At 40.8% G+C, this 222,788-nt stretch overlaps 1 protein-coding gene across 4 annotated transcripts; it reads right to left on the bottom strand.

Annotated features, from left to right (window-relative positions):
* Positions 1 to 3,275: 3,275 nt before the first annotated feature.
* On the bottom strand, positions 3,276 to 179,057 carry CHST8 (carbohydrate sulfotransferase 8). Of its 4 annotated transcripts, none has more exons than XM_032195446.1 (5): positions 178,983 to 179,057; positions 134,990 to 135,213; positions 132,327 to 132,559; positions 6,859 to 6,896; positions 3,276 to 4,702 (listed from the first exon to the last, which is right to left on the bottom strand). In XM_032195446.1, the coding sequence occupies exons 2-5, from the start codon at positions 135,085 to 135,087 to the stop codon at positions 3,554 to 3,556; spliced, it is 1,518 nt and encodes a 505-aa protein (XP_032051337.1). In that variant the 5' UTR covers positions 135,088 to 135,213; positions 178,983 to 179,057; the 3' UTR covers positions 3,276 to 3,553. The 4 variants fall into 4 exon arrangements, with proteins under 4 accessions (XP_032051337.1, XP_032051338.1, XP_032051336.1 ...); XM_032195447.1 differs by lacking the exon at positions 178,983 to 179,057 and adding an exon at positions 178,818 to 178,857; XM_032195445.1 differs by lacking the exon at positions 178,983 to 179,057 and adding an exon at positions 178,506 to 178,555.
* Between the last annotated feature and the right edge of the window lie 43,731 nt (positions 179,058 to 222,788).

Here is a 222,788-nt window from a genome sequence, read left to right as displayed (position 1 = left end):
TGTTTAAGTGTGTGCAGGTGCCTGCTGAGGCTTTGAAGTCACCACAAATAACGCCAACCTGAAAATAATCCCTTGAAGCAATATCAGCTCAGGCAGGCTGTGCTGTGACTTGTCTCTCATGTTGTGCTTTGAGGAAGAAAAACCTACTGCTTCATGCAGATGCTGCTGTTCTGGTATCACTGGAATTAAAGTGAATAGATTAGGCTGCGATTTGCATGGTTATGTTGCTTTTCCAAGTGTTTGGTTGGACTGTGCCCAGCTACCTGTGTGATTTCTTGCTGGGAGGAAGAAAATGTCTGTCAATGCAGTGATTTCCAGTAACCAGTGCCTATAATAGCAATAATTAAACTTTTTATCCAGAATTCCAGATAATGTTGCACTACTTGAGCTGGCCTGACTTGTAATTATTGCACAAAGAAACAAAGATCAACTGTTTAATAGACAATGAATGTTTTATATTCCCTGTATTCATTTTATAGTTTATATATGGAGGAGATATTTCTACTAATATGTGTATTCTTACACCAAAGTTTTTGTTTTGTTAGATACCTTTAGTATAATTTATTTGCACAGATTTTCCATGTACTTTGTATGCGTGTATGTAAGTAGATAATTATACAAGGATCTATGTGATGTGTGCTCATGGTTCTGTTGTCGGTAATAGCGTTGCCCAAATGGGAGATACAGTGCAAAGAAACGAAGCATTAATGTACTGTGCGGTACGAGCAGCATGTGCGTTTGGACTTTTCTTATGCTGTGTGTCTGTCAAAAATGAGAGCATTTGAACTATGAAAATGGACTTTCTCTGTAAGTTATTCACCTCTCCCTACACACAGCCTGCTGTAACCACACACATCGTTTAAGTCTATTTTTATTTGGGCTAACAAATGATTGTTTAAAATAAAATTTTGCCGAAACCTACATCTTCATTTGTCATTAAAAACTTTACTCCCCCCAGTGCCATTAGCTTCTGTTGCACTAGTACAGGTTTTTAAGTAAAATAGACTTTGGGGAGTGAAAAAGCACTTGGGGGTAGAAAAAGCATCAGATCTTGATATAAGAAAGGCAATTTTGTGGGTATTTTTTTCTCCACTCATACAGTGAGCACTTAGTGTGAATTTACCACCAAAGTGTTTCAGGTGTAAACATGACCTTGTGGCTCTACCCATTCGTTTGCATATGTAGACTCAGGTGAAAACATGGGGTGAGGGAGGAGGAAGTAGGAGGAGAAAGTCAGGTCTCTATGAATCTAGCTGTAGTTTTAAATTCTTTAATATTTCCCTTAGAGGTCTCTAAAACTAGCAGAGGGCTGAATATAAATGTTTTCTAGCTTTGCTTTGGCCACATCGTGGAGCTAAACTATGAGCCTACGTGTTCTCTTCTGCTGCAGCAGTACTGGAGTAAGCGCCACTGTGGCTCTTCCCTCAGTGGGAGTTCACTTGCTGGCTTGAGTGAGTTCATTGCTACCATGCAGGAGCAGTGCTACCGTGCTGTGCCCTGGTAGACCATCCTGCTTTGGTACCTGATAAAATCAGACTCTGAAAAATAAACTGAGGGCTGACATATGTATTATACCCGTTCCTTGTTTAGGTGCCTTTGTGGCTTCCTTACCTACAGGTAAATAAATTACACCACTTAGTACTACCACTTCTTAGAACACCTAATATCATTAAATAAGGATGGCATAACTCAAATTCCCAGTGGTGTTCTTGACTATGCACAAAAAACCCTTCCACCACTATCAAAATAGATGCTCTCCTCTGCACTAGAAGAGATCAAGGTGCCTAATTTTTCCCCCAATATCCCTCAGTGTGATCTGTTAAGGGAGGTTATCAACAGTACTTGTCTGACAGAACAGCCCAGTTGAGTAGCCTCCAGCCTACTTTGTGTTAACAAAAAATTACTTTGAAAAGGCTGTTCCCTGGTCATGTGAACACATTGAGCATCTGAGTGGGTGGAAAGGAGGACAGGAGGCTAGGCTAGCTGCAACAGCAAGGCAGTGATGAGGAGCAGGAGGTAGACAGGGAATGGAACGGTAACTGGCTTCATGGAACAGTGCAAGTTGTTACCTTCCTAACATGCACAGCTCTTCTCTGAGCAGAACAGGTTTGTAGGAATGAAATCCTAATGTCAGTTATGTGAAGCATTTGTCAGTAAATTCTCAATACAGTTTTTTCCCCCTACTAAAGTTTTACAAAGCAAAAATGACATGGGGTGTAAATACTTGTGATGTATGAAACAAACTGTATAAATAAATTTTTATTGATTTGGTCCTGTAATTACAGAACTATCTGGAAACAGCTGTTTCTTAGGTGTTTGTACGCTTGCACAGTGTAGGTTTTAGTGGATTTCTGATCTTGGTCGCAAAATGCAAACTATAGAAATAACTGAGGCATTCAAGTTTAGCATTCCTGTAGAGTTTAAGACTTGTTCTAATATGGCCTTCCAACTTTTATGATGAAATCATTTATTCCAAGTGATTAAAGAACATATAGACAAGGATACCATATACAGAGTTGGTGTGAAGACTTACAAGAGCAGTAGAAGGTCTGGTATTTGATTCTCAGGAGAATTCTTCTAGATAAAAATGTCTCCTATGAAGTATAGAAAACAAATAGCTGAACTACACCACCTGGAATATTTTCGTCTCGTGACATCAAATGTAATTGTTTGCAGCAAAGAAAAGAACTATCCTGTTGGACAGGAAGTTGCATTTACTCCTGCTTGTTACTATAAAGGAAAGATGTGATACTCTTGGTGACTATAAAGATTAAACCAGAGATTTATGTTAATGCAAAGGATTAAAAGAATCTTAATAACATGCATAAAGATGCAAATGTTTGCCTGCATTTTATCTGCTTGCAGATGAATTTGCCGTAAGGGAAATACTGAAGGGGGAGAACACATCCTCTCTCCCTGAATTGCAACATCTGGTTTAATACTGCACTCGCATGGTGACTGAGTGTTAGTTGTCTTCACCAATGTTTTTGAATAGTTTGATACTCATATTCATTCCCTCACATTCATAATTTAGGAGAAAATAACTATATGACCAACCTCAAATATTCCTGTTCATTGTATGGCTTCGTACTTCGCAGAATTTGATGAAACATACATATTTCTTAGTGTATTTTTTTCCTTGCTACCTTGTAACTTTCAAAGACTTGTTTTTATGAACAGCAAAGAACTTAAAATATTGGCCTCACGGTAGAGTTGTCATCTGCATTGAATTCAATTTCAAACTGTCCTCCCAGTGCAAACACAAGCCACACCAGCATGGAAAATTATGTGCTTTATTTGGGAGCCCTGACGTATAGTATTACACATGTATATACATACACTTCACATGGAGAAATTATAGAAAAATGGTTTGAAAAAGGAGGCATTTAAGGTGAAGGTGTAAACATCACTAACCATTTATGTTCTGTTTCGAGTTTGTTTTCCTGCTCTTCAATCAATTCTTTACTAACAGAGGAGTGTATATAAACAGAAGCCACCTGGATTTGTTATGCAATTCAGCTGATGTGATCGTGGAAGCGTCCCAGCTCTCAAATCAATACAAATCTTCAAAAGGTTTTGAGTAGTTGAACATCAAATAATCCATATAGTAAAAGTCATAGCTCCGTTGTCTTTGAGAAGGAGAAAGCTGTGCAAAGTATTGTTGTGTAATTTTAGTGGTAGTTCTTTCTTCATTGGAGTGCCTATCTTTGAATTTAGGGAAAGTCAGATTTTGTGGAGCACCAATTAAGTGCAAGAAGAAGTTTGCATCTTCTTCCATACTTTCAAATTTCCCAACAAAGTCATAGTCTATTAAGCATGGGCTGCAAAGCCTATTGACATGATCCCAGTGGATATCCATACCCACTGGCCTGTGTACGTCCAGGAGATATTGAATGAACTCCTTAAATTTGACACCAGAGCCTGTCCTTAGTGCTTCTTTGGTGGCGTTGACACGATACCTGGAAATGATCGCTTTGCCAAAAACCGGGTGATAGTAATTGTTTGGATGTTCAAACTTGTCCCGAAATGCTGACACCAGCTTTTCAAAAGGTTCACGAATGAAAAGCATCTTGGTGTAAGTGTTGAGCCTGTGATAGATTCCTTTGCGATCAAACCCATCCAGCCTTTTTAAGTAGTTTCCGTAGTGCACTGTGTTGTGCTGGATGTCCTTTGTGGAAGCAGCCAGCCCGTTGAGAACCATGAGCACCCGTTTCCAGTTAGAGCAGCCGGCTTTTGGTACTTCGCAGTACAGAACTCTGTATTTATCTTCTACAAATATTCTAGAAACATGGTAAGGAGTGATTATTCTCCTATTATTACTCTTGTACTTTGAACAAGTTTCCCTCATTATTTGCTTTCTTTCGCTTTGGATCTGATAGAGAGTTTTCCACTTGCTGTTACTTCTGTCCTCGGATTTCAGTGTGGGCAAGTTGAGAGTGGAACTGTTCATGGAAATCAGGATCGGGCTCTTTTTAATTACGAATCTCCTTCTCCGTTTATGGAGCCTGATAGAATTAATTTCCTCACCTTGCTGTTCGTAGTCTTTCCCCAGCGTTATGCTGCTTTGCCGTCTGTCTGTGCTCTGAAGCTTAGTGGGCACGTTTTCAGCTGGGTGTAATGAACTGCTCAGCTTTACCGTCGCTATTCCATCTGCAGTATTTTTTCTTAATCTTCTATCCCGGTTATTGCTGGAAACGCAGTCCTGATGGAAAAATAGATGAAAGATGTTACTAAATGAGAAACTGTTTGTCACTATTAACAGCTTGTGCAACTTAATGTAGATCTATTCGTACAGCTCCGAGTGCGTTGCCGAGAGTCCTCGGTGCTGTGCTCACACACTGGTAGCGACTTCTCTTATCTTGCCCTGTGCTTATGTTCAATCCAAAGGCTGAGATGAGCCTGAGGTGGTAAAGTGCTGTCCAGATTTGGGTTTTACTATATTTTGTGTGGTGCCTGCACCTAGGTTTTGATATTTGTCTTAGATATGCTGTCTTAAATACTTCTTGTGGAAATTTTGGTATATTTTGAGGACTTATTTAATTATTCCAGACTGCTTGTTGTTTGTTTTAAAACAGACAGTAAATAAATAAACAGCCAATAAAGCACACATCTGTTTTATTTGCTTTGTTCCCCCTCATCCCTCGCTCTTTCTGTAGGCTCTCTTTGCACTGAGGGCAATTGTGCGCAGAGTAAAGCCTTCCGGGGCTGATGGGAGGGAGGGAAGGTAATGGTGCTTCTGGAGTGAGGACGGGCAGGGAGCAAGAGTGGGAAGAAAGAAGCAAAAAGGGCTGCAGTGAGAAGATGGAGGCGTTGTAGAGAGGCAGAGGACTTGATGAAAGCAGCATGGATAGGGAACCCAAAGGGAGATAAATGAGATGAGTCTGGGACCAGAGCAATTAAGAGTTGATGAGCAGCAAGGAGGAGTCAGAATGAAGCTGTGAGTGGGAGTAGGGGAGTGAAAGCAGTAAGCCATGTGAGTCTATGGTACGGGCTTTCAGGAACCTGGTCTCTTTCATCAGGTGGATCTCACTGGCTGATACTATGTTCTGCACACAGCCCGCGTATGTTCCATTGCTTCCTGCTTCTCAACGCAGCTGAACTAAATCCCTGTCTACAAGTCTGTGCCTCTGCAACTGAAGTTGGGTCCTGGACATTGTAACTCCTTGTCATTCCTGTTTTGAGGAGTCACCTGGGAGCTGAATGGCACATGAAACCCCAGGGAATATTTCAACAGAGGATGCAGATATAGCTGTGCAATGTATATTGCTTATCTAAAACACTTAATGTTTATTTATATGTCTTATAAATTGTAAACTTCAGATTTTTGCAGTTCTACTTGCTCCGTAATAGTGTTTAAGTGGCTTCAAAAATAAGATATTGGAAGAATAGTGAAGTCTACACATCAGTATTAAACAAAACTCGTGAGTACTGTGCAAGTTTTTTGTAGCAGAACTTTGGTTTCTAAACTGTTTTGCTGGCTGTTCAGGTAGAGGTGGTGTGTGATGTGCTGGCTGGGAAACCAACTGACAATTTGTTACACGAGGCCCTATTCAGCTGTCAAGAATGATTGTTCTACTCTGCTCTTATCTTCAGAGGTTGCTTTCAGTATTCAAAGGTGTATTAAAGTTTTTGTCTAGGTAAAACAGAAGATGTGACATGGTAGTTCTATCTGTTACCCTTTTCATAGTGGCAGAAACTTGATCATTTACTCATTTACTCATGGTGTGGCATGTATTTCAAGGTTATCAAATTCAGACGTCCGAGATATTCACAGCACTGGTGATGATAACCTACACTTTCTGTGAAACTCAAATGCCATGATTTGAATGTCTTCTGTCAATACAGCTCTTCATCCAGAAGGTCAGGCAGGAACTGTAGAGATGGAGCGATGTCAGCCACTGACACTGATTTCACTGGCTGCCAGCTGTGTAGTTGTTCCTTAGCACACTTTGCACTTGAGCTTGAAATCTTGAGTAGCTGCGGTGGGCTCTCACTGCTGCTGTCAGTGTGCTAGCAGCCACTAGATGGAGGAATTTCACCAGGAGTTTTCTTTAGCCTATTTTGAAGTGTCTCTCAAGACACTCATTTGCTCAGTGTGATTTCACACAATATTAATATGCAAAGTTTACAGTATCTGTTAGCAATATCCAGTCTAGGGGAAAAAAACTAATAAAACTAAGGTTGTGTAGCTTATAAAATTCATGTTTTAAAAGGCAAATTTGTACTTCATGGCAAAGCTTTGAAGCATCATTCCATTTCAGTGCTTCATCTCTAGTCTAGTGTTATCTGAGCCATCTCTATCCTTACTCTGTACTCGAATATGGATTCAATTTTCCTTATATACTTGTGGAAACTTACTTTTTTTGGTTGCTGGAATCCCATGTTATATTTTATCCCTAAACAAAGAAAGAAATTACAGTCATTACTTAAAAATACAAACAATTTAATTTTTCTTGACTAATATCAGTGTGTATCATCTCAGTTACTAAAAGGAAAACAGAAATAGAAGTTATTGTTAGTACAATGATACAGACCAATGATGAATTTAAATTGATGTGCAGCTCATAGCAACAACACTCCTTTGAAGGACTCTTTATAGATGTCAAAGCAATTGTGGAAGGGATTAAATGTCATTATTTTTTATTTTTCCCTTTTACAGATGGGGAAACTGAGATGGAAGAAAACACATTGCTTAACCTCAGCTAACAGGAGAACAAGAAACTCTGGATCACAGGTTAGAGCTCTGAATAAATGCTGTTCTTTGTGTACATTTTAAATTTTCCCAAACTTTGGATAGTATTACTTAATCATAATAGTAGCTCGCATTGAGTACTATCCTTTGCTGTAAAACCAAATGCACCATGGAGTTATGTGTAAGTAAGTAAATGCTTGTAGAGTTTAGAGGAAAAACACATTATATTTTGCCACATTTTCTGGCTTCTACAGTGGAGCCTACTTGGAAAATATAATGATAAAGATGCAAAAATGCTAGAAGGCAGCTCTAGGAGATGTGTATGATCTTTGCTGTTCCTAATCTCTATTAAGTATAATAATAGGAAACACTTCTTAATTATTTTAGGGCTTTTCAACTTAGAACACTGCTAGCCTTGTTGTCAGTTGCTTCAGTTTAATAAATCTGCATTACAAATCCACAGCATTTTGACAAGGACAATTACAGTGCTTTGTAACACCTTCCACTGTAAGTGGAAACATCACTGGAATAGTTCAGTCCAGATTAATGTTCATGGTACTATGAAAGTTTTTGTGAAGAACTAGGCATGCACAGTGGTTCAATTTTAGTTTATTGCAGTGAAAGTAGTTAGTCCAACTTACATGATTAATCATGTTTTTTTATCAGAACTACAAACCGTTGTTAATAGTAGAGTCTGTCAGATTGCTAAGGGTATTTCTATGCTCTTAGAGCTCATCTATCAGTGCTCATCACTCTTTTGGCTCATGCTTGAGCTTTAATTCCACTACAGCAATTTGTTAGCAATAAAATCAAGGTGGATGGGGAATGTTGCAATTACGTGACTATTAAAAGCAAGGGGCGTATTATTATTTTTACTTCACCAGAAGTAGGTTCTGGACATTTTACAGGAGTCTTAAGCCGCCTTCTAGCTCCTTTGCACAAGCATTTAGCTGGAAAATAAAGTAAGGAGGTATATTCTAAGGAGAAACAGAGCTAGTCTATCGTGTCCTTGTCAGGGTTATAGAAGTTTAAAACTGGTTGCCTTGCACTAGGCATTACAGATGTTAACGAGCAGGTACGAGAGCTGTTTTTTCCTATCATTGAGTGTTTTTGTAGGACTGTTTCATAAAGGTAGCTTGCTTTAGAGACAAATAGTTTGCACTCATACTGTATGCTTTGAAAAATTAAAAATAAATGCTGTTGGGATATGAGTAACTGTTTAGAAATGATTCTTTGCTTATTGGTGTTAACACATAATCAGAACAATTCATGTTCAATGTAAATGTTTGGTGAAGCACTTGCCAATCTCTTCAATGTTTTCTGAATTTGACTTCTAAGAGTTGGCTTCTTTTAGCTGTCTTTCTCATGATACAGTCTGTCACTTCAGATTTAAAGCTACACGGGGAAAAAACCCTCAAGTATGGAGAATTCAGGGAAATTACATTGCACAGATCTACTCTGCTAATCAAATCTAAACTTAACGTTACACTGCATCATTGCATTTTGGCAATAATATCTGAGAGCTGGTAAGAAACATGGATAGTAATTTCTCCTTGCCTTAAATAACCTACGGGTGTCTGTGTCCAGGTAAAGTTAGTGATCATTAAGTGTTTGGTGCTGGACATGACAGTGACCAACATCTCACTATGCTCAGACAGAATAGCCAAGAGATGCCATCATTCTATCAATTGTATGTAATTTATGTCAGTTTTCATGGTGTTTTTTTTCTCTTCCCCTTGTGCAACCATGAATTTCCAGACCTGAGTTTGGCCTATGTTATATGACTGCTTTTGTTGTCTTCATGAAATATGAGCCTTATGCTTCATCCAGTCCTACCATATAGTCAGTCCCATTGTGAGTTTTTCTTTTTTTTGAATGCTACTAGCAACACAGTAAAAGGGCCTTCATCTTCCCTGTGTAATATTATATAGCTTTGCCTCTCTGCCTTCTCCTCTGTCTTTGTTTCAAGACCTAATTTTGGTTTGCCTCTGGTGTTTTCCGCTGTTCTGAGACTGCACTACAGCTGAAATATTTTTTAATAAAAATGATAACTTCAAGTCTGCATCTGACTCTTTCCCTTTAGTGGACTTCTGTGAGCAGTGTATACTTGTTTGCTTCATCCTAGCTGATTTGTGAAATACATATACTCTGGAAGGGCTGTTAATATCATTGCATGAACATCTGTGTCAAGTGTCCTATTCTCATGCACTTCAGTTTTATGTGCTTATTCAGAGAAGACAATACATACTTAACCACAGAATCAGTAGTGGATTAGTACTGAGAATTCTGATTAGCATGAAAAATCTTTAGTTTCAAAAGGATTTTCTCAAAAATATTGGTCAGACCACTTTAAATTTCCAAAAAGGAAAAAAAGGTGAACTGTTAGCTTGTGCTGGTATACATGAACTTAACGTTTCTTATCCTAACTTATTCCAATGTCTAATTGTTTACATATTTTAATTAAATTACTCATTAAAGTGGAAAAATACAGTTGCTGCTTCTGTGAACTGTTTGTTTTCACATATGTTAAAACTACAGTGTGCATGCTTAGAATGCTTTTTTAACTAGAACTGTTAGAAAATGCTTTTATATTGAAATGGAGGCCTAATCAATAGGAAAAATTATATATGGTGTGTATCTGTTTTGTTTACTATGCATGTTTCCTTTTTATATGTAAAAAACATTTTTTGAAGAAAAAAACAAAGCACCTTTAAAGTCCCAATCTAAGCTACATACTCAGTACCTCATTTTAATAGGGGGAAATTGATGAGGCAAGGTACCGAAGGCTTAGCAAAATGGTAGGACATCTTTGATTGTGTATCAAGAAAGAAGTGAATCCATAAAGTAAGTCTATATAATCTAACATCTCTAAGTCCTCAGTGAAGCTGAAAGTATCCAGTGTCATTTTCCACAGGTAAGTAAACTTTTACAGTGATGTTTTGGTTAACTGATGCAGTACTGAGCCATTGTCATAGCTAGATGCTCAGTGACAGGACAAGCGCTTCTGTTTTACAGAGAATTGTGGAGTCATGTGTTTCCGAGACACTGTAGTGTCTAACTTCAGCTCATGTCTAATGTTACACTGATTGTTGCAATGTTCAAGATGATGCAAACAAACCTTACTGTATTCTCTGTCAATGGCAAGGTGCATGCAGGGAGACAGAGCCTCCTGATAGTTGACCAAAGAATGTATTTGTCACTCTTCAGGTGAAGGCAATCAAACCAGGTCTCCATAGCATCTTTACTCCTGTAGCACCTTTTTGTATCTGGTGGCGGAATGATTATATGTGACAAGAACGATTCTATTTCCATATGAATTGTAAGAGTGAATTACTGAGGAGCTTGCTTGGAACGCACCTTTTTCTTTGGGGGTGTGGGAGGCTTAAGCGTTAACTGTCACGTAATTTTATTCTGACAGCCACTGCTAAGGTATGTACCATTTAGTAATTTTTATTTCTACTACATTTTGTGATGTAGAGTTGTTACCATTCCAGCTTTTCACACAGAAGATGCAATTAGTGACTCCTCTCCAGTGCTCAATGACATCTTTTTGTTAATGTTTACAGCACTTCCTTTTGTACTTTTCCTGCTCTGACTGTTCATGCTTCTGTTCCTCCCAATAACTTTTGTCCCTGTACCTTTCTTTCCCTATATAAAGAGTTGTCAGTGTCTGCTCTGCCTGTGATCCAGCCTTTTGGAGGGCATAACAAAAGGTGAAGCTTGTAATCATTACAAAACAAAGAATGTCTGCGTTTGACTAACTCCATTTTAATTGATACTGCTTACTCATGTTCTATTGCTTTACTATTGTCCTTGGCAGCAAAGTCGAGGATGAAAAATCTTTTCTTATAGGGAAAAATAAGGTGGGGTATTCCACGCTCTACAGACGTACACAAATGAACAGCAACATCTGACAAGATTGGATTTTGTCTAATAAAAGATAAATTGCATAAAGGTGTTACGGAAAATAAATCTGTTTCTTTTCTTAATGCATTAAATAAAAACTGTTCATTTGCCATGCATCCTGTTAAACCCTTTTCTGTTCTTATGCCTCTAATTCTGGTATGCAAAGTCAACCTCTGATTATTCTTAGTGGCATTGAACCTGATTCTTAAGTCCATCTTACTGACTTAAAGAAGCTGCAAACTTCTTAAAAGGTTTGGTGGTGATTTCCTTTGCTCAGGAAGGGATGGATAGAATGTTTCTCTGGCCATTTCCCAGTCTCCAAAGGAGCCAAACCTTGAGAGCCCTAAGCAGTTAAGCATAACTGGTGGAATAAAGGGCTGCTTTCTCATTTGGGAAGGGATAAGAAGTTTGCCAAGCTACTAAGTTATTATTATTATTATTATTATTATTTTACCTTTTTGTTTAATAAGCCTTCCTTCATATGCAGGCTCCTTTGTAAATCAGAAAACTTGTTTTTCCCAAGTTCTTTGCTTTTTGATTCAAAACAAATCCCATCATTGTCACACATGCTATTTTAAATAGCTGAAATGCAATGTATTTTAGAAACGTTGAACTCTGACAAGTGACTTATTCTTAAGTGGTTGTGGCGTAGTGGGATACTTCAAAAAGAAAAAAAAAGCCATCTTCTCCCTCGTTTTCTACTTTTCTAAGTGCACAAACTGAATTGTTTCATATTGATCTTGTGCTTCTTATTGATCAGAGTCAGATTCAGAGAGGTAGGCATTGAATCTAAGTAAAACAGATACTTCATATTTCGAAACCAGGTAAACTTGCAGTTTTTCTGTCCCATAGGCAGCATGCAACACGGTACCATGCTGCACTTGCATCATGGGTTACGTATGGCAGTAGAAACCTGTGTGCACTTCAGTTGATTAAAACACAATTACTCTGGCTTTTTGTGGCTGAAATGCCTTTCCATCTTAATGATGTTAGGGAGTCTCAGGACAGAAGTACTGTATGTGGGGAAAGCAATGCAATTCTGAAGAGCATACCCTGCAAATAATTGTTAGGTTCATCCATCAGTTTGAACAAGAAAAAATTGCAAATGGGCAAACCAAAGAAGAGATCAGTACACACATTAAATGACTTCTAATGTTTGTCACTTGAGGACTTTAATACTGTCAAGAAACTATGTATTCCAAGTTCGTTTGTGGTAGCAGTAACCAGTCCTGTACATCAGAATCGAGCGAAACAGTGCAGTCATCGTTCTGAAGTGCAGTGCTCACTGACTTGTGGCTTCTACCTCCCTGTCGTTGCTTCCCTCTTGATTTCCTGATTAGCTTGCTTCTGGCCAGTACTCCTGCCTCTTGACTTTTTCTGACATGGGCCATCCTTTGTACACAGCATTCTATGCTTTTTTTTTTTTTTTTTTTTTTCTAGTAAAGCGTTCTTGGAATCAATGATCATTGCATGGGGCTGATACCCATTGCTTCTAAATGTGGCCACCATCTTTGTAATATTTTTATCTATACAGTGCTTTCCAGAGACCTGGATGAGATACCCAGCCTATCTGCCTGCTACTGTGCTTTCCTTTCATAAAGCTTTTTTATCGCTGGCCTAAGTTGCCCTTTGTCTGTTTTGCAGAAAGTATTTTAGAATTAAGTACGCTAGTAAGAAGTCCTATGTCAATAAGTTTTTTTCTTTGCTATCTGAGTGGTTTTTGCTTGGTGTCTTTTTTTCCTTTTTTTTTTTTTTTTTTTTTTTTTTTTTAAGCTATGCTGTTAGTCTTGTCCATAAGGTTATTCATTTGCATTCAGACTTTTAATGAGACTTTCACCCACCTACTACTCCATTGCTGAGTTCATAAGTTGTTTGAGGAGAAGACTGTTATGTTGCTCAAAGAGTTATCAGGATTTTCCAGTTCCATCTTCCAGCAGAACAGTAGAACATATATGTAGGCCCTTACACAGACACGTACTGTTTTTTCATAATATTCTTATATTCTAAAATACCCTGTTTCCATCTCCTTGGCTACCAGCTATGTAACTTGCACTTGGTCTGTTTCTTGGATAGCTAATAAAGCAAAGGAAAGTGCATAGTAACTTTACCATGCAAGCTTAATTTGAATGAATACAAGAAGCAGTTCCTTATAAACTTATTATGAGGAAGGTAACACTACTTGTTTATTTTTTTGCTATTTACATACAATTATTAGCAAGTGAAATTTTCTGACTTAATTTGCATTTGATAAGAATTTTCAAAGAAAGAAGGAAAGCCAATCCTGTGCTATTGCATTCCTTACTCTTTTTATGGATCCATTCCTGGGAATATTGTTAATTACAATCAGTAGCTTTCAGGCACTGTCAGCAGTTATATCTACTTAATATCTTTCAGTTATTTTCCAGTCTCATTTTTAATACTTGTGTAGCAATAGCCTTCATAGTATGACTTTGACAAGGACATTACGCTTTTTTCAGGTTTATTAAAAAGTAAAAAACTAAGTTTAAAATGCAGCAGTGTATGTATGTGTTGCATCCTGTACAGACTGTTCAGGTAACTGCAGGAGCTTCAGTGAACCCCAGGCAAGCACTGTGTGTAACTTGTGACTGTAGTGGAGAAAGGAGTGAGTTGATCAGAACAGCTCACATAGAACCCCACAAATGTTCCAAGAAATTGTGCAAAAGTTTCAGTGGCCTTCCTAGTGGAGGGAAGAAAGGAAGATGAGTACAATTTTGGACTGCTTTCATGTCACTATGGAGAGATGTCTCTTTGGGGGAGGGAGAGTGCAAATGGGGAAAAAAGGGTTGCAGGCAAAACTTGAAAGGCAGATCTATGCAGACATGCCTCTGAGTGACTAAGCTCATTGATCTGATAGATTGACCATGGATCAAATACCACAGATGTGCATCCAAATGCTGTACAGTGTTGTGTTGCGATCAATTAGCTGGAACTGATACTGTTTCTTTCTGCTTTTCTAATGCTTAATTACTGACAAGTCTTCCTGGTATGTGACCAATATGTACTATCAAAAAAGAAAGTTAACATCTGTGACTTAATTACCAAGTATGATGCAAGATGGGTGTTATTTGGGCAGACTTTGATTTGTGATGTGAGGAACAAGCAGGTAATGTTCCTTGGGAGCTGAGTATGAGGGGTTGAGGTCTTTGCCAGGACTTCTATTCTTGACGAATGTGCATCTGGAAAGTAGTAGCGTTAGGCACTTCTCATTGGCATTGAGTGGAGGAGTCCTACCACTTCTCATTGTGGAGGATTTCCTTTCCCTTGTGAAGGAGCTCACTTGCACTTAATCTCCATACAGCCTTTAATAACTCATTGGTAGAAGAATGTTTGCATAAGAATTTGCTTGGATTAATTTTTGTATCAGTAAGAAAGAGAAAGAAAAGGTGTTGTTCAAAAACAAAGCTCTGACTACTTCCAGTATTCATTTAACACATGGGAGTTCATCTGTATTCATGACATACTTCATGTGTCCAGTGTGCAGTTCATCTTCCGAAATGGTACGCTTTCTGCCTGCACAAGGAGTTGTAATCACCCTCCACCTCCCCTGACTGTTCTCCTACTCTGGGCACTGTGCTGAGGGGTTTGTCTTTAGCAGCATGTTTCACCAGAAGTGTGTTATGTGGCAGTAGCTCACCTTTTACATGCTTGAAAATAATAATGGTGCTTTTCCAAGAAATCGGAGATGCGTTCTCTAAGGTAGCTGTAAGAAGCGTACTTAAAACAGAGGAGTGAGAACAGATTAGAGGCATCTGGGTGGAATAGTTTTAATACGGTGAAGCCTCCAGATGCTGTAATGTTGTTTCAAGGAATTTAAGAAATTAAAGATGACCGAGTTGAAGCACAAATTAAGTGAACTGTTCTCAAGTCCAATTAATAAAGAAACAAGCAACAATGCTGATGTGTCAAAGACCTTGGAGGATTTCAAGGTTATAGTGCCAGATAGCATAAAACTCCATCAAAACTCAGATGCAAAGAGTGGTGCCTATGCCTGACAAAACAATCCCAGCAGGTCTAAGAGGCAGTCAGATATTGTTATTGTCTCTGGGGGCCACTAGGCATATCAGCAGGCACTTCTCCATCAGTAAAGTGGCAGTTTGGTTTTCATGTTTTCCACTTGGCTATGTAAATGTCAATGAAAACTGGTAGTTAGACACCTGGGAAGCAGAACCTCATGTCTGGACAATTTGTCAAATGTCTCCTTACCTTAGTGTAAGGGACAGCGCTTGAAGACAGAAGGGATTTTTAAAGGACAGGAGTTCTCTAGTTGTGGTGAATGGGATGGGATTCTGAGTACTAATTCTGCTGCCTGAGAAATCTCCAACTTATTAACCCTAGGCAACCCTAGAAGAAGCAATTTATAGTTACTTGAGGAAAGGGTACCAAATGGGGAGAGAGACTGAAAAGCTCCAGATTTTTCCCAGTAAGACTTGAAACAAACTTACTCAGGGTAGAAATGGGAAAAACACCCCACAAATGCTTGCTATCAGATAAGGAATGGTGCCTCTCAGTAGGTCTAAACTCTTTTTTGCTAGGCTATGGTAAATACGGGCATGTGCTGCTAAGGTTTTCTTAATGTTTCATGTGGCCTGCTTGAGTTGGACAGGTTCATGTGCCTACAGAACACATGGCGTGAGCTTAATGGAGCATTGTATCCTGTGGCTCATATAAGTCAATTCAGCAAGAGTAGGGCTTAGAGGACAATTGCTCTGCTAACTGCTGCTTACAGCTCTTACCAATAGGAGCTGGTTATCTCACGGTCCATCCATAGCTTGGCCTCCCTCCTGTGCGGATAGCTTCAGTGCCTCTTTCCCCACACACTTCCCAGCAAACCTCCACATCTCCATTTTGCCATCTCCCGTGTGACTACAAATGCTTTGGATGGGATGCACAAGGAGCTGCTGCTAAAGGAGAAAAACTTTCCCTATCCACATGTTTTTTCCTGTTAGCTTCACTAGTCATTGCCTCTGCCAGGTCACTGCGCTTGCCTTCCTTTCTCCAGCTGACAGAAGTAAAAGGGAAGATGCAGCAGTGGTGTGGCAGTATACCCTCAGGTACATGGGTGAGAGAGAGCCTTCTGCGAGGACTGGCAATTGTTCTTTTTATCTCCACACCTGAATGAGCAACATTTGTCTTTAAAAGGGGTCACAGATACTATAACAGGGAGGAAAAAAAGGAAGGCATTCTCCGTTTGGTCAATCTTCCCCATTTCCTGTAGGTGCCATTTCTGCCTGTTCAGCCCGCTGCCTGGACTGCAGGAACCAGCAGGGTTTTAATATATTTGCCTTTCTTTGGCAGTCTCTTAACTACCTGTAGTGCCTAATTTTTCTAGCATCTAGAATGGTACACTAGTCCAGGAAGGGGCCATATGAACTGAGAGGTGGATGGGGGCGATAAAGTATTTTTACTTCAGTGGCTGAGTTTCTGCAGCTTTATTAATTAGTGTTCAGAAATGGAATATTAAAAACGAAAAACAAAACTCAGAACTCCACTATCACAAGATATGCTGCTCTCATCAGAATTGGAAGTGTAAGTTTAAAAACTAGTTGTTAGTGTTAGAGTAGTAATTGTTATTAATTTTGTGGGAGATGGTAAACTGGTCTCCTAATCTGTTCACTCATTTTGTGTCCTCTCACAGTACTTTCCCTTCCAAAACTGTTGGGAAATTTGTGCTGCTACACTGAATCCAAATCTTTTGGAAAACTGCAGTTTTCAAAAATCAAGTTTTTTTCATGTTAAGTTAGTAAATATTTGTTTGCTTTAACAAAATGGTCACTTTCTTTTTAGTTTTAATGGGAATCTTACTTTAGGAATACAAATATGCCTTAAAAATATTCCGAATCATGTGTTGGTCATCTTTTTTATTTTTTTATATCTCTGCCTTAAGAATAACTAAACCAGCAAGATGATTTACAGAAAAGAGCATTGCTGTTTCACACATTCACTGTTTTCCAACCTTTTCTCCTCCCTTACAAAGGGACAGCATTTTTATAACTGTTGTGATGCCCTGTAGGGGAAGCTTTAATTATCTAAAAAGTGAAGATGTCAAAAACTATATAACATAGACTAAATCAGAATGAGATAATATTTTGAATTGCCATTTAGAATGAATTTAAACGTCTCTTTCTTGATGAAAATCTAGCTTTGCCTTAAACTAAGCCATTTTAGCAGTAATTGTCTTTATGCTTTTCATGCAGCCTTAGATTTGCTCCTATCTTTACCATTGTTCTAAACCTTCTCAGCTGAAATGAGCTCAAAGTGGTACATCTCTTTTGATTTCAGGTAACTTGAAATTCTTCTCTGCAGGACAAAGATTCCATTAACTTGGAGAAAATGGATTGCTTTGAATCCCTTCCCATAACTGCTTGCACATTTGGTTTGTTTGCACAAAATTTTTCAGAGTATATTCTTGAGACCTCTCATGCTGATTTCAGAAGAACTTTTGAAAAAAATCATACCTTCACTGCAGTATTGATCTTCTAGACAAATATATGAAGAAATCATTAAAATCATCTCCCTTTACCTCTGGAATTTGAACCCATAGCTTGGTTTTGCTCATAAACAAATGGGGCTTCAGCCTGTCTACAGCACTTGCCTTTTCCCCCATTCGGGAAGGTGGTAATTGCCCAACTGACAGCAAGTGCTGGAGGAAGCAATAGGAGTGATTTCCTTGGTGACTGTCAGACTCTTCAGACAGGGCTTTCAAACTACATTTGTAATAACAGAAATACACGGTGGGAAAGATAAGCAATGTGGTCTTTAGCAAGCTTGTTTCTTGCCAATATACTGAAATATTTTTCCACCTACCAGCCATTCCAGCTTCATGCTGGTGTGTTAGCTTGGGGAACTCACAAACTTTTTTTTAAGTGTTACTAGCCAGCATTTTGGCTTCCCAGCCTCTCTGGCCTAAAGTCACTGTGTACTAACCAATGTAGAAAATGAAAACAAAAACTCCTTACAAAAGTTATTTTGTGTATATGTGAGCCACTTGCATGATTTTTAGGGTGGGTGTTTGTAACTTTATTTGGTTCTGTAGAATGCTTCAGACTAATGCAGATGGAGATATGTTCTGAGGTTATTAAATCATGAGGCTTTAACAGTTTTAAAAACACTAGGTTCTGGTTGTATTCTGAAAATCTGCATAGCCAAGGTTGTTTAAGCCTGCTTTGGTTACCTTTAGTAATATTTTCACCTTTGTAAGAGAACACTGGAGAACTTTGTCTTATATTAAGGCTACAGTGATCTAAAACTAGCTGCTTTAGCTTCCTTCCTTAAAACATACTTCAAGTCTTCGAAAAAGAAATAGTTGGATTTATTGCCGTGCATCAGTTTTCCCTGCTATCTACTGCTTATTCTCAGGTTCTGCTCTATCTACACCCTAAAGGCATCACAATAACTAAAATGAATATATGCAAATGTCTCAAAGAAGTTCCTATTAGGATTTGTAATGTTTTGAATGTTTCCCACTTTCCCTTATTTGCATGTAGCTTTGTATAGAGAATAAATGTTAACCCAACTAGAAATCCAGGTAGGGATTTCTCTCGTCTTAAGACTATACAGGGGTTGAGAAACCCTAATTCTTTTGTTACTGAATTAGATTATTATTTAATACTAAACTAAAGTAATGCAGAAACCCTGAGGCAAGCAAAAATTCTTTTTTTTTTTTTTTTTCTTTCCAGCTAGTTTTAATAATACTTACCTGTATTTAATGTTTCCTTTAATCCAAACAAACATTTAGGTATTTGACATGTAAAAAGCTGCTACTAGTTCAAAACTACTGAATAAAAATTGCCTTTTTCTAAGGATAAATATTTTGTTGAAATAGAGGTAATAACAAACCTACTGTAGCCATTATTTTTATAAGAATAATGCTGATTTAATTCCAATTGAATTTTTTAAATTAAATAAAAATCTGTGCAGTGTCTAAGACTGTAAGTTACAGCACTAAGAACCTAAATCTTGCTAAACATGATCTAATAAGAGCAGAAAATGTTCTAGCTGACTTTCATTGTCCAAATTGAGGGATGGGAAAAGTACGCTTCCTGCAAAGAACATAATGTGGAAATCTGCAATTTTTCTTCTCTTTTTATAGCTGACGCCACTATTTTTAGTGTACATGAAAGCATTTGTTTTTCTGGTGTAATATTAAAAAGAATGTATTCTTGCACAACTACGTGTGACTCCTAACTGGGTTACGTGGTGAGGCTCAAAACTTGCCTGGTTCACGTGGCTCGCTTCCTGCACAGCAGCCTGCCCAGTCCCGCCGTGCCCCTGTCTCCCATCTGATCGCGGCGAAGCTGCGTAGCAGCAGGGACGTGGGGATGGCAGGCTTGTAATGCCTCTGCTCACGGGCCGTTATTTTTTCATTGATCTTTACAAGCCTATAACTCTTTTTAAAAGCATGTCATTAGATAGATATTGAAAGGAAAATGCTGATGATGGCTCTACAAAACCAATAAAGCTAGCTTTATTAGCTTTTATAAAAGCCTTTATTGCTCCTAGGGTCTTGGTCTCGGTAGTCAGTGAACCACATTCAGACACTTAAAGCCTGTCTTTCGCAGGCATCTCCAAAGCCTTTGCCCATGCACGTAATGTTCCACCCAGGTGAATGTACTGGGGTAGGTGTAACTTTCTTTTCTAATTTTCTGCCCGGTAAAGTCAAAATGCAAAACCTTCAACATATCTACCTGTTCTTAAGTATTGGTAACCAGTGGAAGAGGTAACTGGTGGCTCCTGGCAGAGGAATGAATTCCTTTGTTTCCAGTGTAACGATAGCTTAGACAGTAAACATTAATTTTCATCAAGCACTTTGCTATAAATCTCAGTTTAGTATCTGTTTCAGATGTTCTAGATAAATCCTTAACCTTTAAGTTGTTCCCTCTTGTAATCCCATATCGCTGATGAATCTTGGCAGTGACAAATGGCGCTGCTAGACCCTGCAGCTACTTGTGTTCGTGTGCTTCCCTATGTGTTTTCTTTAGAGGGAGGAGGAGGCTTGGAGAAAGCCAGTTTGAATACTAATGCCTATAAATGGCTTCCTTCTTTTCATTCTTTTCCTCTCCATCCCTAAACTCCAGGTATGTCTGTGAAGTTACCCTCGTAAACAAGAACAAAAAGCCCAATGCCTTGTCTCCTCAAGAAGGAACTTCCTGATGTTGTTGAAATCCCTTGCAATGAATTTGCTGCTTTTTTGAAGTCTAGTAGCATAGCCCACTATGCTACTAGAGGTAGTGGTGACGCCTTTGTGTAAGAAAACAGTATAGAAGTACTGATTACTGACAACAATTTTTAGAAATGAAAACAGAATGTCAGCTCCTATGCAACAGCACAATTCTGTAGCTAATGCTGCTATTAAACTGTCATGAAACAGCAGAGAACTGTTGAAACAAAAATAATGTTCAGAATGAATATTAGAACTCCTAAAATTTTCCAGATTTTGTCTGATATAAAAAACTTTGTTTGGGGTAAGTTAAGATAAATTCAAAATCTGAATTTCGTATGGAAAGCATCCTTTTTGACCAGGCCTGCCGTAGTGAGGATCTGCATGGATGAGAACTTCTGGCTTGAACAAGCAGAACCCAGCTGTTGCTTTGTGCTCTTGTTATGCAGTGCTGCTCAGGTAGAGCTAAAGATGCTGTATGAAGCTGCCCAGCGTCAGACTGCAGGGGCTTCCAGCTGTAACGCCTTCGCTGACCCATAGCAGATCAGCACAGTGACCTTTTTGGTTACAGTGTAGCACCAGTAAGCTTTGAAACGAATGGGGGAGTCATTCAGGAAAAAGGCTGCAGTATTGCAGAACAGAAGATGGAGCCTGCTCTTTGATCTGACGTGATACATGTCTACAGCTCCAGGCACATTTAAAAGAGCTGAGTGCATTCAGTTCCTTCCAACACCTGGCATAGACCCTAAATTTTTGCGATACTACCAGCTCGATCTCGTTTCCGGTTATTGGTTCAGAGGGAATAATCTTTCTTAACAGCCTCTCAAGGGTACCACAAAACTTTATTAATATTAAGCAAGGAACTTGGAGATCCTCCACAATGATGTGGATAGGATAATTCTTTAATAGCATGGCTTTGTCACAGAAAAATAATTAATTCTGTCCTATTTCTTTGAATGACTGCAAAGATTTTGTACTATTTGTTAATATATTTAGATTAGATGCTGAAGTGAAAGCCTAAACACCCTGTCATCTTCAGACACACTCAGGCAATTAGAGTGCAGCTTGTATTATTGTTTTATAATTCAAGCCTAGTGAAGTCATAAATTAAGAAGCTCATTAAATTTTCAATTGCATTAATAGGAAAATTCAACTTATTAAATTCATTGGTAGGGCATAGTAACAAAATATTGGAAATGCATCTTTTTCCTCTATTCTCATTAATCCTTGCTGGCCAGATAGCCTTGTCTACCCTTAACATAGGAAAAATGAAGTAATGGGAATATAAATTGAAGAAAACAGTATCTGTTACACAGAGTTTAACGTTAATCTTCCTTGTCACATTTTAAAGAGTTGTTTAACAAATTCTCATGACTGACAGCCTGCCCCACAAATAGCTGCAGGCATCCCAGCAGCAAGGTGCCAGCATCTTTGCATTCTGTGACTGGCACTGCTTTGTTTACAGCAGGCTATCAGATAGACTGGTAACACTATTCTTATTTGGCAATACATGACACAATTTGATGTAAGAGGTTGAGCAATTTAAAAGAGAAAATATTAAAAATCTTTTTCCAGCAATTGGATTTTGTAAGTGTATGTATTTAATGGAGCGTGCAACTATGAACCTGCTGTGAGCCAAGTCCGTACTGGTAGAAATGGCTTCGTATCCATTAGAATCGTAATGACTAGATTCACAGTTGTGGTGGGTTTCATTACATCAGTGAAACTTTTTTTTTTTTTATACTAGATAATGGTTCAAGTACAAATTATTTGAAAATTAATGTAGCTCCAGCCATTTATGCCGCAGCTGCCTTTGTCGTGCTGTGTTAGTATGCTCACGTTATAACAGTACAAGTACTACAGAAATTCTTCATTCATTTTGATAAGTGGTAGTGGTGTTCGTGGTGTTTAATTTATTCACTGCTTATCTAGGTTATTAACAAATTCTAGTGGGACAGAGGGAGAAATGAGCATGAGGGAGCTTGAAATCCTTTGCATGTAGTGCTAAGTCACTCTAGACAAGTATGCACACAGAAAAATATTTGGCTAGATAATTTGAAGGCTTCATTCTAAATGTAGACTAATAACCTTCCTCTTGCCTGCTACCATTAGAAAGGTAATTTTTGACTGAGAAAGCTGTTTTCTATCTCTAGTTTATACTTCTGAAAAACATATCAATTAGCTGTTTCCTCGATTTTTTTTTTTTTCTCAGTCTGGCCAAATGCCAGAATGCAAAAGACGTGTCTTCATTTCTTCAGGCAATTCTGTGGCACCTGTCTCCAAACTCTGTTCCCCCAGGTGCAGAGGTGTGTAATCCAGTGCTCAGTGAAGTCCCGTAAGCTCCTGTGGGTTTCTGGAATTGTAATTGGTGACCCATTTAAATTCCCCCATTGTTTCTCACAGCAGGACATTTGGTAAATGGATCTTTTGCCACACAAGTATGGGATATTTGCAATATTATCTCTCCCTTTTCCTCTTGGAAGACTCTGGGAAGAGGAGTATTTTTATTCATGCTTTTATGAGGTGATTTTTCTCTCTTTTAGCTGCTGTCAATGTGTGTGCCGAAGTTGGTTGCCAGGAGAACAGGACCTAAAGACATGGCGAAGTAACTACTTTGCAATTAACTACTTGCTATTTTAAGGTTTAAACTTATTAAGCTAAAATGATGGTACTTTTGAGGCTGATTCATGCTTTTTCATTGTTCAAGATAGGTAACATGAGATGCATTACCCTTTTCTTTTTCACTGTCTTCCCCTCTAGACGTTGATTCCAGCAGGCTGGAGTCTGTGCCAGTGCAAGTCATGCTGCCTTTACTCAGGGCTCCTGGTAAAACCGAAGTAGTGGTTCTAGGGAGGCTTCCATGTCTTCATCTCTTCCAAATTGTCGATACAAAGCTTAAAAACAATGCCAAACAAAAAGGCAACCAATGGCCCCCACAGCCTGCCGTGTGGTGGAGCATCTGGTTAGTTTTCCTTCCCTCGTGTGCCTGCCCAGGCACAGCAATATGACTCCGGAACAACACACGCCTTTCTTTGTGGACCAGTGCAAGTCTTTATTTGCGCTAACCATGTTGGTTACTTTTGACTTCTCGACTGAATTCAGCCTGAAAACTGCTTACAGCTGTTCCCTTTTTCCTATTACCAAATGTTAATTGGTGGGGTTTCTTCTCCCCTTGAAAGAGAGCCCCCTCAAGCCTTCAGAGTTAAGAACTTCAGAGTTTTCCTGGCCAGGCTTTGACAATAAGGCATTTATTTCCAGAGCTAAAGCTTGCCCTGGTTTCAAGACTCAAAAAGAAGCATAGCCAAATAATTAATATAATCATGGTAATGAAGATATTCATGGTAAGGAAATATTTGTCCATGAATCCTCAGTCGGTATTTCCCCTCTTTCTGAAATGTGGGTGATTACAAACAAGTTTCTACATGCTGTCTGCTCAGTGAAGCACTACCTTATCAGCCATGAAATAACTTGGTTTTGTTTTCTTTTGAAAAAGTATAGCTCAGTCTCAGGCCAGTTGTTCTTCCCGTTGGCAGTGTGCAGTTCCAGGTTTGCAAGTATCACTAATGCACGTTGTGCTTGGAGGTGGAGTGAAGAACTGAAGTGTACCAAAGGCTGCATGGCTTGTGCATGCAGGAGTAGGATTTCTTATAGAAATGTGGAAATTCTTTTAGAAATTTGCTCTACTTTTAAGATGTTTTTAATTTTCATAAATCAGGAATGTATTGAAAATGGTTTTGTTTGGTTTAAGCATTTATCTTTAAAGTAGTTAGTTAAAATTGAACAATTTCATTACAACATTTGTGGTTCTGTGCAGTGGTTTTGTAAAAATGTTTTTCTTAGAGTAAGAGCCTCTGGCTTTTCAGTTTTTACCACTGTTAATCAAAATAAGTTTTAATCTACTTTTCCATGTGTTTTTAACAGCACTACTACAATAAAACATGAAATAATTTCATTAACCTTGGCCTAGACTTGCACTAAGGATCTCCCTAATTGGGCAAGCATAGCACAGATGTGAGGTCTCTGATTACCGCAGCTATGCCAATCTCCTGGCAATGTGTCATTTTTAATGTGACAGCTGTATTCCAGCAATCAAGGGTTACAGCTTCTGGCAGCGTGAAGTTCTTATTATGCCGTTTCTGCTCTGCAGTAAAATAATTATTTCAAAGCAAGCTGCTTCCTTCTTATCCCTAACCTGAGATCAGAACTCTTCCTATTTATTGTTTTGTGCCTGTTCATCTAATCATTATCTGCAGCAGCTGGGTTCATGTTCAAAAGTTAGTGTTCTAAGACTGACCTAAGATATATCACTTGTTCTATTACATTTATATAAAAACATTTGTTACTTTTTAATATATAAAGCAAAATTGCTTTCAAAGTACATTTGTCCTTCAAGTAAATGAACTGGAAATAGCTAATATATATGAAAAAAAAAGATACAAAAAGGCAATGGGATAAAAATATAAATTATATAAAAATATAAAAAGGATATAAAATATAGGAAAATTGCTTAATTATGTCATATACATTTGATTTCTATAAACTTGTCGTTCTGCTAATCTGCAAACTGTTAAAATGTTCTATTAAAAAAAAAAATCGCTTAAGGAATTTCAAAATAAAAAGCCACACAGGATCTGTTTTGAGAAATTGCTACAGCAGAAGCCTGAATCTATTTGACTTATTTCACTTGAGATACTTTAAAGCATAATGTTTTTGTTGTTTTTTTTTATCCCGAAACTGTGAATTTTCTTTTAAAGTATCGGGCAAACAATGCATTAGTGAGCTGCTAAGAAATACTGTTTTATACAACAAAATATGTTCACATTTGCAGAGGTCAAAGTCTTTGGTCAAGCTACCTCTCTGCACTTCTTTCCCCTTCTCAATTCTGAAGTTGTCCTGGGCATCAGAGCAACTAAGGGAGCAAAGGTTTTTTTCCTAATGTCATGGACCAAAAAATGAGCTCAATTAAATGAGAAAGTAACAATAAAAAGCCTGAAGCAATCCTGAATTATAACTATGTGACCAAAAATAGATTCCCAAAAACTTGATTCTAATGACTGCAATGGTGATAGCAATTCCAATGGAAATTAGCAAAGCATCTTGTAAAGAGAATCACTTTTCATCAGTACCTTATTTTTAATAAAATCAGTGCTGAATTTTAATTTGTAATTCAGTTCCTTTAATGCATTCACCTCTTGTAACTGGGAAATCAATATCATTGGATGTATTGTGTTTTGCCTCTTTACTTTAAAGGTCATGTTCTAATTTGACCAACTACACAATTACTATTTTTCAGTAATGTTAGAATAGATAAGACTTCTCTGTAGCCTTAAGAAAAGTATACTAACGTGCTTTTGGGAACAAAATAGTTTTATACATTAGCAATATGTGACAAAGCCAACACAGAATCTTTATTAATAATCCTATTAATGTTTCATCTAATGTGAAGGAAATGGTAAATAAATTGTGGCTTTAACCCACTGCTGAGCTTCCAATTACTATTTTTTTCTCCCTTTCTGCTTGCAATACATCATCTTTTTTTAATATGACTGAAATGTTCTAACAATCAAGGGTTAGGATCCTAACAGCATGAAGTCCTCATTACGTGATTTCAGCACTACAGCAAAATAATGATTGTGAAGCAAGCTGTTCTCCGTGTAACACTTACAGAATAACTCATAAGACTACCCATTTACCAGCTTCTGGTTATGGATTCAATTACTTCATGCCTCAGGTTTGTGGATGTTGGAATCATGTCATGCATCTGTCTCGAGCTGTACCATAAAAAGCATTCAAAGTGAATAAATTACAGGTGATGTTCCCCAGAAGCACTCTGAGGTTTTTTGCTTTCTCCCAAGCCACTCAAGGTCTTGTCTTCTAAAAGTTTAATGAAGGTTTCATAAACCATGAAAAAGCCCACTAGAATGTCATGACCTTCTTTCATTTTCTGATAACACACAAAAATCTACATTTTTTTATAATTAATAGGGAGAAGAATGTTACACTTGAAAGATAGCATTTAAATATCTCCCAGTCCCAAGTACATGCTAAGCAGGACTGAAGAGGTAAATAAATGGTGTTTCTAAAGGCTGTGCAGATGCCATGGAGATTGTATTTTTTCAAAACAATGGGACTTTCTATCAGATTAATAGTTTGCCTCCTTCAGTATGCAGTATAAAACTGGCAAGGAGATGAAACTATAAATACTTAATTGTTTGAAAGGGACTCTAGGTACAGCCAGGCTACTATTTCTTATATTAGGTATCTAGCAGGGGAAAATCCAAGGCACCTGCCTGTACTTTATCTGACCTACAGCCTCTTTTTCCTTCATGTTACTATAGGATAAAATTAAGGCATGCATTACTGTAAAGCTGACAACGTTTTTTGAGAAAAGCCTGATCTTTTGAGAGGAAGGCATCATGCCGTGCTGTCCATGTAAGAAATCCTGCAAATAGTGAACGGTTGTTGATTGGTGATCTAAAGTAATTACCAAGCTTGAAACTGAAACCCATAACTGTACCACAGTTATACTTCAATTATTGATTGTGTTTTTATGAGAAACTTAGCATCAGCTACTGTTTGCTGTCTGGAGCCCTGGAGAATGCAGGAAGGTGCTTGCCTGAAAATGGAAATAATGAATCCACTTGCAGCAGGGTCTTGTTCTTTTCCTCCTTTCCCCCCTCCTTCTTTCTGAGCTTTACTCTGTAGAATTTCATGGAGGAGAAGGTAGTAAGGCTACCGATACAATCGTAACTCTCCTTAACACCCGGTAAATTCCTACAAGTTGTAGGCATACTTGGTGCTCCCAGCTGACGCTTGCCTTGGAGTTCTGCAGAACCGATCAGCTGTGCTGAGGCAACTACAGAGGCAAATATTGCTGTGATAGCTTGAGTGCTGTGAAGTAACCTGAGGAAAAATTAAGATTTTTCTGATGTGATGAGAGAGATTACGCACAGTAAATTCTTAACTATTTCTGGAATTTGGCAGACTGCAGCAGACTGCCAAATGTTCCCTCTTGTGTCAGGCAGGGAAGGCCTGATTCAGGACCACGCCTGTTGCATTGAGTCAGTGGAGTGCCAGGATTGGATCACATACATGGACTGCACTATAAAGCCTTTTGCTCTGTATAATTAGGCTTCTGTACCTCAGAAAATGATGGCTGTTTTCCCAGAGTGTAAAATGTATGGAGGATTTTTGATATAAGTACATTGTTTTGATGCTTTTGCTGCACATGGAATGTGTGGCCAGTGAGTATAAAGTGGGAAATACTAAACCAGCTGGGAGACTTGCAATCAATGTGCACGGCTCTCTTGCTTTTGGGGTATTTTACCTATTGACAAGAAAAGAACTTGAAGTTATGGCTTGCTTAGGTCCAGACAGCAAACTATAGATCAAAGGAGACTGGTGCTCAGGTGTTACATTTCTGGTTAGATGCTTACGTGTGCGGTTTTAATCAAGTCACAATAGTGACATTTTTAGTGATGTTTTGGATTTTCTGACTGCTATGTTTTTGTTGCTTTCCAAACCTCACTTTCCTGACCTTTGCTTGGTACCCCCTGATTTGCAGGGGGACTCGGAGAGCAAAAAGATGCTGTTTCACGCATCATTAGTTTCTTATAACCTCGGTATTTCTCATCTCTTGATATCATTCCTTTGGTGCTTAGTTTGCATAAAAGGATCATAACTCTCCCTTCTACTCCTCCAGAACTTAGGGATTGTTACAAACACTTCTGTATCCACATAGCTAACATCCATGCATGAGCTGCGTGCCTTGTGGCAGCATTAGTGAGGAATATAGTGATCATGTTATTTGACTGTGCTAACATAATTAATGGCAGAACATGTGTGTGAGCTAATGGACAATCTACTCTTGGGTCAATGCCTGCAAAATCATTACCTTGCAGCGTAACGGATGTGTGCCAGCTCTCTTCCACAGAGGGAGTTTTTGGTATAAGATGAATACCCAGTGTGTTTAATACTAAGTACTTAATTCTGTAAGCACCACTGGTGTCCAGAAAAGATATTTAGTGGAGAATGCACATAGAGAAACAAGAATAAAAGGGTTCTTAGTGTAAATGCTACAGAGTGGAAAGAATGACATAGAAATAGAGAAGATCCCCCTTGTGTATGAGGTAACTGGATTTATTCTTGCAATTAAGGAAATCAGGAGGTACCAGAGCTTGGCAGGACAAGAGTCGGAGGAAGTTTTTATCATCATCTTTAACATTTCCCACAAGAAAAAGGTTTTAACATTTTTTTTATTTTTTTTTTAGAGGTTTGCAGTGTACCACTGTTTTAGGCAAATGCAAGATAGGTGTTAAAGACTGGATGTCAGCACTCTTTCTTCCTGCCAAGTCTTTCAGTTGAATTCCAAGTGATTGCAGCCTTGGTGCAGGTTTGGGAAGCCCTGCAATGGCAGGAGGTAAGGCAACCCTTGAACCAGTTGTTTCCCTAGCAAGAAGCTCAGCTAGTTTCCCTGATGGATGATGAAGCTGCAATGAGTGTCAGCTGCCTGTGGATGCCTGGCGGACCTTGCAATAGGAGAGGCTAAGATGTGCCTAAAGCAGTTACTCCCTTTCAACCATATTTTGCCTTACTAAAGATTTCCTTTGTCCCCTAGGTTATTTAAATTCCATTTTGAAAGAATTTTGTCGCTTTCTTATCATCCCTGCCTACATCCTGTCTGTTTCTGGGAGCTGCACACTCCAGGCTCAGCTGGAGCACCAAAGATTTGGATCCTACCCTGAGGTGGCACTGGCAACAGTGGGAGTTGAGTTATTGCTCTTCAGCTTCTTCCCAACGTGGCTGTTGTGCTGCACAGTGTGGCAGGTTTCTGTAGGAGACGGGTTAGCAGAGGGAGTCTGCATCCTTGAGACTGGCTGGTGAGTTACCAGCTAACCCTGTTATCGAGCTGAGTTGCTTTTCAGCTTGACTGTTAGGCCTCATGGGAAGTATGATGTGATGGACTGCCATGGCTTTTTTCAGTTCTGAGTGCTAAGGCCATTCTTTCCCTTGCTTTCTTTGCGGTAGTCCCTCACATCTGGAAAGTAAAAGGACAACCAATGGATCTACTGGATAGTTGTATAAATCAGCACAGATTTTTAAATTAAAGAAAAGGCTCCACTTCAGTCATGGTCTTTAGTCTCTCTTCTGTATCCAAGTCAGCAATTTCCTGTATATTTTTAGTCATCCTTCAAAACAGTAGAGAACAAGAATCGCTGTTATAGAGACCTACAAGAGGATTTGGGAAAGGATAACATTCCCTTAAAACACAGGAAAGGAATTTAACTTAATTGCTCTTATACTTCATTGAGATCCTTTTCATTTCTTCCTCACTTACATGAATATAATCACATAATATATGGTACAATGCTTGTTTTGCTGAATTCTCTTCACTTGCTGCATTGGGACTGGATTTTTATCTGCAGTGCTTAAAACTGGCTCACACAGCTACACTTCTACAGATTTACCTAAATGTGAAGAATACTGAATATAAGAGAGATGCTTGGCCTTTGAGCTGAGAATTATAGGTCGAACTACATTGTGCACCTAACTAACATGTCAAAAAGAAACCAAATGTTCAAATAAATGGACCATTTATTGAAACATGATCAAAAGGCAGAATTGTGAAGCCTAACTTTTACAAAAGCCCAGCTTGCTGTAATAGTTTTGTATTTTCTAGAAAGAAACCTCAGGACTTCCATTCATAGACTTCACTAGAGGTTAGCTCTTTTATAATCTATCTTATTCTTAAATAAGAATGGAATTTATTTGCTTTTGTGGATGCACCTAAATGGATGCATCCTGGAGTGACTTTGCTACAGATTCAGGTATCTGCCATATCCCTGAATTATATTCTCACCGTCTGTGTTAACATATTACCATTGTTGTAGTGGGAAGCATGTTAAATTTCACAGTGAATATTGCATTTTTATTGTCGTATATTGCCAGCTTTTAAACAGTCTCTTTGCATCTTGTAAATATTTTCAGCAATTCTTCTTTAAAAAGATCTTGCATTTGGATACTCATAAGGCTTGAAATCGCATAATGCTCTGAGTACTTTTCAGAGCTGTTCTAAATATGTAGAAACTGCTGTGCATCAATAAGGAACTCCAGTGAGTGTGTGGATACACATCTTCTAACTGCAGTCTGTACACATACCTGCAGAGCAGAAAGACTGATCGAGGCTCTTGAACTTTTGCCCTTGCATGTTTTGTTCTACAGCTGAACATGCTATTAAACTGGCCCAGGCATACCAGCAAACAAGATGTGATGAGGCCTATTGAACACCGAATTGTCACAATGGAACAGCGCAAATTTGTTTAACAAACACATCTTTTTAATAGTTAAACTCTGAATAACTCCATGGCCTCTGTGGTAACACTTGCACCTATATAATGTGATTGATAAAATCAGGAATATTAGCTGGAATAAAATGCAACAGGAATGGCTCTACATGAATTCAGTCTTGACATTGGCTTTCCCAAATGCCCTGATAACAGAACGTGGTTAGCTGCATTTTAATGCCGTATGTGGATTCAGAGGAAGGCTGCTCTATTGCATATAAGCCACAGTAGAGTCGCTTTTCTGGGCTTAGTGTTAGCCACAGAAAGTGGTATAATTAAATAGAAAGGGTGCCTACATTTTTACAAAATAGCTATAGCCAAGTAATTCTTCCTGTGATGATTTGTTCAAAATGGTAAACAAAAAATGCATATTTTTGATTCTTCTTGTTATAATATAATGTTTTTAATTTTCTGTGTGATGTTCTGAATGGGAGCAGAAGGGCAGCCACTGTTGTGCTGCTTCAGTGAAGCATTACAGGATTTTTCATTGTCACCATTCCGTTTCTGGCAATGTAGAAAAAAGTCCAAATGACTTTTTTGTCACCGACTATGCAGTTTCGCTAATTTTAGCAGTACTTTCTCTGCTATGTGTACCTGTAGGAAGCTGAAGCCATTTAAATGATTTGTCTTACTCAACTGAGCCTCCATTTGATGGTAATAACTTCTTGGTTACTACAGCCCTGTGCTGGAATCCAAGCAGTGACCTCAAGCTGAAAGGCTCCGTATCCCGTTGCCAGTCCCCAAAGTTAGCTGCTCTTGGCCCATTTTTCTTTTCCTCTGCAAGCAGCCGCTTCTGCCTCTGGAATTACCGACTGAAACAGCTGCCCAGAAATCATTCTGTGGCTCATATTTCCACTTGGGTTCAGCGATCAGGATCACAACAGAAGCGTGTGTCAAACTGAAAGGCTCTTTCTCCTTTTCTTAAATGTTCCCTATGATATAAATGTTACAAAAGCGCTATGTATTCCAATTAAACTTAAACAGCAGCTCTAGCAGGGAGCAACTGCTGCGCACTCACAGGATAAATCAGCTTTCCTACTGAGCTCTGCAGCATGCTTGGAGAGCGGGGGGAATATCTATTCCAGTAGCCTCCATAAAAGCGTATGTATCTTCTTTCTGACTAGCTTGCTTAGTCCTCCTTATATAGTCCTTATTCCCCAAGGATAATGAATTCCTTTCCATCCGCATGGGGTCACATGGAGTGTGACATAGCCTTGTAATTTTTAAGAGCCTGAGACAGCAGTATCTCTTCTCCATCATCTTTTGCAGGCAGGCAGTGGAACAAGCTCAACTTATCAGTGTTGAGCTCTACTTTTGTAGATCCTCTGTGTGATGTTGGGCAAGTCATTCCTTCCTGTAAGTGGGAATACTGAGGATTTTGGCTGTTTGCTTCAGACGGACAAAGAAAAAAATCTTTGGGACAGAGTTGTGGTGGGGTTTTTTGACCTGTTTAACCCATACCAATTACACCGAGTCTTGAACTGAATTCCCCCTGGGGAGGATTGTCAATGAGCAGAACCAAATCTGTCCTGTCACAATTGTTGTTGTTGCTGTCTGATCCGTAAGTGAATGCGAACCATGGAATTGGTCCCATTAATGAGCAGAGAAGGATCCATTTTGAGTAGCTGATTTGGGTACATGGTATACATACTCCCTCACTACAAGATATAGATGCCCCATCTACAAGAAGGATAGAGTTGTTCAAATGTGTGAAGAGCAATGAAACTGGTGAAGGGACTTAAAAGGAGCAGCTGAGGGAACTGGGGTTGTTTAATCTGGAGCAGAGGAGGCTGAAGGGAGACCTTACTGCTCTCTACAACTGCCTGAAAGACGTTTGTGTTGCGAGGAGTGAGGTGGGTGTCGTTTTCTCAGGTGACAAGCGATAAAACATGAGGAAATGGTTTCAGGCTATGCCAGGAGAGGTTTAAGTTGGCTGTTATGAAGAATTCCCTTACAGAGAGGGTGATCAAACACCGGAACGGGCTGCCCAGGGAAATGGTGGAATGCCCATCTCTGGAGGTATTTAACAGATGTGTGGACATGGTACTAGGGGCCAGAGTTTAGGTATGGGACTTGGTGCTCCTGAAGGTCTTTTCTGATCTCGATGACTCTATGATTCTATCTATACTCGGTATGTATTGTATAATATAACCTGTGTGTAGTAAATCTTGTCTACAAAGATAAGCTGACTCTCCATATAAAGAGGACACTCCATGTAAAAGGTCACGATTGGTGGTAGCTCTGTGAACCACATTTTAAGAGAGAAGATGTTATTTATGCTTAGCAGAAAAATCCAGTGCTGCTGTTTCTCCTGTGGTGCATCAACAAAATGCACTTTTCACTTGGCCAGCTAGAAATACATATCTTACCCTTGGTTATGTTTCTTTTTGCCTCTTGCTACTGTGCTGTGGGTAGAAATGACCTTAGCAAGGCATATTAAAAACTGATATTTGCTTGTGCAATGCTCTGACCGATAATATGGTCATAGCCAAAAGGCTCAGACAGCCAACTGTGCCCTTCTGTGGTCTCCAACCTGAACAAAAAGAGAACAGATTTAATTAAGGCTATTATGGAAGTAGCACTGCATAATGATTTACCCTGAGTGAGCGCCAAAGTACCATTTGTTGGAGATTAATATAACTTCGCATGTTTGAAAGGCCAGAGCTCTGTCTGTTAAATGTAATAACTGAAATTTTGTATCTGCAAGCCTAGTTGTTCCAGGCATAAAATGAAAACCAACTCTGTATTTACTCAGACTATTTCTGTTGTTTGAATCACTTTATGGATACATGAAAGAAAGTCTGATGAAATGAACTGTAGATATAAAAAAGAGCAAGAGTAACATGCATTTCAGATTTCTATATTGTATAAAGGGAGTCTTGGGAGTTGAGCATAACAAAAAATCTTTTTTCTTTTCTCCATTTTTTGCCTGCTTTTTTGCTATTATATATGAAATTGAGATGAGGACAAAGAATGATATTAAAAACTAATTTTTCTGACTCAGAATAGGAAGGATTGTGAGGCAGCAGGGTGCACTGTGCATTGTAGAAATCTGGGTAGCAATCAGTAATAGTGAAATTTTAAAGGTACATCATTCTATTAAATACATCAGTGGGACAGTAATCTGGAGGACATGTATACAGCGTTCCAACAGGAGGGAAAGTTCTGAAGTATCCATTAGCTACCATTAATTGCCAGATTATTTCTTCGGAAGCAGGTGAATATCATTAGAAAGCCAGTATTGTAACGAACTACAGGAGGAATCTTCTAAAGTGCTACCAACTAATAGAGGAGCAATAATTCACTTTGGAAAATGGACATCTTCCAGTATATATTTTTTTCAGAAACATTTATTAGCTTTAAAGATGATCACAATGACTGTACCTGAAATAGTAATGACTCAAAAGAAAATTTACCTTCCCAAGAAACACAGGAAAATAAATGGTCATAAAGGCTTTCTAAAGTCTATTTAGAGGAAGAGTCGATATTATGCAATTAAAAAGATTTTCATTTGCTGTCATGTGATGCAGTAAGAAGCAGCATTATCTTTGAATTGTTAAGATGGTGTTTTGTTCATCCCAAGGTGATTTCTGCTAACTACATTTTTCTACAGGTTTCACATTCTATTGATAAAATGGGACTTTTTTTTTTTTTTTTTTTTTAAAAGATAGATTACATCTGCTTTAAGCCAGGAGGAAAAGGTACCTGAAGATTTTGTAATTATCCAGTTATCCTTAATGTAGAATTAATTTATTGCTATGTAGCTGTGAGTCTCTGTTGTATCTTTTGGAGGTAACAGGGAAAAGGGAACAAAGCCAACGTGAAATGAAAATCTGAAAGCAAACAAGTACTATATTATGATTAATGTTTAAAGGAGAACTGTTGGATAATGGTGTTCAGCTGATTATAAGCATGTCTAAGGAAGTCATTTTTCTCTTTAGAGTATGCATCACCTTGGATTTATAATACAGTTTTTTATTTTTCACTGATGTCTTATTAAACAGTGTTCTTTTCAAAGGAAGAAATGCTTGAAAAAAAAATCCTTAAGAGCTGTTTTATTGAAATACATCTGAATCCCTCTGAAAGATTTCTTTTTGAAACATCCAAAATCCCAAGCTGCATTTTAGATTGGTATTTCCAAAGTAAACTCTTCCTGGTTTGACTGAGAAACACATAGTCCCTGAAACCAGCTGGTTCTGCCTTTGAGACATGCTGATGTTCTACCTTGAGCTGATGTAAGGGTTTCCTGGCAGTCTTTCTGGGATTTGACACAGAGTCCTTCTGTTCCCAAAGTTGTCTGTAGTTATTCTTCAGGTTGGTCATTTTAGGAGTCTCTGGGATGGAGTTGCAGATGCTCGTCACTAGTTTTGAAAGGTGTGGAGGCAGTTCTTTTGCTCTTCAGTGCACAGGCTGAGTATCTGGGGTTGTAGATTCCCTTATGTGGTCTTTTGTAGTAAGAGTTGCTGAGGAAGAAACTTCCTCATGACTTAGGAAGCCAAGTGGAGGGGAAGAGCAAAGCCTCTGCATTGCAGGCTCCTGACCAGCTGCTGATCTCAGCGCCACATGTGTTGAGCACCATGATCTTAGTCTGGTTTTGCTTCGGGTGTCTAGTCATAAATAACTAGAAGAGGTGCAAAAGGAAAAGCAAATATAAAAGGAATAGAAAAGACAGGTTGGAGGCCTGAAGTTGGCCCTGCTTTGAGCAGGCAGTGGAGCTGGAGGCCTCTAGAGGGTACTTCTGACCTAAATTCAGAGTGATTTTAAGAATAATTCAGGCGGCTGTGTTGAGAAGGAAGAAGAAGGAAGGCTTTTAATCTGGAGGTGAGGAGGTGTCAGATGAAATAAATACAAGCTGTATTGGGTAGGATGAAGGGAAGGCAGGAGGAGCAAGGGGGAAATGAGGGAAGGGAAAGAGCATGTTGTCAAAGGGGAGGCAGGAAGCCAGTGATGCCATGTGCCTAAATGAGAGAAAGAAAGGCAGGCCTGTTACAGCAAGGAGTTTGTCTCATCTTCTCTGAGCATAAAAAGCAGGGTGGGGATTTCAGACGTGCACTATTAGTACATGGTGAAAAGGCACCACAGCAAACCCCCTGCAGATGCCACTGGCGGTCTGGGTAGAAGCCCTCATGCTGAGTAAATCACCTCCAAGCATCATCCAAACAGACCGCTTGGTTACCTTTGTCATGTGACAGTGCTCTTGCTAATAAGGGACAATTCCTGGTAAAGTTAAATACTGTAAATGTCATTATGTGATTTTCTTGCTGGTTTTCATGGACCATTATCATGGCTTTCATTGGAACATTATTCCAGTCGGCCTGCCTATGTTTTCTTAGCCACCATTTGAATGTCCTGATTGTTTTCCTTCAGACATAAGCGTTTCTGCCTTTTGGAGAGGTAAGTTTTTGCAGAGAGCTTTGTCTTACTTGTTTTAAAGCAAGTGACCTCTTTAAACACTGTTAGCTATTGATGTTATAACAGGACTACTAGGATTTTCAGACCCAAGTAAAAGATGGGGGACAGACCACAAAGACCTCAATGTCTATGAGGAAAGTTGGAGGCAATGGAAACAATGAAGGACTGGAAACATTCATTATACTGCTTTTTCTTCCCAAACTGAAAGAGAAATTTATCATAAAACTTGAGTGTTTCTAAAGCTTGAGTATTCTGTTGAAGGTTTATATTTTTTGTTGTCTTCTACCATAAAATCTCCAGAAATATCCTGTGAAATAGGAACAGTCAGCTTGCAAATACGGTGTCAGTCCAGTTTCATGGATAGCTATCTGTATAGCGGGAGGTCACAATGGAGTGCAATCAAAAAAGACATCCCAAGCTGTTATCCTGTTTCCTTTGAAGTATAACACATACTGCAGCTGTCAAAATTGCACAATGCATTCTCAGAGAGCAGATAAGATGGAATTAAAATGCTTCTGTTTTTGAGAATTAGAATAACTAACTGTAGATGTTTGATCACAGACTGTGTTTCTGGCTATCCACACTCTTACTGGATCCATTTATTAATAGGAGAAAGTAAACATTTTACAGGTCTAAGTATTATAAATTCTTCTCATTTGATATGATCTTTGAATCTGTTGCCATTAGAAAGTGAACTGTGCTGGGTGTAAGAATGGGATAACATGTCTTTTGTAGAAGTAATGACAGTCATTTTAATTCATCTAATTGGCACTTGATTTTCTCAGGTATTAGCATTCTTTTTAATAATTTGAGTAATAAGTTGGTTTTACTAAATAAGAGGTGATAACTATTATAGTTCACCCTTCATTTAAACAAAAACTATATTACCCCATGTTAGTAACAATTATATGGACAAGGCTTGCAGTGCTGCAAAATTCAGTTGCCAAACCTGGATGCTTTTCTTGTTTGAATAACAAAAGCTGAAGAGAGGGTTTCTTTCTTAGAGAATTTGGCATTTTTACAAAATTATTTACAGAATTATTTTTGTTGGGGAAAAAAATCATACCTTGTTTAAGACTAAGGAGGATATCTTGTCTACTAACTTTTCTCTGAACTGTTTCTGGTAAAACAGGCACAATTTTGCAAATCATTTCATTTTCAGTTGGCATTATTTTTCCAGTGCTTTAGTGAATAATCTGTACTGAAGTGTAGGTGGGATGATTTGTGCTAGAAGTTTGTATGGGCAGACTGTGTAGCTGTGGTGGTAATTGTGATGGAATAATTGATATTAAAAAAAAATAATAAAAAAATAATTGCTTCCTATAGCTCTGCTGGCTGCAAATAGTGTGTTAAAGGCACCACATTCACACCTTGTTAAACCAAGAGGCCAGGTGATTTTGTTCTTCATCTTTTTCAGAATTAAAATACAATGTGTACTTCAGTGTTTAACATTGCAATAAATTACAGTGTCAACAACACAGCCTTATGATCTCAACTCAGTTATGGGTCTACAAGCCATCGGTATTTAGCATTCAGTCCATTACTGGCTTGCAGTGTTCAAATCTTTGCATTTTGTTGAATGGCTGAAGTCAGAATGCCATCAAGTTATGGTAATGTTTGTGATTACTATATGCTAACCTGAATTACTTTCCCTAGCTATAACACTGTATGTTTTACCTATAAATTTAGTCTACTCTTGAGATTTCAGAGCAAATAAAAGGTTTTCTTAACCTTGCAGCAGATTGTGTGCTTCTAATTACTATTCACAGTGCGAAATAGCTTTGTAAAAGATTCCTTTCCTAATGCCTTTCCTTGCTGATAGCCTTTGCCAGGACAACATAACTGCACAGCGTCACATTTACAGGCTGGCTGCAGCTTACCTGCTCTGATTCTTGTTAGATTTATAGGTGCACCAACTTAGATATGAAGTTCAATTTGATGTCTTTCATTGAAATCAGTAAGAATATTAGTTCACAAATTGTATTTAAGCCCCTACTGGATAGGACTGCACACAGGCAAATTTACTGTATAAAAACAAAGCACAGAATCAGCAAGCCATTTAAGTTGTTAACTTCTATTGACCCTAGTTTTTTATTTTCTTGTCATTTGAAAGCTGTGCAATTATGTATGGCTTTGGCTATACTATCTACAAACAAGCACATTTATGGTCAAAAGTCAAAAATGCTTAGGACTGTGTAATCTCAGACAAAGAGGCAACTGCAGAAATACAAGTAGTGAGTAGCAGGGTGTGTGAAAACTCCTTCTGTTTTCTTCTTTTTTTAAAAGCTCTTCAGGTTTAACTATAGAACAGTATTTCTTCCCTCTCTTACTAAGTTACTGCTCCCAAGGAATTTTTCATAGCACTTTGCTTAAGACTTGTCTAATTACCCTATTTACCAGGGCTCTGGAATCTTTAATGTCTATTAACACATAGTCACTGCAAGACAACCTTAGCATATTAGATGTCAAAAAAAAATGCCTGCTATTAAATACCTATTACAAGGGTAAATGTCCTTTAATTAAAGCAAAAAGGAAAAAGATGGTTGGCTGGTATTTAGAAGAATATTCATAACAGGTTGGCACACTCCGGTTTTGGAGTCAAATAGAAAATGAAAAGAATCCTGTTTAACTTCAGGTCACAGCAGAGAGCCGTGTTTCTGAAGTGCAGCATCAAACTACTTATGCTTCCTATATGTGCAAAATTTGAAAGGTGGAATGGCCTACTGTATTTGTAGTTCCTCATTAACATATGTTATCAGTGAAAACTATTTTAGCTTAGTTCACAGCTTTACTAATGAAAAAGAGAATAACTGGGTGAGCCTTAGAAGGCTCCAAATAAGACTTCTGAAATAAGTGTCAAAATCTTACCAGTTTAAACTTTTGAATATCTTTTAAGGTTTTTGCCAGTTTTTCCTTTTCTGACACTCAGGCCCTTGTCCCTGTAGTTAGTCTTGCAGAAATGTAGGGAATTTTAACGTGCTATGAGCTATATAAGCTTCAGAGACCATTAAAAATGTTAGAATAGCAACTAGCGGTTGGATTTGAGATTTTCTATTTTATATTTATAACTCTTCATATGACTTTGTGACTGAATCTTCAGACTTCTTGGATCCTAAAATAACATAGGAAAGAACATTAGCAGTGGGTTGGCCTTTCAGAGGCTGTGTCTGGAGATGGTTAAGCCTGGGAGAGGACAATGCATCATCTTGGAGAGATTGAAGGGAGAGGGTGAAGAAAATAAAATTATGTATTTTTGAAATTAAACCTGCTGGACAAGAGCATAATTGTCACCTAGTCAGCTATTGCCCAGTAGTTCTGACTGTCGCAATGCTATTGGATTTGGTAGTCACTTACACTGGGTATCACCGGGAGTACTAACTGCTAATCAGGGTACTAATCACAGGCTGCAGACCCTATAGGAGCCAGCAGCACCAATTGGCAGCAATCCTCCCCTGAGACTTTGGTGTTATCAATGCTTCTTGGGGCTGCAGGAGTGAGCCTTGCTGGGGCTGGGGCTTTTTTGCAGTAGCTGGAGCATCTTCTGTTTACATAAATGGAGGATGACAAATTCAGGAGCTGATAAGGTGGCTCATGTAGATTTCTTTACCAAGTGCATGTGTATTGTGTTTACTGCGTATGTTTATTCTTTATCCTTCACGCTATTACTTTGTCATCTTGAGTTATATGTTGGGTATGGATTTTGTGCTTTTGCTTTGTCCCAAGTTGAATTCTGATCAAAACTGCTTTATAAATAACTCCTCCTACTTATCTGCGTAGGAGTGAATACAGCAGCATCCTAACATCACTAGATTAACACCATTTAGATTTTAGGTGGAAAATAGAAATTTGAATGTTAGTGATGGAAATATTATAGTCTGGTTATCTAAGAATGGATGATACTGTGCAAATCTGCTCAGAGGTCTGAAATGATGTAATTTCAGCAGGATAAATTAGTTTTCAAAACTTTGAAAGTACATGAAAATGTAATTCATCATATGATTTTGCAGCTGTGTATGTTGCCAGTGGATTTTTTTTTATGTTTATGTAGGAATAATTTACAAGTGTCTAAATGTGTAGGAGGTAAAGAGAATTAAGATTTTGTTACGATACTTCTGTTGGCATTGTGATATGACCTACTTGTGCAGTTTCAGTGCATGTTAGTCTTGTTATGGCTTTAAAAAACAAAAAAACAACCCACAAATAACAACAGTGATGCTAACAGAAAAACCCACATTGTTTTTCTTTACCCTAGTTTGTCTGAGCCTTCCTCTTAAAATATATCCCTCACAACCGTCCCTATTTCTCAAGCTTTGAAAAGGTGGTTATGGTTTCCCAACCACACTCTGTGCAGTTTGAAAATAAAAAGATACTGCTGTCAAATGTTGAAAGAAATCCTCCTTTTTGAAAAGTAAAAGAAATTGTCTAGCTGGGATTAAACAAGGGCAGGAAGTGAAGCATTTGTGTTTTTTTATGAAGTCTGGTGAGTTTTGATAATGAGTCCTCTAAAACATACGATTTTGAAGCTTTTCGAATTCCAGACAGATAAGAAATAATAGTTACATATTTCAGCTTCAAAGACAAAAGTAACCTTTTATCACCTAATTTAACAATCTTCTTAGTAAAATGTGTTAGAAGAATGTGGAATGTTATTTAAATAATAAAATAGCACCATCTTTGAATAGCAGAGGTTTTTTTAATTGCCATAATCAAAGTCCAAACACATTTCTCTTCTTGCTTTAAATAGATGCTCTTAATGACAGTTTCTTCCTTAATGAGGAGGAGAACAAAGGGAACCTGTACATGTTGGTGTGACTTCAGTGTGACAAAAGTTCTGATTTTTGACAGCCCTCTGCAAGGAAAATATGAAAATTGGAAGTGGTGTAATTAATGTGTAGATATGAATTGCTAGTTTGTATTTTAAAATATAAACATTTTTACATTAGCATTTGAATATATATATTTTAAATAAGGAAAAAACACAACTCTTGAGCTGTAGGTCACATTAATTCACACTTTTTGATAAATAATACAAAATATCTTTTAAAATTGGGCATTCTTGCTGAGTGTACTAATGCTTTGTGAGTGATAAATAGTTTAGATTAATTACACAACTCATAGAGAATTTTTGGAGATTCATTCCTGTTCCAGTATTAAAATCCATGCTTTGAGGATGGGGAGACATCTAAAAACTTGGTTCATAAAGAGCAGTTAGTGTTATTTAGATTCATGTGTTTGAGTTAACTGTTGTGTGCTTGTACTCAATAGGAAAGGAGAAGATAACCCCATATTAAATGGTGATTGAATTTTCTGCAGTGCCTAAATCTCAAAAATGTGTTCATGGTCCTTTGTAGAGAGCACTGTAGGATTTAATAAAAGCAATGACTGATATTAATAACAAAGAAACAATTCAGATAAAATCTAAATTTTTTAGGAAGGGTGGAAATTGGTGTTCAGTATTGGATCTTGGAGCAGCTTCATTGAGTCCCACTTGCCTGCTTGGAATCGTTTATGTTTTCAGATCTGATCATCTCCACGGCCCTCCTGGACTTGCTCCAACAGGTCCATCTCCTCCTTGTTCTGGGGGCCCCAGAGCTGGGTGCAGGGCTCCAGGTGGGGACTCGTGAGAGCAGAGCAGTGGGGGAAGTGGGGGACAATCCCCTCCCTCGCCCTGCTGGCTGCGCTGCTTTTGCTGCAGCCCAGGCCTTGGTTGGCTTTCTGGGCTGCAAGCTCATCTTGCCAGCTTGTGCTGAGATTCTCATCAGCCAACATCCCCAAGCCCTTCTCCTCAGGGTTGCTCTCAATCCATTCTCTGCCCAGCCTAGGTTTACATTTGGGATTGCCCCGACTCATCAGGACCTTGAACTTGGAGGTTTGCAGAGGCCCAACTCTCAAGCAAGGGAAGGTCCCTCTGGAAGCCCTCCCTCCAGCGTGCCAGTCTGGGACTTGAGCAGATGTGAGGAAAAGGCGAGCTCTCCCCCAGATTCCCTGTAGCCTAAAAGTACAGGTGCTGGGTGAGACAAGGAAGGGCAGCGAGGCTGAGCTGGGAGTGAGGGGGCAGCCTCGGTTGCTCTGGAGCAATGAATTCAGAAATGTCATGCCCAGGAGGAGCAGGCATGGGGCCCTGGTGCTTTGGGATAAGAAGGAATGCTTGCACTCTTACGAGCTTCTTATTATTCTGTCGAGTTATACTTATTTTTACATCCACAGACTGCTCCAAGTATAATTATAGCTTTTAAGCAATAATTATTGTGATCTTCTATTAAGGCTGATTGATACCAGTTTACTTGGAGAGAACATGGCCATTGATTATTGAACGTCAGCAATGTATAGGTTTTATTTACTTTTACTATACATAAAGCTCTGAAATGCAAAAACATATGGATAGAATCATGGCTGTTATTTGAAATGTAAATGAGGCAAGGGGCTAGGGAATGTCTCCCTCCAGCCCTCCCCTCCAGTGGCATATGCTGGAAAGGTTACTGTGCAGGAGCAGTTTTGTAAGAATTTCCACCCTTCTGCTCTCTTTTCTCTCAGCAGCATCTGGTGCAAGAAAACGAATTGCAATATGAAACTGGATTCATTATTAAAATGAGATTATAATTTCCACGTCATTCTCTCTCTTCTCCATGCCACCCCCCTTCCTGCTATTTGATAATAATCTAGTCTTGTAATGAAATTCATGAGGCCGCAACAACAAAGGAGCTCATGGAAGAGAGCAGGAGCTTGTCAGATGGTATAGATTTGCATACTAATGAAGATTATGATGTTATTAATATTACAAAAACTTGGTAGTATCCAAGTGCCACTGAAATGAGGAATGATCATGATTAAAATCCAAAACCAAATTAAAGAATATAGTATACAATATAGCTACATCTTGCAACTCCTGAAAATAGCAGTAAACCTAGTTCTTGCAAACTGAAGTGTTTTGATTTGTATGTCATTTCAAGAAGGTTAATAAATGTAGACTCGCAATATGTTTTATTGTCTGTACTGTATTGGGGAAAAAAAGTACTTGAAACTTCAATTTTCTTGTGAGCTGCAGTGGCAGATCACCAAAACGACAATGGGTAGCAATCCCTAGGACTGTGGTTCAGAAGAAGGCCATGCCTTTGACTTCCAGCTGTGAGGTTAAGACAAGATGCTCATCCTTTGCTGGGGTTTTATTCTGGTCTTTGCCATTGCCTTAACTTTGGACAGGCTTGTTACTTTTACTTGTTTGTTCTGTAAAATACGTTCATATACTACTGTACTGAGCTCAGGAAAAGAGAAACAGAGCAGAGTTAAAGCTTGAGCAGCTCAGGTTGTAGGCTTTCTGCCTTCCACTCCTTCTGAACAGGTCAAGGTCTTGGTTTGTTCCAAAAGAGCACTTGGCATTTGCCAAGTCTCATGTCAAATGGCAATTTGAGCAGCAATTTTCTGGGCTTGATTCCTTTGTCTTTCTGCTTTGCATGACAATGATGCCTGTGCAGACACAGACACGCTCTCAGCAGCATAATACGCGCTCAGAGGAAGGGGGCTGTGCTCTTATATCTATTCTGCATAAACAAAATGGCTCGTAGAGTGCCAGGCAGTAGAGAATCTCACTATGTATGACTTTCAGTTAAAACGTGGAGCAGGAAGGGAATGTACCTTCTTGGCTGCCCTCGTTACCTGCAGCACTATGATTTTTCAAGACATTATTCACTGAAGTTTAGCACGTGGAAAGTGTGCGTTTGTAGGAAACATGAGGAAGGTGAGGTTTGCACAGCATTTGGCTGCTATGAGAGACATACTCTGTAGCTCCAACAACACAAGGAATTAACTCAGTGTAAGAGAAGCCTCTGTCAATCAACAGGAACGATGTGAACAAGCTGGAGTGTCTCCTTCCGTGGGTGAGACCAAAGGCAGCGATGTGTTTGGGAAGATCTCAGTGACTTAAGGACGATGACAGACTTGAGCAAAATTTAGTGTTTGTCAGGATATGTGAGCCTAAGAAAGCAATTTGTGCTTTTCTGTTGCTCTGTGTAATTTATCAGGGTCATTTTGTCCAAGTTAAAGTAGTCCAGGCCTTAAATCTAAGCGGGGAGTGATGCTTTGACACTGAACCTTGGTTAAGGACAGCCTGCACCCTGCCGTTTTGCTGCAGCAACGTGGACCCAGGAGTTGTGCAAAGCATGGGTGCTAAAAAGCTCAGTGCCACACCTTTGCTGTGCTAAAGGTTTGTGTGTATTTGTGAAGTTTTAAGGAAAAGGTGGGATATGGGCAGCCGTTTTGTGCTTCTCTTTGCCGCTCAGCCTTTTGCAGAGCAGGAACCTGCAGGAAGCAGAGGGGAGGTGGCAGGTGCTGACCATCGGGGAGCTTCCTTGGGCTCTGTGCGGGGAGCTCGGAGGGGGCCGTTGTGCAAATACTTCAGGAAAGACAGACATAAATTCATGTTCAAATATTTTTAAGAGCCTGTATTTATAAAACTTGCCATAGGCAGATACTTATGTCACAATGAATTTTAAATAATGAAAAAGTTTCATGTGGTTCATGTTGGAAACAGCTTCCTTCTTTTAAGGATTGCGAAATAAGTGTTTTAATAATATTGTCCTGTGTTTAGCAGCCTTGGTAAGAACTGAAAGGTTTCCAGTATCTCTTTCCTTTCTCCCATTATAACAAAAGGTTTTCATTTCACTGTTAATGTGGATTAATAAATCTACATTAAATAAAACATGTAGAAAAGTGACAGTTCTGACAGCCTAAATTGTACTCATTTGTGCTGCCTTCTCTCAGAGGGATTAATGAGTGAGCAACCGTTCCATGTAGCTCTGCTTTATCTGATCAAAACCAGTTTAAATTTGAAAGAACTGATAGAGCATGGTAGCCCGGGAGGAAAAGACGGCTTGTTTAGCCTCCCCCTCCAGCACAGGAGTCTTCCCCAGTGGCTGTTGACGGGTGTCTGGTCCATCACAGCCCACGAGACGGGTGATGGTACCTGTAGGATGCTACTCAGCAGACGCTGGGATATGTCCTTCCTGATCAACACATGCAATTAGGAGTTACACAGCTCTCCTAGCGGGGCTGCTGACAGACCAGCTCTGCTCTCCTTGGCTGCGAGGGACACATCACTAAACCTTCTTTGTTGTTACTTCTCCCTCAGGCCCCGTTTTCATGCATCTTCCACCATAGCTTTCCGTACGGGTCATTTGGTGATGAGAACCCCCCGTGAGGTTGTCACAACCTGCATGTTCAGCTCCTGTGTCTCTGAGCACTGCTGCCAGCTCTTTCCCTAACCCCGAATTTACTGGGAAGCCAGATCGACTTGGTCCCAGCTGGTAGAGGTGGGGATTTATCTCTTATAACCTAAGGCAGTCAGGCTACTCGGTTGTGCAGCCCTTGGGCTGGAGGTGCAGAAAGGCCAAGTTCACTTCTTGGGTTAAGGGGCAAAGACAGCTTAGAGCACCGAGACTAGAAAGGTGGACTCTGGTGGTGAAAGGACCAATCTGTGTAAAAATGTCACTGCAAGTTTGAGACTGGTTCATAATTTGAATCTCTGTGTTAAACAGTGCTAATCACCTGATGTGAAGCAGAGGCAGAGAAATGTTCAGACTTTCTTAGCAGCCCTTGTTCTTCAAATAAGATGATGCTTTTGGTTGCTAGATCTTCTGACTACCAGGTAGAAGCCACTGTACTTCCATTTCTGTATTGTATTGCTGAGCAAAACAAAGGTAAATAGATGTTTAATCTAAGAGTGTAGTTCCTCTGTTGTCTTCCTCAGCATTAATGCTGATCCAATGCCAACTTGCGAGTGTGTGCGTATGTGGCCTTTAAACAAAGCCCAGCAGCAGCCTGGTATTTAACAGCACAGGAAGTGCGTGACAGCATCATGTAGTGGAAGTCTTGATAAAGCTGGATGCAGAAGAGCTCTCATCTTTTGTCGTGTTCAATAAGGGCAATTTTTAACATTTTTTCCTCAAGGAACCAGTGACTGCTTTGCAAAAGTTATAACTTCATATTTTTCTTGTTTTCAGTGCAGTGCAGGGACTCCATTTAGTATGGGGGCTTGGAGTGCATACCAAAGCAACACCAGTGTGTGCTATTTCTGTGTTTCCGAGAGTCTGGTGCTGAGCTGTAACTTCTGGGCTGCAATGTTCATTGTGTGTCTGTACAGTGCACTGATGCCTTCAGATACTGAGGTTAATCTTAGATGTGGTGCAAGGAGCCCATTAATTTCACTAGGACTCTGATGGCGCAGGGGGTGAAGCTTCCTTTTCTTCCTCTCTTCCTTACCCCCTAGATCGCGTTAGCTATGAGAACATTGCTTTACGCAACAGAAATGAATTCATTAGCTGTGCGAGGACCAGTTTCTACAAGGTGTAACTATTGGGGTCAGTAGCACTTCACTTTCTTTTTCCAAATAGAAATGTCAGTACAGTGCAATCTGGAGTTCTCTTGAATTCGTGCATAGCTTGAAATGAGTTCATAGCAGGAAGCACTGGGATAGCCTCCTTTCACTGTTGTGCCAACCCACGCTGCCTTCGTTTCAGGGGGCAGAAGTCAGGGAGCACATTGGGACTGTTGCTCCATCCCTGTCAAGCACCGTCTCCTCTGAATGCATTTACACCACTAACAATGAGGTCAGGCTTCCCTTTGTGTCGCATTTTACGCAATTCAGAGACCATCAGTTCTTATTTGACAGAGACAATGGGAAGAAAATTGGTTCCTGGAAATACCTGCTCATCCTTAATCTTAGTGGTAGTCTCCGATGGAGATACAAGAGGCCGGGGCAACCTGACTGGACTTTGAAGCCTGCCCTGCTTTGAGCAGGAGGTTGGACAGGAGACCTGCAGAGGCTGCTCCCAGCCTCAATTGCTCTGCGCCTCGGTGATACCCTTGCTGTTTAGCAGGTCATCACGTTCATATTTTCTGCTGCTTAATGCCACATGTCACAGCTCCACAGTAAAACACTTTACCTTCTTTAGGAAACATTAAAGTCTCTGAGGCACTTTCAATGGCTCCCAAAAGAATTAAAACCAAATTTTATGAATTACATTTAATGGTATTTTTGAGCAGAGCTACAATACGTGGCTGTGCTTAGTGATTTTGGGGGTGTTGGTGGGAACAGATGGCTACAGGATAGTATTCCAAAGAAAAATGCGAGTTGAATCCTAGTACTTAGGAGGTGATTGCTATGAGTCTTTGCTTCCTTATTCATGATTTAAATTACCTGTCTGCTGTTCCCTTTCTGCAAGAAGTTTGCCTATAAGTGATGCCTAAAGCCATGTTCTGCAGAGCCTAAATTTTGCTATTTGAGGTTCAATTGATTTCCCCTTCAGTTTAAAAGGAAAGCTCCAGGACACCAAACATCAATACTGTGACATTGCAGCTGCTGGGCAGCTGCTGTTAAATGCATTGCACGTTTGGATCTTTCCCTGTGGCTTTCCCTTTGCTCAGATGCCTTTACAATTTCTGATTATTTTTTTTTCCCATCACAACCATTTCCCACACTTTTTTTTTTTTTTTTTTTTTTTTTTTACTGTTTTAATGCCTTCTTTAAATATATGTACACACACATATATATATTTATTTTCCAAAGTGTTTTAAACGCTTGGTATCATTACTGTGTGAAGTCTCTCTTCCTGAAACAATTACATTATTTCAGATCTACTTGTATATTAACAGCTTATCAGCTTTTTACCCGATGGCCTTCATGCCATCTTCTTCACATAGTTCCTGACCCCTTTATCAGCACTCCTCCCCTGTTTTGTTCACAATTTAATCTTAGTATCTTTGTGGCCTTTCATCTCTCTATGCTATGCATATTTCAGTCCAGATTCTTTTCTATCCAATTAACTTTGTTCTATTTCCTCTGTCACTTGGCGAAAGCTTCACTGATGAAATAGTTCCCATAACATAATTCCCTTTTCTAGTGTTCAACCTATCGCAGTCTACAGGCCAGATCACCCACAGAAGTCAGGGGTGTAACTTTTAACGGGCAGCAGCGCTACAGCCTTTAGCCCCAGCTGGGGTACAGCACTCCTCTTTTGTACCAGGCTCTAAACAAGCTCCTCGGGGTAGCAGTGAGCCATGTCAGGTATTTTCAGTGTGGTTAGAGATAAGAAATGAAGGGCATACCTGCTAACATTTCCTTAAACCCACTAGACAGCCTCATGAGGAAGATCATCAAAGATGTAACAGCATTAAGAAATGGGACCATGCAATTAACAATATTTTGGTAAGTTTTCCCCCAAAAAAGCCTTTGCTTTACTTATGGTAGACTTAACCTGTGAGGGGTTTGGATCCAGGAAAGAAAAAAAGAAGTGACTTCATGTTTACGTGCAAGTCAGCAGCATTTTAACACAGGAAAGGAGCCTTGTTAGCTTTCTCTGCATTGCTGATGAGCAGTTGAACAGCATAGTGAAATGTGCAGACAAGAACAATGTCTCTAGGCACAGTCCATGCCTGAATGCTGTAACCAGCTGTGTCTAGACTGGAATCCCCAGGTGAGCATCTGCTCTCTGTAATGGGTCACCTGGAATTTCCTCTAGTCTTTTGCTTTTTCACAGCTTTTGGGAGGTTCAGAACATGGGCCCAAGCTTTGCCAGATGAGCCTCTCTCTAATGCAGTGAAACATCTTTCATAACGGATTCTTCAGTCTCTTCAATTCAGAGAATGACTTTAGGGGTAGAATAAGAAACTGCAGAATCCAATATTTAAAAATACTTACTCAGGAGCTATTGCATGAGGATTTCTGTGAGAGAATCGTGTACATTTCCTCTAAGTTCAAGGGAAAAGAGAAGTCAAGTTGTAACTATAGTCTTATCCCTAACCAGAGTCCCATTCCCACAGAAAATCCTGCAAGTTCACTGCTAGTGCTCTTATCATAAATTCCCTGCAACTGAATGTACTACAACTTGGTTAATTGCTGTTGTGGCCAGTAATCCATCATTATTTGGATTGGGGTTAGTGCCTACTAGTTCGTGCTTTAGTGCTGACAGTCTTCCAGCACCTTCTGTAATTTTTCATGTTAGCCTGGAGAGGACAGACAAGTTCTCCCATAATTTAACTACAAAGACATCATAAAAGAGATCCTGAAGAAAGATCTCCTGTGGTCTTCTAACATCCTATACAGCTAAATCCTCCTTTTCAATCTTAAGTAAAATTGTCCCTTAATTAAAATAAAGCAAGTTAAAACTGAGATTAGTGTTGTGTTCTAACTTGGTTAAAAAAAAAAAAAAAAGGCAAGTGTGAAAGCCCCGTTTCTGACTGTGGTTTGTAAAAAGATGCATTAAAAATCAAGATAAGTCACAAAGTCACAGGACCTGATTTTTCTCTTGGGCCTGATCCTGATCTTTAGCCCTTCTCCACCTGAGAAATGACTTTTATCCATCTCCTGGTTAAGGCTGTGCAGCCTGGTGTGAGTGTAGGCAGAATAATTAGCAAAGTGGTATGTTTCCCTCTTTTAATATGGTAGACCTCTAAATGGACTCAGAGGAAATTAGGGAGTTACAGAAAAGAAATGACCATGTAGCATACTGTGGTCTGTACAGATCTATGTATTTTTAATTAACATTGAACCCATTAATTAAGGTTGTGTTTTCTCTAAAAGGAAAAAAAAATAGCCCATGATTTTGATCCTGTATAGTAAGACGTATTTGTGCCATCTGGATTATCAGATTTTATATCTGTATATTAGCAGTCAAAATGATGAATTAAATTTTAAGTGCTGAAACAATGCTGTGAAACATATGCCTTCATCTCCAAAAATCTGACAAGTGTTTCCAGCCTTATTTCTTCAGTCTGCAAAGTTGAAGGCACTCAGTGGATACCTCCCAGCTGTGTTGGGAGAAGAAAGTACGCTGATAGTGATGTGGCAAACTAAACACAATGACAAAATCCCCCTTGGTTTCCAAGGGAGCAGGATTTTGTTTGCACATCTAGATCATTAGGGGTAGACCTGGGTTGTGTTCTTGTATTTCTTACACCTTCGTGTGGATTGCTTCTCAGCAAATACAAGCCAAGCTGAAAAATTAGTTCCATGGTACCTGTATATAGCTGACAAGGTGATGTGCCATCTGAACTATGAGCTAACCTCGCGGGGATTTAAAGCTGGGGCCCCAGACGGGCCTATGGAGCAGGTACGGCCTTGGGTGGCATAAACTGTGACAATGGAAAGGTGGAGGTGGCTCAGACTTCTTAATATTGGGAATTAGTAGTGGGTCCGTGCATTACTTGGCAGTTCAGATTAGACCTAAATCCTGCACAGTCCAAGTCGAGTTTTTGGTACATTTATGGTAGCACAGAGAAGACCAGTTAACGCCCACACCAACATGAATTTGGACCAGCATGGTAAGTAATTGCGGAATTGGAGAAACCTAATTCAGAGTACCTTAATCTGAATAAATTCTGCTGGAATAAAGTTCTCTCTTCAAATTTTGGTGAGCAAAGTCGAACTGTCAGACTGACTTTTGTGCCAGTTTTGCAGTTTCCATGCGTCATTTCTGTCTGTTACCTTTGACAAGTTCCCTTGAAATGAAACCCACCACTTGGTGGAACTACAGCTCGTTTCCTCCCTGGCAGCCCCTGCTGGGGTTACGGTCTTCCTGTGTCTCTGCATCTTCTCGATTTTCTGCCTGGGACTTCTGAGAAATCTTGTCCCCAGTGTTCAAACAGAGTTTTTCATCCTGCTGATTGTTTTTAGAAGATGTAGTATTGTGTTCCTCTCTATGTGTGCCCTGTCGTGAAATTATTTTATTTTTATTGATATGAGGAAACAGGGAAGGCTGTATAGCAGGTGACTCTGGAAGACATTTGTTTATTGCAGGCCTAATAAAATCACACCATTGTGTGCCCTTTATTTCCTTATAACTTTTCCTTTTGTGACACCCCTAGGATTGAGTGCAGATGATTTGTGGCTGTGGCTCTAAGTGTGCATCAAGCTATAGGTGCTCTTAAGCCAATAACAGACCAAGACTGAAAACCTGTGCTTTAGTGACCGCTTGGGGATGGCAATTGTTCAGCTGATGTCCTGTTCTCATTAAAACTTCCAGTTCTAAATACTGCAAGAACTTTTCCTAAAAGAAGTATTAAAGCCCAGCATTGTCAGTAGCAGAATTTCAGATCTTTTAAGCGTGAGTCTGAAACACAATCTTAAGATAAATTTCATCCTTATTTACTTCTTGTTTCCACGTCGGTTCTTGATCGCATACAAATGTGTTTAGATGTTGCCTTCTGGCAGTTCTTGGAATAACTTTTTTCATAGCAATTAGGAATGCACCATTTTCATTTATTTTTTTTCCTAAGAATAACTAGAAAGCAATTCAATCAAGGAGTCTTTTGTGTGCATGTAAATGGCTTGCATGCATTCTGATTCTTGAAGTTCTGAGAAAATAAATGTTTGTGCATCAGACTAGGCAAAGCAGGATTTTATTGTGATCACAATTTAATATAGTATTCAGCAACAGGACCATGACTGAAGATTTAGTTCAATATTTGGACTGGTGTACAACTGGAAACATAGCAAGAAATTTTATAGGATATGCAGGAGCACAGGTGAAAAGACTCATTAAAATTTTCCTTATTTATTGGTAGAAGAGCAGACCAGTTAATGTAGGGTGTCTAGACGGTGTGTTTTCCACCTGCTTGTGGCAGTAGGAGGCTTCCTTTGAATGAAACAACATAAAATGTTTGGGAATATTTAAAAACAAAACAAAACCAACATGATCTGTACGAGCATGATACAGGCTTTCTTAGTTTACAGAACAATATACTTTTACACAGCACTGGGCAGACTTTCTTTGTACTGAGAATGTTTTTCATAGTGCCTGTGACCCTATAGATATCCAAACTGTGGTTAGGTGCCTTTGCCTTTACATTTCCTGAAAGCAGGTCTCTTCTGAAGCTAGCAGTGCACACTGAGCCAGAAACTTATTTGAAATCCTGACTTGACCAGTTCAGGTATGTGCTAAGGAATAATGAAATGATTTTTGTAAAGATGGATTGGTCTTCCTGAGCACTTGGGAATGATCTCTTCAGTTCCTGGTAGGCTCCTGGCATTCAGTTTTTAAAAGGCACATATAAAATTGTTCTTTGAAGTCTGTATCTAAATGAATCATTGTCCAAGTAATTTGTTCAGCTTGCATCTTTCTTGAAAGCAAAAGGAGAAAGGATGGTTTCTTTTCAGCTTGGACTAAACACAGTTTGTAATATTGCTGTGTTTTTAAAGCTAGTACGGAAAGGGTCTAATATTAAATGAGAAGGGTGTGATGGGCTATTTTGGAGCCAAAGGTGAAAGAGTGTCAGTCAATTGTAGCACAATAAAAGGGACCAGAGGAAAAAATTGAAACCTAAATACAAAAAGAGCCCCTCCATCCCCCCACGCTATGCACGCACAAAACAATTAGATCAAAGCCCACTATAAGCACGAGCTTGATGAAATTTAAAGCTGGCATTACTGCCTATTTGGGTAATGAGGTGTCACTAGAGTGAAGATCACAAAATGTAACTACAAAAGAAAGAAGCCTGCCAGGCATTGTTAAACCTTTGCTTTGACTGCAGTCTGAAGATTCTCCTGAATCCTTTATGCAATGAAAATTTTAAACAATGTGATTAACCTTAACTATGTCGTTAACATAATACTGGATTTGAAACGTGCTGTGCAATCTCAGCTGCACCCTCTCTGTTAATCTGATATTTGTAATTGATTAGCGTGTGTAATAGCAGGCAGAAAGATGCCCTTTAATCAACTGCATGCCACCTGCACACACGTACGGGCACGAGAGACTCCTGCTAGAGGAGCATTCACAACACACAAAGAAATAGATGTGAATACAGATTCCAGTTGCTGCCTGTCACTAAAATGTAAGATCATGAAAATTTAGAAGTTTTGAATCGTTCACAATTCAAACATAATATATAATTTAAACATCAATACTAGTACAATGTTAGACATAATCAAGATTGTAATTACCCATAGTGCTTAATCAAAAGGGCTATATATTAATCATACTGAAGTTAATATGAACTTTTCTAGTGATTTGGTTTGAATCCGTACTGGATGCAAATAGTGCTTTGATTTTACACCAACTTATTTAAATAATCAAAACACTCTTATTCCTACTTCCATTGAAGAAATGCCAGAGCCATTCTGGGTCAGCAAGAACCTCTCCTGCTTTATTCTATTCTGGATCCTTGCCTAAAGTTATGATGCATGGAATGCCTCAAAGCATTTCCTCGATTGCAGTTTTCCACAGCTGTTATCTGTTGCTTCAAATTAAATCTACTTATTTGCATTTCTTCTTCCACATGTTTACTCTGGCACTAGCAATATAATAAGCTCTGGGAAGATGCTAAAATACTCATATAGTACACACCACCACTTGAGGAATCTCAAAGAAGGGGAAATTTTCCCATCTGCATGGTTGGAAAATGCACATAAAGATGTGCGTTTTACCTGAAATCGCTAATTCACAGTTATGCTCAGTCAGGGGTGAGCCTGCCAGTCCTGTCCCCTCCTTCTGCAATATAACTCCTAGGCAATCATATTCGCATCTTATTTTACCCTTTTATTGCCCTAGATCCATTCAGTATCCGACATTCCTCAGATTTTTGAGAAACTCAGGTCTTACGTCATATATACATGTACTCTATGCAGTATGGCAGTTCCTACTGCATTCAATTATTTCACTAGTAATGTGTGTCAGGATTTGGTTGAAGGTTAAACTTTTTATTTTGCATGGTTTCTGCAGGAGGGTGTTGTGACTTCACATAGCAGCATGATATTGCTAACGCAAGTGTTAGAAGAAGAGGTGAGGCTGTGAAAGGTGAGCAAAACTCGCATTTCGGAGCTTTCCCCTCTGCAAAACAGATGGTTGTTCTGAGGCTAGCTGATGGAAAAGTTCACCCCATGTTTGCTACCATTCTATCTGCCAGTAAATACTATTCAAGCAAAATATTTATTATCTTTCTTTTTATTTTATAAGTCAAATTTTGGCATCTAGGAATTGAACTACTTTTGAAAATACCCTTAATCAAACGCTCAGTGAAAGATGATGAAGTGATGACTGGTTTATCCGAAGTGTTGCCCTTCACATTAAGCTTTGTATGTCAGCATGATGAGTGCAACTTTAGTTAGCTAATGTTATTTTTCAGTTCGTCTTCAGCATATTTTCCTCTGAGATTGCAATGCATTTGCTTTTTTATTTTCTTCTTGTTGTTCATAAAAAAAAAAAGTGCATAATTCCCAACAGTGCCGCAGATTCATATAAAATTTGTAATCCTATGTACAAGGCAGAAATTAATCTGATCCTCTGGTATCATAAGATTTGTTCTGTCAAGTAGATACTTATCCTTTCCCAAATAATAAGAGTTTTATAATCTTAAACGACCCTCTGAAAGGTTTACTTAAGGTATTGAACTTTCCATGAACTGCAGATGATTAGTCCTTAATGATATGGCTTCTTTTGTCTTACAGAACATTTATGAATAGCCTAATCACTTGTTCTTTGTCATCTCTTTTCATTTTTACTTTTGTTTATTTCTATATTTTGGGGGAATTAAGTAATGGGAATGAGGATATTTTATTTGTCTCCTGCCAGGTTTCTAACTTGCCACATGACCTCTACATGTGAGTGCCTGTTTGAAAATAAATAAATAAGGTGGTGACAAGTCAGGCAGGGAAAGTAGTGGCAAAACCCAATTTACAGACACATTTGTTTTTAATTTAAAGAATCACTTTGCTTCAGTGGCCACATTGATCCACTACCTTAATGTACGACAAAATAGAAGCAAACTTAATTATCTTATTGCAGAATGTTTTAATATCTAGAAAATACAGTACTTCAAAACAAACCTGCAAGGAGAAAATAAGAAACCCCCTGATCTTAATGGTCTTTAAAGTATAGCTGGAAATAACTTAATTAACCACTTCAGTATGCTAATTGTGTTCATATATTTATTCTCAATAATGTCTTGACTGTTCTGAGCTATTTATAAACATTGCATTTATGTTTACATTTCCGTGAAGAATGTTCTTGTTGCCGCAGTTTATTTAATATTGATTGTACAAGATCCTTATTTTCTTGCATAGTCTTCATCTGCTAGTTTACCAGCTGAATTCACAGGTTTAAATGTTTTTCTGTTTCCACCCTTAGGTGTCCTTATGATTATTCAAAGCCACCTTGCACTTATCCCCATATTCCTATTACACACAACCTACTAGAAAACCCGTCAGTACCAAGTATTAAAACCCTGTCTGTTTTATCATGATGTACTTTCAAAGACATGTGAAATTCAGTGTTAGTCCAACTGCTGAAGAGTTTTATTCAATTAACGGGAAAGAAAGAAAAGGGGATATCTTAAAAGAACAGATGCGTTCTTAGAGAAATTAAATCCTGTCTGGAATGCTTGGTGTTCCTTGGTGGTTTTGGCGTGTGGTGCACTTGGGGAAGAAACATTTATGTAAAATTTTATGAAATAAATAGTGCATCTTAGCCTGTAGATGCTAGAAAAGAATGGTAGCAAATAAATATTAATGAACAAAGTCAGTCTGAACTGTCACTTCATGCTAATAACCTGGGAAGTGCAGAAGTTGTGCTGACAATTCAGTTGCAACAGCCAGGCCCTAGGTCTTGGTGTACAAAATGCTGGATTTCAGTCTCTGCTTGAGAGGCCACATTACCAGCACTGCTTTCAAAGTCTCTCTTTTATGATCATCTATTGAGAGGCTGACAATCAGAACTACAGAGAAGTAGTAAAATAGGGAAAAAATAAAAGTAAAAGGAGAAAAGGAAGCAAACTGCAAAAAGGAAATAGATACAGAGGCTTTGACTTTTTTTTCTTTTTTTTCAAGACTGCATTAAAAAATAATCTTTAGCTCCCCTAGATTTGCTGAAAAATCTTAAAATGAAAATGCACTTAAAAGCTAAAATTTGGGCTGCTAATTTTGACTGTGTGGCCTGATCTCTGGAAAGGTGTTAGGAGATGCTGTTTAGAAAGTGACTTCAGTGATCCCAATTTTCCCACAATTCTCGATGCTTGAAACCTTTTGTTTTCTCTGAAGACACTGCAGATTCTTGTTGGAGCTAGCCTGATTGTCCAATTAAAAGGCAATTTCTTGCTGTTAAATGTCTGTTGGTATCATTTTTTTCATTATAATTAGTCATTCACAGTAGCAATCAGTTGATTTGAATTTATAGCAGTGGCGGCATCATGACTGTCTCCAAGACAAAGTTCCTACTAATTTCTCTTCTGGAATGATAACTCGTTACCTTTGAATTCTTCCCAAAGTAGCGGGATGTATTGCAGCGGCTTTACTGCAGTATGCATAATACAATGAATGAGGAGCTGCAGTTAATGAAAATTTTTGTGAGGTACATAACTATATGAAAATAAATGGTAGGGGTATTTTTAGGTATATAAACTAATTATTGTAATTTCACTTTCCCTATGCTATCTCTTCTTCCTAGCCAGGGTAATGATCTGTCTTATCACTAAAGTGCCTCTACTAAATCTTTTGAAATGTCAAAAGAGAACTAATATTTACATCAGAATAATAACTACAATTACTAACCCACTTTCCAATTCATTTGGAGTCAATTATTCTTTAGGACTAAGAGAAATGGAGCCTTACTGTAATACTGGAATGAGTTTAATTAATCCTTTTTCACATACAGCAGGCTGATAAATGAAATTCAGCCTGTAATTTAAGACCTTGGGGAAATAGTATGATATTACGGATGCTTTGAGTGATTGACAGTTTAATTTATTACAAAGAGCAGTGCTCTGTCTTACCTTGGAGTTCATTCCAGCTTTGCAATTAATGATTTCAGCTGGGGAGAAGATCAGTGTTGTAGGAAGACTTTCCAAACAGAATTTTTATGGATTTCTTTGTTCCGCTTATCAATTGCTGCACACTTGTAACCCTTTATTTTGTAAAAATGACTGCTAAAGAATGCAGTCTGTAATATCAGAAGTGGTGTTGAAAATTTCATGGGAGCTCAAGAATATGATATATTTGTCTAGTAGAATTCCCCACAAGTTGGTATCATATTTTCATCAGGTAGGAGAAAGGGTAATTGGATTTAAATGTCAAGATGTTCTTTATGTAGGTTTGAAGTCACACATCTATTTTCTCAGCCACAGTTTTTACTTGTGATTATGAAAACAGCACTCACTTCTCACTGCAGATGACAGTATAGAATTCTCCAGGAGTGAGTTAAGTGCTGACCTATGACCTGCACGTTTAATGCAAGAAGCAACACACCACTGACACAGATGAAGAATAAATTATTCTATTGGGTTTTGTAGATAGTAGGTGAAATAGTGATTTTTACTGATAAACCACTCTGATAAAGGTAAGGTAGATTAGCAACAGATTTCTAATTTGGGAAAATGCAGATTGAAATGTCCAGGAGGTGAAGACAGGACAGAGGAAAAAACTGGCAGATTTGTTTCCCGTCTCCCCCCCACACTTTTCTAGATATTGAGAGGCAAATGAAATGAAATATTCTTAGGACTTACTCAGTTATTTCCCTAGTTTGGCACTTGTAGGTATGTTTGAAATAGTAACAAAAAGGGGTGTGTTTGTGTGTTAATAAATGACACAGAAATGTGCAGATGATTCACAATACGATTCCCTCGGCAGCAATTCTGTTCTGAGTTGGAGCCTTTCTGTTCCTTGGTAGTTACCGACTTCTGAGTCCTGCCTCAAAAATAGCTTAAGCAGCACAGCTAACACTAATTCTCATTTAATAAAATCTGGCACATAAGAACTACCGTCTTCTTTCAGTCTTTATATTGGACATGGGTGTCTGGCTAAGTTTTTGGTTTTGTTCTTTCCTAAAATCCCTTTAAATTAGGGGAGAATTTTCTTCTTCATTTTGCAGAAGTACAAGAACCCTGGTGAAGGCTGCGTTCTGGGGGCATTGTGTTAACGCTCCTCTGTGTCCTGTTCAGCTGTAACTGATCCCACGTGTAAAACACTTCTTGTATTTTAAGTAAAGATGGTGTGATTTTGCTCATGCACCTGTGTGGTATTTATGTTAGTAGCGCTAAATATACTTAGAATGGGCTTGGCTTACAAGAATTTTGTTCACAAGAACTGTTCTCTGTATGTTTGGTCTTCCCTTTCAGAGCTCAGATTTTATGAGGATGTTTATAATGCTTTAGCATATACACTCCTCATGGACACTGTTTGATACTGAGGTCACTTTTGTCCACCTCTGTCAGTCCACGCACTCTATTTTGGATATGCAGTATCTTTGCTTTCTCAGTTTTCTGCCTTTTTTTTTCACCCCTACTTTGGACTGCTATCTCAAAGACCAGCAGCACTGAAGGCTGCTCTACTAAGAGTACTTCAGCATGTCAGGCTGTTCCTTGGTCTGATGAGGGAAGTGCTGAGCAGTGGGGGAAGAATTAGAGGTCGGTGATTACCTGTTGGGTGTCACCAGGAGAATCTGTAATGCAGAGGCAGGAGGCTGGAAGCAAGTGCCCTGGCGAAGGGCACACTGACTGTCTGATGGGAGGCAGAAGCCTGATCAAGTGAGGGAAGAAGAAGCCTCGACCACCAGAACTCATTATAGCCACAGTTTGGTTTTCTAAGTGATTTCTAGTTGCTTTCTACTTCCACTTTATCTTCTAAGTGGTGAACATTGAGAAACCTGGTGGTGGTGGAGTTTGGAAACCTTGTTCCGAAGTGGCTGGTGTGCAACCTGTTGTATTTGTGACAGCTCCCTGGTGGTCAGTTAAACCACCAGAAGTCTTGTATGGACCCTACTTGTCTGCTGGCAGAGGACCCAGGCCTAAAGCCCACGTGTGGACTAGAGACTTCTGCCTTTGTTCAGATGCCAATGGCCAAACTCCATGGCACAGTGAGAACAGACAGAAAACAGAGGTTACTGATGCAAAGCAAGTCTGTTCTGTAGGGCTTGCTCACATTTATGGAAACATAATTCCTTATTGCTGTAGCTAAATAGTTCCTTCAGCTAAGTACAGGCAAAACATTTTGCTCTTTCCCAGGTTAGAAATGGCTCTTTCCTTAGCAGTTGCAGCGCTGGGTGATTTGTGCCAAATTTCCTTGCTGCCTCCACACTTGACAGTAAAGAAGGCAGGAAAACGTGAAGACTGTCTGGGGTCTGAGCTGATCTGCCAGGCTCCTCATGGAGAGAAGTAGCGTGCGAGTTTTGACGTTTGACTGATCTTCAGTGCGGTGGGTGAGTGACAGTCTTCTGGAGAGCACTTCTCCCCAGCTTCCTTGTGCTCACTCTCCAGGTGCTGTAATGTTGATGCTCCAGAGCTGCTCTGTCAAAGTCAAGTTTGACAGTCACAAATTTCGAAATGAATTCCAATTTTTGAGTTACTTAATGAAAGCAATTCAGAAGAGATACTGGGTTGGGAGCAAGCGATAGCGAATAGCCTCCTGTTGTTGAGCTGTTTATGATAGTGCTGGTTTATGCCTTTACAGTACCTGCGAGCATCCTTGATAATGATATGCGTTTGGCATCACTAAAATTCAGCGGGTGGAAGGCAGTAATCAAATGATTACTACGTGGCAGGGTAAGTGCGTGGCAATAATTTTTAGTAAAGACACAAGTGCAAATCCCAATTCCTGCAAACAGCTCTAAATGAGCTTTCTTTGCATCATAAGCGTGGCCTCCTTCAGACAATGCGTAATCAGTGAAGTAGATTTTAGTCATTTTTATCTGAGGATGAAAGACTACAATTTATTTTTATGTGGTTTCACCAGTATATGTGGATTATAGCAACTGACTTAAGGATGTGAATACATTGACTTCATTTTTTATTTTCCCATCACTGCATATCATCACTTTACAGTCCCATGTATATCATTACTCACGGGGCTGTTATTTAAAGGGTTTTTATACCTTCCCTTGCTGAATATCAAGATAAATTGTTGCCTGTGCATCTGATTTTGAATTCCTAGTTGAATGGGAGCTTCAGGATGCGTGCTTGTTATTTGTTTTCTTGTTGTAGGCTTTCTTCTTTTTAATCTATGAATGCCAAGAAAATTAAACCTCTCCTTTTCTACCAGTTTGCACTGACTGACATACCTGGCAAGGCTCCTCTACATCACTGGATCTCTCTACCATATATCACATGTACTTAATCCAGTCCCTGAAGCTAGTTTTAAAATTCTACCGGTTATGTGCAGCAGTGCAGGTTCCTGTCATGCTGTGACACATCACTGGCCCTCTGTAGTTTGATGTTGGGCCACACAGTAAACGCAATAGTTACAAAACCATCCTTTCTGTGGTAATCGGTTAAGAAGGAATATTAGGAGTATCCTCGAGTTTGAAGAACAACCAGCCATTGAAAATTGACTACAAACCATTAAATACTCATCCACTCATTAAAGGCATAAGGAAATCCTGTGGATTTTTTTCAGGGCATTTCTTCCAGACAGAGCCAGGTACCTTATCTTAATGCTGCTGAGCATGACAGGAAGCGAGAGATTGTGCGAGTGCTGGCTGGCAGTGAAGGGAATGCTCCCACCTGCTGCAGGGGGGAATTCAGTGGAACAGGTCAGGAAAGTGGAGGTACGTTTTAAAGTAGTTAGTGGCACATTAGTTGTGTGATTAAACTACCTTGCCAAGACCTCAGGAAAACAGAGTTTCCTATCTTACGTGTTACTTTTCCTGTGCTGGAAATGCAGAGTCAGACTCGAGGGTCAATCTGCAGCCATCGCTCCAGAGAGCTGGGCACCACTGCAGGAGGCCTGCAGATGCAGGCACACCAGCACAGAGTGTGCATGGAGGAGAAGGAAGCTGAATGGATTGGTAGAATTAATCAGTAACTATTTTACAGCTGGGGGATTTTTAAGTTTTTTTTCTTCTTCTTTTTTTTTTTTTTTTTCCCTTTTCCTTTTTTTTCACAATACCTGAAAATTGCAAAAAGGGGCTTACAAGGCCCAGGGAGGTGGTCTGGCAGGTCACCCCTCTTTGATACTGCCTTCATTTCAAAATGTTTTATAAAAGGTCACATGGCAAGGCTGAGTCAAGCTGAAATCTAGTACATATAAAAAACCTTCTGTACATTTACAAAGTTGAGGAACTGCAGCTCTGTAAGAGGATGAGGTATACCTCTACAGTGCCTGACAGATGTCTGCCTAACCTGTGCCTATAAAGGATGACAGGGTTTCCATAACCTCACTTAGCCGTCTGTTCCATTATAATTACCTTTTCATGTATAAAGTTTTTTTCCCAATCTAAATCCTTTTCACCTAAAATTAAGCCAATTATTTCTTGTCCTCTCTCCAGCAGACACAGAGAATAATTGATCAAACTCCCTCTTTGTAAGAGCATTTTACATTAAGATGATTCATCTCATGTCCTTTTCCAATCCTTTCTTTTCTAGATGGGGAGGGGGAGCCAAATCTTTTTCCTCCTTTTATTTATTTTTTTTTTCCCAAAGCAGTTAGCATTCTTACTAACTTCCTTGAAACTTTCTGTTCTGATCTGCTTGCTCTGCTGGAATGTGCCTAGAAGCCAAGAAAGTAAAGATCTGGAGCCTGAAGAGAAGTTTAGGATGCCTGGTCACAGGAATCGGTGACTAAAATAAGAATCCCTTAAGCATCTTGTAGCCACTGTTAAACATTTCTGTAGCTAAACATAAAAATTCCCGAATTAGGATGCTCTTCACTTTTATTAGTGCTTTTCACAAAGATATCTTAGTGCGAGATTCTGGAGCTGATCCCTGTGGTTGAGAAGATATAAAAGATACATATGTATCTATAAAAAATAACATCACTTTTGGGCCTGATATATCTTGTGTTTGGTGTATGCTTACAAAACAATGTTTTGCAAAAAAATGTTGTTGGTAAGAATTTGAATTTGCACCTAGATAAAAAAAAAAAGAGCAGAATGAGCACTGAGATGGGAGCAGGAGCTAAGTCAATAGAGCTCAGTATACCAATAGCAAAATGCTGTATTTGTATTTCAGGTACCTGGTTTTACTTTTGAGTTTCAGGGTCATTGTCTGAATAATTTTATTGAATGTTGTGACTCCATGTCTTGACCATTGCACCCCTAACACTTTTGCTTTATTTAGAACAGCATCAGACGATTTTCTCTAATTCACGTTATTATACAGGCACTGTCCTTAACTAGACACAGGCAAGGCAGCACATTTCTGTTACTGTTTTTTTCCATGGATTACAAGATTGATTACTTCCCCTTTAATGTTAATGTATCAGGATATGATGGACAATATCCCTGGCAATACCTGAACCAGAGGAGAAATCTAGCTTGCAGTGTCTAGCATACCAGAGCCTATTTATTCATTGAGTTCATTTAAACTCTGGATCTGTGATCATAAAGTGCAATGCAGTTTTTTCTTTACCTCTAAATTAATGTAATTGAGGGGGTGGATTTATGGAGAGGTGTAGTTTTATCAGACAGAATTTTTGTTTGTTTTGGTGGATGATTCTGAAAGCTGTGACATTCAGAATAAAGAAATTAAAACAGTTTCTTGCTACATGTGAGGATCATTAGGATGCCTAATCTCTTATTTGGAAGCAGGATTCACAGGGTTGGATGAAATTGCTCATTTCAGAGATTTAAGATGATAAAGGTTGAGACTGAATTTGTTTCTGAACTCTTTATGAAAATACTGTGGTTGACATCCTGCTGCCTTTAGCAACAGCAGAGTTACCATTGTGAACTACAGGAACACTGAGATAACATAATACTAAGATTTTCTTATCAGGGATCTGTATATACCAGTTACGTAATATATGTTCAGTCAAGTCTGTCATCACCAACTGAATGTAAAGTTGAAGATGCGTTTGAAAAAGGGAAGATATTTTCCTTTATAAAATCCTGTCTATTATCAGGAGGTTTTGAAATATTTTCCTTCTTGCTTCCGAGCAAATCCCCTTCAGGGAGTGGACTTGCAGTTGCACGTGGCCAGGTTAGGGTGTTTTCCCATGTTCCCATTTTCATGTGAGCTGCTTTTGGACACATTCTGTGTCCTGGCAATTGTGAATTGAATTTTACTTGCTGAAAGGTTCCTTATTGAGGTTTACAGTGCAACTGGAGCAGGCTAAAAGCCTGCACAGTCAGCTGTAGTGACTGAGATGAAGAGCAGTAACTTATATAGCTTTTGTAATTCAATTGGACTTTAGTTGTGTATTTGTACACTTCTCTTTACAGGCAATATATTTAAGAGCCTCTGGAATTTACGATGTATTCCAGTGGTGTATCACAAACTTTTGAAAAAGACTTATGTTAAAGCTATAACTTTTTGCAAAGTTGGTGTTATTTCTTTCCTACAAGCGAATCTGTGCCATTTTGATTGCTGCTATATCATCTAGGCCAGGGATGACTTGTACCCTAAGGCTCGTAAGAACTTGTGGTTGCTCTTGGAATGCACTGTAGTTCAGGATTCCTTTCATATTTATATCCTAATGTTTTAATCAGATGAATTCTCCCTCACTCACTTTACCTAATGAACAATAACCTTGTGTATCTGCTCCACATCTAGTGATATATTTAGAAGTTAGGTATAAATCTTCTTGGCAAATCAATTGCTTCTGTATGTGTGCCACATGATGTATCTCTCTTTTGGTATAACAAAATGTTTTGTTTAAACGGGAAAACAAATTCCCTAGCATCTTTTTTTCTATTTTAATGCATAGAGTTAGGCACTTCAGCATGCTTATAACAATAATATATAGCTAGAATGCTGTATTATGAAGACTCTAAGTATGTAATGTAGTAGATCTATTGCATGAAAGTATACATAACAAAACTTCATTTGATGCTTGAAATCAAGGAAGTCAGTTCCCATTCTGTTCAAGCACGTATTCTTCTTGCATCCTTTTCCTTCTCTATATTGTCAGTAAAAGGTGTGGTTCTGGGCACTGAACACAGGTTTTTCTACTCCAGAACTTTCTGCAATCAACAGAAGTCATTCATATAGGTGTAGAAGCACATGCATTGCAAATGGACTAAAATTAAGTTCCCTGTTTTTCATTCTGATCATTTTATATTTTTTTTCTGTTAAATATTTCAGCTGAACAAAATGGCATACTAAAAACATTGATTCTAACTCTTCAGGAAGAAAATTATTGCATCACATTATAAGTATCAGTACGTAGTACCAAGAGTAAATGCGTAGTTCTTAATAAAGAGGCTTTTTGTAACAAGGATAGACTTTATCATGCTATCCATGTGTTTGTTAAAGAACAGGATATTCCCACAATTTTGCTTTAAGGTGTTTGTTAAATATGTCACAGGCTGAAGGAGAATATTCAGTGCATGTTCAACAGGTTCCTGCTGGGCTGAATGCCGTGTCAGAAGGAAATCTTCATCACACCGTTAGATGGGAATAGAGTCTGTAGTTGATTATTAAGTCATTGGATAAGAGCGCATGTTAGAGATGGACGTAACATCATTTGCAGTAAACCCTTCAAATGTCATCTGCATGCATGAATATTTTATATTTCAGATGTCTGATGGTGAGGGTATTTATGTTAAGATTAAAAGACTTGACCCTACAGCTGCCCCCGGCAGAACCCCTACAGATGCCAGAAGTGGTTCTGACATGAAATTCTGCAGTGAAATGCTTTGAAAATTATGCCAAAGATGGAAAGAGAAGCAGGACAAAGAAACAACATAAAGGATTTTAAGAATAAAGCGAAGCAGCTGTGAGCAAAACAAAGACTGACACAAACCTGTAAAATGACCTTTACCCAGAGTAGTGTGGATGTGATCAGTAAATTCAAGAAAAGCTGAGGTGCTGTCTGGTAGTTTAATGAGCTTCATGGAAAGGGCAAGCATGAAATTAGAGATAAATTCATTTGTTGTAATTTAGATATTTGTCATCTTGTTCAGGAAGGATGTTTTCAATTATTTCCAGAATAAGAGTTGAGATTAATCTGCAGGTTTAAAAATCAAATGCATGGAGCAGCTTGGAGCAGATGTAATATCTTTCGTATTCAGCTGCAACTGTGATACTGGGGAGAGGGATGTAATGAATGAATGAACAGCCTCAGTGGAAGCTCAGGGTGTGTGAAGAAAGGAAAAAAAGTGAGATATATAGAGAAGATATTTTTAGAATTGGCAAAATGATGTCAAATGCTGTTATATAGTGGTGTTTCTGCTTGAATGGATGAAGTTAAAACTAATTAATTCATATGGCATATTATAGACCTTTTATTTATTTTAGTTTTTGCTCATCAAAAAGAGTCTGTAAAGAGATTCTGTTCAGGTGAAAATGACTAAAGAACAAGAAAACAATGGTTTAACATTTTTGATTTTCCTATTAATGTCTTAACTCCCAAGAAATCCCAACTTTGTAACATTGGTGCAAAAAAGCTGCTGGTTCAACAAACGCTAACTCGTTATTGTACGCCTGCGGGCGGTGCACAAGGTAGTTCCCAACTTGAAGACAGTTTCTTTTGATTGAGTGGAAGGTGTGTGTGACTGGGTTGGCACTAATGGAGAGAAGCTGCGTAAACATCTTTCTTGCCAAGCCAATGTGATTAGCGCCCCGAGTAACAGGAATTTCAAATACGGGATTAGAGATTCCAGAGAAACTTTAAATTAGAAATGAAGGTAGCCACGTTGGTGAGAGCACTGTTAGCAGCAGCCACCTTGGAAATTACGGGCATCAGAAGATTTTGCAGATTTTATATATGAATAAGAATTGTTTTAATGTGCCTCCTGTAATTTTATGGGCAGTTACCAAGCCTGCCAGGTAGTTTATAAATAAAGCTAGAGTAAGAGATAAGCAGCTATTTGCTGATAGCGGGATGCCTACACAGAGAGTTTCTCCTTTTAGAAGACAACAACCAATCAATGCAAGGATTGTAATGTGTGTGTGGAACTAACTAAAGAAAAGATAGCAGCAGATCCTGTTGAAAGGGATGATATCAGATGGCAGTTACTAATGATGTTCTTCAGAGATCAGTCCTGGCTTAAGCCTGCTCACGCTATCGATTAATGATGTGAACTGCAAGGGGTGGACGGCTTGAGTGAAGTGCTGCAAGCACAGGGGACTGCAAAACCACTATGCAAAATTAATAGCACAAATTTGCTCTTTTGGGCACCTTTAGTAGCCTAACAGAAGTTTATGATATGAGCGTGAAGCTTTTGGGAGTGATGGAGGAGGAAAAGGCCTGGTGGGCTGGAGAAGGGTTCCAGCGTGTGCAGCGCTGGGTGCCCCATAACAGCAACAAAGAGATGGCCTGGCTGCCAATGGGGCTATTGTGGGGTGGGGGGAAAAACTGTTTCAAGACAGAGCTTATGGAAAATACTATTTTACACAGCAGAAGATTTCTCTCAGATCAGAAACCAGAGGCATGGATTGTGTGGTCAGATATATGAAAGGGGCTCGAGAAGAGACCAGATCGCACTTAGTAGTAGTGTAAGTTATATTAATACAGGACTTCAGAACTCCTGCTGATCGTATACAGAGATGGAAGACACTGTTTTTCCTTTGACTAGTAATTATTTTTTTCCCCTGCTAAGTTGATTAAGTATAGGAACATTTTAAGCCTCTCAGCTCACTGCGTTCTCTCAACCAGGGCATCCATAAACTCTTCCCCTGAGACTGGAAACGTCACCAGGTGGCTGTCCCAGGGCTGCATTCCTTCTGCTTTATGGCTCTGCATTGCTGAGCTACCAGTACATTTCCTATTTGTTCAAATGGTGCTCCACATTTCTAAACTCTGTGTCAATCCTGTCCTTTTTATCTTCCAAAGCTCACCCACTGCCAAAGTATTTGTTTCTTTCATGCTTGTGTGTGCTGTGGCTAAGCTGTGATACTACTTGGGGTGTATGTAAGGATTTTTTGTTTCTCAACAGGGTATCAGAGCTGGAAAACCTCACATATTACAGCAAGATATTTCTTTTGTCTGTGTGATGGAAGGGCTATAATACTCATTTTCAAAGTCTGTTATGAGTCTACTTTATGCTAATTTGCCATTGAATTACTGTGCCTTGAGCTAGGAGCTTTAGGAAGCACAGACTTCAGTATTAGATAAAAACCTATTCAGTCTACTTTGACATCAGCTCCCCATGCTGCACAATGTTCATTTATTTTTAAGCTACAATTTCCTCTGTATTTGTATTGGAGAACAATACTGCGAATGCACAAAGGAATGTCACAAGTGGGTAGTGATCAAAGTGGCCAACTACCACACCTTAAGGAAAAAATAAAAGCTTAATTTGAAAGGTGCTGAAGTTAAAATGACGGAATTGGGCACTGTAGTCTGAAATGCACCTGCATCTGTCATTCATTCTTTTCCTTTTCATGGGAACCTCAAGTAGCTGACAATTCTAATCAAAGATGAAAAGTTAATTTTATATTGTTACCTTAGATGCCTGCGGTACCCAGCAAGTCTCCTTAAATTGTGGCATTCTTGTTTGCTTTGCATAGGATTGAAAAAAAATCATCTCAGAAAGTAGGTAGTACAACGTCACATGGTTATTTATTACCATGTTATAAGAGTTTTCTGAAGTTAATATCTCATTATAGGAATATTTTTCTCTCCTCACCTTGTTTTTCACTGATGAGCTATTAAAAACCCTAATGGAATGGCAATTAGTACAGCATGTCTGGATTTTCCTTGGCTAAAATTGCACTGATGCAGTGAAAAATATTCATCAGGTTCCCGCGGTGGCAGCTTGTGCTGTCCTCTGCCATTTTACTGCAGGGGTGTCTCGTGAGTGAGCGCTGCTGACAGGGCTCTCTCTGCTCGTGGGATCTGAGTAGTGTGAAGGACCTTGGCTGTTTCTGTGCCCTTTGCCAGTGACGATATGTGGTCCTGTCTCTGCTGCAAGGGAAGAGCTGGAAAGAATCATCGCTTTGCTCTTTGAAAGCTTGCCTTTCAAAAAATGCTGCCAAGAATAGTCCGGTGTTTTGATGATCGTAGCTTAGGTAACCTCACGGGTCTGTTCTTTCTTTAATTTCAAGACATCTTTGATATTGAGAAATTTCATTAATTGGTGTGATAGACCATGCCTTTTTCTTTTTGGTCACCAGCTTCTGGCTGGCAAAACAAAGGCCATGCTTAAAACTGGCAGTCCAGGCTTTGCCTGCTCACATGCAGTCTGCTAACAAGCCTGAAAGTCTCCAGGCTTGTTCTATGGCCATCAAACCTCTCAAAAACCCAACATATAACAGGAAGGTCTCTGGATTGTGAATATGAAACTTCAGAGGAAAAAAAAAAAGTCGAGTGAAAACAAATCGTTCTTTTTGCTTCACATGCACCGTGACACCTCCAATATTTCAGTAGCTGTAGATGCACATAAATTTCTACAAGCAGAGGTCAGAGTATTAAAACACTGCAGTGCAACCTGCGTCTTTGGTACCAGCTGAACTACTTCCAGAGCGTGTAGACCCCTGCAGCTGTTGAAAGGTTGATGAATACACAAGGTGAAAGGTGTGTGAAATAGTCAAAGTGAAATGAAATACAACTGTGAATTTTATTTTCCTGAATGCTGATGATTTTGGCAGTGGGTCCATTGCACATATTTTATTAATGTGTTCAAATATATAGAGTGAAAAATTGATCTGATGAAATGAGATACGTTTTAGATTCCTTTCTCAAATAAGGCGTTTATACCCACATAAGGTATACGCTTTCCAACACAACTAATCAGCCATTTGATGAAATTGTCAAAAAAAAAAAAAAAAAAAAAAAAAAAAAAAAAAAAAAAAACAACGCTTTGGATTCTGATGTTTCAAATCTTTGGAAGAAAATAAACAAATGTGGTTCTGGATTCAGTCTGGCTTCTTTACAAATAATGAGGATCCACTGCCCTCGTTTCAGAATAATATCGTACTTGCTGAATAGTCCAACTGCATTTAATGAGATGCCCACATCAGGTGCACTATGGACATTGTCATCTATTTCAAGGCTAGAGAGATGCACAGGAAGAAAAGAGAAATGAGGAATTCTGTTGTTTAATAATAACTATCTCCTGGGAAACTTATGTTTGCACCTAGAATTGCTCGCTTGTCTCATCAGAAAATGAAATCCTTGAAGGCTAGTGAAGAGGGAAGCCTCACAGTGTAGAGAGATGTTTCTCAAGATGTTTTTTCTGGTAAAGTCCCAAGAGAAATGGACTATTTCTAAAAACATGTAAAAAGAGGTGTTTCATTACATTTCAGATTTTGGGATTTCAGGTTGCTATCCAAACTACAAACTGCATTTCTTGGGATTGCACAGCAACCACTACTGTCAACTTTAGGGCAATTTTTTTCTCAGCTGTTTTGGATTTGTGAGTGTTTTAACAAGATATCATGGCCACCATAAGCCACTAGCAAACATCCAATTATCATTAGCACCCTATTAGCCACTGGAGACTCCAGATCTTACATTAGCTTTGCTGCTTGTGGAACTACTTTTAAATCAAAACCAAAAAAATTAAAAGGGCAGAATATAATTTGTACATGCTGAATGCATTCTGTCTAAAAACATAGGATAAGAATTCACAGAAATATAAAGGGCTAAAAAACCTTTACAACCTTAGCTGGTTATCATATTTTCTGACTCTGTATTATGTAGCCTGATGCTTAAAAATCATGGATGCAATACTGTTACCTCCAGAAATGCCGCTTTCTCTTGAGGAATCCAGGTGATTGCACCTCTCTGCAGTAGACTTGGAATGTGGTATTTTCTTATGTCTTAAGGTTAAATGTGATTGATAAGATACTTTCATGTTTGTGCAGGGAAAGGGAGCTTGTCAGATATACAAAGGTTCTGCAAGGGCTCCTGTCACACGAAGCTATGGTTAGAACTAGTTTGTATGCAGTTGTAGAAGTTGTCAGTGCTCAGTTCCTGACTGGCTTATCCCTGTTCATCTGCCTGTCTGCAAGCAGTTAGTGGCCAACACAGGATGCTTCTCATTTAGCAGCCGCATGCTTGTTGTGGTTATTTTTATTTGTAGCCATAGGTGTGAACATATTTACTGGCTGCTGTCAGGAGGATTATACACAGTATCTGTCCGTGTATAACTTCACTGAAAACATTTTCCTAACATGATACTAATAAGTTAGTGTTAGAGGGTTTATCATGAACATAACTTTTGTGTCAGTGTTCAATCAGAGCATGAAGCTTTCCGTGTAGGGCAGCCAGCGTAGGAGGGGATGCTATCATGTGAGCCGTGATATTTTGATGACATCTGCAGGCACGTATATATGACGTTCTGTCCCTCTAGTGAAACAGTACACAATTACACTGATTTATTTCAGATATAAATTGTAATACGTCTTTGAAAGCAATTGTCTCATAGCAAAGAGGAAAAAAGTTCTGTATCAGTGACAGGTGCCAAAAATTGTGATGTCAGCTTGGCTTCAGGATCTCGCCTGACTTATCTCTTTGGCTGGAAGTGAGCATGGTACAGTAACAGACACTGCAAATTGGGGTTGTATGTGAAAGCTGTCATGCCAGGATCCAGGTCTTCAACAAGAACACCTCATGTCCTTTTTGGTATTTGGAGAACTGCCACCAGTGTGACTCAGTTTTTTCCATGTTATTTGATAGAGTGGGAGCTGAATGCAGATAGCATTCAGTGAGTTTCCTACCTTGTCCAGATTTTCCAAGTGCTTTGAATTCCATAAACTCCTTCAACGCACAAATGCAAGAAACTCGTAGTAACGGTGCTAATAGCTGTTCTAACACTAGGGGCTTGATTTTAACGTTCACATCATAACAGAAGAAAACAAAAGTTTATGCCTCCCTAAAGCTCATATGCAGCAGATAGATCTTGTTCAGATGATGTTTCAAATACCAGTGCGATGATAAGGTCTGTCAGACTTCATTAGGAAAATGCACACAGTTTTTGATTAGACTCGGGAAATATGTGTGGAGTTATTAGAAGGGAGTTACTTTCTGTGTCAGCTCTTGAGTGTAAAGCCAAGTGACAGTCTAAAAGCATTCAAAGCAGCTTGTCCTTAATTCCATCTGCCACTAACAGCTTCTTCATTACAAGGAAAAGGAGGGAAAGAAATACAAAGAAAGCCTCAGATAATATACCTATATATTTGCAAGCTTGTTTTCTGCCATATATAATTGCAGTTATCAGTTTCAATTTATAATCCAGTAATTCACTTGGTAAATGTTATTCCTGTTTTGTTTGATAGGAGCAGTAGGAATTCTGATTGACGACTTAGTCCAGTGTGTTTGGGCCTAATTTTAAAAGGACATTTTGAAGCTGAGTTCTTGTAAGGTATTTTTCTTACATTTTCAGGTAGCTGCATGCAATTTAACCAGGCCTATTTCGGTAAGAATTGTGTGAGAGAGGGATGGCACATGAAAAAACTCTAAAGACCGGATTACCCAGCTGTTTGATCACATCACCACTTTGGAAATGCACAAAACTAAGCATTTTAGCCCACACTAAGAAAAATGTATATGTAAATGCAGGTGTATTGGATGAAACAAGTGTAATAGAAAATCAAAACACCCAGTTATTCGTCTACAGGGCAATGTTCAACCAGAGGCTTTGGAATAATGCCTCTGTGCCAGCTGCACACGCACTGCTTTTATGTAAGAACTCTTCTGAAGTAAAAAGGGTGATACCAGGTAAAGCTGCAAGAACATCGCTTGGAGCATGTCTTGTATTGCTAAAACCTTGCTGGGTGCGGCAGGAGTACAGCACGCTGGTGGCTGGGCTGCTGTGCCACCTGCAAGGGACAGGCAGGGAGCATTGCCGTGCCCCCACGGCGTTTCTGTGCAGCTCTTGTCGTACATCTCCTCTGCTCTGGCAGCTCGGGTGCTGTAGTCACGTACAAACAGAGCGGTTTGTCTGTGTGGCTCGACTGCTGCTGGGCTTTGGCCCGAGCAGCTCATTGGAATAGCTGAAAGGCCAGCTCTGATTTTACAAATTGCACAGGAATATTTGGTAAAGTTTAAAACAAACCACAGCCCCTTAGCTGAATTGAAGTTCCTTCATTTAAATTCCTCTCTGCATTCAAGTATGGAGATTTCATCACATCCTGAGCGTGCAGCTCAAAGCACAACACTCTGCTTATGCTGCTCAAATGATGTTGTAGCCATCAGTACCCAAACCTACACAACTGATTGCTTCAGTACTGCTCATATTTAATATACACCAGAAAGAGAGACCACAAAACAATGTCCCGTCTTGGTCATAGGCTTACTATAATTCCCAGATGCCTCCCATCAAACAACAAGATCTTTTCTGAACTGTTTGTTTGCTCTAGAAAACAGGTGTCCTGTGCAACAGCAGCAAGGCTTAGTAGTGCAATTCCCATCTGTAGCAAGGAAGGGAATGTTGTTCTCTCCAGCTAGTGATGGTTTTCCTACTTAGTAAGGGAAGGATGATTTCAAATGAAACCTATCGATTTAATTGTTTCTCTATTTCATAATTTTTATTTTTTTTCTAATAATGTTTGTAGCAGTCATATGTCGTACTTGAAACATAAGCTTCAGAAGTTTCAAGTAAAACTTTTTTTGTTGAGACAGTTTTCTTTTTCTGTAAGTGACCCGTGAGTATTTAAGAATCAAGAAACTAGTTGCAGAGCATACTGATGCTGGGACTTAGAAGAAAACTTTAAAGTGCTGCCTCTTGGGCAAACTGGACAGAACAAATCTGATTTACAGACTTGTGTTGGATTTACAAAAGCACTTAAGCAGTTTAGGAGCATAAGTACTATTGACTTGAAAGTCAATGAGATGTTTTTGAGAATCCAGTCCACAGCCAGTTAGTTTGTAACGTGTAAATTCTTTTGCAGCAAAGGCCAGCAAAAAATGAGGTCACTGACTAAACACACCAAGTTATGTCCAAACCTTCAATTGGATCTTCTTGCCGTGAATCACTGGAAATCATGCCTTTAGCAATCCCATGGGGGACCAAGGTCTGTTTCAGCAGGATTAAAGTCTTAGGAAAAAAATAAATTAATCTAGACCACAGAAGTTTCAGTGCAGGATTGGAGAGTTAGGGAAGATTCTGTATTTTGTATTTATAGACAAGAGTCACATCACTGCTCTGCCTTTGAATATTTATGTGCTTGCTGTACTACTCCCGAAGACGTAAATTACTCATAAATCTTTGAGGGTTTTTTTGGTGACTGCTCATTTTGTCTATCTTCAGGTATTTTGATTAGGAAAGTAGGCTTTCTGCCTCTTTGGGGAAGAGAGGGGGGAAGATTGGAAAGTGTAAATACCTTCCTTTGGATTCAGAAAAAGAAAGCGCAATGAAAAGATGAAAAGCAGTGGAGTAGTGGGCTGTCTTTTACTAGCAGAATTAGGGAGCTGTTTTTTTTTTTTTTTTTTTCCAAGTAGATGTTTAGAGTCAGGACTAACAGAAACATAGGCCTGGGCAACAAGAGTGTTAAAAGCAGGCCTCCCTGTGAATCTATTCCACCAGAGACAAGGTTTATAGCTAGATGATGGCATTAGTTTTTACTCATTTTAATGTTATACCAATGTGGAGAAAAAAAGAGATTTACTGTTCCTGAATGCTTAGATTTTTCTTGTCTTTAACTTTTATTGGAAACATAGTTGTAATTATCAGTGTGTTTTCTCTTCCTGTGCTGCTTTTCCTTCCCTGCTATCATGCTCAAAAAATGAAGAAAGGTGTCACAGCAAGAGAACTGCATCTGTGTTGGCATGCTTTGACAGCTTCTCTATTTCTGCCCACTAATTCTTATACATACACTGTAAACATAGATGTTTCAGTTTGTATTTTTCTTTCATAATATTATTTATTTATAACATAAAATAAAAATTAATGTGTCAAGTCTGTCTTAGCATGCTTCCAGACTACCTGGTGGCATTTCATCTGAAGCAGGAGTAAACTGTGAGGAAGGCATTTTCCTTCTAGCCTGTTACAGCATGTCCAGAAGGGGCTAAAATTAAGGTTGGAATTGTACATCTTAGTTCTCTCTGACCTAAGAGGAAATGGAATTTTGTTCCCAGTCTAACAAAACCATCCGATCTTTGTAATCCTACCAACTCCCATTGTTCTTTTTCTAGTCCTGGAGTATTTTCTGTTCTTTGCTGCAATGATTGTCTGGAGGAGGTAATGAGTGCTGTGGTATAGGAGGCTGTTCCCACATACAGTAATGATGACTCTTGTGGCAGTTGCAGAGGCACATGGAGAGCTGGATGTGCAGAGAGGTGGGGAAGTGCTGCCCTCATCTCTAGGGCTCTCTAGCATCATGTAGCTGAGCAAATGCATCTGCTGGCTCTGTAAAGGTTAGCAGACCTGTGAACGTGGGTGCTCTGTTCTGTGGGTCAGTAACTCCAGATGTGACAAATGGATTGTGTGTGTGTGTACAATTATACACACTTTATGTGTGCATATTCGTGCTCTAGTAATAATATTCAGTGGTGCTGGAAGAACAAAGCGGAACTCAAACCTAAGCAGTCAGTGACATTCTATATTGGCCCCTGTAAATCTGTCGGCTCGGGTAAGGGTTTGGGGATGAAGACATACGTGGCTGGTTTTGAATCAGTGCCCGTTTGTACCTTAATGCATTGGAGAGTTTGTTCAGGAACAGTTAGTTCATCCTTGTGAAAACATTAGCCTTCTGTTGCTGCCAAGGTCATTGTCTGTATAGGTTATTTGGTGCTCTGGGACACGTTTCCAAACCAGTGAAGTCCTTGGAAGGTTTGCTTCAGTGTCTGTCCTTTTCTCCGATATCGACATACAATAAATACCCGTTACTATTCTTACCACAAAGCAGATGCATTCTTTTGGGCAGCCCTTGAGCAGAGTACAAAAGTGTTAAGGCTATTAGACTGAAATGACAGCAAACAGATTGCTTCAATTTTCTCTTTCCTAAATATGTTGCATCTGTTTGTGGTCTCGTACCACAAAATGGTTAGCTGCTAGAATCAAGGTCACCGAGAAGGTGTGAACTTTGGTTTCCCTCAAGTGCTTGGCCTAAAGAAATTATTACACCTCCCTTATACCCCATCTCAAAGACTGAGAGTCCTGCTGTTACTACAGGTAGCCAGCGTTCACCTGTCGGAAAGGACTGGTTGTCGCAGTGCTGCTGGAGTTGGGTTCAGTCTTCATGGTGCATGAAGACTACGTGAGTAAGTTTGGCAGGCGGCTTAGGACTGTCTCAGGAGAGTGTGCTGTACATCTGTACTACATCTGCCCTAACTGCTGCTGGCAAGTACGCATTGGGGAGATGTTCAGGCTGCTTATGACCTGGAAGCTGAATGTCTTCAGCCTTTGCAGTTCAAATACTTTTCCATTCAACCCGAGCCCAGGCCAGTCTCCTAGAGCCGTAATTGAGCCTTAATTAGAAAGCATAAAATTAGTACGTGAGAATTCTCTTAATTGGGACACCACAGTGGACCTATTATCTCCCTTAGAGGAGTAATTTATTCTGCAGAGCTTTGAACATGGCACATTCGCATGTGGTAGATAGAATACATGGGCAGTTGGTAAGTCTAAAAAGGTAAAATACAATATCAATTAAAACAAAATCATAAAATATTAATTGCGTTTCATTTTTAGGAGGGTTATTTTTTAGTCTTTTTAGGATAGCTGATTTGCTAGAAGACAAGAACTAGACATTTCATGCCTAATCAACACCTGGTAAAATGCCACTTTACTTCTCAAAACTGACCAAATGTCACCATTAGGCAGAATATTTGATAATGCTGTCACACTCAAGCAGCAGCTATTGTCAGTAAGTATCATGAAACGGAATTGCTTTCCTTGAGGAAAACCCAATTAAGAGAATTCTGAGTAACAGCAAGCAGCCTGCTACGTTCCTAATGCTATTGATTATGCAACAGTGCGACCGAATCCTGTTATGAAGATAGCTTCATTTTTCATGTATAAATTTTCATGCATAAATGAAAAACAAAATCATGACTATTTATTTTGAATTCACTGAAACATCATAACTGGTTATTCAGACTGTGGATTTTTATTCTACAAATGAAATCCTATATAATGCAAGCTGAAATCTGAGGAATTTAACATTCTAGTATCTATCAGTAATGAAAGGAATGAAATAGATGTGTACAGATGAGTGCCATGATTTGGTAACTGAACATGGAAATGAGATTTATGTTTACATGTGAATTTTGACACGTTGGTATGTCTAAAGGTTTGAAATGATGATCTGTGCTGTAACTCTGAGTAACAGAAAGAATCAGTTGCACACCACCTTTTAACAACTTATTTCTTGACCTTCACTGAGGAAAACCCCAAGTTTTTCTCCAGTGGCTTGATACGGAAAAAAAAGTTTATTGTGGATGGAAAATTGACCTTTTGTTCTGAATTTAAAACACATTTCCATCTCCTGCAAAATTCTCAGTCTTTTTACTAAAATCAACGTTATCTGTCAACAATGCAAAGGGTGAATGTGATTAACCACCCACTCACTTGGAACAAGCGGTATCTTGATTCATTTAATTTAGAACATCTAAAGCTGTCAATGACTTGCCATCTGCTAAGGGTACCTGCTGTAGTCTGAAATGCCCTTTTAACGATATGCTGGTTCAGTTATATAAGAGATACCAGTTTTTTTCATCTGTATTTTGAGAACATTTGTGTAGTTTTTACTTAGATAAAAACTGAGCAACAGAAATTGCTTCAGAAGGTGTAAATTAATTGCTCCCCAAATCAAATCTGTAAGGCCTCTCCTGTAATTTGTGTCAATACTGTAGTAAAAAGAGATCACACAGCTTCAATAATTAACTGTATATGTCCAAATGAAGATGTTTCATTATGCAAATATTTATGAAACACTTGTATCCCAGCTGCTTTGTCGTTATTTCATAAAATATGTCAGAATGGGCCCAGTGGCACATGGTGGCCCATGGAACCCAGGCAGAGCTGCAGGTTTGTGGGATTGCCTCCCAAAGTAGCATTGTCTTCTCTACTTTCCATCCCTAATGAATCTGATTAAAAGATGGAATTCTGAATTAAATATATTGATTTCTACTTCAACTTCTGTTCGATACTGTTTTGCTAACAAAGCATCGTCATTCCAACTGTGACACAGTTTTGATAGAGCAGAAGAGAGATGAGCTGGTCACCTCCCTCACCTCTGGAGTGGCTGGTTTGAATAAACGGGTGAGGCATGTTTGATGGCATAGGAAGAGGTAGTATTTTTCAGCTGCATCTTTTATGCAGATAAATGCAGAGTATCAGTTCCCAGTTTTATCAGCCTGGCGCCTCTCATGACCATTGTAATGAAAGCCTTTGTGCTTGCCTTAGTCTACTATCTGCCCTAATTTGCTTTCTGCTTGAAAATAAAAGCAAGCCTTTTATAAAAGCAGTCAGAATTGGTGAAATCGGTGCCAGTAATGCAACAAAATAAAAACAAAACTGATCCCAGAGTTGAATGCTCTTTGTAATGAACTGTGGAAGAAAGGGAAAAATACAATTCTCTTAAATGGGAAATATAATGCCATTAACAATAAAATGAGGTAGCAGTGGCTAATGATTTCTATCATGTCTATAGCTTGGCACCACATGCTGCAGATCTACAAAGGCTGGCATCAAAACTCCCCCAAAATCTATCAGAAGTCTTTCCTGTAGCTTCAGTATGCTTTGTAGGTGGTGTTTTTTGCTTTTTTTTTTTTTTTTTTTTTTTTGTTGTAGGTATACAGCCACTCTTTTTTTCTTTTAATACCCAGGAATCTCTCATCTTGTGGTGTTACACATCTTGGCAGGTTTAAAACTCTGCTTTGTAAACATAGCTAGTGCAGATTTAAGCATTTTTAAGAGTCATTTTCAAAACCTGGCCTGTGCGTGACCATGTAGTATCTTGGGAAAGAAGCAAAAAGGTTTTGGAAATACAACAGAAAATACACATGGAGCACTTTCAAAATCAGCTCAGCCTTTTAGGAGGGCAGTGGAAAAGACTCACATCTATGGGCCTTTGACACACACACGGGCACAAACCCTTTCAGAGAAGCATGTTGTGTGCCTTTAGAGTAAATACCAATAAATTGTCATTGTCAGTATGGAAAATGCAGTTTTGGTTGTTTCATATCTACCTTTAATTCTGTGTCAAGGTTCGGGAGCTGTGCTTGTCCTCTGCTTCCTGTGCTGTTTGAGTTATGTAACTTTAAGGAAAACAGACATTGGTGTTTGCACGTGGCTAAATAGAGACAGGCGTTTGGGCTTGGTTCAGAGAGACGGCATGCTTAGAAGAGTGGTTGGTTTTGTACTGGTCTTGTAGCTTCTGGTATTTTTCTCAAAGATTTCTCTCTTTCCAGCTTTCTCGTGGCTCCTCAGAGTTTTCTTGTATATGAAGCACATGTGGCCAGCTCTGAGCACACTTCTTGGCTGCAGAACAAGAATTCATTTAATTTTCCCGTGGCCCAGTTCCCCAGTATAAAATGAGAGCAAATTTGGCTCCTTGGTTCCACCTGGGAGAGCAGGGGTATTACAGGAACTTCTCCCGGGGAGCACTATGGGGTGCACCCAGCTGAATTCTTTCTTTCTCTCCTTTTTTTTTTTTTTTTTTTTTTTTTTTTTACTCCTCTGTTTGTAGGAGAAAAACAAACAAACAAACAAAACCGAAAATTCATCATTTTGATATCAGGTTCTAAAATTATTCCATAAATAGAAACATTTATCCTTATCCTATCAGTAAAAATGCCTGCCTAGGAGGTTTGGAATCAGTCAAATGATTTGTATTACAGGTGCATTTTATCACTTCCAGTGTAGGGAAGAAAAGTAATTTCCATTTCTTTTTAGAGCATAGTGAGCCAATTTGCTGGGAGGTTGATCTGTAGGCTAAATTGTGGGGAGTCACACTGCAGACTTTGTTTTGATGGGAAGTGCACAGGGGGGAGTTAATGCTGAGCTGAGAGCTCAGGTTCCTTCTTCTCTCGTGCTGTCAGTGCTGCATCTGGCACCTTTTTATTTAATTGGTTCATAGTGTCTCCCTGCACCATTTTCCTTGCTTATCAACTCATTAGGAATGACTTAATTGCTGTCTCCTCTCCAAGGCCCTCACAAGACCAGTACCTTGGCCACATGATGTGCCTGGTGGTGTGGTTGGGTACTGGGCAGCTGAGTTTGGACACTTGGCAGTAGGGCATAAGATCTTTAACATCACATCAAGCTTTTCAATGTTAAAAGCTAGCTTTGCTTTTTAAAATAATTTTCTTTGAAAAACACTGTTTTCATTTCTCAAAGGAGCCTGCATACCGGGTCTCTGCTGTAGTGCCTGCATTTTTCACCCCGGGAGCAGTGGGGTACGAGGCGTTGCCAAATGAGCACACTGTAGATCCCCCCCTTTCCACAGGTACCTTCACAACACTTTCTTCTGGCTCCCGCTGTCTGAAATTGCTCTCTTTCTGTAACTAGTGCCTTTCAGAGACTGTTTTTATTTTGGTTGGGTATGTTTGCTGACCATGTCAATTTTTGTTTAAAATGGGCCATATGTACTGTGTGCAAGGCAACCGGTTTGCTTATAGGTCTTAAGTGAAAGCAACAATGTCAAGGTTAGTAAGGCTTATTATCTGGCCCTCTTGAAAAAATAACAATAAAAAAATGAAAACCTCAGAGAATTCCATTCAGTTAACTTTTTTTTTTTTTTCTCCTCCCTTCAAATAAATTAAGCTACACACTTATTTGCGGGAGAGAGAAAAAGGAGAGGCTAGAGGGAAAAAGAAAATACTCGTCAAGGGCATGGAATTCATTAACAAAAAAAAAAAAAGTCACCAAAATATATGTGAGGTGGGAGCAGGGTAACATGATAATACACAACGGAGGAAAAATAACTTTGTTTTCAAGCATCCAAGAAATCCCTAAACTACATGGAGAAAAATAACGCTGTTTTAATAAGATAGTAGCAGGGGTACCCAAGATGACCAAGTGATAGAAGAAATAACCCTTTTTTCTGAATGTTATGAACATAGACTTGTAAGTGTTCCACAATCAGCAGAGGTTAATCTGTATTTCCTTCTTACGAACATACAAAGTAGGCTGCTGCAATTCTTGTCTTTCTGCTCCCATTCAATTTATTATGTGGGAATCAATATACTTTCACATATAACTTGGAAATATAAATATGAATAACACAAGGTACATATTTTGCATAGTAAATAATAACAGGAGCCAGAAATGTTCTCTGTGCATCTGTTCCAAAATGTTATAATTCAGTACATGAACCTTTTAATTCAGTTTCAATAAATTGCTTACGAGCCCCTTGAAAGCTGGGCCAATTTAATAATATTGGATGACAAGAACTTTCATAAAAATTAACTCCATTATCTTTCCTCATTAGCAAAAGCACATCAGACGTGAAGAATCCTACAGTTGCTCTGTACCAATACTATGTATTTGGTTTTTAATTAAGACATTTAAAAATGAGTTCCTTTTGAAAGTTCACTGGTGATGGTTATTGACAAGCTATTTAGGCCAGTTTTGTCATATTCCCCCACTTTTGGGGAATACATGTATACTTACTAACCTTATGAGGGCCCTTAACTTTGTTCAGGGATTTGAGATTTAACTAATCACTGGTTTATTTGGGACATTTCAGACTCATAGCAAGCTCTTTGACAATCTGCATTTTCTAAATGATAGTTTTACCATAGACACAGAGTCTATCTTCTAAGTCGTTTTTTTTTTTCCCTTCCTTCCACCAAGGTGCACCAGTGTTACCAGTGTAGGAAAAAAACAATGTAATCTTATTTTAAAATGTATTGAATAATTAATTTACCAGAACAGCTACACTTAGAGAATTCTCTCTGTCAGGAAATAAGGGGTGTATTTTCACAGGAGAGTGAAACAATGAGGTGCCTAAACTTGTAAATTCACATTCCTTTGGAATTTTGACCCTTAGTCTTGGGAGATGAATTTTCCTTGGAGGTTATTTGTCTGAACTCCCTTTTAGCAGCTCTTCGCCATCCTTTTCTTTAGACCCACTTTTATTAATTTTCATGTCGTATCACTAGGATATCATATAACTGAGCATTATTTTGTCCAATATCACTTTTTTATTTTTTTCTCGTGTAATATATGTCAAATTTCTCTTTTTTCTAAACTTTTTTTTTTTTATTATTATTTCCCTTTCCCTTCTCCTCTTGCTGCTGTTGGGGTCCTGCTTTGCCAGAGGCTCCATGTAAAGGTGCCAAAAGGAAAGAATGAAACCCGTCAGGAGTTTCCTGTGGGGAGCAATCAGTCTGAGAGAATGGAGACTATCACATCCACATCCACCTCATAATAATACTGCTTTTGGTACCATCAAGCTTCACTCTCCAGGGAGGTGAAATCCTTTGTTATTTTAGTTAAAAACTCAGTTCTATTTATGAAATCTGTTTCCCCAACCCCAAAGAAAATAGCACTATTCCCATCAGGCAAAACTGCAGCCCAGCAGATCTTTGTCTCTGCTGTATGTGGTCTCCCAACCTATTCACTACTATTGACTTATTTATAAATACATCTCTTCAAATACAAATTTGTATAAATATATATATATATATATAATTTTCATCTATAAGATTATAAATAGATCTTGCACTTTCAGGACTCTCCCCATTTCATCTCCTTTTATTTCTAACCACTATTAGTCCAGCCTTTACCGATTGTTTATAGCATCCTTTTACATTTGTATTGAGTACTTTTGCAGTTGACCCAACAGAGATAAATAGCACCCTATAGGGATCTGAGCAGCTATGAATTTTCATGACCCTTTCATATGTATACGATTGAGAAGGAGTTGCCTTTCCAAAGAGAAACTGTGATTCAATTCCTGAAACCAAGTCAGAAGAACCCACTTTTTAAACTGATTTTAAGACAAAGAATGTGTCAATAAAAAAAAGGAATAAAATTAGTGGACCTTGCTCTGCTGTACTGGAATTAACTCTTTCCTTTCTGATAGAGTAAAAGGTGGGAAATAAGGATGTAGAAGCATAATGCTGATTACATTTCACTGACAGACAAGGTGCTTGTAAGGATTTAATGGAATATCTTAAGGCATCATGTTCTGTCAGATTGAGTTACATATCATACTCTTGAATGGATTTTTAAATCTGAGACCTTAAAAGGGAATTCAAGTTGCTGATAAATAGAAATGACATGCTGTGCTTAAAACTTTAAAATAATAATAAAAAAGTGATGTATAGAAAGCTGAATACACACATCTAAGTGAATTTCGGGACTTTTTTTTTTTTTTTCCTTCCTCCAGGAAAAAGAGACTGCAATTTTTACCATAGTCTTAAAAGATAGGTGCAGACAGGACTCAACCTTTGTCTTTTTGCAGGAATAGGCTATCATTAATACCATCCATGACAAGATTCATCACCATCAGCTGTCCAGCCAGGTAGAAGCAGCAGCAGTCATTCTTTCTGAGAACAGCTCCTACAGTTAGGGGGACACATAAGACATCCTCTGTTTCCTTTTGTACTGGTTGCAAATAATTTATTTATTTGGAATTAAGACAGACCTTGAGCTGGCTTTATTACTTATTTATAGCTACTGTTATGAGGAAAATGAAAGGCCTATTACTTGTGCTTGATGTGGTCTTCACACTTTCATTGTGTTTCAAGGTGAGCTTGACCATGCTCTTGAACTGTTACAAATTCTGTTGTAAAGGTTGTGTTTCAAAGTCATCTGGACAACATTTGGTATACTCAAACATTGTGACGTATCATCTTGTAAGATGTTGGGAGAATGTAGGGAATAGAAATCCTAGGAATACACTCAGGTCTCATTGCCTAATAGGCATTACTAAAGGAAGTATTTCCAATGGGATAAATCAAACACCTCTTCTACCTAAAAATAAAGCTTTCTTCTTTTTCTTGAACTGGGTTCTGAAAAGTGAGAATCAGATAATCTGTGTAGCTCGGCAGACTTGCCTATCTGGTTTCTGTAGATGTTGCTCAGCTACAATGACGATGGCAATCGAAGAGTATAGGGATATGAGAAAATAGAGAACGATACCGAACACTCCTTGTATTTGTATATTTTTGTACCACTTTAAGAGCCAATTACCACTGAAGCGCACTTGAAACAAATGGAGTCAAAATAGGATTAACTCAGTTCTAATTAATGTGTTACTTTAACATATATCTGCTTAAGATACTGTGTGTTTCTTGTTTATTGGGAAAAAGGCAAGTAGTGCAGAAAGGGGTTTCAGGAGGAAGAGTTTCAGTGGGACATGCATGCACAATTCATTTGCTGCTCTGGCATTTGCTTCATGCTCAGCTGTCCCACAGAGTTCAGTCGAATTTGAGGAACTTTACTGTGAATCTGAAATCAGGAAATGAAAAGATTGATCAAAGTATATGTTGAAGCCTAGGAGGTGTGAATCACTGTAGGAAAATTCGGGCTAGTTACTTGAGTTCAAATATAATGGATTACACTGTGATTTCACATACAGAAACTAATACTCAAAAGCAGAATCTGAAACCAGGGCCCTTCAACAGAAGAGCTTGCCCAAAACACTGAACCTTTAGCAAGCTCTGTGGACTTAACTGGAACATTCAGTAGTGAACAGCTTCGGAAATCAGTTCAATTTGAAAACATGAATAGGATTAAGGTACATAACTTTCCTGTCTCTAAGATGGGAGGTTATGACACTCATAAGAGTGTTATGACACTAAGCAGTATTCCTGTTTATGTATATGAATCCTGTTTTATGATAAATGTATTTCCCTTACGGCAAGTTTCCTGTGTGATTTCTGGAAACAGTCCTATTTTTAGGTATGTTACTTAAAATGTTATACTGATGGCACATCAGAGCATTGCTAAAAACCCCTCAAAATGCTTTAATAAGAATGTTTTTGAAGCATCTTTTCCAGCTTAGTGGCAGCTAGAAATATCTAAAAAAAAAAAGCTATTAAGATGCTAGTCACACTTCTTAAAAATTGATACTAAGCTGTTCATAACACGTTCTGAACAAAATAGCATTTTTTATTTGTTCATTATAGAATGTGCCTTAAGGAGAATGGATTTTATTGCAGTAAACTGCAATAGTTATGCATAGAATAAATACATGACAAAACAAGGAAACGGAAGAACCTTAAAGACCTGTATACTATAGAGTGTGAACCACTGTTCGTATAATGTGACTAGTTGTCCACATGAAAATCTGAGTAGGAATCTGTACTTACAAATGTTTTGACTGTGTAGTACTCTTAAGAAAGAAGTGGAAGTACTGGAGTACAAGGAAATGAGTATTTTGACATGCATTTCATAGTTATCTTTTACAGTTGTCTTCCAATTCCTTCCTCACTGATGCTTGTTATCAGTAGTAACGCAGACCTGACTGCTCAGTCCTGACATGTTACTGAACACAAGGTGCATGTCTATGAAGGGTGGATATACAAAGCAAGATGAAGCAGCTTTTTCTGCACGTATCAGTGTCATTGTGGTGATGATATGACACCGTTGTGTGCTGCAAGTACTGTGAAGTTTTTCAAACTGAAATTCAGTATATCAAGGTGCTTTACTGAATTGAAACAGCAGATGCTGCTGCCCCAATAGTTTTTCCAGCGGACGATAACCTGTGTATGTTCATGTGCTCTTCTGTCTCTCTGGGCTGGCTGGCCTCTTCCACTGCCTCTTTCTCCAGCCTCAAGCCCAGAATTTCTCCCAGTCATGCCGTTGTGAAAGCAGATGATTGCTCAGCCTACCCGTACTTATCACATACATCTCCTCATCTCCTGACCTTGTGGACATTTAGTAATAGTGACTTACTGTTTGCTTATGCATGGGCATAGGATTATAACACACAGGCTTTACAAATGCCCCCCCTAAATTTTATATCTTAGCCAGCACAGGAGCATTAAGATTAAGTTGGCCACATTAATTCTGTGAACTGTAGAAACCTACGAACAGTAGGGAAGGACTTAGTGCAGCAGTGCTCCCTGTGGCACATTTAACAAGACAACGTTAGTGAATGTGATCCCAAAGGTGTTCTCAGAAAGTGGACAGTGCTGTGCAGACTGCACAGAACAAAGAACAAAGTTATTAGCTCATCCTTACAAGATATGGAACAGCACATGAGGCACTGCTTGCTCTGTATGCGAATCCTAATTATTACCCTATTTGTTACCCTATTCCTTGCCATGCAGTGGAGTGACCAAATGTAAAGCCCCAGGCAGTGTTGCTTTGCTCATTGCCCCAGGCTCTGAAGGTCTAGAGACCCTAGAAGGTCTAGGCCCCTAACCGCTGAAGGTTTAGATCTCATTACAGGCAGGCGCCAAAGTCTAGTAAGTCTTTCAAAAGACTATAATGTGGAAAGTTGTCTTTTAATTGAGGCCATCAGCAAGTGGTAGGACTTCCCTTCATTTGTCTTCCCAGGCTTGGAGGTTATGTTTTGCTTTGACAAAGCATTTACTGCGATATTTGGTTCCTTTCAATTGCAGCATCAGTTTAAACCCCGAGCAGGTAGTGACAGCCACTCGCACCGTGCTGCATCTTGCGGGACACGGTGCAGCAACCATCCTGCTGTTTCTCTGCTCTAATAAATGAGGAACCTGTGGGTAAATTACAGCTTGTGGTGCATGATCACGGACATTGGAAGTGGCTGCACCACAGTTGTCTTAGCAACAGCCACATCCCACAAGCTCTACAGAACAGCTTCTTAACTCACAAGCGTATAGAGACATTGATGCTTTGTACCCACGTGGAGAAATACATGCACATGGTATTAAGTGTTGTCCTCCACATTAGAAATAATTTATAGGAAAAGCCTGTGATAAATATGCATTTTCTGTTTTACATGACTGGTTTGCATTCTTTTGTGTACTATGGGACACTGTCATTGAGAGGACATGCGCACAGTAAATGGGCAAAAAGCAAAACGCCTTCATATTGTTCTGTCTGAACAAGGATATTCTCTGTACATATGAAAAAAAACCTTGTCAGAAACCTGATGAAGTGCAATGGGGGTTTCAGAAGATTTTCAGTTATGATTGGCTTCATCTGTAGACAGTTTTTATGAAGGAAAGACTCCCCTAACTGATGCTGGCTTGAATCAGAGCTGCGTGTTTAAAATAAGCTTCTGTTTTCTGTGATTGAGACCCATTGAAATTAAATAATTGATTTAAGCACCAAAACTTGTATTATTCAACTCTTTTTCTAATGAATGTTTTTAAATACATGATTGTATGAGGCAGGCAGTATGAATTGGGCTTGGGGGCTGTGTAACTCTCTCTGATACAGCATTATGATAGAGCAATGTCTGTTTGCTGTGCTTTTATTCTGTGCTGAAAGGAAAGTGATTACCATGATTGGATAATTTTCAAAGATTTTACTGGGGATTATTAGTTTTAGTGCTCTAATAAACATATAATTAAACAATGCCTCTATTATTGGATCCTAGTCTGCTTTGTACACAGTGGATTTACAGCATGTCAGTAAATATTGAAACTGTGATGTGACAATTAAGATTTACATAAACCTTCTTGGGGAAGTGGACAAGATTTTACAGTGTGAATCAGCTGAAGAGTTGCAGTGGTGGGAAAATATCTCGATGTGAGAAGGGAACATGGGCTAGTTCAGGCCTTTGTCCAGACTATCTAGCTGAGGGTAAGATTTCAGCCTTAAATATAGCACAGTCTGCGCTTCGAGGTAGTGGAAGTCCTTCCTGAAGTCTAGGACAGTGTTCATGGACATAAGCCAAGGCAAATGAAAATCTAATCTGCAATCTAGGAGATAACCTTGAAGCAGGAGAACCTACCTGGGAGCTCTCTTCCTGTACTGCAGTTACAGCTCTGTGCAGTTCAACATGCCCTGAATTCCCAAATGCATCCCACCAAAAGGCTTGAGGTGAGATGTCCAAACCTGACATTTGATTAAAAGCACAGTATTCTTCATTAGAACCAGTGAGCCATTTTCAAGAAAAAAAAAAAAAAAAAAAAAAAAGACACTAAAAGGTATTAAATGGTCAAGCTGTAATTTAGATACCATATTTTATGGATGTTTTGTGAAACTTGGTCACAAAAAATGCAGCTCTTGACAGACTTAATATGCCCAGGTCAGTTCACGTAAATACTGCTCAATCTTGTGCAGTGAATTTTCTTAGCTGGGGATCATAGCCAAGCAGTACACTGAACACACGTGCAGTGCCGTGCCAGTTGGAATAGGCATGGCGTAAGTTGCTTCTGAAAACATTGGAAAAGTGGTCTCAGCAATACAAAATCCTAGACAAAGAGAATCTTTATCACCTTATCATTTATGGTAGGTTGTAGTGGTGAGTACATGTTGAGCCTACACCAGGAATTGATGAACTCTAACATGCTCTGAGGTGAGTAGGATTCAAAGGTGCCACATTTGTTCCCACAGTGGAGAACCTTAACAAGGTTGAAGGACACTGACTAAAGATGGAATTAGGATAGAAAGAAGCTTTTAGTTATATGTTTCCAGCCATAACACTGACTGCAAGCAGCAGCACTATGCATGTGCTCAGCAAACCAGATATAGCAATCACTGCAATCTTTCTCTGCTCACATCACTATGCACATTCCATACTTTTTTTTTAAACTTCATTTTTGTGGAGAAAAGACTTATAAAAGTGCACTCTGTGTCTGTTTGTATTTTCCCATCTCTAGTAACTTTTGAACCCAGTGGCCAGTTCCAAGTCAATGGAACAAAAGAAGTCTCGGCTATAATTACACTGTTACCAGCTTCATGGAAATGAGCGACTGAGTAAAAAAAAACCCTATAAATGCCCACTTTAAGGGAATGTGGTAGGGTGATCTCCCAGGCTGGAGACTGTGCAAGAATTTGCAAGACAAAGACAGAATAAATGCTCCAGCTGTTGGCAGAGCTTCAGCCTGGGCTCACTTCTTCAGTCAACTGTGACACACAAATCTGGAGGAAACCAGGGTTTCATTAATCCTGGTGCTTGCACTTGTACAACCTTATGCAACCTGCTCCTTATACAACCACAGTTATCTCAGGCCAGACTAGATGGCCCCCTACTAAGAGCATGTGATAGAATCACCTGTTCTGTATTCTAGGGAGAGTTACTGCTTTAATTATCATATATATATATATTTAATTTTGTTTATTTTTATAAGAGAGAATCACTAAGGTTCTTTGAATTCACTTATAACCAAACAATATCCAGAAGGATATCATTCCCAGTATACAAGTTATTGGCTATGTTGACTCATTGGTTTCTTGGTGGTGTTCAGGTGAGTGAGCTGATAAGTATGTCAGGTTTTCCAGAAACAAAGATCTAAAATTAGATTTTGAATGGATGCCTGCTAATTACTGCGTACATTTTAGTAATTTTCCTTTGGTTAGTAGATAGGTAAGCTCTTGTTTCTGAAGTCTGCCTCTTGCTGATGGCCTGTTCATTATCGAACATGTGAAAGAGAAATGAGACTGGTGGGAGGAAAATGAGAGTTAGAGTAAATATTAAGGAAAATTAGACACCACTTACATTCATGTAATTGTCATTTCTGAATTGTGCCACAGTAACGTCTACCCAACTAACTAGGCTTTTTCCTAAGGTAATTTGCATTCCCCCTCAGACATTAATATCAGCATTATAAGATAATTTAACTCTTATTTTTGTCAAATTAAGATGCTTTAAAAAATATTTTATAGGTTGTTCTTTGCAAAGCCCGTAGAACAGATTATGTAATTATTATGTTGTGCTAAAATTGTGAGTTTTATACTAATTATATGACAGATTCAGTCCCTGGAATTTTGCCATAGCTCATTTTATAATACTGCTCTCCTGGGAACTGAATGATTTGGCACCTGATTGCACTAATTACTGTTGAACTTTAGAACCTTTAATGTAGAGAAAATTCAAATATTTAACATGCACTGGTATTTGCAGGGTGAGAAGATGGAATTTACACAAAAATATGATATCCAATTTCTTTCTGCAATAGTGCCAATAACTTGGAGTTAACTCTTAGTAACATTTAGTAGAGTAGCAAATGTAAAAGGCTGTCTGTATAATGTCATGATTATCAACAATAATACCTTGGCCCTAGGTGAGATTTTCTGCTCACGTTCATCTTTTGTGCAGCTTTATACGGGAGGGAAAGAAGAAGCAATCAACTAATGAACAAGTTTATAAATATCCAATACATGTGCTGACCTATTTAAAGGATTGCAAAAAGCAATATAATTGTAACATCTAAATATAGGCAAAAGATTCTGTCCTTATCAATAGTACATTTATTTTCTACTCTGTAGTTTCTAACAAGAATGAAGGAAAAGCCTCTGCCATTTAACAGCATGCAAAACTATGTACATCTTTGAACTTACTAATCAGTGTGGTATTTTCAAGCATACAGCATTTATGTAGAAAACATTTTAGATGTCTTTGTACTAAGTCATTTTGTATTCAGTTGCCATCTGCTATTACATATTTACCTTTTGATGTGTGGCTGGGAAGTGTTATTTTGCTTTATGAGCTTCATCTGTGAGAGTATCCTGTTAAGTGACTGAAGCGGACACTTGCTATCAGAAAAAGAACCAAAGAGGAATTCAAGTTCTTCGATCAGAAGCATAGAGAATGATGTCTCCATGCATCTGATTTGTAACTGGTGTTTAAGTGAAGTTTCTCAGCCCCATTTTAGTTATTCTTCCCAATGCGTCACTGAAATTGCTTTTTTACTCTCCCTTCCGAGTGTTACTTAGTGGTCCAGATCCCTTAATTCTCACTGAAAACAGTCTAAATACTTTTGTCTATTGTGAGTACATCTTTGAATATTAATTGTCTCCCTAGCACACATAAATGCCACTTTCCATGTATTTTGAGTTCTTTGTGAAGGCTTCAAGTATGTTACCAGGGATGATTTGTATCTTAATGGATTCTGGTTTAATCATCTGGATTAGCTATCTGCAGGAGGCGTAAATACTGTGCTTATTTCCAAACTTTACTTCTGTTTGTACTTGGCATTGCCCTTGTCTCATTAAATCACTGGAATGGTCCTAGATCATATCTGTGCATTGCATGAATAATTTCAGTATGTCATCATTTTCTGACAAAGCAGACTGTGTAATTTGTGAAGACGTGCCTGCCACATAAACCCCAAACTTGTCTTTTCCCAGAATTGCTAGCATCAGCTCTACCTCTAGGTAAAACCATGAAAACTTGATTTTTTTTTCCTCATAAAAACTCATTTGGTATTTATACTAGCATCATTGCTTCAAAAATATCTACCAGCATGAAACAAAGTCAGGCATTCAGCTAATTTAGCATGTGTAAAAGCTGATCCCTTCTAGTGATCCAGGTCTTTCAGATGACCGCTTCACTGAAAAGTTTGCTGATTGCTAGATATGCCGAGAGGGGGCTCCTAAATCTGCTCACTGCTACTATTCTGCAGTGTCTTTGCAATGGTTACATGACTGTTGCTTGACCAGCCCGATGTTGTCTGCTGGCGCTGTGGGGTTGCTGGGGGTGGCTAACCTTGCAGAACCTCAGTTCCCTGCTACCAAGTGGGGGTGATGGCTCATGGAGGTGGAGGTTGTGAGGAACTCTATCCATGTGCTGCAGTAATGAGGACCAGATGAGAACTTCTTTCAGCCAAGATTCCAGAAAATTATTGTCTATATGTGAAGATGTGTATCCCAGTTACCGATGCCTTCTGCCTCCCTGAACAAGCAACGGTGGCAAGCACAATTAAAACTGGGTGCTGGGTGTCATCAGCTTAGCACTCATACCTGAGAGAAAACCTCCCACAGGCCTTGTGCAGGTGACACACAGGGCTGGACAGCATTTAGGTTCTGAGTACAGCAAAATAAGATCTAATATTGAATAAAAGTCTTTTACCCAGACATGTGCTGAATAAGTCTTTATTGCAACATTCCAAAGGCATTTAAGTAATTGCTAATGCAGCGTAGATGCTGCTGACATAAAGTGTAGATTCTGGAATAAATATCCAAAAGTCAACAAAAGTTGAAGAGATTTAATGAATGAGCTGTGCCAGGCACATACTGTAACACTGTTTGCCTACTGTGCACATATAGATCTATCCTAATCACTTCTTCACCAAAAATATTCATAACTATGCTCTTCCCACATTACAAATAAGAGTATGCATTCATATAAAAACTAAGGAAATCAGGCATGAAAAGTCCTTCAGCTGCTAAGGACAAATTTATTTTTAAAGAAACTCTGTAAGAATATTTGTGCTGCTTCAAAACAGACAAAGAATTAGCTGAGCAGCTAATCAAACAGTGCCCTGTGTGCTGGGGCACCCAGTGCAAATGCAGCCAGTCCCGCGCTGGTGAATGTTTTGGGTGAGCCAGGTGCTGGGGTCCGACGGGAGCCATGAGACACTCACGCTCTCACCTCTGTTACTGCCACTGCTCTTTTTACCGTCGCTTAATCTTGAATTTCTGCAGGACTTCTTTTCCTAGCACTAATGATCTAGAGAAAAAGTACATCTTAGGTAATTTTTTATCAATCTAGGGTTCAAATTTGGCATTTAAGCATGTTAACTTCATATTATGGCCTTCCTGCTGTCTCCTTCCTGACAAACCCGAGGGTCTGCCCATGGTTGCACATGCACTTGATTTTCTGTCACATTGCTCTTCTTTGACTTCCCCAAGCTAGGCTAATTGGATGGCTCTGAAGAACGTGGGGAGTATTTTGGCTTTTGAAAATGTTCTCCTTTTCAGGCTGTTTTCCAACCTTTTCTCCCCTGCTTAATGACCCATTCAAAAAACTTCCAATGAAATTCTTAGTCTAGATTTACATAAGATCATTAGAGTATTTCAACTCCTTTACTTTAAAATATTCATGGCAGTCTCACATTGCTGGCTTCACAGAACCAATTTCAGGCAAAACTCCCGTCAGCTTCACTGAATAAGGACGGCAGGGTAGAGCTCTAATTGTCAAAAGCTCAAAGCTTCAGCTTTGGTAGCTGTATTCCGTGTCAAGTACCAATTCAGCTCTTCATTGCGCGTCCTGCGCTCTGTGGAGTTGGGGAGAGGCAGGTGAGATGCTTTTTATTGTCCCCAATCTTTGAAAGCAAATTGCAAGAACTTGCTGACTAAAATCTCAATCCATGAAGGCTTTTCTACATATCATGTGTGCATAAAACTTCACTGGATTTGCAGCTTTAAAAGTAAAGCAGCCTGTGCATCATTATATTAAAAATTCTGTGCAGATTTATAGCTTACTGGTCTATTATAATATTTGATGTGGACAGTTTTAAAATAGCAAGAGATGCTGTCTTATGAAAGGGTGGCTTTATTTGTCTATATAAATTGTAGGAAATTTCTATATATGAGGTGCTCTTAGCTTAAGCAGGGGAGTTCTTTGCAGCCTCCCTAAACAGTTTCTAGGAGAAGCAGCAGTGGGGACATCATCTCAGTCCACAGACAGGCAGGGAAGGGGCCAAGCTCAAGGCCCAGGGTTGGAAAGCTCACTGGAGGGTCACAGCATCAGAGCAGGAGAAGAAGAATGTGAATTCTTGCTTTTGCCAAAAAAAACTTTGTGATGACCTACTATGCTGTACGTTAACAATGACTGCAGCAGCAGCTTGTAGAGGTAAGAATGCTGTGGGCATCCCTGTGGTATAGTGCTGACAACGCTGGCCCTCATTCTTGAGGCATATGCCAGCTGAGCAGAGTACAGTGCTTCCAATTCCCTCCTTACACTTTAACCACTTCCAGTGTTTGTGCCCAGTGAGTCCAGATCCAGAAATATTTTGCTCAGTATTGTAGAATAATCCCTACTCCACTATCCATGGCTTAATGAACAGCCCAAGATGCAAAGCAAAGTCTCTAGAGGACACTATGATGCAAAATGTTCTCCCATCTTAAAAATTTATTACCAAAGCAACTGTGCTTGGATATTTTTTTAAATGGAAATAAATAATTTAAGAATGTTTAAAATATATGAATGTAACTTTAAATTAATTGTTTTTGTGTGTGTACGTGTGCACATTGCTTGGCAAATAAAAAACGCCTCTGGGGTTTTGCTTTGTTTGTTTTGCTGTCGTTCCCCTTTCCCTTGCCTTTTTTTTTTTTTTTTTCTCTTCACAGAAGCAAATTTTAAAAAGACTTTCAATAACGTTTCCATAAAACTGAAGCATGCCCTTTGTCCTCCCCCCAAACCCATGTGTTTATGCATTTCAAAGCAGACATTCATTGTTAGCTCTGCCAAGGGTGGACCAAGGGCAGATAGGAGAGAGATCTCAGTGACCACCTGAGACAGAGGGAAGAATGTTAAATGAGGGCAAACACATCCACCCCTTGCTGTCTCCTGGGGTGACAGTGGAGCCCCTGTACAGGCCGTGCTCGTGCAGGTGGCAGCTGGAAGTAGGAGAAGACAGGTAGCTGCTGCATTGGGCAGGGACGGGCTGTGGCCAAAATTATTTCCGAGAGCTGCATTTATGAATGAGCAACTGACTGCAGAATAGGCAGATTTAGAATTAGGTACAATTTTATTTCTTTACAGTGTTTGTAAATTTTTCTAGGGAAATGAACTGCGTATGTTGCACTATTTGATGACAGATGTTTTAATGTCAGTGTTAAAGGGTGATACATTAAGAGGAGATCAGTCAGTCAGAAACTCGGCTGCTTAAGTCTCTTCCTGTCTATTTTTCTAATAATGTGTATATTCAGACCTAACTCGCATACTAAGACCCATTAAAAGTGACTGCATGTTGCATTTCTGGTTACTAATGACAGTCTAAGTTGGAGTATCATTTAGTGACTCCTTCCCAAGCTCACTCATAAAGAACCACCTGAAAAAGCAAGTGATACTGTCTACTGCTGGAGAAATTACCTGCTGAATTGTTAGTCCTGTAAGAAGTAAATGGTTTTCCTCATTGCAGTGTGTCATATCCAATGCTGGTCAGTTCCATAAGCTTTGTTGCCCATTTTTTTTGTTTGTTTGTTTGTTTGTTTTGGTCAGAATATTTAGTCTCTGAGGGAACATCTGGTGGCTATGTAGTGGGTTGAGGAAAGACCTTACGTCTGATAGGATCTGCGGCTTAGATGTGGCTCTTCAAGCTTCCATGCCTAAGTCGTCACTTCATTGACTTCTAAATATGCTTCTTTCTAATTCATCCACTACAGATGTTTCCTATTTGGGGAAATAACTAAGTATCTGTTGAGTCACAAAGCACATGGCTGAATGGGACAGGCAAAATTGAGACTGAAACTCTTGTTGCGTTTAACTTGGTACAAGAACAGGATCTTAGGTCTTCTGTAACCAAAGTGAATGTCACACCTGGCAAGCCACAGAGTCTTCTGGTCCCTCTCTCCTCTTAAAATTGTCATGTGGGGTGGAACAAAAGGCTTTTTCTCAGTGTTTCTCTGTCAGAAGTGAAAATAACAGGTTACCTGCTCCCGTTCTAGCTCCTGCATTCAGAGAAATTCAAAAAACTTGGCTTTAAACTTTTATCTTCTGTGAAAGTGCAAGGAAGGCTAGCTTTACATCTTAATTTGCTTCACAGATCATTAAGGATTTAGGTGTTTTAATGTTCGGTGTACTTCTATTTCTGTGCTTGGTGACGGTGAGCCCCGGCAGGAGCGGGCTGGCGCTGAGGCCTGTCAGGGCGGGGTCTGGGCCTGGTGGGCCAGAGGCCACAGAGGGGCCAACTGGCAGCATGGGGCAGCATGGATGTGGAGCACACAGCTCGATTTTGGTGTGGTCCTTGGAAATCTTGAGTATAATGCTATCTGTGGTTCCTCTAAACAACTTGTTTTTCTGTGTGAATGAAGAGCAGCAGGATAGAGCTATGGATTTTTACTTCTGATAAATTGCTCTAACTGTTCTTCCTCTTTTTGGATTAAACGGTGAGATTGCAACGAATTGAGCTGCCCTGCAAGAGAGCCCCGTACTGAGAGGTATCTGTTCCGTTTTATCCCTGCTATGTACAGACATGGGTATTTTAATATGACCTTAAACTTATTTTTCTATCTGCCTGGTATTTGGACTCATTCCTCATAATGGTTTTGAGGACATCATTCAGGAACCTCCGTATTTTACAACTCACAACAATTTTTGGAAACAAAGTAGAAAATGTAGGTTATGAAACTGCTCAAATTGTGGTCACCACCAAGGATTTGATTGATTTACCTATATTTGACAGTGATCATGGCTTTGCTCCTACAGTTAATTAAAGGTAACGATTAGGGCCTTAGAAATTAGTTCTAGTCAGTTATGAAGTGCTCTTATTTAACTGCATATTCTTGATACTATCTGATGAAAAAGGTTATTGGATCAGTTGAACGCAAGGGTCACAAGAAATAAAAATGTAGAAGAGGTATTTCTGATGCTATCTGAATATATTCTGGAATTTCTATGAAAGACAAAATGAGTTTATCTATAGATCACTAGGTAGGAAATGACAAACTGTCAATCACATGACTTGATTAATGCTGGGACAATGTTCTTCTGTTGCTTTTCATGCAAAGTCTGACATGTTATTGATTTATTTAGCATCTTGATATTAGCAAATACTTAAGTTGTCTAAAATGCAAACACGGAATACAAAGGTTTGTGTAGAGGACTGGCAAACATTCTTGGCCAGCACAGCATGCCTCAATGACATTTCACATCTGAAATGAAACCATATGGTAGAACTTTTGTGTATGTGTTTTTGTTGTTGTTGTTGTTGTTTTTTAATAAATAAATCTTTCAGAACAAATATTTTCTAGTACCCAATCAGAAGGAAGATTAGCTTGTAAAGCTAGTGACCTTGTACAATGTTCTCTTCACTCTTCACAACCAATTCTTTTATCAAACTGCTTACAAAGATTGTGATACAAAGATTGATGTATTGATGACACGTATTTGGCATTATTTGGTAACTTATGCATTTTAACTTTAGAAGTTACAACTATTTACAGTACTTAAACAGTGAGCTATTAGAAGAGAAACATCCATCTGGGAGCATAGTAGGGAAAAAAAAAAAAAAGACGTATTTAAAATATTATCTAATATGAATTAATTCTAAGCCAAGTGTGACAAACGACAATTGCCAACATTTCATCCTCTCGTAGCACTGACTTGTAGACTATAACCACATTTGTTGTATTAGTATTTGTAATAACTATGCTTGTGATAAATGATCACATCAAATTTTAATAGTTTTCCTAATGTTCACAAAAAATGATTGCATAATGAGGTTACCTTCTCTTAAATTTACTATGCAAAAAATGTTGCATGTAGTATACTGACAGACGTCAGCTTTCTATCAGAAGAACAACTTCCACAACAACTACTTTGCAACGGAGTAGTGAAATAGCAAGCAGGGGAAACAAAGCTTCCCAGAAAAATCTCCTTTCTGAAAGAGATAGGGACTCTAAGCATGACATATTCTAGTGCGAGTCAGAGGTGGTAGCCCATTTATAAGTTTTTACTACAAGTCATTTTACATAGTATATGTCAAAAGCAAAGTAAAAACTGTAACACAACCAAATCTGTAGAGTAAGAATAAAAATCAAGATTCCTGATGTGTATACTCAAATTACTGCCCCTTACCCTGTCAGAAGCATTTTTGTATTACATGCAGTGTTTCTACAATTAACATTTCCAGTTTCATTTAATGAAATCATACCTAAAATATACTACAAGGCCATAGTATCTGCAAGAATTTATTTGAACCTATTAAGTCATTTCACATATCTTTAACATTAGCAAAAGTAGCAAGAGATTCTTTCCGTACAAAGACAGGCTTTACCTGCACTGAGTGCAGAGGTAGGGATTACATAAAATACATCAAAGCATACTGGTGGCTTAAGAGATGTCACTGTCACCAAATGCTGTCCAGTCTCACTTTCATGTTCATTTTACTTCTGAATAATATAGGATTCATCTTTTTCTGTATGTAGCTTGATATTTCTGTAATGTACAAAATTTACAGCCATATTCTCCAAGTCTTTCAAATTTATTTTTTAGGGGGCATTTTAAGCCCTTGTCAGAGAGGCTCTGATAATCTGAAAAAAGGCCCATTTTGAGTCTTATAACCAGGCTGACGGCTAGGGTGAGTACTTACTTATCTAGCACATTTCCCTATCTGCCAGGGCATGCCACTTCAGGGAATTTTGTATTACCCTCAGTGCAGAGAAAATGAACAGGGATAACCGTGTGTACTCTTTGGACCAGATTCTGATCTCTGTTAAAACAGTTGGTATCTGCTTACGTACAAAAACCAAAAGCTCAGGTAGAAAGAAAAAGAGATCATTCCGCATTTCCTGGGCCTCTGGAGCATGCTGTAAAATGCTGGGAAAGAGTCAATGTTACATCTTTCTGTTGTAGCTCAAATACAGAAATACCTCATAAAAGATCGGATTGTACTTATGACATTGAGTCTACAAACACATATCTAGTTCAAGATGTTAAAATGGTATGAAACCTGTATTAAAGAAAGACTAATTTAGCGGCTACATTAATGCAAGGAGGCATCCTGCAATGAACAAAGGACCACACAGCAGGATATTTGTGGTAGCAAATACCAGTTTGTGCCTATTAGCTGCTGTGTAGAGGCTCGTGGATAGTAACAGGCATGCCATTTCCATGGGCTGTGGGTTTGCCATTCATCCTTTGTTCAGAGACACTGAAATGCATTGCATTAAATCTGTGCCCTGGCAATTGAGCAAATTAAGCAGGCGTGTCATTTATCAAGCTGCTGATTAAATCCATTCTGCTCTAATACATTAAGGGACAAAAGACCCCTCAGTCTTACTTCAAATTTTGATTTGCGAGTGTGTGCATGCACATACAAATTGCAGAGCATGGCTTTCACATATGTGTATATAGCGTTGTAGAAAATTGCATAGCCCAGTGGTAAGTTTGTTTATTTCTCTGAGGCCCCACTCAACTCTTAAGGACCTATTTTGGCTTTCCAAACCACTGAACTGTTTTAACTAACCAACCATATTTAAACTGACATGGCAGATGTGAAATTTTCCTCCTTTTTACAGCCCCAAACCCAGCTCAGATCTGAATAAGCAACTTCTTGTTGTGTTTTAGAAACTATGAAAAACCACCAATGCTTAGCATACAGCAGGTTAGCAAGTGGAATGTTTTCTGGTGATCCCTTTGGCTTGCCCACATAGAGCCTGGTAGAAGACAGGCTCCGGCCAGTCTTGCTCTTTCAGCTCAGCTCCAAACTGGTACATGGAGGGCTAAGACAGCAGGCCTCTCAGCAGCCCAGCACACCAGCAAGCAGCCTGCTTGCAGTCTTCAGTGGCTTACTGGTGTGTGCATCCCTGTGGCAGGGCTTGCTGTGGAGCATTATCCTGTTGCTTCCATCTGAAGAAGCACAGTGCCGCCAGAAGTCCTAGAATCAAACATTACCTGTCAGCCAGCTTCATATTTAAAATTTCATGTCTTGCCTGTCAAGCAACTTGCTGAAGTCCCAGGGAGAGTGACCATTCATGTGGTGAGCCCCCACCCCGAGCTCCCACTGCAGGAAGGAGCAGGGAGCTGCCTTGTGCTGCCAGGTTCCCTGCAGCGTCTGGGCTGGGAGATCTACAGGTGAGCTAATTATTTTGGTGACAGTTGGGAGTGCTGGCACTCTGCCAGGTGGCACCGGCTCTGTTTTCTTTGGAAAGAGATGTGAAATGATTGATCAGCACTGAAAGCATTTGCATATGCTGCAGAATTGCTCGTTACTTAGTTCCATATCTCGCATTTTAGGGAGTGCAGTCCTCTTAATTGATCTACCTCATGCTTGTTTATACATGAAGCCAGAGTACGCAAACAAAATACTTAATACTTCTGCTATGGCATCCTCCACAGATGGCTGAGGGAGGTTTGTGGTACGCAAGCATTAGGACTAAAATCAAGAAAACATGCGATCAGCAGCACAGTCAGTCATTCAGGAAGGATTTTATATAATTGACTATCTTGTTAGTTTTCTGATCTTCCAAGTTTTTCTCAGTGCCCTAAGCTTGAGCTGACCTCAGGTCTTCAATTTGGAAATGCAAGGAAATTGGCCGTGGTGGGAGCAAAGGGTCATATGTGCTTATGTGAGTAACTTCCAACTAAGACAGCAAAAGGCAAATCTCTCTAACATCAGCTCTATCCCTTTACCAGCAACAGTGCCATTTGTTCAACAAAATATAGAACGATTACTGGTTAAAAAATCAAAAACAAACAAAACAAACACACAAACAAAAAAAACAAACACTTTCCAAAATTGCCCTTTCCCCTTCCTTAGCTCATTTTTGAAAACTGTTGGATCATTTATTTTGAAATATTAATCAATAAATAAATAATCAATCCAAACAGATATTCCTGGCATGGAAAAATTTAAAGAATGGGCTCCAAGTTTAGCAACTGAATTATAGGATCTTACAGGTCACTGCTGGTAACTGCACACGCTCACATTGCATGGTTCACATCTTCAGTTATGTGTCAGTTTCAGGCAAGACCAGGTGCCAAAAACTCTCTTCATGCAAAGTCATCTGGTTATCAGAAATAATCTGGTTCAAGATGGAGAATATGTGGACCTGGTTGCATTATCTACCCATGTGATTCAAGAAATTTTGTCTGTTTGTAATCAGAAAGTAATTTAAAAAGAAAAGAGAACAGGAAGAAAATATAGCTTTGTGCTAGTAGTGTAATACTTGGATTACAGGGTTCTTCATACTGTTTTTGCTTTTCCCACAGATTTTCTGTATAAAATGACCAAATGACTGAGTATTGCTTCCTTCATTGGTAACATGGGGACACTCACAATGTTTGGATGCTCTGCTCGTATTTGCAAAGCACTTTGAGACTCTCAGATTGAAAGTGCTGTTAGCACATAGTACTGGTATTAATAATTAAATCATAATTGGGCTCTGTGGATGTCTCACAGCTGGCACCTGCAAACCCAGAGATTTTGGATGAACAGTCTCTCAAATGAAGCTTGTTGGACCCAACAGGAAGTTTGAAAGTTGATTATTTGGCAAGGGTGAGCTTTGGAGATACATTCATGGAATGAGAACAGATTTTGGCTCAGTGGATTTAGAGCGAAACTTTCAAACATTTCTGGAGGTATGGGAGATCACTATGTAACTGGGGTAAATGCACGTGAATTCCCTCGGTGTACCCCTAAACCATAGTGATGGGACAGTTTTCTTTGTGTTAGTATAGTTCTGCTCCGAGCTAAGCTGTTCTAACAGGTATGTTTGTAACCATCCATGAGGATGAATCTTTACAATCTGTGTTCCTTTGAAACTAAATGATCTTAGATTCATAAAGCATTTTTGAAAAGCTGCCTTTAAAAAAAATAAATAAAAAAATCTGGTGGATAAGTATTAATGTTTTTCCACTCTCAAGAATGGGAACATGCTTATCAATTTGTGGGGAAATCTGTGTTTGAACATTGGGTTGTGCTTCTTGTATTAGGTAATGGTGTCTAGGAAGTTGGATAAGGAATGAAATTATGCCACATAAATATATTTTAATAGGCAGGTTTAATTTTGCATGTATAAGAATATATTTCAGTGTTTCATATGGCTTATGAGTTCTAATGCAATTGTTCAAAAAAACACCCACTGTCTTTTACAACTTTAATTTTTGTTTCTAGCTACATATTGCAGTAAACAAGAGTAATTGATGAGTTCCACTAGGTACCCCGTGCCTTAGGTTCTTCCTGTGCAAGCTGGAGAGAAATATTTACTTCACACATATTGCAGAAGCTTAATTCATTTATATTTGGAGGGTGCTTTCAGCTTTTCAGATAGAAAGGCAAATATTCATATTTCAAACTCATACTGAGGAACGTGCACTTTTAAAAATCTTTTTTCTCTGTAATGTGTGATCTGTTGAAAACGCTTTTTTCCTAAGCAGGCTGACAGAAGCTAATGCATCTGCGCTATGGCAGCTCATCAGTGGGAGCTAAAGCTGATCTGTAACTCCTACGGTGAGAACCAACATTTTGCATCTGTAGCACAGTGAGGATATTGAATAAATACTTTGTAGAGAGATATGAAATGGTAACTGTTGCCTCTTAAAGTCAGCAGTAGTTTGTATTGCTAGCAATATTTTGCAGTTCAGCTTGTTGAAGGTACTAATGGACAGAAAGTTGAACATAATTGTGAAAGGAACTGTCATGCAGATTTCTCCCCTCTTTTTTTTTTTTATTCTTTTTGAAACTGCCCCCTGAGCAACTTTCCGACACCAGAGCTTTCTAACATCTTTAAATGTTGCTGACTGAGAAAACAAACAACACTGTCACATTTGGAAAGTCAAAGCAGAAAAGTGTCTCATTTGTAGAGCGATTCATTTCGATTTTCATCTTGCTGCTGTCACTGAGGATACATGAACAACAGCAGTTGGTATTATCAGGAGACCTAAGCAGACCTGTTTCGTTGGCTGACTTGACAGCTGTTCCGTGAAAGAGATTCATGCTCGCAAAATCAAAAAAGTATGAAGACCAGATTTTCTTTTTAACCCTTTTTTAGCTCACTGTGCCTTTTAAACAAAAAATAAAAAAATATTTAAAAGAGAAGGGTCAGGTTGCTGTGGAAAACAGTGGAAGAATTTACACACATGCACATGCCATGTATCCTGTGTAGCTCTCCCCTTTTTGTAGTCTCTGGTCTGGTGTAGATCAGCACAGCAGTCACTTGGGAAAGTGGAAGCAGGGGTCTCTTTTCCCTGTTACCACAAACAGCACATGGTGAGGAAAAGGTTTACGGTGTTCTCCTCACTGCATCAGTCTACATGATGACCCCTTGATGCCAATGTTATTTATGCAGAAGAGTTCACCTCACTGTTCTTTAGGCAATGGGAACTTTAATATCTGCCTGTCTGATAGGAGCTGTAGCGAACACACTGCACTACAATGCATTGGTGGCACCATTTCATTTAGCTCCTGCTGCAAACCTCTGCAAGTTTATCATACATTACTGTGAGGCGTTGTTGCTGTGAATTGTTATACTCAATGGGAAATAAAAGCCTGTGGAAATGAATCTCCATAAGAAAGTCAAAACTGATACGAAACTGTGCTCCATCACACACACATACGCCTCACCAATTACCCCAGAAGGATGACAGATTTCAGTGAGTATTTAGTTAAGGCTCTGGAGTTTGGTTCAGACTACATTGAAGATAAAATGTAAAAAACTGCAGTTTGTGAATGAAACTAGGGCAAGCCCTTCCAATTAGCCTAGCCAGTGTTCCTCTGTATCTCTCAAAGGGCTTTGAAAGATGCTCTCCCTGTACTTGGAGGCCATGGGGCCCTCAGTGCTGCCTGGCACCAATGGGTAAGCTGCCTGCTTTTGGTCTACAGTCTCTTCGTGGCGGTTCAGATGAGTCCGTTTTATGTGAACCACCAGTTATCTGGGACTGGTGTCTTCAATTGTCTCTATGTAAATCCAGTTTAAACAATTTTAAATTAAAGATACTGTGTTAAGGCTGTGATGTTTAAGTTTAGGAAAACTTTGGGGATCACACGCAGAGGCTTTGTTGGCTCTCTGATTTTCATGCACTGTGATACGTGTTAACTGTGGCATTTGACTTCGCAGTCAGAGATGAAAACTAATGTGAGTGTGCTTTTTCTACCACCATGAATGGGAGCACAGGCCGTGCAGTACAGGGATGAGCTCCATCTGTCTAGCACAGGAAAGCACAGAATAACTTTGTGTTCAGTACTCCCACTAATAGCCATGGACAGGGCCACCTTTCCTAGCAAATGCTGCTTCCATTAGTACATGTTTACAGAACAAGTACATTAAATATGTATTAAACACTTTTCCGGACAATACATGGCATATGCATATGCTTGTAGGGAGGCACAGATGATGCTTGTTTGAAATGATGCTCATCAGTCATGAATTTGTTGCTCCTGAGCCATCGAGGCTATGTTAAATACAGCCTCTTTTGCACAGGACATTTTCTGTGTATTGTATAGCTATCCCCAGACTGCATTCAAACAGAAGAGCTGGAGCTGGTTATGTATGTCCAATGCAGGACATGGCTATGTCATATGTCCACTGCAATGGGAAGAAAAGAGAGGAAAGAAATGACCAAGGGCTCTTCTTTCAAATGGGGCTCTGATGTTTTCTCGCCAGTTCAGATATTGCATCTGAAGAGGATTTTATTTGCAACAGTGAAACCTATTTTTGCAACCAGCTGAAGGCCCCAACCAGGAGTATTTTTTCTGTAGATGAGTACAAGCACAAGCCCTTGTCTTTTAGTCTTGATTACCAACATAGCAAGCACGCCATGCAAGTAGCTGCCTCTCATTACAAGCCTTGTCCTGAAAAGTGTTGCTGAGCACCTGAAACCTTTTGTTTATTAGGTTGTTTAGGACATGCAGTGGCTTTAAGCAGTGAATGGATGTGTTTGGATGTAGAGTGTCGTCTTATTATCTGCAATCTGAGACCTAGCAATGAAACGTGACATGCAGAAAGGGAGAGAGGCCGACTTGCTGCTTGCTTTCAGAAACCAGCCTTCTTAGAGGAAGCCTCAGTTTAGCTTGCCAGAGCTGCTGCTACCTACAGAAGTCATTCTCCTAACTTTTTTGAGCGTGTAAGCAGTCCGGTTGCTTTCAATGAAAACAATTGCCCACTTTAAGCTTAGCATGCGAGGAAGTACTTCATTAGATTCAGGCCGGCAGTCAGCCATTATCAACCTCAGTTTCCAAGCACTGTTCTTTTTATACAAGTTTAAGCACTCATCCCAGAATATTCGGCCCAAAGGCTCTTAGGACAGCCTACTTGTTGATACCTTAACTGACCAATTCCCCTAACAAGTTTTTCACAACCTGGGTATTTCAGCAGAGGGAAAGGGACGTCTGGCTTTACTTGCACCACAGAACATCTTAGTTTGTGAGAAGTGTGATCTTTTTTATATTTTAAACATGATTGTTTTGCCTTTAAACATAAATTTGTTGGCAGGACCATTAGTTATAAGCTCTCTGTAAAGAAGATGTGCATCCCTACACCCCACCCAGATCCAAGCCCAAGAAGTGGTGCAGCCCTTGGCTTACATGTTTGGTACAGTGAGTTGACTGCCTTACTGAGATTTTAATGTTTGGTAGCACTGGAGTCTCAACATTTCAAATAAGGCTGTCTCTTCTAATTCCTTTTTCATGAATGAATTATGATTTAATTAATTATGTGAATTTTATCCCATTTCCTCTTAAAAGGCATCCTGCTGAGATTTTAACATGTGGTTACTGTGAAGTCTAGGTGTTTTAAATAAAGCCATCCTTTCCAACTCCTTACTTTTTTCATGAATAAATTATGAACCAATTATGTTTTTAATATCCTTCCTGAAAACTAGTGTGCTGTCAATTGTATAAATACCTTGTCATTTGCTTATTCTATTCTGAATAGATAGTTTGGTGCTGAGCCTCTGAATTTGTGTAACCAATTATAAAATTATAGAATGGTTATAGAATTATTATTCAGAAATCATACGGGTGGGGGTCTCTCTTTCCTTGAGAATATGACCTGAACAGTTAGGGCAGTCATAGTATTTGATTTGCATCATAGGAATTAAGATTGTAAATATTTTCTTTACCTCTTTTTTTTTTAGTATTTGTTATATCACATATTGGCTACAAACATAAGACATTTATCTTTTTTTTCCCATAAAATGAATACATGCCTAAAATTTTAGACATCATATACCGTGTGAGTTGGCGAACATGAATATGTATCTATAAGCATGGAGTGAAGAAAAAAAAAGGCTGCAAAATAAACTGCAGGAATGGAATAAACATTACTTCATTAGCATTTCTGTAAAATGCTCACCTTTAACCTCTAGCTAACTTCTCCTGTGTATAACAACCTCTGTAACACACAACAGCTGTAGGATCCACCACTTTCCTACAGCAAAAGAAAGCTGTTCTGTGAAACGTTTCATTTTTAGAATTAGAAAATGTTTTTTCATCCCTTGGCCTTTGGTGCTGTTTAAACTCAATCAATGTAAATATGTGCAATAGTCTCTGATTTAGTGGTGATGCAGATCTGCTCTGTATGAAGCAGAGAGTAACTGGTGTAAATATTTCTTGTTTTGCTCCTCTAGCACTTGGTTGTCATCAGGGACAGCAATCAACTGGCAGTGACCTGCTGCCTAAGGAATGACATTCCTACCGTATTTCTTTTGATTGGTTTTTCAGAATGAAATGTTTTGACAGCAGAGTCCGTAGGAGCAGGGATGCAACAGTAGGAGTGAAGGTAAAGTGTGGATGTAGTAGCAATAGCAGTGTCCCCACAGCCTTCATGTGGTGTTGGGCAGGGATGCTCTGCCTGGATGTTTTGGAGGAGAGGATGAGCAAGGAAAGGGAGTTGTGCACAAGTGCTGTTGTTAAGTGGGAAGTGTTTGCTCTTGGTATTTGCAATTTCTGGAAAGTACTGTCTTCTCAGGGATGGCAACTGCCGAACAGTAGTACTGGGCAGAAATTATATGTAGGCAAAATAATAACACAGTTATCCAACAACAATCTTTTATTTTAGTCTTTGAAGGTGAACATGAGAATTTGCGTTCTGTGTTCTCAGAAAGTTGGAATCATCTTTTTTTTTTGCAGAGCATGGCATGAGTATAATGCAGTTAGATGGGGAGGGCAAGCCAGCTAAACAAATCAAGCCGTGATTTCAGAAGGGTTGGTTCCTGAAGGTGAAGCCTGGGAGGCTGAGAGCCTGCAATGCACCTCCAGTGACATTGTTATTTCCCTTGTTTTCTGAGAGACTGCCTAGTAAATTCAAAAGCTGTAACTTTAATTCTTGCTGATGGTTTCAACTACTTATATTCTCGCTTTTTGTATTGAGTAGAAGGGGGGAGATAATAAAATGAATTTATCCATTAATACCTACATGCAGAAGTTCTGCTCTCAAGTGGTAGAAAAATTAGGTAGTTAACCTGATGGCAGGGGAGTGTACGCAGCTAACACATTATAGGGCTTGTTAAGCCCATTACTATGTCAAGGAAAAGGAGTAAAGTCTTCAGTTGGGGACCACTGATCTTTTGAGCATATAGAATTTGACATAAACCCATTTGGAGACTGATATTCTAATACTTCGGGTCCTATAGAAAGCCTGTGTATTTTCAAAAAGTAGAAACAAAGCAATGAACTCTGCTAGCCACTTGTTTACTAAATGTGAGTCTTCCCTGCATGTCCAGAAGATTGATATTTAATTCTTAATTGCTATCAATGTGTCCTTCAACTAATGCTAATAATTGAAGCACATAGTGAAGAGATGAGAATATCCTCTATTAGCTCAAACTGAAATTAAATAAATGAAGTCACAACATACTCTGTGCTTTGGTATAACGAGTCTCCGTTCTAGGTGTTTATCTGCTGAAATGCAAGTTACCGTTAAAACTTGTAGGATAACAGGGCAATAAAGCGAGAGCAGGTGGGAAAAGACATCCTGCGTCTGATGATTACATGTGTTACAGTAGCAGTTCAGAGATTACTTTAATAATAGACAAGGCTGCAGCCTGCTGAGCAGATGTATGACGATAAGTCCTTGACCATGCACAGAACATGCCTAAGCATCTCGCTGCGGTGCTGAGCTTCACACAAGGACAGTTGGCTGCTAAAAATAACCTAAGGGATAACTAAAATATTAATATGTTATGGGATGCGATGATGCCATGCACACTGAACAGCACCTCCATGCAAATGATGAATTTCCAGAAGGAGAAGAGAGTATTAATTCTCATATTGCCACCTTGAAATGGCTTAAATATGCACAGAAGCTATTTTCGGTGACCAGACAATTGCATCCTGTATGGCTTTCTGAATGCGAACTGACAGGCTGCTAGAGGAAAGTGCAATGCAATCATTTTTGGGCTTGAGCCAGGCATATCAATCGAATTGTGGCTCCTCCATAGCAGCTCAGTGAAAGAAATGCAGAATGGACATGTCATTTTATATTGAACAGAAGGCTAAGAGTTTAATGACTGTTCTGGGACCTCAGGCAAGACTTCCATCAACATAGTTAGCCACTGTTGTTTTCAAAGGAGCCATGAAGTAAACACTAAACCAGTGAGAATTGACCGTGTCCCTTGGCCAGCAGGATGTCCACACATGCTGGTTGTTAAATACAGCAAATTTATTTCTTTTATGTCACTTGTGACATTTGTGAAAATTAGAGTTCCTAGTTAAATTAATTACAGGTGTTTAGAAGGTCTCCTGCTGTTGCCAGTAGATCTACATTATTGGTACTTGCATCTTCTGTCCAAGCTTTGAAGTCAGAGGGACATTGCTGTGATGCGATATGAAATGTGAGGGCGTTCTTCCTTCAGCCTTGAGTACATGTACCAGAGAGCGTTTAAGCTTGGCTAGTACTTTGGATTGCTTTTGTGCAATAAATTGGTCAATATTATAATCGGTGTTGCATTTGGAACTGCTCATTGACCAAGAGCTCTGGCTAACAAGGACTGCACTTTTGAGATGAAGCTACCATCTGAAGATGGCTCCTGAGCTGTGCCAGGCACATTCCTTTTAGGTGTTAACTTTGAACAAGAACAAATAAAACCTACAAATAGGATTATTTTCATTGTTTTATATCTGTATGTATATATAGGGCAGTACAGACGTATATTTAGTTGACAAATTAGCTATCCTTAAGCTAATTTCCTGTATGATGGCAATGATTCCTCTTCTAAGTAGATTTTACACTTTCTTTAACCAAATAACAAGCAGTACAAATGCTGAACATGAACAGCTGTACTGTTTTATTACTCTTTCACCATGAATGCGATGCTGTCTGCAAAAGAATACCTTGTGTAGAAGACTTAATTAACCAAAGAAATCAAGCAGGTAACTAGCTCCTTTGCTTCTGGCAAGGACTGCTTTGATGGATTTTCAGTAACTGAAGATCTGATCCTATTTTCTATAATATGTCAGCTACATTGGAAGATTTAGTTAAAAATTATGTTCAAATGGGAATTCCACTAAACAGTTGCCCAAAATTTGTTTGATTGAAGGAGAGAGTGGGGATGGACATGTATGAGGGCGGAGGTTGTTGCAGTGCTGTGTGCCTCACCAGGTGGGCAGGAATCTCACATTTCTTAATGGAAATTGAATCTATTTGTTGCTTTCCATGACGTTCCCTCCCAGTTAAAGGCAATTAATTGCTGTTAGGGATGAGCTTCAGCGGTTCCAGACCTGAGTGTCTGTGCTGCTGGGGCTTTTCAGACTCTCCTTTTGTGTATGTTGCTGATTTCTGAGGATTAACCAGATGTATACCATATGCAGCCTGTACTTAAAGCTCTGAGCTCTAAGTGGATGCAATCTTCCATCGGATCTACCCAGCTGGTTAGCTGGATGTGGTGGCGTTCAGCTGCAGCATATGCATTTGAATTAGTCTGCTCCAGATAAAGGTGTGGGTTTTTTTCCCTTTTTTTTTTTTTTTTTTTTTTTTTTGCTATTTAATAGCAGAACAAATATGATTATTTGCTGTCTTTTTCACTGATAGCTTTTTTGCAAAACTGGAAGATAGGAAAATCCTGAAACGTATTTCCCTTGGATCATTTAACAACTCAGGGCTTGATCCTCTAAGCTGCAGGTAGTGAAAAAGCACAGCTAAGCCACTGGTAGGATTAAGGAGCACACTGTGTTTATCTCAAAGACCGGTAGGAGGAAGGTGACTTAAAAGTCTGGCTTGTTGCTGAAGTCTGGAGGGGACTGCTGCTGCCTCAGAGCCTATGAGCTGCAAGGCTGGCACTGGAGGGATGCGGTTTCACCACATTCCTGCTGGTGTCCGTGTAGGTGGCTCTTGTAACAGGCTCAGCTCTCCCCTTCCCCTGAAGCCTGGTCCTTCCTTGCTCCTTGACAAACCAAGTTTGTGGGCAGCAGCAGAGGGATCTCCAGTCTCGAAGAGCCAGTCCCATCTGTGCATCCTTCCTGTGGCTTTGCTGGGCCACTGGCAAGGAGCTCTTGCTCAGGTCCTGAGCAAACTGCTCCATATACAGCTTGAGTTAGCCTTGGAGGGAAGAGGTTGTAATTAATACATATATATGTGTGTTACTAGTTGCCATATTTAAACATTATTTTTAAAAATTGTTTAAAAAATTTGGGGGGGGTTATTTTTTCCCCAAAATCCCTTGCTCATGCAGTCAGATGATTTTGTCTTTTTTTTTTTTGTTGTTGTTCTTTTGTTCTTATGGAAAAAGTGTTCAGCCCTCACATTAGCAGAAAAATATTAGAGATGACTACGGGAAAAAACTCTATTATGTTAAGATTAACCAAATAAATACAAAAGAATTAAAAATCATGTAAATTGATCCTGTGAGTTCCAATAGCCTTCAACATGTTGATGCTGTAGGTTCTTTATATCTTCAGCTGGCATTTTTAAATGAAAACACTGAATTAAAAAGATCTTTAGACGAGGGGAGGCTGAAATATATGCCAATACCACAAGAGAAAGTAATTTTGTAATGAGGGAGGAAGGGAAAGTGCAGGCATTGTTTCTTTGCTTCAGTTTCTTTTTCTCGCAGTCCTTAGTGTTTACACAGAGACGCTTTTCTGTCCTTGTTGTATTGCTCCATAGTATATTAAGTATGAAGCAAATATTCACATTGTGTTATTGATGTCCATGGGAGCAGGCACATGATTAAGGCTTAGCATGTATGAATGCGTTTGCAAATCAATGCTTCAGGCAAAGTCTTTCCAAAAAGATCCCTGCAATCTGGTACTCGACAGTCGTAGATGTGCTCTGGATGAAACACTTTAGAAGGTATGAAAATGGATTTGAAACCATATGAAATACTCTTCATGGATTCCCCAAAGTAAAATCTTTGTTAGATGAGAAAATGCACGAGGCTGACAGGCAAATAATTTCGCAGGCAGCTCCTTGTGGGCTGATGCTTTAGGGGAGATGCTGAAGTCTTTCTTTCATCTAGAGCATGCACAGGGGATCTGCCCCTGGCAGGTACTGGCAGCTCCCAGCCCTGGCTGCTTTGGGCAAAGGGTTAAGAAAAATGTCGTGACAGCAACAGAGCATGTGTCAGAAACTTCCCTGCTCTTTCATGAATAAAATTGAGTGCTGCTCAAAATAGATGGTACTCTTGGGTATCAGTGCACCGTAGTTTTCATGCACATTTAGTCTGGCCATCTTTCATTAAAACCTAGCGCTTAACTGAGTTTGCTGACTGCATCTGGTCAGGCTATGGTCTGCTTGGAAATGGGTAAACTCTTGACAGGATGGGAAATCACGTGCGGAGGGGCCAGGTTAGATCATCTGAGAGAGGCAGTAGACTAAATGAAGTGCTAATGTGCAGCATTGTGGTTCCACTACACTGTAAGTCACAGTTAGACTTCATGTATTTGCTGTGATTTCCTTTTTATTTCTTTTCAACTTCAACCATACAGATACTGCAAACTTAAAGGGATTTGGGACAAGAAGGACATCGAGGTGCTTGAGCGGGTGCAGAGAAGGGCGACGAAGCTGGTGAGGGGCCTGGAGAACAAGTCCTACGAGGAGCGGCTGAGGGAGCTGGGCTTGTTCAGCCTGGAGAAGAGGAGGCTCAGGGGCGACCTTATCGCTCTTTTTAGGTACCTCAAGGGAGGCTGTAGCGAGGTGGGGGTTGGCCTGTTCTCCCACGTGCCTGGTGACAGGACGAGGGGGAATGGGTTTAAGTTGAGCCAGGGGAGTTTTAGGCTGGATGTTAGGAAGAACTTCTTCACTGAAAGGGTTGTGAGGCATTGGAACAGGCTGCCCAGGGAAGTGGTGGAGTCACCATCCTTGGAAGTCTTCAAAAGACGTTTAGATGTAGAGCTTAGGGATATGGTTTAGTGGAGGGCTGTTAGAGTTAGGTCAGAGGTTGGACTCGATGACCTTGAGGTCTCTTCCAACCTAGAAAATTCTGTGATTCTGTGTGATTCTGTAAAGGCTGAATGATATTGTAGAATAGCTGTTTTCAACCCAGAAATGCCTTCATGGAATTTTAGAGGAGTGAGAATCCCAGGTGGGAAGAACCCAAGCTTCATAAAGGCAATGGCTTTTGGGCCCTTTCCAGCCAGGCATACCTTCCATTGACTTTGTTAAATGCTGGGAAGCAGCAAAAATGTCTGTTCCTTAAATAAAACCTGTAAAGTAACGTCTGAAAATTCAAGGCCATTTTGTGAAAATAAAAAAATTCATTATGTGAGCCTTATTTTTGATGACATTAACACCCCTCTATGCTTTCTAGCAATTTGCAAGGAATTTGCCAGGGTATAAATTATAGTGGGAAAGCGTGAACAAGAATCAGGCTCCATGATATCATGCAAACTAAACTTGATAGCTGTGTTAACTGATATGGTTTTGTTCCACTTGAACACCTCCTTGCTCTCCCTCATTTTAGTCTGAAGACCAAACTCAAGAGGGCACAGGTAGAGAGCAAATTATGCATCCTGAGTGAGATTTTCTTGCTTGCCTCTCCTCCAAAGGCATTTCTCGTTCTTGAGGAAATAAATATTATTTCCCATACATTTTAATTTCATGGATATTCAGAAGAAGCACTTACATTACCAACTGTAACATAAGGAATGAATGAGACATGATGTGCTGCCCTATCACTTATGCAGTTTCATAAAATCAAGGGAAGTGGCAATAATAATAAAAAATCAATTTTGATTAAAACAAAATAGCTCTTCCCTGGCTGATCTAATCGCAAGCTTTGGAAACTGGAGAGTTGATAAAGCCCAAGATTTCTAAGATTAGTCTGTTTCTTAAAACTGATATCAGGTGTTTGCAATGAATAAAGTAATGTATTTGCAAGCAAATATTCTGTTATAATAATGTACCAAAAATATAAATATATAGGGTAACTAGCATTAAAATAACTGGAAGCATATTTTCAGTGCCATATTAATGCTTTTAAAAGCATGCATACAGTGTGATATGTGCTGTCTTGGCTGCCATTTTCATTTTTTGATGCTTCTTGTATCAGAATGATACCACGGTGTGATTTGGGAGGCACAGAAGAACATACAGCTTCATTTCCGAACAGAGTAATCCTTGTACTCACTGCAGTGTTTTATCTTGAAAGCCTCTGGGAAGTAAGCATGTTGCCAGATAATACATAGTAGAAACTGTGGCATTTTAAGATGTTGCCGTCCTCTACCCATTTGTTTTTGTTTGATTGCATCAGGCAAAATCAGTAATCTGAGCTCGAAGCACCTTTAGTGGTGGCTTAAATGAAGGTGAGTTTGAACTAGCCCCCGGGCATGGCTGGGCTGAATCCAGCCTGGCATTGTCTGAGCTTGGTCGTGTGATTGTTTTACAGCCAGCAACTGGGCAGGTTCCAGCAGTTAGCCCTGGTGAGCAAGGATAGATGGATAAGTACAGGAGGGTGAGGTACCTGCAAAACTGATTTGGTCTTGTTATAACCCAGAGGAATAAATAAATAAATAAATATGTATTTATTCATAATGGTTCTGTAAACTACTGAAAATGAAAATTCATGTGATTTTTTTTTTTTTTTTTTTTGATTGGCCACATTGTGGAACAGTGATCTTTGGTAGAGAGATAAAAAACATTTAGGTCATTGGGATTAGCTTCATAAACTGAACTTCAGCCTTGGCCTCTGATATGTTCTTGCACAATACATTATTTTCCCAAAAGCGCATTCAGAATACTTGGGCACTAACAAGAGATTGCAGTGTTTGAAGGTAGAAACAAAGATTTATTTATTTGTTTATTTAACTGTAGTAGGCTACGTGTATGCTTCTGCTCCAATTTCCCAAGCACATGGGGATGTAAACTTGCCTCTGTGGTCATTTCTTTGGTCAGAGGTCTTTAGAGTTTTTAAACAAAGCAGGTTGTGAATGTCCGTGTCTATGAGCAACCTTCCTTTATCAGCATACAGTTTTACTGGAGTCCTTAGTAGCATAGTGCATATGATTTCACAGTACTGTATGCCATTTTCAGAAATTGAGTTTGCTAAATAAGAATTAGTATAATTAAAATGGAATTTTCCTAGAATTATTGCTGTGTACCATTTACTGGTATTCAGAGAAATCTGAGGCTAACCGTACCACGCATGCTGCTACCCCGTCTGGTGCCTCACGGAACAATCCCACAGGGTTCCGTCCAAGATACTCCTGGTAAAGTCATCCAGAAACATGAATCTGTAATCATGAGAAGCAGTTTAATCCAAGTTCATAAATGTCAGATCTTCCAAATTAATGTGCATACTGTGGCTTGCACACATTCCCATATGCTTAACTCATGTGTGCCAGTACCAGAAGGGAATACATCCTGCGTACTCCTGTACCTAATGGGTGCCCTTTCATGCAGACTTGCAAATACTGACATGTGGCACAGAGGTACAGGATGACATTTTGCGTGTTTAAATTAGCTTCATGCATTTTCAAAAATGTGCTCAGAGAAGGGATAGTATTTTAAAAAATGAAATAAAGAGAGAGTTCCTGTCCATGAATTGTGATTTTGAATTTAAAAAAAAGGGACATATTGTAAAATCTTTTCTGTATGCAAAGTCTTACTGATGCTTGGCTGTGTCATGCGGCCAGACTCCAGCATACCTCCTCATGTTAATCAGAGGGGAGTTCTGCTTACAAACTGGCACGGGGAAGCTCATAATTATAAATACATGACTAGAGGCTATGAATTTACAACCAGCCTTACTAAAGTTGGACTCCTAAATCCATAATCATTCATCTAAATAAGTGTTCTGGTTTTAAAAAGTGCAGTTGAGTTCAATGGGGATTGTTCAGGAGTGGAAGTGTTCCAAAAAGAAATGTATTTATATGTGAAACTCTTGTGTTTGCATGCAGAAAAATACTTCTTTTTTTTCTTCTTTTTTTTTTTTTTTTTCTTTTTGGGGTTTTGTTGGAGGTTTCAATGAAAAAGAAAAAAAAAAGAAAACGCAAGGGACAAAATCTGCTGTTCCTTTGTGGAAATGCAGTTACTGTAGGAATAAAATGTTTTTGTTTGTCTAAAAATATCTTTAACCCATTTTGTTCAACAGTTTAGACATTAGAATTATTTAAGGATTTAAAAATAAGTTTAGGGAACAAAATTGATACTTCAGTGTGCCTGAGAATCCCATATAGTTTAGCAGACAGTAAACATTGCTTACTGAATATTTACCCTCTGGTCTTCTGCTAATAACAGCCAAAGTGATTCAAACGAGTGTATTTATACAAAATAATTAAATTGCAGATCTTCACAGAGAACTTTTGCATAGTTTTAGTATTAATTTGACAAATGTAATCCCTAAGAATGAGACTTATCACTGCAGTAGCAATAGAATTTTTGGGGTGTTGCTAAGCTGCATTGTAATTACAGGTTTTGGATATAAATTGCTCTCGTGTGTGAGAGGAGGGAGGTAATGGCTCATGAAAATGCATTAACCTTTCACACCAGGGCGCTATGCGATGCATAGTTGGATCAGTCCAAAGATTCACCTCAATTTCCATAGAGGAGGAGAAAATTGTGAAATCAATAAAATCATTATAGGTTTAGCTAATCTTTTTTAAAGACATGCTTGCAAGCCATGTGCATTATTAACACAATGAGATGGGTCCGTGCTTATGGGCTTCGCTGCCAGTCAGATTCCCGGACACGAATATAACCGCACAAACCCTGTGGTCTGCAAAGCGTCTGACAAGTGTTTACATGTTAACATTCATTAGAAGGCTCAGTCAAGCAATTCATGCTTGATTAATTGATTATCCCAGGGTGACAGTTCATTTTTTGAAATAGCTGCCAACCTGAGCAGGAGCAGGACAGTCAGTCAGACCAACGACAAAAGACATTGATGGACAAACACTGGACTTATCGAATAGCTGCTAGAGTGACAGACTGGCATCTACACAGTTTAATCAATGCCTCAAAGACATGGCAACGCTATAAAGACTGTTTATTTCTTTTCTGTGTATTTATGAATTGTTAATGCAGTCGATACATATTAGCTTTATTTGTTGTTTGGTTAAAATGCAATCTGAATTTTCCGAGTTAAGAGTTGCCTTGATATGAGTTTTTGTACAGTGAAATTTATGAGTCCTTACAAATTTATAAGGTTTTATTGATGGGTAGAAAGCCAAGCATAATTCCTAACTTTGTTTATTCCAGCATTACAGAATTATTAAGAGTTGACATTGCAGTGCTTATTGAATAAATTCATTTCCTTGGCAGTGGGTGCATTTTGAATTTTCGTGAGTTAAGCCTGAAAAAGTGGATGCATCAGCACAAGCTAGTAAATAGCAACTGCAAGAGGATTTCAAGCTAGACCAATGCAAGGAAGAAGCTCTAGCAGAGCAAATTATCCACAGACAGTAAATGTGTTGGAACAGATCATCCCTTACCTAATGGTACTGAAGTCCATTGAATTACCCAAGAGACGAGTTTGGCCCAATATTAATTTGCAGCAGATGTTTGACTAACTAATTATTTGAAAGAGCTTGAGTGTATTGCGATATAATTGCCTGATATTGCAGCTTACTGCTTTCAGAGCTTGTTTTTGTCTTATTCTTGCAACAGAAACAACAATGCAAAAGTCATGGTGTAAGTTTTCTGAATGATTGGTTTTATTCCTGAGTATAAAGAAACAAGGATCGCAAATCATTAAATGATGGCATCTTACAAGTGACCGATCTGCAAACTACACCGTGAGCAGATGCTGTTTTAAGCCCTGATCAGACAAGTGTTCAGATAGCCTCTCTTCTCACATCACCCACCTCCATCCTTCTCCCTCCTCAGTACCCCCTTTCCTTGCACGTTTTATGAATAGGGTGATGGGGCGGGACCATGCTGGCCCAGCAGAAGTGCTTCTTTGCTCTTTCTGGATCCCTTGCTATGGTATGCCCAGGGAAGCTGCTGTAGCTCACTTCCTTCCTGACAGCCCTGCCTAAAGATTTGAGATTGTTCTCCTAAAGTCGGTAGGAGTTACCACTAAATTCAGTTGCAGTTTCCCCTGCCATTGCTGTTGTTATGTGAATTCCAAGGTTTCTTGCACTGCTTGCAGAGTTTAGAAGCCAACAGGCTTTAGGAAAGTCTCCCCTACGCATCCCACTTTTTGCACCACCATGTTGCGTGTTTCCATTCTGTCTGAATCCACCAATTTCTGGTCCTTGTTCTCCCTGAAATTCAAACCATGCAGCAACCATCTAGGCATGACCATGATGCTGCAAATATTCAAATGAATAGAGAAAGGCATCACGGCTATGCCCTGAGCAGCTCAGGCACAGTGTGCCTGCTGAGTTACAAGATTGTTCAGGAGTCACAGAAGAAGAATTTCATGAAGAGAAATGAAAAAGATTGGGCTGCTTTGCCAAAATGAAACGAACTTTTAAAGAAATGTGAATGCTCCTGTGTTAGGGCATAGGCTGTCTTTTACTAATGAGAATGTTGGAGAAACCTTACTTTGATAGTACTTTATTCTGTAGCAGACTACCTTGCAGTTTCCTCTGAATCTTATCATACCTCCCATTGCTAAAGACAGGATACTTCACCGGAAAGACGGGCTGCTGATCTAAGCCACCATGGCAATTCCTGGACTCCTATTAACAGAGGCTGTTGTCATTTCAGTGACAATTAGCAGGCAAATCCTATTACAGGATCACCTAATCCTCAACTCCTGTACATGCTATTCACTGTGATAGATGTTTAATTATAAGGCTTCTGCGAGCTACGGTACTCTGTGCAAAAATTTCAGAAAATACAGAAATGTGTTGGGAGACTTCACTTAAAAATGATAAGTTAGACATATGCTACTTCAAAATTATTACTCCAACCCTTTTAATTGGAATACCTACTTTTCTGTGCTGTTCAGAGAGGCTTTTTACAACTTGTGGTATTGTAGGAAAGCCAGCGAGGTCTGAGGTGTCACTAGCAATTTTCCTCTCTGCTGCATTTTTAACTTATTTACAAAGGTACAAAGCAAGAAAAAGATACTTTGAGAGAGTCCACCAGGTACATTATCCACTCAGTGGTTTGATCCTTTTAAACTTGTTCATTAGGTGTACCAAAGAGAGAGAAACAGGGAACGAGTGAATGCCAGAGAGCCTGGCTTGCAGGCTGTAATGCACTCAGCCATTAAGCAGCCCGTCAGCGTGCTAAAACAACCCTTCTCTGGGTATTGCAGCTTGGCGCATGCTAAAGAGTGTGGCAATTACTCAGCAATGAGGAAATCCATTTTTTATATAACAGAACTGTCGATACTGTCTTGGGGTTTCTTGTTTGGTTGGTTTTTTTCTTTTTTTCTTTTTTTCTTTTTTTCCCTGATAGAAAAAGGGCTAACTCCAAGAAATACGAAATCTAACCAAAGTCAGGTGAGTTAAGGGCAACCTGCACTCTATTTTAGTTAGAGCATAGGACATGAAGGATGGTGCTGTGTATTAGGAGAATCTCTCTCATTATGTCATAAGCTATCTTTGGGCACATGCAGTTTTCTTAATAAATCTTGGACTTTGTTCCCTGTACAGCTTAAGTAGCTCTTCTTTATGTGACTTGCTTTCTACTCTTCAGTATCAGAAATTTCACTAGGTATTTAGCACCTCACAGTCCACATACAAACCTTGACTATGTAAACAGAATTTGGTGTGAGACACACTGCACCATAGTGTTAGCTAGTGTAATGCTGCTTCAGACACTCACTATCAGTGCATTTCAAAATAATTTCTCTTTGTCTTTTACAGAGCTAGGATGACCGCTCTGAATCTCTGTTACTAAGATATACATGCTGTTTCCAATTTTTTATTGTACTTCATTGTTCTCTGGGTTCATTTGTGAGTTGGGGGCTGAGAACCTTGAAGGTGTGCTGTCCTGGGCTGATGCTCCTTCCAGTTATCACAGTTAAATCTAAATTACAGCAATTAAAACAAACAACAATCCTTCAATTTTTTTTTTTTCCTGTATGTTTTTTTTTTTTTTTTAGCAGCTCACATTACTCTCGTTTTCCCCCATTCTTCTCCAAAACAGTGGATACATTTTCTCTGTAGCTCTTTCAATTACAGGTATCAATAGTATGATTCTTTGTCATTCTTTGTATTTTGTTATCCCAAGACTCAAAATCAGTTCCTTTTTTCTTCTGTGTTATCTCTAACATCTTCATAACAAAAGTGCTGCAAAAGCTATTGGAGAAAGATCAGTCTGTGTGACAACATCATTCTTTGCAGCTTCGTAGGTTTTGAATAGAGGCTACCAGCTCTGTTATGTGAAGTAGCGTTCTCTTTAACAAAGGAGGATAAGCATCAGAAGCATCTAGGGAAAACCTCCGATTCGAAGTGCTGCATTGTGAATATGAATTTAAACCAGTAATAAGAAAAAAACAGAGTATCTTCTTTAGTAAGCCGTTCGACTCTATTGAAAAAGAGGGGCTGAAGGAACTGATAAATACCTGGGACAGAGTGCAAAGCAAATCAATGAAAATGTTCCTGGTGACTTCAATGGTCTTTGAATCAGGTTTTCTAAGGCTATTTTTCTAAGCACTTACATATGTGAATCCTCACATGCATTAAGAGCTAGCATAATTGTTGGGGAAATTAGCCATTCATACACATAAATACCTAAAGCGGTCCTAGAAAGATCTGGGCGCCCAATGCACCAAAAGGCCGGAGATGGTGAGAATGATGGACTGCTGCTGCTTTTGGGTGTTGAAGTGGGAAGGCTGTCACCTGCCTGCAGGAGTGCTAGGTACTGTCCCTGTTCAGTCACAGTCACTCCCAAAAGGGCTTGTGCTTTCACCTGGGCAGAAGGATAGCGGCTGGACCTGACTGCAGCTTAAAGCGTGAGTTTGCCCTCAAGGATAGCAGAGGCTGCGGATGTTATTCCTGGGTCTTTTTTTTTCAGGGAAGTTGAGCTTAAACCAAACCAGGCATTCTGAAACCTGAGATATTTCCCCAGGCATATCCTTACCTTGTTGTTGTTCCAGAAATCTGAATAAATGATAATAAAAGAGATCCAGAAGATTTAAAATTGCAAGAAGGGTTAAATGTGATTGCCATGAACAGCTGGACTGTATCTAACAGAGTATATCTCTGTATCTGGCTCTGCTTGCTCCCAGTCTGATGGACAAGCAGTAAGGACAACTATAGGGAGGGGAAGAGATGAGCTATATGAAAAGTTGTCCTCAAAAGTTCCACAGATATAAATAAAACAAATATGGTGTGGCTTCTGAAGAAATTGAGTGGTTTTGGGTTTGTTTTTCTTTTTTCTTGAAGCTGTGTGAGGCTGCAAAAAGGTCCATTAAGTGCACATTCATTTACCACTGATGTGGGTCCTGCACTGGCCCAGTGAGATAATACAAGTTTTTAGCTGTGTCTGGTTTGGGCACCCCTAATAGTACACACCCAGGAAAAACTGTTTTTTACTTCACTCGTCTTTTGGAGAGATCATCTCTGTTTTGTAAGTCAAACAGAATACATAGCTTTAGGTGCATTTCTGGCAATCATACCCTTAAAGCAGTGGTTTCTATCTTCATTCAGTCTGTGAGCCTCTAAAACTGTTCTGTGGAGATACAGGCCTCTTTATACTGAGGTCTGTTAAGAGTAAGCTTATTTTTCTTACCAATTTTTGGACCTTTTCATTACCTTAAAAGCAATCCATGGACTTCAGGGTCCACAGGTCATACTGACTTATTGACAGCTGCTGCACTGAAGTGCGTTGTGGAGGGGCACAAACATCGGGATTGCAGAGCTGTACTCACAGGCTGGCTCCATGGTGCCTCTGAGCATCCAGCATCTGGGCTGGTTTGGTGGAAGTAAAGTTGACAAATATACCTGTGAGTGAGCTGTACCAGACTGTTTATGGATTGCCTCTAGAATAACATTTCGTTGGGGAAAAATCCCTAGATTGCATCATCAAACTAGGTATACAATATTATTAGCTACAATCATTGAATTTTAAATGGGAAGTTAAATTCCCTGAGATCTGTACCAACTGCATGGTAAGGTTTTGTTGTGGGTAACAGTATCTGTCATGCCTCTGAATAACATATATGGTGCATCATTTTGTTTGCCATGTCCAGCAAAAAAACATCTGTTGTAATTTTCAATTTTACTGCCATCAAATAACCTTTCCAAGTGCTAATTTCCTTGTAATGCATTCTCCTTTAATTTTGAATAGGCCAATGCAAACAGCATGTAATTTGTAGTTTTGCTTTCTTTTTTGAAGCACCTGAGGTAGGCTTTCTTCATAATTACCGTGTTTTAAAATTGATATCTAATTTACTACCCATATTATTCTAATCACAGAAACAACTCTCAGTTTGCATACTGTATAATCACACTTTCACATTATTCAAAACCAGTTTTTATCTGGTGAACTTCTGATAATTTTTTCTTCAGTTTCAGACAGTTACTTAATTGTCTTGTTAATATGGATCATTTGAATTTATATCAGATTAAACTGCGGCCTCAATGGTTCATTTTTGCAATATGCTCTGCTGACAGAAAGGTACAGAGAATTTGAATGGATATATATCTTATTAAATGCAGATTTCATTAGCATATTATGTCAATATTCTTTACAGTTCAATAAATTTGTGTGGTACTTAAAAAACTATTAACTTCTCTATAAAGCTTTGGATAAACACTGTGAAGTTGCATTTTGGAATTCATTACTTCTTGTATATGTGTTTTTGTATGTATTAGTTTTTATTTATAAATTTGCATATGCTTGTATATGAGTGTTTATTGCTTCTGGCTTTTGAAACTAGCCTCCTGTGGGCAGGTGCTTGCTCAGGCATGGTGCAGTGGGTGGTCGGTGCTCCTACATAACAGCTGATGGTCGCTGGACTTGGAGGCGGTCTTTTTGCTGTACATGTTTTATGAAAAGCAGGCTTTCTTTCTTTGGCAGTAATTATTTTCTTTAGAACTAGAATGCTTGAGGAAGGGACTATATCTTTACCTTCATACTATTCTCTAACTAAAAATAAACCCTATTTTTTATATCCCTCACTTTGTATCAGGTAGGTCTTCAAAATACCCAGTTGTTTCACTTGGTTCATGGGAAGCAGAGAAGAGGGCTCTATGCAGCAAGAGAGCAAGTTATATTCAACGCCATGTTAAAAGAGAGTGATGGTGTGCTTTGTAAATATGAGGTTTCCTTTGACATGCCACCTGAGTAGGCTATGTCAACGTTTTGAATTGGTAGCTAAACTAAAAAATAAATACAACTTTTCCTTCCAGCAGCAATATTACTTATCTTTTGGTGTGGATCATTTTGTTGAATCCATAACATTTCATTTTGTTTTGGGATGTGCACTGTGGATACTGCTCACTTAAAAGAATGGAAAGGTAAATAACAGAAAAGCAAATTTTTAAAAAAGAGATTTATGAACCTGTGAGACAGAGATTACTGTAAACTTTTGTACATATTTTATTTATGTTTTTCTTTGCTGTAGTACATATTCAATAGAGCTGATGGAATATCCATTGACTAATTTACTTTTAATCATGAATTTTCCAGTGAAGAGATTATGCGACTATTCAAATTTCTTTAGAATATTTAATTATTTTTCAATTATTTTTTTCATTTACAGTTTTATTTAAGGACAGTAAACATACTTCAGGAAACATTCTCTAATAGTCACTTAAAACTCTTTTTTTTTTTTTTTCTTTTCTATTTGCATAATCTTACCAGCAAACTGTCTATAACATATGAAGAAGGGAATCCACAGCAGGGCAGGCAAATCCCCTAACTGAGCTCACTCACGAAACTTTCCAGAACGCGGGTGGGCCTTGCCATGTTTGGGCTGCATGCAGCTCCTGGGCTATCATGAAAGGGGAGTTGTGGAGCTACCTGACATCTTTCCAGGGCTTTCCTTAACCTAGATCTCCACGGGCTCATTTTTACTATGTCAGAAGTATCCCTTGAGCCTGAAGGCACTGTGCTCACAGTGGCAAGACCAAGCACGCAGGACCTGAGGCCTGCGAGAAACCCTTGCCAGGGTGGGCCCAGCATGAGTGGGGGGCACTGCCCTGGGACATGGGTTGGAAAGCAACCCTAAGGTCAATGAGCTTGAGTAGTATTTGTTTTAAACTGTGATCTGTTGGGATGAAACAGTGACAAGAGCTATTTGGCATTGACGTGCTGCAGTCATAACACGGCCTATCTGGGTAACGGGCCAACTCCCAGATGCTTTCGTAGGCTTTGAGCATCCATTTGAAAACAAACAAAAAAATGAAATGTATTAAGTTCAGGAAATGTATAGAATTAAAACTAGAAAACTTTTTTCCCCCTTAGTATAAATAACTTACAAGATAGATTTGATTTAAAGAAACATCGTGCATTGCCTTCCCCACCTCTGGGAGCCCTGCTGGTATCAGCTGCCTCGTCAGCTTGCATTTGACACTGACACCACGGTGCCCACTGTGAGGACAGAGAGACTTCCAGTCTGCTTTATTACTGCTTCTACACTGAGGGGAAAATAACCCTATCGTCTTTAGGATCCAATTTTGCGCAGAGAATTGTGCAATTATTAAACCTGTGGCAGAGAAAACGAACCAGCTAAATCAATCCGGTATCTTCAGTGAGCTCATTAGGCACTACCTAGGCCTGCTGGTAAGGGAAAGGGGATATTTTAGCTCTGTAAGTTTAAATAGCATGGAGAGAGAACAAAACTTGAAAACGTAGCGTACAACTCTTCCCATGTACTTTGCAGGGGCGTTGTCTGCCTGCCCTGGCCACCCCCAGCAGCTCCCAGCCGTGAAGTGCAGCCTCTGAGCCTGTGTCTGCCCTCACCTCACCACATAGAGCGTGCTGGCTGCTGTAAAACACTGTGGTGATAGAGTGGTAATTAGCTGTGCTAGATGTTGTTTCCACAACTGGAGCTCAACTGCTTTCTGCCCCTGCTATTCATCTGTCTGCAGGACTCCGATTTTTGTCTGTGGCAGCAGCCCTAGCAGGAGCCAGTGGGCCTTCCTATCTTCTGCCTGTTTAGCAGTGAGTTTGCTTTGGCTGCGAAACCTGTATTTATTAGTCAATAACAATTTTCTCCTCCTTATGATAGAGGAATGCTGTCAGAGAAATGACTTGTGGACTGTGGCCTTCTGTGTCTGAACAAGCCCTCTAGGCCCCCCACTGCTGCATTCCCATTTCCTCTGCATATTCTGTAGCTGAGCAGTGACTGTGAAGAAGATGGGCACAGCAAACCAAATACAGATATTCATTCACGAGATCCTTGTGAATTTACTTCCAAAGAACATTTCAGCTTGTTAGATAAAAGAAATAAAGAGACATGTTCATGCTACTAGGCTAAGAAAATGGGATCGTTATATGCAACTGATGTAATGTAATGTGTGCTTCAGATTTCATTTTCCCAAGGTAAGCCTCTAACTCTGGGCACCTTCTCCACTGAGGCAGATGTTAAATATTTTGCTACTATCAAGACCAGCATCACCATGCTTGCTTCCAATTGCTCTAAATAACTGTGAGAAGATGGTTTGTCGTAGTAATTAGAGAGGTCCTCATAGTAAATAAGGTTTCTCTTGGAATATTAACTACATGTATCTGCCCTTCACTTGGATGTTTTTACGACGTCAGTGGGAAAAGGACAGAAGCTCTGGATACCAAGAAGATTAACATATTCAGAATTCTTGAAATGCTGCATCAGCAGTTCTTTGTGAAACATCTTTCATTATAATCGTTACTATCTGTTTGTGGTGGCATGGAGGGCTGCGATCAAAGCGGTCTGAATGCTAAAAATGCATATAAAGACACGTACCCCACTGAACTCAGCAGGAGCCAGAGTTTGACTCACACTCCCTAATTTGAGGAATTAGAAATCTAATTAACATTAAATTGCAACAAAAATATACAAAGACCAAGAGATAGTGGGATGCCTCTAAGGCATCCACTGTGTAAGGCAGCTGCAGGGCTGGAGGCGGCCATTTTGGATGAGGAGAGGTGAAGGATGGCAGCGTGCAGTCTGCCATGTCCCCGAGAGGGAGACTGCAGCCTGCTCGGTCTTGTTCGAGGCTGTATTGTGTGAGACATTTAAAAGTCAGGGTTGTATCCCAACCCCCAAAGTTTAAGTAAATAAGCAAAAATATACAGTGAAGCCAGTGCTGCAGCGGTTTCTCCTCAAATCCCTGAAGTAAACAGGCCAGGCTTTGGCTCGGAGGTGCTGAGATGGCAGCTTTGTGTGGTGAGAGCACCTCTGCTGATCTGCTTGGTATCATTCAGAGTGAAATGGAGAATCTTCTGCACGCTTGGAGCAGACGGTGGTGATGGCACAGCCAAGACTAATGTGAAGGGTAAATCAAGTTCAATTCAGCCTTTGAAGTTGAAGGGGGAAAAGAGTAAAATTCACTCTTCAGTGCTGTAGGTCTCTGATTTCTAATCTGTGATTTCATGGAGGAAGGCAAATGTGCCACTGAGCTCCTTTCAGGAACTGCCCTTGGCTTATTAGCTTGCTTTATGTGTTGTCCAGTTTCTGGGGGGGGGGGAAAGGCTGCGCGTATGTGGGTGGTATTATTTTAGAAGAAGTCTTAGTTAATTATTGTCTACTGAAACATCACCTAGGAGATATTCTTTCTCTGTCATGCAGCTTGATATTTCATGCAGTTAAAGGTAACTCTTCTATAGTTCATTAAATTATGTTGTGGTGAACTTATCTCCACTGGGTCTCAATTAAGAAATGAAGCCAGTGCCTTTAGAGGAAAAGGCAGAGAACAATCAGAATATACTGACTATATAATTTGATCTCTGGAAACAATCAAGGGAAAAATATGGTTGGCAAATGCGTAGACAGTAGGAAGGTGTTGGTTCTTACAGATTTGTATATGGAGCTATAATAAAATCATTATTGTACATGAGGAATATTTAGTGCTTTTAAAACTTTAAGAAATAAGTTTGTTATCTACTGTAAATTTACTGTAGCAAATATTCTTTTTCCTTACCACTTTCTCTGTCTCCATTTTAGTACCCCTGGGAACTTCAGACACACTGATTCTGAACCCATTGTATATTAACATTAATTATAAAACTGCAGTAATTTTTTGCTATGTTCTAATTTAATTAAGCATGTATTTTTATTTTTTTTCCCTTTTTTGAGGTGTTAATCAAGCAGAACTCCTTTTTCTGGATGTTTTTCTCAAAAAACAAACAAACCAAACAAACTCAAAGTACTCTTCATTAAATAATTGCAAATATAAAGAACAGTAGAGGCAGTTATCTCAGCTTTTCTTTCTCAGACCCCCTTCCCTACCAGTGTGTTCTGTGCACATTTTATTTTTTGGTTCTCTCCATTTTATGTGCTCTTCTTTGCTAAGAGTAGAAGGCTGTTATAATGGCTTGCTAAGGTCTGTTCATTTTATTTTCGTCCTACAAAATGTAAATCATCCCAAGAAACATTCTGAGGTATTTACTAAAGTGCAGATATTGGTGAAATAGGCCAATGAAGCAGGTAGTGCCATGGCTGGTTTAACATGCAGCACTGATCACATCATCAATATATATGTGTTAAACAATTCCTGACTTTGTACATTCTCAAGGAATTTAATTCCCTTCAATAGCTTGAGAATGAGCAGCTCATAGATGCAGAATAATTGGAATTTTAATTAGGTGGTGACTTAAGGATGCCTCCTGTTTCGAAGGTAATAACATCTCTTGAGCTAAATGAATGGAGGGGCAGATTTCAGTTTAGCAGCTTATAAGAAAATCTGTTGATTGGTTTTCAATATTAATCTTAGCTGTTCATAGTATTTGTCTATGCCCATGTTAAATGAACTTAGTGGCTGAGGTACCCAAGTTTGTTCAGGGCATGTGAATCCCATCCCTGCTCAGGTTCCCACTGACCAGAGTATTCAGGGCAAGTTTAAAACAATAACAGAAGAAAAAAAAAAAAGTCAAAATAAGCACAGAACTGCTTTGCTCTGATAAGCGCTGTACAAAAGTCACGGTATCTACGTGCAAGTATATACATTTACTTTTGTGACTATTTGAATATACACCTTTTCATTTGTTTACAGCTGAGCAGTGAGATGAATTTGTTTTCTTGTATGAGATAAGCATCATCATGTTTTTCCTAGCAGCTGCATGCACAATTAGTAGGACCCAATTAAAGTTGCATTCAGTTCACACAGAGTGTCGGTGATTGCTGTCTATAATTTCTCCTGTGGTTTGACTTATGGGCATTAAGCTCTGCAGAACTTTATTAACAAATAAAGTCAAGTCAAACAAGTCAAGACAGAAAAGATGGAAAACAGTATGTATGATCTTGTTCCTTGTGCACTACCTGCAGCATGAATAAAGGAGCCCCTTCTACCCCCTCACCAGCCACTTTGCAAGCTACTAGTTTCCTCTGCTTGGGATTGTAGGGTCTGTTCTTCTGGCCACAAGAATAAGTATGTGTGTCTGCTCTGCTTCCATGTAAGTGGGACTGCAAGTCAGCTACTGACTACAGCAGGTACAAGACATCCAAAGATTCCTGTGAATTTAATCCTAAAATAATTCTAAAGCTAAATATACCTTTGTCCCCAGCAATATTTGTGCCATCGTTATATAAAGCCTAGCACTGGGCTTTATATTGGCATATCATGATGCTAAGTGGAAAGAGAAAAGTAAAGAATTAGAATATAAAAGGAGCAGGGCATTAGAGTGATCTCATTCACAACTTCTGTTGTTTTTTTTTTTCCTCATGAGGCTGTTCAGTTCCCACTGCTCCCTTAGGGAACCTGATGTCTGTTCATGTTCCTCCAGCCTGTGCACTGCTCCTTGTGTACACGCAGGCATGCCCAATAGGACAGAATCTTTTGCTTTCATAGTATATGAATACCCAAAGTCTGTAAACACTGATCTCTTGGCTATTGTGCCACAAAGAGCAAAATATCAGATATCCAGTCCCTACAAAGAGTTTTATGATAAAATGTGTGGTTTTCAACTAAAAAGCAGGAACAGAAGCCCGAAAGGTCTCGATTTCTGTAGGTATGAAAAGCCAGTGGATAGTGAATCTGAAAAAAAGAGGAAAAGAGCACGTCTGAATTGCCTTAATGTGCAGAAGTGGCAACAGAGTAAGGGCCTGGCTGGAGCATTTTTCCACTTAATCACCACACAGTTCTTCTGAAGTGGCTAAGAGTGAAAAGGGGCAAAGATGGGACTTAATTCTACAAGATGCAGAATATCCGACTCTCGGACAGCAAGGCACTTCAGACATCTGAGGAGACTGAACAGGCGAGCCACTTGGTTGATACTGAAGTGCTTTTCTGCATTGATGCTATGAGCTAGCATCACGTATGACAGGGCCTATACAGAATTAGATACAATCATTTAATCACCTTTGATATGTGAAGTGCTGACAGATCCAAAACCAATCACTTCCTTTCAGAAGTAAGTAGATTATTAATTCAGAGAACATGATAATGATGTCTACAAGAAGTTGTTCTTGTGTAGGACCTATACAAGATCAATTATTTGGCTTTTTATGCTCACTTGACTGGTGCTAAAGTAATAGGTAACTGACAGTTTTGATGCTGATAGGCAAAGAAAGCCATAATAGAGAAAAAAGCCACTTTTAATTTCAAGCTCCACTAGAATTGTGAAAGGAAAATTAATGTTTACTAAATGAAAAAGGATGATATTGCTGGAGAGAGGAGGTTTTGTTTAAGCTTTTAGAGGAACATTAATGACTTTGAGAAATGGAAACATCCATTATAAAACATTTTAAAATGGCATAAAATTTAGAAAATCCAGAAAGTATTTTAAACTTACCTAATCTCCTCAAAGTGGTATCAGGTTTTGAAAGTCAAGCAAACTGACTGATAGCTGACATATGGAAGGAAGCTTTCTAGTATTGACACATTTTCCATGAAAAATCTCATATAGTCTCATACCCAATAAACATTTTGAGGTGACATGAAAGTCTGTTGATCAACTTGTGCACATTTCTGTAATGCCCCTGCAAATTTCTAGGGGAATCGCAGAAGCGTACAGCCTTGCTCCCTAGGAATGTACTTTCATAAAGCTGCCATTCTTAGAGTCCTCTGACATATCCCAGTGCTGCAGAGTTTTGCCTGTGATATGTTGCCAAGCACCATAAACGATTGCAGCTCTGAGATGGCAGGTCACTTTTTATTTTGCCAGACACAACAAAGAAGTGTCAACCTCTGACAGTTTTTAAAAGTAGGCTTTAAAAGAAATATCAAACCTTTTTTTTAACCAGTCAGTATCTGAGAATAAATGCTTACAGAAAAAGAGAGGATAGGGAAATTTGTGGAAGTGGAAACTGCACTATGTTATGAGTCTGATTTAGCACCACATCACTCTGGTTTTATGCTGATAAATACATTTGGGATTAGGTGACAGGGACTTTATGCCATCAAATAAATGGGCAGTGGATCTGAGTTCAGGCATCTGATGTGTGTGCACTACTGCAGTGGGATTATAACTGCTGCCAGTTTTGCACTGGTTTGGGGGATAATCTCACAGTCGATAAGCTTTGGTCTTGCATTTTTGTTGTAGGATCCTGCAGCCCTTAAGGTACACTGAGTCCCCTGCAGAGATCCCCTTTATAACAGGGAATGGAGGCATTTAGCAGGTGACTTGCCTGATTTAACAGAATAAAGCCCAGTGTCTGAGCAGTGGGGTAGGACAGGAATGAGCAGCAGAAGCTTTGCACAGGAACACAAGTGCTCAGCCTGGTGAAGCACTGGCTGATGGCTGACAGGAAATCCTGGTCCTGCAAATGCCGACCTGTGATATTACAGCTGAAGAGCTGTATTTGCTTTAGTGGACTTCTGGATAGAAATGTTCAGCTGTTAAAATATGTTAACATAAACTGAAAAAAAAAAAAAAAGGCAATGTGTTCAATACCAAGTCACAAAAAATGCTCTGTTTTTCATAAGACATCCAAGGAGATGGCATAGATAGGAAAGCAAGGAAAAGTGGTGTAGGAGATGATCTCTGTACATTATGTGTGGTAAGCAGGCAATACGTGATTGTTTTCAGCAATAAACTCCATTTCTCTTGAACAGTTCTCCACTGGCAGCATGGTACAAGGTATCCCTTGTAACCATCTGGACAGCATTTGATTCCTCTGTAGTAGTAGATTGATGAAGCCATTGCCAGCATTTCTTCCCAATTTTCTAAATAACGAGGTTCACAGTCTGTCTAAAACACAACCATTTCAAGCAACAGAAAAGGCAATATCAGTTTCATAAGGCCACATTTCCCTCTTAAGTGCCTTCCCTCTGCAGACACGGAGATGAATCTTTTTCTTTTACTCCTGATGACTGCAGACCATTGGGAACTGGTCTGCTCACAGGCAAATTCTTTGTTGAGGGGAGTTGAGCTAAGGAAGGCTCAGAGGATGGGACTGCAGAGGTTCATCTGCCCCTGAGTCAGTGAAAACTAGCCTTACACAAGTAGCAGAGTGGTGCTTCTGCTTGAAAAGTGCATTGCAGAGCTCACTTGCCTCCTGTACCAGATTCTTTTCTTCATGATTTCTACTGGTGCTATTAGTTGAGAAGCAGAGGAAATGGCTTCCAGTTTATAAAGAGAAGTAAGTTGTAAATTGAAGGAAAATTACTTCTGAAATTATGTATTGACACCAGTTCATTTTCAATTGTATTTGTAGAAAAGTTTCCAGTACAACAAACAAGCATTACGTTGTGCACTAGAAAAGTATTATGGAAATGTACCGCTAACATGGAGATGTGCATAGGCCTGTAATTTGTGAGTAGCAAGGCATGTGTGCTCTGAATAAGTAAATAAGAAAGAGAAAATTTCATTACACCTATAATATTGATATTTGCTCTAAGGCGAGATACAGTAAGACTTGTGCACTGTGGCTCCCCTGTGCCATCAGGTTTGCTACAGCATTTGTGTGCCAGCCCTTCTGGCTGTCGTCTCTCCTTCCTCCCCCTCCATCCCAACACATCCTTAGTAAAGCAGAAAATAAAGAAGTCGACAGCATTATGTTAGGAATTGGTACATGAGGGAGGGAAAGAGCAATTGCTGCAGAATCTCAGTCAGATGAGTTTCAGGCTTGGTTATATTCCTACTTGACTTTCAAATGCTGATACTGTCAGAGTATAAAGGCATTTCCATTCTACTCTCGGTTTTCACCCTGTTGGAGCTCTTACAACATGCATCCTTTAAGATGTATTTTTCACCTTTTACCAGCTCCCACAGGACTGTACGTCCACATTTATTCACCTTAAAAGTTTTAATGGAAAACTTAGAGGTTTTTGAATTCAGTAACCATATGGCTAAACGACAACAACAACAAAAAAACACAGTAATTGTTCCCCATAGACATATTCATTATATAGACAGTAATTTGCTACATAAATATAGGTGTACAGAAATATTAATGCTCCTCCCGTATTTTATTTGGCTACATCTTCTATTAGAAATATATATATATATATTTAGAATATCCCTTCTTTAAAATATTTCTCTTAGAATATCCCTTAAGACTACATGGTCTTAAGTACAGAGGGAGGTACTATATACCTGGTGCAGATGGGAAGCAGTGGTTCTGGTATTCATGATTATATGTGGCCACTTGGTATTGCTGCAAACAGTCCTGTCTCCAGCCCAAGGACTAGTGCTTCTGCAGCTCAGAAGTTTCTGTAGGTGTTTTTGAAACCCACCATGGAGGTGTTTGGGTGGGCTGAGCATCCTCTGGCTCTTCTTTTGCTTACAGACACTGTCCAAAGTACTATCTCTCGTACCACACCAAATGCAGCTCATCACAAACCCAAGTTTTCCATGGTGTTGGTGATCTCATACACTGCACTGACCTTGACCAAGGCTATGAAGGTGCTCGTTTAGTCCTGTCAACTCTTCCACTGTAAGTCCCAAGAGAGAAAGAGCAGGCCACTATGCCAAAGAAGGCTCTTGTTAAACCACGGGGCTCTGTACAAGCCCCAGGCTGGAAACGGTTCCAGGACAAACACAGCAGTGGAGTGGCTGCACCTTTAGTTACTTTAAAGTGACTTTAGTTACTGTAAAGTTTTGGTATCTTTAATATCCTACCACAAATAGGAGATACGTCTATGCAGGGATTACTAGCATTAGAACGGGGATGTATGTATTAAAGTTTGCTTGTGCACCAAGTATTCGACTTATCCCAGACATTATTTTTACCATCTCTGTTAAGAACTAAGTTTATATAAATACACAGGGAAAATTGTTAGGAGAACATTGCATTTCTGTATGATGTTTGACTGTCTCTCATTCGTACTGCTTCTCAACCCACTCCCCTGCTTTATCCTGCATTCTCCATGGTAATAGCACCCTCCATAGAAGCCCAGAAAATGTCTGTTGTAAGTGAAGTTATTGTCTCTTTAATGACCCCAGGAATATCCGCTGCATTTAATGTATTGGCTTGGGAAATCTGTTTTGCCCACCCTAAATGGTTGTCTGTCATAAATATATCTGCTCAGAGTGATGTGCATTATATAAATAAAACTGTACAGACAGAATGCTTGTCAATCAGCAAGAAAGGCTCTACACCCACTATCCAGGGCATATATACTTTGTAAGCAGTGGTTTCCAACAGATAAATGTAATCAAGGTTTATATGCTCACAGAAGCCAACAGGATGGGATTGTTTCACTCGAAAGATCAGAAGAAAATTGTAACTAATGTTGTGGAAAATTACTTTGATATTGCTTTCTCAGTACAGCATCACAATTAGGTAGCAATGTGAAGCACAGGGAAAGAATAAATGAATAGTAACAAATCAACACAAACAGCTACTGTCAGGAGTACTTTGCTCAGTGAAAGTAATGTAAGCATTACTTAAAGTTTTATAACTGTGGATTTTATACTGGTTTAAGTAGTACATCAAGGTCTCACCATCATGCTTGCTTGGACTAAAACAATCAAGGGCAATTTCCAGAACAGACAGATAAAACTAAAGTACCAAAGTATTTTTATTAATCTTGTTTCATAAGTTGTACCATCTTAAATTAAAGATGACTGAATGTACTAACGGTGAAAAATGCCCTTTTGGACAATGCAAAACTCTCCTATGGTGCTTTGCAGTGGAAAATAAGCATTATCGACTTTTCTACAGCTTTCCTGATGAGATTCCAGTGCCTGCAAATGCACTTTGCTACATAGAAACTACATGGGAAATGCAAAACCAAAGGCTAATCCAATAAAACTCTGCCATGCAGAATCTGTTGTCCTAAGTAGCTTAATGACACATGCATTTGTTCAATTCTATTGAGGGAGCAATCAGACAAGCAAATTATAGCAATATCCAATCTCCATTAGAAACAGACCCCTCTGAGGAGAAGCACTGCAGAGCGGAAAGGAAGCATCCTTTTCGGCACACCAAAAATGCCTCTTGTGACTGACAGATTTTCACAGGAGGCTGTCTGGCAATGAAATATGTCTACTCTCTTTTTAATGAAATGAATGGCTATTTTTTCCCGTGCCCTTTAAGCTGCCTAATATCTTCTAGCGATAACTGGCATCATTTTCAGAAGCAGTGGAGGTGAGGAGTTTCTGAGTCCACTGGGAGCTGAAAGCACTTAACACACATGAAAATCAGCCAAACAGAAATAAGAGTAATTGTATTGAGCACCTTTTACTCCAGGGTACAGTCTGCTTCCTATTAACATAAATTGTAATTGAATGTGAGAATCAAGCAATTGATTACACACCTTTGGCAGTAACAGCATTGTTGGGATGTTCATTTTTTAGCTGTGCAGAACCCTGCCCCCAGCAGCAGAACACATCATGGGGTGAGTTTCCTTCATGGGAGTGCAGCAGGGAGGGACAAGGGGAGGGCCTCGCTTCGAAGTTGCTTTTATGTAAATGTGCTTGGCTGTCCCATTCACCAGTTAGATCCTTCTCAAATATCACCTCACTGTAAAGCAGTCTTTTCAAGAGGTTTCTGAGTGAGAGGACAGAGGTAATACAGGTCAAGATGAGGGGACCAGTAATAAAAAGATAGAGATTGCACTGTTTTTGAGGTACCACTAGAAATTCCTTCTCCTTCAGGAGCAAAGATTTATTTTTTTCAATATAAAGATACACATTTAATGATCCACCAAAGTCCTGCCTGTATTTGCTGCCCACTTGTCTTTCCCCTCACTCCCAATCCACTGGCAATTGCAGGTGACTCTAAGATGGACAGGAGTCCCAAGATAAAAACTTTTCCCACCTTTAATGCAAGCTGGTGGCTGGGCAGAGGGAAGAAACCCAAGCTAGTGACCCTGCTGAGGAAGAGGATGTACCCCGAGCTCAGAAATTACCATTCTGCTTGGCTCTTGTGCTTTCTGTCTTGCTGTATGCTCAGACACAAGGATGTTGGAAGTGTTGGGGGAGGAGAATTAGGTGACCAAGGGAAGGGAAACTTCAGAGATTGCAAGAAGTTAAAAGCAACCAAAAAGGAGATGATGGGAGAGAAAGGGAACAGGATAAAAGTCTTTAGGAAAAGCAGTGAAGCCTGTTCTCGGAACAGAATAGCTTTTGTGCAGAAACATGATTTAAGCCCTAGGGACTGTCTGATCAGGAGTGCTACTGCGTCTTAAAAAAGGGATTTGACCCACCATCACACACAAATCCAGCTGGGGCAATTGAAGCATCACCTGCCTCTACCAGGGCTTTCCAGCCCAGCAGGCTAACATGGGCTTTAAGGTAATAACCTTTTAAATGAGGAAAAGGGGAAACAATCCTTCGGAGTTGGGCCCCTGCAGTCACTGAAGGTGATCTGCTGATGGTTTGATTCCTTCGGATCTAAATCCTGCTTGTTAGGGCACAACCACAGCATATCGAGTATGTGGCTAACAACAATTTAAAGGTGGGTTTGTTCTCAGCATAAAACCAAACCACACTTACTAGATGGGAAGGCAAGCCCAGGACAGTAGAGGTCCAGGGCCACGGCTCAACAGTAGAGGTGCCTCAGTGATTTCTCTCTCACATGCATTTTGTGCTATCACAGATGCACCAGTGAACTTGTATGGTAAATTTAGGAGGTATAATTTCTGATTTTTTCTTTATTTTTGTGTTACTGTACAGACTTCATAGCAGTATTGATTCCAAATGAATATGCACAGGCTTGAATGTGGCCAGTACTGTCAGTTTTAATCTGTAAGCTCTTTTGCTTCTAAATATACAAAAACAAATTAAAAAAGCACCGAAGTAACTGTTTAGTTCTCTGTTTTCCATGGCACGCTGATGATTCACTACATCTACAGTTTCAGCTGAGTGCCTGCTTTCAAGATCGGTGTGCAGTTGGACTAAATAATGAAAATATTAAAGTATAGATTGTTCAGTGACATGGAAATAAGGAATTAACAAACCAGGACACAAAAATTAGCACTTAATTAGCACTTAATGTAACCATTTAAGAGTTCTCTGTGTTAGGGTTCAGCTCCTTTAAAGATGTTACTAATATTTTATCTTTAAAATATACACAGTCACATTGACTGTGCAATGAAGACATCAGATAAATAGACTTTTTATAAAGTACGCATTTAGTCAAAGGAGAATTTCAGTGCATATATGAGCAAACACAATGACCAAACCTCTGAGCATAAGGGTATTATTATGAACTGAAGTAACTGCACTGACATTTGTCTAGGCTCTAAACCAGCCTTCATTACAGCCTTAGTCAAAGAGAAAGCGACTGTAAGTAAATCAAGAGATGTCTTGTGCATTTTCACACTTCTTGCATGCCCCTTGTTAAAAGGAAACCACTGTTTCAGTCCAGCTTTCCAGCTCTCACAGTAATGTGCTCTTTTTGCTGTTTAAAGTTAGTAACCTGAGAAGATGGCGTGCTTATGAATAAAACTATGAGATGTTTAATGAAAGTTATGCACATTAAAGAAATACATCCGCAAGTATTTTAAGTTTCTTGTGTTACTTATTTTATGCATCTTTTATTTTGCATCTCTATGACACTGAATATTATATACAAGGGAAGGTGGATTCAGAGGCATGTATTTGTAGGAGTTGAACTTCGGGCAGAATTTCTCATTTCCAGATTTACAGTGGTATAACTGGCAGCAGAAGTGGGTCTCAACTTTAGCAGACAATTAACTCCATCCAGCTGGACCCAATACACCTTGGCAACAATTCCCGCATAATCAGTCAGTTGTTTCTTGGAACCGTTTTATTTACAAACTTTTTTTTTTTTTTTTATACCACCACAACAAAACCAAAATGTTAATTAATCTCAAAATAGCTTTTGTTTAAAAAAAAAGAATACATACCTGTGTTCAGGCAACCTCTGTGAAATATGTAAAATGTGTTAAGGACATAAGTATAAAATGTTGAACGTGAAAGAGCTAGTGAATCAGACAGAAATAGGAATGCTAACCTGGTGTCTGCTGATGAACTATTTCTTCTGGATCCTGCAGGTGAATGAAGACAATGAGCCCAGCTGCTCCAAACAGCAAGATGAAGGAGAACATACATGTCAGCCTCATAATTATTGTTCTCAGATCAATCCAGTTTTGACCCAGGAAAAGAACTGCATGCAGTCTCCAGGGCGCTCTTCAGTCATAGTTTCATCCTCTCATCTGAAGTCTGGCATAATATTGCCTACAAAAGGTAAAACACAAACCCCTAAAACTTAACACATGCAACATTTATTTGTTTGAGGTATATTAGTTGATTTAAGTCCTTGTTTAGACCAAGTAACTGATTTCTCTAGTATTTCCTTGGTAAAGTTAATTGCAGTCATCCAGTCAGTTTCTGCCCCATTGGTTTGTCTTTAACTATATGTCACCGTTTTAACATGTTGAAAATGTGATGTAGAATATCATTAAAAAAGTGTAACTTGGGAAAAATGGTCATGCCATGGCTGTAATTTAAAAGGAAATCCTCGTAATTGTTCTCTTGCTTCGAGTGAATCACGTGTCACTTTTTATTTTCCACTGATGATATGAAAACTATAAAGTGAGATAATATGGGGAAAAAGACCACACGAGCAGCTCCTTGCATGTCAAACATGGGGAGAGTGATGAACCTGCTTCAGCCTTAAGGAAAATAGCCGAACTAGAGTGGTGCACCTCACATACATCACTACGCAGCCTGTTGAAAAAGCTCTGTGGGAGTGTTGTTTTCTAAGGGAAATGCTGGTCACAGTGCTTGGGCCACCTTTCACTGGCTTGCACAAAGCATTAGCAAGCAGAGCGCAGGGAGCAAGCTGGCTGTCTGCAGTAGCACTGGACACTGGAGCTGCTGCCTCTCCTCCTTAGGGAGCTCTGAGCAGGTTTCTGGGCTCAGTGCTGCAATTCTCACTGCTGGCTTTTACACTTGCAGTTACGTGCCATCCCAGAGAAACAGCAGCAGTGCTAGTCCCAGATGGGCACCGTGTATGTGATTCTAAACCCCTGACTGAGCACAGTCCTAAGGCAAATATTTCACTTTAAGCACACAAATAGTCCCACTGGAACCAATGTCCATTCTGGTAAGACAGTAAGAAGTGAATAAATGAAGGAACGGGAACCATAGAGAAAAACCATTAGCAGTGCCACATGGCTTTAATAATTAAAAGAAATGCTTTTCCACACAAGTTTGCTGCGCCTGCATTTTTTGGTAACATATAGGAAGGTCCATTAGAGCACAGGCATTGGAACTTGTTCCTGATAAACATAGTCAGATTTCTTATCAGCAAATTATTCAACACAAGAACCCAGGCTGGAAACCACCAACAGATCACAGCAGTGGCCATCACTTCACTTTTCTTGTATTTCTAATTGAAAATGTGAGCTGGTGAGAAGGTTTATGAAAGTGGTCTTTATTTACAAAAGAGGTCTTGGATACAGAGACAGTGTTATATTAGTTTGCAGAGAGGATGAAAGATGATGATTCAAAGTAATTATTCCAGGAAAAGTCTTTAAAGATTTCTTTATATTCCTGGAATATTTAGTGTTAGAGGCAACTTGTTTGCTTTTCATGGTTTCCATGGCTGGTTTTCAATTCTCTGCAGGGTATTGATTTTCTAAATTTTTAAAATGCACCAAAGAAGGACACCATTTGTGCAGTCCCAATGAAGTAATTTCTGTGACTCTGACTGATAAGGTTATTTAGTGGCAACTATATTTATTCTGTGTGTAAAGCAGCCAGAGGTAAGCTCCAGGCCAGGAACATTGGTGGATGCATGTATCTTAAATGAAGGCTAAGCACTAAGTTATTTTTATACATAGGCAAGTGCAGCTTTACAGTCTGTTAAAAATTATGGCAGACATTAACTGAGTATTTTTATTATTTTTTCCCTTAAACCTTTCTCATCCTTTTAAAAGTAAAACCAAAACGAAATTATGTTAAGCAAAGCTGAATCTGTATGGGTCCTTGTGCAATTCCATCTATGTGTTGTGTGCATGTCTATGGATGGATGTTTGTTTTTTTTTTTTTTGCACATACATTTTATATATATGTATGTTTTCAGGATCGAGTACTAACTCTAAAGCCCCAGTGGAGCCAGATTAGGGAAGGAGGATTAGGCTTCAGAGCAGTCGTGTTACAGTTCCAACCACTGTTGCTGTAAGCAAGCAATTAGGGAACATGAACAACTTTGCACTGAGTTTACTACAGAATGTGTTCACACTAAATAGCCAGTAGTTGGACTAAATGAGTATTTAGGACCACATCCATCTGTGGCAAGGCTGGTACAACACCAAAATCAGACCATCATTTTGTAATACTGTACAGTCAGACCATTCTAAGAATGATATTTAGTTCCCTAACATAAATATTTCCCATTTTCTAACCTACTTATGCTCTCTGCATACCCATGGGGAGGAGAATGCTACTACCCCAGTTTCACAGGAAAGAAATGAGGTAAATTTCTTGCCTGAGATTATACAGGAAGGCTGTGATGGAGTAAGAATTGAAGGGTCTCCCAGCCCTGAGCTGGAGTCGGCAGTGCTGCCCTTCTCTGCTGGGAATGCCCAGGCAGCTGGTGAGGGAGAGCTGGCAAGAAATGCATGACCATAATTTGAGAGAGAGCAGCTTAAAAAATCCATTCCCAAATAACAAGGTTTTTGTATTTGCTTAATGCTGAGTTTTAAGGTCGTTTTTTGAATGAATTATACCCTTGAGCAAATATGGGTTTCTCAAACAATTATTATTAGCTTAAAATGCTAAACCATTTTCCCTTTTTGGTTTGTTGAAATGTTTTTGTTTGAAGTAAAGGCAGCATCAAGAAAGAAGGTCCCTAGCCAGTTTTTAATTAGTGCGAGAAATGCTAGAGTAGCCGTTTTTAACAGTTATAATGTTTACATTATTCCGTATCCTATAGGACATCTGTGCTGAGCATCACATAGTCTTTTAGGTTAGACACTGCAGTGTCTCAGGGACACCTCACAATGCAGCAGTAATGAAGGCTAGATGAAAGCATATATTGACAGAAGAAAAGGCCACATGTGATTACATAACTCCAAAGCAAGACTACTGTTATTCCCTGGTCACAAATCTTTGCAAGGACTGAATGTAGAGGGAGTCCAGGAAGGAAGATGAAAGAGAGCCTCCTTCCCCTCAACAAAATTAATACCTCTCAACAAAACACAAACTTCAGAGATCTTTAAATTATGGGACTAGGCTTTTCCCATCTCTATTCTCCTGTAATTATTTTTTCCATCAGTTGACTTTAATTAATGTGTCCTAGGAGAGCAAACCTGCTGAATGGGAACTACTGTTTTATAGATGCTGAGTGTGTGCTTCCCAAGCCCTGCCAGGCTGGGCCGTGAGCTGCAGGAGCAGAGAAACTCTGAAAACAGTTGGCACCGACTAATACATGTGAATGAAGTATCCTCATTAAGAAACATTTGAAAATATAGTTTGTAGTTAAACTGCATCATTTAAAAGATGGATTAGATTAAAAGAAAAAAAGTGATGAGAAATCTTAGTGGAGCATCAGCTAACAGTTTCTTCAGGCAATGGTTCCTCAGGCATATGAGGCAGAGGCATGCGGCACGTGGCAGCTCAGGACTGGCGCACACAGAGCCCCATCGTCCGGGAGGCACAATTTTTGCAAATCCATAGCCTTCAATTTCTACTTTGGATTTGTAGTCACATACTTTAACTATGCTCCTTGCAGTGGGCAATAAGATGTTTTTATAATTCTGATTAGTATTACTGGGAGTGCAAGAAGATAAGGTTGCAAGCAGCTTCCAATCAAAACTCCATTTTCAGCTGCCCTGAACTCACAAAACAGATGGAGAGCGGTTCACCAAGATGTGCCATAATGAATTGAAACATCTAACTTTTAATTTATTCTTCCTTTATACATTTCTGCAGTGGATAAAACTCCTAGGTATCAATATGTGTTTTTCTAAGGCTTCCCATTACAATGGTATGTGAATGCTCTGCCCTTGAAAGCAGCAGAGCTATGTGTATGTGCAGATAATAATTAGCACTCAGGTAGCACTTTCCAGTTCAAAGACATTCATTAATCACCACAGCACTCCTAAGAATTGTGAGGTGAGGAAGTATTAGCATTGGGTAGGAGAAGAGGTGCTGCATCATTAAAGCAGACTTTCTCAGGAAAAAAGCTGTATAGTTTTAGGTAAAAAATTTGTTTGTGGAAAACAGTTGAATATTTTAGCAAAATTTTCAGACATCATAGCTTTTATTTGTAAACATAGAAGCAGGACTAATTCCCCCCTGCTCCCAGGCAGGCAGAGCTGAAAGCCTGTTGGAAAGACACTGCAAACCAATGTGATGGGAGAGATGGTTTGCATTAGCTGTTTAGTTGGAGCTGTGCTACTGCAGTGTCTACTGCCGAGCCCGTCTGAACAGGAGTTACCTGCAGCTCCTTGGGGAAAGGTCTGGCTCAGAGAAGGAGGGCCTCAGCCTTCTGACAAAGCAACTTTTGTATAGACAAAAGTTAAACTGAACTTGTTAATTTAAATTTTCTGAGAAGAGTGACACAGAAAGCAGTGCTTTGGAAGTCTGCTGTTTTTGCAGTTGCCCTCTGGAAACCTAGTGGGTGAACATTTTTACCACAAGCAATTTGACATTATGGTAGTGGTCAGTCCAAGAAAGGCACAGAGAGACAGTTTTCTGCCAATGTCCCTGTTGTTTAATTCCTCATACGAGATGTGATAGCCAGCCTGCACTTGGGATTGTGTCTGATAGCACACAGCTGTTTGTGCATTCACGAGTTCTGTGGACATTACACTTTCTTTCTTGTCTGCCAACAGGTCTGTGTGAAGAATGACATTGGCAATGTAATAATCTAGGGGCATGATTTACTTCTTTAGGTAGAAATGCAGGGGATTGCCTTTGGTCCATCTAGAAGAGGATCTTTCCCTAATAGGGGCCACAAGTTGATGCTTTGAAGTACAAAAACCTTGCAGGGCAAAGCGGTAGGGTAACTTGCTCCCAAGAAGAGGTCTGTTGATCCTTACTTGAGGTCACCTTTTTATGTGCGTAGTGTATCTTAGACTGGCTGTTCTAGGAAAACATGATAGGGCATGAACCATTCACAGCACTACAAATGTTTCAACTTTTAACATTTAAAAAATGTTTAAAAAGTGTTTCAAGAGCTCAGTCACTGAGTGAGAACAGGCAGAATTAGCCCGCAGATGGAAGAAATTGAGCAAAGACGAGAAGAGAAGAGGCTGTTTTCTGGTGTGGCACCAGGGGAAGGACCAAGGTGGGGCAGAGACCCTGTAAGGTTCCTACCCACTGCAGGACACGTCCGTACTCTCCCTTCTGGGGCTCTGCTCTGAGCTGCTGACGCAGCTCCAAGTCAATCAAGGAAAGCAAACTAATGCCAATCACAAGTTTACATTGCCATAGACATCAGCAAGTCAACAAACTACCCAAGCTGTTTGCAAACATCTACTGATTGCTAAATTGGACAATTACAAGTCACCTATGAATCAATGTAAATGTCTAGTTTGCACGTACACAATAAGCATCATTTCTTGTGCTGTGCAGGCTGCAACAACCAGTTCCTTTAGCTGATAGCAGGCTGCTGGTTTAGAGCAGCGTCAAAGCCTGCCGTGTATTCAAAGTAGAGAGAGAGATGTTTATAAAGGCAGAAATATTTTTATAAAACAATCTTTACGAAATAGAAATAAATACTAGATGTTAAATTTCAGCATTCCTCCAGCTGATCTGAGAGGGTTTAACTGAGAGCTGTTGGCAGCTGTGATGGGTTTTTGTCTTCTGCTGTACTCTGTTTTGTGTGTTCTGAAAGGGGGCCATAATGGAGCACTCACTTCATGTGTTATTAAGCTAATTTTAGTTAGATTGTGTAATATAGTTAGAGGCTGGGATAGTGACAGGGAGCAATTAGCTGAATGGGAAATATCAAAATACTAGTACTACAAGAATATTAGAAAAAGATTTGCTATTACTAGAGAAATGATCATTTCTAGATGCATTTGCTGTGTTCCTATGAGCTGTGTGAACAACTGCTGCTTCTCGGATCTGAAGCTGAGCCAAGGACGCATTTCCTTATGCAGAGCACTTACAGAGACAAAAGGCCTTCAAGCACCGGGCACTAAGTTTCCCTGTCACTCAAGCATCCACTCTCTGCTTTACTCCTGACTCCAACATCGGGCTTGTCATGACATTTGCAGAACAAAAATAATAATAATAAAAATAATAAAAGTATATATAAACATTACTCATATTCATATAGGTAAAACTAACTTTTTATAGCAGTTTTACAAATGCAGGCATGGTACTTGAGGCGTAGATATTACAAGTCATATTATTCTGTAGCTGTCAGCACTTCTTCTTGGAAATAGGAAATGCAAATGAATCCCAAGTATTATGCCCCAAATCCTCTAACTTTTTCAGCACAGAAAGAAATAAGAAACTAATTCTGTGGCTGCTTTCATTCACCAAACATTCATCTTTTGGTGCTGGATTTTCTGTCACTGTTGTTGCTGATGTACCAATAGGACAAATGCTTTGATTTGCCCCGAGACTGAGAAAAGACAAAATTGTTTCTGGCTGATATTTTTAATCAACACACTTTAGTTTTGCTTGGCATGCTTCAACTTTGTATGTTATTACATTAGTCTTTGAGTAACAAAAAGCAAATATTTTGAAGACGGATGAAATAAGAAATTTTAAGTTTCATTTCTTTAAAACGGCTCTGGCAAGTTCTTGGAAATCAGAACTGAGGTACTTGGGCAGAGAGAAGTGCCTCCGCCTTCTCACCTCTGTGCCATAGCAGTCTCTCTCCAAAGCCTGATGGTGAGCCCTCACCCATGTACATGTAGCTCTGCAGGGCACAGTCTGAGCAGCTGGCCAGGGGTGCCAGATGCACAGAGCAATTTAGCAGTTTGAATTTAAAGAAGAGAAAGCATAACTCGCCTCGTGTGATTTCATGCAGCATTACTTTAAGCTCTCAGTTTTTCTAAGAACCACTTGCAGAGGCAGGAATTGGCGCTCGGGTGAATCAGACCTACTGACCTGCCTGATGAGCTGGCACCTCTTCTTCTCCACAGCTTCATTAGTGTCTCCCGTGTCCCAGCCCTCCTGAACGCACACACTGAGCCGACCACCTAAGTTACATCCCACCCTGCACACACCATCAGTGTTGTGGGAAATCAGGCAGAACTTACTGCCTTCTAACAGCTCTATTCCCCAGTCTCTGATGTCATTACGTGTCTCAGCTTTCAGCATCTCCTCCAATTATGCAAAATGGGGATTTCAAGATATGAAGAGAATCCTGAAAATTGCAGGGCCCCTTTTTGCTCATATATACATGAACCCATATTCTGCGAAAAGAGGGAAAAATTGGGTTCAGAAGGATTTCTCTTCTTTGGGTAGAAACTTACTTTGTCATCTACCAGTAGGTCCAGTTCTATTCTGTTATGTGTGCCAGTTTTGTCCTTTCAACGTGTGCACCACTAGAAGGTATGCTAGCCCACGTAACATGCTAAAATCTGAATTTGTCATAACTGCAAAAAGCTACAAAATTGTTTTATGTGGCTGAAGTCAGAGCAGTAGTGCATGACCCCTTTTTCCCATTCTGAACCCCCTGGCAAAGCTGCTCCTCTCATCTCCATCACACGTACAATTTAAGACCAAAGACCAAAAGGGACAGCACTCAGTAAACAACCAAAATAATCCTTTCAAAGTCGAGAAGATTTCATTCCTATCTTTCTGGGTGCAAATCATAGCAGGAGTCATGTGTTACTAATCCCCTCAGTACTGCAGTAGGTCTGTAGCAAGCTAATACACACACCTCTCCGAGGTCCTTGAGGGGTTATAATGCTATTCCTAAGCTAAAATATAATCTCCAAAGCAGTTTGAATTGGAAATGAAAAAAGTCTTCTTTACTTTGTTTCAAATTAACATCTCACAGGAATTGTACAGTGGCAGTGCAAATAGTGAGTGTAAATAACGAATTTGTCTGGCTTTCTTCTGCGCTGGTATGGAAAGGACACGGCGCTGCAGATCCCCACACCCGGGCCCCCAGCCCTGCCAGCAAGGTTTGTAGGGCTGTTGTCCCTCCTAAAGCGTTTCATTACAGAAAACTCCACTGAATGCAATGAACTCTGGTCTGAAATACAGAGGAAAGGTGCCCAGGCTTTCAGATACCCACTTGGTTCTAGGCAGAGCTCAGTCAGAATGCTTCCCTCTCCCAATACTTGCCACTTCTATTTAAAGCAACTATCACACTTTTCTAATTTTTTTTTTTAGGTGATTGCATCATTATATGACAGTGATGGTTGCACCCCTTGAAATACCCTTCTTCAGTTGTCCTGAAGTTGTTTCATTTGTCTCCTGTATAGGTTTCCTGGCTACTCTGAATAAAAACAACTTCTCCCAGAAGATCTGGAGCAACTGTAGTGAGCTGTACTTCCAGAGGTAGGTCGCCAAACAAGTGACTGCCTAGCCAGATTCTCTCCTTTATGTCTGTATGAAGCAAATGTACATTGGAGTTTGCTTTTATAAATTATTTTTTCTGTTCAGTTTTAAATGTGTTAAGGTTGGAAAGAGGACGGAGTTTAAAGATTTTTTGAGCTTTTTTATATCTGTATATATGGACACATAAAGATTATGTTCCTAACCATTGGGTAAAAATTCTATTCACATGCCAAACTGCTTGACATCATGAGATTTTAAATAGTTTTTACAACAAGGATTATAAGTGGTTTCATGTATGTGTGTGGGGCCCTGTCCTCCAGCATTATAGCTTACCTCTGTGCCATGTGCAACGTGGTTCACGTAATGTAGCGTGAAGGTTTGTGATTCCCAAATGTTATTTCCTTTTCCTAAAACTATATGGAGAGTCTTTGTCTAGGAGTCATAAGCAAGCAAAAAAACCCTGAGGAAAACTGTAAAATGGTCCCTGTAAACTGGGAATTAAAAACCTTTGTCACACGTGAGGGTGGTTTTAATTCTGCACTTGAGGAAACAACAGGCAACAAAAATTCTGCAAAAGCAGAAAGAAAACTACCTCTTAGCTCACACTGTGTCTGTTTCATTGTGATGCTACTATGGTTACTTCAGGAAGACGAAAATAGCCCTCATAACCTTGAAACGGAACATTTTGCTGTGGCAGTTGAGTGGGTTCCTTTATTGACTCAAGCAATTTTCGTAACTGTGTACATCTGATTGTTTTCACCTAATACTGGCTCTCTTAATCCTTCTAGTCACGATGACTAATTTGTTTCTTATTGAAATTTTACAAATGCTTTCTCCCTAATGAGAGATCACCATCTGTTGAGTCAAGGTACTTTTTCACTTGGACGATGTCAGTATATCAGAGATAAGTTATTTCCTGTTGTTCTTGATTTGGGCAGTTGAAATGCAGCAGCTAATTGAAAGGAGATACTCTGTAAGTAGGTCTAGTTGGAAAACAATGTCTTTTCCTTCTCTAAAATGCCTCTGTTACATTTTATTTCCAGCTGAAAATTTTCTCCCAGGATACATAGTAAAGCAAACTGAAATAAATATTTGCATTTTATTTTGAAGTGCAAATTTCTAAATGAAATAGATTTTTTGTTTGGAATTCAGTTGTCATGTTATGGCAGTGTATAAAGGGAAGCTGCTCTGACTGCTGGAGGATAATTTGGCGTGGGTGTACACAGACGTAACTGTTACATGAGACAGTCTGCATAGGCTGAGAGGTCTGAAACAAGGATTGAACCCCCCCAGCTTTGATGCCATGTGTGCCTAAAGGGGAAAAAAAAAAAAAGAAAAAAAAAAAAAAAAGCCCTGCTGCCAGCTGGGAGATCTCTTAGGCATATATTAGGGAATTAAAATATCTGGGGGCTTTGTCGTCGCTTAAAGAGGAGTGAATTGTTGTGGTGTAATGACAAGTGAGGGAAAATACAAGTGGAAGCTGGTGTGTAATAAGGATTTGCAAAGAGTCAAGAGCTCGGATGTGTTTAGGAGGTTCCTCGGGGATGCAAGCCAAGTGTCTGGGGTAGATAGTGCCTGCTCAAAGGCAGCACGAAGGTATGTTTATCAGTATTGCATGGGAGCATTTACGTAGGATGGTGAGTATTTGCCCTAGCCTTGCACTGCTTGGCTTCTGCAAGTTTCGCATTTCACCAAGGTCAGCTCTGGGGAAGGTGTTCAATACCACCTGCAGTGTTAGCACGGCCATGCTCTGAGAGATGGAGTGTGTGTAGCTGCTAACAGAGACAGACATGGTCTGAGCTCAGAAATGTGACTGTTTCATTATGTGCTGCATATAGTAACTGGAGGTCTGTGTGAGAAAAGAGGTGCATCCTCCTTTTTTCTTTTAATTTCCTTTCTCCCCCTTCTGGCAATGCATAGATCCCATCAGCTCTTCCCAGATCGTCATTCACATGGAAACTGGGAAGACACTTGGACCACAGAAGAGGTATTTTGATAAGTATTTTCAAAACCAGGAAGGTCTCTCTGAACCTGATGCCCTTTTTAGTCTTTCCAACCAAAGGAGACATGCACACAGGTGTCTGGGGAGGTGCAGGCTGCTGGTTCCTCATGGGGTGTGATTGCATCCCCCTCCTCCCAACCACCTGGTGCAGAGCCTGAGAGATGCACAAGACACGTCCATCCCCAGCTCCGTGGCCCCGTGGACCCTTCTCCCAGCAGTACCAAAAAAAAACAAAACAAACAAACAAACCAAACCAAACCAAAACAAAACAACAACAAAAAAGTAAGAGCAAGAGATTTATAAGTTGGACTCTTCCAGTGTTGTGGTTCATCAAACAGCCCCAGGAGCCCCCAGCCCCTCCTGGCTGAGTGGCAGTGTGGGGGTGTAGAGGGCAGCAAGGCACAGCTGGGGCATGGCACAGAAATGCACCTGCACTTGGTGGGGCTGCAGCTGGGTTCCCACCACCCCATCTCCTGCCACGCCAGGAAGGGCTCCTGGAAGCACAAGCTGCTGGGCAGAAAGAGAGAGGTGTCCAGACCATCCTGGGCCACAATGTGTGATCAGGAGCTACTGAGCACCTTGGCACAGGTACAGCTCTCACCTCCTGTCGGTTCAGCACAAGGCTGTCTGGCAAAGGACCTCAGGTCCCCATTTACACAGGGGAGCAGAGACCAGCATGGTGGTCGCTGTACGAGCAGCTGGGACACCAACATGGGATCCACAGTGCTTCCCTATCTGAATGCTACTGCGCTCCACAATTTCAGGCACTCCAAATTTCAGAGTCAGAGAAAACTTGTGGATTTTAGAGCAACTACTCAGCCTTTTGAACAGAAGAGGATTTTCAATAGTGAGCTGTAATGAGAATCCTGAGTAGGCATGAACTGTCTTTAAAATCGGTTCTGTGATGGTAGTAGAGTGAGAGAATATTACTGTTTGGTTTGCTGTTATTCAATTATTTTTAAGCACCTTTTGTCAGATTTGTAATAAGAACAGATAAGGCAACTAGCTGCTAGGCATACTTTGGTGCTGTAAATATCGGAGATCATTAAATGTCACTGGGAAAGTTCCCGTTGTTACATTGATACTCCATAGGAATGGATATCCTCTATCGACTGGGTGCATTTCACATCAGACGCGGTTTGTAACTCCATCTGCATTCAGCGAGGGGAAGGTAAACAGAGCCTCAAAACTCCTGTCCCTTCCTCCCCCTTCTTGCTATAATACAGAGAGGCGTAATGATGCCTGCTCTAGACAATGGAACTATTTGTCAAAAGTAGTTGTCACACCAAGGAAAAAAATGTATTCTGGTATTCCCCTCCACAGTGCCAATGCTCTGGCTGTGCGATTGAGATCCTAACCAGTGTGTTAGGGCTGGTGAATGAGGCTCAGCTAACTAAACAGCAAAAATAATATAAAATGGGGTTCTTTGCCCGTCTGGTGTGTTTGCCCTGTACAGGCAGGGTTACTGTAGTGTCAGGGCCAGCATTGGCATCTCTTGTTCCTGTGCATGCTGCGTCTCCTCTGGGTTGACACCAACCAAGAGTTCTGGCTGGGGGCTGGGGCTGTTACTGCAGGCAGCAATATCTGCTTTCATTACTGAAATGGAGGGATTTGCATCCAAAGAACCTGACTGATGTTCAAAGAAATGGATGTTAGTTTTCTGATGCCATTAACATTTAATGGTTCTGTTAGAGGTACTAGAAGAATTAGGTTTTAACTGTAGATCTTGTGGTAATGTCAAAAAGTAAAGGAAGGCTGAGACTACATCAGTGCAGGGATCGCTGGCCTGACTAAGACTCGGTAAGACTAATTTCAGAGAGATTCTGCTCACACCACAGCATCAGTCTTTGTCCTGACACCCGTAATACACAACTAAGTAATTCTTGTTTTCTTGCTGGTTTGTTTTTACAGTTCCCATTAATGTAATGTTTCTGTGCCTCAGTCTTCATTCAATGTTTCCTCTTCAGCACTTGTCTGAAGGAAAGAAGTAATTGCATTGATTTTTATTTTATTGTTTTACATAAGGATGCATTTTTGCATCCTTATGTAAAACAATAAAATCACAGGGAGGAGTTACATGATTTGCATGAGATCATTTAGGCTGTTTCTTACAAAAGCGATAGCTGATGCTGGTTTTCTTATGCCACGGATAAAGGCTGTAATCATGAATTCGTTAGCGATAGATAAAATTAAACTAATATTTTATACAGTTTTTCCTGAAGACTTGTTCAAGTTTTTGTCTTTTAAATACAAAACCCATATGGAATAAAATGTGTATCTGAGGGGTATTTCCTGCTAGTAATATTACTAGGGTAGCATCATATGTAATCTTAATTCCATGAAGCTTGAAGAAACTTGTATAAAAAAAAAGAAGAAGAAGAAGAAGAATTAAAAAGAAATGCTATTGTAATGCAAAAGGTGACCTGTGAAAAGTCAAGGCTTTAGTCAAGGGACCGGGGGTGCTGCCATATGCTGTAGATCTTGTTCCACACCTGCAGCCTGCTGAGCACTGCAGCTTTCGTCGCAATTAAGGGAAGTCTGATTCTTCTCTGTTCTGCACAGTGTTTGGCAGACTGCTTAGCTTTGGATTTCATTGGTTACATCATTGTAATATCCCTTTCAGACTTCAGTTTTCTGATGATAGCACATCACTAAATGGTTTTCTTGCTCAGTCATATCTCACTTTACTGGGGTTGCTTGGGGAAACTGCACAGTGTGCAGCCCTACAGCTCTGCGGCTGGAGCTCCTGGGGCTGTGCGAATATGTTGTCCTACGTGCTCAGTTTGATTAAAAAATTAAAAACCTGCATTTTCAGATCAAGGGTTTCATTAAGCTTTCATTAAACTTGGATGGCAGCAGCTAGTGGTTACAAACAGAAGTTCCCAGCAGATAGTTCCAGAGAGGCTGAGCTTCTCTGGTTTGCCCACAGTGGGAGTTATCCCCAGGATAAACTAGATCAACTATGCTTAACCTGTGAGAAAAGATGCTTAGCAAATCCGTCCACAGAAATAGCCAACAACTGAGGTTCAATGGTCTCCTAGGACTTTTAAAGAAATGACTATTTTAATAATAATTTCTGCTTTTATCACCCTGCAATTATTTCATGATGAAGAAGCCTGGTGTGGCCCAACCAGGAGCACTGAGGCACACGCGGAGCCAAGCAGTCTTCAGGCTGCCCACAGTGGGCTGACAAGTCTGCCATTCAGATCAGGATGATAAAGAGACAAGGTTTAACTCCTGGTTCCATCAGGCTGTTTTGATACTGATGTCCACACATCCAGAAAGCAACCTCCAACCTAGCACCTGATGGCTTCTTAAATCTTTCACAAAAATTCCCTTCCAAGCCACAAGGCTGTACATTTACAAACTGATTATGCTCCCTGACCCTCAACTCCGGTGCTGGCAAAATCCTCCAAAGCTTAATTCTGACTATTTGCATTTCCTGAGCCATCCATGAGTGCTCCATGGTTTCGCTTCACACACTTTCAAGAAGCCTGTCACAGACACGGTGTTCTCCAGTGCAGCAGATGGGAACATTTACATTTGGTGCTCAGAGGCTCTGCTTTACTCCCGTTCTCGGGAATTAACCTTGCCTAATCTTTGTGAGCACTTTTCACCGTGAGCCATCCCACCACTGGAAGAAACTGCTAAGCTCGCAGTGTGTAAATATTTGTATTAAGCTATCCACGTTTAAAATCAAGACCTTAAAAATAAAATAGTTACTGACCTTTCAGCTCATTTATAATTAAAACCAGTTCTAATGTTGTGCATATAAATAATAGATAGCTGTTTTCACAGATCAATGCCTTCTCCTGCTTTATAAGAAACATTTTTAAGTAAAATTATTGTGCTTTTAAGTTTAATAGGAAAATTTGATGTGTTAGCAACTATGGGTTGATCTCTGTACATTTTTCAATTGTAAATTGCACTTTAAAAATGCAAACAATTATTAATATTGATTTGGACTAAAACAATATTGAATTTCAATATATTTCTGGCTCTTTTATGAATTACCCTGCGCAGCCAGCGTGATTATGATGAAAGAGTATTTGCACGCTCAATTTCTTTTCAGCAAGAAACCTTGAAGAGTGCTAGTTGTGTTCAGGCTGATAATGATAAACCCATACATTCAAGGAAAATAAGACTACCTCAAAATCTCAACTGAAGCATAGTGAATGAATATTTCATCCTATCCGTGCACTTCTTCTATCATGCTAGCTAACTTTGGTTATGAGCAAATATTGAGAATTTGTTAGAATACAGCTCCCTGCCTGAGCCCTCTGTTTTGGCTGTGCATCACACGCAGTTATAAAATGATGTAAATCCATCATTGCAATTTCCTGCGACTAAGTAAAGAGAGGAATATATTCATGGCCTCCACTGCTCTAACACGCCAATTTATTTAAGTGCCATTAAAACCATGTTTCTATTCTGCGGCTGGAACAAACATTTCCTGGCTCTGCTGGCCGAGGTTTTGAGCTTTTCCTCAGACCTCAGCTGTAATCTGAAGGCTGTTTGCTAATTGCTTTCGGCGGCATCCCAGCATCTCCCTGGAGGCCTGATCCCGGGGACAGCCCTTCCCCACGCGCTGCCTCGGCCGGCGAGGTCGCTCCAGCCGAGTGCCCTCATTACAGGCCCGGAGGAGTGGGTGGCACGGTGTCCTGCCGAGAGCAGAGGTACGTGGGCAGAGCTGTCTGGAAAACAGAAAGCCTCGCCTCCAGGGAAACGAGATGTGTATTGAATCAGGACAAAATGTCAAAGTGAGATTTTTTTGTAGAAATGGATTTTCAGAAAAAAAATTAATTTATTGGGACCTCAAGTGGAGTTCTCATTGTGCTTGGCTGCTCCCTGTGTGGATGCTATGCAGAAAACTGCTGAGGGTTCCCAGGCCCATGGAAGGCTCTGATTCTCCCTCTTCACCCTCTTCCCCTTCCCTCACATGTTGGAAGGGCGCAGACTGGGGCTCAACTTCCAGCAGCTCCCTAGGAAGCAGCTGCAAAATTCACTTTTTGCCAGAAGTGCAATTGCGAAGCATTTCTCAGTGCAGGCAGCAGCTGGATGAGCCATCATTTTTATCCTTCCAGTGAAAAATATGTTTTTCCAAACTTTCTATTTCCACACAGAAAACTTCAGATCTGTGAAAAGGGCATTTTCTCACTGAAAATCCTTCTGCTGGAGAATTCCCCAACCAGCTCTTTTTCTGGAATTTACTCCCACATACACTGAAAATAACCCAAACTTGGTGGCTTTCCAGTCATGTTACAAAAGCTAATGTTTTGCTAGAGTCTCTGGTGACAGCTGAGGTGTGCTGCTTCTGCTAAGAAAGAGGTAGGTAGTGAGCCAGCAAGTGACTGCAGGGCTGGTCTGAGTGCTGCTGGGCCTTAATTCAATTGCGTGTAATGAATGATTAATAACATTAAAGCACTTAACCTTGAATAGGGTTGTAATTATCTTGATTATAAAATAAAATCCAGAAAGCATTTATGGCATTTGCTATTTTTAAACCTTGTTGTTTAGGAGAGCATGATTCAAGAATTTTGCACACTTGAAATCAGTACAGTAGGGAAATGAAATGAAGCGTGCTAGTCCTTGCTGGTACCTGGCAGAGGTGTTCTCTAGTATGATTTCACCCTTCTGTGAGTAGAGTAGTGGGTCTGTAACAGCAAATGCCTTGTGTTCCTTCATTTCATGGGTAATCTTGTTTCACAGTTTTATGCTCATATTCCCATAAAATTATGGTCACCTCTCTGTTTTTTCACACTGAAATAGCATTGTGGCTTTGATTAGAGCCAGTCAATTTTCTTTGCCAAAATGGCTTCTTAACAAAGCAGTCCCTTTCAGAAAACCTCATCTTTGCTCATAATTTTGTGATGTAAAAGGTGTGTTCCTTGGAACGGCTTTCTGTGTCCTGTACTGCCAATCCTAACACTCTGGATATTACTATAATTTTACAATATAAACATGTTGTATGATACATAGTACATCAATAAAAAATCCTCTTGTGGACTCCTGTCTCCAGGGGAAAAAAAAATGGAGCTATATCTGTTTCATGTGGTACACACAAGTCATGGTGCCTCTCAACAGACAGAAGTTCAGTTTTTAAGAAAGAAGGAAACTTTTCCTGTTAATTTTTCCTTAGGTTAATCCAAGGCCTCCCTAGTGACTATATACTCTCTGGCTAGATAACTTCGGATACACCACAGATGTTTTACCTTCCAATCCCAGCAACTGCAACTCAAAGCTAATTCTGCATGGCCTGAGAACAGGCATAATTTTGTGGCTTTTGAGGATCCCCCACGGGGTGTTTTAATTGAGCAAGAGAAAGCGTGCTAGCTGTCAGGTGATGGGGTCTATTACACTGTAAGGATCTACTCCTAATACCTGTCCATCCTGGCTTTACTGTGTTATATTTCTCAAGAAATTCCTTTCATCGTCCTGGTTTTAGATAAGGAATTTTAGCATTCTCCATCCTTACTCTGGTTTGTGTCACCCAGGGGATGTTTCCTGACACCCTAAGCTTGTGCCAAAATTCTCGCTCAAGTTCACTGCAAACAACTTGTGGCTCCTTAGCACCTTTCTCTCCAGACCAATACCTGCTCATCCTAGCAAGAGGGAAATATCCAGAGGCCGTATCTATCTGTTAGTAATTATTGTATGTTCTGCTGCTTCATCAGATGACAACTCATGGTTTACAGTGTGACTCCAGTGGAGAAAAAACACTGTTGGATTTGAGGAAAATATACTTCTTTGAGTCAAATCAGGCTGCACATTATTTCTATCCCACTTGCTATTAGCAGTGCGTGGGCTGATCACTAGTAGTAAGCTGTGGTTAGAACAGAACTGAAGCTTTGCTGCTCTGGGTGTTACATGTTGCTGTAAAAGTTTAATCTAACGAACTAGAGAAGCCATTAGAGGAACTCCTGTGGTTCCCGATAGCAATGTTTCAGCTCTGCAGCCCTCTTCAGGGCTAGCAATGACTGGAGTTTATGTACATTCACCATGGTGAAAATTACAGCTTAGCCCATACACTAACTTGCTGTGTGGACCGCAGTGTTAGAGCCCCAAAATACCCTGGTATAACTGTGAGTTAAGTGCACCATTTATTCTGGACTTTCCCACCTTTCAACCAGCCCACTCCATTATTTTTTTTTATTTATAATTTTCTATTTGTCTTTACAGATGAATCTCCCATCCCTTTTCAGTAGCACCATGACTATTATTAAATGTTGCATTGCAACACAGGGAGGGGCTGAGACCCTTTCAAGCCCTGAGCTCTGGTTTAAACACACTTCCAGCACACAATATGTGAAGAATGCACTACCAATTCTTTCCCACATATATATACAGTAACTGCTCTAATATCATAATTTTGTGCAAAATATTACTAGAGCTCAGTAAAACATAATGAATTGGGAGCATCAGGAGTAACATATGCAAACTGTGCATCTGATGGTTAATGGTTATGATGTATTTGTGTTTTAGAGACCTACTGAAACATAAAAAATGCTATTTTGGTTTGCACTATTAATGGTAGCTTCCTTGTTGCCTCCATTTATCTTTTTCTCCTTCTTGCTTCACCCTTTTTTTTTTTCTAGTCTGCCGATGTATAATGAGCAACTTCCTGTTGGAGTGTTTTAATGTCAAAGACATTCAAGTGATAACCCAGGGGAGCTGGGGGAAACACAAACAGTAACTGTAGGCAGAGAACAGGGACTGTGTGGTGGAGGAATTTTCAAGCTGAGTGTATTGTGGGCAATTTCTAAACTGTTATGGAAAGTATCTAAGAAAACCAGCCTTGTTGTCATACACTTATTTATCTGTTCAGGGACTCAAAAAGCCCAAACTGAAGACCTGTCAGAGGTGGTGAAATGTCTGAGCCATGTCAGCACTATCACCTGGCCTCACTCCTGCAGCTCTTCTCAGTTCAGTTACAGGAAAGGTGAAGTTGGGCAAACAGATCCCTTCCTGTTACATGGCTCTTGTACTATTTCCTTGGCCTTCTGTTTACCCCTGACCAAAGTGCTAATTCCTAATGATCATCAGTATCTCTTCACACTAAAAAAACACTACAAAACTGAAATCATCTTATCAGGGAAGAAATACACAATACTACAAATGAGGTTCTGAAGCACAGGGTGTATGTAAAGCATGATCCTTTCTGAGCAGGCGGGCTGTTACTTGGGTGAGATGCCTTAGAGTAACTGGTGACTGCACCTTGAACAATTAGCAACTGTTTTTCTCCTGCCTTGTGCTGCTGACTGTGGATTTGCTGCCCTTCAAAATGTTATGACTAATACATAAAGGGCTGCTCCTCTCCAGACACTCAACTTTTCACTAGCTAGAGACTTTAAAAAAAAAAAAAAAAAAAGAAAGGAAAAAAAGCCATAAATCTGTCTTTGGCTGTCGGTCTCTAGGCATGTAACCTTTACTGTATATGCCATGCTGGCATTCATTGTCTCGTCTGCACTGTGTATATCAGCCTTACTTCCTTGCTGTGTGCATTGCAGTCTCTTAAATCCTTCTGCATTTACTCTTCATCCTCCTCCCCAGTAACTACAAAACTAAAAGGGAAGAGGATCTCTTGGAAAAAGAACCCAAAAGGGTCTAGGCAATATTTTGTGCGGAATTTCTCTCCTTGGACCTTTATATATCATTGGTGTACCCTTCAAGACACCTTTGGGGTTTTGAAACCAATTTTCCATCATCATTAGTGAGAAACTTCGTGCTTCCTTTCATTAATGTCTGGTAGAGGAATGAGAAGAAGTGCTGTATACGCACACTCTTTTTAACTTGATGCCATATGCAAATAATTAAACAAGGCACAGAAGCAATGGTTAAAAATTCTGCAAAACTTCCTCATTAAACTAAGCAATTATCTGCAAGAAGAGAGAGATCTGAACCCTCTCCCTCCATATCCACAAAAAAATCTTCACATCTTGCAGATGTTTCATTTTTGCCCAGAAGGAGAAGAATCACATTTAATTACTGTCAGGGGTGAGGACAACATGGTGGGTGCATAGATGGTGACATTCAGTTTGTGTCCGTCAGTGAGGTGGCTGTGACTTTGCATGTGATCTGCTGGCATATTGTATGCAAGATCACACCTCTATGCAAAATTGGTGGAAATGTTAATCGAGTTCCCGTGATGTCATGTGCTGCTGTGCAAAAAAATGATTCACAGAACTCTAGGGCCGCGATTTGCTCATTAGTGACTGTACAACTCAAGCAGTTCATACTTCCAGCCCTCTCCTCCTGCCTGCTGCATTACATTGGCATAATGTCCGTGAGCTGGGTTGTGAAGTGAACTGAGCAAACTGATTCAGCTCAGAAACAGTCCATCCAAAAAGAATGGCACTGAAGGAAAGTCATATTTGTGGAGACAAGTGTATTTTCAAAGCACGAAATCAGAGTAAAACCCTGCGTGTTCTAGTCCTGAAGTACAGTTTATCTATTTAGTCACCTGCATGGTCCCTGTCACTTTAATAGCCAAGATTTTCACAATCTGCAGTTGTGAAAACAATGTTGTTGTTCCCATTTTATAAATGAGAAGCCAAGGTAGAGAAAACTGAAGAACTCCCTTAGAAAAGTGGGAAATCTGCGGACAAGGAGAGGCTGAGTTTGGATTTTCTACAGCTCAGGTTAATATTCCAGGTACTGAATCATCCTCCTTTTCTTTAGTTACTGGAGAATAATGAAAAAGGTAAAATGTTTATTTTTTATATAAGAGGAAATTGAATATGCAAATCTGAATATGAGAATAGAATTTTTTAAGCTTACAGCAGAAGTTGTGTAAATCTGCCAAGAATTTCAGTTAAGCAACTGTTTCACACTAGATAGGATGTAGGTTAGTGGTTTCAGCAAATACACAGATAATTAACAGAAACTTCCTTTGTTCTAGCTGACAACATAAAAGCGATGCAAGAAAGAGGAAAAAATCACTTGGGAGTGGTGTGGCATCTTTCAAGGTTTCCAGTGTGAGACACACAGGATTACATCTGTGAGGTTTTCTAGTGCTAATGAAGGGGTGTCAGGGTGGCAGCACAAACCCCAATGTATTTGCTGAACAGGCACGACATGAGGAGTAGCCCAAATCTCCTTTTTTCAGAGACTGGCGAACAATTGTTAAGGGAAGACCACACACATTGTCTTCTCTTTCATCACTGGTACAGCCTGCTGCAGCGAGCAGGTCCTGGGCTGCTACCCGCGCTGCGGCACAGGGAGCAGGTTGTGTGCAATACATAGCCAGGATGTCACTGCTGTCCCCGTGGAGTGCCCTTGCAGGTCTGCATGTGTGCAGAGAGGACCTGTTCAACAAGGACTGTAAGACAAAGGGAGTTAACTGGCTGGCAAGCTCCTCTTTTCCTCACTCCCTCCAAGAGCTGATAACAGCTGAGCAAGGCACCCTATTAATTTATTGCAATAGCGAAGCCCATGGTTAGTGGGATGTGAACTAGGGCAGCATCTACCAGAAAGTAGGAAGCACCCTCAGCAGCTTCTCCCTCTGTCTCCTTGCATCATATTGCTTTATTAGTAAAGTTAATTTTATTTAGCTTTTGTAATAGCAGAGTTTTGTTTCTATAACAAAAAAAGTTTTGTTTCTATAACAAAAGTTTTACAACCAAGCAAGTAGTGAGCAAGTTCACCGGTCAGGGCTGTGAGGTGCTCAGCAACTTTTTTAGATTAGTTCCTGATAGGTGTTTTATGAAGAGCAAGGTTAGCACTTCAGGATAAAAGCAATTCTGAAGTTTCTGGGAGGAGCTGGGAGGTGGTTGTAAAGTGTGTCTAACAGGCAGCAACAACAATCAGACACCAGCACTGGCAAAAGAACTTGCTGAGGTGTTTGTTGCTGCAGCCTTGTTTGCCAAATAAGTTGTCTGTAAACTCTGTCATCATTAAAATTCTCCGCAGTGATAACAGTACTTTCCCTGGAACATTTTGTTGAAGCTTGCAAATGGAATTATCTACTATGACTGCTCTTTTGAGCAGTGTAAATCTTCAACAACAGTCCTAAATAAACCTGTGATATACAGTACATGGAACACCTAGTTTTATAAATATCTCTGCAGAGGAACGCTAGAGGTAGGAAGAATAAATTACAAAGAAGAAAACAGCATTTTAAAATGTACTCTAACCCTGTTTACTCCCTGCCTCTTTGCATTGTTTCACATTAACTTAGCTCTAGCCTATGGAAAGGCAAAGGTCACAACTTTTATTTGCATAACACAAGGTTTCTAAATAACAAGCATTAAAGGAGTAAACCTTTGCAGGGAAAAAAAAATAAATAAAATGAACAAGAAATAATAATTTAGCCTCTGTGGCCAGAAAGATATCAGCACTGAGGAATAATGTGCCGCTTTAGCAGAAATACATAAACACTATCACCCGCATGCACAAGAAACCCCAGAAACACCGATCTCCCTGCTGGGGAAGAAGTATCTCATTTCAGTGGAGGGACATCAAATTACTCTTTGTTGCCTTCTAAGTGCTCAGCCTGCGGCACCTCACGCCATGCAGGACAACTGTGCTTCTGCTTCAGGCTGTGACTGCTCCTCAGAAATTTGAAACAATTTCCACAAAGTTGGGTGTCATCCCAGGCACGAAGTACTTCTTAATCCAATCCTAAACTACTATGGTACGTAAATGTCCAAAGCTGACTTTAGTGCCCGGAAAGGGAAAGAGATGTTCAGCACTGGCCTCTTGAGCACCCTCTGTGATCTCATGTTTTACAGTCCTGCCACGACAGTGAAGCGTGGGCTGTTTGGAGACAACCAAAATGTTCTGCCGCACCCCACCGCAGTGATTCAAAAGAGTCTGCTCCACCATACAGCATGTATAGGAACAAGGAACTGCTCCTCTTCTCCCATTCCACCCCAGCCCATCTCATTCTTGCACTGCTCATTTTGGTCAGTTTTGGAATGAAAGAATCTGGTCAGGCAAAAGACCCTATAAAGTTCATATGGGATAGTGATGCTCCAGGTGTCTTATTGCAGAGCAGCTAACAAATCTAACGGATCTTATCCAGCAGAAACAGTCGTGTTACACTGTCCAAAGGAGATTAATAACTGTAACCCAGTACAGAGGTTACAGTGCTGCTGTGCCCAGTTAGCTATGCTATGCTATGCTATCGTACCTTTAAATAATGTAGAGCAGGAATGATAAATCCAGTCATGTGTTAGGGAGCTTGTATCATTTTCTACCTATCTGGAAGATGACTTTTGTCACCCTTGCAATATAACTCTGATGCAGCTGCTACGACTGCCACATGCACTCCTGGCAGGGGAAAGCTCAGTTTTTTAAGTATTGGCCATGGTGAAGGATGATTGGGAAGAAATACAGAATTCATTTTCAGGATCACCTTCTACTCACAGCAAATGAGAAGTACATATGGATGTTTTCATTTTTCACGCTATACTGCTGTCCCGCGGGGCTCAGGTTTCATCACTAGTGTCAACGCAACAGTCAGTTGGTATTCATTACACCAGAACTAGAGCAAGGAGTTTCTGAAGACTGTAAGGAAAACATATTTGGTTTCTCATGCTCAAGAGAAACTTTGGAAAAATCCCAAGCATGGAAAGAAGATGGGATATGAATTTTTTGACTTTCAGTGAGCCATATCTGCACATACATATTTCCTGTGTTACCATATTTTAGAAGGAGTTTTGAGACTGATGAGATGTGACCAAGCCCCATGGTTTTCCAGAGATGCAGTGAAGCTCTGCTTCTCTTTCATAATTCAGGACTATGGCAATAATACTTGCATTATACACTCAGTTAAATTACCCTTCATAGAGGCAATGCTCCAGCCTGCTCCTGGGGGTACAAGGATGCTAAAAATGCTGTCTGTGAGAGAACAAGTGAAACAGATTCTGGGTCCACTCAGTCCTTACAAGCCCCAGCTGGTAGCTATCACTCTCATCAAGAGTATTCAAAGTCTTTGCAAGGAGGGTGATGTTGCTTTCTTGTCTTTGGTTTGGCCCTTCTGTGGCTAGTACCTCTTATTTACTTCTGAGGTGCTCAGGGAGAGACAGTAGCCCAGGGGCCAGGAAGGGGACGTACCCTGGTACTTGTGAGGCGCACTGCAAAAAGGCCAGCTCAGCCCGGGGAGATGGGAAGGGCAAGTGTGGGGCTGCTGGCTGGAGGATGTGTGATGCAGGAGTATTATCGTGGAGAAGGGGTAGCTGGGGACAAGGTAGAAGTGTGGAGGAAGAAGGCTAGGATTGCAAAAAGGAAACTGAGTCCCAGTCTGAGGCATAGTTTTGGGATCGTAAAGCCAGTGAGGGAAGAACCAGAGATACATGTAAGTGGGACTTCTGAAATGGAAGAGTGGTGTGAAGACAAAGAGAGAGAAAGCTGTGGAATTTGTATCCTCACCATGTCCTCCAGGTAAATCATGCTCTATCTCTTTTTTTCCTCTCCACTGTGCATAGTGAGTGATATGGCAATTTCTGCACCCTGCCTGCATAGCTCCTGAATTCTCAGTGTTGCCAGAATATTGCTGTACAGTGCCTCAAAGGTGCCTCCCTTCCTGTGAGGGATGATGTGATCTCTGCTAGCACGCACAGTGCCCTCTTTGGTTCAGAAAATGTTTTGGAATCTTTGGGGTTGAAAGGTGCAACACTGATGTATTATTATCTGCTGAAAGGATATACCCAAGAAAGAATCGATAGCATCTCCTCAGCACATCGCTCCTCACGCAGGAGGCTCTTGGATCCTGCCCAGTGTTTGTAAAGCATGTGTAAATTAATGAACATATTCATTATTAATAATGACACAAACATGTGAAAGCCTTTTAGATGAATACTTCAAAGAGTACTAAGCCTACTACTAGAATGAAGTCTAAGCTTCAGCTGCAAAATGCAGTAGAAAATTGTGGCTGAAAGGAACACGTGTTTAAAATTAATGCTTTCAGAGTGGTGAACTAAAATATAATTCCCACGCATACAGAAGACATATAGACTGGCTTTCTGTAGCACAACGCCTTGAAATACCAACACAAGTAACCTTGTTTGGGATCAGCAGGGCTTATTCTATTTATTAAATCAATAACTGTAAAGCCCGTGAACCATTTTAGTTATCAGCTGTTTCCAAATGAATATCCCAAGCATTTCTAATCACAACCATCTGATTTCCATTATTTTGACATCCTTCTTCTTTGGCTGGATCAATAATGTCTGATGTAATAATTTATCAACATATACTGGGAAAATTATTGATTCTACTTGTGCACGTTAGATGGGAGAAAAATATGTCAGGCTCTCCCTTTAGTCTAAATGCCTTTCTGGATTTAAATTAAGCTGCATTCAGTGTTTGTATGAAGGATATTAGCACTGTATGTAAAACAAATCACTGTAGCTGCAATGGATGTTTTACTTGTCCCAGTTCCCCTGATGCCTTTATGGCACCCATCGCTGCAGTATCTGTTTTTCATACTCTAATTGCCTTGTGAAATCTCTCGTTCCCCCTCTGCCTCCCACCCCTGTGCGTTCACACAGCAAACTGCAGTGCTGCCTGACACTTTTCATCTTGCCTCTTGGGGAGGCTGAACTTAAGGCCAACTGGAGATTTTATTTAGTGGAGATGTGCTATATACATAGAAAGCTTGTACATAAATCCTGGATGTTCCCAGAATGATCAAAAGCGTATGTGTCTAATGTGGTACGATTACTATTTGGTCATGATGGTTTTTTTTAAGGTGTGGGGTTTATTGGTGAAAGTAGTATTTGAAAGAAGACGATGAAGAAAAGCTGCACGTTGTGTAGGTTACAATACGCTAGGCTAACAGTACTGTGCCTGAGAACTCTGAATTGCAATTAATCTACAAAAATCAAAGGCATGGAAATCTGGCTAGGTTTATTTCTTAACAGCTCCATACTAATAGTACCTTGGAGGGAGGAAAATCAGAGTACTAAAAAAATAAAAAACTCAAAGTGCTGAGTCATTAAGTGGAACGATCCCATCCTCCTCCAGCTATAAGTTGTCATCAAATTACTTACCTATGTATATGTTGTAATAGCTAACTGTAGTTCCTTTTCCATATCTTATTGTTTCAGGAGGAGATGAAGCGACTTAAAAATTGCAAATGTTTTTCCCCTTAGATGCAAGAGCATAAATCACTAGTAATACTGAGCGCTCTGCCTCATATTGATTCTTTCGTGAACTAAGCCAGATGGGTTCAGATATGAGCATGATCTAATATTCCCCTTAGCTTGATTTATAGATTTCTTTGTGCATTACCTGACCATAAATGAGTCTTGCATTATTTCTTGTGTGCCTGTCAAATTAAAGAAAAATATTCTTGTTGACCTTTAAACCTGGGATGAAAAAAAAAGTCGGAGACATTTTACTGCATGTATTACAGTGATCTTAGTGCTTACGTGCCAATTAAGGGTGTGTGATTATGAAAGAGGGCTAGTGATTTGTGTTGTGTGTAATGATTTCATTTTCTTGTAAAGCACGCAATAGATATACAGACAGTAGCATAAGCTACATTGCAGATAATCCTGGAAGAGAGTAAAAGAGAACAATTTGGCACAAGTCATTCCTTAATTTACAAAAACGAGCACTGATTGCAAGAACAGAAATGTTTTTCTGGTAGAAAATAATGTTCTTTAAAATGCAGGCACAGCAAGCAGAAATGCAGAATGACTGCCACATAAGGTGTTAATACCATTAAGGGCAATGAACATCACGAGTTTCCTGACCCTAGAGACCTCTTCTGTGAACAAAATGAGTTTAATATGTATGGAAAATAACAAGCAATGTATCATGAACCTATCATTAGGGCCGAACTCCATGCTTGGGACTTGCAGCCAAAGTCTGGTGGGATGCATTTAAGTTTTGTCTGCAGTTCATGCATAAGCTCAGGGACTGATTTCAAAACAACAACCCAGGACCTCCTCCCACAGCTCTCAAGAGTGTTTCTACAGCCTAATGAGCCTCTGCATTTATCTGTAATTAATGCTCAGAGCTATCAAATCTATCCATTAAAAAAAATAAATATCAATTTCTGCTATTCTTCAATTTCAAACCAGGTGAAGTATAGCAAACTGCTCTGAAACTGTTCAGCAGACCAGATCCCTGTCAAATATCTATTCGGGTTGTTTCTCTATTCCGTCTCTCTATCAGGAGATGACATTTTCAGCAAGAGCACAATTTTACCTTCTGTCTTCCAAGAAAACAATTTATTTTTAAATTTTCTTGGTCTTTCCATGCTCTGTGGGCATGCAGCAAAACCTGGCTGGTAGCCTTGGTCTAGGCTCTTCTAGGAACAGGCAAACCTCTTTGTGTTCTCAGCTCTGTCTTCTGGAAGCTTTTCCATGTGTCCATATAAATATTAAAAAAAAAAAAAAAAAAACAACAACTTTTTAGATTTTTCTCCAGCTCAGGTATGTTCAGACCAGCTAACCCCTTCCTACAGCTGAAAGCAGGGGTTGGAGAATGCTCATGCTCCCTTCCAGTCCCTTGTTCAGGTCATTGAACTGTTGAGTACCCTCTGCCCAACCTGCAGTCTTTGTTATTTTATTCATAAATACTCTGCTGTGGCAAGAAAGCTTCTTTAAGGCTTCCAGTTGGCCAAAGGCTAAAGTGTATCCAGTGTTTTACATCTGTCCAGGGATGCACCTAAACAGGATATCTGTTTTGGGGACCAGAGTATTCATGAGAGAAGGTCCTAAGTATAGATTTTCTTTGATTTGAACGTGTTATTTGAATTTGAGTGGCTGGCCACATTTGTTTTTTTATTACAGTGAGCTTCTAGTCCCTGAGACCGGGGTTCTGTGGTGCTAAAGACACTTTTATTATATATGAGACTTCAAGTGATAGTCTTTGCCCTGAGGAGCTCACAATAAAAATAAGCAGACAGATAGAGAGATAAAAGACATGATTCAGCATCAGATGTAATTTGCTGTATGAAGCTGATCCAATTGTATTCGAAGGATTTATTTTACAGATGAAGAAACTTAGGCGCAATGAAATTAAATGACTTGCAGAAAATACCACAGAAGTGTATGGAAAAGTAGGAACTAAAACTCTGATTGCCCCTAGCTCCCAGGACAGCCCTTCCCTTCAAAGCAGAGGGAACTATTTATACCTTATGTGAACACAACTACACATGCTGTACATCCTAATCTGGAGAAATTATACAGCCCTACGTAGTTATGCCATGCAGCAGATTTTTTATTCCTCTACTGAGCATCAATCTGGCACTATCTCTTGTTTCTTCTGCGAGCAGTTTTACTCAGAGATACTCTTTTGACTTCTAGCATAAATGCTGCTTTAAGGAGAGCTCTTTGTTGCATAAAGACATAGAAAATACATCTCAATTCCCTATTCTGGTCAGTATATTTATAGGAAAAGTATTGTGGCAGTAAATCAAAATGCAGTGATTGCCATTCCCCTTCCCATGGTGATTTATAATTGTGGATTTACATCTGGCTAAAAGACACTGTTCAGACTGTCTGGCTTGCATGGTAATAACAGCAAGCTCTCCTCTATTTCCTTTCAGTATGGCGATGGAGACTGAGAGCCCCTTCACTTTAAACAATGCAACAAACACATAAAACGAGGGTTAAAACCTTTTGGAAAATACAAAAATAATAAAGCACGATCTGTGAAACTCTAAATCATAATGACAATGTGATCCAGTGTCAGCTAGAGACACTCCCTGACTACCGTGGAGTTTAAGCGAAGCATTTCTCTATATGGTGAGTAAAAAGAGGGAAGAGGCAGGGAAATAATATTCAAGAATTTCTTAATAGAGTTGAAGGGCTAACAGCAGAAGAAAACTATTCACCCTCCGGTATTACAGAGTTTCGCTTCAGAGAAAAAAAAAAAAAAAGGATACCATAAGATCATGACATCTTGTTCCCTTTAACAACATTTCTGTCTGAGTAGTATAAACATCCACAAGTCACCTTCACATTTATGAACCATAAATGTAATTATCTTTGGTTGCCTTTGTTAAACCCGCTCAGAAGTTGTTGGTTTTTTTCTTCAGTTGCCTAGGAAAAGCAACTACACAAGGCTGAGGGCTGGTAGCTTGCTGTTGGTAAGGGTTGGACTTGTATTCTCGTTTGAGAAGTAAGACAACAGATTGCCTGTAAGATATTTACCATATAATGAAGAGGATCGTAAAAACAGACTGTTTGAAGGGGTTTTGTGCTGGCATCAGGAGTTCAGCTTTTGTCCTTTCCTAAGCTCTGCAGTGAACAGCCCGTGAACCTGCTCGAGGCAGTCCTTGGGTTTGCACTGAAAGGAAATGCTGTAACCCATGCGTTTCCCCTGAGCTCTCCTTGCTTTAACACTCACAGAGCTGTATGGGCAGGATGTGGGTGTTAGGAATTCATTCTAGACCTGAAATGTCTGACAAAGACTAAAGATGAGGAACAAAAGACATAATCAGCCTCTAAGTTTGCCCAGATACTCAACCCCCTAGCCATCCAAGCCACGTATCTTTGCAGTTCCTGACATCCTCCAAGGAGAACACGCTGTGCTCTGCAGATCAGCTGTGCACAGAAGAGAAATGCCGCTAAACTGCTGGGTACTCCATACTGCCCCTTGTAGGGCAGCGTGGAGGTGGATTAAGCTGGGCTTTTTGGTAGTATCCATCACGACAGTCAAAGCATTAAATCCTTCTCCTTGTCCAGCACTCTATTCCATAATAGAAACAAAGGCAGTGGTGACAGAGAAAATCACTTGTGCCATCTAGTTTATCCTTTGCTTGGAAGAAAGATTGTTTCTTGTGTTTGTTGTCTTTACAGATGATACCTCACCCAAATTGCCACCTGACCTAAAGTCTGACAGAGAAATGGAATATTACCCAGACAAAGCATGCCGGGATTCCTGGCTTATTGTTTGTGTCGCAGTGGAGAGTGAGATCAGGGTACGCTTTGCCAGATGAAAAGAGGGCAGGATTGTAAACCTTTCTCCTGCTCAGGGGAGATTGTGAGGGAAGGAATGGGAGGAAGTGGAGCATCGTGTGTCTGCGAGCTGCGCTTTCCTGCGGGGGTGGTAATCTGCAGAGGTTGTTGGGAGTCGCTGGAAAAGGAATAAACACTGCAGTGGTCTTGGCTGGATCCTGAAGGGATCTCCTCCCCTGATCCAGGGGATTCTCTGGGAAAGGGCTTTCTTCCCTAACTTTTTTTTTTCCCTATGGGACTCAAGGAAAAAGTCACAATGCAATATTGATCTCTGTTTCTCGCTGTCATAAAGAAGGGCAGAGAGGAGGAGAGAAAGGGGCAGAGGGTTATGTCCCGCAGGGCTCTGCGCAGCAGCTGGAAGATGCAGTTGCTCCTTCGCACCAGACCCTCCAGGACATCACTTTGTGATGTTAGCAATGGCTTTTCATGGCTTCATGTGTGCTTTTACGCCACAGGTTACAATTTAATTTCAAGCAGGTGTTTGCTTTTGCAACATTCAAGATGACTAGAACAACACCTAGGGCAGTAACAAACAAACAAAACAAGGCTTTGTCATGCTTTCGCTGATGCAAGGCCCAGGCTATGGGAGGCTCAGTGAGACATGCTGCCACCAGGAAGTGCTGCAAGTCACCTAAATGATGTTCCATCCCCAAGTTTGTGCCTGTATTCATCATCTGCATGTGCCTTCCCTGCTCCCCCGGACTCCTAGGTCTCTTTGAAAGCAGCTTTTCATGGTTGGGCAGCCTCCAGTGCTCCACCTGCACCAGTCTCTTGGGCAGGGGTGGCAGCTCTCTGTTCAGCTCACTGATTCCTCAATCCTCAGCTTTCGCTCTCAAGCTTGCACCTTTCCCTTGCACACCTTTTTTTTTTTTTTTTTTTTTTCCCCCGTTGCCTCTGTGGACAGTCCTACCCCTCTTTTCTTGCCACACCTTGTGCTGTCTTTGCCAGACTTCAGTTCATGTGTTTTGAAGTCAGTGGTGTCTGGAAGGGGATACGGGGCTGACTCTGCCAGCACCATCCATGAGCAGGGGATCAGGAAAAGCAGAACTGATCGATTGGTGCCTCATCACAGAGGGCTCCTCACACTCCCTGCCCACTCTCCCACCCAGCTGTTGGTGGGGCAGAGCCCAGCTCGGTGAGCACAAAGCCCGGCCCGGTGAGCACAAAGCCCGGCCGGCTGCTGGGAGCAGGGTGTGCTGTGCTGCCTGCCCCCTGGGCCTGCTCCTGCCCCCAGGGGTAGCCAGCCCCATCCCCTGCTGCAGGGTTGCCAAGACCTTCCTGTTCCTTGTGCATGGAGAACTGGGCTGGCTAATCAGTTAAGTGATTACTAGAGAAAACAGTGATACTTAGGGTGAAGACAGAGATAAGAGGTTCTTGTTCTTAGGGACAGACAGGAAATGGTGCTTTCCAAAAAGAGCTTTTGCTGATGGTTTATCACAGGATTTATATTCCCTCTCTGAACACTCAGTATACAGGGACAAAAAGCAGAGGCATGTTGGTACGCTGTTGTATTTAGAACAGCCACAGAAAATTAGGATCCAAATCAAATCCGAGGTACCACGTGATTACATGGCAGGCTTTCGTAGCTGGAGATCTTCTGTGCCACTCTCAGCCCCTGACAGAGCTCTCACAAGCAATGTGAGTGATGAGCTCCTATTTAGGACCTGACAAATTTGTGTGGATCAATGATTATTAAAAAGAAAATGTCATTAAAGAGGACAGTTCAGTGCAGTATCATCCAGGAGTTGTCAATGTGTCTGCTGGGAAAATTAAAATAAAGTCATCTTACAATGCATATTTCAAACATTTAGAATTTAATAATTAACTAACAGACAGAAGCAGCAGTCAATTTCCAGAGTGCGTTTTGGCCTCCATTAAAAACATGGATTCTCTGAGAGGCAGGAGATTATAGCTTCTTGAGATTCTTAAACTTTACTGAAATCTTTCATGTACAATATTTTTGTAAACTATTTTGTTAAATGAGGGTGACAGTTAACTAAATATCTTACAAACTACTCTGAGCTTAAATTCATTTTGATCATTAAAAAAAAAAGTTTATCTGGAGTTATTTTAAATTCTGAAGACTTCTGTTTCAGTGAGTAAAGTGAAAAACTTCTTTGGTTTTGGGACGCACCTGAAGCAATTCTCCCCCCCACTAGTTTTGGATCAACCACGGAGCAGAACAATGAATTATTCAGGCAGTTCGATTCTCACATGGATGAGCCCTGCAGATGTTCGTCCGTTTCATATTGTTGTATGAAGTCAGCCGTGGCTCTGATAGGGCAGGTAAAGTGGTAGTAAAATTGGTTGCATTGCTAAGAGTAAATATTTGTACAATTTGATGATGGAAGATCTTTTGGAAAGCTTGATGCATCCTAAATGATGGTAGTCATTGCTGCCACTGCTACTCATTGCTATGAGTAGTTATTGGAGGGTGTTTTTCTTCCCCAGTAAACTTAGAACTAAGAATTAGTTATTTTAAACACGGTATTATAAATAAAAGCATTTATTTCCTCATAATTTTTCAGAACTAAGACCCTAGATGCAATCTAGCAGAAGCCCGGGATGGAAAGCCAACTCTGTTTCAAACAACACAGAGTTAAGTAAAATGAGAGGGCTGATAGAGTGATGGAGAAGTACAGGGGAGAGCTGGAGAGCACTGGTTAGCATGATAGATTGTTCTGTCCTACAGGGGACATCATTACTGTCAGGTTCCACGCAGCCATCAGAGTGAAAGGGAGATGTGCAGAAATCTAATCTGGGCACATGCACAAAGGGACCCATGCTACAGTTTAGAGGGTTTTTTCTATCTTCCTGTACTTTGATTTTCTTAGAAATCTTACTGTGGCCTAACTTCACAAATTTCCATTCAGACTTCTCCCTTCCTCACCCTTCCTGTTTTTGTGGGGGAGCTGTAACTCTTTCTCCATACAAAGCTCTCATTCCCAGCTTTGGTCTCCTTTCCCGCAATGTGATACAACCTTTTCCTGAGGCTTTTTGCTTTGTATGTTCCTCCTTGCTAGATTTGTTGTGAACTTTTTTGGAGGAGGAAAAAAAAGGCAGTAAGATGAAGAGAGACAGTCCTGCTTTGTGAACCACAGAGGCTGCTGAGTGGTGGCATTTGCTGGGCACTGCATGGGGCAGGTGGACCCAGCCCCAAGCTGGGTGGGCTCAGCTCGAGGGGTCACAGGCAGATCTGGCAATGCCAGCAGGCCAGAGGGTAGATCTAGGGCAGATCAAAAACCTCAAGATGGAGCGTTTCTCCTTTCCCAAAACTACATTCCTTTCCCAAGAATTTTGTATTTCATGACAAGTTTTAAAAGCGAGGATTTTAATCTTAACTAAAATTAGAATTTTCCATATTTACAGGTCAGAAATTCTTATTTCAGCAATAAAACTGAGGGAGCCATGCTAAATGGAGAAACTGAATGGTTTGGGCTGGGTACCTAACTTTACTTTCCAGTGCGGCAGAGAGGGAGGCCCTTACAGTGGGCCCAGGCCCGGTCCTGAGGAGAGCTCTTCCTCCCAGGTGAGCAGCTCACCTACGCAGAAGGTTGCTCCCAACTCGTGCAAGGTTTTTGCTTCAAACAGAAATTGACCCTAGGAGTTTTTGCTGTCAGATACATTCTTTAGCCTTGCTTCTTTCTGTTTATACCTTGGCAGCAGAATCGAGAGTTATTCAGTATATTATCATTTGCCAAATTAAATTTGGAGAGAAGAGAGAGATTTCATAAAATAAACCAATATAAACAAAAACAGTGCCTCTGGGTAAGATGATATAGATAACTGGGGGAACTGCATGTAAATCCATATAAGTAATGGCTGTGCAAAGCCATGATGCTGTGTATTTCTAGTTACCAACCTTCAGAAGAAGAAGATGAAAACAAAGGAGGGCAATGATACATGGATTAGAGAGTATAGCATGTGAAGAGGCTGAGAAAGCTAAATTCAGAGTCTAGTGAAAGAGAAGGCTCAAGGGGAACATGATCACGGTCTATAAATACCTTCAAGGTAACAATAGGAACAAAGGGAGGGAATTATTCACAGTCTGAGAAAATTGTAGGCCAGGGAGCAATGGCCTGAAGCTAAGAAAGAAAAAGTTTAGGTGAGATATTAGGGGGAAAAAGAAGCCCTGACAAAAGAAAGCGACAGGGCAGTTTAATAGCTGGACAGGGAGAGTGTCCAGCATAGCATAGCTGCCAGCTTTGTGCAACAGCTAGATGGCATATCACCGGGAGCAAAAACAATAAGAGGTGGAGGCTGTAATCACACACACAAGAGCCAGATCAGGTGGCAGGAGTGCCTTGTGGTTGTGCGGTCTCTGCTCCACTAATGCCACGTAGCACTAGGTGGAATTACAAGGCAGAGCCGCCTCTGAGCTAGAGCAGCTTCTTCCTCTGCTGTGCTCACCTACGTGTGTTGTTATCTGTCCTGGGCACATGGATGTCCCCACATCCAGGTGTGGATGAACCCCAGGTCGCGCCCCCTTCCCGAAGTCTGCTTTCTGTCCCTCCAGCAGCGATGTCGGGAGAACAGCAGGCAGACAGAGCAGCTGTTAGTAAGGCAGGGCCAGCCACGAGGCTGCCGACATGAAGGGCTATCAGAGGTCTCCAAGTCATGTAGGAATGAGTAGCTGGGGGTTTGCTTTCTGAAGAGAAGCTAGATGCTTGCTTCCTGGAGGGAAGCAGCAGACAGGGCCCTGTGGACTGTGGCTGTGGGTCCCCACCATGCCAGTGCTCCTCGCTACTTGTCTTTGCCCTAGAAATGGGAGGGAACGGGGTCGGCCAGGTCTGAGACAGGCTGATGTTACTTCTGTAGCACACAGAGAAAGGTGTTTCTCATGCGTGCTGCACCTTTAATGCTGGTACAAAAGCAGCAGTGTAGCAGCAACACTGGATCTGAAACAATTTTGTACAGTTTTAAGAGTTTAATTTTAGACTTGTTCCTAGTGAAACCAAAAAGCCTGGTGAGTCTATACTGATCTCCAGCAGAGGATCACCACTTTTAAGACCAATCCAGGCAGCTGATGAATGTTTTGCCAGTGGTATCTTGGTGACAAGCATCTTGCAGAGGGAGCTTCGTGGTCTCATTGGTTTCTTATTTACAAAGAACTACTTATGTAATGATATACTTATGTAATGAATGTAATGATTCTCTGACATCTTCACAACAGATCTTTTTGGAAAGGTCTCTTCAACTATGTAAAGTCAGGGGTAGGACTGGATTACAGAGGAGATCCCTTCATGGTAATGCCAATCGCTAAAAATATCAGATACAGTATTTTGAAGACCAGGAACAATTACAAGTTTTGCTTTTCTTTTGGTTTTAAAGCTAATTCTGTATTGCTTGTTGCGCTGAAACTTCACTGATAATTACTGGTGAAGTAACAAATCTAAAAGACTTGTAAAATAATCTTAGAAGTCCCCCTTTTTCTTTTTCAAAGTGTTCTCTGTCCTAAGGAATCCAGATGGGAAAGTACAAGCATTTCCAGAAGGTATGCCCTTGAAAAATCTGGAATGAATAAAGGCACAAAAAAGCAGTCTGTGTCTGTTACTTTCCCCAAAGTTGCTTTCATTCAATAACTTGGCTATAACAGTCTGCAGTTCCGTACGTAAGCTCAAACAATCGTATTTCTAAATAGCTGTGTAACTGAAGGGAAGTGCAGTCATTTTAAAGACATATCTCTCTTACAGTCTATAATGAATGTAATCTTCAAGGGGCAATAACTTCTCTCAATTACACCATTTTTCTGTTAAAAATGTCGTGTTACAATCTTAGGTTATCAGCTCCTCTGGCCATGTACACGCGTTTGTCAGTAAAGCATCCTAGACACCCACGGTATACTATAAATAAGAGTACTAATGTTAAAACTTAAAAAAAATAAATAAATGAAATAAAAATCTCATGTTAATCTGTCAAGTTATTTTCCCAATGTAATACAAAGGGCACAACAGCTGTTTGGAGATCTCCAATTATAGCCATTTTCTGGCTATCTCCACAGTAAACGCCTTTGGCTAATATAATTTAAACCTCTTCTGCAAATGCGTTTTCATGCTTTGAAGTTAGCTAATAACTTCTGCCACTTAACAGCACCGCTCGGCGATGTGCTCGCAGCGGCAGAAGGGGGACGCGAGCCCTGGCGCTGCTACCTGCTGCCCGCCCGCCTGCGCGCTGCAGCGCGGCTCCCAGCTGGGCACAGCTGCCAGCAGCTGCGTGGTGCCGTGGGCAGGACGAGGCAGCGGGGCTCGGAGCTGTGTTTTCACGGCAAGCGCAGGAGGCCGGGTGAACTTCAGTGATCTGCCCGGAGTTAGGTGCCAAGGTCACAGCCCGCATCAGGAAGGAGAAGCAGAAATTACAGAGCGCTGGGCTGCGGCCAAGCCCCTGGGAAGCTTGCGTTTAGCATAGCATTCTCCAAGCAGCAGGGTGAAGCCTTAGCTCCCTTTCAGACAGAATTTGAATGGGGTTTGTTATAGGATTGCCAGCCGACTTTCCGTGATGACTCTGAGGTGGATTGTGATTGCGTGGGGGAGGGGGAGCCCAAAATGATGATGAGGAGGATGATACAGCCCTATCAGATATTTATGAAAACCAGATGGATTTCTGTGCTAGCAATGTGCTGATGTTATAAAAGACTTCAGATAAACTCTTGACATTAACCAAACTTCTCCCCATGTAATCCAGAGGCTGAATGAGCTGCTTCTGGTATCCTGAATTAAAAAGGCTGCGCTGAAGGTTACTGGTGACGTAGTTAGAGCAACACAATGCCATTAAGTGCAGTGATGTCTTGGCTGTAGATGGAACTTCCAGACTGCCGTCAGTGCTGGAGACCCACATATAAGGTGCAGGGTTAGAGGAACTTCACCAGCTGCAAGCCCTTAGGGCAGTGGCTCCAGTTACGCTATGGGGACACATGGTAGCTAACGCTGTGGGGCCAGGCCAGGTCCTCCATGGGTCGCAGCTTAAACAGAATAACACAGCCTGTGTACGCCAAAACACTAAGAAATAAATTTTAAGAGGAAAAGTCAATTAATTATTTTAAAAATGGGAAAATTACTTTAGATTTAAGATGTTGGAAAAAAAAATTAAATCCCTGTAAATGTTCTGTGTGATAAATGTAAAGCCTCTATGTCTAGCTGTCATGCCACTTTACTCCAAGACCTGTGTTTCAAGATGTGAAATGATGTTATTGTCAGTCTCTGCAGGCAAAGGGGCAGCAGGAAAGCATTTTCCCCCTCATCTGTGAGGGAAAAGCACCAGCATTAAGTGCTAGAGGAGGTGCCCTGGCTGCAATGGCACCGTGCTGGGTGATGGCAAGCAGTGGAGATGTGAGAGCTTGGGCAGGGCTGAGTAAAGGCAGGAGAGAGCAATCCCTGAGCGGGCAGCAGCTTCCTCAGTTTGATCTTCCCTCTGTAGCTCACAAGTTAGTGAGAACCACCCTGCTAGGGAGCAACAACTGGTTCTTTCAAGGGCTGTTCCAGGACTTTGTGAACAGGGGACACAGCAAGAAAGGCTGGCCGTGTGCTGTGGCTGATCTAAGTAGCTGTTGTGAAGAAAAGCCAAAGAAGTAACAAACTGGCTGTTGTAGAAAGAAAGTGGTGTTGTGTTTTTTTTTTTTTTGTTTTGTTTTTTTTTTAAAAAAAAGCAAGTGTGATGAAGTATACCCTTGGGGAAAGCTGGAATAAAGAATAGAAGCCTTTGTAAAACACTGTAGAGATGGCAGGGAACAAACTCTCCCTACAACTGGCAGATGTTGTATGGAGTAAGCCCTGCAGTGGGAGACACATGAATGAAATAGCACTTGGTCATGCTCTGTCACCCCCATCCCAACACCGTGATAACCTCCAAACGAGCAGGTTTCAGTCACTGCAGATTAGGACAGAACTATCACTTCTCTTACAGGAGAAACCAAGCAAATACATTCCTGCCATGAGAAACAAGGGCTGCCTTCTGTGAGCACTCGTTTCTCTGAGCCTTTGGCATCTGCTAAAATGAAGAAAATAACTACTATTCTGAGCTACACCACAAAGAGGAGATTCATGGCATCCTCCCCGGTATGTGCCTGCAGATTCATATCTTTTATTGACCATGATGATACTTTTACACTTTCTTCCTTTATCTCACAGCTCTTTTCACAAATGAATTTTGTAATTCCTGAAAAAATGAGATGTCCAAAAGTTTGGAAACTGAAAATCTGTAGGATTTTTTTTGGCTTTGTTTTTTGCCAAATGAAAGAGCAATGTTTTTATTCCTTATTATGTACTAGTCCAACTTCCGATGCAGCTTTCAAATTTCTGGAATTATTTTACTGATTCAGCTCATACTGATTTATATGCTTTAAGCAGATCAAGCAGGTCATGCAAAAAAACTTAATGTCTATTAAATAATTATCTATGTAACATCTTCCATTAAAGAACTTTAAAAGCAAAAAATATTAATTGATCTTCGAGTTAAGTAGTGTACCCATTTCAGGATATAAAATCGAAGGCATATTAAATCAAATATTCAAATCTGGCTGCCCTAAAGTTAGTCATCCATATATGTGCATTACTAGCTGACTGCTGCTTTGGTTCTCTAAACTCAGAAGGGACAAGTTTTGCGTTTGGGAGTCTCACTGAGCAGAAAGATACTTCTCGAACTATTTCTGTGAGGGTTTTAATAGAATTAAAAGGGATCCTAATTTAAATACCAACTTCTCTTGCACCTTTGGCTCAAATTAGCAATTATTTATAAACAAAGCAATTCATACTTATCTCCCAGATATACCTGGATGTCAGATCGCAAGGCATCTGAGTTCAAATGCCACTCTGACAGTTTATGTAACTGATCCTGCAGCATTTCCCAATGCAAATAGTTACAGCTAGCTCAATGAGTGTCATTTACTTAAATTAACTGACTTTCAGGAGGTCGCTTCTTGCACAGATGGGGGATGTAAGATCAGCCCCTAGGTGATTTCATCATGGCCTTGCTGCCCATCGGCAGCACCGAGCGCAGCAGCCGGCCCCGCTGGCCACCCCGTGTCTTAAGCCCGGGCGCAGCCTCCGGCCCCTTCTCCAGGGCAAGGATGTGCAGCTGCCGGGGAGCGAGGCTCCGTTGTGATTAAGAGTGAAAGACCATTTATGCATGCTGTGATATACATTTCAAATTAAGTATTTTAAGGGAGGTGCGATAATTGTCAGGTCTGCATATTTAATGGACCTTGAGCTATAAACATGCTCAGAAAAGTGCCTAGTTAATATCACTTTGACAGTGAATTGGCACAGTGCTGAGCTCCGATGCATCAAATTAGCATCGATCCGCAAAATGTTACTGAAAGGCTTCTTAAATCTGCCAAGTTTTAAAAATCAATCCCAAAGAAGAGGGCTTCTCCCCAACCCCTGCCTTTTTTAAAGTCCTTTCTAATTCCCTACCAGCAGTCCAAGGGCATTCCTTTAGAAATGCCTTAGAAATGTTAATTCTTTTCAAACTTTGTCTTCCCATCCTCGTTCAATAGCGATCGATTCCTCTTAGGTTGTTTCTTCTGTTTTAAATCCTCTCCCTAGGTCAGGAGGAGCGAGGCTGTGACCGAGCAGTGCCCATCCGAGGTGCAGGCGGGCTCCGTGCAGCCAGCGCACATTCACTACTCTGGGATGCAGGTGCTCCGCTGCCTCCAGTGGATGGATAACAACTTCCACATGGGATCTGAAGGAACTGGCACTGCCCCATTACATTCCTCCATGGCTTTGGTCCTGGCAACTTCAACAGCTTCCCCTCTCCCTGTGTGATATTAATACAGCTGGGCTCAGCAGACCTGGCTACGCTGGAACGCCCTCAACAAACACAGGAAAGCTGGCACACTCTTCTCTCTCAAGCATCGGTGACTCCGCTGCAGTTCCAGCTTTGCCTGCCAGGGACGGTGTTTGTTAACCTCCTGGCAGCCTGCAAAGCCACCCTGCTCTGGGCTGTCCGGCTGGACAGGCAGAGGAGGGATGGCTGGGAAGGGGAAGAGTTTGACGGAGGCTTATGCAGCTGGAGGAAGCATCCTCCTGGGCAGCCTCATCCTGGTTGGTATTAGCTCACTTTGCTTGCATTTTGCTCTATGGATTTTCAATAACTATGATAGAAGAGCCTACATTGAAAGAAAAGAATTAAGATACAATGGTGACATTTTTCTCAATAATTTTTTATCTTCATTTAAGCAGGGATACAAATGGTAGGGTAAGGTTTCAGTACTTAATAACAAAGCTTTCCTTGAAAATGCCCTGTAAGAGCTATTGAAATGTTTTGCCAGCAAAAGTCACATCGCAGCACCTGCGAGGCTTGTGACATTCATCTTTATTCCCTGAAATAAGCGGAACTGGGTGGATTTCAGAAGAAAACCCCAGAACAGGCTGTTGCCTGCGATGAGGGATGCGTGCTGTGGCATGGTCACCACGGGATGGCACAGGCCAGCACCAAATGGCTCCAAAAGTGGCACTGCCAGACCTGGAAGGTTGTCTCCAGATGGCAGCCAGTGTGCTGCAGCAATGTCCCTGCTCATTCCAACCTCTCAGCCACCCTCCTGCCATATTGCTCACCCTTGGGGTCATGCCATGAAGACCAGGCCCTGCCATCCCATGGCTTGCTCTCGTCATGGCACATGCCCTGCGGCTGGAGCCACGGTGGTGGCACTGGGACTCCAGACTGTGCCTGCAAAGCCTCTCCCAGCACAGTGACTGCTGCGGTTGTGCCCTAGTCCAGAAACTCCTGGAGATGTCTGGGGAACTCGTTCGGGGTTGTCCTCACCGCATCCCACTCACAACCAGGAGCAGACAGAGGCTGAAGGTGTCGTTCCCGTGGCTCAGCTGAGGTCGGGGAGGAGTGTTGGCTGCTGTGAGATGACTAAGGCTCACATGCTCTTTACTTCTATCTGTTAGAGCTCTTAATCACTTTGTGCTGTTTCATCCTATAACATGAATTCACTTCAAGCTGTGAAATTCACCATTTTTGCCATGACTAATTCGTGAAATCTGCCACCTTCCTTCATGGTTTGCTTTGTACCCTAGTTAGGCATCGTCTGTCTGATTAGGGAAATCTGTGGTTTGTTTCTTGCAATCGTGCCAATACGGTTTTATTCCCCTCCTTTCGCCTTCTTGCTCTCAGCTGTGATTTCACTGTCATTTTTGTCCTTCCATGCCCCAGGAAGCAGCAGCGTGGAAGCCATCTTTGCTGGGATCTGCACACAGCAAGTCCTGGCTTTCCTCTTCTACGTAAAGCGTGGGCTGGGCTCAATCTTGCATCAGTTGGAACAAACCTGAAGCTCTACCCCTGGCTTTGGTTAAAGCCACTTACGTCTATTATGTTTACAATCTTAGGACATCTCTCCCTGCCTGGTTACTGCAATATTTTGGAAATCATCTCCCACCTGCCTTGCTAGTGCCTTGTTTCATGATACAGTCATCTGTTACTCTTCATATTGAACATTGCTGGCATTACTAAATGCTATAAATACACCCAGCATACTATAAAAATACACAAGCACCTGACTGATCTTGCCTACAAGAAATACTATTAATCTTTCATTTTTCACATGCTCTGGGCAAGATCCAGGGGGTGCTCGAGGAACATCTTATAACAGAATTGGGTCCTAAATTCTCATTTTCTCATTGATTGGTTAATGTCTAAAAATATTTTCCCATACTCTTAATGTCTTAATTGTTCTTTGACAAAGTGGACAGTCCATCCATCCTTTAACCTGTAATTTACACCCTCTTACATACCCAGTGAAATATTATTTTAGTATTTCTGTCACTGAAATACAGTGATAAATTGTCTTGGTTTAAGATCAGCAGGAACAGTATAATGGATGTGCAGGAGAGCTTATTGACTTGCTTTTGCCAAAATGGAGTCCTGCCATGAAGTTCAGAGGGATCACAAGCTGCCCGGGGTACTACACATGCTTTGAATAGTTCTTTTTAATGGTAAAGCATATGGGTTGTGGTATGTGGAGTTTGAGGAGGTAATGATAGGAGAGCAGAACACCTTCCCTCCTAGCTCAGCTCATTTTCACCATCGCTTTCCTTTCCATCTCTCCTTTCCCATAGCCTGCTTTTTTTCCCACCAGTTTCACACACTGAGTTAATCATCTCCCTATCTGAAATGCAATCATGTAAATAAGATCAGCAGCACCATTTCTATTAACAGATAGATAAATGGAAAAATCTCTGGAAGTCTCTGGTTGTAATTAACCCTTCATCGGGAACCCAGAGGAGGAGGTTCAGGAACATCCCATATGTGTGTTCAATACTTTCATCCAGCTATCTGAAAACCTGGGGGCCTGATCCTGCTCCTACGGTTTGTAACATCTCTTTGACTGACTCTGACAGCAGGATTGATGCCTGGTGCTCGTTTCTGCATCCGCTGCATTCAGCATGGGACTTTCGCAACCCCACTAGCCCAAGCTATTCACTTACCCCGTTGTGGACTAATCAGATGGCAATAAAAGCTTTTACTGTGCCATCCTGTTTGTGATCAGCAGAAACATAAAAAGCATGTTAGCAAATTGATTTTTGGCATTAATTGTGAGCAAAGAGCATTATACTGAGTACAGATACTTTTTTTTTTTTTTCCAGCAGAAAAATTCTATTTTAGTGTTTTGAAGTGATTCTGGAAGATGCTGAGATAAGCCCAACGGACACACTTCGCAAATACCACAAGGCAAAGAGCAGTTACTGAATCTCTTCAGTCTTATTAGCTTACATAAACATGAAAATTTGAATAATGTTTAAAAAGCTAAATTCTCCAGATAATCCGTAATCAGTAAATGTTCATTACCGAGATGCAGCCAATGTACATGAGATTTCCCAGGTGACGTTTTGGGAAGTTACCAGATGTAAAAGGCGCAGCAAAGCCCTGCTCTGCTGGGCCAGGCAGAAACTTCTGCGGGTTCCCACGGTGGCCGGGCAACAGCCGGGACCTCCCCAGCCCCACTCAACCACCTATAGAGAAAATCGGAATTCACTGTCTCGTTATACAGCTCTGGTGATTGATAAATAAATCATCCCCATGCGATGATTGATGTCTCCATATAAATAATTAAGTCCTGACCTCACGTGATGACACTTGGAACTAATGCTCAGAAAATATCCTTGGCACTAGATAAATAAAGGTAGGGTGAGATTCAGGGGGGAGGGGGAAGCCAGATCTTTGTTTACATTTGTTTTGTTCTGTTTGATTCCATCAGCTAATTGATGATGATGATTGTTAATCTCCGTTGCTTTCTGCACTATGGATTTCATTCCTATCGGTGATTGCTGTTGAAACTTTGCTCCACTGGAACCAGCCTGTGATTAGATTTCCAGCAGCCACAGTTTCACAGAGCTCCTCCAAATTGTTGGGTAGCCTGGCCCGGGCACTTTGCACCTATTTTTGTTTGTGATTTACTTTGCTCGGTAGCAGAGCTCTGGCAGCCCGGGTGTTGCTGCCACTCTGCTGAACCAGGCTAGGTAGCAGGTGTCAGTGAAAGTTTAATTTGGAAGCTCATGAATTCAAAAGAAGGGCTTAGCGGTTATCCCACACAGAGAGCTTCTGTGGCCTGCTCCTGGAAAAGAGAAAATCCCGGGGACATGAAAGGAATTGATGAGACGCCAGACGTCTGACAAAATGAAATCTCAGGATAAACTAGGGATAGCTCTCTCATCAGATGGTGAGCATCATTAATAAACAAAACGGATTAGCGACTGTATTTCTGATTTTCACTTAGGAGACTGTGCAGGTTTACCGTTCAGCCCCTCTGGTTCCGTACATACAGCCTATTCTCCAAAGAGCTGCAACTTTTAAATCTCGCAGTAAACCACAAGCATCTCGGGGTAAGCGTCTAACATAAAAAAAGCATCTCTGTGTTTGGGAGGCACGGTAATCTGCACACGAGACAAGTCAGCTCCAGACAGAAAGCGACACTGGCACACGACCGAACGGGGCTTTCCTAACCCTCCAAAACCTTACAAGAAAACCCGGCCGACCCGGTACTGCTTTGTCCCCGCCGTGCCCGCCCTGCCCGGCCCCGCCGCTCGCCGCCCGCTCCCTGCCCGCGGCTCCGAGCTCCACCGGCGGCTCCGAGCCCAGGGCGGGCAGGGGAGCGCCCGCAGTCCCCCTCCCCGAGCCCACCTGCAGACCTGGCGAGGCGCAGCGGTCCCCCCGCTGCTGGCACACGAGCAGAAGTCCGGGCGAGCAGCGCTCCCGACCCGGCGAGACGCCGGCGCCTACAAACTCTACTTTGCCTCGCAGCCCCTCGGTGCCGGCGCGCAGCCCGGGGGCGGGCGGCTCCGTGCAGCGCCCCCCCCCCCCCGCCACCTGCCCGGCGCCGCCCCGCAGCCACCAGGGGCTGAGGGGATCCGGGGGTGTGTGTGGGATCCCGGCGCGGCCCCACGGCAAGTTTGGGCACTTTCCCCGAGTGCCCCGGGGGGGCCGCCCCGCGCACCACTGACCTGCTCCGCGGAGCCTCGGCGCTGCTCTGCGCGGCTCGGCGGGGCGGGAGGAGGGCGCGGTGCGGTGCGGGACGGCCCCCCCGGGGCTCCGGCAGCCGCCGCCCCCGCCCCGCCTCCGCCGCCCCCGGCCCCGGCCCCGGCCCCGGCCCCGGCTCCGCTGCGCACCTGCGGCCGCCCCTCGGCTCCTCGGCCCCGGCTGCGGGCGGAGCCGTGCCGCCGCCGCCGCCGCTCCGCAAGTTTGCGGCGTTCCGGGGCTGCCCTGCCTCCCCCGGCACCGCGCGGCCGCCGCAGGGAGGAGGAGGAGACGGCGGCGAGCAGGGGCGCGGGCGGCTCCCGGTGGAAAGTTGCCGGCCGGGGGCTGGTCCCGAGCTGGGAGCCGGGGACCCCCCTTCCCGGGCTGCGTTGGGGTCGGGAGGCTCCGCTCTGCCGCGCTGGAGGCGCGGGCTGCCTGCCAGCCATCTCCTCCGCCGGGCTGCGGGTGGCAGCGCGGCTGCAAATGCGCCTGGTTGTGGGAGCCGCCGGGAAGGTGGGCAGCCCCCCGGCACAGCCCCCGGGGAGCGGCGGGGGCCGGGGCAGAGCTGCCGGCCGGTGCCCGTCAACAAAGGAGCCGAGAGGATGCGCGGTGGCGGGGGCCAAGGTGCCTTGGCTGGGAGCGGGGATGTGAACTGGGTAGGGACTGCGCCGAAGGTGCCTCTTGCACTCTCTGCTGGCTATTTTCCATCTTAAAACGCCGAGAGGCTTTCTCCTGCACGAGTGTGCAGCGGCGTAAACCTTCTAACAACGGCAGGACCGGGGTAAGGAAGTAATCCCCAAGGAGAGCCCCTGTGACATGCCTTGCTCTGGCTAGGTGTCACCAGGTGGCCCCGGGTGACCTCAGGCAAGGCCAGAGCAGCGGGCGCCCTGCCAGGCTCCCAGGGACCTGGCCATGGCATTGGGACTGGCCGGCCCGCAGAGCCACCCCCGTTGCTCCATCCAGCACGCCCACCAGCCGTCCCCGATGAAACGCTGCATGTGGATGTGCACATCCCGACGGACCTGGCCCCAACCCTCTGAAGGGTTCCAGGTGTGCCTTATAAATCAGCTATGGCATTTGTCCTTTGTCTAGATTAGCAGGAATACATTACGCTTAGTCTGCTCCTGGCAATCAATTATTCCAACTAAGTAGGTGGTATTTATTAAAGTATTGATTAGGGACCCCATCCTGTAGGCTTTGCTGAGGAATGGGACATTTGGCTGTGAGTTTTGGGATCAGACATTATGTAATTCTAGTGTAACAGACAAATAAAGCGCACGTAGTACAGCTTTCTGGGGGAGAGGCATTCATGCCACTTGGAGTTCAGAGGCGGAATAACACACGTTCCTTACATGAAAACCTTTCCTTTCGCTCCCGCTGTCACGTTCCTTGTGATACAGGGTGCATAGGTTGTAACAGCAAAAATAAGTCTAACTGGGGCGAGCACATTGAGTTGCACACTAAATTTAAAGCATCCCCCGATGTCCGTTGCCATGGCAGGTGACCTGGGAGAAGGCGGCACGCTGAGGACCAGCTCCGTGTCACATCACGCCGGGAAGCTCTCCTCCTGCATCGGCGGAGGCCGCTCTCGTGAGCAGGATGGGACGCTGCGTGCCTGGTTCAGGTTGTGCTGTGAGAAGGGTGACACCAGAGTGACCTTGAAACAGAGCCTGAGCGACAGGCCTGGCACTTGCCACGGTGGCAGGGCGTACTCTGCCCCTCGCCCTGAAGGATTCATGAACACTTAGATTTCCTTCACTTTTGTCTCCCTTACTTGCAAAACATTCTTGGAAATTTGCTAATAAGGTATCTTAAAGCAGTGATATCTGGGGTTTATTTTTGCATTTGAGAGGATTGATTTTTTCCCTCTTTGTCTCTAATGGAACAGAAGGCAACATGAATCCCTTTTGTTTACTTCTTTGTTTCTGCCCTGACTGCCTGACGAGCAGATACGTGCATGGCTCTGGATGTAGTCTGGTTTTAGTCAGTGGCTATTACAAAGTTAGGAGGAAGAGCACAAATCAAAAAGCCTTGGTTTGAGAGGAGAGAATGAAATAAGCAGGGAAAAAAAAAAGATTTAAAATGTTTAGGTGTTTTGTTTAAGAAAATGGTATACTTGTTAAATGCATAGGCTACTACAATAAGAGCTTTTCATTCAGGTTTTTACTGAAAATGAGATTTCTTATTTAGTTTTGAGATTAAAACATGTTAAAGCTAACGCGGTATTTACTGAAGGAAATAATTTCTGATATTAATTGTCCAGACTCGCACAGTTGGTGTGTAAAGAAACATCCCGGCATACGATGTTGGTGTTGTGGTTGTGCTCTAGTGATACTGGTAGCATGCTTGTAGTCAGGATTGTTGGCTACCTTGTATTATGAATTGTCACATAGAATCCTATATACAATCCCATTTATTTTAAAACTGGAAGGAGTTGTTAACCTTTGTTTAGTCATAAGCAAATGCAACCTCTATTTTCAGAATTCTTGCTGTGGAAGGATGTAGGGGAGAGTGAAATTAATTGTAAAGCTTATTTTGGTGGTGTTTAGATGCATGTAAAATATTTCTGGTGGAAAAAATATTTATCTCAATGATTTGGAGCCTGATATTTATAGCAATACTGTCTGAATGCTTTAGAAAAAAGAGTATTTCCCCTATCCTGCCAATTATTTGCAAAAAGTCATAGGCTTTTTAAATATTATATATCATAGGAAAGTTCATCTTATATTGAGTCTTTATTCCTCTCTCAGAAAATAGCACGGAGAAAAATTAAGAGAACATATGGTGTCTTCTATCAGTCAGTCATCATTACTGCTTCTTCACACTATGTCATCACCCCACAAATAGCAAATGAGTGTGAATTTCTCCCTGCTGAAAGAGAAAGGAGAAAACTGGTTAGTGCAGCCAAGTTAAAAAAAAAAATTAATAAATTTTACAATAACCATCAACTGAAACATTGTATAAAATATTAATGGCAATGTGAATGCAGAGGAAAAAAAAAAACTAAACTGTCAAACAATAGTATCAAACCTGCAAATGTTGAGCTGGAGCAGAACTCATGAATTTCTCTTGATTTGATAACCAAGCTTGAAATATTGATGGGACACAGTCTCTCTTGCCCATTCTTTATGAATGATTCTGTGCTATTTGAGGTGCTCAAATAGACAGTACTCAAATAAGAACTGCAAGGAATGTAATGTAATAGCTTGTCTCTGGGGCATCCATAAAATCCTGAATTTCCTTTTTAAGCAGACATCTAGGAAAAATATAATTTTATTTAATTCCCTGATGTTCTTATTACACTTCTAGTGTAAAGGTTGCAATTCAAATCCTTATCTGCAAAGCCTTGCTGCCATTCTTAAAGCCTCTTGCAGAGAAATATATGACAAAGCAGCTTTGGAAATAGCTGCCATAGGAACTTAATAAACCCCAACTGGAAACATCCATCCCGGCTTTGGAAAGGATATTTCAGAATCAACCTCCTCCAGAAACATTGAGATTATGGAAAACAAACAAACAAACAAAACACCCATGTACAGATGGGAGAATGGGACAATGCCAGCTGGGGTTCGTGGAAGAGGGAAAAGCATAATGGTAAGTAATGGTAGGGATACAAGACAGCAGGATTAACTTTTGGTCCCTGAGAATAAAAGTGAATTTTCTTGGAGTTAAAAATAAGAAAATACAAAATATTTCCTTAGGGATGTAGTACCTGAAAGACAGGAGTGGCAAGGTTTGCATGGTGAGGCAGTGCCCTTATCAGACTGACTAACATATGGTTCATCCTTTGGTAGCAGCAGCAAGTTGTCCCCTAGAGACAGGAGACATCGGATAGTTCATGAAATGTAGCCAGAAGGCCCAAAAGGAACAAGATGGTTTAGACAAGGAAGCCTGAGATGCATTTGATTTAGTCTAAGAGAAAGCAGCCAGACTCACCAGATCGAAATCCCCAAATCTTCCTCATAACTACTCATGAGAAGCTCCACTGACAACGGGGAGTCAGAGCATTTGGTCAGTAGGTACGTAGCGGGCCGGTGCTGAGAGGGGTTGTTTCAGCAGGACGCACGCAGGTATGTTGAGGCACTCCTCGTGACAGCATATAGAGGCAGAAGCATCTGAAGTATTTGACTGCTCCTGTGCTGTCCGTTCCCAAAGAACAGTGGTTGAGGTGAAGTAATTTTCTGTGGCCCATTGAGGGACTGGGCTGTGGGATTGGTTCTGGAGGATGTCACTCTCCAAGCCATAATTTGTTGCGAGTGATGTCCTAATTGTTCTAACTTTGTGTCTCCACTAGATTTATTCCAGTCCCATCCAGTTTTGGCACTTGGAGCTCAGGGCTTCTTAGGAATGACTTGTCTGTCCTGGATGTATTTGCTGTGTCATTTCCAGAGATAGTGAAAGTCAGGGACAGAATTTGTATGCGCCTCCTTATTGTCTGTGTTTGGGCAAGAAATTGAACCCTGTTTTATCCGTATGGTGATGGACTTCGCTGTGCAAGCAGCTGGGATGACCCTGAGCATATTTTTTCAAGTGGATGAGTGGAATGAATCATACTGGAAAGATAAATTGAAGAAAAACGTGCTTAATGCTGGCCAGCAAAAGTGATCCTCTGTGCCTAGTGGGATCCCTCTGTCACTGAGGAAAAGCCACCACTCTTCCATAGGTGACATGGACATGTTCCTTTTTAGGATGCAAGGGATGGGGGCAGATCTCTTGACACCTGGATTCAGCCTTTGGACTTTCTGTGCTCTGTAGGGCCGTGGGGTGACTCAGCAGGGAGGAAACAGTGCAGGCGTGTAAGTCTGCTCCCGAAGTACTCATCTGAGAACCAGCCAAAGCAAAATAATTAGAGTGTAATAAGTAATGGTTTTCCTAGCCTCAGGTTAAGCTTTGCTCCTGCATCCCTTACCATAGACCTCTCTCTTCAACCTGCCTTGCCTCCTGCTCCTGTGCTCAGGGAAACCCCTCAGCCCCCGGGAGCATGCCCCCACGCCGTGCTGCCCGTGCTCCTGCACCAGAAACACCAGTGCCTCTGTCCAAATTTCCCTTGCTCCTCTTCTCTTGTCCTTCGTGGCCTTTCTTTTCTCTCTCATGCTACTATTGCTGGTTCTACTTTTTATTTTAATTTTTTACATATAATGTAAAGAATTGATTTTGCATCTGGTTCGTGCAGGGGGTTGGATCTGAAAGAAGCCAATATTTCTTGTTCTTCCTTCTACCATTCTTTTGCATCTGTCATGCTGTTTTCAATAAACAATTAAAATAAGTACAAGTATTGCAGCCAACTGGGATTTCACCTCGTCTGCTTGCTTGAATGTCTGTGGTGTGAAATGGGAATGTCTTGCTTTGGAGCTGTTACATGATGCACGGTTTCATTCTGTGACACTGCTCCTGGTTTCTCCTGTACTTGCACCAGCTAAAAGAGGAGGAAAGCGGGGGGTAAAGGAGAAGCCGTAGATTTAGTTCAGGTTTTGCATCCCCTCATTGGCTGGGTTTTGTTTGCAAACCCAAGGGTGCTTGAGATTCAGGTCACTTCTCTCAATCCCCCTGCAGTGGTAGGCGTGTGTGTGAATGCATCAGAGAGGAGAGATAAATGACTCACGTTATGATCTATCTTTATTTCAAATAGTGCTCAGCAAAAGCGAGAGGGTGGCTTTTGTGTTGTAAACTCTTGTTGATTTATTTTCAGAGCCAGGCGTGGTTTGGGTAGAGGCACTCATTGTGCCTTTGCACCCAGAGGGTGAGGGCAGCACACACCTGCGATTTTACTTTGGCCAACTTCTCCGTTGAAAGCTAGAGGATCAACTTAGGGGGAAAAGAAAAAAGGAAAAAAAAAAAAAAAAGAAAGAAAGGAGAGGAAAATTAAACTATCTGGTCTGTAGGTTGTTGTTTGTTTTTTTTTTTTTTCCTGATTCTTACCTTTCAGTTTTCATTTCTTAACAGGCATCATCATCTTGTCTTGTTACAGGTAATAGAATCTGAAAGGTAAGAAGGCAAAAATCCTGGCTATTGACATATGTGATTCAAACTAGCTCTTATTTCCTTTGTAAATGGGGGATTGTGGAATACTGTAGCAGATGTCTTGTCAACTGGGGAGAGTCTGCTGTTGTCCTTTAAAATCAGCTGCTGCCTAGGTGCACTGGCTTTCTTTAGAGCTAAAGCAGGGATGCTTCCAGAATCAGGATTACGATCTTTCCTGAATTTTGAATCACAAAAGCATCTCCAAGGTCACTTTCTGGAATACCTTTGGATTTTCATCACTTTTGGCCATCTGGTCTAGATGAGCAAGGTGATATCAATGAACTCCTTTGTGAACAACTATCCATATGACGAAGGGAAGAATGCCTTTAAATGTTGTGAAAAGGAGAGGCAAAAGCTCAGGGTTGAATCAGGATTTCAGTTTTATTTTCATCTGAGCAATGTAACCTTTCAAATTCACGAAGCATTGTCAGTTCTTATAGTCCTTTATTAGGCTGCTTGGTTTTGATTTCTGTTTGTATTTTAACTATCTAGGGAAAAACAGCTTTTGGCATCCTTTAGTCCAAACGCTGTCAACTGTGTTATTATAGGAATAAGGTAGTAAGGTGAGTAAGGATTACTTATGTGAGCAAGATTTAATTGACCAGGCAATTAGAGAGCAACAACAACAACAAAGGAATATCTGTATATTTTAATTCAAGCATTCTGTCCATTCTGGAAATAAAGGAAGAGAGAACACAAGCTGCTGCATTTGTGTGATTGCACTAAAATAGCAGCTTGTGTTTACATTTTAACTTTCTATTATGAGGCTGCTGGCTGTGTACTTGGAAGCACAGATTTAGGATGTGGCGAATACCTGTTTTTGTGGGCCCTGTGACGGTGACCCAAACAGCCAACACATAAACACATATCCTTTTGATGTGAGTGCCAGCTTTTGGGGCGAAGACTTGTGACACTGGGGATTTCATTTTGACTTTGTAAGTGACAGAAAATAAGAATATTCAGAAATATGAGATGCAAATAAGTTTTGCTCTGGCTCTCTGAAATTGATGCTTCTTATACAGTTAAAGAGGTCGGTAACTCTTTTAGTGTGACCCTGCTAATTCCACTTACATTGAATTTTTCCTTTATATCATCCAGGGCCAGATTCTGCCCTCACGTTCATTTTGGATAGTTTCTTAGTGTGTCTCATTAGTCTCCAAATGCACCGTGGTGAAGCACAAAGCAATGTTTTATAGCAGCGCAGACTTGAAGCACCAATTGCAATGTAAATGCTCTCAGTCTTTTATCTAATTCATTCGCACTGATCCCTAATAAAGGTGATCCCCTGCATGGCTTCCCCAAATACTGGCAGTGAAAACACAGCTGAGTACTAGAGATGCAAATGACCTTTCTATTTTAATAATTCATATTCTAGTTATGAAGCTGTACCTGAAGCCTGGAGGAGCTCCCCTCCTCCCATTCCTTCCCCGTAGTTTTTTGGAGAGACTGAATGAAGATCTGAGTCTCGGCTGTCAGCTGGCAAATCAAGCTGTTTCCTAATCAGCACAGCATTCAATTATTTGACCTTTTGTACCTTAAAGAAGCAGTGATACAGATCACTGATAGGAATTCAGTGATAATATGTCAACCCTTTTTCATTAAGCTTGCCAGCTCTCATTGTAACCTCTCCTCTGCTGCTGTCAGAATACAGTAAACTTTGCTTGATCCCACAGGGTCCACGAGGTTTATTTCATTACAGAGTATAATATCTCCTAATGGAAACTAGGTAATAGTAATAGCAAGAACTAGCAAACAGGAGATTTTGTGTCAAAAGAGAATTCAATTTTAATTAATCTTTTCAGAGTAATTCAATTGAGTCTTCAGAAGGAACCGATTTCTGCTTTTCCCCACAGTTTCCTGCACTGATTCTGCGTATTTTAAATCTGCAGCTCAGTATTCTGAGAGTACATTTACATAGCAAGGAAGAGTTACATGTCAGACCACATCTTTGGAGATTCGCTTGTATACAAGGATTGGATCTTTTCATATTAGCAGGACTACTGCATTGTGGTGGCAGAAGGAAGATCTTAGTGGCTTTTCCTTATCTCTTTCTCCCTCTCCCTCACGTAATGTGTGTGTACATGTATATCTATGTCTATGCATATACATGTATATATATATAAGTAAATTATATATTCTTTAGCTTTGCATTGGGGAGAAGACTTTCCTCTTCCGACTTTTAATATAAATGCAAGAGAGACGTTTTATTGTTGCTTTCTCTGCATCCATTTAGCAGTGCACGAAAGAATTATGTGTCAGCATGTAAAAGTGCAGTATATGTGTGTTTAGTCTCTGTCTATATCTACAGCGTACTGAGCCTGATGTAATAATTCATGCAAGGGTGACAGCCAGTTTAGAAATGATCCTCTTGAAAATGGAAAGAAAATACACAGAATATATAAACTTGTAGTGTTATCTCATTTTAGTTAGTTGTTCTCCACCCGCCCAACCACAGCTTTCTACATTTTTATTCTGGTCATCTTTCAGGCTGAAAAAATGAACTCTTGGAGTCATTCTGATTTTCCTGACATTGCTTGAAATTAAAGCACTTTTATTTCACAGACAATATTGTATTGATTACGATGGGAATGAATGTCACTGTGATGTGCTCTGCCTCCTCCCAGCCAGTGGGGGTCTGTCCTAAAGGATCGAGGGTGGAAGGTAAGTCAGGATTCACTTGCTTGAGGTGTAAAAAGCACAAAATCGTGTAATCTCAGCGTAGTAGCTATTCATTGACACCCCCTTTGTGCACGTGTACCTAAGGGACTGCCATGAAAGCGAAGGGCTGATCAGCCAAGTGTGTGCAGGACAGCACAGTCTGCTCGGGGGGAAACACGTGGCTCTGAGCAGGGAGCAGAGAACGTACTGTGCTCTCTCTCCCGCTCTCGTTCTTAGTGCAGCCTATAACAGCCAATAAATTAACATATTTGTTTTAACCTTAGGCAAGGAAGAGTGACATATATTGCTTATCTGGCAACATGGGGTGTCCGTATCATCTCTGGCGGATGGGGAACATGCAAGCAAACAGACACCTTTGCAGAGTAGGAGCCTGATGAAAGGCGTGCAGTGCAACTCTGGAAGTGAGAGGAGCTGCGTGCTCTGGAGTTGGGCACTCAGCACCCAATTTATTTTCCATTTAATTCTCACTTTAGTTTTAGTTAAAATTGCTTTGATAAAAGGAAGCTTCTGGATTTGGGAGTTTAGCACAGGGAGGGGAGAACACTAAGGTTATGTCTTGCTGACTCTGTAAGTATTTATAATCTTGGTTTTGTTGTACAGTACAACTTGAATTCGGATGCAGTGCTTCCCCTCAGTGCAGTAGGTAATACATCCAGCTGGAAAGCTTCAGTGGGATGGGGCAGAGCTAAAAAAGAGAAGCAAAGAGATGAAGGGAAGAGGGAGAAGAGAAAAATGGATCGATAGAAAAATGGAAAAAAATAGTAAAAGGGATAAGAGTAGTGAGTACGAATGAAGCAATCAGGTGTATGCTAGAAAAAAGAAGGGAAAACACAAAGTGGCTTGAGGATAGCAAGAAATCTCCTCCTTCCAATAAATTAGAGTCTCCAGGAGCCAAAACAAGAAATGGAGCTAGAGTGTTGCCTTGTGTCTGATCAATGGAAGGAGCTAGAACAAAAGCCTAGAAGTAGAAGTGAAGGGAAAAAAAGGGGGAGTGCATCTGAAGATATGTGCAACTGGTAACAGGAGAGACGTGGTGCTGCTTTATACTGGGATGCAGAGATGCTGGTAGACCTGTCACTGGGGGTTGTGATGGATAGAAATGCACGAACCTACCATGAGAACTCTCAGTTTGCTGAGAAATATTTAGAGAACTGTATGTGTATAGAACTATATATGAAAGAACTGTGTTGCATTTATGGCTATTTATATAGGGGCTATTTGTATGTATGTATATATGGGCTATTTATTTGACATGCTGTAGAAATTTGCTTTTCATTAAGTGAAGAGAGAAAGTGAATCTGAGATAATAGTCTAATTTATAAAACAAAGCATCTTTTCCTTGGCATGCTTAATGAAGGAATCGTGCTCAAGCAGGGAAGGCAGCAGAAGGCAGCTGGAGTCAGCATCCGAGTGTGCCAGCCCCCATGCCCAGCACAGGGTAACAGCGGCTACTGGATTAGCAAATAGACCTGGCAGCTACTGGCCTTTCTTCTGGGGCACTTCTGAAATCTCCTGTCTCACAACTTGTGCCTGCAGGAGGGGCTTTACCACCGAGTGTTTTCCAAGAAACACCTCGTACTGCTGCTCAGGACTGAGTTAGGTATCTACACTGTCTACACTGACAGCGCTGTCTACACTGACAATATTTGTCGTCACATAAACCCTCACCTTCTGCCTTCGTATTTTTGTAAATTTACCTGCGGAGAAGGTTATAGGCAGGCAGGGCTGGTCACTGCACGGAGGAGTGAAAGGGTTGTGCTGAGGGGCTGTGGTAGAGAGCAAGGGTCTGGAGTTGTTGCCTTTGGACAAAGAGCTGTGTCTCTTGGAAAGGAAAACAGATCAATGAGGGCGAGGATCATGTACTCAGCTGCTTTAATTCTTGTGGGAATATTGGGACTGAGAAAAACTGGAGTAGAAGTATAAAAACTCAGAAAAGTCTGTGGATGGTTCTTGAGAACTGTGCTTAGAAAATAGGATAGGTAGTAAAGAACCCAAAGGAAAAATCCAGGTGTTCAGATCTCCCTATGCCAGGCTGCAAATACGAACCCTTTTTTCTTGAATGGAAGTGAAGGAGTATTAGAAAAATCTGTTTAGATTTTATGCTGTTATTGTGGTATGGCTGGCATTTCATCGGCTACCTGCTAAGTAGCGATGTCTAGTTACAGCATACTATTTATTTCCTATTATATATATATATATATTTTTTTTTATTATTTTTGAGTGTGTAATTTAAGCCATTCAAAGATCTAGAAGTGACAATTAAGGTAATAACTGAAAGAAATAATAATTAAAATATTTAAAAAGAATAGGAGCTGGGCAGTCCATGCACTCTGTGGTGGCAATGAGTGAGGTGGTGATGGCTCAGGCACTAGTATCGCTGATATCACCATGCCAACCTTCTCAGCCATTTTGCTGTAGAGCTCTTCCAAAAATGACAGTGGGAAATAGGAGAGGTTTTTTTTTATGTGTTTGGGTTTGTTTTGTTTGTTACTTTTGCTAGTCTCCAGAAGAGCAGCAGTTACGTACTCAAGCAGTCCAGGACAGAAGCCTAGCCAGGCAGTGCCCATCACCACCGCGCCCCTAGCACCGGGAGCAGAAGGTGGGCCTTGCTCCTCTCGTGCCCCTGCACAAGGCACAGCAGGGGTGTGCTGGTGGCACGGGGCCTCAGGGCCCTGCTGCACGAGCGGCACAGCCTGTCCTCGCCCTCACTGTTGTCACTGTGGCCAGCATGAGGGCTGGCTCGGGCTCAGCCACCAGGGAGCAGATCCCCTGCAGGAACAAGGACTGTAAAGCTGCCGAGAAAAAAGTTCAGTCCGCCTTTGTGTCTTTCCACTGTGCAAGTGGTCTTCAAAGGATGTTTCAGATGGAAACATCTTTGCTGCTACTTGGTAATTGCTGTACCTTACCCCACACAGCATTCATATCTGTGCAGTGTTTTACTGAAAGTTTGGCAAAACACAGTTTTTTGGCAGACATAATGCAGCCCCACATGTGTTGTGTAGGGGAACTGTGGCTGTGGGCGGGGACACAGGGCCAGGAGCTTGGTGCTGGCTGGATCCCCGAGGCGACTGCTCCCAGGCTCTGGTGTGGTGGCTGGCATTGGGAGCCAGCTGCTGTTGTCTGCTTGACATGGGAAACAACAGAACCCTGTCCACCCAGTAAGCTACTGGCCCATTTTGAGTCTGGAGAGAAAACGCAGCCTTCTGAGCTGCTGCTGCATGCAGGGGGTGGAGAGGGGCGCGCTGTAAGAGCGGCTGTAGCTGCTGTTAATGGTGCGATTTGCCTGCCAGCCGAGGAGGTTATTAAAAGCTTCCGTGTTTTATGTTTTCTCTGCCCATATCTGTATTTTACTAAAATGTGACATGTGAAATGTAGATTAGGATAGATCAAAACCAGCCAGTTCTGGGAGTGTTGACTTAGATGTGGATGCCTGATTTTTTTCAAGCTTTAGGATACCTTCCTGAACAAAGGAAAGCTGCCCAGCCAGCAGAGAAAGTTAAACACAAGGGAGAAATAATTTCTTTGTTCATCTGCTGCCAAATGACAGACACTTAACAAAGCATGCATCTAAACAAACATCTTCACTATTTTTCCAGCCATTTTTTAGAGCTGTCGCTCTTGAGACTGGTTGTGTTCTGAAGGACGGGTACGCCAAATTCCTTGGTAAAAAACACGGGGACTTCGGGGTTTGAAATGATTCCTTTTATCTCTCTGTGCCCTGCTGTGTCCCCTTCTCACCCCATTCCCCTGCCTGTGCCTGTACCCTCATCCCCCCATCCCTGCATGCCCTGGCCAGCCGGGGAGAGCAGCATCTCCCTCCCTGCACTGCGTGCCAGCAACTCTGCATATGAACAGGTAGATGAAGAGCCTGGTTGGAAAGGATACACACACCACAACAGTCAGCAGTACCGAAGGTATGCCATAAATTGAATGTCTTAGATAAAAGTAGCTGCAGCATGTTCAGATGGCTGCATCCTGTGCTGAGTGGGACCAGCAAGCCAGAATTAACTGCTCTGAAGTTAGCAGATGCTCGGGATCTGCATCGGCATAGTCACAGCTGGAACTGGGCTGTCTGAGGCCTGAGGTGAGGGCGTACAGCTCCTGTTGGGCTGAGCATGGCCGAAGCAGCCCAGGAGCACCGGGGCTGGGGCGCCATTTCACTCCTTCGTAGTTTTTAATAACTCTGGCTTTTAGCACTTCCACTTATTATTGCAGTGGCTGACAGGGGACCTACAGGAAAATCCAGCTTTATTGAAACTGAAAAGGTCAGTTTTGTTGAGCGTTTCCATGGTGAAAATAATAAATTAAATATATTCAGACTTTTCAGGCTATTCAGATCTGCGAGTGGGGCTGACCAAGATTTTCCTGCGAGCTATTTGAATGGTATCTTGTTGCACAGCTTTTATGACTGAGGTGGGGTTTTCTTCAGTCAGAAATAAGATCTTTTTCTTTGTTAAGCCAGATTCTTCAGTTGCTGCAGCACTGTCAATGAGGAAACCAAAACGAGGAAGGCAGCAGGGAAGGCAGCCTTTCCATGTAACTGTTTCTGTTTTACTGCTAAGGCCGGGATTTGCTTCCCCTTCCGTTCTGCATGCAGACTCCCATTGCCTGACCTGGTGGTAGGTGTTTGGAGTAAATATTCCTTCATTTGCCTCTGGCAAATGCCAATCAGTCTTGTCCATCTCCTGCTGGTGTCAGTGAGGTCTTTGCTTTGTGCTCGCTGAGGGTTGGGTTAGTCCATAATGGAGTGTGTTTTATTAGGACTGAGGCTGATGCTGGTTGATTCCTGAGGTAAGCTCTCTCTCATTTCTAGAGCATTGGGTGGTGTTTGCAGCTGCTGTGAACTCAGTAAGGACAGATATGGGCAGTGTTCTCTAGGGCACTGGACCTTGAAGCTGCCCTCCTTCTGTCTGCAGCACAAGCCAGCAGAGAATTACTGCCCCAGCAAATGCATGCTGGAGCCAGAGAGGCCGTGCCCGTGCCTCCTTGCATGATTTCTGGCACGGAGCAGCTAGCACATTTCTTGTTCGGTGTTTGTAACTAAAGGCCCAGTCCTGATCTATGAATTTTCAAATAATTTCTCATCAGTATCACGTACTTGCTATATTTCTTTTCCTCTCTGCTTGTTACTGAAGTGCCATAGGCATGAAAGTGAGGTCTTCCCTTTTTAAGAGTTCATCCTTTTCTACCACTCACTGCTAATTAGTTCTTTCTTCCCATAATTTTAATAAAACTCTCTCAGTCCCAGGGATGGTGGTATCTACTTCTGGGTTCCTCAGCTCCTGCGGCGTACAGCACTAGTGCTGTGGGAGCCTTTTTGCGTAAGCACATAAAAGGGTGTCCTATAACCTCCCCAGCAGTTGCGTCGATGTTGGAATATGTGTGAATTATTTAAAAGGTATAGAAGGGAGAGCTCACTGCAAAGGGGAGCCTCTGTTCCACAGTTAGGTGGCAGTCCCTATCCCTGCATCTGATAGCCGTACAATCAGGGCTGCAACATGCTAATCCCACTTGTATTTTGGCAAACCTTGTCCTTACTGGCCTTGCAGATGAGCTACAGATCTGCTCCCCTTCCAGCCCAGGCTGGCACAGGCTGAGCCTGGCCCCAGTTCGTGCAGCAGGACCCCGAGGATGCGGTTGTCATGTTAATTCAACACCAGCCTGGGGTTTACGATCTTGGGTCTGTGTCCTTCACTGTCTCCTACCCCAGACTCCTTTCTATCACATCTTCTCCTGCTCACGTTGCTGCTCACCCCTGCCTGATCCTTTTGCCACATCTCTTGGAATCACAAGAAGCTGGGAATGGCTGAGTCTCCTATTTTACTTGCAAGACACAACAGTATGTAAATTGAGGGAATTAACTTTGGTTGTTTTTTTCTTTCTTTCTTTCTCTCTCTCTCTCTTTTTTTTTTTTTTTTTCCCCACACTAGACTGCAGTATGTATAATGTTGTAATCCTTGTATAATATCCTCACAGTTTTTATAGCTCCCAGTTTTCCTATACCCTTATACCTGGCAGTTTCTGCATGCGATACCATCCACCATATGGCAGTGCGTAGCTGGCAGGAGGCTGTGCAGTGCGCCTTGCCTCACCTGCCTTTCCACCCTCCACCAGATCTGGTGGTTCATCCAGAGAACTCACTGGTTAGTTTTTCCCACGTTGCACATGCATTAAATACTCATAGCTTTTAGCTGTTAGTGCTGACTTCAGAGGCATTCTTCAGCCTGGACAGCTCAGACCTGTTTCATTTGGCATTCATTGCAGCATGAATTGAAGACTGAGGAACTGGAAAACAAGTAGATTGCAGACTTTTCTTATCCACTACCACATTAAGTTTATACTCACCCTGCACAACATACACATGTACACATACTTGCTTATTCACTACTGGCGGTTTGGTTGTTTGCTTCTCAGCACAGACCGTTTTTCTATTAAAATCTGCAGAAGTTTTATTTTTAAAAACAGATAAGCACCCGCAAGTTGGTATACATGGCTTGGTATACATGGCTTTGTTCTTTTCCATTTCCTGGTGACACAAGTTTAAATGTAGCCAGCAAATTCAGAATAGAAAAGACCAAACACTTTTGTGATCAAAACGAAGACCCAGCAGTCGCTGTTTTAGTCTGTTTCTTAGGGAATATGGTGAACTCTGCAGAATTATTCATTTACTACACAAATGAAATAAAACAGGTCCTTGCCCCTTTCTCCCACAGCATAAATCCAATCCACTGTAACATAATATTACTGTGATGTATAGTGTTGTAGGAAGTGGTTACAGAGATGGAAAGAAAAAAGAAATGCATAAGAATGTTACTACCAATCATTATGTACTTTACAGCTGAACCGAAGGACCTACTTTTACTCAGTAAGTTTACATGCTCATAGGAAAGACAACACAGGCCAATAGAGAGATGAAAGGAGAGGACTTATCCCTAGTGCAAGGGTGAAGAAATGAGGAACAGGGACCATGAGGAAGCTGCTCAGATGATGTGAGGAATCCATGGCAGAGCTGGAGCTCAGTGCAGAGTCCCTGTGCAGAAGCATCTTATCTGGAAGATCTTCTCTCCTCTTATTAATAATAATCTTTCAAATAAGATTTTATGTATGTTTAAATTTAATAACTCACCCTTCAGGAAGAGCTCAGTCCTACTAGGTACTACATCCAATTTGGGTTGGCTTAGATCTGTCGGGAACTGAGGATGCTCCTTGTTTCCTGAATCAAGCCCTTAGTGAAGCTGTTACTATTGACAGATTACCATTTACAGCTCTTTATTGCTTACTGTAGGTTTATTGCAACCTCCTTTCCTGCATAGTTCTCCTTCCCTCACTCAGAGCAAACATAATGTACAGCCCATGTAAATATAAAACATTAAGCAATTACTGGGTTATTTCAAATGCAGTGCTAATAATACATCATTTCTGAAAACCACAGCTTCAAATATAGGGCATGTTGTACCAGTCATCTCATACGATGCTCACTGGAAAGTGAGCTCAGCCATTACCGTTCTATCACTGAATTATTACTCACTCACCCCAGGAAACAAAGGGGAGTCCCTGAGGTTAATGTGGTTAGTAAAGCAATTTGAGGAAGCTGAGCTCATATCTGCTTACACAGTGTACTGAAGATATTTAAACAGCAGACTTCAATCTCCTGCTCTTTTCTGTCAACTCTTACATCACTGTCTTTCTTTTGTAACGACTGCAAGTGTTCTGCTGAAATAAGAAATGGTGAATTTGAGGATTTGCTACGTGCAGAGTTCCTAAGGCAAATTGCCTGGCACCAGCTCTAAGAGAAAAGACGTGAGTTCCTTGCTGAAAATGAAGACTCTCAGATTTGTTTGGCTTTTGTGCCCCAAATCCTCCTCAGTCCTGTCCTGTTCAGCCCTGGGTGAGCCCTGGAAGAGACCTGGCTGCTGCCAACGGGAAAGGGCATGGGTCTGCATCTTGGGTGCTTGGTGTCTGGGCAAACAGGAAGGAAATGTTCCTGCCTTCATTAGGACAGGAATATTGCCCTAGCCGTGTCAGTAGGGAAGGTCCTCAGTGGAAGGGGGCCTGCAGTACCATCACTCTTTGATACAAAGAACCTCTCCAGAATGTTCTTTCAGGCAATAGTATCCCCACATCTCTGTCGCTGGCCCCATGAGCTGACGTGGAAATGATGGGGCATTGAAGGAAGAGGCGATGTCAACCTGCAGCTGGTTAGTGCTGGGACAAAGCCGCCTCTGAGAGGCAGGGAGATGCAGTGCTTCGGCCTGGCTCCCTCTGCAATGCATACAGCATATCTGAGGGTGTTAAATTTTTTAATAAGTGCCAAAGGCACATTGGTAGGGCAGTCTCAGAGAAGTTTGTGCTGCCTGTGTTATGCCTGTTTGGTGGGTAAACAGCAGAATGAATCTCTGGAGCTGTCAATCCAGCGCCTCCACCAGCACTGAAGTCCCTGAAAAAGATGCTTTTAAAGAAAGGTACAGATGCATTTTGCTGCGTTGGAATAGAGAGATGAAAAAAGTTAGGATGTGCTCAAAAATCCTACTTGCTGCTATTTATAGGCTTCTTCACTCCCCCAAATAATCCATCTTCTGAATTTCATTTGGTGAAACATTAAAATCCCCGCGTTGTGGGATCTCGCTGTGCAGCAGGCTCGGAGTGACTCACAGACAACACCACACTGACCTCTGCAAATTGCTGTGCCCCACACTAATTATTTCTGGTTTAATAGATCTTGTTTTGAATGGAAATGTCATCGTTTCCAGGCAGAGGCAGCTCCTCCGTGGGCCGCGAAGGCCGGGGCTGTGCCGTGGGCCCTGGGCCTGGCCTTTGCGGGAAGGCCCGTCTGGCACCACGCGCTCCAGCTGTGGATGGCAGCTCTGCTTTTTTCTTCAGCCATGATAAATTAGTTTTTACTGATGTATTTTTGGCTGGCCTTTTCCAGACACTTGGCTCACAGCTCAGCTAGTTGTCATAGCAGTTATGGGACTGCCCATGATCCCGATAAGGGGTCTGCTGGCTGACGGATTATCTTGCCCTTTTGTTTTTTTTACTTCGTGAAAAATGCACTTCTTATGTTTTCTTGAAAATAAGTGATCTGCGATTCCAATTTAGGATGCTTGGTATTTGGATGCTTATATGGGAAGGGTTGGTGTGCTAGAAAGAGATGCAAATCACGGGAGTGGGGTGTGATTTCAGTCTTTGAACCTCGTTAAATTTGGCGTGTTAGAGGGTACCTCTGGTTCAGTGTCCGTATTTACTTTGTGCAAGTGTAGGAATAAGCAGTGCTCACTTATCTCTGCATCATTTACCAATTACATAAACAGCATCTATAATTATGTTTCATTTATTTAGGTTTTCTCTTGCGGGATTTCGTTGAGGACAGAGACTGGGACAGAATTAAAAGTACATGGCTAGGTTAGCAGCGAGGCGTTATCCCGTGCTGGCTGTGGCTGGCTGTGATTTCCATTTGATTTCAGCGTGTGAGAGCAGTCTCTGCAGCCTAATTCTTATGGACATGATAAAAGTCTTCCAAGCTGAACATTAATTGACAGGCGGTTTGGGTGGCCCCGGTAATAATCTGTAGCAGGGCTGAGGCATGTTTGTTTGTGGGGAAATAACCGAACCTGGGGCATGGTGAGGAAATCTCCACAAGCTGTGCTTGTAATGCACTTGTCTTGTGAACGGACAAATGTTTCCAGTGTCAAGCTTGCGCTTTTGTTAAATGCAGGATTTCAATGCATTTAAGAAGAACTGATCAATAGTTCTTCACATCTTTCTCTCTTTCTGATGTACAGAATTTGCTGAGCATGGATGAGAGGCACAGCTGTGAGTAACAGGCCTGCAATTCAGTCCTCTGGGAGATGCTGGCCTGGTTTGGTAAAATGAGTATTTTTTGGAAGAAAAAAAAATTCTGATAGAAACCTTAAGAAGCTGCAAAAATAAATGTTTTCAGATTAGAACTTGAGAAAATTTAAATGTTTTCAGCTTTACCATAAAAAGGTGGACTTCTTTCAGGAGGAGGAACCCCCCCACACATTTCTGCCATCTCTTGTTCTGTAACTCACCCCTCAAACATCCCCCACAGAAATTCCCCAAGGCATTCATAAAAGAAAATTAGATGGAAAAATTCCAAGCAACCTTGTTATTTACAAAGGGAATTTTTATCAGCTCTCAGTTTGCAGAAGAAAATCTCATTCCTCCAGAAGAAGCAACCCAGACATAACTCTTTTAATGAATTTCAACCACGAGCATCACTTTGTGATTTATTGGTCAAACTCTAGTCAAGACTCAGATATTGATAGTACTGCAAACAGAGGCAAGATTGGCAGATAACTTTTCTCACATTTTGCAGAAGAAATGACAAACCCTTAGTATTTATTATCCTTAAATAACTTGCCATAGTCCAAGGCTACCCTCTGTACTTAGCCAAAGCTCACGGTGACTTAGAATAATTTCACAGAGTTCACAATTTAATCTGCGAGCTGGGACTGAGCCATGTACCAGTGTACGAATATTAAGCATCCCACAAAGCTTTTTGAGACTTTGAGCAAGTTTTATTTGGCATTTTGTGTATACTAGAGATATCCGGACTAACAGCTTGCTAGGAGGGACTTGAATTTGTGTTTCCCAAACCCCAGAAACTGCCGCAGTCATGAGGTAAGTTGCTGTTTGCTTTCTCCCAGTATCTCCCGTGTCAGGGATATTTGAATTTGCTCCCCTCTGAAAGTGGCAGAACCACTGGGCTACCCTGGCAGGCTCTTAGGGTCACTAAATAGTTAATTATGCAGTAAATCGCATAAATAGGGAAAAAAAGGCACTGCTGGGAGTTCTCCCAGCCAGGAGAGCCTGGGCACCTCCCTGTGGTATCACCATCCAAATGCTGATGGGAGTCAGCCTGGACTTCTCTGCCTTGTCCAGAAATGCCTGGCACGGAGACGCTACTCAGCAAATATGTCAATGAAATAGATAAATTCTCACTTTTGGGGAAGGTGGGGAGAAGTTGATTAATTGATGTTTTCTGACAAAACATGTTTTGCCAGAAAATCCCTGCCCAGTTCTAATTAGAATGCTGTATCTGGCCTGCTTGTTTTAGGCTTATAACTCTGTTTGGAGATCAGATGGTGAATTCTTACCACTGAGAGCAATTTCCTAAAAATCTGTTTAGTATTCTGGCAGTTTGCAAGATGGGAAAAAAAAAAATCTAAAAAATGCTTAGGGGCAAATTTTCTGCTTGGTGCACAGGGAGTTGTAACGCAATAATTGCAGCTGGGTGGGTTAGTCATTGCACTGGAAATTTACTCCATAATATCTTGAGATTATAAGGCAAAGTGGTTTTCTACGTAAACTTTAGTTTCTTTGCCTCTTTGGATATCAACTTTGCAACTAAGAGGAAGTTGGCAAAATTTTAATGCAAAGAGGGGGAACGTGCACTATTGCTTAATCAAAAGCGGCTGAAATAGCTTAGGTAGATTTCTGCTGGTTGGCAATGTTACCATTTCTTAAAATTCATGTGGTAATTGAATCTAATGTTTGTGCTGGAAGCTGAATGCATTTCAAATGTGAATTAGACCTATGTAATGTAGAACAGCAGTGCATAATTAAGGTGTTTCATAAGTGAGATTTAGATTTGCATTAAGCACGGATTCTCAAGACATCTACAACCTTCTTGCAAAGTGAACCCAATACCCTTAGAGTATAGGTACCATTTCATCATGCGCAATATTTTCATCCAGGAATTACGAAAATGAATGAGATGTTAAAAAAAATTATGGACCAGATTTTCCCTTTTGTGCAAGCTGTATTAAGAAGCTTTGCAAGTATTTGGGATGGAGAAGTGGGGAAGACAGGACTTTAGTAGGGAGGTTCCTGTAGGGGCAGTGGCATGTTTTGAGGTGAGCCACTTGATTGTCTCTGGTCTAGTGCTTAACAGGACATTGGGATCTGAACTTCTCCATGAACCACAGGATCTTTTCAGAGCATACCTAATGCTTTTTAATTTCAGACAGCTTTGATTCCCTGAGCAAGGGGAAGATTTGTTCTAGGTGATCAAGCTAAATCTAATACAGATGAAATCCATGATCCATACTAGCTGGAGATCTGAGGGGTCTCAGCACCCACTGCTTGCATCTCCTGACCCTTTCCAATTGAGCTGAATTACTTGCTGATGGGGCACTGCTGAAACCATCTACGTGACTGCTTGATTTTCTGCTTGTTTCACACTGGGTAGGTGTCTTGGTGGGCATAAAAACACTCTGAAGGCATTAGAACTTTCTCTAATGAGTAATTATGGACCCTAGGAATGGGGTCCATGGCTCTGAGAGGTAAAACAGCAAAGTTTGATATACGAGGCAGTGCTGAGAGTAAATGCGACTTCTGTGCTACCAAAATTATGAGGAATTAAATTCTGTCTCCCGAATGCTCTTAATTAGACATCACTGGAAGATCTGATATACTTTAGAGGTTTTGACAGCGACTGAGATATGGATAACTTGGGGTGAGAGTTTTTCTTAACTTTAACTTCCAGATTGCTCTTGGCAGCGCTAGTAAGCATGTTGAATAAGGCATTAATTTTAGTTTTAAATGTTCTCAGATTTCCATAAGCTTTTATTTTTAAGTTCCTCCTGTTCCACATATATTACTAAGAGCATAGAAGATGTATTAATTTTAAAATTTCCCTAGCTGTTAGGATATTTATTAAAACATTGTAATTTGCCAACAGAAATGCAAACAAATAATTCCCCGGTATTACACTCAAAATGTAAGGAAGACACAAAGAACCCAATTAGCCTTTCCCTATCATCATTAAATTGACATGGGAGGGATGAAGATCATGCCAAAAAAAATCATGGTTTTAAAATGATTGTGTAAGTTGGAGAAGTTCTCCCTAACCAGCACTCAGAATACAATGCCAGTGTCAAAATCCTCTCTTTGTGCAGAGAATTTTTGAAAGAACAGAGAAGCAGAACAAAATGTTACTGAGAGAGTTCTGTAAAATGCATGTTTCACTTCATAAGGGCTGCTGCAAGAATATTCTTCTGATTTTGACCTTTGTGAGTTTAACATTGCAATGCTGTGGCTGGAGCTTTGGATTCAGCTGGAGACAAAAACCTAAAAATAAACCTAATTTGTTCTAAGACAGAAACCTGAGGCCCGTGTAACTCTAACGTGCAATTACAGGTGTGCTCAGGTTCACTCAGCTGGTTCCTATAGAGAATCAGTTGATAACACTTGCAGTGTTAATTTAAAGCTGGTAGCAGAAGCTGCCAAAAGACAAATCAGGTAGGTTTCCTGCAGCTTTATATTTCTCCAGAATCCTTCTTCCAAATGAGTAGTTTTCTCCTACTGCTAATTCATTAATGTTACAGTATTGTGTGTTGCTGTTGGAATAAGATGTGGGATTTTTTCAGGGTGAATGTTACCATTATGGCTATAAGGAGAAAAAAGCAACATGCTTGCAAATCGGATTTTCATGTTTTTTTGTTTTTTTTTTTTTGCTATGAGTTTGATGCTTTGTGGTTGGGTCTAGGTGGTTGGGTGCAGCTCCTGATGGGTGAAGGTCTAAGCAGGCTGGTGCAGCCGAGGCTGTGCTTGCTAGACCGAGAGCTAGGTCACGGTGACTGCAGCAACATGACCATGTACTTTTGCCGGCTCTCATCAGTTCTTCACCTTTGTGGTGCTTTGCAGGAGATTGGGGTTTTGGGATGCTGCGGGAGGGCTCCCTGCCACTGTCTGTGTTTCGGGAAGCTGTCTGCCATAGGCTGTGGAGCAGGCTCTCTGCAGCTGGCAGAAAAGCTCTGGGCTGAGCAGCAATCCCAAAGATGTGGAGCTAGACAGTAAGAGGTCAGTGTGAACTGGATAGTTCTCCAGCAAGGGGGCATTTTAAGTGCAATTGCACAAGCTTGTCTGATCCTAAAATTTGATTAAGAACAAATAAAATTATATTGCTGGGCAGTCAGAGACTTCTCCAAGACTACTTTAAGTCCTTGCCTGGGGCAGTCTATGAATATTCAATGTGATGACCGCTCTGGTAATATTGCAATCAACTGAACATACCAATCATGACTTTTCTTTAATCATTAACGTAGGTTGTTTTCCATTATTGTTCCCTTTGATTGATTGGCATATCTTGAACTCCTCAAGGAGTACTCCTTGAGGTGTACTCCTCAGTACACCTTCCCTGATCATCCTATGCTGATCTTGGCAATGCCTTCCTTATCCCATGATTGATTATTTGAAGTCTGAAGTAGTTGTGTGAGTACCTGCTAAACCAGTTCCAGATTATCTGGGTGGTTTTGGCTTTTCTTCTTCTAAAAACTGTCATCTTCACACTGTCTATTAACCAGCTCAACCAGGTCTCTCTTTGTGTGGGGCCAGGCACGTTGGGGTCCCAGTGGAGACAGATGCCTGCACCCCTTAGGGCACTGGGATGATCCCAAATGTCCCCTCTGGGGGAGTTCCCACCTCTGCCCACCTGGGCATGGGGATCAGCCCCTGCTGGGGCAGCAAGCACACTATAGGCACATGCAAATTTTGTCTGCAGCCTTAGTTGGAGACAAGTGAAGCAGTGGGCTTATTGTGTCCCTTCCTGCAAGCCCCCATCAGCAGGCTGAGGGCAGCTCCTCCCCATGGGGCAGTGGCGGTACCTGCTGCTGGGGGTTGAGGCTTGTGCCTGCAGTGGCTGGCAGCAAGCAGGGCAGTCACAGTGCCAGCAGGCTTCCCAGATGTCATCCTGGCTTATCACATGGCCACACATACCCGTCTGGGAGGGAGGGAATCAGAGAGAAATGAGACGGCTGAGGCACCTCAGAAAGCCATTGTTCCCATAACTGCAGCTCCTCACAGGGTCTCCTTAACCCGTTCTTATTGCCCCCTGGCCTGGTGTTTCCTCCCCAAGGGAGCTTCAGTGTTTCTTCAATACTTCACTGTTCAGAGGATTACAACACTTTTTTCTGATGTCTAACGTGAATCGTTCTCGCTGCCATTAAAACCAACTGCTTCCTATTTGGACAACTGTGGACAAAGAAAGTGTTTGATTCCTTGCGGCTTTGCAGGAGAATGTTAGGCTAAACAAAAATGCTCATTCACGGGGGCCATGTAGGCCCACTTCCTGGGCTTTGGCCTTTCTCCCTGCTTTCTTTCAGACTCCTATCAGTTGGTCCAGGTCTCTCCTGAGGGGCATTGCCCCAAACTGGCTTCATTTTCCCAACAAAAGCCTTGTCAGTGCTGGGAAGAATGTGAGGGCTGCTCTGCACACCTCGCAGACCATCCTTTATTTATGCATGCATGTTTGTCTCTTTCAAAATTGTGGCATTCTTGATTCACACTCAGTGTAATTTACTATAATTGCTAAATCCTTTTCTAAAGAACTTCCAACTAATCAATTTTTCTCCATCCTGTATTTGTGCAGTTGATTATTTTTGTATGCTCTAATTGAAATGCACCCTATTGTCTGTGCTAGGTCTCCAGCTTGTCAGGACCATTTGTAATTCTGATCCTATCCTTGCACACATTTGCAGTCCCTTCTGGTTGGGGGTCATTTGCAAATGTACTGAGAATATATTCTGTCTCCCAGGTCACTAACGTGGCATTGAACAAAACTGGCTCCGGACAAATCCGCAAGGAATCCCTTTGTTTTGGGCATCTTTCCACTCTGACAGTAAACAATCAATAACTCCTCCCCGGCTGTAGTCACCTTGTCTTTCTTGCATTCACCTGCAGGAGTTTCATCTACATTGTGTATCCATAACGTGTATACAATACCGTGTGAAACAGTGTCAGAGACTAGGTGAAGTATGACATTTTCTCTTCTCCCTTATCCACAAGGTCTGTTATCTTGTTGCAGAATTAAATTATATTGTTTTGACATTATTTTTACGTGACAAATTCATCTGTGGTGCTGTTCATCTCCTTCATGTCTTCCGTGGGCTTACAAATCACTTGTTTGTTTGTTCCAGGATTCTTGGCTGTCCTTTTATTCTCCAGCTCTGCCTTCTTCCCCTATGTTAAACGCAGGCACTGTTGTTCTCCAATTGTCCTGTGCCTCCTCCAAGGATTCTCAAAGGTGAACTCCTTCCCAGGGACTCCTAATGATGTCCCTGACTGGTTCAGCCTAATAACCGACAGGATCTATGTCTCAGAAACTAATTGGCCAAAGCAATCAGATGGAGCTAACTTACTGAAGTACCCTTGAAAGTTTTTTTATTTTTCTCTTCCCTTAATGTAGATGGTGATAGAAACTCCGATCAGAAGTTTTAATTGTTAGTTTTCTACACTGAGTTGAGATTATTGCTGAGAAGAAAGCCTTGAAATCATCAGCATTCACCTCTGCTGAGCCACAGAATGACACTGCTCCTGGTTTTCATCTTAATATTCAGTTACACTCACAGTGTCTTAGCTGCACCATTTTGTGATATCTCTTCACTTATTTTTCTCAGCCTACTTTGCAGTTTGTTAATGTCTGCCCCAATAGGTTCAGGTGCTTTGTAAAACCACATCACCCTGGAAGCAAAGAGGGAATGTCCTGCAGGGTGGTGAACCAGAGGTCTGCTAAGGACAGCCCTTCTGCTTGTCCAGAGTTGCTCAGCAATCCTACAGAAATAGGTATGTCTTGAAGTCGCTTCCATCCCTTGTTCTGGGTCCATGCTAAGTTGGTGTAGACTAATGAGGTGATCTGGCCCTCATTTTACCATTTAGGAGCCAGAAGGCAACTGGTAAATATCACAGACAATCCCTGTCTTCATGCATAGCTGCTCTATTGCATTTCTGTCTTACACGGCTGTATACAGTGGAGCCAAAGGACAGCAGCTGGGAGGAAATTGCAGACAATGAAAGTCCTCTGGCCCAAGCGCTCATTGTGATGTATGGAAGAATTGTGTTAATTTATATGAAGTGCCTTTTGGTAAGGCTGCTTCTGCTTGAATTTGATTTTGAAAAGAAAAAAATTATTCTCCCTTCTTACTGCAGACTTCATAATGCCTTTTGTATTCTGTGATCAGGTCACTCAGTACCTGCAGCATCCCACTGCTTCCTTGCTGCAGATAAAGTAGTGCCTTTTGTTTCCCCTTGCCCAGGCCTGACCCCTCCATTTACTTTGCCATCCACTACTTTCTGGTGTCTTAATTTTAGTGGGCTCAGCAGGCACTTGAGGAAGATTTTGAGGAGAATTTAAAGGAGACAGTCTTGTGGGTACTGACATTCTCCTCCTGGTTTCAGCCCCGGGCCTCTGACAACAGTAGCAGGGTCCTTCCTTCAGTGCCCTACTTCAGCCTGATTCATCTTCCTTCCAGCACATAGTGAGAGCCCTCTCACCCTCTGCACAGGGAAGTTACATTTCCCCAGAGGACCCAGTCCGCAGCCTCCCCGAGTGTGAGCCAGCCTCTGAATTACAGCCAAATCCCACTGGAGCTGGTCCATTTATATCCCAAGACTGCCAGGATCCTTTGGCCCTTAAGGGGTAATAGGCACAAAGTGGGAAGTAACGGAGGGATTTTCATTTGCACCACTTTTCTTACATGAATCAAAAAGTCCTCAGGCGTCGGCAGCTGCTCTGGCATTGCCGTACCTGCACTGGGCAGCTGACACAGGACACGTTCATGATAGAAGTCTGGTGATATCCACCATGCATCAGCCCTCCTCCTTATGGGATAACCCAGGGGTCAGTGTCAGGCCAGCTGTGCCTCCTGCTGTATGTGCTGCTCTGAGCAATGAGGCTAAACCAGGGGGCGGCCTCCTGGGGGGCTGCCTGCAGCCACCGTGTCCTTGGTAGGAGCGTGGTTGGGCTTGCAGCTGGGCACGAGCCTTTGCTGGGGGATGGTATCATCTCATCTCTTTAGGAAATAGTGTCTTCTTCCTCTGGACTTCCCAGCTCTTTTAACCAGGATCCATCCCCAGATCTTGACTTCTGTTTTACCACCTCTTTCCTACCACTCAGTACCCAAGCTGGAAAAAATCTAACAACCCCTTCACAACTAATAAAGCATGACTACTCTCACCCCGTGATTTTCTCCCTGTGCCTCTGCTGAATCTTTCTTTACTTATAACCCCTCCACCTCATTTTCTGTCTTATTACTCCTCTCGTACTTGTCGCTCACCCATTTTAAGACTTTTCTGTACCTGATAGATCTGTAAATGAGAATTGGATTCCTAGTAATTAGATAAAGTTCTGACTCCTGTGTGAAGACGGGGTTAGAAAGGTCAATACCAGCTAGTTCTGAAGAAAACTAGCAGGAGCTAATGTATAAATCAGAATTTGAAGTCAAATTTCTTCCTATTTACTGTTTTAAGAAATGAAAGAACCTAGAAAGTTTGAATTGCATTGAAAGACAACAGTTTTTAAACTAGTATTTTTTAACATTAGGAGCGCGCTGAACTTGCTACTCTTGTATAAAAAATAGTGATGTTCATGGGAAAAGGAATGAAACATTGATGTGTATGGCTAAAGAGAATTCATATCATTTGAGAAGATCTAATAAATAGAAGATATTTGTAAGATGTATATTTAAGATATATTTATGTGTGTGCTTGGAAATAAAATCCTTGGCTTCAGATCTTAAAGCAACCACTGATGGGAGAGAGTTTTGTTGTAAGATATGTAGCTGCCTGTGTAGTCCTGTGAAGCACTCGGTGCTGGGTGCCACCACAGACTGTGCATGGGACAGCACAAACCACGGGTCCCTGTTCAGGTGCATGCAGCACCAGGTCGAGCATCTCTTAGCTGTTGACACCGCAGGGCATTTTAGACAGCCTGGTTACGTGTACTGGGTTGGCTGTTGCTCAGGGTAGTAAAGTAGCATCTCTGTATTTCAGAAAAAAAAATCCAGGGATCTCTAAATGGCAACAAACAGCCAGAAGGTTTTTTGCTTTTATAAAACTTTCTGCATTAAATACAGAGAATAAGGCTCGGAAAGAGTTTCTGCTTTGTGTTCCCAGCACATGCCACAGAGCAGTTCTCTCTGGGAGAGCTGATACCTGGAAGATGCTTCGCTGAACACGCACCTTGAAACATCTCTTGCCCCCAGATATGTGGACATGTATACAAATATACATGTACACATTTTCCTGAGAAGCATTTTCTCCTATTGCTTAGTTTAAATATTGCACATCAATATTTTTGTCACTATTTTGTTCTTCATTAGCTCTTTAAAGCTGATATTAACTAGTAAATTAGATCCAAAACCAGCCATAAAAGCTGTCACTGACTGACACAGAAGAGCTTGGTATTTGATTGGAAATAACCACAAGTATTGCAGCAATAGCATTGGCAATAGAGTAATAAAACTAAGCACATCTCTCGAGGGCTCTACATACTGAATGATCTAAGCCTTGTAAATCTTCTGTCATGCAGCAAAATACCAGTATAACTCATTTACAATAGACAAGCTAAGGTAGAGTGTGAGTCAGCCTCCAAGAGTCAAAGCAAACCCTCAGCAGCTGAGGAAAACAACTACTGGTGAGCGTGTGTTTAGCTGCATCGCGCTAATATCCGTGTGTGTGGTGCTGTATAAGGACAGAGCAAATTGGAGCGGCTTCATCCGAGGTGTGTGAGTGTGGGATGAGGCAGACTGGGAGGTGTGTGAAGTTACGGGCAGGGAGTGTTGGTCAGCAGGGTCCCCGCCCCACAGCTTGTGCTTCGTCAGCACTGCAGCAGCATGGGCAGCCTGTAGTAAAATTGAGCCTTTGACCACACATGGAGACATCTGCATCAATAATGGTAGAGGGTTAGGTATTGTTGGAACTCTTTGATAGATAGCTACAGCAAATAAGGGGCAGATAAGATGCTGTGATAATAAGACAAATAGGTTACACAAGATACGCTAGAAAGAAAACAAGTTGGATAGCTTTATAAATCACACCAGAGCTCTGTAATACAAAACTTTGGGCTTTGCCAGAGAGGCCAATGGGGAGGTACGGGCAGCACCCTGGATCAGGAGAGCAGGACAGAGGTAAATGAGAGAAGCTGCATGTCAGGAGAGCCGCAGGAATTCCTGGACGTTATCATTCTGTCAGCTATCACTTGGACCTGGCACTTCAGGCAGACCTGGATTCACATCTATCCTTCCACTTTTATCAATGACTTCAGCTTACAGAGCAGCAAAACTGTTCGCAAAGGACTCAGGGTTCATGGAAAACTCCTGGTGATGTTCGTGCTCTGGGAAGCAAAACCTGTACCTTGCTTCCCTTTGCTGTCAAAGTGCAGTGTGCTGCTTCACCCCTGCACGCCTGGGGTCGCACCTCATGCGCTCAGGAGTAGCGGTGTCAGGGCTTCCACCCCCTGCTAGGCACGAGGGTGTTCTGCACAGCTCCATCCATGCGGCAGCAGAGTAGAAATTTGGGTAGGATCCTATTTTGCAGGGATGTGGGGGCAGTCAAGCCATGAGCCATGTGGGGGTTTTGTCAGGATTTCTGAAAGTCCCTCTGGAGCTGGTGTGTTTCATCCTTTTTTATAATCTTCTGGAGCTAAATGACACATTGATAAACTGTCTAGGATAAATAGCATTTTCCAGACATTACCAGACAGTGGGGACTTTTTCAATGATCCTTTGTCACCGTTTAAGATCAAAAAGGTTTGTAACTACTGAAACGGGAGGAAGAAAAAGCTTCTTGCTATTGCAGTGTTTAAGTATCCCATTGTTTAGTTAACGTGTTTTGACAGATGTGGTTTCAAGATGCAGAGAAGTTTTAAAAAAATACCTGTATAAACCTCATCGGTCGAGGATTGGAATTTAGATTTACTTCTTACTGAATGGTGCTATTGTGTTATACCATGCAGCTAGTGAAAATGCATAGCCATAACAGTGCCTGGATTTAAACCACTATATACCAGGTGGACTTGCACAGAGTGATCAGAATACTAAGTGTCGCCCGTGGTTTACAGTGAGACTGAGAGATTATTTGTTTTAGGAAGAAAGATGAGAATGCCTGCTATAAGAGCGTGAGCAATGTCTGATTTGGGGGACACATGGTATACAGGCCCAACATATTTCATTATGATTAAGCAATCTCAAACGCTAAAAGTTGGATTGCTTATTCTAGTTCTGCTGCTGCTCCCTGTGTGTCATGGCAAGTTAATCTGTGCCTCTGGCTCAGCAGTAGCTGGGGGATACGTTTTGGCATTTGGAGTATGTTTTATCATTTGTTCCCCTTCTCGGATTTCTTTATTTGAAGTAGGGTCTATGAGTGAGAACAGTCAGTGTGAGCTTTGATCCACGTCAGGGTTTGACCCGATGTCGCTGTAATCTCTGCCATGCAGAACAGAAGGCTTTAAAAAGTGTGGCCCAATCTTCACCAATTTTGAGCTGGGCTTTGATAAGGCTTGCACTGCTGTTTGATTTGCAGCATCCTGTAAGCTTCTGCTTGCGGTGTCTGCTGTGCTAGGGCTTCAGAGGTAAATCCCTGGGGACCTTACCTGCTACTGAAGTTCCAGCTTCTGATCTGATCCTCACCTTGCTCCCTGCAGAGGAAAGGTGACATTGCCAGCATGTCATGCAAGCATGTCACTTAGGTAGGAATTCATTATTTTGAGCCTTTCACAAGCAGCACAGGCTTCCTAGCACACGAACAGAAGCAGTAATGGTACTGCTAAACAACAATATTTGTAAAATGGCAGGTCTTGGCTTCCTAGCACATCCCTCCTTGTTGGCCAGCAGTGCTCTCTGGAAGGTTGACCAGCCCTGGCTGTGGTTGCGTGCTGCTGGTACACGTTTTTGGCAGAAAACTGTACTGGGAAAAGCAGGCACAACTACCGATTTGGATGTAGTTGCACTTGCTTACATTGCACCGGCTTTGATCCTCAACGCTGTGGTAGCATTCAGGTTTCTGCTGCTTTGCTGTGTCTGCTGTGCTCTCTGGCCACCCACATGCAGGGACAATGCTGCAGCCACTTGGTGCTTTTGGTAGTTTCGTCAGTTAAGGTTTTGTAAGGGGGTTGCCTTTTTTCTCCCAAATCTATACAAGCAACTAGTAGCATGATGCTCAGCTTTATTGAGCCAGCAGCAAAGGAACTGAGCGCAACAAGAGCATCAGGAAAAATACAGCAGAAACGTCAGGAATTAAACAACAGGCATCTTCTCATCTTACCAGCAAAGCTTTTACTGAAATATCTTAATGGAAGGAATTATAAGGATTCTGATTTTTACACCGAGTAACATTAAAAATAAACACAAAGTGTTAAGCATCCTAGAATTTCAGTCACCGGAGTACCTCAGGCTCTGGCATTATGTAATTATACCTCTTCTTGTTCCCAAGACTACCGGAGTGATTTGGGTATTCCTGGGGTAAAAGGGGAATGGTCCTGGTGGATGGTGTCAGGGTGGCCACAGGTGGTGTGAGGCCTCTCCTAGCTGCTAAGGACGAGGTGCTTGGTGCTGGTGTTTGTAACCAGGAAGGCTGAGGGGTCCCAGGGCTCTGATTCCTGTGCTGCTGGCCCTCTGTGATTCGCAGTGAAGTGGGATGACATGAGCAAGAAAACAAAAAGTAAAAAAAACATCTGGTGTCTGTAAGCATTTTTGAAAAAATGATCCAACAAAGTGTTCAATGAGTATATTCACTAGTCATTTATGCAGCTGTATAGACTGGGAAGAAAGACGGGAAGGAGGAAGGTGAAGCATTTTACATTATTCCAAATAAATTGAAGTCTTCATATCGGTCATTCATCAGATATGAATCAAGCAATTTTCTGGTCCCCTGTGGCCCTGTGTCAGAGAATTACACCTAATTTGTGTTAGCTTGGCTCACCGGTGCATCTTGTCTGGACTTTGAAATTATGTGGCCAAATTATTAAGCTGCTCAGATTCTTCAGGAATTTCTTTGCTCATTTTGTGTCTATATGCTAGACATCCAAACAGATGGATGTCATTGCTGGTTTTATTCCTGAAGGGCTTAGTTTAACCTTATGCCCTTGGCAGGTCCTTCATAGCAAACTGCTGAAAAATAATTTCTGTGGATATTTTTCCCATTGCTTCCATGTACTGTAGCTGATGCCTTGAAGATTTCTGTTCTTTTACTGCCTTGTTACCACATTTGATGTAGTTATTAGCTTGTAAATGTCCCTGAGAAGTTAAAAAAATCTTGTCCAGGTGGATTGATGGCTCATTATTAATAGAAATAGCTTTTCAGAACTCATTTGTATGTTTTGCTGGTATGTTCTGCCCTGTTCTTAAGAGTTCATGTCTGCTCTAATTTGAGAAAAGACTTTGATTCTTAATTTTGTACCCAAATACGGGAATGCTAACTGACAGCATCTCTTTTCTTTCCTTTCCATTTTAATATACACAGTGTTTAAAGCCAAACCATGCAAAATCACTCATTGGCTCCTTAATTATTAAATTTGGCGGAAGCTTTGCCAAATGAGGATGGACAGTTTTGGCTGGTTACCAGTTCTGGTGCTGCAGAACTACTGGAAGACCATGTACTTTATCTCCAGGGCCTTAGACAAGCATGAAGGAGGACGTGAGATCGAGGTGTCGGGGAGTGTCAGGGAGCAGAAGTGGCAAAAGGGCTGCAGGATATGGAAAGGGAAGATGTGCAGATTTGGGAAGGAAGACCGGAGTACAGAAGTAGAAAGGAAACTGAGCAAGTAGAAAAATCTGTGTAATACCCTGTACACATGGTATCATTTTCAGAGGCAGCTTCTTATTTCACTTGACTTAGACCCATGTATATATAATATTTGATGATTTAGGCAGAAATAAGTCTATTTTAAAGCTAATCTTTCCATTACACATTGAATACATTATAGATTCTCTTCTACTTTAATGAAAACCTGGGTGAATGGCTTAAACAAAAACAACTTACATCGTGAATTTGATTGAGGCAGTTGCTTGAAAATTAGCATAATACGTTGCAGTAAATATTGCCCCAATCAAATAAACAGGAATACTCAGTAGAACTATTCAAAGAACTCAGTATGAGTAAAAGAGACATAAATGTATTCTGCATTCTGTGGCATTTTTCTGTGCCTTTTTAAGGGACAATATTTCTGCAGCACTTAAAAACCTCTTTTTGTATTGTGATGCAGTTTCTGACAGATGAGTAAGTCCCACTTAAGCATCATACTCAGATCAAGAATTTATGGCTTGTGTTAAAAACAAAAAAAAAACAAAAGGAAGAAAAAAAAGTGGTCTTTCTATGGAAGATATGTGGAGCTAAAATATAAAGTCCTCCATGACTCAGACAACTGCATGGAAGTACAAGCCTCCATGTATTGTATCCTCCAAAGGAACTATCCAAAGGATGCATCACAGCAGTTCTTGTGGTTGTTGCATGTATAGGAACAGAAGAATAGGGCATAATCCTATCCTTATGCAGTTTTTTTTCATTCCAAACTACTGCTTTTTCACATTGCAGCCCTCTCCTACCTAAGATAATGATTGTCAAGCAGATTGAAATAATTTGGTCAGGACTGTGATTACAGTGAAGTTCTGCTTTGCTAGTTAAGCCAGTGTTTTGCCCCCAAAATTCAAGAATTTTGGACTCGTAACTGAAAGAATAAGAATGGCAAGCACAGTAAACCTGGGCCCACTCTATGAATCATTTTTCTATTTTATTTTCTTTTCTGAGGTTCACTGGGCTGTACAAATGTTGCCTTGTTGTCATTACTGCAGCCAATACGTTTTTCCTGCTTGGTAAGAGAGCAAGCCTTTTCACTCACTTTGAGCATGCTGTTCTCACAGGTAAAACTATTATTTATTTATAGGACAAATGGGAAAGGTACTTAAAGGAGTTCAAGTATGTAGAATGAGGTGGCAAGGTTTTCTTTTGCATCACAGATGGAAGTGATTTGTTGTCATCCTTCATTTGGAAGATCCTCCTCGCTGTGGATGTCCTAACCCACCATCCCCACGCAGCGAATCCAGGCCTGTGTGTGCCGTGTTGTCATGGGCACCCCTGCTTACCCATGAACTCTGCTCCAGCAGAGCCTAAACAATCACACACAGACAGAGCAGAATTCTCTTTTCATCACAAGAGCCGAATTTATGCTCACACTGTCTCTGCAGAAGCTTGTTTGTCAAACACAGCAATATGGAGTCAAATGCCAAAAGAGCTGCAGCTTACAAGTTGGGGGTGAAAGGATGCGTTCTTGCAGAGGAGGAGTCTCTTGCAGTAGCCTTGGTCAATGGAGGAAATTAAGGACCCCCGGGCAATTTCAGGATTTGGTCCTGCCTCTCGACTGCTCCAGCATTCGTGATAGTGGCCAAAAAATAGCTGAGTGACTGTCTACCAGCTGGCTGCCAGCTACTCTCCTTCTCCTCAGAGAAGTAGAAGCAGCAGATTGGAAGTAAATCAATACAAAATAGAGGAGGATTCGAGCTTCCTGCCCCCAGCTCCACCTACTCTATAGATGTTTCCCAGCCTGTGGCCTATAGATTCCCAATTTTTGGTGGAAAACACAGGCTGATCTTGAAATGTGATAATTCAGAGGGAGGAAGGAGAGACTACCAGATGGCTCTGCTTTGCACCTACTTCAGTTTGCAGGATAACACTTCTTTATTTGCCATAAATTTATCATTCTCCCCCATCCTTGTGGCATGGAATGAAGTTAAACTTTTGGCCTCTTGGCCCCATCTTTCCACAGAACTAACAAAATGATGCAGTAACATTGAAGGGAGAATGAAGAGAGTTTGTCTTTCCTGTATGCATATGTGCAAAGGAGGAAAGAAAATAGGGGTGGGGGTGTTGTGGAAGAAAGCAAAGAAGCTCATAAAGAATATAAGCAGCAGATCTGGAAACACCCCCTCACTACCCACAGTGAGCATCTCATTCCTCTGAGAGTCTGCCTGGAGGTGTCTTAAATCCATGAGAAACAAGAAGGAACTATTTCTTCTCATGATCATCATCCACGGCGGAATTATAGCCAGAATTCACGAACTTTTTGAGGTATATTGTTTACTAAAATAAAAATTTAAACGATGCTTTCTTTCCTAATGTTCTTTGCTCTCTTCCTCCTATTGCAGTGTAAAACTATGAAGCAATTCTACTGGGGCATGGTGGGCCACTAATCCTCACGCAGAGAGACAGCAGGATGTGCTGTGCTTTCAGATCTGTGCTTCATTGTCCTCCTCTGTCCTCCTTATAGCATCTCTTCAGAGATTCCACAGAGAAGATTGTAACCATGTTGTTATTCGCTTTCCACATAACTATTAGGCATGGGATAATGTCGTATTATACTATTTTTTGTTGTTGTTGTACCATACTCATCTCAAGGACTAAACAGTAATAAGACTTTAAGTACCCATTTCATGCCCTAGTACAAGCTTCCTGGTTTATGGAAATGTTAATTTTCTTGTATGATAATCTGCACAAATATAGTACGTGTAGCAGAATGGGAGTTAGAAATTTGTAGTTGGGAGCTCTAATTTTGCCAAGTTCAAGAGCAAATTCAGCACAGAAAATATGTCAATGGTAGGCTTTTAGACCATGTGTTACTTTTGCATAGAAGCTCAGTTTATGCATGTGATTTACATATTCTGATAAAATTCTCAACCAGGCTTGTAAAATTATAGTCCTAAAATTTGAAGTGCTGTTTCAGCATTTCCAAGTTCAAATCTAGGTTTGTGCCTGCAATAACTTATTTAGCAGGATTGTGTAGATCTATCACCAGCATATGGAGAAACCAGCTTACTAAAACAGCTTTGGTCCCCAGCATTGTGTGTGAGTTCTGAGCAGAAGTCCTCTGTGTCACTGGCAGAAAGAGGAGTTCAGCTCCAGGGCAATCTGCAGCCCAGGCATCAGCCGTCCTGCTGCAGCCCAGAGAGGATTAGTGGTCCTGCAGCCCCCTGGAATTGCCTCAGTTGTACCTCAACGCAGTCATCCCTTAACCCTGCAGGTCCTTTTTTATGAATTGTATGAACAATTAACTATGCTTAATATTTTGGATGTGATCTAGATGCTTTTGATAAATAAATCAAAATCTAACTATCCACTGGTTTTACATTCTGAAATCTATGCAGTTTTTCAGTGTAATTTTATTTTCAATGGCTTCCTAATGAGAAGGCTGCCATAACAACTTGCCCTGTAATACAACATAAATGCACATAATTCAATATTTGCTTTGTTTCAGATACAGATGTCTCAAACATGCTTCTTTGTTCAGAGACATCCAAACTTTGGTTTGGGTATAATGGCATTTACTGTAAACTTGCAAGCAGATTAATGTCTGCTCAGGAATGTATCTAAAGCAATGTTTTGCAAGCAAATCTATGTGCAGAATTTTTGTTTTCTCAAGAGAGAAATGTGCAAACGTGCAGCCTAGGTAAGAATAATTAAACCCTTTATGTCTGTTTCTATTTTAAAAGTTCTTCAGTGTTATTGCAGTGGCTACAAGGGCAAAGCTGCTTTTGCTACAGAACATATCTAAATGGAAATAGAGATAGTTACAAGTGTGGTACTGTGCTGCAGATGGTCTGGTCAGAATAATAGCTTTAATATGAGAATGCGTGCTTTCTCAACAGCTCCTGCTTTATTTTTGGTACCTGACAAGGACTCTAGGCATTAAGAACAAATTCCTTTTTCTATCCAAAAACACTATTCAAATGAAAATTGCAGCTTAGGCACAACAGCTATGATTTAAAATAATCTGAGCCAATTCTATGAGGAGAATCTATCCTTAATAAAGCATCGATCGTAGTCTTATTTGTCACCTCTAATGCGGTCTTTCTTAAAAAGGAAGAACTGTCTCCAGAAGGTCTGGTTTAGGCAATAAAGCAGGATGAGAAGGTTCCCTCTTTTCCAGACTTGGAGTTTTGTGGGGGAAAATTGTATTAAGCCTACATTCAAACGGAAACTCAGCAGGAAGAAAGCACTGAAAATAAGCATCATTTTCAATCAGCTAAGACTTTTATAACTTTTTAATTTATTTTATTTTATTTTTAATGAGACTTGGTGGTAAATCTGCTAGGACTGAGAATGTGCAGTTTTCATAAAAACAGGCTCTATTTTTTTAATTCAATCTCTAAAGTGCTTTCAGTCCCTGGAGTGAGTTGAGACCATTCATTGTAAGCGGGAGGCTCTTTGATTCCTATTTTTATCGTTCGGAGCAGGATGTCATGACAATCAGCATGATAGGTGGGCTCAGCACTGGGAGGATGATGACTTCCCTGAGCAGTTGTGGTGCCGGTCATGTGCACTGAATGGCTGATAGCTTCCTGATCCTTCCAGGCTATGGTATTGAGCTCTCTCTTCTGGTTAGTGCCTCACAAAGCCACAGCTACTGGATCTTGGAAGTAAACAAGGCAATGACATCTGCTCACTGTGCACCCCTCACCTCTCCGTTTGCTTGTGCAGAGAATTGCCCGGTGTCAGTGTAAGGCCCGGTGGACCAAACACCCTTACGTTGCCAGGAGGTTTTCCCGATTCACCTTAACACAGGTGTGTCACCTTGGTGCTCAGAGAACAACACAAGAAAAAGTCACTACCAGCTGAGATGCAGCTGAAATATTTGTGCCAAATTACAGTGATTTCAGGACATTAGGCAGGGTTTTTGGACAGATTGGCTCAACATGGGCCCCATTTACTTACTGGCAGGACAGGCTGGGCTCAGAGCAGGAGGTGAGGTTTGCAAGGGTCTCCCTTGCCATCTCAAGGTGTCTGCAGGAAAATGCCATCCACTTGAATTTTCTTCTTGTGAAGTGGTGTTGGCCAGAAGGCAAAGGATTGCTTCATCCCAAAACGAGTGTGAGCTCATCCCTCCCACCTTCCGGACGTTTCTCTAGGGTCTTGTATGCTGGTATTTTCCAGATAGCTTTGTCTCAGCAGGTTCTACGTTTGTCCATTTGTGAACAAATAAATGCCGTGCTCGAGTTCAAGCTTCCAAAGCCTGTCTGGGGGAGAAAAGCCATTCTTCCTTGCACACAAACACTCGGTCTGTGCTCTGGCACCACAGAGCAGGGGGGCTCGGTGGACCCCTCCACCAGTTTGTCAGTAGAATTCCCAGTTTCAGAGGATGCTATCGAGTAGTGTAAAACTCCCATTGTTTGCAAACGCCCTGGGTCAGTAGGGGTTTGGAAATCACATAGCATTTTTGTGAAGAACAGATCAACATTTAATACTTCTTAATCATCTCTGTAAGTGAACAAAAGGACAGCATTTTGTAGATAAAAGTGTGGTGAATGGCACCTCTTTCTCGTTGGCTGCGAGAACAGATTTAACATTGCCTTTCATTAAGCTTTCACAGCACAGGTCTGTCACAGTAATGCCCAGTCATACTATGACCAAGATCGATTGTTCCAGGACTACACAAAGTAGGAGCTGTTGCAAATACTTTGATCATTTCACTTCTCCGCAGCATATACACAGCTTTTATGAAGGCTTTAGAAAATCCAGTATAAATAGTTTTAATCAAAGCAACATGGGTGAGAAAGTCAACCATGGTTATATCTATGTGTGGGCGAGAACAGAAGTTTTGCACCTGGTATGGGAAGGCTTGTGCATTCGTATCACCCAGCCCATCTGTTTATCAATATTATGATCACTCAAGAAAAGCTCTGCATTTTAAACCCCTTAGTTTTGATTTTCATAGTTTTGTCAGCAATTTATATATGATTGGCAGAACTTTGGATATAAAAGCCTCCTTGAAGCACAGAAACATTAGGCTCAATCATGAGATTTTATAGCTACTGCATCTGGATCCATTTCACTTTGCTGCCGAATGCTGAAATGCTGAGGATTCCCACTTGCAACTTGCTCTGCTACCATGGTGTCTAAAAATAACTTACATAAAGAGCTATACCGTTTTTGGATACTTTGCTATACATTTTGTGTTAACCTGACTCCACATATGGTCTTCCTGAGGAGCACAAATACTGCCAGATGTACAGTCATGAATCCTGTATTTGCAAGATGGGTGCAAACAGCTGAATTAGCACCGCTCAGTGTGTGAGCTGTGCTACCTGCTCCTGTGCGCTCCTGGGGGGGGAATCGTACATGGTAGCCTTAACTCCCTGGGTGGAATATCCTGATTTAGTCTTGACTCTTCCAAGTGCTAGCAGAGGTTTGACACTGTGCGTCTGAGAGCACCCTTAATTATATTACTCTTCCTCTGCTCGCTACTGGTATAATGAAAATATTTTTTTCATTTCAATGATTGAAGCCTATGTGACATCTAACCAGTGACTCAGACAATAAAACCGCTGGTCCTTTTATCTTTCCATTATTCCTTAAGCAATCTGATTCTGTATTTTTCATTTCATATGTACATTGGCTGAAAACCTTAACAATATTACAACTGTAAGTTTTATCTATTTTGTGAGGCAGATTGCTCTAGTGCCTTTCCAAATAATAGCTATTTCTCCTTCAGGTTCTTTGCTTGAAGACTTTAAAAGTCTTCATATATCTGCAATTACCATCTATTAATCCAACAGTGTAATCAATCTAACACCTCCATTGTATTAGAAATGGTTTTGATGTTTTTTCTAATTTAATCTCATCTGAAAAATTTGAAATGTAGCTTTCAACTCCATCAGTCATGTCATTTGTATATATGATAGTACAGTGGAAAGATTGAGTTCAAAAGTTCAGGCACATAACTTTTTTCTAAGTTCTTGTTGGGTTACAGGTTATTTATCCTTTCTGTTTAGGCCTTCTCTTTAAAACCCTGTGAGTTACATTAGATGCCTTGAAATTCTGTCCTACCTTTTTTTTTTCTTTTTTGTAAAAAAGATTTTTTTTTTTTTAGCCATGGTTTTTGGTGGTTTGTGTGTTTGATTATTATTTTTATTGTTGTTTGTTTTGTTTTTCTCCAGAAAAATAACACAGATTCAATTCTCAGAAATATAATCTCTTATTTGGGAATAACATGACATACCGCATCATTATTTCTTCCTAGGGATGGTGTCTGGTTGCTTCCAAATTGATCTGCAGTATGGTTTGACTTCCTGCTTTAGAGAAGGACTGGGAGAAGGTCTTACAGGTGTGTCGGAGTGGATTGAAACCAGCTCAACCATAGATTCAACCCTGTGGAGCACTACTGATACTGATTTTACTACTGAGCTGATAGAAAAATAGCCACGTTTTAAAGCACCAAGTCTGAAAATTTTTGTGATTACAGCTTCTGAAATCCACAGCAGCATTAGCATTAAAATTGTCATAAATGTATTTCAAGACATCTTGGAAACAAGAAATTCCAGTACATAGGTCAACCAAAGACTTGGGACAGTTGGAACCTTTCCATAAACTTCTCTCAGTTTTGGATCAAGTCAAGGGAAAGGTGGATAGAAGTAACTGAGGTACCAGGTCATTATGGTCACTAGTCCTATCTGGGCAACAAGCCAGGACAGAACCAAGCAAGACAAAATTGTCTATCTTCTTCTCCCTCCAATGTTGTATGGATAGGCAGATGTATTTGATTTAAAGTATTTCTGTAGTGTTCAGAGCATGTGGTATTCTTATATCCCGCCATTCTGTCACCAGAATATTAACCTTCAGGTCTGTGAACCTAAAAATGTTCACTTGGAGATTTTTATAGTTATTAGATTTTTTGAAGAATTTAACATAATTAAATAGTGTCTGTTGTCTATCTTTTACTTTAGTTTCTTCATCTGAAATTAAGTTTCTTTTTCTAAGGCCAACTCGCTGCTGCCCATAGAGAGTCTACACGTGTTTGGGAGGAAACGTCTGTTCATACGTCTGGATCAATACTGTGTTTCCATGGACATCCCTGAGCCCCTTTCATCTGCAGGTACTGCAGCAGTCTCACACCAGGTGCTTGACCGGAGGCCTGTGGATGCTTACACATTGCTTGTTACTTCTTCCCAGCTTTGTAAAGAAAGACCAATTGGTCAGATTAAAGCTTGGCTAAGATCACATAACTTCAGCCAGAAAAGCGATGATATTCATGTTCCACTTCCTGGGAGCAGCTGGGAATGCCTGTTTGAACAGAAAATACTGTCTGTGCAAAAGCCACCTCCTGCATGGGGTTGGCTGGGAGCTATTGCAGCTATTAAATGCCTGCAGCAAGAGGGGAAGAGGGAGGAGGAGAGGCACGCTGCCGGCTTTTGGCTGACCAGCTGGCATAAGAGCTGCCTTGTTTGAGGGAGAGGTCTGGGGAAAAGGAAGGGTGGAAAAGAGACCCCTAAGCTGCTGAGAAACTGAGACTAGATTTGGTACGGTACAGATTTAAGGCTATGTCTCTACATTCCCTCTGGTTTTGCTGAAGTTACTGGAACCTCTCAAGGACCCAGCTGGCTGCCTAGGCACAACTGATTGCAGAATTGAACCCAGATAATTGTATCTGAAATTGTCTTTAAAATGGTTAAAACATTTTTGAATGTTGATCATGTGAGGAGAAATCTGTTAATCTTTATCAAATCTATTCTTCGTATGATCCTGGGCTCAGAAGAGTCCTTGTTATACTTTTCTTTGTACTGTTCATACCATCAAGGTAACTTATCATTGTTGCACAAGAAAAAGAAACATATCAAATGAAAAAAAATCAGTTTTATAGTTGGCAAATGCCTGTATTTTGTCTTTGTATGATATGTTGTCATTCATCATCTAACCTTGGGGAAATCACGGGCACTCTAACAATGTAAGAGGCCAATAAAAAAGAAAATGATTTCAGTAAAATTGTAGCTGGGGATATGTAAAAGAGAAAAGCCCCTGGGTAATAAAAATTACCCATGCATAATGGCTGTGAATGTATCAAGCAGGCGTGCTGTAAACAATGTGCTGCATCAACTCAGCTACAGGATGTCCCTGTCACCAGGCTTGGGCTTTCAATGGTGAAGGGAGAAGAGGAGAGTCAGGAGAAGAAGAGGTCAAGCCCAAAGCAAAGGACTAAGAAGCCACGTAGTCGGTAAGTGCTCATGTGTCTTTACCTATCCCTTTTGCCTCTTTGTTAGAGCTGTCTCCTTTGATCTTGCCTTTCTCATTATTGCCTCTGCTACAGAATTTGGGCTCAGTTCCAAGGTCGAGGTCTGCTCCTGCTGAACATCTCCCATATCTTTCCCTTGTTAGTCAGGCTGTCTCATTAGAGTCTGGCAGGCTTGCAGGGTGCCTGTAGCAATGGTATTCCTCACTCTTTCTTTGGTGTACTACTGTGACTGCTTTCCAATTGATATTTGGATAATATTTTCTACTGTCATCCCCTTTGGGCTTGGTTGGCATAGCTTTAGGAGGCTTCTTAATGTCCAGATCTTTAGCCTTCACTGTACTTACTTGAAGACCTAGCCCTAATCCATGCCTTAGTAATGACCCATGGTCCTGAATACTTTGAACGAGGCAGTCTTTTACAAGAAACTGCTTTTATCAGCAAGTATTGTTCTCACAGACTGCTGTCTCAGCAGTGCTGCTTGTGGTGGAGGTTTAAAGTGTACTAGATGTTTTCATTTTATATTTTACATTTTTGTTTATTGCACTTTTTAAATGTGCTGACTCTCACACTAGTGAGAAGAATAAATCTAAGAATAAATTTGAGATTAGGGTTAGGTCAATAAGTGGGACTGTGTCCTTCCTCATAGCCAGAAGTTACCATACAATGAGCTTTTGACTGCCTTGGGCAATTAATTGCCTATCCTGTTTGTCTGACCAGCTCCTAACAAGCAAAAGTGACATGTATAAAACAAGTCATTGTTGATACAGAATTATTACAAAGAAAGGGTGTTTTTTTTTTTTTTTCCTGCCAGCTAGTCCGAGTGATGTGGGAAAGGTCCCTGAACTTTGACTCTAAAGTTAAGAAAGTCTTCCAGAAGCAGTCAGTCAGAGCTCTCACAGCACATAAAGTTCTCTGCAGATAAACAAGTCTAGACATAATCCCTCCTTCTCTTCTGCTGCACATTACCCCAGTGACTCTTTATTAATAGGAGTCTCCTTTTTTTCTATGTGACATTTTCCATTTGCAGTGACATAAAGGATGCACAGTGAGGGCTGGACCCCTCCCCACAGCCACTGCGTTTTTTGGCTCACTGCCTCCCTGTTGTCCACCGCTGCAGATTTAAGCTCCTTGTCTCCATCTCTGTAGACTGTCACAGCTCTTATTGTGAGCTACTGTGAGTTTTCTCTGTGAAGCAAAATGCTGCTGAATCAAGTCCTTTGTATCTCCTTATTCTGGTTTTAAAAGGGTTTCACTAATCCTGTTGGCACAAATATTCAAGCCAAAAAGCTGGGTAAATGAATCCATGATGAGCTTCGTGCTGCTGTAGCTGACTTCCTCTGGTACAAAGCTAGGTGGTTTCAAATTAGCTGGGGTGTCAATACGCTCCACCGCAGTCATTTCTGTGCCTGAAGCAGAGACGTGCCCAAAGAGTCTAAATTAGTAACAACTTCGCTGATTTTATTCCAGCTGCACCAGCTGTTTGTTTATGTAGATAGCCAAACAGCAAACACCCACAGAGCTGTTAGCTCTGCAAATCTTCAGTAAGTATTTCCTAAACTACTGCTGACAAATTTCTGACAAGACCTTACTCTCTGCAAAATCTATTGGGTGTTGTCAAAGCAGCATTAGTCAGCCTGTCATCGGGCAGGCGTTGCGGGTGTGACTCAGGGATTTGCATTGCCATAGTCAGTGCGGAAACGCCACGCTGGGAAAACCTCCCACAGGGCCCGAGCCTTGCTGAGGTGGGGGACCTTGCCGGAGTGCCCAGGGGTGTGATTACAGAAAGAGGCCTGAGCCTGGAGAGGTTTCTCCTTCTCCCCCCCCCTTTTTTTTTTTTTCTGGAAACAGGTTAAAATCACCTCTTTTCGGTCTTGGGACAGCAGCGAATGCTGTTGCTTTTCTGCCTCTACTCAACAGAACACAAAGGGGCAGAGCAGTGGGAAGAAAGGGCTGCCACACAGTGTGCAAGTAGTAACAAGTAAAACAATGCATAAAATCAGGTCCTAAATTAACACTGCTGTGTCACATTTAGTGGTGGAGCTGTTCTGGTTTACACATGTTTTATATGCCCTGGTCCTCTGTAAGCCCCCAGGTAGTTCCACAGGATGGGGAGCTGGCTGCGGGGAGCGCAGGCCGCATGCGGGGTGAGGCCTACACTCTGCTTGCTGCTCCCTGGCATCTCCCCGGTTCTGAAACTCAGTAAGAACCCACATTATTTTCTGAAGCCAAATTATTTATCTCTGACCCTAGTGTGATGCCAGCCTGGACTACAAGAGTCATTGCTGTCAACAGTAATGGTAGCAAAAAAATTACCACATCTTCTGAAAATGAAAACAAAACAAAAAAAAATCACCTCTCCTGCCAGCGTAAAAAGCAAGGACACCAGGCAACAGTTCAAACAGAGCCCCTGCATACAAACAAACAAAGATGCCTGTCAGGGCTTAAGGGGAAAAAAATGGCACAGCTG

The sequence above is a fragment of the Aythya fuligula genome, chromosome 12, assembly GCF_009819795.1.
Source record: "Aythya fuligula isolate bAytFul2 chromosome 12, bAytFul2.pri, whole genome shotgun sequence".
NCBI classification, from domain to species: domain Eukaryota; kingdom Metazoa; phylum Chordata; class Aves; order Anseriformes; family Anatidae; genus Aythya; species Aythya fuligula.
This window is presented reverse-complemented; position numbering and strand designations above follow the sequence as displayed.

Excerpts from the sequence above, each read along its gene's own strand:
- CHST8 (XM_032195446.1), bottom strand. The coding sequence starts at position 135,087 with ATGTATGTTCTCCTTCATCTTGCTGTTTGGAGCAGCTGGGCTCATTGT. Across the intron at positions 6,897-132,326 it reads CAATGCTGTTACTGCCAAAG|GGATAAAATATAACATGGGA; the intron begins GTGTGTAATCAA and ends TTCTTTGTTTAG. Across the intron at positions 4,703-6,858 it reads GATTCCAGCAACCAAAAAAA|GACTGCGTTTCCAGCAATAA; the intron begins GTAAGTTTCCAC and ends TTTTTCCATCAG.